This window comes from Dermacentor andersoni, chromosome 1 (assembly GCF_023375885.2).
Source record: "Dermacentor andersoni chromosome 1, qqDerAnde1_hic_scaffold, whole genome shotgun sequence".
NCBI lineage: Eukaryota > Metazoa > Arthropoda > Arachnida > Ixodida > Ixodidae > Dermacentor > Dermacentor andersoni.
The window spans coordinates 298,470,340-298,758,697 of NC_092814.1; the positions used below are offsets into that span (position 1 = coordinate 298,470,340).

Here is a 288,358-nt window from a genome sequence, read left to right on the forward strand (position 1 = left end):
GATAGTGCAAGGCCGGGCCAACCCGCGGTGGAGGTGCAGTTCGCCATTAAGGGGCCCACATTCACAGTTTCGCTGGTCATCACTGGTTCTTCACAGAGTAGGCGGTGTTAGGAATGGCCGTACGGGGTGGCAACGTGCCAGCTATTTCAGCCCGCTGCACGTGTTCCAATCCAACCAGACGGGGCACACTTCAGAGAACTGCGAATAACCAGCAGCCACGTGGCGTGGGGTCAGCTCAGGAATGTGCTACCCGCCAGCGACACCCTTGACGGAGCAGAGTTCTACGAAGCCCCCCTGACGTCGGCTCCGGACCTTTACACCTGTGTGTGTGTGCAACACGAGTATGTGAGCCCGCCTCCTCCAAAAGGGCGGGTCATCTTCGGTGACGTCGAACGGTGACGTCGAACGATGACTGGACGAACGTTTCCGTTCGCTTGGAATCAAGGGGGGGGGGCGAGAGCATATAAGCAGCGGTTGTCGGCTGCGTGAGTGTGCTCGTTGTGCTCGTCGTAGTGAGCTGTGTGCTCGTTGTCATGCTCGAAATGTACTAGTGAGCTGTGTGCTCGTAAGCTGTTTGCTATATGCGTCGTCTCGCGGGTACCATTTGGGAGTCACGCTAGACTGTCAATGTATCTTGCTTAATATGTAAATCCTGCAACTAAATCCTGCTCGCCTAGCCCTGTCGCCCCAAGGTACTTCCCTACAGCTGCGACTGACAATCCCTACAACTGAATGGCAGCGGTGAGATCGGCCTACGGCTCCTGAATCGGCCGACGACTCGGAGACAGCAACGGCAGCTGACGGACGTTGGGACATGGTGACCGACCGGTATCCTGATCAAGTTGGAGGCGATTTGGGATTGACCACCTCTTGGAACTGACTGGATACGGCGGGGAAGGACTGGTGATATGGTGCTGCTTCAGTGGGTAAGCGTTTGGTTTCGGCTGTAAGATTTACCAGGCTTCAATTTCGCTGTGTTTGTTGATTTGATTCGCTTGGGATCTTTTACTTGTATTTTGATTTGCGTGGGTATCGCATCAAGTATTGTGTGACAGCAGAGCCAAAGCTTAAAGTAGCGACCATGGTCCTAATGTGTTTGACGAGAGCTGACCTGTTGTGGTTGTGTGAAGAGCTCGCGGTAGACGTAGAGAAGGACTTGACGGAAGCAGAAATTCGTAAGGCCATTCTGCAAAGTGGCAATGATTTGAAATTAATCGAACATCTAGGTAAACGAATTAAAAAAAAAAGACAGGAACGGGAATCAATTAGGCAAGAACGCCAAGAGCGTGAGCAAAAACGCCAAGAGCGCGAGCCAAAACGGCAACAGGTTGAAAAAGAAATGGCAGCAGTGAGGAAACAGATACAGGATTTGCAGCAGTTAAACGCAGGAAATCAACAGCGGCTTAAGAAATCTGTAGGCTGGACGCAGCGAAAGTGGGAGGAAGTAGACAGCAGATTTCAGTCGAAAGCCGACAGAAGTAGTAGTACCTGTGAGAGTAGCAGCACGTTCACAGGTGAACTCGAAGTGCTAGCAGCTAACGATGCCTTAGTGGCAACAGAGGCCCTTAAAGGCCAGAGTGAGAGCGACGAGGTGCTGTGCCAAAAGAGGACTGTAGAGACAGCTAGGCCAGCTGCGAACAAATTGGCACAGTTACCGCGCGTGTGCGTCGCATCTCATGGTAGCAAGGTCGTTAGCGAGGTACAGAATACTACGGACTTGACACACGCGAGCACCCATGTTGAGTCAGATCTCCGTGCCGAAGTGATGTGCGAGCTGGACGATGCAATTGAGAATAGTTCTCGGGATGGTGAACTCGGTAGCTCACGAGAGGACAACTTCATTTTTCAGGGATCGGTGCGGCTCTCCGCCAGTCTAGTTAGCCAAGAGAGGGGTGATTCAGTCATTAATCACTCAGACTGTGCGGCTAAGAGACCGATCCGGGCCGATGAAATCTGTAACGGCCAGCACGAGGCGCGAGAAGACGGCATGAAAGAAAATGCTAAGAGAAAGCGCCGTAAAACAAAGCGGGGTAAAGACCGAAAGACGGTGACTAATGTAGCGCCGCCAAAGACGGCGAAAGACCCAAAAGGGCAGGGTGCGAGAAAAGGAAAAGTGCGTTCGTCGTTGACGACGTGGGCGCATCAAAAACGTTCGGGCCGCCGGTCAAAAAGTGACCGAGAAGCATGTTCTGCACGGACGCGGACACAGGGCACGGGGCAGCTACGTTCCTTGTCGGTCCGTCGTTCTTTCCAAAGTTCAGCGTGTAGTACAAAGAAGCGCAAGGTGGCAGGACGAGACGAAGGGATAGGGAGTAGCGACGCGGTTATTCGAGTTCGTGTTGAAAGCAGGGCGCCAGGACGCAAATTGGCAGGAGACTTTAACGTCTTGGGGGAGCTGATAGTGAGTCAGCCCTTTTGTTGTTCCTCGGTAGCCAGAATAGCTTTCGAACCGCGACCGCCTCGTGTACGGCTCAAAAGTGAGTCAGTCGAAAACGTTTGAAACGGGAGGCAAACAGAGCTTCCGTAGAAGTAAAACGTTCTGTTTTGTTTTATTTTTTGAGCATTTTGAAGATTTTCGCGAATTGAAACTAATTTCTTCCAATAAATAAAAGTATGAGCTTTGTTTTGTTTGAGAAGCTCGGAGGTTTGAAAGATGCGTTTTATGTAAACCCGTGGTCTCGCGAGTTAGTTAATGAGTAGATAGGCTTTCTTTTTTTGTGTGTGCGTGAGTAACCTGAAGGTCAAGGTTATCGGTGAGAGGCCTATCGTAGCGCGCGTGTGTTTTAGTCAACCTTCTTTTTTTTATAAGTGTTTTTTTATTTTCTAAGGTTAACCGCGTGGGTTTTCAGTAAGTGCGTGATTTGCACTGAGTTCGTAGGTCCATTAGCGCATGTCCTGTGTGGACGGAGTGAAGCAGATCGTTTATGACTGGGTTGCTCGTGTGTGTTAAGGGCAGCCGTATTCTGACTTCTTTAGTAAGCGTGCGTAGAACGAGTCATTGGCAGACGCATTTTTTTAAGCGTTCTGTGGTGTGCATGAGTTACGCAAGGTAGTTGTTCGTTTAAGGAACGTGTCCTGTGTGGACTAAAGGAACAAATGTGAGTAAGCGTAATGAAACGTTTGCGTAAGACGCAAGTACGCGTTCAGAATAGGGACCACAAAGTTAGTGCGTTTGTGATGACGTACCTGTGGAGTTGGCCAGACGGTTCGGTGGCAGCAGTACATGAGATAAGTACGCCACTGCGATGGGGTAAGAACAGGCTGTTCGTGAAGCTAGGCTGCTTAAGATATGTCCGGGTATTGGTGGTTGAGAGCCTTCGGTTTTCTTCTGCGTAAACCTTTGCTCTTGTGCAGCGCGACGGTCGGGTTTGATCGAACTCAAGAGGAACATGAACGCTCGCTTTGGCGGCACGAAATTTTGGGGCAAAATTTGGGGTTTCCCAGTTGAGTGACTTGCATTGAAATTGTGATAGGAGGCCTGGTGGATTAATGGCTGATTCCGGGCGTTTGAACGCTGAGCGGTATTGTGTTGCCGGGTCGACTCTTCTGTGCCAGTTGTTGTGAGATGGTTGAAGGCTTTCCAAGTACGCAGGGGATGCAGAGAGCAAAGCCATCGTCTTGCTCGCCAGCCATTCTCTTCCTGCCCAGCGGTTGCCAGCACTGGCCAGGCGAGATTTTCCGGGCCATGGAGGAGCTGTTAGGAATGGCCGTACGGGGTGGCAACGTGCCAGCTATTTCAGCCCGCTGCACGTGTTCCAATCCAACCAGACGGGGCGCACTTCAGAGAACTGCGAATAACCGCCAGCCACGTGGCGCGGGGTCAGCTCAGGAATGTGCTACCCGCCAGCGACACCCTTGACGGAGCAGAGTTCTACGAAGCCCCCCTGACGTCGGCTCCAGACCTTTACACCTGTGTGTGTGTGTGCAACACGAGTATGTGAGCCCGCCTCCTCCAAAAGGGCGGGTCATCTTCGGTGACGTCGAACGGTGACGTCGAACGATGACTGGACGAACGTTTCCGTTCGCTTGGAATCAAGGGGGGGGGGGGGGGCGAGATCATATAAGCAGCGGTTGTCGGCTGCGTGAGTGTGCTCGTTATCGTGCTCGTTGTCATGCTTGAAATTTACTAGTGAGCTGTGTGCTCGTAAGCTGTTTGCTGTATGCGTCGTCTTGCGGGCACCATTTGGGAGTCACACTAGACTGTCAATGTATCTTGCTTAATATGTAAATCCTGCAAATAAATCCTGCTCGCCTATCCCTGTCGCCCCAAGGTCCTTCCCTACAGCTACGACTGAGAATCCCTGCAGCGGGTACTGAATTTTTCGTATAAATAGCTACTACATTTCGTCCTTTGGTTGCCTTTTGTTTTAGTTTATCTATTATTTCTTACGTTATCAGGTGCACTGTATTATATACCGGCTGTTTCGCGTCTACTAGTTGCTCACTGCTTGACAGGCCTTACCTATGACATCCCATGCGGCTTTTGGCAGGCCTGGACCCGTATTCACAAAAAGCCTTTACGCTAGAATTTTTCCTAAAAAGTCAATTGCATCCAGTAATGATGGGGGATACATTGACGGTGGCCAGCCATTGACAAGAGTGTTTACGAACGAAGCACTTAGTGAATTCGGCCCCTGGTTCTTGTACTTTTTATTTGTTTTTTGTATGAAATTATCGCTGTTAATTTGTACGTGTATCAATTAGTATCAGTATGATGCTATTTCTACAGCGATGTTGGCGTTATTTATATAGTAATCATTATATTTGCTTACCATATTAAAAGCCTACGCCAACCGTACGTGGCAGTGACGCAGAGCTTTCGATTCAGTTCGACTACTTGCATTTCCTTTCTTTTTTTCTTTCTTTCTTTCTTTCTTTCTTTCTTTCTTTCTTTCCTTCTTTTTTTCTTTGAATCTCACACCGAACTTTAAGCACTCATACTCTTCGGTATTGAGCTTGCCGAAATTCTGCCACGGTGGTCTCCAATCAAATTCTCACTTTCGTACTTCTCAGAATGCCATACACGAAAATTTAGCAACATATCCAGTGTAGCAGGCGGCATTATTTAATAGCCCACTTTTAGCACCATTGAATGACAAGTGTCAATTGTAACGTTTAACTGCATTTTGCTGTACTATATACATATTACAAGGCGAGTATTGCATGTCACGTTTCCATACCTGAGGACCCCTTTGAAGGATGCGATTACGTTTATAGCTTTAGCGATACAATCTGCGTAGGCGAAGACACCGGTTGCATTATTTTTTGACCTGTCGACAATGACACGTAGGTGATGGATGACAACGGCACCACTACGGCACGACGACAGCAGCATACCTGCATGAGTTAGTTGCTGTAGCAGTGAAGCGTTGCATGGGGTATGCCTGTAGCGAAAGATACATGCGTTGCACGTATGCGTTGCGACTGGGCAAAATAAATTGAACGTTAAGAAGAAGCAAGTTAAACAACTTGCTTCGACTTCCGGTGCCGACAACTAATCAGAACACTTTATTCACGACAAGTTTCCAAAAGGGAATGCAGCGTAAAGGGAGGGTGCCCCCATCGCGAATGCTATGGGTGGCGGCAATGGAAAAGAAACCTGCCATGAGTAACTACTTAAGACGAAAACACCAGATCAGGCAAAAAACTATTTATGATAACTCAAAGGGAAGCTCATTACTTTTCGAAGCGAGATAAGGATGCCTTAGAACACGCATATATAAAGCGAGAAGTAAGAAGGAAGAAGAAGCATGTGCTTGGGCTGCGGTAAAGCTAGGGAAACGATGAAGCATGTTTTATTTGAATGTGAAGACATCTGCCCAGCGGTCGATTTAGGCACCACTGGCCTCCTTGAAGCCCTTGGGTAGGGCGAGAGCAGGCGAAAAGTAAACATGTCCGGAACAGAGATTAGTAAGAGGCGATCGAAGATTGGTGGAAGAAAAATAGGGAAACGACAAAAAACGGAGACGTACAAAAGCAAAGTTCACGATGGGGGTCAGAAAACTTGGTTGTGGGAGTTCATCGTGGTTTTCTTCTTTCTGTTTCTTTTTTTAACCTAGGTGTGAAATTAAGCAGCGTAATAGCAAGAGCTTGGTGGCGTAACCAAGCTCTTGATCATTTTCTGATCAAGAGCTCTGATCATTTTCTTCCTTTCTCTTGCCCAGCAACTACGCCTACTATCTTCGCGCCTATGTTACTCGTTCGGGGATGTTGTGAACTGAAATCTCATTCAGCTGACGGGAGCTCCGACCTCCACAGCTCTGCACGTTTTATTGCGAGATGCAGAGGATCTTGCCAAAGGCTATTTATTATTGGCCTGGTTCGCCACACGTGCCCGCTGATACGCACGAGGTGATCGAGAAAAAATAAGTAAACTTAACAAGGGCACGTCACTTCCTTGCGCTTTGGCGCTAGACTCTGGCGGAAAGCCAGGAGCGTTGTCCCCGCATATTAAAAAAGCCACCGTGGGGCGGAGGCGAAAAGTAATTCAAATGAGCGCCTAAGAGGAAGTCTCGCCCCGTCTTGTCGTTGACAATTTTCCTACAGGGACACAAGGTAACTACTGTATTTATTCAAACGAAATTTGCTAAGAAGAAAAGGGGGAAAAAGAAAGGAGGAAAACGTAGAAAGGTATAATACGACAATTTTGATTGCGATGTTAGCGCTCGTTTTGGTAGCTCCATGCGTTTGTCTGTGTGTGGCTTTGGTGGTAAGTGTATTGTAGAGCAAGATCATTAAAAAAATTATGTGTAAAACTGACCAGTTGACATATGCTGAGCGTAATTTGAGACTTAGTTTGATTCCTCCGAATAATTTTGACCACCTGGGATGCTTGAACGTGCATCTAAATCTAAGTACACAAGCATTTTTGCAGTCCACCCCCATGGGAATGCAGCCACCGTGGCCAGAATCAGATACACCATCTTGAGCTGAGCTGAGCAGCGCAAAGCCACAGCTACTGCGATACCGCGGCGTGGTTGCTGTACAGCGTAGTTCAGCAAAGCACTAGGTTGCGGGTACGATTCCCGGCCGCGGCAGCCACATTCCAATACGGGTGCAATGCAACAAGTCTCATGTAGCGTATTTTGACTGTACTTTAAAAAAGAAAGCCCAGATCATCAAAATTAATTTGCAGCTATCGACTTAGGCCCGCCGTCATGAGTCATAATTAACTTCGCTGCTCCGGTTCGTTGCATTGCTCCGGGTCTCTAACGTGCACCTAAGTCTGAGTACCCACGAATGCTTTAGCATTTCGCCTCCATTGAAATGGGGCCGCTGTGGCAGGGATCTGATACCTCGACCTCGCGCTTGGCAGCCCAACACCATAGCCACTACGCAAACACGGCGGGTCTTAAGGGCAGTGATTACAGCATTAGAGAAGACTTTTCGGGGTCAATTCGAAATTCCCGAAAACATTGGCCGCACGTGGCAGCACGATGGTGTATCAGCACGAGAGGGCACGGCACCTGGCCTAGGACAGCATGGCTCACCCGCTTCTGCTGTTTGTGCAGGTACTGCCGTGGATCTTGCATGAAACGCCAGACTCGATAACGACGACTATCGCTGGAATGATGCCGTTTTTGGTGTTTCACTCTGACCACGTGACAACGAACTTTTCATTCGGGTGGCACGAACTGCAAGGTGTGACGTTACCAGCAACAGACCTACTAAAGGAGCGACACAACTACGACCGGATCACAGGTCATGGCACCTGGCCGGCGGACAGCATGGCTCACCCACTTCTGCTGTTTGTGCAGGTTGGTCCTCAGTGCACTAATTGTTCCTACCGAAGTGACATCAGATTTTTGGTTATCCTGCCATGCCCTCGCAGGTTTTGTTGCATTCTTATTGACTGTTGGTCCATGATGTTGTTATTAGTGTCAGAAGATATAGAAGAAAATCCCGGGCCTAAATCGGGCGAGCTACTGCAAACAATTACAGAGAGTCAGGTGGCGATTGATCGCCGACTATGCTCAATGAGCGAGAACGTCGTGCAGTTAAACACAATAACAGATCGACTGACTGAATTTATTGTCATGATACAGGGAATGAACAAGAAAATTGGACACCTTGAGGCTACAGTTCGGCACCAGGCTGAAAAATGGATCGAGTATTGAAACCTCAGCCGGCGTAACAACTTGTTGGTTTTTGGAATCTCGGAGCAAAGCGGTGATTCAGAGGCGAACTTGAGGGCAGCTGTCGTTGATGAACTGTTTCATGAAAAACTGGGGGTTCAAGTTAAAACTGTAGAAAGAATTCATCGCATTGGCAAAAAAAGCAGTAAACGACCGAGACCAGTTAATAAGAAGTTTTATGATACCAGAGCAAAGGAGCAGATACTGAAGAACTGCAAAAAACTTAAAGAAAAATCAGTTAGTATCAGCAATGATTATGCAAATGAAACAGTAGATGTGCGACGGAAGTTGTGGGCGAGCGCTTCTACCGAAAGGGTGAAGGGCGCGAAGGTACTTTTAATCGACGACAAGCTCAAGGTAAACGATAAGGTTTACCCATGGGACCCCGAAAACAACGCACGTCTACCTCTAAGCCACCGACATAAGAACAAGCACCGCGCACAAGGGGCAGATGACATGCATGATGATTCTGGTCCCTCAGGCAGTCCCAGCGATTCTCCGTGCACTTCAACCCTCTCATAGCTCCGAATCTTGTCGCTGAATGCACGCAGTATTGTTAATAAGGTAACTGAGTTAGAATACATGTTGTTGACGGGGACCCCTCATGTGCTAGTGGTAAGCGAAACATGGCTGAACAGCAATGTACCTAGTCACTGTATAGTGCCAGCAAACTACCAAATGTTTTGATGGGATAGAGACACTCGCGGTGGAGGCGTTGCGATTATTGTTAAACAGCACATTTATGTTGTAATGATTGAATGTACTATCCCTGAGAGACTGTGGTGCAAAATTACTTACGCGAACACTGTATATCTTGTTGGTGCAGTATATAGGCTACCTGCCACTGCAGCCGAGTTTTTGGATAAGCTGAATGATTTGGATCATTTGAACCGTAACACCAGACTAATAATGACCGGGGGCTTTTATCTACCTAATATTAACTGGGACAGTTTACTACATGGGCACGTAAAAATTTCTAGCAGCGAAAAGCTGCTTCAAATAATGATCTCACACAATCTAAAGCAAATCGTGAAAGAAAACACGAAATCTCGGTCATTGTTGGACTTGGTGTTTCTTTCGAATAAAATAGGTGACTATACAGTATCTGTGGAAGATGGTCTATCAGATCATAAAATGGTTCTTGTACACATAGTGTCTAGCGCAGGCCCTCATTCTCAGCCGTATATACCTGTGCAAGTTAAGGACTATAGTCGGGCAGCCGACACATCTATTCTCGATTTCTTAGAATTGTCATTTGACCAGTTTGAATTTGTCTGCGATTGTGAATCGGTTGACGAACTATGGCAGCGCCTCAAGAAAATCATAAGATATTGCGATGATAGTTTCATCCCAACTCGATTAAAAATATAAAACGACGGAACCCTTGGATTAATTGACATATCATTCATATTAAGCGCAAAATAAAGCGCTTACGCAAAAGGCAGGGTATCTCCGCTGAAGTGTTGAAATTGCGAAGGGCATTCAAAACGGCTCTGAAGGAATCAAAGGAGCGGTTCTTTAACCAAATATTAAATACCTTTGTGAAAAAATTACCTCAAAAATTCTGGCTTTATCTGAATGACAAAAAAGAACAAATAACCAAGATCCATGTTAACAATGCAATAGTAACGCAAAAAGCAAATATTGCGAGTCATTTTAATAATTTCTTCCAATCAGTTTTCTCAGCACCTAGCAGCAATTGCGCAGGCGCTTTCTGCCGTCTTCCTTTTCATGTGGGATGGAAAATCTTGTCACTCAAGCACGCGTATTTAACCAACTGCTACTTCTACATTCTAAGAAGGCTAGCGGGCCGGCTGGAATGCCAACCCAATTTCTAAAGCGATAGGTGGAGTGGGTGTCATTTTTCTTAAATATAATCTTTGTGAAGTCATTGCAAACTCACTTGTTGCCACAAGACTGGCGTTGCGCAGTCATAACTCCTGTTTTTTAAAAGCGGTAACCGATTGCTAATAAATAACTATCGCCCATTTTCCCTGACTAGCGTCTGTTGTAGTCTTAGAGCATCTCATAAGTAAACATATTCTCGTTTTTCTTGAAAATAACGACTTTTTTATCAGCACCAACATGGTTTCCGAAAGGGACTGTCTACAGTAACCCAGCTCATAGAAACTATTCTTGATTTTAATTCACCTATAGGCGCCCAAGAGCAAATTGGCGTCATTTGCGTAGACTTTGCGAAAGCCTTCAACAAAGTTTCGCACAATAAATTACTTTTCGAGTTACATAAAGTAGGAATAAATGACACTATTCTAAAATGGATTGAAGCCTACCTACAGAATCGCAGGCAGGTTGTGCGTGTGGACGAGTGCTTGTCTCCTCCGTTAGAAGTGCTTTCTGGTGTCTCCCAGGGGTCTGTTTTTACCCCGTTGCTGTTCTTGGTTTATATTAATGACATTACAGAGATTGTCGAGTTTCCTGTGGAATGGAAGCTTTTTGCTGACGATTGTTTAATTTATTCTACGGTAACACACATTGACGACCAAATGAGAATAACCGGGTCCTTTATTCCCTTCATCTTTGGTGTGAAAAATGGGACATGGAAATCAATTACAACAAATTGACTTTTCCACATGTTATTAACAAAAAAAGTTTGGCGCGATTCTTTTATATAACATTGCAAGTAACAAACTTAGAAACGTAGATAGATTCAAGTATTTAGGGGTCACAATTTCACATAATTTAGACTGGCGTAAACATATCGATAACCTGTGCTCGACGGCTTCACAAAAACTGTATTCACTGAAGAAAAAGCTGGAACATGCAACGAAGGATGCTAAATTAATTGCTTGTAAAACTCTCATACGTCCATCTTTAGAATACGCTTGTATTTTCTGGAGCTCCCACCAAAAAGTTTTATTAGACAAACTAAAAGAATTCAGAGAATGACTGCTCGTTTTATTTCTTCAAGGTAATGAAGGACGGACTCGGTAACAACAATTCTGCGTTCGTGTGGGCTTCAGTTGCTGGAAACCCGAAGGAAGAAAGGCAGACTTAAGATTTTTTTTCAGACACTTCAAAGGCTCTTGAAGATAAAAAAGGAAAAATACACCCAGTCTCCTGCAAAACGTAGCGAGTGAATAAAGCACAGCAGAGCGGTCAAGCTTTATAACACACGTGCTGATGGTTTTCGTTACTCTTTTTTCCTGGATGTAATCGAAATGTGGATTGCCTTACCTGCTGTTATTGTAGATCTGACAGATGTGCATAAATTTGAATGCTCGATTGATATTTTGTATCGTGGGCACCCAACATGATGCTATGAAATGTCAAATGTGCTTGTGTTCTACTATTTTCCCTCCCTGTAACAACACTCAAGCGAGGGTTAATAGTATCAATAAAAAAAAAGAAGAAGAGATGGCTGCAAACACTGGCAGCCCGAGAACAGCTGGCAGTACGTCCAGAGCCGGCCCTAAACGATTCATTTTATTACTGCAGGTGCGTCAATACGTCACTACTTTTTCATGTGGTGCTACGGGCGACGAATATTCTTCGGCACGAGACAGTTCGTGGGTGTGACAGCTTTACTGGAAATACAGATAACTGTTCCGGTTCTTCGTGACTTCGGTTCGCAGAGCAAGGTGTTGCCCTGATTTACCCACACCGTCATCCTCCCTTTAAAAGGGCGTCACTTTCAAGCAGGAAACACTGTCAACAAGTGCAGTTGGAGGCACGCTCAAAGCCGGCACTAAACTATTCATTTGTTACTGCAGGTGAGCTGGTTTTGCTATCACCGCAATTCTGTACCCCTCTTGTGCCGCTGACTGCAAAACTGTCCTTTGATTGTGCGACTGTGTGTGTGCATTTTTGTACTCTTCTGTGATGAAGGAAAAGAAGTGTATTCAGTGTATAGGTAGTTTTTCTGATGAGGACCGATATATGGAGCGCTCTAGCTGTGCATCGTTATATTACCTCGGACATGAGTGCTCGGGTGTGGCTGAAGGCACTTTTTCATCCATGGGCGCGTAAAGGCGAGAAAAGTGGCGATGCAAAACATGCAGATCAGTGGATGCACCCCAAGGTAGTTCTAGTCACTTTACAGCCATTGCTGAAAAGCTATCGTTGCTGGATTCCATTCGCGAGCAAGTCGAGTCTCTTTCCTTGATTCCCTCTAAGATAGACGAGTTGCAGCGCCTGAAGTCTGTGATCGTAGCATGCAGTGAATACAAAAATGGAATAAATAGATGACTGGGTTAAATGCCTGTCAAATAAAGATGATTGCTTGCTGCAAGCATCAGCAACTCGTGACAAAAACGTATCTGCATTGTCGTAGAGAGCGGCGATACTTAAGGATCACGTCGCTTCACAAGCAGCTATTATTGAAAGCCTTCGAAGTGAAATAAACGCCTCTGAGCAGTATAGTAGGTTCTCAAACCTCGAAATTCATAGATTATCCCAAAGTCCCAGCGAGAACTTGACTGCTGCTGTCTCCGGACTGGCCCCTCAGCTGGACATTGACTCATTCCTTTCAGGTCTCGTCGTAGCCTTATGCTGGTTGCTTGGGCAGGGCAAGAAACCAGCGGCAATTCTGGTGCGCTTTCTTTCGGCAGACATACGGGACAGCTAGCTGAAAAAGCGGAAATTATTTATGCTTTGGCGCAGGAAAATGAGCCCTCGATTTTCTTTGTCAAAAACTTGACAAAATAGAACATAGAACATAGTCTGAGGCTAAGAAAGTGAATTTCAAGTTCGTGTTGGTGAAACATGGCAAAATTTAGGCTCGGAAGAGGGAGGGTGACCCTATTATGCGTATAATCGGTCCTTCTGACTTGACTGAGCTAGCCTGACAGCTTATTTTTATTTTTATTTTTCTGCTTTGTCTATTGTAGTTTTGTCTTTGTTTCATGGCTGTGTTCGAACAATTCCGTGATCTTCCTTCTCTCTCTAATATCTTTCAAAAGTTGGCGGAAGTACTTTCCCTGTTTTTTCATGTAAACGTGCTCAGTATTCGTAAGCAGTGAAATTAATTTGTTTCCAAGTTAGGGCTGTGCGTGACAAAGTTGATGTTTTCTCAACTTAAATCAGTATTGGGCAAGAGCATATTAGTCTGTTTTCGCTCCAAGGTTGCCACATTCATTTTTGTTTACGCGAAAAGATGGGCGTGGTGGTGAAATTGCTGTATCTATAAAGGATTGCTGGATTTCGAGTCCTCTGACCATAAACTTTACAACTGTTGAATCGGTAGCGCTTCGTACTCACACATATTATCTTGCCATTTACTTTGCTTGCTATATATATGCCTCCAAACCAAAGCGTCAGAAAGTTTGTGCATGAGTTACGTCTACTTACTTTTCTGTCTGGTCAAGTATGCATGATAGGTGACGTTAACATTGGCGTGCTGAAGAAAGAACAGGACATCGTAGATGAATACCTGAATAGGCTTGCTGACCTTGAGATCAAACTTCCGTTATCAACCTTCCAACACGTGTCGAAGTTTTGGGCGCATCAGTCGCGTCTTCATGTCTAGATCACAGGAATGTCCGTAACAAGGACGACCAGGTCTGTCCGTTTATTATTGAGCAAAAGCTTTCCGACCACTTTGTGTGGTGTACTTTTTTATCGTCACAGCATATTACCGTCCAGAAATCAATACCAGAAATAGAGGTGGTTGATAACAGAAAGCTTGACTTGTCGCTAGAGCATTACGATTGGCGATCTTTCCTTGCGGAAGTTCCCGCAAGTAAACTGTATGAATCTTTTACTGGTGTCTACGCACAGACAATGCACACATGTAAAAGGGTGGTAGTCATCAGACAACGAAAACCGGGTTGCCCACTGATAAATGGAAATGTTTTATCCGTGATAGCAGAAAAAGAATCGGTTTGGGTGCGTTACCGTTGTTCCCCTAAAAATAAGTTTCTTCGTGCAGCTTATGACTCGCAATAAAGTTACTGCCGTGCTTAGAGGTGGAAGACGAAAACACTTTCAAAATAAGTTTCCTGAATCTATGAAAAATACAAGTAAGGTTAGGTCAGTTGTTACTGAATTAAGGGGTCCTCCCCTTTAAGATGTGTATGAAACCATTGCTAAAAATTTTGGACCTCCGTCTATTCTTCTAGCGGACTAATTTAATCATGTTTCTCCTTTCCTGCAATAAATTTATCTGCTAATACGACCAGTCACCTTGTGCCGCAATCGGCGGCGGAGACTGCTTTTCTGCCGGAGTGCAAAGAAGATGATATTCATTACATCCTATTCAACTTAAAACAGTGCAAGTCAGTGGGATTAGATGGCGTGTGTGCGGACGTTTTTCGCAGAAACTTTGAGGCCCCGAAGAATGTTCTGTTAGAAATCATAAACGACATCATAAAAAAAAAAATTACCGACGATTACGTTACTTCCTAATGCGAAATTTGAGCGCAGCAAATAAGCTGTTTCACCTTTTCGATAGATTGAGGCAAAGAAATCGAGCAACACATGTATGCGCTATCACAGAATTTTTTTTTTTTATTTTTCACACGTATTCCTTTAACAAAGACTCCATTAACAGTTCTTGACAGTCATGAAGGAAGCTTTGTGGTCGGAGAAATAGACTGATATATGTTCGACTTGGTACACCAATGCTTGATTCTCAAAGACGAGATCTATACAAGTGCCTCGCGAGGTTGTCACAGCCGTGGGACGCGTTACGAGCGAGAGGAACGGGATGTTCTCCCGCATAAGTGTTAGGAAATTGCTGTTTGTCTTTATGTCAAGCCGCCACCGATCTGGCTCTCTGATTGCCACCGCACAGGGCGAACGGCAGCGGCAATTTCGGCTCGGGCGGTGCACATATACAGATCCGCCGCCACCGATCTGGCTCTCTGATTGCCACCGCACAGGGGTTGCATTGGAGGAGGAGCGAAGAAAGGAATTAAGTTCGAGCCGGCGCTTTGACAACCGGAGACTCGCAGGAAGACGGGGGAGGGGGGCGGCGTGTACACCCAGCGGCAAACGATGGGGGCAGAAGCGCGGGCAGCAAGCGGACAACACGATAAAGGGAGGAGGGAAGAGATAGCAGCGACTGACTGATGCCGCTGACGCCGATAGTGAGTCAACCCCAGCTGCGGAGTTGGTTTCAGGGACAACGCCGCCGATGCCGACACAAACAATATGATACCCTCGCTTCCGCAGCGCTAAGAAGCAGGTCTAGCCGTGGGAAGGTGATCACGTATTCGTCGACGTGCCGGGGCCTACGTGAAATAACCGGCGCGTCGGCAACTGAAGAGCACCCTATCCGCCACACAAGAACAGGGGGGGGGGGACCCTTTCCTCCTCTTTCTGCATGGCGGCGACGGTGTTCTATGCAGTCACGTTATCTTGACTCTCTAGCGGCGTCAGCGGCATCCAGCGGTATCAGTCGGTCGCTGCTAGCGCTGGGGGGATGAAAGGGGGGCGGAGCTGGTTACGAGGCCGACGACAACGCCGACGACGACGCGAAACCCAGGAACGGACGCCAAAGAGCTGCGCTCTAAAACACAAATCATGCTACCTGGCGTCAAGGAAGTTCTTGTAGTTCCTCTTTGCTAAAGCGGACAGGTTAATTCTGTCGCAAACTATAGACCTATTTCCATACTTTTGTGCACTGCTCTGATACTTGAAAATCACATTTTTCATGTAATGCAAAGCTTCGTTGATGCACAGTATCTCCTATCGCCCAACCAATATGGATTTACCTCCGGGTGCGGCGCTATGTTAGCGTTAGGTTAACTAACTGATTTCCTGAATAATGCTCTTGAAAACAGCGAATTTGATTGCGCATTATTTTTAGATCTTTCAAAAAAATTTTATTCCGTGCACCATGATGTTCTACTTTGTAAACTTCGTACCTATGGTTTCCGAGGGCCTTTCTTATTTTTCCTTGAGAAAAATTTGCATGGTCCATCTCACGTTGTACGCGTAGTAATCGGAAATATTAAAAGTAGGCCCACACAGTTGTCCAGTGGAGTTCCTCAGGGATCAATTTAAGCACCCCTTTTAACTTATATGTTAACGATCTCACTCAATCTATTCTTCATTGCCGAGTTTTTCAGTAGGTTGACGCGACTCTTCTAGTTATCATCATTCTAATTATGATCAGCCGTAACCGAACTACAAATTGAGGCTGTAAATGTCATGAGTTGGTACTGTAATAACTTAATTTCTATCAATCAAAATTAAACTAAACTCGTATGTTTCCACAATCCCCTGAAACGTACTCCTGTCCTTATTCTTTTGTTTCGTCATTCTCCTCAGTGTAATAATTGTACCAGTTCTCCTACTCTATACAATTCAAGTGTCAAATATCTGGGTGTTCGTTTTGATTCCAGCATCTCTTGGGACCACCATTTGGCTAACGTTTGGGAACAGCTGCGCAAAATAGTGTGGCTGCTATACTCTATCAAAGCATTATGACCACTTTATGGAAGGGTAATGATAGCCCAAGCATTGGGATACAGTGTGCTGCGCTATGGAATTTGTTCTTTTTACTATTGTTCGGCGCTTTTGGCGCAGTGAGGTTCACTGCTTACTAAAATCTAATTCTTGCCATGATGTGTGGTGTTCCACTTCCCAACTATTCTACTCCGTAGAATTCTACACGTATGCCTCCGTTCAGGTTGTTATTTAAAGAAAGTAATACTCTGACGTATCTGTGGAATAATTAAATTTTCCTCCCATATATCCCTGCTCGAACCTTGCGTCCACGAGATCATTTCATCTTGCACAGAGTGCGGACTGGATGTGGGGAACGTGTTCGTGCTTTCTATGTTCCAAGCGTTCTGAATGAGCTCCCAATTAGTGTGTTCTCTTTAGGCAGTGGGAAAGACGTAAAGTCTGTTATCTTTTATTTGTATGCTTGACCTTTTTTTTCTTCCTACTTAGTTCAGTTACTTTCGCGAAAGCGACAGTCGCGCATGCTCTGACTTGTCCCTTGCTGCCGGGCACTGCCCCACAAGCCATCTGTTGGCTTGGGCAGGCCCCTATTTGTACCCTGTAAATACACAGATAAAGAATCTATTTACTAGTAGTATCAGTATCTCGTTGCATTCGCGAAAGGTAAGGGCATTCCGTTTTCTCTCCGCTCTAAGACCTTGTTCATTGATTCAAAGAGGTACATTTTTGATGCCGCCTCAAATAGTGTCAAAGAGGTAGTGTAGCAGTTACATAAATACAAACAGAAAAATAAATCATAGACTTGGTCCAGAAATAGCGCTTTGCTTTCTATAATAGACACGAACATGCGCAGTTTCCTGACGAAGCGCGAATTGGTGTCCGACATGGTCTTATCAACCGGTAGCGCCATACCTTTACCAACTGAAACGTGGCTGAGCAGCGACGTTACTGAGAGTGAACTTTTTACAGACTTGCCCGGTTTCTGTCTCTCTCGTAACGACCACGCAGGAACCCGTGGCGGCAGTGTACTAGTCGCAGTTCGCAAGAAGTTGCGAACTATGCTCGCTAATTACCATTACGTCAGATCTTGAAATGTTATGGGTGATTATCCGTACCTCTCCAAAAAAAAAAAAAAGATAAGTGCTACATGGCGCGCGATCGGAGATCGAGATGGGAGAAAGCGAATTCCGCTGTCGCTTTCGTATCTAGAAACTAACTGTGCGTTGGTTTTGTGGCGAACTCGACCCCATCATCGGGTGCCAACGTGTTGGTGGAATGTTGTTGTTGCCTCTTGAAAAGCGCCTGCCACTGTTCCCGTAATTTATTTTCTTTTTTGTAGCTGTGCGCGACGTCACCTAGCGACCACGCCAATCAACTAGTAGTTATAAATTGTAGTAGTAATACGTATTACTATTTGAAAAGGTGTTTAGGCTTGAGAAGAAAAAGTACATTTTTTATATAAAGATTTTATACATTGGAAGGAACCCGCCGTGGTTGCTCAGTGGCTATGGTGTTGGATGCTGAGTACGAGGTCACGGGATCGAATCCCGGCCACGGCGGCCGCATTTCGATGGGGGCGAAACGCGAAAACACCCGTGGGTACTTAGATTTAGGTGCACGTTGAAGAACCCCAGGTGGCTGAAATTTCCGGAGACCTCCACTATGGCGTGCCTGATAATCAGAAAGTGGTTTTCGCGCGTAAAACCCTATGAAAATACATTGGAATGCCAGAATCATTTCGTTTTCTAGTATATTGTCTGCAAGCAGGCGAAAAACGAGGCACGTAACCTTTCGGTGAGTTCACCGCATGCCAAATGACTGCTCCCTCCCACCTGTTCTCACAAATTTTCCATACTGCCCACTTTGAGATGTTGCAGCAACTGAACAGAACGCGTTTCGAACAAAGATCTCCGATCATGCCCTTTGGTGTCTGTGAAGACCCCCCCCCCCCCCCCCCCCCATTACCACTTCTGATTTTTGTTATCAACTTAACAACTTCATAAGCGAACTAGTAACAGCCCGTCCAAACGCGCGAATCCTGCTTTTCAGTGATTTTAACTTCCTGCAGGTAGGCTGGCGTAACGCAGAATTACTCTCGGTATCCGGACACACAGAGAACACGATGTTAAAACTTATTCTTCAGCGAGTTCTTTGATACGTATTGAGGTCATTCTAACGTGAAGAAACACAGAAAAAATCATCGCGCCTTCCAGTCTGTGAAGATGGTCGAACAGCGAATCTCTGTTAGTTACACCGAGTGTTACACCATGAAAGTCAAACTTGGCAAGCAGTTTACATTGTAAATATTTTGTTTCACCATTCTTTCACCTTATTTTCGCTTTTACGTGCTTCGCTTGGTGAGCATGCTTTAGGAGTGCTTTTTCTTTTTGCGGTTCTCCCAGTATTCTTCTCTTTTTTTTTTTTTTGCGCTGCCGTTTAAACTCGGCATCTCTGGCACGCAGCTCAGGGTCAGCCCTACAAGAGCCCGTTCACGAGCCAACTCTCGGTGACGCTCGCGGTAGCCAGCTTCTTCCTCAGGAGTACGCACTACTTGTGGTCTTCCCATAGTTGCAGCTGGGATGGAATATGCGGAACCACTAATGCAAAACTCCCTACACTCGGCGCAACATTCACCACTGCAGATGCGAGCACTGCAATCGTTTTGACGACTGGTTGGATTGGTTTAACAATTGATGTGGCTGCCCGCACTTCTTGCTGGCGCAAGAAGCGCCGTCAGCCACGCGCTCCTAGTATCCCGCTTCAATTGTTGGGCAGTGTTCGTTGGCCGCAAATCTCCTGCAAGATTCCACCATTTCTTTCTTTCGCGGCAGGGTGGAACCAATCGTCGATCAATTCGATGTCGATCAAGCTCGATCGTCAAAAATGCACCGTGTGACAACCGTATCACATTCGCGTACAATATAGCATTCTCACAGGGCCAAAGGGGTCACTCCAACCCCTTTTCCCTGTTGAGCTCTTCTTTTCCTCTGCCGCTAGGTCACGTGGCCCCTTTTATGTGAAGTCGACAACGACGGCACAGGGTCCGTATAACAGGTTCGCTGTATAAGAAGAGGACAGGACACCACGGGCGCTAACTCACAAATGGTTTATTGGGTCACTGCGGAAAAGGAAAATATATATATACACAGTATAGCGCATGCGTACAGCGTCTTCTTAACAAACAAAAAGATAATTAAAAAAGGCGTGTCTCGCTACCAAATAAGCAGATCGACGTGTTGTTGACGCAATCCGTGCCTCTTTTTTTAATGTGATAAGCTTCCAAGCTTCACGAGCAGTAGTATCCCTTCTTCTGCCCAGAGTACTGAGCTCACGCAGCCGTACTTCACATTTGCAGGCCAGTCAAAGCGCAGGCAAATGCGCATTGCCTCTGTTAATGATCGACAATTTCTACCTCCCGTGCTCGTTCTTTAGCTCACCTCCCAGTTTGACCTATATGGGCCTTCCCGCATGACAGCGGTATCATATAATCGAAGCCAGGAACTGAGGGGGGGGGGGGTGCGTAGTGTTCTGCAGGTGTCCACCTAATGAACCATACAGTTTCATATAATAATTAATAGAGGGAACTCTGGCGCTAGTGTCTAAGGGAGCTGAAGTGAGAGCGGTTGGACCAGCATGGCAATTATGGGAAGTCCGTGGATTTGCCTAAACGTCGGCCTTCTGCCTTCAAATGGCTTTGTTTATTACACGCTTTATCTGCCTTCATTGTCGTAAATTTCAGAGCAATCTATAGTCTTCAAAGTGCAGAAGTATCTGCGAACACACGCAATTGCTTCTAATTGCAACAGTTCATTTTGTCGAGGTGGCCAAATCAAAACGCACAAAGCGTCTCAAGGCAATCGCTTGCCACCGAGAAATTAATAAGGGTGTTCTAAGCCGCTTGTCGATGCATGCGCCCGTTGCGTAATGGTTTTAATGTCGGGCTTCTGTATTAGAAATTCTATCCTGGAATCGTGCCATCGGACAGCTTGAATAATGTTTAATTACTCATTACACAGTATATTGTTGAAAATGACGAATTTACACGGTTGCAGAGTCGTTTGAAGCCATAGGCTGAAATTTAGGGAAATCCATCATCATCATCATCACCATCAACATCATAATCATCAGCATCAGCATCGTCATAATCATCATCATCATCCTATTTTAGGTCCACTGCAGAACGAAGGCCTCTCCCTGAGATCTCGAATTGACCCTGTCCTGCGTCAACTGATTCCAACTTGCGCCTGCGAATGTTTTAATTTCATCGCCCCACCTAGTGTTCTGCCGTCCTCGACATCGTTTTTCTTCTCTTGGTGCCCGTTCTGTAACCCTAATGGTCCACCGGTTATCTAACCTACACATTACATGACCTGCCCAGCTCGATTTCTTTCCCTTAATGTCAGTTAGAATATCGGCTATCCCCGTGTGCTCTCTGATCCACACCGCTCTCTTCCTGTCTCTTAACGTTACGCCTATCATTCTTCGTGTGAGAACTCTTCTTATGTGAGGACGGGTCTGGCGACTGTAGTGTATGATTAAAAGAAGACTTCAAATCTTGCACGACTAGTTTAAATATAGTAAGCGATAAGGTACCGGTGAGGCGAATGGCGAAGCGATTCGCTTGGAATTTAACTTTACATATATCTTTGTCTCAGGGCTATACCTTTGCCACGCACCTTCAAAACGACCATCAAGCGACAGTTTTCAACGCTGCGGTAACACTTTGTTCCTGTAGCGCCATTTGCGGCATCCGTGCTCTACAGAGAGCAAGCCTGAAGTCAGTACAACAGAGCGGAGAGTGGCAGTGGAGTCATCAATACCAACCGCCTGTGTTGAAAAAAAAGAAGGGGGGCGTAATTATCTGCGTCGTCCTTCCCAATAGGAGAGTCGTGTAGACGTGCGGGCGCGGTGGTGAATGAACGCCTTCAGAAGGTCAGACGGTCTACTCGAACCTATAGAGCTGCAATTTTATGTGTTTTCGCTTTTGTGATGTCCAGAGCAAGGCAAGGGCGTGTCACCTGCAGTTGAATGGCAGCAGAGGAAAATACGCCCCGTCAAGCCCAGGCCAACGGAGCCTTCAACGCTGTTTACTTCGTATGAGTTGACAGCATAGAGAAGTGCTTTGAGGGATTTTGGCAAACTTGGATTGGAGGCGTGGGAAACCAGCTGATGAAGCGAAGGCCAGAAGATCTCGATGTATCCGCGAGAAAATTGCAAGCTTGATTCCCTTCCTTCATATGAGCGCTTGAATGGTGTGGAAGTCGCCTAATCCAAAAATGACGCGCATTCTACTACGATAGCAGCTATGGGCTCTTTGCTCGCTTGAAATGGAATTGAGAACAGATACACCGAGAAATGGACGACATTGCAGTAGCGTGCGTTCTATGTTGCACCAGATGCGGAACACTTATACCGAAAAAAGAAAAGTTGTTGGCGCCGTTCTTTTGCATCTCGTGTGGCGCGCTTGCACGAACGCTACCCGCGTCTGTCCTCGACGAGCCGTGTGTTTCTGGCGCTTACTAGTGATCAAACTCTGCCCCTATAGAGGAGGCAAGTAAACACATGTTAAGCCAAAGCTAGCGCACAAACGTCAGGGATACAGTAAAGCTGCAGAGATATTGTTTTTCCTCTTATGACAGCGTCACAAACTGTCCCCTAGCGCATTTTCAGGTTTTGTCTAATCCTAACATGTCAGACCAAAGTGCGGGAAGATAAACAAGTGGCAGAAAAAAAGAAAGAAAGAGAAGTATGTTAAAAAAAATTGTGGGGTTTTACGTACCAAAAGCACGATCTGATTATCGGGCACGCCGTAGTGGAGGACTCCAGAAATTTGGACCACATGAGGTTCTTTAACCTGCGCCTAAATGTAAGTATGCTGGCGTTTCCAGATTTCGCCCCCACTGAAATGCGGCCGCCGTTGCCAGGATTCTATCCTGCGGCCTCGTGCTTAGCAGCCCAACACCATAGCCACTAAGCAACCATGGCGGGTAAGAAATATCTCAAGAAATACGTTACGTTAGTGGTCTTTTCTTTTGTGAAGCAGTGGATGGGATCAGCAGATAACGGTGCAACAAGCTGTAGATTGACCACTATTCGTACAGCACAGGCCAAGTGAATGGAGAGCCGAGAAGTATAGCGTAAACAACACAGTAGCCAAGAGTAGTATGCGTCGACGTCGGGTAAACGAACACCACCACAAGCCGGAGGCACGGACGCTGCACATGGCCAACGCCTTCTAGAGTATACCCACCATGTTGACTGGAGCCGGCGACATTGACTGACCACTTTCGCAGACACTTTCGCTAAAGAGACCCTGTGAAGCATCCCTGCCTTCTCCTCCTCCGATGAAACAGCTATCGCACAGAGCCATAAGTTGCGTTGAATGTAGCGCGACCAGCACACGGACAAAGATGACGAACAGGACACACACACACCTCGGTGTCAGTGCGCTGATTGCGCTTCACTGAACACCTTCACGAAGAACGCCAAATGACAGCATAGAGTTAACACATCGTAGGAGCCAAGAAAATTAACATTGTGTGCCACTTCATTTCCATATTTGAGCATTCAGCCAACTTCGAGATAAAGGTACAAGAGGAGCACGACACCTCGATCGAACATGTATATGAGAAGTGTACGTTCATAGATGTAAGTTATTTTGCTTGTTATTCACAATGAAATTGTTAAAACTGCCCTGACACATGTAGTACCATCATCACTTTTCACATACAGAAACTACAGGAGGCCAATCTTACAGATACATCGACAAGGGCACATTCCTCGAAGGCCCTTCAGCGTCCAATGATGGGAAAACAAAGCATCTTTGCTGTGCCCAGAGAGCGTGTATAGAATAGACTTGGTGATTTGGGAAACTAAGAGCTCTTGTCAGAAATTAGCGGCCTCTGGTACTGATGTTATAGATGAGAGCTTGTGGGCCTACCCTTATCGTTATGCGAACCATTTAAGACCTCCGTGCCGCTGCTGTTCTGCACGACATTGGAATCTCGTAACGTCGGGACCACTTGCGACTTCATTTCCTCAGCATCATTGGCATTCGGAACTTCGTCCTTGAGTTCCTTCTTTTTTGTCGCACGTCGAGCCTCGAAGATGAGTTTGTCCAGTCTACCCGTTGGAGCCTCGCAGAAAATGAACATGAAGTAGCTGAGTAGGAAGCTCCAAACGAGTATGGTGAAGAAGAACGAAACCTGCAAGAATAACAGGATAGACAACAGTACGTGAGAAAATAAAGACGATTAAACATACAGTTAAAAAAACTTTGTTAATAAACCGTTTATTCAAACAGCCCCTTCCATGCCGCCTGTAAGCCTTTTTACAAGAAAAGAGTATATGTCCTGTGCACAACACACGTAAAACAGGCGAGGAATGAATTTCATACCTTTGCGTCACATATTGTCAACAGCCGAGCAAGTGTGAAATTTTTGTAGCACATTCCGCACTGGTAGGCCTGATGAACGTCAGTTTTGAGTTTGATAATTTATATTGACTATGGCATAGAGAGCCCCGTCAAACGCGAGCATTCCTGCTCAAACGGACAAACGTACTGCCCAGCTACAACTCTCTGAACGCCGCGCGTGAGACAATATTTGGCTCATGCGTGGCGCAACAGCGGCACCATCGGCACCATCAGCGCCCGCAATCCATGCATGGTAAGGTGCGTGGGTAGTCTGGTTGCAAAATTATATGTGATCACATGTTTTTGCAACACAGGTATCAGCAAGTTGCCCCTTCTGAAACTTTTTAAAGACGTTTCACGTTAACAAAAAAGAGGGTGTGCTTCTCCTGTTTGTTACACAGGGTGTCTTGTTTCCTCAGCTGGCCGAAATATTAAACGAGTGCTTCTATATAAAAGTATCACGTAATGCAATTCTGAGCATTGTATTAATGCCGGAGAATATAGTAAACGCGTCGGGCTTAGCAAAAAGGAAAAAAAAAAAACAGGTTGGCTCAGCTCCTCTGTGTAGTGCAGCAAAAGCTGTGGGCGCCGCCTGCAAACTATAAAAGCAGACGAGAACTAGCGTTCCTTTATTGTTCGCCTGCAGTCTCTCTGTGCGTGACGCTGACTGAATGAATACGCCACCGAAGCGTTAGTCGTGCACAATGGGTGATACGCTCCTCCCTTCTCTGGAAAACGCAGCCGGCTCTCGTCGCCAATCGGCTGACACCAGCCTTAGCTGTAGATCTTAGCTGCAGAGCGCGGAGTCAGTGTGTGGGTTGTATCAGATGCGTATTTTACACGAATAATTAAGATACTACTACCGAACCGTGGTATATGAGGCTGTTTTTGCCCTTGTTCACTTACAATGACGAAATGCGAATAGTGCATCCGTTCCCGCGATATGTACATCGTGAGCTGTGCGAAGGGCAAGTGGACGATGTACACGCCGAAGGCCAGCCTGCTGAGGGGCGTGAATGCACTCCATGACAGGAACGTGCACAGGAAGCCTGCGTGATCAGAAAAACAAAATATAAACAAACTCTCCACAGACCTGACTAAAGCTTTGGCACTCGTGGTTCATAGCTGCTACTTTAGGCTTGTTGTTCTTTACAACGAATCCTTGTTACCCAAGCTCACAAGATATAAAACTTACGTAATAATAAGTTATACTGAATTGAATTTAATTCTGGGGTTTTACGTGCCAAAACCACGATTTGATGATGCACGCCGTAGTGGGGGACCCACGATTGATTTTGAGCATCACGGGATCGTTAACGTGCTCCCAGTGCACGGGACACGGGCGTTCTTGCATTTCGCCCCCATAGAAACGAGGCTTTCGCGGCCGGGATTCGACCGCGCGACCTCGCGCTTAGCAGCGCAACACCATAGCTGTTAAGCCACCACGGTAGTCAAGTTATACTCGGCACTTTTTTTATTGTGATAGCAATTATATGGACAATCCAATCGCTTTTCGCCGTGCGGTTCCTTATAAAGTCCAAGGGCGATAAAATCATCGCGGCGCGGCGCGCCGTATGCTGTATGAGTGAGTGAAAGCGCGCGAGGGTGAGTCGGCGATGGCGGCTCAATCACAGAACACCTATACAAACTTGCTCAATCTCGCGCACGAAAGGGAGGAAGTCGGGGAGCAAACGCACCGCCTTCCGTCGCGCACAAGGCTCCGGGGTCGGGTAGAGAGGGGGGAGGGCGCGTTCTAATCTCGGCGGCTCGTGCGGCCGCGCGCGCCCACCCGGCCGCTGTATCTTGAAAGCAATCTGCGATGGGCAGAGTCCGCCGCGCGCTGTGTTTCTGCGGCGAGAGGCAGCGGCGAAGGTCAATTCGCTCGCTGCTGCTGCCACGCTTCCTCACTCCAGCGTTTTCACAGCGAGTTTCTGCAGTCATCGAATGAGATGTGTTCATGTTTGCTTGTGCGTGCATCACACCACGCTTGTTAATTTGGCTAGCATGCCTATGTTTACAAGTTTATACTGCCGATAAAGCTACTATCCTTACTTCGTAATATCTGTCCACTAATTTGCTATCGCAATCGATGCTTTTCCTTTAGGAGGAAACTGACATTTTTTTATGTGCTTGTGCTTTGTTATTACTGCATATGCCAGCGAGTATAGATTTACGCGCTGCTTCTGGAGTAGTAGTCAGTAGAATACGCGGAGCAGTCGTAAGGCACCAAGAAGAAGCAGGCATCTCGCTTTTTTTCCCCATTTGTTTCCTACCATAGCCGCAGCGGATTACTGACACCAGGAATCGTCAAGCCGCAAATACAGTCTATTGTACTGGAACTAATCGACTGCGGCGTCATTTTCCCAGTGAAGCACGGCGGCACAATATTTCATTGTTATAGAGAACGGGCGCAGCGTACCTATGAAAGGCGCTCTGCAAGCACGTCGTGAGTATTCAGAAGTTGAGGGGGCTAATAAAAAAAAAAAACTAGAAAATAATGACAAAGCTTCCTCACGCAAATTACAGGGATGAATTTAACCGAAGCTGCATACTAATTATAATTTACATAAGCGAGTTTTCTGAAACACAACGTGAAAGCTTGTTGCTGCCCTCGGCTAACGCTAAAGGAAGAGAAGAGAAACCAGGAAAAGGAAAACCTTGGTTCGGCGTGAAGCGGGTTATAGCATAGCAGTAGACTATAGTTGTAACTCATACCCTATTCAGGTGCAGTGACGCTCGAGCAATAACAACGGGAAGGAACAGTTGTAAGGAAATGCGCCTGGCCTTCGTGACATTAAAAGAATAAATAAATAAATAAAATGAGTGATGACCTCCAGAGAACCGGGACAAATTATCGTCGCCTCGTTTACATCCTGATCAGCGTGTACACCCCTGTGGCGGCAGGCGACCATCATCAAAAGGAAGTCGTCCTTACTCGACGTGGTTTGAATAATGAATACAGCTTTACCATCGCAAGGAAGCGCCCACAGAAGCGCGGCCCTTGGCTCCTACTTCTGCCCACGCGCACTCAAAGAGCACGTCTGCTCTCGTGAAAACCATGCAGCGTTGTCGAAGCTAAAATTGGCGTCAGCCGGTCAGGATTGAACGGGCTGCATCCTGGGCATATTTAGAAAGGTTGGTGACTGATGCATTGGCGTTCCAGTTACGTTTGTGCTTGAGTGCATAAACGACATTTTGTTAAGAAAGTAACTGGAACGCCAATGCATTTCCCCGAAGTGTTCGCGAATTATTGTCTCGAAACTGCTTTCATCCTGAGAATTCCTTCCAAGTGGATCCACCTTGCGAGCTCTACGGCTAGAATATGTAAATTGAAATATGAGCCTAAGGTGGTTAGTTAAAAACTAATTAGTGAATTTTTGTTAATTAGTCCATTATGCATTTAAAATTTCTTGCAAGTAATGTCCGCCTCTTCGAGTATACCAGCTCATGAACTAGAATTGTGCTATCTGCCACAGGAAACCTTTAAAAACTTCTGAAAGTGTTCGCTGAAACACCCGGTATAGCCTTCACATACTTAATAAGTGACAAGAATAATAAATGTTCCGGAAACGACAAACGACAAAGCCGAACTCACAATCAACGCATGGCACGTGCGATGTGCTGAGCTACTGCGATGGCTGCCCATCCATACACTAGTCTTGTGCGTAGTGTAGATGTATTGATAGCCTAGCTCTGGGAGGTTTAGCGAGCGCCATGGCAGAAAAGTGGAACGCCCACCAGTCCGCCGTTATATGACGAAGAGCATCGCATGCGTGAAGCATGTTTCACCCGATACGAGTTTCATCGCACCGGAAGAACGATTTCGATCGCATGTAATGAAAATCACAGTATCAGGTGTGGAGCCCACACTCTGCGACTGCGACAAAGCGGTTGTTCGCAAGCCCTCGATCGCACCGACTTTTCGTCGAAAAATTCAGAGCGCTATTTCGCGTTTTTTTTTTGTGTGAAATGGCGTCTGTCGCTCATCAAGCGCTCATCAGCGCACGTGAAAATAGGCAGATACTCCCTAATGCGAAATTTGAGCGCAGCTCCATACGCATTTTCAATTCGCGATATATTGGCTGGCGCGGACAATCTGTTGCATGCGGCAAGTTCCAAACGGAGCGAAGTGTGGCGTATCTGCCTCGCTAATCGGGAGATCACGAGAAGCAACGCGTGGGTGACGCGTAGGTGCGATTCACAGCCCCCGCCGCAGAGAGATCTCCGCTCATGCAGCAGTTTGTTTCCATAGAGACGATGCGCGCCACTCTGGCGTCATTTCGTAGTCATCATCGCCGCACAGCCCATCTTGTGCCGCCCTACGCTTTTCTTCTCACGCTTTCGTTTCATCAACGACGAGAGCGGCCCTTCTTTGCAGGGAAGCCGTGCCACCAGCGCTAGCGGCGATAACACCCCATGGAACGCCACACCAAGCCTTGCTCATAGCCGCCCGCCATCGCCCCTTGCATGAACAGTGATCCACTTTACACACGCTTGTACCTCTAAATGACCTCAGCAACTGACGCGGCGGACGAGCGCAGCACTCCCCACCTTACGGCACTCGACATATTAGACGCATAAGACGTATTACTACATCAACGCGTTCAGCCACATACCGTCATTGCTGCCTCTATAATTAAAATATCAAGCAACTTGCGAGATATACAAAGACAGCATGACATTTACGTATGGGAATCATTTTTTTTATTTTAGCCGAGTACTGTACTAGGCGAGTGGGTGCATAGATAATAAAGGTAATGTGGCACCCAATGTAAAATAGTATACGGAAGAAAAGGGAGACGGAAGAAAGAACGCCAGACGTTTTTTTTTTTGCCATTCTTTCTGCCACCTCCTTTTTCTTCAGTGTGTTAATCGGCATTGCGCCGCAATACCTTCATTCTTTTTACTAGACTGTAAGATGCAGCTGCTTGCTGATTTATTCCATGGTGTGATTTAATGGCATGTGTGTGCCGACTCCATAAAATTTTACTCAGCCGAACTTTCTCCGGCTCATATTCACCAAAATTCCACTCAGCCAGGGTCACACGAACTCTGCCTCATGGTTCGCTCCAAGACTTAGTGAGCGCAGTCGAGTTCATGACGCTACATTACATGACATTTAAACTTATGACCTGCGCGGGGCATAAGCAAACATTGCATAGGTATCTCTGTTGCATCGGATGAAAATAAGGAATGTAGTTGACATTGCAGTTAGATTTGTAGAGTTTGACTGTTGCATGAACAATTCGCCTCATATCGATTCTAACAAATGCATGCAACCTGCATCATATTTTTTGCAGATACTGTTGGCTATCATGGCCATTACTGGGTGGCCACATCTTGTACATTTCAACACGAGTCGGTTAAATGACGGCGGTGCAATATATCAAATAACGCTTACATTACTGCAAGTACAATAATCACAACATGACACAAACACAAGAGCATAAGATGAACACGAATGCTGAATACATGTAGAGGCCGAATCGCCCTTAGGCCGAGTTGTTCACCATCTATTGCAAAAAAAAAAAAAAGCACGGACCGACACAGCAATGAGACCACCGATTGGCATGCCGCTTGTCGGATCAATGGGCTATAGGCGAAACAGATGTGGAACCTAGCATTTACCACGAGGTAGGAGCTACGGACGCTCGCGCAATCCGCAGCTGGCCACTTATCGACTCCAGACAAGTGTGTTCAGTCTGTACTTGTACTTAGGACCACTTTTATTGTCTATATTGTCGCGAGAGGAAAGGGGAGAGACGTACACCGGCAGCGAACGGCGCCTTTACTGAAACGACCACAGAAACCAACCTGGTTTAAGTCATCTTCTACCCACAATAAGTTCAATATTGGGCGCCTGATCTAATGATGATGTTTATGAAATGAACCTGTAAAACACGCGTTGTAATGGGCGCCGTGTCTAATGATGATGATTATTGAATGAGCATGTAAAACACGCGTGACAATATTGCCTCCCCTGAAAATGCATCGTCCCAATGCTAAAACAAGAATGAGTCAGGTTAGAAAAAAAGTCCAGTGGACAAGAAAATAAACTATGGACAGAAGCATATCAGTAGTGTCAACACGAGAGTACAGAAAAGGTAAGTCATCACGAGTAATAGGGCTACGTGCATAATTTTGGCCACAGGCACAAGAACCACAAGAACCGGCGGGAGCACCGTGAAAAGTCTGCTGGGATCACTCTTGTTGACATCGTTAAGACATTGTAAAAATACGTGTGGACCAAAGTAACGGTGTAGGAGTTTTTCGGAGCGACCTCGTTTACATATAGGACTCCACAGCCAGATGTGATCGCCAAGGCTGTACATGACGTCCCTGTGGTGAAGGCTGTAACAGTGGGCATCATATCTTTGATTAAATTATGGGGTTTTACGTTCCAAAACGACTTCCTGATTATGAGGCACGCCGTAGTGGAGGTCTCCGGAAATTTCGACCACCTGGGGTTCTTTAACGTGCACCTAAATCTAAGTACACGGGGGTTTTCGCATTTCGCCCCCATCGAAATGCAGCCGCCGTGGCCGGGATTCGATCCCGCGACCTCGTGCTCAGCAGCCCAACACCATAGCAACTGAGCAACCACGGCGGGTGCATCATAACTTTGCTTACGATGAATACGTAGTCGCGCAAGCTGACGAGATTCTTCTGCCAGTTCGGCGAAGGAGTCCGCGTCCGGGAGAGCAGGTGTGCATGTGTCAGGCAATAGCATTGCATCCAAGGTAGTGGTAACTTCGCGTCCGTACAGTAGGCGAAAAGGGCTAAATCCTGTGGTTTCCTGAAGCGCCGTATTGCAAGCGAATGTGATGAATGGAAGCACATAGTCCCAGTTCTTGTGGTCATCGGCGACGTACGTGGACAGCATGTCAGCTATTGCCTTGTTTAAGCGCTCACTTAGCCGGTTTACGGATTGTACGCAGTAGCTTTTCGGTGCGCAGTGCCACTTCGTTACATGACTTCGTGCACAAGCTGTGCTGTAAAGGCTGTGCCGCAATCCGCGATGACTACGGCTGGCGCGCCATGGCGGAGAACGATGTTATGAAAGAAGAATAACGCAATGTCGGAGGCGGTGGCTGCCTTGGTTTCTCAGTACCGAGTAAGATAGTCGGTGGTGACCACAATCCATCGGTTCGCAGCAGAAGACATCGGAAATGGACCGAGTAAGTCCATACTAACCTGTTCAAAGGGAACCTTTGGAGGAATAACGGGCTGGAGAAAACGGGCTGGTCGCATAGGCGGAATCTTGTGGCGTTGACAATCACGGCACGTCTTCACATAGTGCTTCGCAGTCTTCGGTATTTTAATCCAGTAGTACTCCTGGCGAATTCCGATCAATGTGCGCGTAAAGCCCAAATGGCCAGAAGAAGGGTCGTCGTGACAAGCGCGTAGGATCTCCTTGCGGAGCCCTGAGGAAACAACAAGGAGGTAGCTGGTGTCATTTGATTGGAAATTGTACTTGTATAGTACTTCGGTACGGACGCAAAACGATTTCACGGGACTTGCGAATTCTCGAGGAGATAATGATGTGCGCCCCTCAAGGTAAGGGATGAGTGGTCGCAGTAGTAAATCTTCTCGTTGCTATTGGGCTATTTCAGGCACTGCCAGAGCAGCTAGAAAACCACAGTCCTCTTCGAGATCGATGCTGCCCGCGCCGATGGGAGAGCAAGACAGACAGTCCGTGTCGCTATGTTTCTGTCACGACATGTGCACTATCGTTACATCAAACTCTTGCAATCGAAGACTCAATCGAGCTGAGCGTCCTGGAGGATCTATTATATTCGCCAGCAAACAAAGAGAATGGTCGGCCGTACAGGTAAGGTAAAACTTCGTGATGGCTCACACGACGTTTAAGCACTCCTTTTCGGTAGTATAATAGTTTCTCACCGCAGACGATAAAGTGGGGCTGGCGTACGCAAGAACTTCTTCGGCACTTTGTTGTAGCTGAACAAGAACAGCACCTATAGCAACGTTGCTTGCATCCGTGTGTAGTTCTGTGCCGGCATCCGCGTCAGAGTGGCCCAGGATTGGAGGTGACGGGAGGCGGGTCTGGAGCTTGCGAAAGGCGTCTTGCGGTTCTTGCTCCCAAACAAAAGGGGCGTCGTCCTTCGTAAGTCAAGTTAGTGGTTCAGCGAGGTGTGAAAAATTTTCAACGAAGCGACGGTAGTAGGCGCAAATCCCCAGAAAGCGTCGGACTTCCCGCTTGTTTGTAGCTATCGGGAAATAGGCAACAGTCGTAGTTTTCTCTGGGTCGGGTCAAATTCCCACGTTATTGACTACGTGGCCATTGAGTTAGTCGTAGGCGAAATGACATTTTTCAGGTTTAAGGGCAAGACGAGCGGTACGGATGGCCTGAAGGATGGTTTTAAGTCCCGTGTGCTGTTTAAACGTCGTAGAGAAGACTAGGACGTCATCTAAGTACACGAGACAAGATTGTCACTTTAGGCCAGAAAGAAACAGTGTCCATCATTCGTTGAAAAGTTGCAGGCGCAGAACACAAGCCGAATAGTACACCCCTAAACTCATACAGGTCATCCGGTGTAATAAATGCGGTCCTTTCATGGTCGGGCTCATCCACTTCAATCTGCGCAAGTCCATGAACGAAAAATAATAGGCATGCCGGAGGCGATCTGATGAGTCATCGATGCGGACCAATGGATTGACGTCTTTTTTTGTGACGTGGTTGAGTTTGCGGTAATCCACGCAGAAACGTATACGCTGCCGTCTTTCTTTTTCGCCAGTGCAATCGGTGATGTCCACGGACTAGTGGAAGGTTGTATAATTTAGTCCTCGAGCATCTGTTTGACTTGGCTACAAATGGCATAATGCTGCTTCTGGGAAACTCGGTAGGCATGTTAGCGCACGGGCTTCACAGTCGGCTCAGTGATAATGCGGTGTTTCGTGAGCGGAGTCTGTTTTACTCGGGAAGTGGACGCAAAACATTCTTTGAACGAGTCAGAAGGCTGAGGAGACTCTCCTTCTGCGCCGGCGCTAGGTGCGGGCTCACATCAATGGCACTGACGGCCTTTGCGTCATAGGTACTGCTAACCGATAGTTCTGTCAAAGACGCGCAGTCTTCTGATGCATCGAGGGGTTCGAAGTGCGCTATAGCACTGCGCGAAAACAAATGCTCGAGCTCTCCGCTGAAATTCATCACCATGATCTCTGTTTGCTTGCGGTGAAGTTGAACAACACCTCCTGCAACGCAGAGTTGTCGACCTAGTAGGACGGAAACGTTCCCCTAGACGATCCCGGGGACATTTTGATCGGACTCGCACTCGACGACAACGAACATGCTACTCCGTGATGGTACTGTAACTGTGCGATCGAGGGCACGCAATGCTGTTCGCTCTGAGGGTTATTCATACGGTGTTACGATGCGTTGGCTAGAAAATGTAACGAGTATATAGGTCCCGCAGATAGATGACAGCTTGATATTCCCTGAGGAAATCCAACCCCAAGTTTATTTCCCGCGAACAATGAGGCAGTACGACGAAACAGCCAATAAAGATAGAATTGTGGATTTGAATTCTGGCCGTGCATCGCTTTGTTGGTGTTACAAGATAACCAGAGGCTGTGCGCAGCTGGGGACCTTCCCAAGGCGTCGTAACCTTCCGCAGTGCAGCTGCGAATGTACCACTGATAAGAGTAATCGGCACCGGCGTCGACAAAAGCAGTTACTTGATGGCCATCAACAGTAACGGTAATGTCACGGGAAACTTTGGCATCAGGTGAAATGTCGGAAGCTGGTCAGTCGCTTCGAGACCCTCGGATTCGAGACCCTCGTTATGTAATCCGACAACATTGATGCTTTTAGGTAGCATGCGTGGGTTTATTGGCCAGTTGCCTTCACTCAAAAAGATCACGTACTCGTGACGCCTGCGGCAGAAACGATGTTCCACATCCGCCGCCAAGGTTTGTGAGTGGTGGCGCTGGCTAACACTATCAGGGCTCTACTAAGAAACATAAATACCCAAGAAACGGTGCATGGGAAAAACAGTGCCGTGTTAGCTCAGTTGATAAGAGCATCGTGCGCGTTATGCGAAGGCGTCGGATCGTTCCCCAGCTGCGGCAAGTTAATTTTTCATCCACTTTCATTTGCATTTATTTATCAAATTCAATCAGTAAGTACAAGTAATTTCCCCGGTGTTGTGCTTCGTGTCTTTGTATGTTGGCTTCTTATGATATTGATACGTGTACTTATCTTTATCGGGCGACCACGTTTCGCCGCTTAACAAATGCAATCGCACAGCGCGGGACGCGCCTGCATGTATCCGACGTTTCTGGAAAGTTATCGATGCTTCTACCCGGCTGTCTGTTGTCGCCGAACCTTGTGTTATCTGATTTCATCGCGTAGCGCGAATGGTGTAGAACTTTGTGGAAAGCACGCGGGTCCAAACGATTAGTCTGGAACATTCGACGACTGCTCTATAAAAGCCGACGCGCTTGACCCGCTGAGCATTTTTTCGACGATCGCCGAGCGTGTTCGCCGCTATCGTTGCGCTATAAGTGTAGCCTGTTTTGTGGGCACAGGTTCGCCCAATAAAAGTTAGTTTTCTTGTTCACAGTATTGCTACTGTGTTCTTTCTTCAACGTCACCACCACGTGACATCTGGTGGAGGTGCTTGTGCGTTCATGTACCGAACGCCCCCGCAAAGCCGCGATCCAAGCCCGAAGCCCGAGGACAAAACCGACACCGCCCAAGACCAGCGTGCTAGCCGCAGACTGCAAGGCCTGCCCCCAGAGCACGGACTTCTACCTGAGGCGACAAAGAAGATCGTGGTCAAGACAACCTCAATGGCTGCCCCAGCGTCCCCCGTTATCCTACAACAACCCCGGGACCCACCGACCTTCCATGGAGCAGCGACTGAAGACCCGGAATCTTGGCTGGAGACCTACGAGCGAATCGCGACATTCAACAACTGGGACTCCGACGACAAGCTGCGGCATGTCTACTTCGCCTTAGAAGACGCCGCCAGAACGTGGTTTGAGAACAGGGAGTCGACCTTGACTACGTGGGACCTGTTCCGTAGCGGCTTCCTGTGCACCTTTACAAGTGTCGTGCGCAAGGAAAGGGCCGAAGCTATGCTGGACGCCCGAGTGCAGCTACCAAACGAGAACGTTGCCATCTTTACGGAAGAAATGACCCGTCTGTTCCGCCACGCCGACCCGGATATGGCCGAGGAAAAGAAAGTTCGCCTACTCATGCGTGGTGTGAAGGAGGAACTTTTCGCCGGGATGGTAAGAAGCCCACCGAAGACCGTCGAAGAGTTTCTTCGTGAGGCGACGAACATCGAGAAGACACTCGAAATGCGGAACCGGCAATTCAACCGCCGTACAAGCTCTACCCCCTACGCAGGAATTCAATCACTGGCCACGGACGATCTGCGCGAGACCATCAGGGCCATTGTGCGCGAAGAACTGCGCAAGGTCTTGCCTTCGTCGCAGCCTGAAGTGGCTTCGATCGCCGACATCGTAAAAGAAGAGGTGCACCGATCGCTTGGAGTTCCTGAGGTGCAACCAGAACCACCGCAGCCTCAGCCGCAAGCGATGAGCTACGCCGCCGTCGCCCGCCGTCAAGGTCCCTTTCCACTACCGCGCCAGGGCCCCGTAACGCCGCAATTCCGTCGACCACCACCGCCGCCGCCAGCACGCCCACCCGTTGCCCAGCGCAGCTACCCGAGGAAGACTGACGTTTGGCGCGCTCCTGACCACCGCCCGCTCTGCTACCACTGCGGAGAGGCAGGTCATGTCTACCGACGATGCCCATACCGAGAGATGGGACTGCGAGGTTTCGCCGTTAACGCGCCGCGTCCACAGCTTGGAGAGCGCCCACGTGACATCGCCGACTACCTCGCCGCTACTCAATGGAGCTCTCGACGACCGTCGCGTTCGCCATCACCAGGCCGCTACCTGTCGCCGCAGCGCCGACCATACAGTGGCCCAGCCCGGGGCCGGTCAGCGAGCCCATATCCGGAAAACTAAAAGCAGCAACCGATGGAGGTGCGGTTGCTGTTCGTCGAACTGACGAAGATCCTCCGCCGCCGACGAAAGCGCCGAAGAAACCATCTCGACGACATAATGACGACGCGCCACCGTCCCGAGGAAGTCAGGAAGCCAAGACTGCACCGACGAAAGACGACTTCACGACGCGACGTACTAGCTTCAATTCAACACGACGCAGCCGTGATCCGACGCCAAGACCCAACTGCAACGCAAGACAAAGAACCACCGACCTCGACGTGCTTCTAGACGGCCACGCAGTCACCGCCTTAATCGACACAGGCGCCGATTTCTCAGTCATGAGTGGACACATCGCCGTCCAGATGAAGAAGGTTAAGACTGCATGGGAAGGCCCTCAAATTCGGACCGCTGGAGGACACCTGATTACGCCGACAGGAATGTGCACGGCAAGAATTACCATTCACGACCGGACTTACCCTGTCACCTTCGTTATCCTCCAACAGTGTTCACGAGACGTCATTCTCGGTATGGACTTCCTGGACCAACACGGCGCAATCATCAACCTGAAGTCGAAGTCAATAACGCTGTCGGAAGATAAAGCGATACCGCCGGAGAGCCCTCGTAGTCACCACGCCTTGAATGTGCTCGAAGACCAAGTGAGCATCCCGCCCCGCTCCAGCATTGTTATTTCGGTCGGCACCGAAATACCCGCTGACGTAGAAGGCGTCATCGAAGGCGACCAACGTCTACTGCTAGACCGTGAAATTTGCGTCGCAAGAGGGATCGCTCGACTGCATGGAGGGAAAACTGAAGTGTTGCTGACAAACTTCAGCCAGGAGTTCAAGCACCTCAACAAGGGCACGACGATCGCGTACATCGAGGAAATTCTGGAAACAAGTAATGCGTTTGTCCTCTCGGATTCCGCCGCATCTACCCCGACGACCATGGTTCCCGAACCAGACTACGACATTAATCCAAGTCTCCCAGTGATTAAGCAACAGCAGCTCAGAAGTCTGCTCCGACGATACAAAAGCTGCTTTTCGACGACATCGAGGATTCGACAAACACCAGTCGCCAAGCATCGCATAATCACCGAGGAGTACGCTCGACCACTCCGCCAAAGCCCTTACCGAGTTTCGCCGCGAGAACGCGAAGCTATAAGAGAACAAGTCGACGAAATGCTGCGCGACGACATCATCCAGCCGTCGAAAAGCCCATGGGCATCCCCTGTTGTCCTGGTGAAGAAAAAGGACGGAACCCTACGTTTCTGCGTCGATTATCGTCGTCTGAACAAGATCACGAAGAAGGACGTATACCCCCTTCCACGGATAGACGACGCATTGGATCGGCTCTGCAACGCTAAGTACTTCTCCTCGATGGACCTCAAGTCTGGCTATTGGCAAATAGAAGTCGACGAAAGAGATCGCGAAAAGACCGCCTTCATCACCCCAGACGGCCTCTACGAGTTCAAGGTTATGCCATTTGGACTGTGCTCGGCGCCTGCAACGTTCCAGCACGTGATGGACACGGTTTTAGCGGGATTGAAATGGCAGACCTGTCTCGTTTACTTGGATGACGTCGTTGTATTCGCCGGAAATTTCGACGATCACCTTAGGCGGCTTGCCACAGTACTAGAGGCCATCAAGTCATCAGGGCTCACTCTGAAGCCAGAAAAATGCCGCTTCGCTTACGACGAGCTTCTGTTCCTAGGCCACGTCATCAGTAAATCCGGAGTACGCCCCGACCCCCAGAAAACAGCTGCCATCGCAAAGTTCCCGCAGCCCACCGACAAGAAGGCAGTGCGTAGATTCCTTGGCATGTGTGCCTACTACAGGCGCTTTGTCAAGGACTTTTCACGCATCGCCGAGCCGTTGACACGTCTAACTAAATGTGATGTTGAGTTCAAGTGGGAAACGCCGCAGGCCGACGCATTTGAAGAACTCAAACGACGCATGCAGTCGCCGCCGGTACTTGCGCACTTCGACGAGTACGCCGATACAGAAATCCATACTGACGCCAGTAGCCTAGGCCTCGGTGCCGTTCTAGTCCAGAGGAGAAACGGAGTCGAACAGGTGATAGCTTACGCTAGCCGGTCGCTGTCAAAAGCGGAAGGCAACTATTCTACAACCGAAAAGGAATGCCTCGCCATCGTTTGGGCTACAGCTAAATTTCGCCCTTATCTTTATGGCAGGCCATTCAAAGTCGTCAGTGACCATCACGCGTTGTGTTGGCTAGCGAGTATAAAGGATCCTTCAGGACGACTGGCACGGTGGAGCCTCAGACTACAAGAATACGACATCACTGTAACCTACAAGTCAGGACGAAAACACTCCGATGCCGATTGCCTATCACGCGCCCCCATTGACCCGCCGCCGCAAGATGACGAAGATGACGCCTTCCTTGGCATGATAAGCGCGGAAGACTTCGCTGAACAGCAACGGGCAGACCCGGAGCTAAAAGGCCTGGTGGAATATTTGGAAGGGCACACCGACATTGTCACCAGGGCATTTAAGCGCGGATTATCTTCCTTCACGCTTCAAAACAATCTCCTCGTGAAGAAGAACTTTTCACCAGTCCGCGCCAACTACCTTCTTGTTGTCCCGTCAGGACTTCGTCCAGAAGTATTGCACGCCCTACATGACGATCCGACCGCTGGACACCTCGGTTTTTCCCGGACACTATCGAGGATACAAGAAAAGTATTATTGGCCGCGCCTGACCGCCGACGTCGCCCGTTATGTCAGAACATGCCGAGACTGTCAGCGACGCAAGACACCGCCGACAAGGCCAGCCGGATTACTACAGCCAATCGAGCCTCCTTGCCGACCATTCCAGCAGATCGGGATGGACTTGCTGGGACCCTTTCCGACGTCAACAACCGGAAATAAGTGGATCGTCGTGGCGACAGACTACCTCACCCGCTTCGCTGAAACTAAAGCACTGCCGAAAGGTAGCGCAGCCGAAGTGGCGAAATTCTTTGTCGAAAACATCCTGCTTCGACATGGCGCCCCAGAAGTCCTCATCACCGACAGAGGAACGGCCTTTACAGCGGAGCTCACCCAAGCCATTCTGAAATACAGTCAGACAAGGCACAGGAGAACCACGGCCTACCACCCGCAGACGAATGGTCTCACGGAGCGCCTGAACAAGACCCTCGCCGACATGCTAGCGATGTACGTCGACGTCGAACACAAGACCTGGGATGCCGTCCTGCCGTACGTAACATTCGCTTACAACACGGCGGTGCAAGAAACAACACAGATCACGCCGTTTAAGCTGGTTTACGGCAGGAACCCGACGACGACGCTCGACGCCATGCTGCCCCACGTCACTGACGAAGAGAATGTTGACGTCGCTAGCTATCTCCAGCGAGCCGAAGAAGCCCGACAGCTCGCCCGCCTACGGATCAAGAACCAACAGAGGACCGACAGCCGACACTACAACCTCCGACGACGCTTTGTTGAGTACCAGCCCGGCGACCGTGTTTGGGTTTGGACCCCGATACGCCGACGAGGACTCAGTGAGAAACTACTCCGACGCTATTTCGGACCCTACAAGGTCATCCGACGTATTGGCGCTCTGGACTATGAGGTCGTGCCAGACGGCATTTCGCATTCACAGCGGCGCCGCGCACGATCTGAAGTGGTCCACGTGGTGCGCCTTAAACCCTTTTACGGACGCTGACGAACTTCGTCATTTTGTTCTTTTCTTTGCTACGAGTGCTTTTGTTTATTACCTTCGTTTGTTTGCAGCATCGGGTCGATGCTTTTTAAGAGGGGGGTATTGATACGTGTACTTATCTTTATCGGGCGACCACGTTTCGCCGCTTAACAAATGCAATCGCACAGCGCGGGACGCGCCTGCATGTATCCGACGTTTCTGGAAAGTTATCGATGCTTCTACCCGGCTGTCTGTTGTCGCCGAACCTTGTGTTATCTGATTTCATCGCGTAGCGCGAATGGTGTAGAACTTTGTGGAAAGCACGCGGGTCCAAACGATTAGTCTGGAACATTCGACGACTGCTCTATAAAAGCCGACGCGCTTGACCCGCTGAGCAGATTTTCGACGATCGCCGAGCGTGTTCGCCGCTATCGTTGCGCTATAAGTGTAGCCTGTTTTGTGGGCACAGGTTCGCCCAATAAAAGTTAGTTTTCTTGTTCACAGTATTGCTACTGTGTTCTTTCTTCAACGTCACCACCACGTGACAATATATATGTGTGTGTGTGTGTGTGTGTGCGTGCGTGCGCGTGTGTCAAAGCACAGGAGCACGTAAGAAAAATTCCAGGATGTTACTGATATTTTAGCCGAGGACCAGCCTTCGTCGTAGGGAAGGCCGGTCTCCGGCAGAAACGTCAGCAAAATCTTGATATTTTTCTGTTCCTTGGCCTGTTTTATTCACTGCCGGATTTTGTAATTAACCACTTCACCGATATATATATATATACATATATATATATATATATATATATATTTATTTATTATTTGAGCAAGAAGGAAGGAAACCGAGGGGCCGTATTTTTATTAGTCGTTTCATAAGAAGTCAGCAAACAATGACACCAAGGACTGCACAGTGTAAATTATATGCACTTCCTAATCTGTAGTAACAAACTAAGAAATAAATGGAATGACTGTGGATGCATAAACAACCGGCTGCAGGTGGGATACGAACTCACATCTTCCCGTTACGCTTACCAATTGAACTTACCAATTTAACTACTACGGCGCCATTTTCCTATCCCCTGTTAGATATGGGGCTGTTTCCTGCGCCTACTTCGAGTTCCCCAGACCACTTCGAATCGCGCCACTGCTACGTAAGGAATGCAGAAGCATGGATGACACATTCCTGAGGCACGACAAGTGCAAACAAGTTGGCGGCCCCCACTTCGCGTGCCCCGCGGTAGCTATTCACTGCTTGACTCTTCCAGAAAAGCGAAGGGATAGCCCGACACTGTTGAAAGTAAAGTGGGTGCCAAACCAAGACGGCGGTATTGTGCCGGGACGGCCTGACGGCGGTAATGCGCCGTGACAACCGGACGGCTGTGATGTACCGGGAAGGCCCAAGCGTCCCCCTTCTTCGCCTTTGAAGAAGGCATTTGCCACCACAGCGGGGCCGTACCACCGGGAGCAGGTGAGCCCTCGGACAATGGAGCTCAATCGTCCCCCTTCTCCGCCTTTGAAGAGAGCATTGCACCACTGCAAGGCAAGACCGCGGGGAGCCGCCGGGTGTGACATCACCGCACGGGTGCCTACCATTGGCCGAAGGTGGCGTCATCTGAGCGGGCTCTCCCATTGGCCGAACATGACGCGACTTCCAGTCCTCGAAGGGTTTAAAAGAAGCATTCCAGAGAGACCAGAGCATTCCCGGATTCACCTCTCTCGAACTTCTTGCCGCGGGCCGCAGCGTCCGAGTTGCTGCCGGCCCGTAATGACTGTACGACTGTTACTTGACTCTCACCTCTCTGTATGTAATGTAAAATAAACCCTCCCAAGTTTGTTTTCATCCCGAAGTCCGTCCGTCAACCCCTACATCTGGTGGCAGCGATGGGATTTCCTTCAACCCCTACATCTGGTTCGCAGCGGTGAGATCGCCTCCGAATGCAACAGCTGGTGGCAGCGCTACGGATCAACCTTCGTCGAGAGAGATCCTAAGGAACCGGGAAGAGCGAAGAAGAGAGAGCCTTCGTCGAAAGAGGTCCGAAGAAACTGGGAGTAGCGAAGAAGAGCGAGCCTTCGACCCAGGGAGTCCGGAGGAACCGGGAACAGCGGACAAATGAACCGGATGGCAGAGTGCTGCAACCGTGAGTGAGCGCGTGGTTTTTTTCCTTTTGATTCGCCAGACTCAAATGTTGTGTGTTCATTTTGATAGTTCTGGGAATCGGGAGTTTGTTGCATTGTGTGTTTGCACAAATTAATTAAGGAAAACAGTTCTAACCACCAGTCGGGGCAGCTGCCATGGATCTTAGAAGGTTGACGAGGTTAGACTTGTTGTTGGTGTGCGACGACTTGGGAGTTGAGGCGGACGAACGGATGAAAACGCCAGCTATCATAAAGGCGATTCAAGATAGTGGCAACGATGATGAAAGCATTAAGATTGCTTGGGAGGTGATACAAGAACCACGGGAGCGTGAGCGTCGTGAACGTGTGCGTGAGCGTCGCGAAAATAAGAGTAAGCGTAAGCGTGAAGAGCGCGAGAATGAACAGAAGCGTGAGCTTCAAGAACTTACTCTTTGGCGTGAGCGTCAAGAACGCGAGAATGAACGCGAACGCGAGTATCACGAACGTAAGCAAAAGTACGAGAGAGAGAGAAGGCAGCACTGATCAAAGAGATACAGTATTGTGATCAGTTAATGGCACAAAGACAACGGCTGTCTGAGAATTCTGTAGGTAGTACAGAGCGAAAGAATGAGGCAGCATCGAGCGGATTTTCGCCAAAAGCCGACGAGAAGAGTAGTGCCTGTGAGATTGGCTGCATATTCATAAGTGAAGGGAAAAGGCTAGCTGCTAACGATGCCTTAGTGGCAACAGAGGCCGTTAAAGGCCGCAAGGAGAGCGACGAGGTGCTGTGCCAACAGATGACTGTAGAGACAGCTAGGCCAGCTGCGAACAAATTGGCACAGTTACCGCGCGTGTGCGTCGCTGGTAATGTTAGCGAGGTTGCTAGCGAAGAAAAGGGTACTGCTGACCCGATAGACACGAGCACCCATGTCAGGTCAGATCTGCGTGCAGAAGTGAGGTGCGAACTGGACGATGCAGTTGAGAGTAGTTCTCGGGATGGCGAGCTCCGTAGTCCACGAGAGAACAACTGCATTGTTCAGGGATCGGTGCGGCTCTCCGCCAGTCTAGATAGCCTAGGTAGGGATGATTCAGTTAATCATTCGGACTGTGCGCGTGAGACAGCGATCGATACCGACGGGCTGTGTGCCGATGCACAGCGTGAGCTGGGCAATGTAGTAGAGGGCAGTTCGCAAGAGTGCGAGTTGTCTAACTCGAGTAAAGCCTGCTGCATTGTTCAAGAGTCGGTTGAGCTGTCCGCCAGTCGAGTCAGAGAGAGTGTTGATTTAAATGTAAATCACTCAGACTGTGCGGGTAAGAGACCGATCCTGGCCGACGAAATGTGTACCGGCCAGCACGAGGCACGAGAAGGCGACATGAAAGTGAGTGCGAAGAGAAAGCGCCGTAAAAAGAAGCGCGGTAAAGACCGAAAGACGGTAACTAATGTAGCGCCGCCAAAGATGGCGAGAGATCCAAGAGGGCAGGGCGCGAGGAAAAAACTGCGGTCGTCACTGACGATGTTGACGCATCGAAAACGTTCGAGCCACCGGTCAAAAGGAGACCGAGAAGCATGTTCTGCACGGACGCGGACAAAGGGCACGGGGCTGTTAAACTCCTCGTCGTTCCGTAGTTCTTTTTATAGCTCAGCGTGCAGTACGAAGAAGCGCAAGGTGGCAAGACGAGACCAGGTGGGGAGTAGCGACGCGGTCAATCGAGTTTGTGAGGAAGGCGGGGCGCCAGGACGCAAATTGGCAGGAGACCGTAACATCTTGGGGGAGCTGATAATGAGTCAGCCCTTTTGTTGTTCCTCGGCAGCCAGAGTAGCTTTCAAACCGCGACCACCTCGGGTACAACTCAAAGTATGAGTCAGACGTAAGCGTTTGGAAAGGGAGGCCGAGAGCCCTTCCGTAGAAATGAAGTGTGTTGTTTTTTATTTTGAGCATCGGAAAGTTTGCGCGATTTGAGACTAGGATTTCTTTCAATATGTAAGGTTTGAGCTTTGTTTGTGTTTTCGTTTGAGAAGCTCGGAGATTTGAAAGATGAGGTTTGTGTAAACATGTAGTCTCGCGAGTGTTAGTTAATGAGTAAATAGGCTTTCTTTTTTCTTGTGTGAGTAACCTGAGGGTCAAGGTTATTGTTGAGAGGCCTATCGTAACGCGCGTGTGTGTTATTTAACCTTCTTTCTTTTTAAGTGCTTTTTGAATTTTCTAAGGTTAAGCGCGTAGGTTTTCAGTAAGTGCGTGATTTGCACGGAGAAGCGTTTTTAGTTCCATTAGCGCGTGTCCTGTGTGGACGGAAGGAAGCAGATTTATGACTGGGTTGCTCGTGTGTGTTGAGGGCAGCCGTATTCTGACTTCTCTGATAAGTATGCGTGGAACCAGTTATTAAAAGACGCATTATTTTAAGGGTTCTGCGGAGTGTGTAAGTCCCGCAAGTTTAATTGTTCGTTTAACTCACGTGTCCTGTAGGACTTTCAGGGAAGAAACGTGAGTAAGCGTAAATGAAAAGTTTGCCTACAACGCCAGTACGCGTTCTGTTTAGTGACCACAAGACTAGTGCGCTTGTGATTTCGTACTTGTGAGGTTGACCAGATTGTTCAGTGGCACCAATACGTGCGATAAGTACGCCACTGCGATAGATTGGAAACATGCTGTTCGTGTAGTTAGGCCACTTAAGTTATGTTCGGCTGTTTTCATTTGTTGTTTGCATCGTCAACGACCCTTTGTTTTGCAACAACAATGGTACTCTGGTCTTGTCGGCATTCGGGCAGAAATGGATAGCGGTTTGGAAGGGTGGTTGTAACTGTTTAGTGAAATTGGGGAAATAAATGATCAGGGTTCATTTTGACTCAGTAATAGCCTGGCGAGTCAGGGGTGAAGAGCCTGCGCTTACACGTGGTGCAGCGTTGTGTTGTTTTGTTTGTTTGACGTATGTTCTCCAGGGCCCAGGATCCCGAAGTTCGTCAAACGAGGCTCGACACCAATACCCTGCAAGTTCTTTCAGCGTACCTCATGGCCAGCGAATTGAGTTCACCGGCCATTCAGAACAACCGGGGCGAGGACGAGCTGTTAGATATGGGGCTGTTTCCTGCGCCTACTTCGAGTTCCCCAGACCACTTCGAATCGCGCCACTGCTACGTAAGGAATGCAGAAGCATGGATGACACATTCCTGAGGCACGACAAGTGCAAACAAGTTGGCGGCCCCCACTTCGTGTGCACCGGCTTGACTCTTCCAGAAAAGCGAAGGGATAGCCCGGCACTGTTGAAAGTAAAGTGGGTGCCAAACCAAGACGGCGGTATTGTGCCGGGACGGCCTGACGGCGGTAATGCGCCGTGACAACCGGACGGCTGTGATGTACCGGGAAGGCCCAAGCGTCCCCCTTCTTCGCCTTTGAAGAAGGCATTTGCCACCACAGCGGGGCCGTACCACCGGGAGCAGGTGAGCCCTCGGACAATGGAGCCCAATCGTCCCCCTTCTCCGCCTTTGAAGAGAGCATTGCACCACAGCAAGGCAAGACCGCGGGGAGCCGCCGGGTGTGACATCACGGCACGGGTGCCTGCCATTGGCCGAAGGTGGCGTCATCTGAGCGGGCTCTCCCATTGGCCGCACATGACGCGACTTCCAGTCCTCGAAGGGTTTAAAAGAAGCATTCCAGAGAGACCAGAGCATTCCCGGATTCACCTCTCTCGAACTTCTTGCCGCGGGCCGCAGCGTCCGAGTTGCTGCCGGCCCGTAATGACTGTACGACTGTTACTTGACTCTCACCTCTCTGTATATAATGTAAAATAAACCCTCCCAAGTTTGTTTTCATCCCGAAGTCCGTCCCTCAACCCCTACATCTGGTGGCAGCGATGGGATTTCCTTCAACCCCTACACCCCTTTCTGGGGTATTTATGCTTTTCTACTAGAACTGAACCTGAGAGCGTTAGCCAGTGGCACCACTCACAGGCCTTCGCGATGGATGTGGAACATCCTTTCTGCCGCAGGCGCAGGCAGCTTTTTTGCTCAAGGCAGCTGGTCAATAAACCCACATATGCTACCTGAAGGCCTCAAAGCTGCCGACGCAAACCGATCACGTAGTCGTGACGCCTGCGGCAGAAAGGATGTTTTACATCCGTCGCCAAGGTTTGTGAGTGGCAGCGCTGGCTAGCACTTCCAGGGTGAGTTCTTGCAGATAAACATAAATACCACAGAAAGTAGATGGGAAAACGGCGGCGTGGTAGCTGAATTGGTAAGAGCATCGCACGCGGAATCTGAAGACGTGGGTTCTTATCCCACCTGCTGCCAGTTGTTTTTCCATCCACTTTCATTTCCCTTAGTTTATCATTTCTTTAACTGAATTAGTAAGTACAAGTAATTTCCCCTGTATTGTCCTTGGTGTCCTTGTTTGTTGGTTTTTTATGATTAATAAAGATCGGGTCCCTCGGTTCGCTTTCTTCTCGTTCATTACATTACAAGGTCCCTAATCTGGCAAACATTGATGCCTTCAGCTAGCATTTGTGGGTTTGTTTTCCAGTTGCCGTCGCCCAAATAGATCATTAGCTGCCGTCACCCAAATAGAAAAGGGATGTTTCACATCCGCCGCCAAGGTTTGTGAGTGGTGGAGCTGGCTAACACTCCCATAGTTTTACTAGTAAAACATAAATGGTGGAAGGCTACAGCACGGGAACTGACGGAGACAAAGGAGGCACACAGAGTACACAGACACAGCGCTCCCTTTTAACAAAAATGTTTATTTTACCCGCACCTTTCGTTTTTGACACAACACGTGTGCTGGATGTTCGAGCCAAGGGCGAACAAGCCTTTGCTTCCATTCGGGTCTGCACGCTCTAAACTCGCGAAGAGAAATATTGTTGACTCTGCCTCACAAATGCCTTGAAGAAATCGTGTGTCCACAAAACAGAAGAAAGCTTTCGGACGCAGCTATTCCATCTCGGCGAAGCCGCGTATGCCTTAGCTTTGCAGGTTGGTGTCACGGAAGGTATACTTAAGAAAGTTAAAAGAGCTGGTCACGCACGGACACAGATCCCAGAAGGACAAAGTCGTGACAACGCAAAGAAGGCAGTTATTCCATATTTTCATGCCATCTCACATTACCTTAAAAAGTTGGCCGGAGTACAAATGTTGATGTTTTTTACCGCTCCTAGAGAAGCGGTGACACTGAGTAAGAAAACTTGTGCTGAATTCCGAGAGAAGGCCCAGTGTAAAACTAATCACAGACAACACTTCATACGATATGCCTAGTGCGTCGTATATGTGATACCTATCTCATGTGGTAAATTCTACATCGGGAAAACCGACCGATGCGTTAACAACTGGCTTGGGGAACACCACAGAAATGTTAACAACACTATTCAAGGTCATCTAGGCGTGGCACTGCCGCGACTCTTGGTGCAAACCTGTCTTCGACAAGTGCAAGATTGTATCTAGGAGCAAATGAAGCCTTACTAGAGAAATTATCGAGGCTGCCGCTATTGCACGGGTGGGAAATAACTGTCTCGTTGTCCCTGGATAGCTTTGTGTGAAAAAGAGCTGACCTACTTTGATTCATATGCCACGGTGCGATTGTGGTATGAACAGTTTCTATGCACATGTGTGATGTTCTTCTTTTTTGTCCTTGTTGTTTTTGTTCCCTTCAGAACTAGCTGCGCGCCGGCAAAATAAACATTGTTTTGTCGAAAGTCAGCGCTGTGTCCGTGTACTTTGTGTGCATCCTTTGTCTCCATCTGCGGGCGGAATTTAGAAACGATTCAGTACGCGCATCTAAAAGTAAGCGGTAAGGACCCCCGCTCAGGGGTAGGGGGGGTTACATTTATAGGCCAAGTCACTATTTGTTACCGCCTGTTTCAAAGGGGATGCCAATAAATCATCATCATCATCATCATCATCATCATCATCATCATCATCCCCACCATCATCATCACTATATGTTAAGTAGTTTAGAAAGTTTGATGCTGGCAATGTTTTTTCTGTTTAAAAAAAGATAGGTCAGACAAAAGGCAAAATAAAGGAGAGAGCTTGGTGGCGCAACCCACCGCCCCGTTTCAAAGGAGACTATTGTTGCATCCATTCAGCATCCATCCATTCATACGGGAGCCCTCTACTATGGCGTCTCTTACAGCCCACATTGCAATTTCAGGAAGCAAAATTGCTTAATTAAAACCTTGCGAAAATGTGTAAACCATGCTAAAATTATATTCGCCGCGTTTCACATGACCGCCACGAGTATGTTCAATGTATACGCCACTCTTTGGAAAACGCACACACACACACACACATATACATATATATATATATATATATATATATATATATATATATATATATATATATATATATATATATATATACCCAGCACCTTCGTTACTCTCCAACAGTGTTCACGAGACGTCATTCTCGGTATGGCCTTCCTGGACCAACACGGCGCAATCATCGACCTGAAGTCGAAGTCAATAACGCTGTTGGAAGATAAAGCGATGCCGCCGGAGAGCCCTAGTAGTCACCACGCCTTGAGTGTGCTCGAAGATCAAGTGAGCATCCCGCCTCGCTCCAGCATTGTTATTTCGGTCGGCACCGAAACACCCGCTGACGTAGAAGGCGTCATCGAAGGCGACCAACGTCTACTGCTAGACCGTGAAATTTGCGTCGCAAGAGGGATCGCTCGACTGCATGGAGGGAAAACTGAAGTGTTGCTGACAAACTTCAGCCGGGACTTCTAGCACATCAACAAGGGCACGACGATCGCGTACATCGAGGAAATTCTGGTAACCAGTAACGCGTTTGTCCTCTCGGATTCCGCCGCATCTAACCCGACGACCATGGTCCCCGAACCAGACTACGACATTAATCCAAGTCTCCCCATGATTAAGCAACAGCAGCTGAGAAGTCTGCTCCGACGATACAAAGGCTGCTTTTCGACGTCATCGAGGATTCGACAAACACCAGTCGCCAAGCATCGCATAATCACCGAGGAGTGCGCTCGACCACTCCGCCAGAGCCCTTACCGAGTTTCGCCGCGAGAACGTGAAGCTATTAAGCAACAAGTCGACGAAATGCTGCGCGACGACATCATCCAGCCGTCGAAAAGCCCGTGGGCATCCCCTGTTGTCCTGGTGAAGAAAAAGGACGGAACCCTACGTTTCTGCGTCGATTATCGTCGTCTGAACAAGATCACGAAGAAGGACGTATACCCCCTCCCACGGATAGACGACGCATTGGATCGGCTCTGCAACGCTAAATACTTCTCGTCGATGGACCTGAAGTCTGGCTATTGGCAAATAGAAGTCGACGAAAGAGATCGCGAAAAGACCGCCTTCATCACCCCAGACGGCCTCTACGAGTTGAAGGTTATGCCATTTGGACTGTGCTCGGCGCCTGCAACGTTACAACGCGTGATGGACACGGTTTTAGCAGGATTGAAGTGGCAGACCTGTCTCGTTTACTTGGATGACGTCGTTGTCTTCGCCGGAAATTTCGACGATCACCGTAGGCGGCTTGCAACAGTACTAGAGGCCATCAAGTCATCAGGGCTTACTCTGAAGTCAGAAAAGTGCCGCTTCGCTTACGATAAGTTTCTGTTCCTAGGCCACGTCATCAGCAAGTCTGGAGTCCGCCCCGACCCCAGAAGACAGCTGCCATTGCAAAGTTCTCGCAGCCCATCGACAAGAAGGCAGTGCGTAGATTTCTTGGCATGTGTGCCTACTACAGGCGATTTGTCAAGGACTTTTCACGCATCGCTGAGCCGCTGACAAAGCTAACTAAACATGACGTCGAGTTCAAGTGGGAAACGCCGCAGGCCCACGCATTTCAAGAACTCCAACGACGCATGCAGTCGCCGCCCGTACTTGCGCACTTCGACGAGCACGCCGATACCGAAATACACACTGACGCCAGTAGCCTAGGCCTCGGTGCCGTCCTAGTCCAGAGAAAAGATGGACATGAACACGTGATAGCTTACGCTAGCCGGTCTTGTCAAAAGCGGAAGGCAATTATTCTACAACCGAAAAGGAATGCCTCGCCATCGTTTGGGCTACAGCGAAATTTCGGCCTTACCTTTACGGCAGGCCATTCAAAGTGGTCAGCGACCATCACGCGTTGTGTTGGCTAGCTACTTAAAGGACCCTTCAGGACGCCTGGCACGGTGGAGCCTCAGACTACAAGAATCTACAAGTCCGGACGAAAACACTCTGATGCCGATTGCCTCTCACGCGCCCCCATTGACTCGCCGCCGCAAGATGACGAAGATGACGACGCCTTCCTTGGCATAATAAGCGCGGAAGACTTCGCCGAATAACAACGAGGGGACCCGGAGCTAAAAGCCCTAGTCGAGTATTTGGAAGGGCACACCGACGTTGTCCCTAGGGCATTTAAGCGTGGATTATCTTCGTTCACGCTTCAAAACAACCTACTCGTGAAGAAGAACTTCTCACCAGTCCGCGCCAGCTACCTTCTTGTTGTTCCGTCGGCGCTGCGTCCAGAAGTACTGCACGCCCTACATGACGATCCGACCGCTAGGCACCTCGGTTTCTCGCGGACGCTATCGAGGATACAAGAAAGGTATTACTGGCCGCACCTAACCGCCGATGTCGCCCGTTACGTCAAGACATGCCGAGACTGTCAGCGACGCAAGACACCACCGACAAGGCCAGCGGGATTAATACAGCCGATCAAGCCTCCTTACCGACCTTTTCAGCAGATCGGGATGGACTTGTTAGGACCGTTTCCGACATCAACATCCGGAAATAAGTGGATCGTCGTGGCGACGGACTATCTCAGCCGCTTCGCTGAAACTAAAGCTCTACCAAAAGGCAGCGCAGCCGAAGTGGCGAAATTTTTCGTCGCGAACACCCTGCTGCGACATGGTGCTCCAGAAGTCCTCATCACCGACCGAGGAACGGCTTTTACAGCAGAGCTCACGCAAGCCATTCTGCAATACAGCCAGACAAGTCACAGGAGGACAACTGCCTACCATCCGCAGACGAATGGTCTCACGGAGCGCCTGAACAAGACCCTCGCCGACATGCTAGCAATGTACGTCGACGTCGAGCACAAGACGTGGGATTCGGTCCTGCCGTACGTAACATTCGCGTACCACACGGCGGTGCAAGAAACAACACAGATCACGCCATTTAAGCTGGTTTACGGCAGGAACCCGACGACGACGCTCGACGCCATGCTGCCGCACGTCACTGACGAGGAAAATCTTGACGTCGCTACCTATCTACAGCGCGCCGAAGAAGCCCGACAGCTCGCCCGCCTGCGAATCAAGAACAAACGGAGGACCGACAGCCGACACTACAACCTCCGAGTACCAGCCCGGTGACCGTGTTTGGGTTTGGACCCCTATACGCCGACGAGGACTGAGCGAGAAGCTTTTGCGTCGCTATTTCGGACCGTACAAGATCATCCGACGTATTGGCGCACTGGACTATGAGGTCGTGCCAGACGGCATTTCGCTATCACAGCGACGCCGCTCACGACCTGAAATAGTCCACGTTGTGCGACTGAAGCCGTACTACCAGCGTTAATGAACTTTTGGGCTTCGCGTAACTGGCCTTTGGACTTTGTTTCTTTTCGTTATTTTGTTACTTATGTTTAATAAGTGTCCTTTTGTGTTTCACTCTCTTATATTTGTAGCATCGGGACGATGCTTTTTAAGAGGGGGGTATTGACACGTGCACTTCTCTTTATCGGGCAACCACGTTTCGCCGCCTAACAAATGTAATCGCACAGCGTGGGACGCACCTGCATGTACCCGAAGTTTCTGGAAAGTTATCGATGCTTCTATCCGCTCTCTGTTGTCGCCGAACCTTATGTTATCTGATTTCATCACCTGACGCGAATGGTGTAGAACTTTGTGGAAGGCACGCGGGTCCGAACGATTAGTCTGGAACATTCGAAGACTGCTCTATAAAAGCCGGCGCGCTTGACCCGCTGATCAGATTTCCGACGATCGCCGACCGTGTTCGCCGCTATCGTTGTGCTATAAGTGTAGCCTGTTTTTGTGGGCACAGGTTCGCCCAATACAAGCTAGTTTTGTATTCCACCGTATTGCTGCTTTCTTCACCGTCACTTCCACGTGACAATATAAATATATATATATATATATATATATATATATATATATATATATATATATATATATATATATATGCTTTTGTAATTTTTGCGCTCCAATGAGTGGTGTACACATTGAACATACTCGTGGTGGTCATGTTAAACGCGGCGAATATAATTTTAGCGTGGTTTACACATTCTCGCAAGGAATTAATTAAGCAATTTTGCTTCCTGAAATTGCAATGTGGGCTGTAAGAGACGCCATAGTAGAGGGCTCCCGTATGAATGGATGGATGCTGAATGGATGCAACAATAGTCCCCTTTGAAACACACACACACACGTTTTTTTCATTTTTGCGCTCCAATGAGTGGTGTATACATTGAACGTACACGTGGCGGTCATGTCAAACGCGGCGAATATAATTTTAGCATGGTTTACGCATTCTCGCAAGGTACTAATTAAGGAATTTTGCTTCTTCAAATTGCAATGTGGGCTGTAAGACACGTCCTAGTAGAGGGCTCCCGTATGAATGGATGGATGGTGAATGGATATATATATATATATATATATATATTCTCTTGCGCTTGAGCAGCGGTGGCGTCAGAACAGTTAACGCTTGACGACTTACCGAATTCTGCAATGTGGCATTTATCGGCGAGGAGGAAAATATTATGCAGGCTAACCTGAGCAAACTTGCAGAATAACAGCCAACATTCAAGCAAGCAGAGTTCAAGATGCAGAGACCTGGCGAGCTTCTATGTTATGGTTTAAATGTTTGCATACGTAGAATCCAAAATACTTCTTGCTTCGCCTCCTTTAACAACTTGCTATGTTATTCGTGCAATGAAGAGAATACAAGCAATACAAGGTGTGTAATTTATTCGTTTGGAACATTTTTAAAGGCTATTTGCTTAAACCACACTTCGGACATTTTCACCATCTAATCCTTGACATATATAGGTGTATACATTTACTTTACACATACAGGTTGCCTTTCTGAACGTAGGAATAAAACATTGTCCAGCGTGACAAACGTACCACAATCACCTAAAAACTTCACTGTGCTGTTTCGAATGTGTATGTCGATAAATCTTGTTCGTCTTTTGGAGCGTACTTTCAAGCGCACATCATTCAGAGCACATACAAGCGCAGCACTAGCGTCGCTTAAAAAAAAAACTGATTTGTTTGGAATATTTTACGTAATAGACAGCCTCTCATAATTACCTCCTCTTCCCGTGGCACAAGCGAGGGTGATCCAGATGAGGAAAATGGACCACAGGATGCGATCGAAAAAGGCCATGCATAGTTTGCCGAACTCGGTAGTGGGGTCGTTCGTGCGGTACCATGCTGTCTTCACGAAGATGCAGGTGAGCCCACTTGCGACGGCGAGAAGCCAGGCTGCTATCTGGAACATCTGAAAAAGCAGGTCGTTGCATGAAAAAGAAAACGCTGCTGTTCTCGTTGTTCAAAAGCATGAAAAATGCTTTCTGTGCGCACTCGGAGATATGCCGGACTTTCTATTTAAAAACTTTGATATGTAATTCCATGTGCGTGCCTGGAGGCGTCGTCTCTCTTCGCTATAACGATTTATTTTTGCTGCGCAGACGCAGCGTGCTGGCTATAGGCCTATATGTTGTGCTCTGCAGTGGAGTGAAAGATCGCGAGTTCGATGAGTGAGTGAGTGAAGAAACTTTATTGCAGGTCCGGCGAGGATGCGAACTCGTCGCGCACCCGGCTAGTCTCACGTCGGGACCAGCAGGTCGAGCCCACCGGCGCGGTAGCGGGCGCGCCGGACAGCCAGGATTTGCTTTTCTAGAGCGGGGCTACGCAGAAGCGAGTCCTTGATGAACTTGGGGTATGTCGACTCGCACTCCCAGAGCATGTGCGCTAGAGTGGAGGTCTGCCCGCAGGAGGGGCAGGCGTCATCGCGATACACGTCCTGGTAAGCCTCGTGGAGAACGGACAGACACGGATACGTGCTGGTCTGCAGAAGCCTAAACGAAACGGCTTGCGCCCTATTCAACTTGGGGTGAGGGGGTGGAAAGAGCCTTCTAGACATGTAGAATAATTTAATAATCTCGTTGTGAGTAGCGGGAGCGTCCCTGTGGCCGTAGGGAGGAGGGGAGTCGGTGCTTTTTGCAGAGGAAGCGCGGTCTGTGAGGTCACGCGCAGCCTCGTGAGCAGACTCATTTAGGTTCGGGGGAGCACCCTCGACCGACCCTACGTGAGCGGGAAACCAGTGGATTGAATGATGCGTGAGAGCATATCGACTCGAGCTGCTAAGAAGACGAGCAGCTTGCTTGGCGATGCAACCCTTCTGAAAAGCCCTAACTGCCGTTTTGGAATCGCTATATATCTAGGACCCACGACCGTCTAGCAGGGCGAGGGCGATGGCGGCTTGCTCGGCGACTCCGGGGTCTGAAGTGCGAATGGAGGCGCTATTGGAAATCTTGCCGCTGGAGTCGATCACAACGATGGCAAAGGTCTTCCCATCGCTGTACTCCGCGGCGTGAACGAAGCTTCCTCTAATGTCTCGTTGCTTGATCTGTTTGAGGATTGCTGCTGCTCTGGCATTGCGTCTGCCCTCGTTGTGGACGGGATAGACGTTTAGGGGACAGGGGCCACTTCGAACGTGTCTCGAATGCACCTAGGGATCGGGGTACTGACCATCGGGAATCCCGCAGGTTGGTAACCCAGCTCTTCGAGGATGTGTTTACCTGCCGCTGTGGTGCTCAGGCGAGTGAGTTGTGCGCGTTCTTGGGCTTCGGTGATCTCCTCGGCAGTGTTATGCACCCCCAGCTTGAGGAGATCCTCCGTATGGGTCCTGATTGGTAGCCCGAGAGCCCTCTTGACCACTTTGCGGATAAGAGCCTTGAGCTTGTCTCGCTCCGCTCTGAGCCAGTTGTGCATAGAAATTGTGTACGTAAAGTGACATAGTACGAAGGCATTGATAAGCCTGAGGAGATTGTTTCCCTTCATTCCTCGGTGCCGGTTTGCTATTCTGCGAACGAGGCGGAAAGCGTTGTCCGTATTTGCGATGATCTTGCGGAGATCCGTTCCGTTCCCGCCGTTGAATTCGACAAACATGCCCAGGACCCGAATAACGTCGACCCTGGGTATCACCCCCCGTCACAAGTGCGAGGACTGATGCTGCTTTCGGAGACTGGCTTCCAATCTTTGGGTCTGCATCCCTTCTCTTTTCTGTAAAGCAGAAGCTCCGACTTGGCGGGGGAGCATCGAAGTCCGGTGGGGCGGAGATACTCCTCGATCACGTCGATCGCCTCCTGCATGGATTCTTCGACTCTACCCTCGCAGCCGCCGGAGCACCATAAGGTGATGTCGTCAGCGTATATGGTGTGCTTGACGCCCTCGACGCGTGCCAACCTCTCGGAAAGACTAATCATACAGATGTTAAGCAGTGTGGGTGAGATGACGGCGCCCTGATGAGTGGCCCGCCCTCCGAGGGGCACATCGTTGGAGCGGAAGTCCCCAATGCGAAGCTTGGCCTTCCTGTCCGTTAGGAAAGAGCTGACGTAGCTATGGAATCTGGAAGCGAGACCCAGGTCTGAAATGGTCTTTACGAGTTCGATTCCCCATGCTTCTTCCATATATATTCCACGCTGGTGCGAAGCGCAAACTCGTGGCTTTGATTACGTTCTTCAGCTGCCGCATCGATTTGAAGGCGCAATCATTCAATGTATTCTATGCATTAACAGGTGGAAATTTGGGACATTTAGTTCACTCCTCCGCTCTACCACCATGCAGCGCTCCGGAATTTTCACCACACCTTTACTAGGATTTCTAGTATACTGATGGTGATACTAGAATTTTCGTCATTTTAGGATACTAGGATCAGTATTTTATTCTTTCCCCAACACTATACTAGGACAGCGCAACAGTCACCTAGATGCCTGTGCTCGTGCCATGGCAGCGCAGCAAAAAACCGTTAACTCCCTTGGTTTAAAACACGTTGGCAGGATAGTTGGTTTGATTCCATGATCCATGAGCGCCGTATCTGCTTGCCTGTTCCTTTTTACGCCCTCGTTCACTCGCGCACACACATTGTATCATGCACTGACTCACGTTATCCTGAATACAAAGCGACATTGTACAGCGAAAAACCGCTCGGTGATTTCTGGGCGCACGGAGTGGAGATAAGTTATTGTCTATGCATCCAAAAATGAAACTCTGAAAAGATATGCACACACTTTGAAGACACGCTGTTTGGAGGAAATGAAAGCAGGGACGTATTATGTATAGCCATCTTTATATTGCAATTCATAATTACTACTCCAGCAAATAGATCTTCTTTGGAGAAGATTTGTCGTTATGCCTAAACATTCAAGTTTCAAAGTTTGAGGCCTTTCTTAAAAGTAAAATAAACGGACGCGAACACCAGTACCGACACATGGGGAATGCGTAGCTAGTACGTACGGGGATGCGCTCTTAATGCTCCATAGGTGTGTTGATGGCATAGTATCGATTATTTTTCTTTTACAACTACGCTGTAATTATATACGATACGAGACGAGTCTTTTTCATAATGAATATTGTACGCCATCTGTCCTTCTTGTCTTTATTGGTACATGCATTAAAGGATGAAAGTATCTAGGTTGTATGACGATGGAAGCTGTACTGCTGCCACATGAGGGCCTTTTGGTACTTTTAAGCTGCATTTCGCAGCTTTTCGCCTCGAGAACTCCTAACAAACTTATCATAAAATAAAAACTTTCTGTATTCTGTATTCTGCCCTGTAGGATCCATTTCCCTGACTATATTCCAGTTTTATGCTTCTGTGATTAGATTTTTGCGAAATGTTCCGTTCCATCGCTACATTCCAGCTGGCGGCCGTGAAATCATTGGTTGTCGATGTCCAGAATTTCTGCCCAATTTTTTAAAGTTGTCTTTAAAGCAACTTAGATTGTAGACGGCAATCGAGATCCTTTAAGAAGATGTAAGCCGAATATTACCGTATATGTTCCTTTCCAGTGCTACAATTTAGTTTCGAAGAAGGAAAGATCTGCTGAAATGCTTTTAATTCAAGCGAAGTGTGAAATAAGAACACGTAAAACAAACTCGTAACGTTGGATTTTCCTACATATAAAAAAGCATTGAAGTATGCTAATTAAAAGCTTTCGTAGTGTAAAGTACTGTTATATGGTGTACGGGTCCTTCCATCGGATATTACAGACAATTTCTGTTCGGTCACAATCCGTCTGAATAAAAAAGTCGCAGTTCTGCCAGAAAGGCGAAGCATCGATTGGGATAGCAAACTAGCAGACAGCCATACGAAGTAAAAATAGTATTTTCATCGGCCGTATCAACTTGTAAACATTCACTTAGTGACAAAATCAACAAGCATGTTGTCAGCGCGTAAGGCAAACATGAACACGTCACACTGGATGACCGCGCACACTCGCTGTTGAAACGCTGGCGTGAGCAAGCGCGGCAGCAGCAGCGAGCGAAGTGGCGTTCGTTCCGAGTATCGCTTCAAGGCAAAATCAACACCGAGAACACCCAGCACGCACAAAGCTACGAGCCGTCGACGCAGCTAGATTCTGCCCCCAACGCACATCGCTCTCAAGATCGGCCACGCGACGGGACGTAGCCGTCACATACGCCATTCGCCTTCTTTTTTTCATGTTCCTGTGCTACCCTCTGACGGACGCCGCTGGAACATTTTGGAAGGGTGTGGGGCTTTCACCGGTTGATTTGTGTATCTGCGCCGAAGTTGAGTGTGCGTCGGTTGTGCGCTTCGTGGACCGCGATTAGTTATCAATGGCTTCTCCTGGGCAGCATGTCGTTCAACCATCGATTACTGGGTGAACAGAGCCGAGTGCCCTGTTGTGCTAACACTGCGGCCGATAAAGGCACGCTAAGTTCCGTCTACCGACGCGGCTGTCTTGGAGTTTGTTGTCGCTCATGCCTGGGCTTGGGGGCACCTCGCATTTTGTATTCCTTTTACACATTCATCAAACATTTCGCATATTCAAGAAGCTTTCTATCGCAGCCTTTCACATCGGATTTGCCAAAGCGGTGGATAAGCTTACATCGACATCTACAGCCACAAATTGCTGTTAGCTTCGGATATTGGTGAAACGGTGTGTCACTGATATGAAATAATGTCAAAACGTAGCAAAACCATGGCCGCTGGCCAAACATACATAGCTGCGCATATGAGCCGCGTCGTTCCACACTGAGACGAGTCAATATGAGCGGCCGAGACACTTAAACAACGACAACTGTGATATATTACAGGCTGTTATTATTAATTCTCGCTTTTGTTTTTTTAATCATACTTACAGTTTGTCGTGCCATGAAGTGTTATTAGAGAAAACTGTGCTCCGCGTAAGCCCTCACTTATAGACCGTGTAGTTCTCTCGCGAAAACGCGGATGCTATCGCTGACACCATGGGTAACTGAGCGAGTATATGCTGCTGCACCGAATGCACTGCCTCTTCTTTCCTGTTTGACGCAGACGTAAATAGTACTTCTCTGGAGTTAAGAAATGTGCCAGCATAGCAATACGTACAGAACCACCCTCTACGTAGCGAATGCGACCGTCAGCCTTCGAGAACGTTGACGCAAGTACAGGATGTTGGCACAGCGCTGTGTCGCCGCTTGCCACTTATTGTGTACGCGCCATGCGAAGGGAAGGGTAGTTGGTATCAAATCGCCATAGGGTCACAACTGAACTATAAGAGCGCTTTCCTTCGTCCTAGCTGCTTATTGTTTAAGTTCAGGTCCACCAGTAGTGGGTACATGATCTCGACGGGGCCAGGCCTAACCCAACCTTCGCTAAACAGGATCAACATTGGCTCAAACTTAATGTGCACGGCTTGAGAGGACTGAAGCTCGCGCACTTCAACTTCGGCGGCATGTCGATGCATTTTGAGCACGACCAACTATATATACAAGCGAATGCGCTGCGGATATCGTGTTGTCGGTTTGACGGCCGATCGCGCGGGGTTCCATCGAGCGATCGTGGTCGGCACGCTGATTTTACTGGTGCCGTCGACAAGAAAGCCCATCGCACTACAACTCGCGCCCGTTGGTTGCGTCGTTGTCGGCCTATTGTGATCAAATGGTCTCAGCGACACACTGTGCTAGACTAGCACAGCGAGACACTGGTTAGACTAGCTGCCACTCCTGCAGTACAGTCGAATTTATAAGAAGGAAGGGAGCAAAGAAATCGAAGCGTGGTAAAGGAATTCATATTATCGGACTTAGCATCCCGAAACTGCTGTGCATTACGAGACGCAGTAATGGAGAGCTCCGGATTAATTCTTGCCACCTGGAGTTATTTAACGCGTACTCAAAGTAGCGTTTTTGCATTTCCGTCGGAATGTGACAGGCGCCGCCGAAACGCTACAGCCACCTTGATAAAGAGCGGCTGTCGTCGAAAGAATGACTGAGCTGTTGAAGAATGCTGTATAACCAGGCAGGATTTTGCCGGCGTATTGAAGCTGACAAGGGCTCCATTCCGAACCTTGCAAGTGGATGGCTTCGAAGCAAAATGAACCTGGAATAACCGCGATTTGCGCATTGTTTGTTGCACTACATTTGTATGATCAGCATCACTGCAATGAGCACTTTGTAATCTGGAATGCAAGAAATTCTCCGTGCGGAAGACGAGCCGCATTCATGCACTAACAACTTTTAGTTATGTCAACATATAAAAAAAGCACCGCACCGACTCTATAAAAATGCACGCGCTGTATCAAGCGGGCACGACGCTACTGTACTGAGTGTCAGGCAAAGTAAGGTGTGCGAGGAACTGGTTGCAAGCAGGTCAGATGGACTGTACACTTGCATGCCTCATTATCTCGAAGGAGAGATAGAATTCGGATTTAGGTATCGTGTATTTTAGTTGAATGCCTCTACCTTAGTTATATCAACTGCTCCATATATGTACAGTTATTAAAACGATAAGTATTTTTTCTACCACTTGAAGTATGTTTTAGCGGAATGTCAACTCAGACGTAAGACAGGTACAGCATAGCGTACGCAACTATAGCGCAGGCTATACGCCATTGTACAGCGTACGCGAAGCAATGCACGTTTGTTCCAGTTTTAGATGGCGTGCAAGATGTCCAATCTCAGAGGCCATATGCCATGGTAGCGGCTATCTCCCGACTTCAACAATAGGTGGCGCTCACATCTCGAAGTACATTTTTTTCTTTCTTAACCTAAGTGCGACACTAGGCAGTAAAATAGCAAGAGCTTCGTGGCTCAATCCACCGCCCCGTTCCAAACGGGACACTCCTAACATTCATCCATCCATCTGTCCACATCTTAATGCAATGCGAAGGAATTCAGCCAGTGAGACCCGTAGGTAACCTTCCAGAAGCGCTTGAATTAGAAGTCAACGGAAGTATCAACCGGTCAGCAGACGAAATAAGCAAGAGACGTTTGTGGTATTGGTGGGAAAAAAGCAGGGAGGAGATTGATACGACCGGTTCCGTTACAGGCATGGGTAGCGCTACGAAGTGAATACAGAAGTTTCGAGGAAGAGAAAAAGATATTGAAGAGTTGTATACAAAAATTCAATAGAATGAGAAGCATGTATAGCATACCTGATTAACTCAAACAGGCTAGGTGACTATTTGTCACCACCCCTCTTCAACATGGATGCCAATCATCATAATAATCATCATCAATTTTCTAACCAGGCTTCGACTTGTTTGAAACGAGAAGCGATCTCGAGAACTCCACAAGGTTATCTACAATACTCTATCGTCGAAGCGGCCCGAGACTAAGCGAAAGCCGTTTCCACAGTCATTTGCTACGAATGAAGTGAATTTTACAAAAGCAATGTCATATTCAATTGGAAGCGGGCAGCAGGGACCGCCGCCATGTTTTACGTAAACTACGTAAACTGCACGGAAACAGTAACGCTAAATTTAAGAAATGGCGTAGGTACGCTATACGCTGTGTGTAGTTAAGAGGAAGCTTTAGCTCGGGTGCTCCTATCTAAATACATGTAAAAGGAGAATTCGTTTTTCTCGGCAACCACTGTACCGAATTTGACGGGGTTTGACGCATTTAAAAGAAAAACTTAAAATCTAGTGACTGTTGGTTTCGAATTTTCGATTTAGGTTGTCAATTTTTTATTAAAAATTGGCAAAAATCGCACATTTTCAGAAAACGAAACTATCAAGTTTACAACTCGGTAACTCAGCAAGAAAAAAACGATATCGCAATTCTGTAAATTGTATCTGATAGCACATCTAAAGCGGACAAATTTGACATCTTACAGATGAATCTGAAAAAATTTATTAATATGTAATTACAACTTTTGCAGAACCCTCGTAAACAACGTAACAAATTCACGTAAGATGCAAAATGACATACCAAATTTGTCCGCTTTGAATGATCTAACGGATGCCGTTTACAGAACCGCGATATCTGTTTTTGATGCAGAGCTATGAATTTGTAAACTTCGTGCTTCTATTTTTTTCAAACTTCTGAATTTTTGAAAATCTTTTGAACAAAATTCAAGTCCTAAATCACAATTCCGCTACCAACAGTCACTAGAATTTAACTTTCTCTCTCAATTGAAACAAATTTCATTGAAATCGGTCCAGGGGTTATCTCAGAAAAACGGTTTTGCGTTTTTACATGTATTTGAATAGGCCGCGTCGGAGTTGGGCCCGAGCTAAAGCTTCCTCTTAAGCGTTCTGTGAAATGACGGAAATTTAACATCTAGCAAGCCTAGCATATGGGAAGCAAAAATCAACCTACGGAATCGACACTGGTTCGTAGCTGTACAGCAAGCACTCCTGGGCCCGCCGATCCAGCGCACATGGCAGCCCGCCGCCGCTGATCGTCCTTGTGTGACCATCGCACTCCCACGAATTTTCCAAGTTACCTGGCTTCTTGCAATTTACGGTAACATCGGTAGAAGGCAGAATTGATCGTCACTGAGATCACCGAGTGCGTTCATCAACGCGGCCAGATGACTTCACAACACAAACAAAGTCACATAACGTCGCCGGTACAAAGATATGATGATAATTTCCGCCGACAACAATCGTCTCGTCCGCCGGGTCACACCATGTTTTTGCTCCTTCCCGGCCGGCGCGGTCTTTTCTCCGCCTCCTCGGCCATCAAAGCAACGCGCACTGGCAACGACTTCTTTCTTAGTCCATTCGTTCTCACCTTCTCATTCTCGCCATCTCATTTTTCTTTATCCTTCACAGCATCTCCATCACCACTCATTTCATATTTTGATTTGTAACGCTCTCTGAACACTTCGGCGCGCTTTTCGGGCGCCAAATTTTTAAGGCTGCATATAAACGTTGTGTTTGCTCATTGGCCACTTACAGCCGTGACCAACGGGTCCCTTGTGTTTTGTCACGCATGTTCTCGCTTGAAAGTGAGCTTATATGTGGTAGTCTGGGCTGAACTGGAAACATACCACTTATACAGACGACATTATGCAGAACTCGACTAGGAGCGTACGGCGTGCCTCATAATCAGATCGAGGTTTTGGCACGAGAAATCTCGTTACATTTTTTTTTTATTTTAAGCCCACTGCTTTTTCTCCTGTACATCAGATACTCATTCAAAATCTTCCTTGCTCCCTCATTTAGAGCGCAGCTCTGAGGTGCCCGTTCCTGCGACGAGCGTTGGCGTCGTCCCTCGGCGTAACCGAGCGAACGAGCACAGGGAATAATGAAAGAGCGAAAGCAGAGCGCTGCGAGCGGTCCGCGCATCCGCGGTGGCGCCGGCCGAACGGGACGAAAAAAAAAAACAGACTGCACGCCTTCCACGTTAGAGGCGGCGTCGGCCTAGCAGGGGAATGAAAAAAAAAGAATAAGATAGCTCGAATTCTCGCATATTGTTCGCTGCAGGTGTTACCCTGTAAACATTACGGTTGCATAAGCTTTGCGGCAACTGCAGCTTATAGCTGTTAAACTTATATAAATCACCAGCTGCCACCAGTTCTGTTGTAGAGTTGGAGCGGAGCGTTCGACAAGTGAATTTTGTTGTGAAGTACCGCAAAAAAATTGTCCATAGATAAACTCGATGCATGGCGGACGTTCTTTTTATCTGAACACGTCAATAATATGTGCCTATAGTATACTATACCACAAAATAGTTCTTTTAACAGCGGAGCTGTTTAAGCTTTCGTTCCGCCGTGGAGCGTTACCAGAAAACTCTGCCCAGCTGTGCGCCGCTTCCCGCTGCCTAGCAACCATCTGCGAGAGCACCGAGCCACGTAACCTTCCTCTCAGCCCACGAGCGTAGGGCGGAGTCGTGACGTCACAGGGGAGTAAAAGCTCGGGCCTTCGCGGCGCACACCTCTCGCCTCCTCTACTCTGTGCGTACATGCTGCTGCCATTAGAAGACCGAAGAAAGTCCGGATGCCTGAAGAAGAAGCGGCTTACCAGGAAGAGCGCCGTACTGTCAAGCGAGAAGCGATGCTTCACCGCCCAGCTGATCTGGAACACCGCGCCGAAGCTGCGGCTGAGGAGAGGCGACGCCGAGTCGAGGATCCCGAGTTTCAGTCCAGGGAATGCAAAAGTCGGCGCCTGAACGCTCGACGTCACCGAGAAAGTGATCGCGGCCTGCGATTGCTCGAAAACTTCCAGCGTCAAGCCCGCCGAGACACGGGGGGTGCGAACGGCAGATTACAGCGCGAATTTCTGGGCATAGAGTTTTGGCACAGCTGTGGCGTCTGTGACCTACAAGGAAGCTCTGCGCGTGGCTCAGCAGGACTACGATCGACGAAGGAGAGTCCATCCTGCCCATCGCGCCGAGGCAGCCGCCGACAAACGCCGTCGTGGAGTCGGGGATCCCGAGTTTCGGGCCAGATACAATGAACGCTGCCGACTGAATGCTCGGCGCCGCCGGGAATCGGTTCCGGGCCTCCGCGTCCCCGAGCACTTCCAACGCCAAGCCCGGAAATCCATGGGAGGTGTGAACGGCCGCTTCCAGCGTGAATACTTCGGCATAGAGTTCGGGCACAGCTGCCGCGTCAGGCTCTAGTTTGACGTGAATCTCTCCACGATGAGCTCGGTGTGGAACTTTGAACAGGAGAGCTCTGGCTTGCAATTGCTCTGCCAAGCCTTCCCCGACGCCACCGACCACGACGACTTCCACGACGGCGGTCGGACGTCGAGTACGAGGAACGGATCGACGATGATGACGACAGGTACTGAAGCATTGCACATAATAAATTGTGAAGCACGTACTGTGGCTTGTATGCGTGTTACTTGCTGGGGCTTCTGTGGCTTACCGGCCTCGCAAGAACTTAACGAAACTTAGCAAATCTTGGTGACACTTAGTATGAGCATAGTTAAGCTATGGATAACCTCGTAAAACTTAGCGAAACATAGCAACGCTTGGTATGACCCAAGCCAAGCCATGTATAACATTGCAAAACTAAGCAAAACCTAGCAACACTTAGTATGAACCTACCCGAGCCATGTATAATCTCGCAAAACTTCGCGGAAAAGTGGAAGTTTGTCAAGCAATACAGACAGCGAGGCCACTGAGATATGCTCGGACAGCTACGACTGATCGGACGATGACTTCCAGGTCGTGATGAGTAGATCAGCGAAAAGAAGACTACTGCACGCATTTTCGTCGCCAAGTGCTTCTACCGTGAAGAGTGCACCGCTGCGCTGGCCGCACACTGTGCTGTTTATGCCCGTGGAGCCGGCGACCAATTTGCGGCTCCTCAACAGGCAGGTCCTCTCTTTGTTACTCGAGAGAATCGCACTAAATGAGATTAAAGACGTGCGAATAAACTCACGGAAGAATGTCCTGGCAGTTGATGTCTTACATCGCAGCGCCCTACAAGACCTACGTAATATAACTGATATCGACAATGTAAAGGTGCGATCGATGATCCCTACAGACGGCGAAGGTACTGCGGGCGGCATTTATGACGTCGACGTTGCCATCCCTAATGGCGACTTGCCAACGCTGATAAAGCAAACGACAGAAGGCAATTTCATTACAAGGTTTTTCAGACTGGGAAACACACGCTGTGTGAAGATTTTGTTTGAAAGAGACAGCCTTCCTTCCCACGTCAAAGTAGGACAAGTCTGCCATATAGTACGACCATTCGTACCGAAGCCCCTCCAGAGTTTCAAGTGTGGCAAGATTGGCCACGTGAAGGGTGTCTGCGTGAACAACGTCGTGTGCCCGCGGTGCTCTGAGTCCCATTCAGAAGAGGCCTGCAGCACACATGTTCTAAAGTGCCCTAACTGCAGTGGTCCTCACAAGGCCTCATCAAAGGATTGCCCGCGGGTGCGGAAGGAATTCGCAATTCTAAAACGAATGGTGCGGGACAATTCAACGCATCGGGAGGCTGCTGCCGCTGTTCGGCGACGTCGGCATCGACACCGAAAACGTTCACGAAATTCCACAACTGCAGATAGGTACACGCCAGCTACCGTCAGAAGGACTGCCGCATCACCGCACTGCACCACCAAGACAGATACAAGGAAAGCAAAAACAGCGGAGAGGCTAACCCGTCCTGAAGAATGGCCTGAGCTACCGAGGGCACAACTCCCTGCTAAGTTACCTCAAAACGCACCGACTTCGACGGCTTCGGCAACTGTTGAAGCGACGCTGGCTGATGATTTTCAGGTCATCACCATTCTGCGGTCGCTCATGTATGCCATTCGCGTTATACTTACCAACATGAAGTCTTCGTCTGCGGAAAGTGCGCTACAGGTGCTGGACACTTTGAGTCCAGCACTTGCAGCTCTTGGTTAAAGTCATGGCTCTCCAGGAGCCGTCGTTTCGTCACGAAGTCCGGAACGCGTCGATATTTCAGTGGAACGCCAGAGGACTGAAATCACGCATGTCGGACTTTCGACAGTTTGTGTTCACGAATAAGTTCCCAGTCATCGTCATGTGCGAGCCCCTATCAGATAACATCAGACTGTCCGCCACACACGGAGAATGCAGCAAGATCATCGTATTCATGCGACATGACCTTACGTCTGTCCATCATCCAGTGTCACCTGACCAAGAAAACCAATACGTATGCCTGACAGTGAAGAAAGGCAAGCTCACTTTCACATTAATTGGAGCCTACATATCGCCCTCAAGTCGGTTGGATGCGAGAGATTACGGCGAATCACGACAGCGACTCGGCAGCCTTTGGTGATTACTGGAGATTTAATGCCCACTATCATCTCTTCGGGGGAGTCCTAAGATAAACTCGAGAGGCAGAAGATTAGTGTCATTTGCCTCCGAACAAGAACTGTGCTTGTTAAAGGATGGAAGACCCACCCTTCATTCGTGGAACGGCCTACTGTAGCTGCCTGGACCTCACCTTTGTTTCACGCTCCTTCACTAGAAAGGTCAGGTGGTTTCCGGATATTGAAACGCAGGGAAGTGACCACCTGCCCGCTTATCTTATGATTGAAGGGCTGACGGGCTCCAAGTTAGCCGGCGTTACACAATGCATCGACTGGCCAATGTTCAAGTCAATTGTCGAAGACGGCTGTCGTGATGACTCGTCCTCTAGCCTAGAGGACATCATAAAGGGTGCCCTAGAGGCTGCCAAACATTCGCTCCTGAGAACGTATACACCCACCGAATACGACATTGAGCTAGAGAAGCTTCGTGCAATTCGTCGTCGTGCAGAGCGAAGATACAGGTGCACGAAGTCTGTACATGACTTGAGGTTGGCCAGAAGAACACAAAAGAAAATTCAGCATCGCATGGACAAACTTGCATCGCAAAGATGGAAGTCATTCTGCGAATCTTTGGATTCACGAAAACCTTTGTTTCACATATGGAGAACTGTTCGAGGTCTCCGTGGAACTCGTCAGCAGCGCCACCCTTTTAAGTCTTTGGCCCTTGTCCAACAATGTAGCGAGACTGGCGTAGCGGAAGCTTTCTGCAGGAGGATTGCTGGCGAAACTAGTTCCGCTGGAACATCGACGCTCCACCACTCACCGATTTCACGCGACCCCCGCATGGCTAGTCCTTTCTCCATGGACGAGCTCGAAGCTGCACTGGCCTTGTGCAAGCGTTCATCTTCCCCAGGACCCGACGGTATAACCTACCGTGCCCTATGTAATCTTGGCGAAGAGGCTCGGAAAGTGCTCCTGCTCTTGTTCAACAGCTCCTGGCAGACAGGTACGGTTCCCCAGGAACGGAAGACCAGTCGCCTAATTCCACTGCTCAATCCTGGCAAGTCGCCTATAGACATTGCATCATACCGACCAATTGCGCTTGCAAGTTGCATCGGAAAACTAATGGACAGGATGGCTCTAGCACGGCTAGAATGGTACCTCGAACATTACCAGGTATATCCAGATGCAGTGGCCGGTTTCAGGCGTGGCCGTTCTTCCATAGACAACGTTATCGACTTGGTGACGTACGTCGAGCACCAGAAGTCCTGCAAAAGATTATCTGCTGTCCTGTTTCTGGATGTTGAAGGAGCGTACGATAACGTAATCCACGAAGCGATTTTCAACGCGTTAGAGGCAGTAGGACTTGGCGGCAAAGTCTATTTCTGGATAAGTAGCATCTACATAAGAGATCCTCTTTCGTACTTACCGAGGATGGCCCGACCTCCCAGCCTTACAGTAACCGTGGGGTGCCTCAGGGCGGAGTACTCAGCCCAACGCTCTTCAGTCTAACACTCATTGGACTCGCCGACATCCTGCTAGGCACTGTTAGGCTCTCCATCTATGCCGACGACATTTACATTTGGACGTCGGCTCTGACGCGACTGCAGCTTCACGCGTGGCTTCAGAAGTCAGCCACTTTAACATTACCCTACCTTCGGGAACAAGGACTTCATATATCATACGAAAAGTGCGCAGTGGTGGCATTTACCAGGAAATCAATGTCTCCATACGTGATATCCGCCGACAGATAAATGATCGCGTACAGCGCGAGTCACAGATTTTTGGGGGTGGTCATTCACAAAAATCTCTCCTGGACCCCTCATGTGAATTATGTGAAAGAATGCCTGACAGGAATTTGCCATATGTTTAAGTTCCTTGCAGGAAAGACCTGGGGAGTGCCAATACACTCTATGCTGCAACTGTACAGGGTCCTCTTTATTGGATTTTTGCGGTACAGCCTACCGGTCATGTCCAACACCTGCAGAACTAACCTGAATATGATCCAAAGCATCTAAGCCCAAGCCCTCAAGATATGTCTTGATCTACCGCGGAGTGCGTCAACGACTGAAGTTATTGCAGTCGCTCAAGATTCCACTATTAGAACGCACATTGGCATTGAAACAATGCGTGTGCACATAAGAAACTTCGGCCGGACCCCTACCCACCACCTAGCAAGTCTCCCAGTAGATAGGCCCCACACGACATTCAGTGCGACTGTCTTCGCGCACCGTGCCTCTTTCAGGTCAGGTTACACACCTGCGGCAAGGCCTTCCATTCCTCCATGGTGTATGCGCCGTATTCAAGTGAACCTTACAATCCCAGGGCTTCAGAAAAAGTCGGATTTGCCATCATCAGCACTCAAGCAACTAACTTTGCTTCTCTTGTACGAGAAATACAGCGACTGCACACACATCTATACTGATGGATCTACTACATCAACCAGTTCCGGTGTCGCTGTAGCTATACCAGCAATGAAAATAACCAAGCGGTTCAAGACTTCCCATGTCACTACGTCTACAGCTGCAGAGCTCGCGTCTCTCCGCGACGCGCTTCCAGCGATAAATGCTGAAAATTCTAGAAAATGGGCAGTCTTCTGCGATTCAAGGCCGGCCTTGCAATGTGTGCAGTCGTTTCTCCGACATGGAACTCACGATCAGCTCACGTGCGAAATCGCGGAACTTGTCCGTCACTTAAGAGAAAAAGGCCATGATATCTCTTTTCAGTGGATACCAGGTCATTGCGGTATCATTGGAAATGATGACGCCGATAAGGCAGCTCGGACGTCAAACCAAGAAGACCGCTGCGTCCCCATTCCTCTCTTAAGGACCGACGCCGTGAGACAACCTGGTATTCTAGCACGCACGATCTCCTTAGCAGAGTGGAATAGCGTACATACAAGGCGCACAAGACTGCACAGACTAAATCCGTCACTTCAACTCAGAGCTCCAGCCGGTCTGCACCGACGTAAAGCGTCTCTTCTGTGGCGGTTATGGCTTGGAGTTGCTTTCACAAATGCCTACTCAGCACTAATTGGAATGGCTGATAGTCCTGCATGTGATGTTCGCGGATGCAAGGAGAACATTTACCACTTATTGTGCCATTGTCCTCAATTTCAAGCAGAACAACAATCTATGTCCAACAGATTGAGGAAATTAGATGATCGTCCTCTGAGTGAACAGACAATACTAGAGCACTGTACCGACCGATCATCGGCTCAGAAGGCAGTGAAGGTACTTTTGTGTTTTCTCAGAACTTCTGGTTTGCGCAATCGGCTTTAACTCAAGTGCTGTCCGTGCACGTATCTTCACCTTCTCTCTCCCTTCTCTCTCTTCTCCTTCTCCCATCCCCCAGCGTAGGGTAGCCAACCAGACTATCGACTGGTTAACATCCCTGCCTTCCTGTATTCCTCTCTCTCTCTCTCTCTAGCGAAACCTAGCAGTACTTAGCAAAAGCCGGAAGCAAGTCCGCTGGGACGCAGCCCTGCACCACTAGTGCAAACTGCCCACATTTTTTTTCTTGGTTAACTTAACTGTGAAAAATGCCGGACAGGAAGTTGTCTAAGTTCCTGAACACACTGCTGCCACAGAGTGGAGGAAAGGGTCTATAGAGCTGCCCGCAAATTCGCATTAGGGAGTATCATAATCGTCGATGAGCCTTTTAATGCAAGGAAGGTAAAAAAGGGTTTTATTTGTTGGACCTAATAAAGGCTCCATGATAAAAGATACAAACGTGTGGTTGAATTGAACCAAAGGGGTTAAAAGCGAATATCACTTGTGGGGATGCGCGACTCTCACGCATCCCCTGATATGTTGTTTTCCCGCACGGCTGGCGTGGCCTGGCGCCCGCGGCGGTCGGAGTGGTACAAGCGCGGTGCGAGAGATGGCGCGAGTGTTGCGCTGCTAACGCCGCCGACAGGCGGGGTTACTCGGGCGCCGAGAGACAAGGCGCTCACTCTTGGATTCGGGACTGCGAGCGGGACGGACGTGCCGTGCCGCGCGTGCGCCGACCCATGCTTCTGCGAGACCGTCTCGCGTGGCCGCCTTGGAACGCGCCACCGTTGGCGTGACCGTACGCGCGAACGACCAGGCGTTGGGATCCAGCATGGGGCGAACATATTCGCTCGTTTTCCGGTCGCGGTGAGTCGGACTTCTAGACTTGTCGCGCGCCCATCGGCATGTTTTGCGGATAGCAACTCGGCTAGCAGGCATTGATCTATGAAAGGCGCAATAAATGCCCTTGTGATTGTTTGCACTACTGTGTTGTTGTTCCTTTTGTCCTAAGAGCACACGGACGAGAACCCCACATCTGGCGCCCAACGTGGACCTCTTGGGGCATTGGACGATAATTTTAACAGTGTTGCTTCGTTCGAGACCTTTGTTTGAACCGAAGCGTAGGCCTAGCGTGGATTTTGATCGCTAGTGTCGGCCGCGTGCTTTCTTGAGCGAGGCGGCGGTGGCTGTAATGTGTTTGAACATGTCAACATGCTATGCCTTTTCTTTCTTTTTCTTTAATGTTTTATTTAATGTTTTTTTTAATGTTTAATGTTTAATGTTTTTTTAATGTTTTTCTTTAATGGCATTCGTTGGTACGAGAGCTACGTGGTCTGCATCCTGGGAGAGCGAGGCTGAGCGCCCGCGGAACAGTGGCAAGCCTGAAGCGAGTGAGTACGGAAGCCTCGTGGGTGGTCCGAATTTCTCATGTAAATAGCTTCTCCTATCTCTTTGACTCTGATGAAGTCGCGGCTCTGGGAGCCGGGTGGCCGCGGGCCACGGGTGCCACTACGGGCTGACTGGTATTGCGGCCTGGCACCGGGCACTCCGACACCGTCTGGGATGGTGGGCGCCGTCTACTCGTATGCTGTGTGCACCGAGCGGAGTAGGACCACCTCACAGAGCTGACGTCTCCTCGCGGCTGCCTGTGCGCCCATTTTGGGTGTTTGTTGGATGCCGGTTGTTGTCAGAGCAGCGACGCTTTGGGCCTAAGGCTTTACGAAGCTGCCTGTCGCACGGGGAGGGACACAACCCGGTGGACCGTGGCGTTGAGGTGTTGCACTTTGCGTCCCTCATTCTAGTTAGCCTCGCACGAATTGAAATTACTCGTTCGACTCAAGAAAGCGAGCTTCGTTCACGTGAACTTAGCATCTGAGTAGCTGCCCGATCTTTTGCTAGCCGAGTTGAACATCGTACCACGTGGGCGATGCGCATGCATAATTCCTCTCTCTTGCACTATAGTGTTTGCCGAGTGTGTTGAGTGTACGCAGCGTGATTGGAGTCACCCCGGGCGATGGTGATGCTGTGGCCAGTTCGGCGCAGCGACATCGGCAGCCTCCTGTATCCAGCTCAAAACCCTCGGCGGCGGACAAAAGAGCCGGCGGTCACCGACAGCTACGGCGGCTCTTCCCAGCAGAGCGCGTCGGCGCGAGCGACGCTTGCTCGTACCGACTACTGCGTCGTCGTTTCCGGAGTCCTGGCCTGGAATCGTGCCGTCGAGTCTGCAAAGCTGCTGCTGTGACCGGCGGACGCCAGCGGTGTACCCAAGGACAGTCGGCTCGCATGCTATGGACAGCGTGTGGACATTTCCTCAGCGCGGCCACTGTTGCATGTACTATCTTGTTCGCGAAGCACGGGTTAATGTTAGACCGTGTCACATGTTTCGCCGGAATAAGAAGTGATTTAAGGTTGGGGGGATGTGGGGATGCGCGACTCTCACGCATCCCCTGATATGTTGTTTTCCCGCACGGCTCGCGTGGCCTGGCGCCCGCGGCGGTCGGAGTGGTACAAGCGCGGTGCGAGAGATGGCGCGAGTGTTGCGCTGCTAACGCCGCCGACAGGCGGGGTTACTCGGGCGCCGAGAGACAAGGCGCTCACTCTTGGATTCGGGACTGCGAGCGGGACGGACGTGCCGTGCCGCGCGTGCGCCGACCCATGCTTCTGCGAGACCGTCTCGCGTGGCCGCCTTGGAACGCGCCACCGTTGGCGTGACCGTACGCGCGAACGACCAGGCGTTGGGATCCAGCATGGGGCGAACATATTCGCTCGTTTTCCGGTCGCGGTGAGTCGGACTTCTAGATTTGTCGCGCGCCCATCGGCATGTTTTGCGGATAGCAACTCGGCTAGCAGGCATTGATCTATGAAATGCGCAATAAATGCCCTTGTCATTGTTTGCACTACTGTGTTGTCGTTCCTTTGTCCCAAGAGCACGGAGGAGAACCCCATATCTCCCACACACTTAACCCTAATGTGTAAACAACCAACTCGTCCAGGTTGTTACTATTATTGAGCAAGGAATAAGATAATTGATGCTGAACCTAATTCCACCTTCCAAAATACTCCTCTTAAGCAAGTAGATTAATTTTGCTTTTGAGGTGCTGCTTACAATGAGAATATAGCAGGGACTTATTCCGTTAACATGTGCTCCGAGCTCTCTGTTCAGTTACAATATTAAATTAATTGAGCTTTCCGTTACCACCACGGCAGAACAGGTGAATCTACGTGTTCAATTGGAATCCTAATTTAATTAATGTTCTTAGTCTGGGACAACATGAAACTTCCAAACCTTTCTTTCTTAGGGAGGCGACAGAAAAAGTGGAATTAGTAATATCGCGCTGCAAACCAGAATACGACGTGGTGACGCGTCCCGACTATTGTTTGGCGTGGTGGGACGTTCTTGGAGGAACGTCGGTGGCAGTCGGGTCATTTTATCCTAAAAGCAGCGGCGTCCCGGCGTGTGGAGCCTTCACTTACAATCTATTTACAAACTCTGCGCATCTTCCCGATTCCAGGGACATCTTTTGACGTGGTGCCTGCAGTTCGTGTGCCTCATTACAGTCGTTTGTTAAAATATCGTGGTGTGGGGCTGAACACCAGCGTGAACATACCGCCACTTTCATGCCAATACCTACGACGTTACCCAACTGCCACCACGTGTGATACTGCAGAAATATCGTGATTTACTTCCGCACTAAAATTACGCAGTAAAAGTAATTCGGACCGTGTAACGTGTAATTACTAAAAGAAGATGCGAGTCTAACACGAAAACATCTGAATCGCAAAGGGCAAGGGCAATCGCTTCAGTGCCTGCTTAAGTGAAATAATCCATTCAAAATTGGAGAAAAATTGACCTACAATCCACGATTCCCATGGTAGCTAAACGATGAATTGCAGCTTCAAATTTTCCTCCAGTAACCTTCGTGCGATACTCTGCGAGGCACGCAACTTTTGGGATTTGCGGGTGGCTGTAGCCTCTGAACGCAGTTGCACTGTTCTGAACTCACATGGCGCTGACAAGTAAGGTTTAGCTCTACTCGACGCATGGTGAATGCACCACTGGCATTATATTTTCTTGCCTTTTCCTTAGACTCTCGATACAATCACAGTGGCTTTCGCTGGAGTGCGGATTACTCCTTTGAAATATGTCACATTAGTGCACAGAAGTCACTTTATGTTTAAATGAACTCTACGAGTCGTTTGTGCATGAGCACAATTAGTTTTTTACGCCCTTCATTGCCCGTTACAAAAGAAAAGTAGGTACTCGATCTCTTATCAAACTCACCTTAGGTATCTTTCTTTCCCTGAACCATGCAACCAAGAAAAACGTTATGCACCCGGAAAAATAGCACACGGCATGGTAGAACGGGTGGTAGTAGTAGCGGTAACCAGTCCTCAATAATGTTCTGGAAGAAGAGAGAGGAAAAATAAAGAAAATATCAGAAAAAAAAATAATTTTCACCATTCAATTATGTATTACAATAAATGAGCTGCATATGCCAGGTGTTTCAACGCTGGCTCATTGATTACTTATCCTCATCACCACTTTATCTAGCTTCCGAGTACTCCACAGAGAGCAAAGGCAACAGCCAATATATTCATACGCTAATTTTAAGAACAACTCGCGGACAGTGGTGATGAGGGCAGGGAGGTGGTTGAAGTCATCGGCGGTTCTTATTATAAACGACTCAGAGTTAGTCACGGCGTGCCAAGAAGACACAAATGCCATTGCTTGATGATGACTACGGAAGTGGCACGTACGATGTATGTAAGAGCATGTCATCTTTTAGGTTCGGGGCCGGTATTATGAAGCTTCTCCTACGTGAGGGCCATCCCTGATCGGCAATCACCGCAGCGGCCGCTTATTTCTCATGCATATCACTCTCACGCGTAGCGGGTGTCCAAACTCTGGCCATTCTGGAAATACTCTTAAGTGGCAGAAGATTTATCCATATGAAGCCTGCATAGAACAAATTATTCTGCGGAATAGACACGAACGTACTATCGGCATTAAGCCAGACATCAGAATGGCGCTGTAAATGTAAATTGGTTATTTTTTTTTTCGACGGCGCAGTATTCGTGCCCGCGCACTTCAGGAATTTAGGTAATATTTGATAATTTTTTTTAATGGACCTCACTACAAAAGCTTAAATTAATTGCCCTAGGAAATAAGTGGCACATGCGGAAATTAAGTCTGTCATTTTAAGAGTTAAGGCGTGTCTACTGTAATTTTTACAACACCCCTCTCGATATATTTGTTCTCACATTTATGGTGAAACGGGGGCATTTTACTTAAATTCCCAGACGTGGTCGTTTAAGCACCCGATACACTGTTTTCGCCAACTCGCCATGGTTGCTTAGTGGCTATGCTGTCGGGCTGTTAAGCACGAGGTCGCGGGATGGAATCCCGACCACGGCGGCCGAATTTCCATGAGGGCGCGATGCTGAAACACTGGTGTAGTTAGATTTAGGTGCACGTCAAAGAACCCCAGGTGGTCCGGGGTTATCCACTACGGCGTTCCTCTTAATCACATCGTGGTTTTGGCCCCTAAAACCCCCAAATTTTGTAACAGTGTTTTCGCCTAACTTTACATAAAGCGCCAGGTCAGGAAAGCAGCGGCTCTATGGGATCGTTGAACGACCCACACCTCGAATCATGTTATCTACGATCAGACGGACTGTATAGAAATCAAAGGTGTCAATATCTCAATATTGTTATAGGTTCATTTAACGCGATAGGCATTCTTTGTGAACTTCACGTAGTTTTCGGGGGCTACCTGTCAGCTAGCTATGTGTCTAACCGATTACCCACCAACCTGTGTGACGGGTGGAATGGGTGGCACACGGGGCTGTTGTGTTGAGGCAACAGGGTTCGAAACCATCCGGCGGACCAACTTGGATCACTGAGTATGTGGCAGTGTGTAACTATATGTCGCTCTTCAACGAGTCTGCATGTTTGACGACGACATGGGTTACTGGGGATGCGGCACCGAATTTGCGGCACTGGGCATTTTACCCGCTCTTAAATGAACCTTGTTGATAGTTCAGCACAATGCGTTGGCGGGCTAGTTGGTGCGAATCCATGAATACTTTGTTTAGCGCAAAACGACAGAGACGACAGAGACGTCAACCTTGTTGACTTCGTCTTGCAGGACTGGCTTAACTAAGCTCTTTGATGCCAACTTCGGTCGTTGGGTGAGTTGCAGTAGGTGTTTGCAGCTCTTCGATGAAACACTTGTGAGGCCTGATTTGGTAACTATGTATGTGCCACTTGGCACTTGTCGCTCTGCAATGACAAAAATGATTTTTTAATTGTCTCTGAAGCTCGGCGGAATTGAATCCGCGCCATGCGTCGTCCTTACATTAACGTCGCTAGATTGGGCAGCGTGTCCAGTAGGAAGTGTGAGTGGGGAGCCCAACTGCATACATGTATCGGCGTTGGCAATACGGCGTATCGCTATACATTGCTTCAGTGCTAATCGCATTAACGTCGAAATTAATCGTAAGAAGGGTCCTGTCGCAATTTTTCATTCGTGGGATTGACCTCAAGGGATATGGTTCAGTCTTTTTCCGTCAAGAGCAAAATAACAATTTTTATGCCATCACACTCCACGTAATAATGTATTAACTTCAATGGAGTGTGAGAAAATGGTTAAAGATCATGAATTGAAAGAAAATATTATTAGTAGCAGATTTTAGCAGTGTTTTCAAAACAGTAGTTGAGGGAAATTCTAAACATATTGGAATAATATGTTAATTAGTTTGTTCTATGAAATTATTTCAGAAATGCAAAGGCTGTATGCTCTATTGGATATAGAAAAGTGATACTTTACTAGCAGAATTTTTGAATGCCTTTCTAGTCTTATGTTAGCAGGCGTCGTCAGCATTATGTCGCACCGTGCAGCATATGTAAAAATAAAACCTCTCAGTAGATATTTACCAAGTCTTCGTTAGCAGCATCTCAGGCTTTCGCGTATCTTTTTTTTTTCTGCAAGCATTGGTGCGAAGTGTCTCCCAAGTTATTGGCTGCGTAGAACTATTACTCACAATGAGATAACCAAGAGTAATTGAACAAAGAATATATCGATTGCTGTCCTGACGGTGACTCGTCAACGCCAGGACAGCAGTCGGCTCCAGTCTGAGACCGAATCGTCGACTCCAGTCTGAGAGCCTGCTCGCTGGAACAAGGTCCATCACTTCACGCCTCTGTCTTCCAGTGTATCACCTGTACAGTGTTTAGACTCACACTGACATAGTTGCATGCATGTGAACTCGCTACCGCATATCGTAACTCAATCCTAAACAAGTGCTGTTTCCAATAACAAAGCGGCGTGCCTTTGGCACTTCAGTGAGAAGACTAAAATTTACGTTCTCGATGAATCCCTGATAAGAATCACTTTAATTGCCTTCGTCTACGCTTCACATGAGGCACGTGCCCTTCACCTTGGGCATGTTTTATATTCAACTGCGATTGTAGATGCAATCGCCATGAGGTGTGTGGGCTTACGCCTTCGTTTCCATTTTTGTTACTAATAAGTGCAAAACGTTCAAGAGTGACGAACAAATGTGAGTAAGGCATCGGCAGCAGATGTTCAAAACGGAATTAAAGAAGGAATTCAAAAACGCTGCATTACCGAGATAAAGTGCACAGGGGGGTCAAAATATATTCCGGCCCCCTTCAAGATTCCCTCACAACCTACAGCGCGGTTTCTAGGGCGGCTTGCACGAACATTTAATAAAAAAAATGATAACGAATTTAAGAACGCGTTCTCGTGCTGACTAGGCGTTGTCTGTGGAACATTTAAGAACGCGTTCTTATATTCGTTATAATTTTCGTTATTAAATGTGCGTACAAGCCCCACCTGGATCTTTAAGCCCACAAATTAAACAACATCTTGGGTTACAGCGAAATGAAAACAGAAAATGGGTTGTACTCACGATAGCGACTCTGTCACCACGACTATGAAAGGTGTCATGTCGTTACCGGCCACTTGCCACGTTGCAATCGAACACCCTACCAGCGATAGCAGTGCAAATATAGCGACAGCAATCTTAGGGCGACTGTAAGAAAAGAAAAAAAAGAAAGAAAACGTGAAGTACTTAACTGCTGCCTCGCCGATTACGTAAACAGGTAGGCGAAAAACGCCTCAAAAATGATCGAACTTGCTGCCCTTTGGAACAAACACACCTTACGGGTTAATTGGCTCCGAAATTAAAAATCGCGTGTCCGACAAGGGGCAGTAAGAAACATTAACGTTTCGCTTATTCATCGATGCCTATTCATCGATGTTCCATGAAACCCTTCGGATGTCCATTTGCGAGGCGCTCACATTACCATTCAAAGTTAAGTTGCCAGCGTCTCCTCACATACAGTGTGCATTACGTAGCACGAAATGTGAGTGCTTGTGATGCAGCTTGTCGTTTCTGTGGCTGCTGGCGCTTTCCTGTTTCCCCAATAGGGAAAAAGAAATGCTGATGTAAAGAGGGTGTACATTATTTTTTGTGACGCCTTGTGCGTCGCGATTATCTGAGACAAACATGTAACACATTGCGCATGACTGATCCTTCAAGATGTATCTAGTCATTGCGTAGTTGCTCGCGCCACAACTGCGTCAGATTAAGGGCATGTGCAGATTTAATCGCACCGAGTGACAGAGGCGAATGATAAGGCGATTGTGGAAGTTGCTGGTTCTTATTGCGTACAATATCCAGTGCTATCTGGTGAATAAACTGGGACTGAAATTGCAATAGGAGCTTTATAAATTGTATGTTCTCGAAATAGGGTCTTAGGGACGGTCCCTCTCCATTTCCGGTTAAATCTCGTCTCCTCCCCACGGAAATTGCAGCGATTCAAAACCATAACTTGTTGAAAAACGTCTTAACTATCAAACATTGTATGAATAAGACTCGTGTCTGTATCAGCTTGTTTTTAAGGCGAAAGCCGTAGACGGCTCATGGGTCGAGAAATACGACAACGGTCTGGCGTTATGGCGCGAAAATTCAAGCGCATGCGCTAGTGAGCCATAATTGTTTTAATGAATAAATGAGCTCAATTATCTCGGTTAGCATTGACTGGACACCCCTCTACATAATCAGTGTGGCGACGAAAGTGTTTCCCGGTTTTGTTCGTATTTGCCGAGCAATGTACACGTGTCTTATGACGTTTTGGGGACGCTTGCGAGAGCGGGAAATAAAGCAGTTGTTAAAATTTAGCACTGTGTGTTTGTCTAATTTGCTTTTTCGTCTCTCTCTCAGGCTGCCTGCGCTACAAGAAAGTAGAAGGCACCATATACACAAGCCTGATGTAGCTACACTCGTTGATTGAAGTGCTAAAACAAAAACAAAAATTCATTCAGTGAATCTGCGTGTCTTAATGGTCTTCACAGACTTGCATTGACGTTCTAACCTACCATTAACCACGCAGGACCATCGGCTATGTCTTGGCGACCGAAAAAGAGAATGAGTAAAGAGAAAACAAGTAATAGGAAGTAACAGCGCATTCGAATGTCAAAGTAATTTATTATATGCCTCGTAAGGACGCTGGCTCTCGCCTTCCTCTTTAGCGTATGCTAAAGTGACTGTAAGCTTTCCCGCATTAACGGTTTATAACTTATTTATTTTTATTTTTTAATGCCAACTAACTGGGTAATTAAGACTTACTTTTGTTCCAGCTTCTTTTATTAACTGGTCCCCTGTATCTTCTACTTTTTATATCTATATTTGCTGTTTCTCTGATTTTGTATATTTACTCACCACTCCCCTTTGTGAGGTTGTGTGAAGTTAATAAATAAACAACTAAATAAATAGATAAATAAATAAATTAATTAATTACCTGCAACAAATTTCAAATTGACTATACTGATTATAGTGTGTGTACTACTGAAGAAAACGTGGCGAAGCTATAGGGCTAGTAGGTCTCGCTCTTTCTTAGTATCAAACTTTAAATAGCACCATAAGAGACGAAGCGTGCATCTGTTGTTGAGCTGATGCGAAAGAAATTCCAGCTCATCGCCTCCGAAATTTCGAGCGCCTTATCATGCAGTTGATTTCAAGGAGCCTCGCTGCTTATTAACGTTCTGGGTGGCGCATCATTTCTGGCAAGCAGTAATGGCGGCGTTTTTTGCAGTTTTGGCATCAGAAACGTGTATTCTTGCGTGTTTCTTGTGAGACATCCCCTCGTATTTCATACGTAACGTTTTGCTCTGAGGCGCGCTATATATTTACAATATCTCAAACTAAAGCTTTTTGGTGCGGTCGGCATTCTCGTGCTGCAACATATGGGAAAAGAATCTCAGTGCCCTTCCCCTGCGTGAAGAAGGATGAGCAGCGACGCTGTGTATGTGGGCCCCTTAATGGCGAACTGCACCTCCGCCGTGGGTCGGCCCGGCATTGCACTATCTTCTGGATCGGCCCACGTATGGGGAGTGCTTAACTCCTGCTTCACTTCCGCCCCGGGTCGGGCCGCTATTGCACTATCTTCAGGATCGGCCCACGTATGGGGAGTGCTTAACGCCTGCTTCACTTCCACCCCGGGTCGGCCAGGCATTGCACTATCTTCGGGACCGGCCCACGTATGGAGAGAGCTTAACGCCTGCTTCACCTCCACCACGGGTCGGGCCGCTATTGCACCAGCTTCGGGATCGGCCCACGTATGGGTAGTGCTTAACTCCTGCTTCACCTCCGCCGCGAGTCGGGCCGCTATTGCACTATCTTCGGGATCGGTCCACGTATGGGGAGTGCTCAACGCCTGCTTCACCTCCGCCGCGGGTCGGGCCGCTATTGCACTATCTTCAGGATCGGCCAACGTATGGGGAGGGCTTAACGCCTGCTTCACACATCCGCCGTGGGTGTGCCCGGCATTGCACTATTTTCGGGATCCGTCCACGTATGGGGAGGGTTTAACGCCTGCTTCACACATCCGCCGTGGGTGTGCCCGGCATTGCACTATTTTCGGGATCGGCCCACGTATGGGCAGTGCTTAACACCTACTTCACTTCCGCCGGGGGTCAGCCCGGCATTGCACCATCTTCGGGATCAGCCCGCGTATGGGGAGTGCTAAACGCCTGCTTCACCTCCACCGCGGGTCGGGCTGGCATTGCACTATCTTCGGAATCGGCCCATGTATGGGGTGTGCTTAACACCTGCTTCACCTCCGCCGCGGGTCTGGCTGGCATTGCACTATCTGCGGGATCGACACACGTATGGGGAATTGTTTGCTTACCACACCCACGACACAAAAATTTCCTTGGACGGTAGAGGTATACACAGCTCCGTTATAAAATGAGAAACGAACTTGAACGCTAGACTTACCTTTAGTCACCATCAACTCTTCTTCAGTACAACTTGTACGCAAATGAGCAAACAAGAGCGCTATCGCGACAGAACGCTGGCCAAACAAAAATTATCCACTGCGCAACAAAATTACTTACTTCTTCAGCAGCAGAAGTATCGCCAGGCTCAGAAGGAATAATTGGAAATCTACGGATAGGTACCACAAGTGGGGAAACATGCGCTGCAATTGAAAAACAAGTAACTGGTCACATTTTCCTGCGGTTGTCGCGTGTCTACTCTTCACCACATTCTATAAACAGTATGTTTGGAGTATTGAGTGCAATGCAAGGCTTTTAAAAGTGCGCTAAGTGAACAGTGTAACCTTGTAGGCGTTACTGCATGCTCTGCTATATATGTGACGAAACGATCGGGAACATCCTGTATACCTGTCTTCGGTAAGAAGTGCGCAAGATATCTCTGCAGAATCCTCAAAACAAGTTGGATTTTAGCCAATTTTATAATATTCTCTCACCATGACAACGTCCGTCTATGCCGCAAAAAGGTACTTGCGCGCTAGTCAAGTTTTTAAGTGCACCGCCATAATCACCGTTTAATGTCGTCCCTTGTATCCTCCTGTGCACGAAGGATGTGCGCGGTTTTATTCGCCGAGTTCACGGCACATATTGCTGTTTTATTGCTGTTTATGGAACATATGGAACATCTAGACCACACTTCCGTCCCATATAACCATTCTATTGGCGCCAATGTGTCTATAACACGTCAAGGTAATAACTGCTTGCGGATCGTTCGTAAGTTTTGAAAGGTTGAAGCCCACTCCTCTACATGCAATTGATTTCATGAGCGCGTGCGCTGGAAATAAATGTTCCTTAAGAGGAAGCTCTGGCTCGGGTGCTCCTATGTAAATTCATGTAAAACGAGAATTCGTATTTCCCGGCAATCACTGCACCAAATTTGACGAGCTTTGTTGCATTTAAAAGAAAAACTTAATATATAGTGACTGTTGATTTCAGATTTTCGATTAAGGTCCTCATTTTTTTTTATTAAAAATTGGCAAAAATTGAAAATCTTCAAAAAACGAAACTATCAAGTTTACAACTCTGTAACGCAGCACCGAAAAAATATGATACAATTCTGTGAATTGCATCTAATAGTACATCTGAAGCGGACAATATTGATATGTTACACATGAATCTTTTGCAGAACCTTCGTACACCCCCCAACGTAACAAATTCACGTAAACTGTAAAATGACATACCAAATTTCTCCGCTTTCAATGGTCTTATGAATGCCGTTTACAGAACCGCGATATCTGTTCTTGATGCAGAGCTATGAATTTGTAAACTTTGTGCTTCTATATTTTTCAAACTTTCGAATATTGAAAAATTCTTTTAACAAAATTCAGGGCCTAAATCGAAATTCTGCGTCCAAGAGTCACTAGAATTTAACTTTCTCTCTCACATGCAATAAATTTCATCAAATTTGGTCCACGGGTTATCTCAGAAAAACGTTTTTTTTTTTGCGTTTCACATGTATTTGAATAGGCCGCGTCGGAGTTGGGCCCGAGCTAAAGCTTCCTCTTAAGACAGCGTGATAAGGCTGCTACGAACTACCTCCGTTAAGTTGCCCGACGCACCCTTTTCTCTAAAGAAGGAGCTGGAGTGATTGATATATATATATATATATAAATATATATGTACTCTCAATTGCGCTAGCAGTATATTTTGCAAAAATAAGGTTGTATGTAAGATGACAGGCTTCAAGTCGACAGTATAAACATCCGTCCTAAACTCAGTGCTAAATTTATTAGGTAATGTAACATAAATTTACACCATGTTTACAATTCGTTTTGCGCATTGCTTCTTTTTCGATTACTCGGAAAATTTAACGCAAGTTATATATAGTAACATTAAAAGACACATAAATAAAAAAAAAACTTATCACGCCCTTTATGATATGAATCTACACAGCAACAATGGGTTTGCGCATCTGCGGATTGTTTCTGCTTTCCGCGTAAACGTTCACCGAAGGCCATGACATCAAGATTACTAACTGGGGGCCCTCAGTATTGAATAAACGAGGGCCTTGAATTCTGCAGCCTTGTTGCCGCGGGGTACGATATGAATTTCAGGACCATTTCCTCCTAGCCTAGCAGGTGTAACGTACTGCATGCCACCCGCGCTTAAAAGGGCGTTGCACATACGGGCTCTCAGGGCTAATCCTGTACACCAATAGTTCTTCTTGCGCGAGTTGGTTCGTCGTGAAACATATGTGTAACAGCGCAAACAGACGACCACAAGAAGGGAGACACGCACACGCACCCTTCTTGTGGCCTTCTGTTTGCGCTGTTACCTATATATTTGAAGATAATCTTGTACAGTCTCCAAATTTTTGAAGGTGATCATGCGAGCAAGGACCAAAAGACTTCATGCATTCGACAATCGAGTGATATCTACAGTTCAAAGCCACATTTCTGGGACACTCACCGGGGTTGGGTGGTGGATTTGGCGTTGCGCTGCTAAGCCCGAGGGCGTGGGATTGAATCCTTACTGCGACGTACGCATTTGAATGGGTGCGAAAAGCAAAAATTCCCATATACCGTGAATTGGGTGCACGATAAAGAACCCCAGGTGGTGAAAATTAATCCGGTGTCCTCCGGTACGGCAGGCTTCGTAAGCATGTCGAAATTTCAACAAAGAAAACTCCAGAATTAATTCAATTTTCCTGGTTTCGGTACGGAAATTTTTACCCTTTTTATGAGTGAATGTTTTGAGACCTCTGCTGCAACGAACAAAAAATTACTTCCAATCCTTCACGTGCCAAAACCACGATATGATTATGCTGCACGCCGTAGTGGGAGACTATAGGATTAATTTGGATCACCTGGAGTTCCTTAACGTGCACCCAATGTATGGTACTCGTATGTTATTGTATTTCGCCCCCATGGGAATGTGGCTGACGAGGCCAGGATTCAGATCCGCTACTTCGTGCTTAGCAGCGCAAGGTCATAACTGCCAAGTAGCAGCGGCGGGGAAAGAAAATCAAAGCTTTCACTAAAAGACGCACGATAACGAAAACATGGAAACGTTCGAGTGTTGCAACGGTAACAACTTAGCAGGCGCAGCAAAGAAGACCCTTACGGTGTCAGGGTTAATGTCGAAGTGGTAGTTTTGCACTTGTAGAAGCAGAAACAGCCACTGTCTTCGGAAGTCTTTGTGCACACTCTCAAAGTAGGCCTTTGCGTTGGGTCCGGACGTGATGAGCGGCAGTAGGTATAGGCACATGAGGACAAAGAACACCGGAACCATGGTTCTGCAAGAGTGTGAATTGTCATTGACAGTCCGTCCAGCATGTATGAAAACTAAGCAAGAACGAAAAAAACTATGCTCACCCAATGCAGTGTTGGCATTTATGTGAGACGAAGTTTTTTGCGTAAACAACGCTTCAAACTGTTTATGCGTTTGTTTTTTGTTGCGTTGCTCCTAAGGGGCACATACCCAGTTGCGCTTAACTAATAGCCCTTGAACAAGGTAGGCCAAATATAACAAGTCCTTAAGCCAATCGAACAAACCGTTGAATATCATGCGCTATTCCATTAAGAGGCCTAGCTGTGCGCTTAAATTAGGAGGTGTCTATCAGCCGACATTAGAATAGAAGCTGTTTTGTCGTGATTTGTTGTTATATGAGGCAGAAAACAGGTGCACTATGTTGCACTAACTTTCCGGCCAAATTTTCTTCCTACGTATATAACATGTCAAGAAACGACACATTCTTGGGAAAGAATGCTTCGCTTTAAAAACATACGGTGACACACGCGAGGAACGTAGGCATTAATGGATATCTCACTAAGTTTGGGCATTTCAAGCCCAGATCACACAGTGACAGTTTTCGCAGATTGAAGACACCGCGCGTCTTTCGCGGAGGAGGCCAGAGAGTTGACGCCACATGCATGGCGCCGCCGAAGAAATAGCCTGCTGCAGCGCGACCAGCTACCGTGAAACGCGTGCGCGCAATACCGCCTCTCCCTATACTCCGCACATCAAGAGGAGAAGAGCCTAAGGACGTGGAAGTAAAAGGCAGGGAGGTAAACCAGACTCTGGTTTGCTACCCCAGGCAGGAAAAAGGTGGTCAGGGGATGAAAACAAAGAAATGATAGAAAACACGAGGTGTCGTTTCATCCGGAAGTGTACAACCGCTCACTGAGAACTATCGACTTCAGGATCTGTCGCAACGCGCGTGTCGCTTTCTGGGCTTGTGAAGCTTGTGGCCACGGTCCAAGTACTTTCGTAACCATGAACGGTCTTGAAACCAGGTAATCTAACGTGGTGCGGAGTAGAAGGCGCAGCTCGTCATAGCGGGGAGAGACGCAGAGAAGTTGTTCGATAGACTTGTGACAGACGCAACTGCCGCACGAAGGAAGGTTTGTCACTGTCCGAATGAGATAGGAATCGGTCATTGTGGAAGAGAAGGGAGATGAAAGAAATAGGAGGCGGAGTGTGACGTAAACGTCAAGTGTGCAGTCTGTCAGACATGGCAGAAAGACAGCAGAGGAATCGCTTGCGGGTGATGCTCCTGAGAAGCGTTCGCAACGTTTCGTTAGTTTTATAACTGTATTGGCTACTACAAAACTGTATATAAATATTATTGCGATAGAACGCTCCCTGCACAGCGCAATTTAGAACTGCTCGTGCATAAGCAACATTTTCGATGGGTCCGCTTAACGAGCCGCTCAAGTGGCACAGTAGCAAACGTTTCCAAGATTTTGAATAAGCTTATCCGAGTAATGAAGAGCAGGATCTTCCATCAACAGGAAATGATTAGTTATTAGCGCTCCTGTTCATTAACAGGCGTTGCTTCAGTTTTTTGAAGTGCTGGACCGATGCAGGAAGCCCACGAGATGCGCAACATCGAGTATTTTGGTACGCACGAGAGAGAATGATAGTATCCTGTTTAGAGTGTACCAGTTAATATGTATTTCCAGCTTTAAACATTAAATGATGAGGTTTAACGTGCCAAAACCACTTGCTGATTACGAGGCACGCCGTAGTGGAGGACTCCGGAAATTTCGACCGCCTGGGGTTCTTTAACGTGCACCTAAATCTAAGTATTGTAAGTAAATCTGTAGCTGTGTAGACTTAGATTTATGTGAACGGTAAAGAACCTCAGGTGGTCACCATTTCCTGAGTCCCCCACTGCGGTGTGCCTCATAATCAGATCGTGGTTTTGGCACGTAAAACCCCAGAATTAATTTGATTTTAGAACCAAGGTATATTATTACAAAAGTTGCTGCCGCTGGTTGACATTATTATTATTATTTTTTTAAACATTTATACAGTAGACAAGAAAGGGAAAGCGAGAACCAGGCTGGCAACTTCCACCCGAAGGGGCCAAACGCCTGCCTGCTCTTCAGAAAGGAGGACACAGAAACATATATATGGAAGCTGGGAAGAAGGGAAGGGAAGAGAAAAGAAATAGCAAGATGACAAATCTCAAAGAATTAAGCACAACAAACAGCACAAGTCCCACACAGTAGGTCACTGCAGGTCACGTCACTAAAGAATGCCTAAATAGAAAAATAGTGTTTGAGGTCCCGTCACCGTAAACAGAAATAGGCTACAAACGTGAACCTTAGCTTCTTTTAGGAAAGTAATAAGAGCGCGAGGCGCCTGATCGCGTCGAAACGCCCAACCACTGGGATACATACGAACAGTGAAAGTAGTCACAAATAGGTTTGCAACTATATGACATTGAAATGTGTATTAGCGGCGTGGTAGTCAACCTGCACAGTTTGAGCCACTATCCTGGTTGTAGCATTACTTGCTTTTATGGAAGGCCCCGCTGGATTATCGGCCGCACGTTTTGTGTGGTGGTGCAACCTAGAGCGCTCCGTTGAATTCTTTGCCTTCGATGCAGCCGTTGTTGCTCACGGAGGCATAAGAGGTTGTCACAAACGTCACTGAAGCATAAAGTTTAGCCACGAGAAGATTATGCAAGCATAGGATGCGCTAAGTATTCATGAAATATTGGTAAGACCAATTAGACGCCTCCGAGTCTTGATGCACGGACGAGGGACGCATATATGTAGGCTATCCTGCATGAAGAAACGCTAATCCAAGGCGAGGTAAAGTGAATATTGACTGAAAAGATAGTATCGATAGGATTATATCCGCAACAAAAAGGTGGCGCCATCTGTCACCGCGTGACGTGTTTCGGCGATTTTAGTAGCGGGGACAAATGGCGCCACCCTTAACTTGCGGAGCACTTGGAGTTAAAGTCGACGGATGCATCAACCGGTTAGCAGTCGAGATCAGCAAGGGACTTTTGGAGTATTGGTGAAAAAAAAAAGCAGGGAACAGATTGACACGACCGGATCCGTTACAGGCGTAGGTTTCCTTAAAATGTAGACAAGCAAGTTTTGAGGAACATAAACATATTCAAGATATGTGTACATAAATGCTAGAATGAAAAAAAAAAAAAAACATATATAGCATATATGAGTAACTCAAGTAGGCTAGGTGACTGTTACCACCCCGTTTCAAAGGGGTTGCCAATAAGTAATCATCATCATCATGACCAGAAGCAGCGCGAGCGATCGGGAAGCGATCTCAGAAAGACCGCCCAGGTAACGCCCAAACTTTGCCGCCGAGGGGTAAAGGGGTGTTGTGCCATACTACGAGCACCACGTGGCGACCACGAGGCGACGGAAGCTGCCACACAACATGCACCACGTGGCTACCACAAGGCGACGAGAGCTCCCACTTCTCCGCGACAAATCAAGAATTCGACACGGGCAGGTCATCACCCTGCCCCGCCTGGGTCCGGCCGACGAGAACTCGCCCAAACCGGTTTCTGCCAACGAGGAGTCGCCGAAGGGATTTAAGGGAGAACCGGCCCATTGTGAGAAGAGAGTCGCTTGCAGCCGCCCAGTTCGTCTGATGCGCTCCTACTGCTACCTGTACGCTATCATCCACTGTCTGTAAATATTGTATAAAGCTTTTCGTTTCTTCTTCGTCTACGGAACGAGTCCGTCTTTCGTCCTCCACCCCGAAGTCAGAACAGGGATTAGAAACACCATTCGCTTCACACGAAGGGGATAAAGGGGTTAGAAACGGCTACCAATAGGGCCAAAAGCAAGCCAAATGCCGCCATATCAGGCGATTACATAATTTCCGTCGCACCAGGAAGCCTGTGGCACACCTCGGGAAAATGCGGTAACAAAAAAGTGACCACAATTCTCCCTTGAAGTGCTCATAGAAACACAAGCATCTAAAATATCTTTTAACAAAGCAAAATTTTGTTGCTTCAAATAATTTAAGGAACATTGTATGGTTGACAATGAATATTGACTCATCCTTTTGCACCGATCGGGCCAAAATCCGGTTAGGCTTGACGCTGCGTGAAACTCATCTGGGTTAGCTGTTCAAAACTCGCGCAAGCTGTCGACGGGCAACGCGCCAAACCGGCCTCGTACGCGTGCCCTCTATCGCTACAGCTGCGCACCGCACTCCGCCGTTTTAGCCGATTCACGCATGCACTTGTCGGGAGCTCGGTTTAGCAAAAGCAAGTAACGCACTTTTCCTCAGGTTGAGAAGGAGGGTTAGAACTACAGAAAACTTAGCTAGTTGGTGAGGATTAATTAGGCAAAAAAGAGTTCGTGTTGTCCACTTCTCTACTCTTGTGTCCTGTCTGCACGCCTCACCTCATTTTTGCATAATGAGAATGAAGAGTAGCCTGGCTTCATTCCACAGTAAAACAGGGTTGCCGAGTGGCAGTGGTGGCGCCCCAATCGGGCAGCCACCTCACTTCCCAAGAAAGAGCAGGGGCAATGACCCCCACGTGGGGGCCAGGTGAGGTAAATGGATTTCACAGAAGTGGGGAGAAATGACAGTGACAGATGTTCGCTACACACCTCTCGGCGCTCTGTGCGCACACGTTCCATCTTAGTCTCTCCAGTCCGAGGCTATGTACCGCGTCTACTTTTACGCCTACATGAGACGTGAGAGCGGAGCCATTGGCTTGTGGCACGTGGAGGAAAGATGCATCTTAGAGAGCCTGTATACGATCGGCATAAGTGGTCTAACCACCAGCCACGGTGGCGTAGCGGCTATGGTGATGCGCTACTAAGCACGACGTCGTTGGATGAAATCCCAGTCGCGGCGGCGACATTTGGATTGAGGTGAAATGCAAAAACGCCCGTGTCCCGTGCCCTCGTGGTGGTCCGCTGGTGGTCAACATTTATGCGGAGTCTCCACTACAGCCTGCCTCATAACCGAATCGTAGTTTTGGCACCTAAAACCCCAGAATTTAGTTCAATTCAAGTGGTCTAACCACTGCCGCGATTAACTGATCCACATGCGTAGTCATTCTTCTGCCTCATGGGACCAAGTTGTATAGTATCTATTTCATTTTCCATTCCTATCTCGTTTTATCGCTGGCTCAGACGAAGCGCAGCCGCTGTTATGGCCAAGATAGGGCTCATGACACTACAAATGATACGAATGGAAAATGAAGTAGATCATTGCGAAATACGACCTCTGCTCACGTTTGTCAGTAATCACACGGCTTATCAACATTTCGTGAAAGTGCTGCGGCAACACGCTCACTGCAACACCTGTTGAGCCACTATTTGAGCGTGCAGGAGGACGGCAGAGATGGATAACTATAATTGCTGCATTAGAGAAAGCAGTCATTCAACTGGCCAAACGCGCGGCGAAAAAAAAAAAAAATTCGCCGATGATTACGATACTCCCTAGAACAAAATCCGAGCGCAGCTCTATGCGCGTTTTCATTTCGCGATATATTGGCTGACGCAGACAATCTATCTCGTGCGGCACTCTGCAAACGGAGCGAAATGTGGAGCGGCTGCCTCGCTAATCTGGAGATCGCGAGAGGCAGCGCGTGGGTGACGCGCGGGCGCGATTCCCAGCAGCCACCGCACACACACCTCCCAGACGACGCGCTCTACTCTGGCGCCATCTCGTAGCATCGTCGCCGCACTACGCTTTTCTTCTCACGCTTTCAACAAACCCTCCTCCTTGCGCTGTCTTTGCTCTCTTTGATTTTTTAATCCCTCCTGCGCTGCGCGTTCGCTCTTTCATCCTTTGTTGTGGAAGTTCGCTCGGTTACACAGACGCGAATGCCGTCATTCGCCGCAGGAACGTGCGCCTGAAGGCCAGAATACATGGAGCGAATATGGGACGAATAGTCGGCGTTCGACGCCCGGCGGCGTACGCGCGACGCGCAGCGGCAGGGAAAACATCATTCGCCGCCGATCTAGCTGGCGCAGAAAAGATCGTCGGGCGTCGACGATACCGGAAGCGGCAAACGAGCGGCGCCCCAAAGCGAGCCAATCAGGTCTCACTATCCGCCCCGACTTCCGGCTAGGCTTCCCCGCTTGACCGCGTATCCCGATCCCACTCTATCGTTCACGCCGGTCTCCCGCTTTTCGTATTCATGGCATCCAAAGCAGCGCGGCTGGAATTTAACAAGTTAATATCGGCGTTGAGCCACAGAACAGAGCCGCAGAATTGGAGAAGCGGAAAGTTGTTTACCCGCCCAGTGTTGCCACAACGCAGAGCATCGCCGCTTCCTTTAAACTACATCGGCACATGAATGTCTCAAACACATAAAAAACACTAGAAATCATTTCTAAACAAAATTTTACGCGTTTTTAGAGTGTTCCGCAATTGAAAAGCGATAATAGTTGTCGTTAAAGTTTTTTTTTGTTGTGTCATGTGTTTCACTACAGCGCATTTGCCTCGTCTAGCCACACTGATAACAACGCAGCGACTCGCCGGCGGCGGCCGCCGTGTCTTCGCTCCATGTAGCGCAGCCCGACGAATATACGGCGTCGTGCCGTGGCCGATTTTCTGCCGCCCGAACTTCGTCGTGAAAGTTCGCTCCATGTATTCTGGCCTTAAGAGCTGCGCTCCAAGAGAAAATCTTAACGCAGCTCTTCGTTTGTGCGCAACTAGCTTTTGCATCGCGTTACCCGATAAAGATTATAATGACTTCTATTGGAATTTCCTTTGAAAGGGGCCGACGACACATAGTGAACTAGCCTGCGTTAGCTCATCAGGTAATAATAATAATAATAATAATAATAATAATTATAATAATAATAATAATAATAATGCCTTTATTTTCCATCCCAAGGATGTGGGCGGCAGCGAGAAAAAGCTAGATTTCCAGCTTGACGGGTACTCGCCTCGAAGGTACAAATACATGATTTTTCGAAAAAGATGATGATGATGATGTATAGGGTTTTGTGGCGCAAGGGCCAGTCATGGCCAAAGAGCGCCAAGCAATGGTGTTATGTACTCTGTGAGGAAAAAGGCAAACAGTACAAGCATATGAACACAGACAAAAAGGAACATCAGAATGCACAAACAAACAACAATTTTTACAGAAATGTACAGTGCCAAAAAACAAAGCGATGTGCATAATATCATGTCGCACATTTCAAACAAAAAGTGCCACTCTTTGGCGTATAACTGAAACAAAATGACGCAAATCTTCTGGCCGAATACGTTGAAGATTTAAATTGTAATTTTGGCGCAGGTTTAAGAAGTGTAGTAATCCATTGCACTCTAGCATTTTGCCCATCTGAGATATCTTTCCTGATTATTTTCTTTCCAATAAAACCTCTATTTTAAATGCATAAGCAGTTCTATGCGTACTCAACGAGAAAAAACCGTCCGTCCCTCACGTAAGAGGGTCGCTTTCAAGATAGAGCCCGCAGCAGCGAGCTGGGACATTACCTTCGTACTGCCTGTCCCTTCAATGAGAACGAAGCGGCAAAAACACAGGGCTCACAAAACCCTGAGCTCTCACGAAGCTGCTCGTGGCTTCTCGTTCGAATCTTGCTCCGCTCCGCTTGGAACGCTGGTTCTCGTCAAATAGCTGGCGGTTTTCTTTAGTATTTTTTTTGTTTTTACCTAATTGATCTTGACCTTTTGTTCCAATATCTGTTCACTCGTTAGAGTAATTTCCTACTTATTTGCTATGTCTCTCTCATCGCAAGGCCAGGAGGCTCCCTCCTGGACAGCTTCTATTCCTCCCCCTGATTTGCCGGTGAAGCTTTTCTTACGCAGTGGGACGAGCAACGTGCCAACGGCTTTGGTCCCGAGTGATGGCGGAGTGATTCGCATGAAGAATCCCAAAGCAATCCTAACCGATCTCCGTACGGCCTCGGCCAATTTTCAACAAATCGCCGAGGTTCGACAGTTTGGCCGAACGGGTATTCAATGCTGCTCGTCAGACCAGGCTTGTGTTCAAGATTTACTGAAGTGCGATGTTTTTGCGATGCATCCGGTGAGCGGTCTCATTCCTCGTCACCTTGCATGTACCAAATGCCTAGTCGGCGATGTCGACATAAATCTAAGTCCTGCAGAAATTTTGCAAATGTTTTCATTGGAAGGCGTGATTTTTGTGTATCTTTGCAGTCGTGTCGTTGAGAATGAGCGCGTGCGCACAGAAACAGTCACTGCTACATTTGCTGGAATGAACCGTCTATCAGAAATCAAGGCATGGCCACTGATATGCCGAGTTGAGCCTCATCACCACGTGCGCTTCAGTGTGTAAAATGTTGACGGTTTGGGCACTCCATAAAAGGTTGCAGGTCCAACGCACGATGCCGTATTTTTGGAGAAGGCCATAATCCAAATGACTGTTTTTCCGGTAATGAGTCCTGCTGCCCTTGCAGTGCTATTCAGCCTGCAAATGAGCCTAACTGCTCTGCAAGGTGAAAACAAGCGCAAATCTTTGAATTAATTGATAGACGTCGGTACTCTTGCCGCGAGGCCATTGAAGAAATTCAGATCAAGACTCAAGGGTATGTTGGTATAACAGCCCGTCAAACATCGTGTATGGAACATTCAATCTCTCAGGCTGTTGCATCTTCCGTTTAAATGCGTTGGAAAAAGCAATAGGGCGCATTGTGAAAAATCTCACCGCCTCCCTTGTTCAGGTGATGTTTTCACAGATGGCTCCGTGGTTTCAACTTAGTAATAAAGCCAACATTGAGGATCAGGTGCCGAGTCTACCGCGGAATCCACCAAGTGAAGTGGCGCAGCCATTCTATAATAACAATTTAACAAAGCCATCCACTTCTGAAAAAGTTGACCACATCTGTCTCCACGACACAGATTGGATGGAAAATCAAGATGTACAAATGGACCTCCGATCTCTTAAACAAACAAAGACCCCGATAGAGCAAAAGTCTAGCTCTCCCACCAACTTCAAGGCGAAAAATTACGTGAGAGAGATTCCGACTAAGAAGGACTTCCTTAAAGAGAGCGATTTAGACCAAGCAGTCTCTGCTGCTCAGATTTATTCGTCATAGGATATTTAACAGTAATTCAGTGGAACTGTCGTTCCATACTTTCCGCTGAAACAGATTTAGTATATCTTGCTTCGACAGATTTTCCACATATTGTTCTTTTACAGGCAACTTGGCTTGCTGCGGGTCAGACTTTTCATCTCAAAAATGTCCGATGTTTTCGATTGGATCGCCTATCCCGAGGCGGTGGTTCAGTTTTCTGTTTGTATCAGCAAAGATCTGCCATGAAGCTACTATAGCATATTAGATAATGTCCCCAGATTATGAACTATTAGCATTGGATATAAAATTTCCTGGTTGCACGCCTTATTCTATAATTAACACGTATTTCTCCGCTGGAGTGCAAGATACCCGTTATCTCGATACCTCTATTGCTTGCAGTCAGAAGAACGTCATACTAGTTAGTGATCTTATTTCTCATCATGTATCGCGGGGTTTCCGAACGGACACTGGTGGCAAACTCTTGCGGGATTGGGTTTTACCAAACTATTTCTCTTGTTTAAATTCGAGAGCACATACTTTCGCTCCGGGTCAGTCGCGATCTGCCCTAGATATTACGTTTGCAACCTCGAACATTTCGGTCACCTCCTGGAAGACTGTTGACTGCAGTACTAACAGTGATCACTTCCCTATAATTTTTGAAATGCTTAACCCGTTAAATAGTTTAGATAGTCATGTGTGCACTTTTGTTAATTATGCAAATATTAAAAATACATTAAGATAGGCTTTCAGCGCTCAGGATGGCATGGAGAGGGATATTAAAGCAGTGAGTCTCTGTTCAATTCTAAAACAATAAAAAAAGGCTCAATTTTTTGTACCATCTACTAAGGGTACATCATATTGTTCCTGCTGCAATTATGGGTGCAAGCGAGACATTACACGTCAAGAAGCGGCATAGAAGACACTTTTATATAACCAATGCCCTGTTCATTGGACTGATTATACATATATAATCCACAACATTTAAGCGAACAGTCTCAAAAGCTAAGATCGATTATGATTCAATGCACTACACATATCTTTAGAAGTCTAGCAATAAAAACGCCCTGTTCAGATTACTTCAATCGCACAAAGTTATACCTGTGCCTGTGAATGTCGACTCTGGCGTGCTATCAACAAAAAAATTATCAGAGTCCCTTCGGAAAATTGCGCAAGGACTTGCCCGACGTTCTACCTATAAAATGTCATTATGACTACAGAAACCTCCCTCGGGAGACTACTTTGTAGAAGTAACAGCGACAGAGCTTGCGGGCATTATTAGATCCCAGGTCCAAATGGCATTACAACGGGAATGCTAAAAGTTTTGTCTGATTATTCGCCTCAGGACGTACTAAATATAGTGAAGTTTTCTCCAAAAAATTCATGGGTTCCAAGAGAGTGGAGAGTAGCTAAAATTATCCCACTGTTGAAGAAAAAAAGCAGCTGGACTTGACATAGATAACATAAGCCAATTTCTCTTACTTACAATGTCGACAAATTAATAGCAAGGGTTGTGCACAGCCCTATAACAAATTTTATGCAGAATAATACACTTCTCAGTCCTTGTCAGATTGGATTTCGTCCCAGGCACTCCATATGGTGCACCCATGTAGGTCTAGAGAGCCACATTAAACTTTCTCTTCGCAAACGAGAGTACGTAGCTTTGGTGACGTTGGATGTAGCAAAAGCTACGACTCTGTAGAATATTGTATTCTATTCAATAAGCTTCAGTCTACGAATTTCCCGAAGTATACAACCACTTGGATCAATGAATTTATGAGAGCTAGAGAGTTTTATTATTATCAATACGGTATTTAGACGTCTAAACACAAGCAGACAAGAGGTGTACCAGAGGGTGCTGTTCGTCCCCCTAGATTATTTAACATTTTGCAATGTACAATTCCTTTGTCTTGGGAACTACATGTTTGTGTTTATGCAGACGATATCGAATTTTTTACATCCGCAACTCACTACACCAGTCGTTGCAGAATTACTTAGAAATGCTGGATACATGGCTAGAGGGGTTATGCATGTCGTTATATATATCTTAGCAAAACTGCGGTACTAGTCTTCGGTTGACTGCACATGTGCATATAGTTCTACGATACCGCCAAGAAATCATTCCTCAGGTTGACGCAGTCAAGTACCTTGGTGTTATTTGCGATGGCAAGCTCACGTGACGCAGTCACATTGAACATATTAAAACAAAGACAGAACGTGCCGTAGCTATGCTCCGCTGGATCAGCAAAACGAGAACAAAGTGAAAGCGGGAGCCAACGTTCCGACAAGTTGCGACGTCCATTTCAAGGTTTTAGCAGGGTAAAGTTGTAGGCCAGTTGGTGAGACATTGTGAATAAAACCGCTACAGACACGGGATGAAGGGAGACGACAACACAGGGCGGTACTTGCAATTGAATTTTTATTGAAAAGCAGCATGGCTTTTATAGAGGATGGCACGTGTAACCCGATAACCAATAGTAACCAGTATGAAGTAAAGACCAACAAAGAAAATTAAGACAGCAGAATCTTTCCGGAATAAAAAAAAAAGAAAACGACCGCATACACGAGGAAGTGAAAAAGCTGAAAGTGAGTAACACAAAAGAAATGAATAAGACGTAAACGTGAGCAACACAAAAGAAATGAATAACACATAAAGAAGATAACAACCCAAGATCGGAAACCTGAACGAAAGCGCTCGTGGAAATGATGGCACAAAAAACATACCTAGAAGAATGCAACTAACGACTCACGCGGCAAGAAAGCCCAGTTCTTTTTTCAAGACAAAAACGGAAGGGGAACTAACGCATTCGTCTGGCGGCGAACGTAAAATAGCCACTGCCTCTGCAATCTCTCTTTCAAGCTCTCTGTTCCTTTTTCCTATAACCACTGTATGGCTGAACTGAGGAAGGCACAACTACGACAGTGAAATTATTTATTTATTTATTTATTTATTTATTTATTTATTTATTTATTTATTTAAGATACCCTCAGGGCCAAAGGCATTATAGAGGGGAGTCGTCTTAATATGCAAGCAATACGTAAAATAAAAATACAATATTCGCTCATAATACAATGTTAGCTATATCATTGCAAAAAGAATACATAAAATATTAGCACAATAACATGAGAAATCAACATTACAAAGACCATGTTTATACATTGTTAGCTAAAAAATTCAGGAAGTGTTGGTTATCACTGATAGATACAGCATCAAAAGGAAGGTGATTCCAATCGTGACTAGTCCTGAGCAAAAAAGAGTGAAAGGAATGCTTAGTGTTGCAAATGTCAATTCCAACTTCGTGGCTGTGTTCGATGCGATAGGATCGGTAATGTGGCCTAGAGATAAATTGGCCGAGCAGAACAGGATAATAATACAACTTCTCAAAAGAGTTAGTCGGGAAATGTGGCGGCGCGCAGAGAGGAATGGGAGAGCAAGATTAGACTTCACGGCAATAACACGAGCGGTTTGATTGTAGTTACACAGAATAAACCTAACGGAGTTATTTTGAACCAGTTCTAGTGCCGTTGCAAGTTTATCCTGACTTGGATCCCATATCGAGCATGCGTATTCTAGCTTGGAACGTATTAGTGCTTTATACAGCAATAGCTTAAGTGACGATGGCGCTCTAAGGAAGTTACGACGTAAGTAACCCAACATGCGGTTTGCGTTGCTAATTATATGTTCGGTGTGAAGGTTCCAGGTTAAGTTAGTGCTAATGTGAATGCCAAGGTATTTGTACGAGGTGACTGCTTCTAATTGAACTTTGTTAAGGTAAAATGTAGATGTGGAGGTCTTAGTGCGAGAAATATGCATTGTTTTACATTTGCTAGTGTTAAGTTCCATTAACCATGCTTTGGACCAGGGAGCAACAGCATCAAGATCGGACTGTAAAAAGGTAGTGTCATTAACAGTTCTTATTTCGGGAAAAATAACACAGTCGTGAGCAAATGAAAGAAGGTTAGACTTTAAGATAGGTGCCAAGTCTTTGACATAGATAAGAAACAGAAGCGGTCCAAGAACCCGTCCCTGTGGAACGCCTGACGAAACGTGGCTAAAAGCAGAGCAGCACTGATTCGCGACAACAAACTGTGAACGATATGTAAGAAAAAATTCAATCCATTTTATCAAACTAGTGTCCAAATTTAGTCGATTTAGTTGATGAAGCAGTAATCTATGTGAGACCTTGTCAAACGCTTTTAAAAAATCTAAGAATACGCAAACAGCATGAGATGCTCGATCTAAGATTTGGTGCAATGCGTGAGTAAAACATATTAGTTGCGTTTCACATGAGTATGTTTTGCGAAAGCCGTGTTAAGCCGCGCTAAAATATGTGTTTGATTCCAGAAAGTTAACCAAGTTACTGTAGATTACGTGTTCTAGTATTTTGCAACAGTTGCTGGGGAGAGAAATAGGGCGATAATTACAACGAGAGTTTTTCTTGCCTGATTTAAAGATTGGAATAACCTTTACTATTTTCCATTTTTTGGGGAGCGTACGCGTTTCCAAAGATTGTTGGAATGTTTTTGTTAACATAATAGAGCAGTAGGCACTAGTGTTTTTCAAAAATTTGGTGTTAATACCATCGAAGCCGGGAGATGACGAGTTATTTAAGCCGTCGACAAGCTTAGCGACACCAGATACGTAGATTCCCACTGAAGACATAGCTACGTCATTGAACGCTTGTGTCGGGGGTAATTCATTTAAAGAAGCAGAGGAAAAATTCTGTACAAATGTTTGGTTGAGAAGGGTCACACAAAGATTGTTAGGTTCGTCAGAAGAATCATGTAAGGTGATTGTGTCGCGAGGCGGAGGGTTAATGGTGCGCCAAATTTTCTCTACGTTAGAGGCAAGCATCGACGGAAGTACAGTAGATAAAAAGATTTCTCTGGCGTTTCTGATGGCTGCAAGATAAGCGTCAAATGCAGTCGTGTGCGCATCCCAATATAAATTCGAAGGTGAGAGCCTGGATGCGCGATAAAGTCGTTTTTTTTTTTTCTTGTTGGATAGCCGTTTTAAATGGATGTTATACCATGGTGCCTGCGAATGGTGATGACTCGCATTGGAATGTATTTTTTATTAGTTGGTGCGCTTTAGTTTCAAATGCGTCCCAATTAGATTGTACCGAGGTATTGTCGAAGTTATGCAAGAAGACGTCTATGAATTCATGACGTTCAGTATTGATTGCGTCAGAGTTTGCTCGGTTATAGTCAAGAATAGTTTTGCGTTGTTTCGAGCATTTTGGCGCGGTTGTTTCGGTGTGGAAGTTTAGCAGTAAGTGGTCACTAATTCCAGGATAGCAAGTAACGTCAGAGAGAAGATCAGGGGTAGTTAGAATTAAGTCAAGTGTGTGCGGTGCAGTAGCAGATAATCTGGTTGGCTCGGAAACAATTTGGGTTAACGAAAAGGCAGAACACATATCCAAAAATTCTTGCGATTCGGTTGAGCACGGAGTTAAAGTAGGAGGGTTCGTATTCCATATTATGTTAGGATAGTTGAAATCCCCTAAAAGTATGAAGGGTGACGTAGGAAACCAAGTGTAAACCGTATTAAGGACGTCATGCAGTTCATTTAAAAACAGGAAGAGGAAGAAGGAGGTCTATAGCACACGCCTAAAATGAGTTTGCGATGATAAATTTTTATTGATGCCTAGGTGATTTCGAGGTATGTGCTAACTCATATGCTCGGTGAAGGAAAATCATTTGAAACCGAAACTGGCAGATTTGAACCCTCAGCCTCATCTGTGGAGCGCGCAAGCTCTCGTAAACGATCATTAAGGCATCTGCCAGCCTGTGCGATATAAGAACGCCCACAACTGAGAGATGTTATAACTTGAGCCAAGATATATATATATATATATATATATATATATATATATATATATATATATATATATATATGTGAAGAGGAAAGGCAGGGGGGTTAACCAGATATCAGACTCCGGTTTTCTGCCCTACACTGGGGATGGGAGATAGGGGTTAGAAAGATGACAGAGGCGAAAACGCTAAAAAAAACACACACAAAAAAAACACGCACACATGGAGACACACACACACAAAAGGCGTTCCAGTTAAAGACGTTCGCAAAGGCCGGTAGATCGCAGAAAGCGCAATAGCGCTTGCACGGCCTTCTGTGACGTTAGGTCCCTTCGATGTTGTAGAATTCTTTTTTTCCGATAGCGGTTGGTCGTCCAGTTGGTCAAGTTCGTGGCGAAGGCATTCCCTCTGTGGACTGTACTGGGGGCAGGCGCACACAATATGGTCAATTTATTCGTCATGGCCGCAGTGGTCACAGGTTGCGGTGTCGGTCATCCCTATGCGGAATGTATATGCTTTGGTGAAGGCAACGCCCAACCACAGTCGATACAAGAGCGTGGCGTCTCCACGGCGAAGCGTGTGATGGCGCTGGGTTACTTAATGTTGGATGAAGGGAGTACAGTCGAGTATTTATCAAATGTGGCTCATTCCATTGCGTCATGGTGCAGTGCCGAGCAAGCAGGCGGAGCTTCTGCGCTGAGTCAGTTCTAGAAAGTGGAATTGGTACGTGGTACTCCTTGAGCCAAGAATTTAAAAATGAAAGGGGCGTCGGAAGCGAATTGAATCGAACGCATACTTTACGCAATAGCCTATAGTAACTCAGACAATTTTTAGTTTTCCCCAAAACTCACTACTTAACATTAATTACCCAACTTTTAATTATTCGCTGAGGACCCCGAGTATGATAAGCAGACTTGTAGAGCACCTTCAGAAACCATCGGTCGAGTTGTTTCGTTTACGATACGTCTCACGCAGTTCTTATTTCCGGCTTGCAAAGAAAGCCCGCGAAATATGAAAAAAAAAAAGCCACGTGACTAAGCGCTTGAGCAGTGGTATGGTGCTGCCATCAAGCGTGCATTCGGTGAACAAGGTTGGCTCCCTTCGGATGACGGCGTAAATGCGTGCTGTTGGCCGAGCGCTGCCGATGTGATAAAGAACGCCCTCCCGCTTCCTCGTCGCCAGTTACGATGCAGCCGACCTTGTTCACCGAACGCACGCTTGAGAGCAGCACGCTACCATGGGCACTGCGCAAACGCCCCGTCATGTGGCTTTTCTCATATTTCGCGGGCTTTCTTTGCAAGCCGCAAAAAAAGGACTACGTGAGGCGTATTGTGCAGGAAATAACTCGATCGGTGGTTTCTGAAGGTGCTCTACAATTCTGCCTATCATACTTGGGGTCCTCAGGCGATAATTAAAAGGTTGGGTAATTAAACTTATTAATTAGTGAGTTATGGGGAAGAATTATCTGAGTTACTATAGGCTATTGCAAATAGTATGCGTTCGGTTCAATTCGCTTCCGACGTGCCTTTCATTTTTAAATTCTTCGCTCAAGTTATGTGGGACACCCTCTATACGACACCTGTTGTGCATGCGACACGCTTGTTCATTTCTAGATGCTTATTACCACACGTGCATTCTTCCGAATTGCCCTTTCCCACCATTTTGCTGCTTGCAAACTTTCCAAGCTGTGCAAAATATTGGGAAAGGGCAATTGGGAACAAGGCATGTGTGGTAAGAAGCATCTAGAAATGAACAAGCGTGTCGCATGCACAACAGGTGTCGTATATAAGATCCCTCTCAGTTGCGAGCGTTTATGTACCTCACAGGCTGGTAGATGCCTTAATGATCGTTTACGAGAGCACGCGCTTTCCATAGATGAGGCTGGGGGTTCAAATGTGCCAGTTCACTGTCGTAGTTGTGCCTTCCTCAGTTCAGCCGGTTAACCTCCCTGCCTTCTGCTTTTCTCTTTCCTCCCTCTCAGTTGAGCCTTACACAGGTTAGAGGAAGAAGGAAGGGACAGCTTGAAAGAGATTGTAGAGCCAGTGGCTATCTACGTTCGCAACCGGACGAATGCGTTAGTTCCTCTTCAGTTTCTGTCTTGAAAAAAGAAGTGGCGTTTCTTGCCACGTGAGTCCTTAGTTGTATTCTGCTATGTATTTTCTTTCGTGCCATCATTTCCACGAGCGGTTTCGTCCCCTTTCATGTTTCTGATCTTGGGTTGTTATCTTTTTCATGTGTTATTAATTTCCTTTGTGTTGCTCACGTTTTCGTGTTATTCATTTCTTTTGTCTTGCTCACTTTCAGCTTTTTCGCTTCCACGTGTATGCGGTTGTTTTTAAATTCCGAGAAGATTCTGCTATCTTAAATTCTTTTGTTGGTCTTTACTTCATCGTGGTCACTTATGGTTGTCGGGTTATAGGCGCCATCCTCTATAAAAGTTGCAATCCTCTATTCAGTTGCAAGTACCGCCCTGTGTTGTCGTCTCCCTCCGTCCCGTGTCTGTAGCGGTTTTATTCACAATTTTTCACGGCGGTGTATGCTTTCCTGGCCAAACTATATACAGGTAGGGTTCTTCTAAAGGGAAGACGGCGTAAGGTGGGTGGGTGCGGCAACGAGCGAAGGCGTGTTAGCGGCGAGGGTGTAGAATTTAGAATAAAGGAGTGCTGTGCACAAGGCCGGTGACACGGCCGTCTGTCAATCACGTGTCAACGGCCGTGTGTCAGCCGGCAGGTAAACGACGTGCACAGCACCCCTCTATTACCTGTTTCGCTGGCAGTCGTGGGCTATCGTGTCTCTGAAACAGATAATAGAAAGAGCGGCAGAAACCGGTGCTCGTGAAAAAGAAATGTATAAAGAAAAATACTGAACTGGAATGAATAAATAAATAAATAAATAAGAGGAAGAAAATCGGAAAGGGAAAACAAAACACTAAGCAATCCAACCAATTGTGGTTGTGTATAGGTTGAAATTTAGCATAGTGAATAGATTCTCAAGCTCCCTTTGAAACGTTTATGCTTATTGATTGCAATGTCTTGACCTTATTGATAAGGTATAATTCTCGGTATTTTCTGTCTCGTTCAGAACGCAAATTTGACTGTAAGATGTGGAGTTTAAGTTCATCAAGGTTATGACCTGGTTGGTTGAAATGCTCGGCGATGGCTTTGGGGAGATTTTTAGCTGTGTGAACGCGATGTCCGTTTAATGCGAAGTTTATTGATTGTCCCACTTCAGCGATATATTGTTTCTTACAGAAGGAACATTCAAGCATATAAATCACATCCGAACTTGTACAAGTAAAGCTAGTTTTGACTTCGTGCCAAAGTCAAAGTCACGAGGTCAATCAAAGCACACGAAGTCAAAACGTGATTGAATGTTTCTTCTGTAAGAAACAATATATCGGTGAAACGGGACAATCAATGAACGTTAGATTAAACGGACATCACGCGGACACAGCTAGAAAGCGTCCCAATACCGTCGCCGAGCATTTAAACCAACCAGGTCATAACTTTGATGAACTTAAACTCCACATCTTACAGTCAAATTTGCGTTCTGAACGAGACAGAAAATACCGAGAATTATATCTTATCAATAAGTTGAAGACATTGCAACCAATAGGCATAAACGTTTCAAAGGGAGCTTGAGAATCTATTCGCTATACTAAATTTCAACCTATACACAACCACACTTGGTTCGATTGCTTAGTGTTTTGTTTTCCCTTTCCGATTTTTTTTCTTTTATTTATTTATTTATTTATTTATTCCATTTCAGTATTTTCCTTTATAGATTTCTTTTTAACGAGCACCGGTTTCTGCCGCTCTTTCTATTATCTCTTTCAGAGACACGATAGCCCACGACCACCAGCGAAACAGGTAATAGAGGGGTGCTGTGCACGCCGTTTACACGCTGGCTGACACACGGCCGTTGACACGTGATTGACTGACGGCCGTGTCACCGGCCTTGTGCACAGCACTCCTTTATTCTCAATTCTACACCTTCGCCGCTAATACACCTTCGCTCGTTGCCGCACCCACCCAGCTTATCTCCGCTTTAAAAGAACCCTACCTATATATACTGTGGCGAGGAAAGCATATGTCGCCTTGAAAAAGAAAAGTCCACTTGCCGAAACCTTGGCTCCCGCTTTCACCTTGTTCTCCTTTTTCTGACCATCTTGAATTGCCATCTCACGCCTCCCTGTTTTCCCTGATGATATATAAGATATATGTTCGGCGCATATTTGAACTCGGCTGCGTGTCATTTTATGTCGTCCCGCCATCAAAATTAGCCTCTTATACTTTTAGAGAGGGAAGCTCTGTGGTTATGCCTCGGGCTGCGTAGATTCATTGCCAACACTGTTTTATATCAGGAAGCTCATATAGCCACCCTTGATTGCAGATTCCGCATGCTTATGGTTCAGAAAAAAAAGTTATGACCTTTTAAAAAAGACGTACGCAATATGTATTTATCACTGAATCGTCTGAGTTTTTGTTTTAAGTATCGCTGTCGAGATTACACAGCCCTCATATAAGACTTGTGCAAGCGCAGTTACAACAATTGAATGTGTCCATAAGTCAATTTGCTATTCAAATGATGCCTTACCAGTCCTCAAAATTGAGTACGATGGCATATTTCGAAATCATACGGAACTATTTGCAAGCCGACATTTAATTAATATCTTACACGATCCCAAACACCTGCTATAGCCACTGACATTATAACAGCTACTGAAGTTTCTGTGTGCAATGAGAAAGCAGGAGTGAGGATCCCTGAATCTCTTCAATAGCCTTACTTTCTTCGACTTCCGGACTTCACTCCTATATTCCGTGCATAATTATTAGGGGTTGTATTAGCATTACGAAAGCTTTCCCAAAATGACTTATTAGCTGCTATTGCGACCGAATCACTTTATGTATGCACAGCACTTCCTGCATCTTCAAATTCAAGAATTCAGCGAACATATTGTTCGTGGTACCTCTGTATTACGGAAAGTATGTTTGCTTTGGGTACCGGGACATCGTGGGTTGCACTTGAATGAAATGGCTGATTCACTCACACGAGCATTCCTCAATGGCCCTATGTCATGAAGTGCACGTGCTGCGTTGCAAACTGAAAGCGAAGACGTCAATGATGACTACGAAGGCGCGAGCATGATCATGCAATGGCACCAGAAAAAGGAAAAAAAAAGAACCTCCGGAGAGCATCGTGGCGCGAGCGTGGAGCGCGGGAGGAGGCCTGGTTGATGTGGGATTCGGAGCGAAGAAGACCCAGGGCGGAAGAAGCAGCCCGTTGGCCCATGGGTCCGGGCTCTTGCCTATGTCTGGTGTTCCTGAGCGTACGGCTCAACGTCTGAAGCTGGCGTTTGTCTGCGAGCCGCCCAGCGGAGCACCAACCACAGCTTCTGTGCTCACGACCTTCCCTCCTGGCTTATGTTCGTGTCCCGTCGTGCCACGTCGTCTCCCCTCCCTGGTATTTTCTAAATCGGTTTGCATTGACCGCGTTAAAGAACCTAGTACGGTGAAAAGATCTACGGCGTGACTCAGTGGGGTCCGCGACAGGACGAAGCTATTCTCTGTCGGACAAGCACCCAATCCAGACGATGGACACTCGTACATTAATGGAACTTGGGGAACGCTTAGGCTGATCGGGGGTGGAACTGAGAGAGTCGGTAATGTACGCAGAAAAGCGTCACCGCGATGAGAGGTCAGTGGAGCCCTAAGCCACTGAGGAGCGTGAACGGCTTGCTGCCGGGCGCGCGACGTCTCAACAAGTTCGACCAGAAGCGGAGGAACACAGATTCAGCTACGCAGTAAGCTCGCCGAAATGGACGCAGCCGGAGGTGACAGACCGCTGGTGGGAGAATACCCTGAAGCTGCACAAGCAGTTCGTTCACAAACGATAAATCCGCACAAGTTTCTCCCGCAATTTGAGTACGCTCGAGACAATTTGGACGCTTACCTCAAAAGATTTGAGTGCGTCTCCAAGGCTGGGACGAACCGCAGTGGGCCATTGCACTCTGCATGTGCCTCACGGGGGAAGCATTGCAGGGTATGGTAGACTGTCTCCGCAAGACTGTTTAGAGTATGACAAAGTTAAAATAGCTTTGCTGCAACGTTTTCGCTTCACGGCAGAAGGTTACCAGTTCACAACAGCAGCAGCTTAACCAATTGCTGCAACAATACCGAGAAGTCTTTTAAAGCATGCCCGGAGTGAAAACTCTGACACATTGCAACTTACAATTGACGACAGCTGTTCCTCTTAACACTCCACAACTTTTGTTTTAAGGAGGTTATTGAAAAGGAAATGCAGGAGATGGCAACACTGAGTGTCATAGAAAGATCTTCATGTCCATATAATTCTCCTCTGGTATTAGTGAAAAAGTCGAATGGCTCATCTAGGACATGCATCGACTTTCGTCGGTTGAATGAAACGTTCATTCCAGATGCAGAGTCAATAGCATTGACCTGATATACTTTTCGACGAAGTGAGCGCAAGGCGCTACTTCTCAATATTCGACCTTGTCAAAAGATATTGGCAAGTCCCTCTCACTGAGCAGTCGAAGAAAAAAACGGCCTTTTCAACAGTATGAGGCCACTATCTGTTCCTTTTCATGCCTTTTGGTATGAAAACTGCATCGGCAATTTTCACTCGTTTATTGAGAAACGTACTAGAAGGGATCCCAAACGTCCAGCACTATATTGACGATGTTCTAGTGGCGACTCGTGCGTGTGTGTGTAGTTTTTTTTTTGTTTTCTTAATCCTTCTCTCTCACACCTATCGCGTCCCCTTGCCCCTCCCCCAGTACAGGGTAGCCAACCGGAGATAATCTCTGGTTAACCTCCCTGTCTTTCCTTTGCCTTTCTCTCTCTCTCTAGTGGCGACTGACACGTGGGAGGAGCATATGGTTGCACTAGAAATGGTGCTAAAACGGATAAATGAGGCTGGGCTCACGATAAAACCTGAGAAGTGCCATATCGGAGCAAGGAAAATCGCATTCCTGGGACACGGGATAGGTTCCGGTGTGATTGAACCACTGCCGACAACTTTTCAGAAAGTAATTGAGGTGGAACGATCTCGCACCAAAAAACTTCTCCGTGCTTTCCTTGGTCTAGCTGGTTATTACCGTCAATTCATAGAGCAATACGCTCTAATTCCCGAGCCGTTAATAGAACTTGCCCGAAAACAAGCGCCAAACGATGTCCACTGGACGCCAGAATGTGAGATACCGTTTGAGAAACTCAAGATTGCGCTATGACAGCATCCAATACTCCAAAAACCTGACTTTTCAAGGGAGTTTATCTTTCGTACAGATGCATCGGACCCTGCACTGGGAGCTGTACTGATGCAAGAACATGGAGGCATTCGGCACCCTATATCGTATGGCAGTAAAAGTCTTCTCCAACGGGAAACAAGATATGCCACTATTCAGCGAGAATGTTTAGCTCTTGTGTGGGCAATCCGCAAGTTTTCCTTTTACATATACAGTAGACGGTTCACAGTACAGACAGACCACCAACCATTACAATATTTGGCAAGAGCAAAGTGGGAGAACGCATGCATGCTGCGCTTGGCGTTATTATTGCATTAGTTTGACTTTAGAGTTGTACACATTGAGGGTGTTGAGACTTTGGGAGCGGGCTACCTAAGCCGAATGTAACCACTCGTTACAGAAGATGGGGTTTCGTTGGAATAAGATTTATAATAATTTGTCAGTGTTTGGTAGCTGAAATATGCTGTGAATTTTCGTGTTTGAATAACATGTGTTATGTTGCCTTGTGAAGTATACGTGTAACATGTTAAACAGCCCCAACTGTGGATAACAACTATTCATGCTGTTAGTTGACACCAAATCAATGTGATACGCACCTCTGTTTTCTGTTTGTTTGTTTCTGAAAAAAAATCTTGAATTGCGGGGTAATGTCATGAGGTGCACGTGCTGCGTTGAAAAGGAAAGGCGAAGACGACAATGATGACGACGAAGACGCGAGCATGATCGTGCAATGGCACAAGAAGAAAAAAAAAGAAAGACAAAGAAAAACAAGAACGTCCGGAGAGCCTCGTGGCGCGAGCGTGGAACGCGGGAGGGGGCCTGGGTGACATAGGAATCAGAGCGAAGAAGACCCATGGAGGAAGAAGCAGCCCGTTGGCCCATGGGTCCGGGCTCCTGCCTATGTCTGGTGTTCCTGAGCCTACGGCTCAACGTCTGACGCTGGCATTTGTCTGCGAGCCGCCCAGCGGAGCCCCAACCACAGCTTCTGTGCTCGCGACCTTTCCTCCTGGCTTATGTTCCTGTCCCGTCGTGCCACGTCGCCTCGCCTCCCAACTCCAGCTGGGGTACCTCAGCAGCAGCCCACTCGTCGTCTGCACCATTACAGCCGTGATCTTGACCGACGCCCCACACCGAACAATATGGTGATGCGTGAACTTTAATCATATGATTCTGTAGCCTGCAGACTGTTTAGAGACTCCATACTTTAAGTAATCCATATTAACCTTTGTCAGCAGTTATATGTCATCAAATTCATATAAAGCATTGTTTGTTTGTGTGCGACAGAGAGCCTACGCTTCGTATTTCCTAACTCGGTCTGCATTGACCACGTTAAAGAACCTAGTACGGTGAAAAGATCTACGCCGTGACATCCTATGATATCTGTTTGGGCGACAACAGCTTATGTCGCCGTGGCTAGGTGCAGAAATCTTTCTATATCACAAAATTCTACAATATCCATGCTAACACCATCTTCTGAATTCCACCACCTTGGTTTACCGTGGAATAATAATTGGTATCCTTCAAGGCAATTGGAAGTTTCCTTGACAATATTTAGATGTCGTATACCGCCTCTAAATTTTTACTTACACAGGTTTGGACTCGCTGTGCCCACACTATGTTCTTTTTGCAATGCACCTGAATCTATTGACCATTACATTGTCTCGTGCCGACGTTTTTACAGAAAAAGAAAACTCTTAGAAAGCTCATTTAGAAATTTTGGGCTATCGCTGACCTCGCCAACCATTCTTTCTTTTGGGGCTACTTCACAGGGATCCAGTCCCAGGGCTGCTTTTCTCGCAGTTAACAACTTTATTAGAGAGACGAAAAGAGTACCTTGCTGAATTTCTATAATTATCAATTATTTCTATTATTTCCTTTCTTTATGTTAACTTATTATATCTCAAAATTCCTAACAATATTTTTTAGCTTCAAAATCACATTTCTTTACTCCCACGCTCTACTGTTGAAATTTAGTTTTGTTTTATTCTAAACATACTGGAAACCGTCTGCTTCTTGGCCGATCCTCCATAGAGTGTATGTGCCATTGTTTGGAAAACAAGACTCTAGCACACGCCGCACCCGGCCCCTTCCCAGATCGCTTTCAAGATATGGGCCCACGCGTCTCTCTTCAACGCGAATGGGCGTAAACAGCGCGCGGAGCTATCAGCCGTCGGCACTCTGTCCGCATCGTATATCGCTTTCAAGAAACGGTTTGCTCGGCCACCCGCCGTGGTTGCTCAGTGGCTATGGTGTTGGGCTGCTGAGCACGAGGTCGCGGGATCGAATACCGGCTACGGCAGCCGCATCTCGATGGGGGGAAATGCGAAAATACCTGTGTACTTAGATTTAGGTGCACGTTAAAGAACCCCAGGTGGTCGAAATTTCCGGAGTCCTCCACTACGGCGTGCCTCATAATCAGAAAGTGGTTTTGGCACGTAAAACCCCATAATTAAAAAAAAAATTATTTGCTCGGCCACGCTTTACGCAACTGCCGCCGGAGTACATCTGTTCACGATTCCTATTAATTCGACGCTGATGGATAAGGCGCTAAAGAACGATAACGGCTTTAAATAATCTGAACATCATCAGCGGACCTGGTGCCGCCGCCTGCAGTACTTCACCTGCGTTAACCATGCAGCTTGCGGCGCCGTCCGCACCAAACGCAGCGCTGTCGTTTGTAGTGGCCGGATCAAATTACATAACGTTGATAACGACCCCGGACTGCGTGGAGATGAGCAAGTGGCACAGTGTTTACGCATACTTATAGGCAACGCCCAGAGCAGTTTCTGCGTGAATGTTTTGATGCTGTACACCCACCAATGCCTGTAACGACATCAGCTCTATTGATCTTTTCCCTCCTTTTTTTCTACGAACATATCTAAACGTCTCTTGCTTACCTCTATCTCTGAGTAGATAATGCTTGCATACAGTTTGAATCCCAAAGCTTATGCAAAATGTATGTTCCCTACAAGTGTTGCTGGACGAATTTTTTTTTTAATTTAGTAACGATGTGTTCAGTAGTCGTCACCAGGCACTTGCTGCATGAGACACATGCGCCTTATCCTGTTGCGAATGTTGGTTCCGGTACATTTTTGTCCTCAGCCAGCCAGCTCGCGCAGTAAACAACAATGCACTGTCCTGTGCGTTATCATTGGAACTTTCCCTCCTGATTTCTTTCTTGTCGTATGTGCTGATCTTCGTGGACTTTTCTCGTTTTCATTCTTTGCATTCAATTCACCACCTCTGCTTCTCTCAGTTTACTTTTAATGACTACGCGTTCTATATTGCACTTTCATTTACTCTGCACTTGCTTGCCAACTTTATTGACCGCTTCCTCGATTCCGTGTCCACGATTTATAGGAACTGATATTTGGGCACTGTAGCCGCCCATTTATTTCATGTCATCCATGTCCCCGAATCTTTCTCCAAACTAATTTGGTTCTGCGCTTCTCTTAATTCAAAATGTCCAACCGGTGTCACCCACCCCTGCTTCATTTGTGCTTTTAACGAGGGCCTTCAATGCGAATTGTCCGAGGGACCTTTGGTTAATTTCCCACCACGACAAGAACTCTGTTTTTACACAATGACATTTTTGAACCGTAGTACCGGATTACATTGATTTTCAAATTTCTCGCACCACCTAATTGTTATTATAGCTACAATGTACTGTGTTTTTCATTAACGCGGTATTTCGCCTGTGGATATTTGAGCTGCTCATGAAAAGCGTCCTCTCCCCACATCACTCACTGCGAATGTCGGCTGTGAGGGCAGACAGCCGCAATAACGAGTTAATGCATATAAAGAAGTAAGTTAAGGCTCCCATTCAGTGTTGTTACATCGAGTCTTTACTCTGTATACATGGCGGTATTGCTTTTTTAAAGCAGATTTTTCAAACGAAGGACATAACTTATGCCAGGATGCTCTTATCGGTACGCATCCCTTTAAGCACGGCAGGCACCACGTGGGCGAGAAGCGACCGCAACCCGTTTGCTAATTATTCATGATTGGTTGTTTAGTTAGAGAAATGATACTGTGAAGCACGATCTTGTTTAGTTAAATGTTTAATAAAATGTTCTGAGGCCATGCTGTGATGGCAGTATTGCAGAAAGAAAACGCGATAAACTAGCACACCCCCCCCCCCACACACACACGCGCGCGCGCGCGCCCACACACACACACACACACACACACACACACACGCACACATATATATATATATATAGTGACTTTTCATGTAACCAACTGCATTTATTCGCTATTGTGTTGAATTACACCATGTCTTCAAATCATAAGAAGCCAACAAACACTGATACCAAGGACAACATAGGGGAAATTACTTGTGCTTAATAAATGAAATAATGAAACGATAAATTATAGGAAATTAAAGTGGATGAAAAAGCAACTTGCTGCAGGTGGGAACCGAACCCACAACCTTCGCATGATTGGTTGTGTGTTGTGGGTTGCGCATGAAGGTCGTGGGTTCGGTTCCCACCTGCGGCAAGTTGTTTTTTCATCCACTTTAATTTCCTATAATTTATCGTTTTTTATTTCATTTATTAATCACAAGTAATTTCCCCTATGTTGTCCTTGGTGTCAGTGTTTGTTGACTTCTTATGATGTGAGTAATAAAAATCAGGCCCCTCGGTTAACCCCCTTTCTTCTCGTTGACCATGTCTTCAAGTGTGATTATTTAGCTAATTGAACTAAATTGTGCTATCTGCAACATATATATATATATATATATATATATATATATATATATATATATATATATATATATATATATATATATATATATATATATATATATATATATATATATATTCACCAGAAAGAAAGCAGTACTAGGTCCGGGTAAATATTTACAGTGAAGTAGACGCGCGTATTAAGCGGTTTATTGACGTTTTGGCCGGGGTCCGGCATTCATCAGAATACATTGCATGTACAGTTAACGCACCACCTGGTATATATATATATATATATATATATATTTATATATATATATACGACAGATAGCGGAATTCTAGTTCATGAGGCGGTCTACTCGAAGCGGCGGGCTCTACTTGCGCAAAACATTGAAATCCATAATCGACTAATAAACAGAAATTCACTAATCAAGTTTTTAACTAATTACCTTAAGGCTGATATTAGAATTTACAAATTCTAGCCGTGGAGTTCACAAGGCGGATCCACTTGGAACGAAATCTAAGGATGACACCAATTTCGATATATTAATTTCCAAACTTTGCATTGGCGTTCCAGTTACTTTGTGCTTTAATGCTTAAAATGACGTTTTTGTAAAGTGAAGCTTTTTATACTCGACATTTTATCCTTTGACGATCTCTTGGTCAACATCTTTAATCGGTTCATGTTTTCATAGTGTAATCATAGCGTTCTGCAGACACGTGAAGGTATGAGCGTGCGCTGTGGGGCATCATTTGACACAGCGATATAGTTATCATTGGTTCTGACGCATGTGCCGTGACTTGAATGGTTAATGTATGTATACGAGGGTTCATGCAAACAAAATTAGTTGGAAGTAGCATCTTGTTTTTCTTCTTTTCGCCGTCCGTGTCTTTGCGCGCTTGACCTGCCTTAAGGAAAATGAAGCTGTGTACCAACTAGCTCGGATCCAGACTCTTGTCCAGTAATGAAACCAATTTTACCAATTCAATGTATTCATTATCTGAAGGCTCATGAAGCCTGAAAGTGGTGAAGGGCTGTCCATTTAGTTGGTATTCCAATACTACAACCTTTTACAAAACACAAAAAATGCATTGTTGTTTCAATAAGTATGTCTCCGCACTGCGTAACAATTGCACGAAAAAGAAACAATAAATGGAACATGAATCCATCTCATGCGCATTTTTCAGTCCGTATTTCTCAATGCTCGTGCTAGGCACAGGTATTTTAGCAAAGCGCTTTTATTTGAGTATTGGCTGACTTCCGCTTTGCAAGCTTAACATGCTCCTTGATGTCACTAACTATAACGTTATTTAATGAAAACGTTCAATTTTAAATCGCATTGGTGATTATCGCGCAAATTATGAGGCCACAGCTGCTATACAATATCAAAAAAGGGAGACGCCGACGTTTGCCTGTAAAGTATTACTTTATTAATGTGTACAATAAGCATATACTAGTGCTCACTCAGCAGGAATTAACTTTGGATTAAAGGATATGCAAATACATGTCACATAAATGAAAATGAACAGGCTACGGTGCAGCTCTTTGTTCCTATTTATACAGGCGCACTTCCTTCTATGGCAAACTTACCTGATCAATCTTCGAATTACAGCAAACAGGAATATGACGATTCCAGTCCTTTTTTGCTTGCATACCACTGCAGCTAGGAGAAATCCACTGCAGCAAGGGGCGGGGTTAGGTGAGTGAGGGGTATAAGGACAATAAAACCCAGCACAATTCTCAATTAGGTCAAGTCAGGCAAATTTTTCATATTTTTCTAATCAAAACACTTTATGCACAGTGAGCATATTAATATGGGCTGTAGCGGATTGCCCAAATGAGCGGCACTGCAAGTTCGGCAATAGGCCGCAAGAATCGTGAATTTCATCCAAGGAATCTGCTTAAAAATCCGGTTTGCTCGAATTAAAGCTGGACTTGATACATTATATTACGATACAGTATTTTGAAGATGCTTGAATTTGTGAGAAATTCTGCGAACAAAAGGGCCAAATGCTGCTGCCATCAGTTGCCATTCTTTAAGTGAGCAGTCCATTTGCCAACGCTGCACTTTCGCGAAGCATTGATGGTAGCTTGCCGACTTCGCCGGGGCGCCTAAAACATGGTACCTGACCTGCGCTATACCAGGACGTCGCGGTAAGCTGGCTAAGCGAAACCACGCCGTTGTCGGTATCTGTCTCCGAGAGTTGTCTGTCGGTGAGGAGATGACGCCCGGACTGAACAGCAAGGCTTCGGGTAACCTGAAAGCTGGTCACCCTCAGGTCGTATCTCCAGGCGGCGGAGGAGTCTGTCGCGTCCCAAAACAGCCATGCGCCTTCTTTGGATGCGTCATAAAAGACAACCCCTTCACCAGCGCCCGCCGGGTCGGCGACCGGGCCCGTTGTTGGCTTAGACGGGCAAACAAGGCGCTCCCTTCGAGGCGACAACAGCCGCTGCACTCCGTGGAAGCGGTAACGACTGTGAAGGCCAGGCTCATGATCCTGACGAGCTGACCGTCATGGACAGCAATGAGCCAGTGTCGACGACTTCCGTGGAAACAGCGTGGACCAGTTTCCAGATTGCCTTGTCATTGTTTCGTAGGTGAGTTTGAAGGTTGAACATCAGAGACGGAGTCCAGCAAGGTGGTGCGACCATGGGTGAAATTTTGAGAAGAGTTCAAGCATTAATATTAGACCAAATACCGCCATCAAATCACCTCATCTAGTTAACTATAGGGAAAAGAACTGTTTTAAAAGAGGACACCTTTGGTACTTTATGGGCGCTGATGTAGTGTGCTCAGACTTGTAGTCAGCTCAGACGGTTAAAGCTCTCGGACATGAACTGTGCTCCCATATCTGCAGCCAGTTGTGGAAATATGTAAAATAAACCAGTTTCTGTTTTCCTTGAACCTCCCGATCTCACCTCCCAACCAACAAGCACCTCTCGGTGATAGATAAGGACGACGGCGTGGGTACGCTTAGCCAACCTAGTGCGAAGCCCTGTATAGCACAGGGCAGTTGCAATGTTTTAGGCACCCGGTGGCGCATGCAAGCGAGCCTCACAGTGACGCGCCAGTCCGAACCACGAACCCCAGACTCGGACAACAACAACACCATATATGGCCCTAATAGTTCCTTATATGGCGGGACTTCTTTTGTTCAACGTTCCTTATATGATTTATAATGTTCCAAATCTGGCACTATACCCAGCTACAACGCCTTTTATTGTCTGTTCCTTATATCCCCTGCGCCTATATGACTGTTAACGTCCCAAACCTCACAATATATTGAGGCTAAAAAAGTATGCCGCAAGTCTTTTTTACAGCGAAGCTGTTAGCCTCTAGTTGGTGGCGATTTCTCGCATCGTCGTCCTCACGGGAAAAAATAAAACCTTCAGTGATTACAGCGAAAAGTGCATACATTCTTTGGTATCACGCATACAACATACAGCACAGCATTCACTTCAATAAAGAAAAAGTACAAAACAAGCATCCAAACCACATAACTGATGATAAGGCACTCCTGCTAACAATGCGAAGCACGTAGCGCTGCCCGCATACGTTTCCCGGTAAAGATTACTGTTGCACAAGCTGCCGCGGCGACGGCAGCTTGCGACGTGGGAAGTGATGTCACGAGCTTGCCATATATATAAAAAGCAGGCCAGCAAATCATGGTATTGTTGTTGCAGCACTGTTACGGGTAGGCAACAGATAGGACTCCCGAGGAGCAAGGTCACTACGAGGAGCTGCAAATGGAAAAGAAACGCAATACGACCAGCGGGGACGTGGTGCCACTGGTTGTATTGCCGTGGAATTCCAGAACAGGGGAAGTCCACACTTCCAAAATATCCTGTGGCTGAATAATGCGCCGGTGGTAGAATACGCATACCCCCCACCCCCACCCCCCCCCTACTCAGTTGTAGTCGTAGTTTCCAACAGCTTCACTGGACATCAATTTTCGTAGGACCGGGATGGCGAGCCAGGTTTTTTTTCTTTTTGTGACTGTTGCTCTTCCTTCATGCAGTGAAGCCGGACAGAGAGTGGTGTCCAAGAAGCACGCAAAGGTCGCACTTTCGCCAGAAAGACGAAGCATCCATTGCAATAGAAAATTAGAAGATAGCTATACGAAGAAAGCATAGTAGTTTTATCAGCCGTATAAACATGTAAACATTCGCTTACAAACTAACTTAACAAGCATGGTGTCAAGCGCGCACAAGCAAACATGGACACATCTCACTCGATAACAGCCCACACTCGCTGTCTAAACGCTGGAGTGAGAAAGGGCGGCAGCAAGTAGCGAGCGAATTGACCTTCGTGGGGCTTCCATCTTCAACCCGAATAAGCGGCGAAAACACAGCGCACAACAAGGGCGCTATAACGTAAAGCTATTCCAAGCTTTTCTATTCCAATTCTGCAATCAGCCCTACGCGATTGGTTTAGAACTTTTTTGGACCACCCTCACTTCGCCTGGTTGTCACGGGACGTCACGAAAACCGCGATAGCTCTCCATCTGATATGACGAGGGCACACTGATTAAGCACGATTTGACCGAACAAAAGCAAAATAGTTATTTCTGATTCGACGCTTTTTCGCCATTAGCCCTCGACTATTGGTCAAAGGCTTTCGGGCTGCACCCACTTCACATGCCTGTAACGCGACGTCACAAAACCACAAAAACTCACCGCGTCAAATTGACGTGTACGCGTTAAAGGTGCATTAATATGCCGAACGAAATTGAGTTTTCTTCTGAATAGCTGCAGGCTGCCCCGTTCCGAAAGGAATAAAAGATGGCTGCCGCCGATCGCCCAGGCACTGGCTACTCGCGCCTACCGGAAAGCATGGGTTTATTTGCGTATAATAAAGCTTTTTGCGTGGCCGCGTAACGTTTTCGAGCGCTTTCGGCACGTTTACAACCTCATTCTGCCAAGCTGAGGATCCATTTTAGCGTCATTCTTAAGCTTCCGTTGCATGCCGCCGCGATGTTCGACCAACCACCGCAAGTTAAATAAGGGAAAGCGGACCAATCGCAAACGCCGGCACCACCCTCTTCGTCCGGTTATCGATTTTCAGTGCAGTGGCTCGGCCCCATCAAATCCCTCTCTACGTGAGCGTGCTCCTCGCCTCTTTTCAGCCAATTACAGAAGACAAGCCGCTCAGCGTAGGCTTTATTATTCATTTTTGAAGGAAGCAAAAGTGACCTCCTATGAACAAGGAGAGTGTTTGATTGGTCTGTTAAGACAACCCTGCGGGGGACCATCCGATGCTTGCCTGATTCTTGCATCGGCGGTTATGCAAATTTGACGTCAGGAGATTCGAATAAAAACATTGTGGAATAATTTTACGTTATAGGACCCCAAGATTTCAGCACTCGACGCACGCTGTCCAATCAAGATAGGGCGCGCGCGGCCGCGCCATAAGCAGCCGCCGCCGAAGTAGAACGCCCCGGCTCCCTCGCACCCCCGCCCCCCCCCCCCCCCCCCCCCGGTACCTTGCGCGCGACGGAGGAAGGCGCGCTCCCCCCCTCCCCGGCTTTCCTCCCTTGTGTGTGCGAGTTTGAGCCACCATCGTCGGCGCACCTTCGCACGCTTTCACTTTCACATGCAGTATACGGTGCGCGGCGACGATGTTGTCGCCCTAAGACTTCATACGGAATATTATGGTGACGGTGACGTCAGAAATACGCCTAGAGTGTTCATACAATTGATACCGCAATAAAATAACCGGCTCTGTCGACTAGGAGCCTTTGCGCGGAATGACTGTGACGTCGCCTCGGGAATGTGCTTTCGCCTGGCCGACGCAGTCATACCTAACAGTCACTGTGTGTGCGCACTCCAATGATTGTTCTGCACGTGGCAGACCTTGAGGGATTACGAAACAGTTGTCGTCCAGTGTGTGTACGTGTCGCGGTCGGTTCACGCTGGGCTCTGCCCATCAGTCATGATTACTTTTGTTCCCTGCATCTTTTCGAGGCCATGTCTGGTTGCTTAAACTATGGTACCTGTTGGATCGCGTTGGCTTGCGCGATTTGTCTGAGTACGCGATTGGTGGAGAGACCTTTGTCACCTAACGGTTCATGTGTCTCTTCGATGCTGCAAAAACCAATTCAAGGAAGGGGTCCGAGCCTTTTCGGGAGAGAAAGGAGGCAGCAATCCACGCCGCCATTTCCCCAAGGGAGACCAGGCCAGTTAAGCAGGTCACCGACGACCGGTATGACATCATTTTGTATTGTTAGGATTGCGTGAAGCCTCCAGTGCAAATAGGATTATCCGCTGTATACGTTAGGTGTGAAGCACTCAGTGCAAAAGGATTATCGAAAGTCATGCCTAATCGGAAAGCGCAGGGTAGATCCGAAATTCCAATGCGTGTCTCAGGTGGTTCCCGATCTGGCTTGCGCCCCGCAGTGATTATGAACCCCTGTGTGTGTGCACAGGACAGGCAGAGGGGTGCCTTGGTGCGAACTGTGCCAGTCAAGGGGAGGCTCTCCTTCCTCAAACCAAACGGAACCCACGGGTTACCGCCAGTGGAGACAAGAACGTGCAACATCAGATAGGAGAGAAGGAGCAACCACTAATCACCAACCGGACTTGGTACATACTATGTGATGTTGGCGTGAACAAAATTCTGTCTACGATTTTAGCGCGCCTATTTAAGCGGCCCCGCAATGAATCTTTTTGTATTGTCTTCTTTCTTGCCTACTTCGTTACAATAGAATAAACTGTGCAACTTTCGCACTAGAAATTGTCTGGCTTATGCTTGGTCACGATGGTCCCTCGGAAGCCTGCGGCCTGCCGACAACGCCACGCTACGCATTAGTAACGCCGGTAGAGGTTCAAGTAACCGGCGTCGCAACAATTGGTTGGCAGCTGTTGGGATCGACGACATTTCGTCCTGGCAAGAACCAACGTCTCTGGATAGCAATTTTGGAACGATCGTCGCAGGATTCATGACTGCAGTTGGTTAGTGCACGGCTTTTTTTTTTTCACTTAAATATCACCCGGCTTTACACATTTTCAGGGGGAAGTACAGAGCAGTGATAGTAGTAAACCGTTGACGAGTGTTTTTAGAATGCGTCACGGTCGTGTAACAGTTAACAAATACAAGCATTAAGGACAGCCATGGACCTGAAGGCGTTAAAGAAGCCGGAATTGCTTGAACTGGCCAGTCAGCTGAACATAGGAATTTCAGAGAGAAAGAGAAAGCCAGAGATAACTGAGGCGATCGAGGCAGATGACGAGGAACTAGAAGAATTCTTAAGTAGCATAAGGAAAACAATTGGAGAGTGTAGCACGTGATGCCAGAGAAGAGCGCTCAGCACGGGAGGCCAAAGAGGAACGCGAACGCGTAGCACGTGAAGCGCTCGAGATGAAGTGCCTCGAGCTTGAGATATTGAGGGTTCAAAATACCGGAGAAGCGACTGCCATCTCGAGAAAAGGGTAGCGAAAAATAAAGGACTTGATGTAGTCATACCGGGTGGGAAAAGATGTGGGCCTCTTCTTGGTGAACGGCATGCGGATATGTCCTAGATTTAAGAGAACGTCTCGAGAAGACGTTAGAGCTGGCACAACAAAACTTGAGCCGAGCTCAGAAGTCGCAAATGAAGTATTACGATCGCCGCAGCAAATAACGAGAACTCAAAGTTGGCGACCAGGCCCTGATTTTGCTTCCCACAAATAACAACAAATTACTAATTCAGTGGAAAGGGCTGTTTCTTGTCACAGAGAAGAAGAATGAATACGAGAATTGGCTGGACCTGGGACACAGCAAAATATTTTTTTTCCTCAGCATGCTAAAAAAATATGAAGAGCGTCAGATGGAAGCGCTTCCTGAAGCATCATCTTTTGCGGTGGTCGAGGAAGAGGAGTCCGAGAAGCCATTACCTACCTTCAAGGTCCATGAGAGCTGTGGCATTGACGCCGTCACGATCGGAGATGGTATGGAGGAGATTCAGTGCGCCGAAATATGTGATGTACTAAATACATATAAAGACATACGGAGATTTCGGGTAAAACAAACCTGGTGGAATGCCAATTATAAATGACCACCCTGGAATCAATTCACCCTGCCCAATACCCTTTACCGTTTGCCATGAAAAAAGTCGTTGAAAAGGAGGTCCAGGACATGTTGAAGCTTGGGGTTATATAACATTCCGAGTCACCATATAATTCCCCTCTCTTTCTAGTTAAGAAACCAGACAAGAGCTACAGAGCATAGATTTTCGACGCATAAATAGTGCTCTAGTCTCTGACTCAGAACCTATACCCAGAACCGATCACTTGTTTGCCGAAGTGGGGACGAAAAGATGGTTCTCCAAGCTTGACTTTATCAAAGGATATTGGCAGGTACCACTCGAAAAAGAATCGCAGCGGAAGACTGACTTTTCAACTCAATCTGGTCATTACAATTTCCTCTATATGCCTTTTGGAATGAAGACCGCATCCTTGCTGTTCATTCGTCTGATGATAAGGCTGCTTCTGGGAATCCTAAATGTGGTTGATTACATAGACGACGTGCTGGTCGCTACCACAACATGGGAAGAGTATCTAGCAACCTTGAAATAATTGTTTTCCAGAGTGCGACAAGCAGGATTGAAGATCAAACCTCAGAAATGTGAAGTGGCTATGACCACATTCACCTTTTTGGGTCACCGACTGGGAGACGGCAACATCCAGCCAGTCGAAAGCACAATAAAGAAAATCGCTGGCGCTTCTAAGCCAGAGACAAAGAAGCAACTTCGCTCATTTTTTGGGTTGGCTGGTTACTACCGCGACCTAATACCCCGTTACGCCGAAAAGGTACAGCCCCTCTCCGAGATGATGAAGGAGATGGAGAAGAATAAAACGGCATGGAACAGGGAAGGAGAAGAAGCGTTTGAATCACTCAAGAAGCGCTATCTTCTGGACAAATTGTAAAATCACCTGACCTTGAAAAGAAGTTTGTGCCCCGCTCAGACGCTTCAGACTCCTGTATAGGCGCTATTCTCATGCAAGACCATGATGGTTTCCTCCACCCTGTGTCGTATGCCAGCCGTCAACTTCAGCCTCGCGAAAAGAGATACTCCGCAATCGAGCGGGAATGTTGGGCGTTAGTTTGGGAGATCGAGAAATTTCACGTCTTCCTCTATGGAACATCATTCGAGGTACAAACCGATCACCAGCCCTTACAATATCTATTAAAAGTGAAGCACTTGAACAACAGGGTGTTGCGGTGGAGCCTTGCATTACAAGAATATTCGTTTGGGGTAAAGCACATTAAAGGCCCAGAAAATGTTGGTGCGGATTATATGAGTCGGCTATGAAGACGCCATCTATAATAGTTGCCTCGTGACCACTTGACTGTGGAGTTTTTTGTGTGTGTGTAGTTTAATTAACCAAGTAGTGTCGTGTCGCGCACTGAACTTCAGTTTATTTTTCTCCAAAAAACAAACTTTTTTCAAAAGGGGGACTTTTTCTTGTATGTTAGGGAGCGACAGTGCGCGAAGTCAGTGTCGTAGATAAAGGGAGCCGTGCGGCGAAGACAACATTGAGAGCGAATGGGTGAGCGCAAGAAGCCGACGACGAAGAAGCAACGCGCGTGATATCTGACGCACCGTCAAAAGAAAATACTAAGAAGAAAGGAACCATTAAGGGCCGTACACGATGGGTGACGTAGAAGAAAAGGAAGGAAGAAGAGATGAGGACGCGACCCTAGAATGACGTGGTGGTGTTCGGACGCAAGTGAGCGCCGAAGAAGTCAGCGTCCCCCGGTAACGGGAGTAAGCCGTCGGGCTGTGGGCCCAAGCTTCCAGACTCCTACCGGCAGAAGCTGGACTGCCTATATCCTCCCGAGCTAGGACAAGTTCCCACCGCGTGACTGGAGTGAGCTGTCGGACCACGGGCTCGAGCTTCCAGATTCCCGCAGGCAGAACCTGGACTGCCTAACCTCCTGAGCCAGTACAAGGTTCCATCGCGTGGCAACCTGGAGTTCGCCCAAGGGGCGACCAGTGCCTTCCGTCGACGACAGCTCGGCGCTCTTCACCTACGCGGCCATGTGCCAGAACTGTTAGTGAGCCGCACCCCACTCTCAGCCTACTGCCCTTGTGTATTCGGACACACCTAACAACTATGGGATTAGAATAGCGGTGACTTTGATTAATGAGAAGTGCGTTCGTTATAAGCAGTGTAGAGTGCTCTTTATCCTTTTGTTGCTTCTATCCTTTGTTCATGTATGTTTTCTTTGCACTTTCTATATGTAAATGTACATTCTTCTTTCGCTTCTGAAATCAAACGCTCTCATCCTTCATTTGATTAAAAAACATGGATAGCAATATTATCTTAAATAGCGTACCATAAACGAACCGTTTGATTTCAGAAGTGAAAGAAGAATGTATATTTACATGTAGAAAGTGGACATAATAGTTTTAGAGAATTCAACTGTTTATTTATTTATTTATTTATTTATTGATACTGTTAGTCCAAAGGCCGATACAGGGTGGAGTAATCATAAAATAAGCTTCAAAGATCGCTACAAACACGAGCGCTACACAAATCAATCGAGAAAATACAACTGCTTTGGTGTGCCAATTTCACACAAGAATATAAGCATTGTATAACAGGCACCGAAAATTACAAGCAACAACTGTACCATGCAAAATAATATTTTCAACATCACAAACAGAAACTTCAATATCCCGTAGGATCATTTCAATCATGTCATGTTGCACATGCTGCTTATCATTGCACAAAGAAAGCTAACAATGTGAGAGGATGGTTACATAGAAGACTAATAGGCCAGTACCGATTTTTGAAACTGTTCGAGACAATCCATTTCCATTATACTATGCGGTAGCGCATTCCAATCTTCAATCGTTTTAGGAAAGAGGGAGTACTTAAATGAGTCAACCTTTGCTGGTATGGGCATATATTGGCCCTCGTGGCTAGACCTAACGGACCGTGACATCCGTGACGTTCTCTTTTGTAAGGACCTTTGAGTGTCGAAATTGAAGTGGTTATATGTTTCATTAAATAAATAAATTTTAGTGTAGCCACTTTTCGCCGCTATGAAAGCTCGGGCAAGTTTAGTTGAGTCAGCATCTCAGTCACAGAATCCGTGTACCTATATTTTGACATAATAAACCTTGCTGCACGCCTCTGTATTTTCTGAATTTTATTTGCTTCGTTCTTCTTATACGGATCCCGTATTATGCTAGGATATTCTATCACGGGACGTACCAATGCCAGATATGCAGTTTAACATCTTGGGGAGCAAGTTGAAGCCTCCGTCTTAGTGACCAAAGTTTAACCTCTGCGGCATTACATAAATTAGTGATGTGTTTTTTCCAAGATAAGTCATCTGATATTGTAATGCCTAAATACTTGAAGTGACTCACTTGTTTTATTGGTTTACCATCTGACTTGTAATTGTAATGTAACACATTTCTTGTTTTTCTAGTTATTCGCACATAAGCAGTTTTTTCGTAATTTATTTTCATTTTCCATCGCATGTACCAATTCGTGATTGATTCTAGTGCTGAATCTAATTTTAATTGGTCCTTATGACACGAGATTTTACAGTATATTAGGCAATCATCTGCAAATAAACGAACCATTATCTTATCATAAAGGCCATTTGTCATGTCATTAATATAACATAGAAACAATACAGGTCCTAACATACACCCTTGAGGGACACCTGATGTTACTTTTACAATTTTCGATTTGTTTCCTTACACTTCCACGTACTGCGATCTGTTAGTAAGGTATGAAAGAATCCACTTAACTATATTTAAATTAACTTCGATATCAAGTAGTTTACCAATTAAATCCGAGTGTGAAACGGGGTCGAAGGCTATTGATCAATCTAGGCAGATTCCGTCCAGCTGACCTGTTTCATTAAATACCTGAGCCAAATCGTGTACTGTTTCTGCAAGCTGGGTGATGGTGGACAATCGGCTTCTAAATCCGTGCTGGTTAGAAATAAATATGTTAGAGCTTTCGATATAGTTAAACAAGCTTTTTGATAGGATATGCTGGAACATCTTGCAGCAAGCAGATGTAATTGAAATGGGTCTGTAATTTCGAACTCTATGTTTGTCCTCAGTTTTATGAACTGGCACGACTCGCGCCATTAACCAATTATTTGGTAAATTGTGCTGTTCACGAGACGCATGGAAAATTATCAGCAAATACTTCGCGATCCATTCAGCATATCGTCTCAAGAATTCATTAGGGATGACATCTGGGCCAGGAGACTTTTCCGTGTCTAGACCTAAAAGAAGTGAAAGTATACCTTCTACAGTTAAGGTAATGTCTGGCATGTCTGAACGAGTATTAGTAATTTTCTCGCTTATTTCTGCAGGCAATGGTAGGGGAGGCTCAAACACGGAATGGAAAAATTCGTTGTACATATCAATAGTTTGCGCGATTCGAAGTCTGTAATTATACATTCATTGCTGGTAACGTAGCTCACATCCTCACGTGATGGAGCAAAGTGACACCAAAAACGCTGTGGCGAATCTTTCATAAACCGTGATAAAGTGTGGGAATAGTAATGATCTTTCGCAGTAGATAATTTTTTCTTTAGTATTATCGAAAGACATCGAATCTCATTATGATCTTTATTTTAAATTTTCCTTCTACGTTTTAATTTCCGCTTTAACTGAATGATTTCTCGGTTCACCCAAGGATTTCGCTTTTTCACTTGTTTTATCTTCATTGGAACATAGTTATGCAAACAGTAATTGACAATACCTTTAAACTTATGCCACAGCGTATTGACCTCAGCTGCTTCATCAAACGTCTCCAATGCCATCTCCAGGTAATCTAGGATGCTGACATCATCTGCTGCAGCCAATTTTCTTACGTGTATTGCTTCTCTGTGAAGCTTGACTGGCAACACTTTTTTTTATGCACAATAGGACAAGTTTGTGGTCTGAAAGTCCGTCGTGAACAGAAACGGCATAATCAGTAATCCTGCTATCTATAAATACAAGGTCAAGCACTGACTGGGTGGTTGGTCCAATTCTAGTTGCTTCATTACCAACCTGCGACACAGCTGGAGGAACTAATGTTAGAAACGTCTTTAGAGTTGCCGAACTGGATGAAGCTGTAAGCGAAGTACAGACCGAAAAGGAATCTGTTACAATAACCGCAATTGTTGAATTTGACGGGAGTTTCCGAAGCGCTAAAATCACTGCTAAAGGTTCGGCTTCAAAAACGGGTGTGAAATCTGGCAGTCTCAAGGAGAATGAACCGCCAAGAGGAAGCGAGAAAATGCCTACGCCCCCCTTTTTGTTGTTCAATGAAGCGTCTGCAGCTATTATGTTATTTGTTTGTACGTGTGCTAGGTAATCTTGCAACAGGTTATTTAAAAAAGTGGCCGATTGAAACTTAGAGTTTGGGGGGAAAATGTCATCAAAATATATCTTAATATTCTCATTTGATTCGGTTGATGGTCTCGTCTTCATCTCTTCTTCTTCCTTCCTTTTCTTCTACGCCACCCATCGTGTACGGCCCTTAATGGTTCCAGTCTTCTTAGTATTTTGTTTTGACGGTGCGTCAGATATCACGCGCGTCGCTTCTTTGTCGTCGGCTTCTTGCGCTCACCCATTCGCTCTCGATGTTAAGTTGTCTTCGCCGCACCGCTCCCTTTATCTACGACACTGACTTCGCGCACTGTCACTCTCTAATACACACCAGTTTACTCGCCGCGGTGGCTTGACGGCTATGGTGTTGCGCTTCTGAGCACGAGATCGCGGTATCGAATCCCGGCCGCGGCGGCCGCATTTCGATGGGGGCGAATGCAGAAATATCCATGTGCCGTGCATTGGGGGTACGTTAAAGATCTCCTGGTAGTCAAAATTAATTCGGAGTGCCCCACTACGGTATGCCTCATAATCCAACTGTGGTTTCGGTAGATAAAACTCCAGAATCAACGCATTCAATGTTTTTTCTGCGGCTACATTAGAATGGAATGGTGTGCATGTTTCCCAGGCGCAAAAGGGGGAAGTACAACTGGCAAATATTGTGGCGAATAGTCCATAAATCTTCCACGGGACCAATCTTCGGTTGGGAAGTGTCGGAGGAGACATGAAAGACGGGAATATACACCAAAAATGATTACGGATGTTTCAAGTAAGCCACATTTCGATTCACTCTTTTCACTACGATGGCTGTAAAGGTCGCTCGTTAGTCTCAAGGCAGTAGGGATTAATTCCATTTATTTAAGGAGACACAGAAATATCTATACCCGAAAACTACATATGCGAAGACAACAAGCTGTAGCCATCGCAGCGTCAAAAAAAAAAAAAAAGGCATGAGAATTTAGGTTTTACGACCTAATCGTGGTGTCATCCACCTGAGGTGAAATTCTTTTCAGATATGCGTGCCGTTTACATACTCTGCGAAAGTGAGTACATGTGGGTGATTTTTACTTTTCCTTCACTTGCAGCAGGCGGAAAATCAATTTCGGACTAAAGATGCGACGCTGATATGTTTCCATCTATGAATATGTACGCTATGGTTTCAACGGAACACTCCGGGCGAATCAAATAAGTGCGTTTGCATAAGTAGCTCACGGTATTAGTTTACCATTTAATATCTCTAACTACACTATTGTCACATAGTTCCGAAGAAGAGGTGGGAGCATGAACTAGAAATACCTTTTGTATAGAACTGATATATGCTATGTATTATGCTGCACCTCCTAAGATATACCAAGATCTAAAGCCTTCCACAAATATTGCTTCATAAGAGTCATATCCATATATAACATATATACGGCAGCACGCAAAGACAGGTCATATGAGGCTTATTGGAATAATCTTGATATGGCAACATAAAGAATTGGACAGATGTGATCATATATGGCGGATCATAAATGTCAGATACCAGTAAAAAACAAATTGACAGGTATGACCATATATATCTATATACGTAAACCACCATATAAGTCTTTAGTAAGTCATATATGTCCAATTCTTTATATAGTCATACTTAGATTTTTCTACGTAAAAGAACATATGAAATTTCTGTAAGGTCCTATTTTTTTTTGGGGGGGGGGAGAGAAAACCAGAAATCAAGACCAGAAGCGCTCCGCCACCCACCTGAGAAAGAGGAAACTGTCGACGCTTATGAATCCGGCTGTTGCAATCATGCTTTGCCATTCATCAGCATACTTAGCCAAGTTCGCCATTCTTGCTAGAAAGAAATACAGAAAAGCTGATGTTTACGGAGCATATCATAATCACAAGGATATGCATTGTGTTATTTTTGTAGTTAGTACTGGGAGTGTTTCAGAGCAGTCATGTTCCTAAACCACAGATTTTAAAGCACTTGCGTTCTTTAGCTACTTCACCTGTTTTGGATCAACTTTGTCCGATCTCGCAAAAAAAAAAAAAAAAATTAGCAGAACCCATCTGCCGAATATTGTCGACGGTAATGCGTTTGGCATTGTATCAATATAGGGACACAGCGTATTGTTGCCGTCGAAACGAGCTATGCATGAGGCGTGCACTGCAGCGGGACTCCTTGGTTGTGCTTCCCAAATAACACTCGGCACCACTTTCCGGAGCGACCACGAAGCCTGCGGGTGGAATTTGAAATGCACGGCGCGCCGGTGCGCTGTAATGGCTGGGGTCGGGCATCAAATAGATGGTAGCTTGCCCATGCCGTCATCCAACTTATCCACCCTGAGGAGGTTGTTGAAAGGAGGGATATGTTCTCATCAAGAACGATAAATATGGGTTTATTTACAGTATTTACATGAGAACGTCACAGTTCATCAGTCTAACATCACTGAAAGAGGAATGCACACTGAGGAGCCACCAACGGCTCCTTAAATACACTCTGCCCTCCCGAGATCCCTACGTGAGGGAAAACGGCCGTTCGACCAAACGGAGCGTTCAAAGTCATCGTTGTCGACCCACATTTGAGGGGGAGGGTGTGCACACCCACTTTCGCACAGGTTTCACTGACCACACCAAGGTGAGATGGTTTTCTCAGACAAGGGTCTTGCCCCGAGCAGGCGCTTCTTCAACCCAGTGTTGACTCCGCAGACAATGGCTGCCGCGTCTGTCCATGACTTCTACGCCCCGTGAGACGGCCCCAAGGTATCTTCTCCCAGGATTACCACCGCTTCTAACAAGCCGTGACGGCCACGGCGAATCCACTAACAATACTTGGTCTGCCGACCGCGTTTAGTCATAGCGGCGCCGAGGGGGTGTTGATACGGCACATCGTCGTCCCTACAAGACGAGTCGCCGCAGCAGGTGGGGAAGGGATCCAAGGTCGCTTCTGGGAAGCTCACCACCTGCGCAGCTGCGGCTGGCTGGGAAAATTTTGTAGGTCGGTATCCTTGCAAGCTGTTCGTAACAGCGTGCGAACGCTGAAAAACGCGTCATGCGGCAGGCGGGCTCCCCTCGCATTCATTTCTGGACACGCTGCGCCATCTAGTGACGCTGCCGAGAAGTCCGCGCGTGGCCTCCGAGACAAGAAACGTATCGCGCCGGTGCATGGTGACGCTGAGAATTGTTCCCTCGCTTGCCGCACACCCAGTGGCACATACTCAGCGACCCGAGTTCGCGAGAGGTTCACTGAAGAGCGGCACATACCCAGTGCATTCATGGCGCAGCTCGCTAAAGCATTGGCGTGAAAGGCGTTTATTGAAAGGCGGCATCTACTGATTGCATTTGTGGCACAGCCTGCTAAAGCATCGGCTTGTTGTTCTTGGGGCGCCCGTGTGACGTAGGTTAGATTCCGCCGAGCATCGATCAGAGAAACTGAAAGGATATTTTCGTCATTGTAGCCGCACATTCCCAGAGACCCAAGTTAGCATTGAAGAGGGTCATTGCTGACGAGTGCGGACCGAGTGGCACATACCCAGTGCTCTAAGTCGGAGTCAGAAAGGCTCATTAAAGAGCGGTACATACCCAATCCCATGTCGACGTGGAATAGGTTCGTTGAAGAGCTGCACATATGTACAGAGTGCCACATAGTCAGTGGTCCAAGTTGGTCCAATATTAAATGTGCATTAATTGTGTCCTAGAGCTTGCACTATCGGGCGCCGCTGTTTGATAAAAAGTTGCAGGCAGGATAACAGCAATAATGGGGTTTGCTACAGGGTTTCATCTGGAGTTATGTGGTCACAAGCTATACAGTATCGGGCTATCACTTGGCATTGTAGTTGACAGCGAGATCGCCATTTCTTGTGTCTGCTAATGTGCCCATAAAGCTTCGTAATTAACGGATACCATGGCGATATGCAGCAGGTTACACAAGAAAACTATCGCTGACTTTGACAATCTTCTTCGATGATTTCTGGTACAATTTTTTTGTTCGTGCACGATTAACGCATGAAAGATGTGCAGCATGAACATGCCTATTACTCCGACGAACACGCACACACAAAGACGGAAGCTAGGCATGTAAACAGTAGTTATGCTGGGCGTAAAGCCATCAGGTTGAGCCTGTGCCATTAGATTATCCATTTCACATCCACAGATGTGAAACCAACAATCTGTCTTAACTGAACTTGCTGGCTCTATAATAAAAATATTAGCAGCATATACCGATATAATTTCAGCAGTGTGTGGAGCGCCTTGCGATTGATTGTCTTTAGAATACACATAGACTGGCTTGCTCGAACGATACGTAGCTTAAAAGCGACTGCGAGATTACTTTGCTCAAACATTTCAGCAAGTTTACTCTCGGGGGATTGGAAATCTCGCTATTTCATCACATGGAGCTGTCATTCGTGAATTTGTATCGTTAGTTTTACCGCCTGGAACACCATGACTTTAACGCTACGGAACTGCCATTACAGCTGGTTAGAATCGAGGGCATAAGTTCGTGCGTTGGAAATATACACACTGGCAAACTGAAAGCCAAATGGTATTCATTCTCGACCATGACCGACTTAAAAAAATTTAGGTCGCTTGTTCTGCGAACAAGAACTGCCATCAACGTTCTAGTAACCGTTGTGCTGGCAAACCCTCGGTACGGGAGTGTTTTGTAGTCTTATTGCGTTTTTTGTTTTATTGTTTTTTCTAGCTATATCTTCGTGATATCCGGCTTTTTCTGCTGCCCAACTTCCCATGTTTAACAAGGAACAGATAATGTTCCCATGTTAACAAGGAATAAGATAATACTTGCGCCACATTAAAGAAAATGCCCGATGAAGGGCGTTTGCTTTGCTCGCGTCTAATCAAAGTAAGTGCATGTGCTTCGTGGGGAAAAGTGGGTGTGTTTCGAGTACTTCCGAAAGTGAAGCTAAATACGTGACATGTAGTTCCTACATCAAAATGAGTTGCTAGCATTTGTTGTGTTCTGAGAGCCCACACTAATAAATTACCATGCTTTCGGGCATACTTTGAGAGAAAAAGAACATTTGGGGACATTTTGGTTATTTGTTGCCAGTCGATACCGGGGCATATTCCTTGATGTGCATACTCTGATTTCTGTAATGTACTGTGACAGCGAATGAACATACTAATAAAGTTTGCGCATTCCGACGAAACTTGAATGACTGGAGCACGACGTAGCGCCGGATGTCGAAAAGGGTAAAATGAGGCTTCGCACAAATTGTTCGAAGGACGGACGTAAAAAGAATCGGGTGGGGGAGGGGAAGGCTTTTACTAAGTACAATATTAATTGTTTGCGTCGTTTTGCCATTCTGCTCGTGTTTCTTTTCTGGAAGTGGAGCTCGTTCATTCCTGCGCCAAAAAGCTCTGCGTATGAGCCGTCCTATATATTTTACCAACAAACAAGATACTAATGCATTGCTTACAAGTGACTGTGTTAAATGAAATAGTCATTCGCAAACAACTGTAAAGATGCTTGGCGTCATCGCATTTCTCTATAGTCATTAGTTTGTACGCCACACTAACATCCTGAATGCATGAGCCTGTGTCCACTCATCCATAGGTATTGTTACGAACGGCCTGCAAGGGTACCGACCTACAAACTTTTCCCAGACAGCTGCAGCTGCAGAGGTGGCGAGCTTCCGAGCACCGACCGTGAAACCCTTTCCCACCTGCTGGCGAAACTCGTATTGTAGAGGCGGCGATGTCCCGCATCAACACCCTTCTCGGCGCCGCTATGACTAAATGAGGTCGGCGGACTAAGTATTCTTAGTGGATTCGCCGTGAGCGTCACGGCTTGTTTGAAGCGGTGGAAATCCTGGAAGAAGATATCTTGCGGCCGTCTCACGGGGCTTAGAAGTCATGGACAGACACGGCGGCCATTGTCTGCAGGGTCAACACTGGGCTGAAGAGGTGCCTGCTCGAGGCAGGACCCATGTCTGCGAGAACCCTCTCACCTCGGTGTGGTCAGTGAAACCTGCGCGGAAGTGAGTGCGTAAACCTTCCCCCACAAAGGCGGGTGGGCTACGATGACTTTGGACGCTCCGTTTGGTCGAACGGCTGGTAGAATGGCCGAATGGCCTAGATCCTTCACCTAGGGGATCTAGGGAGGACAGAGTGTATTTAAGGAGCCGTTGGCGGCTCCTCAGGGTGTATTCCTCTTTCAGTCATTTTAGACTGATGAACTGTAACGTTCTCATGTAGATACTGTAAATAAATCCCATATTTCTCGTTCTCAATGAGAAGCAGTTCTTCCCTTCAACAACGTCCTCAGCGTGGATAAGTTGGACGACGGCATCGGCCAGCTACCATCTATTTCATTCCTGACCCCAAACATTACAGTATGTGCTCGAAATCACGATCAAAGAAGCGGAATAACGTGCTTGTTCTGTTCATCAGAGCATGTGATGGAATTTCCGATGGGGAAGAATGCCCAAACTTACTTACACCACACATGCGAAGTCGCACCGTAGCTGTGTCCAGCAGCAACCCAGATGATGCTCAAGAAGCGGATGCCGTGTAGAAAGCGCAGCCTGTAGGCCTCTGAACCTTTGTCTTTAGCTATGTGAAGCATCAAATTTGTATTCGACGCTACAGAAAATGACTTCACAGCAGACAGAAAAACATCTGAAAATGGGAGCGAAGAAACAAATGTTGAACCACGAACGAAAGTACGATGGCACCAAAGAGTTGAACAAAAATAAAAGAAATAGTTTAGATACATGATTTATTGTTCTATTTATTCAAATAATTATTACTGCCATGACACATATACTTTAGTTATGAAAAAGAGCACGTTTTTTAAAACATTGTACAACATATTACTTATGCAATCACGTCACATGACTTGCACCAAAGTTCACTCCAATGAGAATTTTTGAAATTTTTTAACTATCTCTGCAAAGAAAATCTTGGGAATTATATTGTTCTGGAAATGCGTATAACTGATTCGAAGGAATCAGAAGGTTGGGATTTAGTATTATAAAAAGTTGCGTTTGTTGTGAAGTTTTGGTTAAGTTAACATCATAAGTTCTCTGGCGGGTGCTCTAGAACTCATCCGATTGCTCGCGAATATTAGTCTTTGCGAGCGGCAGTCCTCATACTAGGAGCACTGCTTTGTGCTGCAGTGTTGAGACCGTGTCTTCAGGTACAGTTATGTTTATTTTACGCCTCTCGATCTGCTCTCCTTCACAACATCATGCATTCCACAAAACGAAAGAAATTCCTCTTTCTTTAAAAAAAAGCGATTATTGGGGAGATCTTAGCTCATTGCCAGTGTTTTATGCAGCTACAACTGTAAAAACAAACTGAAACCTGGCTTCGACGGAAATTGTCAAGCTCAGTGTGTCCAATTGATGGCGAAGTGAAACGGCGTGTGTGAGCAAAGTATTACGCCAATGGAGCACTGAGAAATAGCCGAAACACATAAGAATATTGGCACTAAATTTTGCCCGAAAAGGGCAAATGCTATTTTTTTGTGTGCCACGTATTCCTGAACTTGCTGCACAAGAATATTAAGAACTAACCTAGACCTGTTTTCGAAAGGTCTCGAACCAGCCTCGATGGCACCTGTAATTTTCTACCTCGATATTGCCGCAGAGAAGGAAATTTTTCCAAGAGCACCTTCGCTAAAGGAAATCCTTATTATTCAGCACTGGCATAGGAATTACCTGGAGCTTTCGACGTAAACATTTGCTAGCGAGGCACACCCGAAGCAACACTTTTTTAAAAGGCGAGCAGAAGCATCCCATACAAGACCGTTCTATTTCAAGCACTGTAACAACGAAGTATTTTAATTCCCTCTCTATGCCAAACGATGTTTTCTTTCGCCGAACTTACTCACTGCGGCTGTGCATTCACCTGGGATGCAGCCTAAATAGAGCGTACTGAAGCATGAACACGTCCGTCGCCGCTTCTTAAGAAGCGCAGGACGCACGTGACTAAGATACCGGAGAACGTAAACGTGGTGGCACTCCAAGTATACTCCAAGAAAGGACCGGGTCTGACTGCGCTACGTGTCAGTCATGATGACTTTGCAGATGTGCCAGTTATTTCGTAGCTCGATGAATCCAGCGGGTAACATGCACAGGAGTGCAGAAAGAACGCAGACAGCAACGTCTGCTGCCCTGTCCGCGGTTAATGCCGAGTTTACCCTGCCAACGACTACTGCCTGGCTCAGAAGCAAACAGTTCTGTGCCTTGAAAACGTGAACTCAAACCGCTCAACGCTCAAACTGGATATTGACATGCGCTCGAAAGAATTTATGAGCAAAAATGATTTCGCTGCAATGCTTTACTATCACTGCCCTTCGTCTCCCAAGGGCACCTTCGAACGTCTTCGAGCTGTTTCGCGACAGTTCCTTCAAGAGCGTCACAACTAATTCAGCGTGAATTCATTTTTTGAGCCCTCGTGAAGGAATCAGTCCCAGTTCATGTCATGTGTTGTGTAAAGATATTCAATAACAGACGTATTTATTTCCTAACGGGTGATTGTTGAAAGAAAAAAGCAGACATTTCAATGCTGCATTGCTGAAATGTACTTATTGATTCACGTCCTTGTTTTCTACCTGGCCTTCTGTAACTGCATGATTATGGTTGCGCACGAAGCCGAAGATGAGTGGCCAACAAGTTCTTTATAAATGCAGTGCGTGAACTTACTCTGGTTCTTTCTTTTTATATCCTGGCCTGCAGGGCTGCATATATCCAGAAGTGTTCCAACCACAAGCAACAACACCAAAATGCCAAGAAACGATCTGTCAAAAAAAGAAAGGTGCATTAATGACAGTAAGAAGTCAAAGAGTTCCTATGATTTCCTTTAGACTAGTTATTTCGCAAAGTTCAACACTACCGCGAGCACATACTTACAAAATAGCAACCTGCCCTTTTGTCAAGGCGGGAGGCAAAGACGTCACGCAATTCGAGATGGTGACATCTATGGCAGGAGGAAGCACTGAAAGAAGAGCAGAGTAAATTGGCAAACTTCGAAAGAAACTTCTTATAAAATCAGGGCTTCTCTTATTAGATAGTTATTGCTTTTCACATGCATAAAAATGGCGTGGCGGGAGTTTAATTTATTCCGATGTTTCGCTCGCATCCTGTGCGATCTATTTCTGGGACACCGGGTATTTTATGCCTATCAGGGTGTACTGTGCACGTTTATTATTCGACTCCTAGAAATAAGGTGAAAATATCGTGATTACTTATTATTTTATAAAACAATTCACAGGCACGTCTCCTGTCCGCGGTTACTGTGTGCTGTAACGATCTGCGTGTCTCTCCCAAACTTGTGTAATCCCAGCCTTTTCTACGCGAATTAAGATTGCTCGTCTAACACTATAACACGTCTTGTAACAGAACAAAATACCTTAGGTTGTGATCATGATATTTTCAGCCCTTGTATTTGTTCTTTATCTGACTTCTGCCATTGATATATTTAAATTTTTTGTTGCATTTTGTACAACTGTTCTTTCACGTTTTCTGTTTTGGTTTTCTGTTTTTTTTTTCTTCGTGCCACACAAGTGCACCAATACTAAGTCGTAGAGTAGTTGTTGGGCGCATTAAGGAACAAAAAATTTAATTATGGGGTCTTACGTGCCAAAACCACGATCTGATTATGAGGCACGCTGTAGCGGGTGACTTCGGAAACTTGGACTAACTGGGGATCTTTAATGTGCACCTAAATCTAAGTACGCCGGATTTTTTACATTTCGCCCTTATTGAAATGCGGCCCGCCTTGTCTGAGATTATATCTCGCGACCTCGTGCTTAGCAGATCAACACCATAGCCAATAAGGAACCGCGGCGGGTAATCTCAGGAATAAATGAAATAAATGTCTTCGCGGAGCTTTCTGAACGGATGTATGACAACAGGCCTATAATATTCTCATATTCACACTGTCTGCGTACAGTGTGAATCATACTTTCCTCGAGTGGTTGCAAGGCCGGCTACGGACTGCGCCAGCGTTGGAAAACGGTAGATAGCGGGTTAGAGATTTTTCGGTTAAGAGCGCATGGAGCGTGACGAGGCATTGCCATGCGACAACGGCCTCATTGCGCCGTCGGCTTGTACTTTTTCTAGCGAACACTGGTGACCAAATAGGCCATTTGATAATTCAAAGGAGTTTGAGTCACACTATGCGTCGATGCGTAGTATGGTGTTACGAGAATTCGAAGTCATTAGCGAAAATCGTTTCTTTGCAAGATGGCTGAAACAAGCTTATGGTGTTTCCTTTAGTCATAGCTGCTGTTGCCTTCGGCTAGATAATGCAATGCTATACTAATCTGATTGCTTGCTGTGTGGTGCGTACTACTCCATACTCGCATGAACGAAGCCTCAAGTAAGAAACAGCTCATTTGGAGAAACTAAACTGCGACATGGCTTCGAAAAGTGCAGCTTTTCGCGGTTAAAAGTGCTTGAGAGAGAGGAACAAGTTGAAATGATATCTTGGAGATATCAGCTAAAAGGACTTGAAGAGTTATAACAAATGGACATAAAGTTGTTTAATGGATGGAGGTTGGTGAGATCTTTCCCGATAAAGGCTTTTAGAGAACTATTTATAGTCAGTGTCCACGGGCCATATAACGTAAATCTTTTCCATATTAATTTTGTGCCAATCTCTTAATGTCAGATTTACGTAACCGTCGACGCAAGCATCGGGCGGTGACTGGCAGGTTTGTTTTCACAGTCCAGTCAAACGCTTTCCTCGTTTATAGAATGGCACGGTTCTCTGGTTTGAAAGGAAAAACCATTGCTTTTGTTAACAAGGTTTTGTTTTCTCATGTAATAAGAGGAGGCTAGCAGAACAAAATAGTGAAGAGAGTTTCGGTCCGTCCGAGCTAGTGCATTGAATGAAAGTAGATAGCCGGATAAATAGTGTGATGCTGGTAACTGCGATTGGTCCGCTTCCCTTTGCTTAACTTGAGGTGCTCGGTTGGTCGAATTTCGCGGTGGGGGCAACAGAAGGTTACAAATGCCGTTAAACCAGGCTCTCAAGGAAGAAAACCTGGCCGACCGAATAGTCTGGAAAACGTTGTGATGCCACCTCAAAATTTCATTATTCGAGGAGAAATCCATTCTTCCGGGGTAGCTCCGAGTAGCCGATGCCTGAGTGATCGGCAGGCTGCTGTCTTTGTTTTCTGAGCGAGGTAGTCTCAGGCTATTAAATAAGTTTTGTTGGGCTAATAATGCATTTTTAGTGTATAAGTGTTATTTTGACTGATAGAGATTTCGTGAATTGGTGGCGTCTCGTGACACACTCGTGAAGTGGGCATAGGCCACAAATTTCTGACAAACAGCTTAGGGTTAATGTCAACGAAGGCGCAGAATCGAAATATTTTTTTTTCTTTTGTTCGGCCTCATCCCCAATAATCAGGGTGCCCACGTAATTTCAGAATTAGAATTTTAGCGGTTTTCATGATGTCGCCGGACAGACAGGCAATGTGGAGGTTGCCTGAAAATGTTTGACAAATTTTTGAGGGATAGTGGCAAAATAGAATGCAAAGAGACTGGAAGAATTTTACGTGATAGCGCATCATGTTACCTTTCTCTGTGCTGTTTTGCATGCAGTTCACGAGAAACGAGATAACTGAAATGTGAATTTCACGTGCTTTCCCACCATCATACTTCTCCAACCCATTATCATCATTGTCGATGGTGAAGGACTAAGACGACAACAACACGAATAAAGTGAAGTTACAGAATCCACGAAACAAGGCTACAAAATTCGCATTCGAAGACCACACTTGATCGTCTCGAAGTGGAGCCATTTAGTCATTACACACGCTCTTAGGTGCCTTTCATTTCCTTAGCACTCATGAAATGATCGAATTGTTACTTGATGGCACGGTTACGTCAAAAATTGCAGGCTATGGCTCAGAACAAGTCCGTGATTATTGTGTCTGCTCACCGTACACATTAGTGACAAGGAAGCCAGACACGGACGGAGCGCATGCCACAAGAATGGTGCGTTAATGATCGTGAACTGATAACGCTAGCGGCCCTGATTTCCTTGGATGCCATTGCGGAACGCTTACCGGCAACGAGAGGGAAAAAAACAATGATTCACGGACATTTCTCGTCATTGCGCCTTTTAACTATATCTGCTGTGTGTGCGCAATTGCCGTCCTCGCAGGTGCAGATACGTACCTGCTCCGATCAGCTTCTGTAGCTCCTTCTCGTTGCAGTTGTTGATCGTGCATACGCCCAGGTGGAGCAACGGGACCCTCAGTTCGTAAATTCCTTTTTGGAATTTGCCGAGCTGCGCAAGAAGTAATCACCGCCCTTAATATAGCCGGGCGAAAACTAGAGTGTCTTGCTGAAGTGCTTCGCGCTTATATCCGCATGGTTTTTAGAGCTCTCCACGATGCACTGAATTTGATGGCCTTTGGGGACCCTTCATCTCGAGCGCCGCATGAATGTGAATGTGCTTCTCGAGTTTTTTTTTTCACTATATAATTTTTCTTCCTGCCAATGAATGGGGATTTTATACATTTGTCTGCGATAATGAATAAAATGATGCAGTCCAAGTGATTTTGCCGGTAAATCTTAAAACATTAAGTATAATAAAAATACCTGGAACAGGTAATAGAAGTGATAGATTGGTTAATGCACCCATATTATTATTTTATTTTATTACCGGTCCCGGTGATCACATTTAGTTGGAAACGGAATGCAAAAGAAAAAAAAAAAACGTTCATGTACCAGCGTTTGGTGCCAATTACGAAGCGCAGGCGTTCATAGTTAACCCGTCGCTTGTTAGAACAATTTGTCTCATACTTTGCAATGGCATACTTCATAAATACTTTAATAAGATGGGAAGCGAATAATCGATTGAATATGTAGCTAGTAATGCTTACAACTTTAGAAATCAGCATCCGCACCGACAAATAATCACAAGGCATGTTGCAACCTTCTATTCTGTGACAATATGGAGAAAGTTCCGTATTTTTATTCTGTTAATACGCTTATAAACAAAATTGGTGAGCACTATGCATTATAAAACATGAATGTTCTTTGTTCTCAGAAGGCGAGAGAGAGAAGGGAAGAAGGAAAGGCATGGAGGCTAACCAGGCTGAGTCCAGTTTGCTACCCTACACGTGGGGAGGGGAATGGGGAGTGAAAGAGAGAGAGAAAACATGAGTCTATACCACACTGTCACATGCACTAATTTAGGTGTAGGATGTCTATAGCCGGACACTCAAGTCTGTTGCCTTCAGGTAGTGAAGAGAGAGAGAGATAAAGAGGAAAGGCAGGGAGGTTAACCAGATATCAGTCTCCGGTTTGCTACCCTACACTGGGGATGGGAAATAAGGGTTAGAAAGAGGACAGAGAGGAAAACGTTTAAAAAAAGTGAAGAAGCGCTTGAAATGCTTTCTGGACTAATGAACTGTGAGGCCAGGCTCCCAAGATCATTGCTTCTGTGAATGGCCTGTCATCCAGTCTATTCAAGGCACACTGGAGAGTCTGACGTTGGTTATCAAAGCAAGAACAGTGCCACAGATGAGTGATGGTCTCTTCACACTTGCACTTAGCGCACATTGGTGAGTCCACCATTCCAATACGATAGCTGTAGTAGTTGTTGAATGCTACTCCTATCCACAGCCAACACAGCAGCGTTGCTTCACGTCGTGAAAGATTTGCTGGTGATTTGAGCTTCAGTGATGGGTCGAGGCTGTATAAACGACACTTAGAGTTCTGTGGTGTATACCAGTAACTTAACGTGATGGTTCGAGCGAGACTGCGAAGCTCTCTTGTAGTGTCTACTCTTGATAAAGATATAAGGAGTGTCGGTGCGCCAGCCTCGGCACGTCGGGCAGCGTCATCGGCGAGGTGATTACCAACGATGCCACAATGCCCCGGCAGCCACTGAAAGATGGTATCATGTCCTCGTTCAGAAGCGACACGGCAAGTTTCGTTGATTTTAGACACCAGCTGTTCATAATTACCACGTCGTAAACCTCGCAAGCTCTGGAGGGCTGCTTTCGAATCACAAGATATTGCCCATTTGTTAGGCGGTTCTTTTTCAATGTATTCGACAACAGTGCGAAGAGCGGCCAGTTCGGAACCTGTAGATGTCATTACGTATGAAGACTTAAACTGGATGACGACCGATTGAGATGGTATAACAATGGCACAGGTCGAATTTTCCGAGACGGAACCGTTCGTGTAAACATGGATTCGGTTAGCGTATGAAGAATGCAAAGGTTCCAATACGATCTGCTTAAGAGCCGCGGTGGTCAAATGTGCAACGCTGCAACGGGAATGACCACTGGATGCAGATATTCAAGCCAGAAGCAAAGAAACATTTTTATTAGACACTTAAAACATCATGGGGACGGCCGCATTAAGTAAAAACTCTAAATATTTCGGTTCAGCTTTTGAATTCGGCCAGTCTGGCATTTACTACGTAATTATAGTAAACAAAGTCAGAGCAGCACACAGAGGAATGCTGTTACTTACGTTAAAATAAAATTCTGAATTTTCGCAATGACGGAAGCAGTTTGTAGGCCAATGCGCGCAAGAAAATCCGTGTATTAGTCATGGATAGCGAAAAAAAGTTTCGTGCTTGAGCCGAATAAGCGACCTAACTGTATACGACCTGCAAGAAAATAAACATAAAAGAAACGGTTGGCTGTTACGCTGGGGGTTGCTTCATGGGTCGGACAGGTCCTTATCTGCACATCCACTAGATGTTGTCGTTATGCTTTGGTAACTGTTACTACGCGAAAAAAGCGAATCAACAGTGGTTGACATAGAAGCAAGACAAGGTCTTCCTGGGTGCATTAGTGTACCATGTGTTTCATTGTTCCATGTTTTTACAATTTCGTTATTCGGGAGTGAATAGAGGATCCCCCCAGAAAACCTCTTCTTTCATTCTTTCTTTAATTTCAGCAGCTGTTGAGTCGCCTTGACTTCTCCTATGTCTCCTTAGCCTAATTTTGAATGAGCTCTTCCATAGAGCCCTTTACTTAACCTTTATATTTTGTAATTTATTTCTCTTTAGACTGGACTACGTTTGGAATCGGGCCACATATTTAGAGTGCACAATATGCGGGATCGGGCCACATTCTTCATTGAGCAATGTCGCACTTCCAGTTCTGCTTTTAGGCGCGCGTAGTTTGAACTATCACATCTGGGTTTGATTTATTATTTATTTTTGCTAATAACGGATTATTACTGCTTCCCATATACCTCTCTAGGTTAACTTAATGCATCTTTTTTATTCCATGATACATTATGACACATTTTCTGTTGTCCTACATTCCCTAGTGGGCCTCAAGTTGTCTAACTTACGAGAACGTACACGAACAAAAGCGCACAAAGGCTGTCTTATCTACAGACACTAGCACTGAAAACACGGTCGGGTAAATATATGATGGTCACCCATTACGCAAGTTTCACTTGTTTTCTGGACTGAACCTGCCCACATTTCCCTTCTCCGCACTTTCACGTACATTTCATGCGCTGCAAAAACATATTTCAACTTCTGGAAGCTTTCTTTCTTCAAACTTTGACAAGTTTGAAACAGAAAATGCGGCACTCACTAACGTGCACTGTTCATGTATACATGATGTAGGGCTCTACGAGAAAGATACCATTTCCTCGCATGAATTTCACTTCATTGGCTATGGGATTAGACATTTGTAAAAAACGTCGTTTCACTGTCTGAGTTATGATTACGGCCACTAGAGGCGCTGGTAGATCATGACAGTATGAGGGGCCTCCAGCATCTGGTCACGCTGTCTGCGAAACATCTTTGGAAACTTCGTCTCATCTTCAATGCCAAGAACTTTGCGGTGCTTGTTCGCTCGAACCCAGGCACTTCTGTATCTGGTAAACGGCCAGACTGCGTGCAGATACCTTTGGAAACAGGTTATAAGTGCCTTGGTTCGTTGTTGAGCGCCTCCACCTACGTGGTAGACACCTCGTGGAGAACATTCGTTAAACATAGCACACGTCGACGTAAGTGCTGCGTCGAAGAGGTCTCTGGGGCGTCAACCATTTCCTGCTGGATTGGGAGATATGCGACTGTGTGCATGTCTCAGGCCTCTTATTCGGCAGTGCTGTATCCATTCACTTTCGAATCAAATACCAGACATTAGCTGGAACGAGGGCAACGAGAGGTTGGCCGACTGGCACTGAGCTGTCACGGCCATGTGGCCATAGAGGCCATGCAGAGAGCCATAGACTAGTGCACGTACGAGGCTTGAGAAGCCAGAAGCAAGCTTGGTTACGAGGGCTGGCTGCGTGTAATAGGCGACAGGAAGTGGGCCCGGCTCTTTATCGGGTACATGAGAATGATGTGAATAAGGACTCAGTGGACATCGCGGATACCGCTATTTCACGCAAGTTTGAGTTTTCTCAAAACCCGTAAACGCACGCAAGTAACGTGAGTGGGTCTGGAACGTTCACACACTAAGGGGGGGGGGGGGGGGGGCTATTGCGCAATCAAATTCGGGGGTTTTACATGCCAAAACGATGATTTGATTATGAGGCATGCCGTACTGGGGAACTCCGGTAGAATTTTGACCACAAGGGGATATTTAACGTGCCGACAATGCACAGCACAAGGGCATTTTTGCATTTCAGCCCCATCGAAATGAGGCCGCCTCTGCACGCATTGGATCCCGCGACCTCGTGCTTAGCAGGGCAACGCCCTCGCCGTTAAGCTACCGCGGCAAGTGTGATGGGCTGGTGGGGGAGGCGGGGTATTCTGTCAATGTCCACCTAGCGGGCGTCACCATTTCATATGCGATTTAAATTCTTATTGGCATATGGCACCTCTCTCCTTCTCACGCGTACGCCCGCCCAGCCAGTCCTAACGTTAGGGCCAGACAAAATGACCATGTCCACAAATTGGATACTAAAGAAAAACCCCTCTCCCCTCGAGGTGTGCGAAAAGGAGAACGCGGAGGGAGGAGGGCGATGAGCAACAAGTCAACATTACTGGTAATTATCACACTCAAAAGAACGTTATTTATTGGGAACAGCTGTACGAAAAAAGCGGCAGCAGTGGTCTGCTGTTCGAGGCGCGGGCGAGAGCACTGTGGATGCTAGCGTACTGCCGCCGCTTCGACGACTCCGCCAGTGTCACAAGTGCTCTGTGCTGGGTGTTTGGGAAAGGAAGAGAAGGATGACCACCTTGTGCCCTACTGCACGTATTTGTGTCTATGCGAACGAGAGGTCACCCCACTGCTGCTGTCAATGTGGTTTGCTGATCCAAATGACTCCGCGCGACAGCATGCAGGCAGTGCAACATGTAGCGCATTCAGTTATGCGGCGGTCCGGCATCACCAAAGCAAGGCTGGGGCAGTGGTGGCCCGTGACGCAGGGGTTGGACATGCAGCATGCAGCGGAGACTTGTCGTGGTGGAACGATTAATGTGGACGTGCGCACTCACTGAGGACTAATACTGTAGTGTGTGTGTATACTTATGTGGATCTATTTTTTTACTTTCTGGCTAGGGCACTAGAGATTTGCCAGCCCGATGCGAAGGGCTCAGCCACATTCCATGAGCAGCAGCAGTCTATCTTTACGTCCACTGCAGGACGAAGGCTTCTCCCAGAAATCTATAGTTAACTGTCTTGCGCTAGCTGATTTCAACTTGCGCCTGCAAATTTTCTAAATTCATCCACCGCCAAATTTTTTGCCGTCCTTGACTGCGCTTCCCTTCCCACGGTGCCCATTCTGCAACTCTTACACCGGTTACCTGCTCTGAACATTAAAGTGCCTACACAGCAACATTTTTTGTCTTAATGTCAATTAGAACGTCGGCTATCGCCGTGTGCTCCCTGGTCCATACCTCTCGATTCCTGTCCCTTAAGGTTATAACGACGATGGTCATCATAATAAAATTTTTATCCGTGCACCTACAAAAGTTTATCACAACGTTACTTTTCAGGGCTTACGTCATTCTCCCTTATCAGACAGATGCATTAATAAAATCGGTGCCTTACCCGAGTATGCGTAAACTGCAGGGCCAAGGAGATGAGGTCGTCCAGGTCCGTTTGGTTGCCAGGGTAAACTATCAAGTTGCAGTATTGACCACGCACCGTCTCCTCACCGTAGTCGTTGATGAGCACGGTCTCTACGCATTCGTCGAAGGCGCCCAGATCAGCTCGCGACAACTGGAAAGCTCCGGTCGGGTACTTGCCGGACGCGTCAATCACTGCGAGTAATACAGTTTTGGCGATGCTGAGATGTAAATGAAGGATCTGTGCTTACAGACTGTTGGGAATAGCCAGAACAAAGGCCGCACAACAACAACAGCAACAACAACAACAACAACAAAACAGCAACAACACTGACTTCGATAGCTTCCGTCTGCCTGTTTGAATTTGTAAACCTCAAGATTCATTGCCGAGAATAATTTCTGTCGGCACTGGATTGTATATTCCGACTCCAAACGGTCCTTAAAAGCCATGAAGATTTTTTCTATCATGTAGACCACTCTGTGTTCTACGAAATTATGAAGATATTGTCGCAACGTCAAAAACAGAGGTAGTAGAGCGCTATTCAGGAGGCACAGCGGCAGGTCGCCTTTTTAATACCGAGCGCAACTGGGACTTCTTCTTCTTCACTGCGCCTTGACAGTATTGACTGTGGCTTCTTTTGCTACACATGAGATAAGTTTTAATGACGACCGATTCATATAAGTATCGCAGGAAATGACATGGCAGGCAGACTATAGTCTGTCTGCCACCGCTTGAGCTAAGTATCCTTACTCGCTTTACATTTCCCGCATGAGAATCTATGGAAATTCTTCGCAACCTGCGGCACAAAGTTAGGAAGGACGCGTAGTTTAATGAACAGACAAATTGATCACTCCTGTACAGAGTTGATCCATTGCTGCGGTTGTAACAAAAAAAAAGTTACGGCACGTTCGACATGCTCCTTCGTCGTCTACACGTTTAGACGTCTGCATTCAGACATGCAGCCGTTTAGATGTTCTTCTTTTGATGCTACGTATAAAGACTCGTTTTTTTATAGCTCTACTCTTCAGTGGAACATAATAATGATTACCCTCAGTATTACCCAACATCGCGTTCACCTGAGTGACCATTTGAACCTCCTTGACACGCTGCCTTTCACATTGAGCGAAGTGATTTGACCGTGGTCATGCCCTGATACGCAGAGGCGTGCAGTGAGCCCCGCACGATATTAGTCGAATAGCGTTATTTGGATCTCTCGCCCATTTTGTGGTGGTCGGCCCAACTTTCTCGGGTGAGGGCGCGTTCTTTCGGTCAACCGAATTGGTACCAAGTTCCGCGGTGCGTTCGTAGCCGAGCACAATCTTTTAAAGAGACGCTTGCATTCGTAATTGCATTCACATTCGCAAAGAGGCGCTTGCATTCGCGTAGGTGCAGCGGTGGCGTAGAGGTAGAACACCCGCCTCGCGTGAAAGAGGTCCGTGGTTCGAATCCCGGTGCCGCGCAATTTTCCACCGGATTAAAAAAATCCGCGTGTTGATAAAATTGCATAAACAGGCCTGGAGTGTGGCCTGATCCCTGTGACCAGAACCGGTAACGCACTCCCTCACCAGAGCAGGATTGGCCACCCTGGTGCAGTACTTGGCCACAACCCCCTATATGAACACAACAATCAAACCCCGGCCCTCAGTCCCCAGCAGCTGCGAAGCAACTGACCACGGCGGTGGTCAGACCTGCGACGCAGCGGAGGGTGCTAAGAATCCCTGGCTCCGGACAGGCCGCCATTGGAATATGAACCTGGCAACGTTTAACGCTAGAACGTTATCTAGTGAGGCGACTCTAGCAGTGCTATTGGAGGAATTAGTAGGCAGTAAATGGGATATAATAGGACTCAGTGACGTTAGGAGGCCAAAAGAAGCATATACAATTCTAAAAAGCGGACACGTCCTGTACTACCGGGCCTTAGCGGACAGACGAGAACTAGGAGTCGGGTTCCTGATTAATAAGAATATAGCTGGTAACGTACAAGAATTCTGTAGCGTCAACAAGAGGGTGGCAGGTCTTGTTGTGAAACTTAATAAGACGTACAAAATGAAGGTTGTACAGGTCTACGCCCCTACATTCAGTCATGATGACCAGGAAGTCGAAAGCTTCTATGAAGACGTGGAATCGGCGATGGGTAGAGTGAAAACAAAATGCACTATACTGATGGGCGACTTCAATGCCAAGGTAGGCAAGAAGCAGGCTGGAGGTAAGGCAGTGGGGGAATATGGCATAGGCACTAGGAATATCAGGGGAGAGTTATTAGTAGAGTTTGCGGAACAGAATAATATGCGGATGATGAATACTTTCTTCCTCAAGCGGGATAGCCGAAAGTGGACGTGGAGGAGCCCGAACCGCAAGACTAGAAATGAGATAGACTTCATACTCTGCGCTAACCCTGGCATCATACAAGATGTGAACGTGCTCAGCAAGGTGCGCTGCAGTGGCCATAGGATGGTAAGAACTCGAATTATCCTAGACCTGAGGAGGGAACGGAAGAAACTGGCACATAAGACGCCGATCAATGAGTTAGCGGTAGGAGGGAAAATAGAGGAATTCCAGATCATTCTACAGAACACGTATTCGGCTTTAACTCAGGAAGAGGACCTTAGTGTTGAAGCAATGAACGACAATCTTGTGGGCATCATTAAGGAGCGTGCAATAGAAGTCGGTGGTAACTCCGTTAGACAGGATACCAGTAAGCTATCGCAGGAGACGAAAGATCTGATCAAGAAACGCCAATGTATGACAGCCTCTAACCCTACAGCTAGAATAGAACTGGCAGAACTTTCGAAGTTAATCAACAAGCGTAAGACAGCTGACATAAGGAAGTATAATATGAATAGAATTGAACATGCTCTCAGGAACGGAGGAAGCCTAAAAACAGTGAAGAAGAAACTAGGAATTGTCAAGAATCAGATGTATGCGTTAAGAGACAAAGCCGGCAATATCATTACTAATATGGATGAGATAGTTCAAGTGGCTGAGGAGTTCTATAGAGATTTATACAGTACCAGTGGCACCGACGATAATGGAAGAGAGAATAGTCTAGAGGAATTCGAAATCCCACAGGTAACGCCGGAAGAAGTAAAGAAAGCCTTGGGAGCTATGCAAAGGGGGAAGGCAGCTGGGGAGGATCAGGTAACAGCAGAGTTGTTGAAGGATGGTGGGCAGATTGTTCTAGAGGAACTGGCCACCCTGTATACGCAATGCCTCATGACCTCGAGCGTACCGGAATCTTGGAAGAACGCTAACATAATCCTAATCCATAAGAGAGGGGACGCCAAAGACTTGAAAAATTATAGACCGATCAGCTTACTGTCAGTTGCCTACAAATTATTTACTAAGGTAATCGCAAATAGAATCAGGAACACTCTAGACTTCTGTCAAGCAAACGACCAGGCAGGATTCCGTGGAGGCTGCTCAACAATAGACCATATTCACACTATCAACCAGGTGATACAGAAATGTGCGGAATATAACCAACCCTTATATATAGCTTTCATTAATTACGAGAAAGCGTTTGATTCAGTCGAAACCACAGCAGTCATGGAGGCATTACGGAATCAGGGTGCAGACGAGCGGTATGTAAAAATACTGAAAGATATCTATAGCGCCTCCACAGCCACCGTAGTCCTTCATAAAGAAAGCAACAAAACCCCAATAAAGAAAGGCGTCAGGCAGGGAGATACAATCTCTCCAATGCTATTCACAGCGTGTTTACACGAGGTATTCAGAGACCTGGATTGGGAAGAATTGGGGATAAAAGTTAATGGAGAATACCTTAGTAACTTGCGATTCGCTGATGATATTGCCTTGCTTAGTAACTGAGGGTACCAATTGCAATGTATGCTGACTGACCTGGAGAGGCAAAGCAGAAGAGTGGGTCTAAAAATTTATCTGCAGAAAACTAAAGTAATATCTAACAGTCGCGGAAGAGAACAGCAATTTACAATAGGTAGCGAGGCACTGGAAGTGGTAAGGGAATACATCTACTTAGGGCAGATAGTGACGGCGGATCTGGATCATGAGACGGAAATAATCAGAAGAATAAGAATGGGCTGGGGTGCATTTGGCAGGCATTCTCAGATCATTAACAGCAGGTTGTCATTATCCCTCAAGAGAAAAGTGTATAATAGCTGTGTCTTACCAGTACTCACCCACGGGGCAGAAACCTGGAGGCTTACGAAAAGTGTTCTACTTAAATTTAGGACGACGCAACGAGCTATGGAAAGTAGAATGATGGGTGTAACGTTAAGGGATAAGAAAAAAGCAGATTGGGTGAGGGAACAAACGCGAGTTAATGACATCTTAGTAGAAATCAAGAAAAAGAAATGGGCATGGGCAGGACATGTAATGAGGAGGGAAGATAACCGATGGTCATTAAGGGTTATGGACTGGATTCCAAGGGCAGGGAAGCGTAGCAGGGGGCGGCAGAAAGTTACGAGGGCGGATGAGATTAAGAAGTTTGCAGGGACGACATGGCCACAATTAGTACATGACCGGGTTTGTTGAAGAAGTATGGGAGAGGCCTTTGCCCTGCAGTGGGCGTAACTAGGCTGATGATGATGATGATGATGCATTCGCACCCGCGAGGGAGAGAAGGTGTGTGGCGGCTGAAGTCGTAGAGCACTAGCGTCGAGCATAAAAACTCCAACACGGTTTCGAACCCGAATGTGCGAAGAAAACCCCTTACCGTTGCTCGTGCTGGATAATGCGGACGTTGGAGAAAAGCAGAGGGAAGACGCGTGGATGAGAGAAGCTGTACAACACCTAGAGTAACCGAACGTACCCGTTATCAGAGAAGTGATATGAACGGCACGGAGCTTTCGATTAGTCGATGGTGTTTTGCACAGAGCAGCGAAATGCTTTCACGAAGTTCGTACGGCACTTGTTGTCCGAGGGTGAATCGGATCGGAGGTTTTAAAGCAATGCCATGTAGAAACTACTGCGGGCCATCTCGGCGTCAAGCACACATGGGGGAAATTCGCTGCAGTAATTTCTGGCAGAAGATGTTTTCTCACGTCAGCAAGTACGTTCTCTTTTGCTCTGATCCAGAATCAAAAGCTTGCACCTAGAAAGCCGGGCAGTGTCGCCCCCATTGTGGCCTCCAAGAATGAGTCGATACTCCATGTAAATAAAGGCCTAGTAGTGCGACGCAGAATCGAATACGCCAGGAAAGTAGCCCACCGACTCCAGCGTGATCGCCATTAAGTGAACCAAACGGAAAGAAAACGTGGGAGTATGAATGTTGCGCATATAAAACACTGCCAGATTCGACCGCACTTCGATGGGAGCGCAGATGCCGGGTCTCTTGTAGAACATCGTCAGAAAAAGAAAATGTGTGATATTAGTGGTAATGTGGGCAAATGCGGTTCGCGTGGTGACTAGAGACTTGACTGGTGTGATCGTGGTTGTGATGATGTGTGTGAGAGAGAAACCCGTGATGGGGCGCGCAAAGCCGAAAACTCGGACGAGATCGAAATTTGCTTCGCCTGAAGGGCATTTCCCAATTAGTACGGACCTAGAAGCGTCGCTGCTTACGAGACGGACACTATCTGTATTATGGCGCAAGTGAATGAACCTAATTACTGCTAAATAATTTATTTAGGTAACTTACTTTACATAATAGTTCTGCGGAAGTCCGTAAGGGGAAGAGAAGTAATTGGTAGAGGGAAAGACAGACATCCCCCATCGTAGCAATTGCCACAAAGGAAACCCATACAGGTTCCTCGAAAGAAAAGCCTCGCAGTTGAAGAAGAATTTATCCTGGTCCGCGACTGGAACCCGGCTCCACCGCCTTTCCGGGGCTACTTCATTTTTCTTCCATGAACCCCTCCCATACCTGTTTTAATAAGTGCTCTTTTATTTTGACGTTCGAAGGGCTTTGTAAAATCGAATGGGGCACTCTTTTTCATTGGGTGGAGGTGGGCGAAAAAAATATGCCGCGGATGTCATTTTTCTTTTTGTGACTATTGGGCATTCCTCGATGCGGGGGAGCCGAGAAATGAGCGGGACCCGAGACGTGGAACTCAAAAATGAGCGGCGCAGCCGACTGCAGCATTTGCGCGTGAATTACCGGAACGTCACATCGGGCGAGAGCTCTCGCCCGGCCAACGCAGTCGTACCTGACAGTCACTTTGTGTGCACGCCGTCCAGGGATTCTTCTGCACGTGACCAACCGCCAAGGGATACCGAAACGGGCGGAGACAAGTGTCTGTACGTGTCGAGGTCGATTCACGCGCTGCTCTGCCCATCAGTCATGATTAATTTTGTTCCCAGCGTGCTTTCGTTACCATGTCTGGTCGCTTTACTCTGGTGCCATCCAAAACTAACGGAAAACGAAGGCACCGACTACAGGTGACTCCAGAGCAATACCTTTACCAACAGAAGCTTACTGCATCATTTCCACCCGACGCTATACAGCTACACCTGTCCACACTGCAACGTGCCAGACACCCTGGCGCACCTCCTACTGCAATGCAAGGACACCCGAACAAGCATCACAGCGACACAACTAGTAGCAGCAGGCGCAGACCCAAACCTCCTGGATGAAACGTGGCAGGCTGCGATCTCCAAGCCGGACCTGCTGATATATATATATATATATATATATATATATATATATATATGTGTGTGTGTGTGTGTGTGTGTACAGTTAAGGTGTTTATTTGATCGGACTAGGAGCAGCGCAACGGCTACAGTCTAGGCAGAGCACGGACTCCGAGCGCGAGCGGCATTCATGACCAAAAGCGCTGAAGAGGACGACCAACTGGAAAGTTCTGGAGGTGACGACCCACTATATCGTTCCAATCGTTCTCTACATTTACCCCTGGGAACGAAAAGGGAGTAGCCTTGCAACCTAACAGCTTGCCACTATGAGTGGGTCATAGTAGGTCTTGAGGCTGTCGACGTTGATAATGTCTCGTCCACGACGGCGCATGTCCGATGACGGTTCAACTGACTCGATCACGTAGTTGACTGGAGATGTGCGTTTGACGACACGGTAGGGGCCTTCATACTTGGGTAGTAGTTTCGACGAGAGGCCAGGTGCAGTGGAAGGCAGCGAGAGCCATGCAAGCGCTCCGGGCAGGAACGCGGGCGCAGAAATGGTGTCACCCCTAACGCTCTTCTGGCGTCCTTGGTCATTTGAACTAAAACCACGTGCGAGATCGCAACTCTTCGGCATGTCTGGCTGCGGCAGAAATAGGAACACACTCAAATGCATCCGGCTTGCACGGAATGATTGTGTTGATTGTGTGCGACGGGTGCCGGCCGTACAATAAGAAAAAGGATGAAAAACTAGTGGTGCTCTGAGTGGCGGTATTGCAGGCGGAGATTGCGAAGGGCTGAATGGCATCCCAATTTGTGCGGTCGAAGGCTACGTATATTGCGAGCATGTCGGCGAGCGTACGGTAAAAGCATTCTGTGAGGTCATTGGTCTGCGGATGGTAAGCAGTAGTTGTGCGGTGGACAACGTGGCACTCTTTGAGGATGGCTCCGACGACTTCTGACAAGAAGAGACGTCCGCCATCGCTGAGCAGCTCCTGTGGTTGACTATGACGCAGTATGAATCGGCGAAGCAGGAAAGAGGCAACATCGCGCGCTGTAGCCGCTGGGAGGGCGGCAGTTTCCGCGTATCGCGTGTGGTGGTCAGCAGTCACGATGACCCAGCGGTTACGAGCAGACAAGTGGCCCAAACAAATCAATGCCGACGCGCCCTAACGGCCGGGTAGGGCAAGGTAACGGTTGCATGCCGGCTGGCGAGAGGCGCGGTGAAGATTTCAGGCCCTGACACACGGGGCACGAGCGAACAAATTTCTGAACGTAGCTGTACATCCTGCGCCTGTAGTACCACTGTCGAATGTGCTGGTAAGTTTTGATTATTCCCGAGTGTGCACACTGTGGATCAGAGTGGAATGACGCGCCTATTTCAGAACGCAGACTGGGGGATAATACTAGCAACCACTGGCGGCCATCGGCAGTGTAACTGCGTCGTTGGAGTAGGTCGCCGCGAATGGCGAAATGGCGGACTTGAGGACGCAACGTGCGAGTGGCTGGTTGTGCCGATGGATCCAACAGCAAGTCTATCAGCGAGGACATCCAGTTGCCCTTGCGCTGTTGTGAACCGATGGTGCGAAGGTTGATGGAAGAAACGGCAAGCCGGGATACAGAGCAGCGGGCATTGTCGTCGGGCAAGGAAGAGCGCACGCATGAGGGCGTCCGCGTCAAAGTGCTGGCGGCCGCTACAGTAAAGCGCGCGAATATCGTACTCCTGTAGGCGAAATGCCCAACGGGCAAGGTGGTCCAAGGGGTTCTTCAGTGACGATAACCAACAAAGTGCGTGGTGGTTCGTGACGACGTCAAATGGGCGGCCATACAGATACGGCCGGAACTTGGAGCCCAGATGATCGCCAAACATTCTTTTGCCGTCACGGTATAGTTACTCTCGGCTTTCGTAAGTGTGCGATTTGCATAAGCTGCAGCGTATTCCGAAAACCCGTGTTTGCGCTTCGCAAGGACTGCGCCGAGGCCAACACCGCTGGCATCATTGCGCACCTCTGTAGGGGCCGTCGGGTCGTAGTGACGCAAAATTGGAGGTGACGTCAGCAAACGGCGCAGCATTGCGAACGCCTCGTCACACTCTGACGACCACGAAGTGAGGGGCCCGCTACTTCCAGGGAGCTTCCTCAGGGGCGATATGATGGTGGCGAAGTTTCGAATGAAGTGTCTAAAGTAGGAACATAGACCTACAAAATTGAGCAGGTCTTTAACGTATGTAGGTTTAGAGAACTCGGCAACGCTTACTATTTTATCGTGTAAAAGCCACATCTTTTCTTAACCTGTCGAGGAGGCTGGTTTATGTACGTTGTATGCCACACCGCACCTGACATTTCATGCTTTCTGATACTCTATTTCACTTGCGCGAAAACAAAAAGTATACAAAAAAGTTGGTTTTGCTCGGAAGGCAAAACCGGCAAAACCGACTATCGACTGCGATAGCAAATAAACAGCTATACAAAGTAAGAATAGTAGTTTGTCGACCGTATAAACTTGCAAACATTCGCTTACTAACTAAATTAAGAAGCATGATGTCAGAAGCGCACAAGCAAACATGATCACATCTCAATCGACGACCGGTGAAATTCACTGTCAGAACGCTGGAGTCAGGAAGCGTGGCAGCAGGAGCGAGCGAATTGACATTCGTGCTACCTCTCGCTGCAACGCGAACGAAGTGGCGAGATGTCGGCGCACACAAAGCTGTCGCACCCCGGTGCGTCTAGACGCCTATACGTCTAGTGCACCGCCTATAGAGGCGCCACTGATGGTCACCCAGCGGGCGCTTCCAACAGTACGCGCAGGAGCAGTAGCAGACCACAACACTTTGCAGCAGGGATGGGTGAAGTTCGCGACTGCGATTTCTGCTTTGTTCGGATCCAGACTGCTTCTGCGGTGACAGCTGTAGGGAGGACGCTGACCTCTGTGGGAGCGGGTATGAACACGATGTTACCGGTGTTTTGGGCAACATGGTCTACATACGTGCCAGGCGCGTCCCGCAGACAAACGGCATGAACCCCATTTACATGAAGTGGAGCTCATGTTAACTAGCTGATAAATTTTGTTGAATAATGCGATGTCTCGACCATGCTTTTTCTTTAATTCTACCCTTGCCGTAATGATGCTTCTGTACCTCAATAATAAACACCCGTCGTTAGCCTTTCAGTTCCTTTCAGGCAGAACGCCGAGTCTTCCAGCTCTACTTATTTTGTGGATTTCTTGGACTTTGCCAGTGAACTGCTGTTTCCTCCTTAACTGCGATGTAAATGGAGTCTCACGCGCGTCCGCCGGACTCGGCAGTGCCCGCGGCGGCTACCTCCAGGAAGCGCAACGGCACCGAGAGCGATACTGACAGCAACGACACCATGCAGTACTATGTCAGCAGTGAAGATTCTTGTGACGACACCTTCGAGCTGGTGCGGAGTCGTAAACCAAAGCGAAGGTTTCTCAGCACATCCTCGAATTCGACTGAGTCCACCGTGACGGGATGAAAGTCCGCCCTCATATTCCGCTGGGCAAACAAGTCAGTATTGGTGTAATTTACGATGTTCACGAGACCATTGTCGATTCCAATCTGTCGATCTTAATCAAGCCAGCTACAGAAAACACCATCATCACAAACGCGTTTCGTCTCGGCACGTCACGGTGTGTCAAAATCATATTTAAAGACGAATCCCTACCATCGCATGTAAAAGTGGGCCACTTCCGACACGCAGTTCGCCCCTTCATACCAAAACCGCCGCAGTGCTGGAAGTGCATGAAGTTTGGGCATGTGAGTAGTGTGTGCAAGAACACTACCGTCTGTTCTCGCTGCACTGGGCTCCACATCACTAACACGTGCGAGGCCAGTGTGCTGAAGTGCACAAACTGCAGCGGCCCTCACTATGCATCCTCGAAGGAATGCCCTTTAATTCGCAAGGAAATGACAATATTGAAGAAAATGGTTAGAGACAACTCGTCTCACCGAGAAGCAGCAACATCTATTAGGCGGCGACGATCGCGTCGCCGACGTCGATCACGAACCTCCAAAGCCTCTGCAGAGCGCCAGCCACGTACATTACCACCCACTCTTCCGCCCGGGCCAAACGCAGTCAGCTCAAAGGACAAAGGTGCAACGAACAGCCCAGCCCGGCTGCTGACGCTTGGCCTACACTCCCAAGGCTACATGCTCCTACTGAGCGAAATCAGACTTCTACAGCAAGGGACACTTCGACTGTTCCTGATAAACTGATGGATCAAGATCAACAAATTGTTGTCATGATCAGCTCTCTGGTGAGTGCTATTCGTGTTCTTCTGGACAAGCTACAGACACCAACAGCTCGAAGTGCGTTGCAAGTGCTGGATGCCATCAATCCGGTTCTAGCGAGCCTTTAGAAGTCCAGTGCTTGAGAACTTCTACAGCAGAACCCTGGCTCATCGACAGCAACAGCGATCGTTCCGGGATGATGTCAGAAGTGCCTCCTTATTCCAATAGAATGCGAGAGGCCTGAGGTCACGTATTTCAGATTTTCGACAGTTCGTGTTTGAATATCACTTTACTATACTGGTGATCTGTGAACCGAACTTCTCAGCCTCCATAAGACTACCAGGATATGAACCTTTTGTTTCAACCACGTGTGTCCGTAGTAGTAAGGTTCTAATTTACATTTGCAAGGACCTAACGTATTTTTCGCAACCCGTAGCGCCACACGACGGTAACCAATACGTCTGTGTTAGTCTGAAAAAGAAGAGGCTGTCTTTTACTATTATTGGCGTCTACCTATCCCCAACAGGTCAATTTGACAGCAAAATACTGGAAGATATTATGGCTGCTACTCCCGGTCCTTGGATAATAACAGGGGACTTCAGCGCTCACCACCATATATGTGGAAGCTCAAGGATAAATTCGAGGGGCAGGTCACTAAAATCTTTTGCATCAGGCCACAACCCGTGTCTTCTAAATGACTGAAGTCCGACATTTCTGAGAGGAACAACGTACAGCAGCTGCCTTGACTTGGTGTCACGTTGCCTGACTTTGAGCGTGTAGTGGTTCACTGATATTGAAACTGGACTAGAATCGATGGACTAGACGCCGCATTACCGGTTGTGTCTCGCGAAATCGACTGGTCAGCCTTTCAAGATCGTGTGGAAGACACATGCAAGACACATATCGCACGCAGATTAGAAGACATAATTGCAGACGCAATGCAAGATTGTACACGCTGCTTCACACATACGTCAAAGTGTACAGAGAATGACATTGAATTGGAAAGGCTTCGTACAATACGTCGCCGTGCTGAAAGGAGGTACAGGCGCACAAAGTCATTTCTTGACCTCATAGAAGCTTGGCGCATGCAAAAGAAGATCAAACGCCGAATGGATAAGCTAGCGGATCAAAGATGGAAATGCTTTTGCGAGTCACTAGACGCCCGCAAGCCATTGTCCCGTGTGTGGCGTACCCTACGGGGTCTTTGCTCAAGACCCCAGCAACGACACCCTATTAACGCCCTTGCTCTCTATCAAAACCACCGTGAGATAGACGCTGCAGAGGAATTTTGCGCAAAAATCTCCGGTGGCACAGTTTTAGTCCTTGACATGGCTTTAAGTGACTTCCTCGGTCCACGAGATACAAGTATGGAGGCTCCATTCTCTATGGAAGAGTTAGAAGCTGCTATGGCACTCTGTAGGTGTTCGTCTTCACCAGGGCCCGATGGCATAACATATACTGCTTTGCGCCACCTAGGCCGAGAAGCACGAAGAGAACTCCTCAGCCTTTTTAATAGTTCATGGCAAGATGGTGTCGTCCTACAGGAATGGAAACGCAGCCGCCTGCTACCGCTACTAAAAACAGGAAAGTCTCCGCTCGAACTGGCATCGTATCGGCCTATAGAACTTTCCAGCTGCGTCGGGAAGCTCATGGAAGGCATGTTCCTCATGCATCTCGAATGGTACCTAGCACACAACAAAATTTACCCTGATCCTATGGCGGGATTTCGACGAGGCCGTTCATCGATTGGCAGTGTCATCGATCTAGTGTCATCAGTAGAACAGCAAAAATCTTAGAAACGATTATCAGTAGCGCACTTTCTGGACGTGAAAGGCGCTTACAACAACGTTTTCCATCAAGCCATTCTAGACGCACTTTTGACAATTGAACTAGGAGGGCGAGTATATAGATGGATCAGAAACTACTTGACACAAAGGTCCTTGCTCTACGTACGGAAGATGGTCCGACTACCGACCACTACATATGTCGAGGAGTTCCCCAAGGTGGCGTTCTAAGCCATATTCTTTTCAACCTCGCGCTTCTTGGGCTGGCCGAATCCCTACCAAAAACAGTGAGTGTCTGAATCTACGCCGACGACATTGGCATCTGGCCATCAGCGGTCACTCGCCTGCAGGTTCGCGCAAGGCTACAGAAAGCAGCAACACCGGCATCTCACTATCTTCACACACTAGGCCTTACCATCTCAACAGGAAAATGTACGTTAGTCGCTTTTACACGAAAAGCGATGTCTCGTTATCCAGTATGCATCAATGGCCAGCCTATCTCCTACAAGAGAAACCAATCATCGGTTTTTGGGTGTCATTGTGGACCGGGACCTCTCTTGGAGCCCTCACGTTGCCCACCTGAAGAAGAAGCTTACATCTATTGTTCATGTCTTCAAGTTCATCGCCGGGAAAACATGGGGATCGTCAGTGGGCTCCATGCTACAGTTTTATCGAGCACTTTTTATCGGATTGTTGCGTTATAGTTTTCCCGTGCTTGCTAAAACATGCAAGTCAAATCTTCGAGAACTTCAGAGAGTGCAAGCACAGGCACTAAGTGTTTGCCTAGGCCTTCCGCGGAGCGCCTCAACAGCAGGAACCATTATAATGGCTCAAGACCATCCAATCACGACTTACATTAGCACCGACACGCTTAGGGCCCATGTTGGTCATGTTTCACGCATGCAATCAAGCTCTCTTGCCTGTCTGCCAGAACGACGACCACAGGCGTCCTTCTCCGACGAGGTCAGCATCCATCGTGCCTGTCTACCATCGGGCTTCACACCCTCAGCACGTTCAACCTCAGCTTTGTGGTGTTTAAAACAACCTCAAGTGCGTCTTACGGTTCCAGGGATAAAAAAGAAGACCGACCTGCCTACCTTGGCCCTGAAGCAAGCAGCTCTGGATTGTTTGAACACTTTCTACGTTGACCGAGTCCACATATATACGGATGGCTCTTCCACTCTGACCAGCTCCACCGGCGCAGTGGTTATACCATCACGATGAATTAGCATCCGATACAAGATTTCTCACTTGATAACATCGACCGGGTCGGAGCTTGCTCACCAACCAACCCGCTAATCGGTGGGCAATATTCTGCGATTGGAAGGCGGCCTTACAATGTCTTCTGTCATCTCTTCGTCGCGGGCCCTGTGAACGGTGTGGCCATTGCGGTATCTCCGGCAACGACCTCGCTGATGAAGCTGCTAGGAAAGCACACGAAGGAGCAACCCTTGTTTCTGTAGCTTTACCGCGGACCGACGCAGCCGAAAACCTAAGCAAGCTAGCACACCGTATGACATTAGAGAAGCGGCCCACACCTGAATTCACCCAAGATCGATTGCATTCCCTCGACCCCTCTATGCAACTGCGGCTGTTACCAGGGCTTCCGCGAAGTGAGGAAACAATGCTGTGCCGCTTACGCTTGGGCGGCGCATTCACCAATGCATATACGTTTTTGATTGGAATGGCTGATAGCGCCGACTGCAATGCCTGCGGTGTCGAGGAAACTATAGAACATCTACTGTGCTAATGACCATCTTTTTACAACGAAAGACGTGACCTCTGCACAACTCTCAATCAGCTAGATAGAACACCGTTCACCTTAAACAAGATCTTGGCACCATGGCCTCGCATATCGCAGCTACAAAAGGCCACAAAAGCGCTGCTGCGATATTTGAAAAGCTACTGGATTGAGTCAGCGTCTGTGATCCGGACTGAGTGACCGAACGATATCCCCAGTAGACTTTCTCTTCTTCCTTTAATCTTTCCGTCCCCTTTTCCCTTTCCCCAGTGTAGGGCAGCCAACCGGGCTCAGTCCTGGTTAACCTCCCTACCTTTCCTTTATCATTTGCTCTCTCTCCCTTATCAGACAAATCCGTACGGTGCGATGTCTTTATATGCCCTTGTGATTTTTCTGCCGATAAATGCGTGTGACATCGCCGAATAAGTGCAGTCGAAGTAGCCTCAAGAAGAGTAATTGCGATTTTATTGATGGAAACGCGTACACTAGTCAACGAAGTCACCAAACGCATGGGTTAATAAATGCGCGTGTTAGCGCTGTACCGCCCATGCAATTCTGCTGCATACGCCGATGAACTGCCGTTCCCGCTGCATTTTTTTGTAATTTTAGATTCCCCAAGGGAGCTGCTTGGAAACGTACAAAGCTAAAGTCTGACTAACTTTTCAGTGCCTTTTTTTAAATGTTACTATAGAGAGAGGCGCCACATGATATATTTACAGGAAGAGCAGCGCCAGTCAAAGTAGATGAGCGCTGGCGGCAATGCAGGGTTTAGGTCTCTGCGGCGTAAGCATCATAAGAAAGAATTCAGCTGAGTACAAAATTCACATGCAAGAAGGGGCCTACGTTGTGAAACAAACAAAGCACTCGGCGTGTTAAGTCTGCTCAGAAAGCACCGAGGTGTGATGACTTCCCGAACGTGACGCGAACTTTTCAGCAAAAAATGGAAAAAATACCATATGCAGCAACTATTAGCAATTCATGGCCTGAACTACCTATTTTCTAAACCCATTTCACAAAAAAACGAGAATATCTAAGGTGCCCTCGGGCGAAAAGAATAAATCTGTTAAAGGAGCACTTGCTTGGTATCATTCCGATAAGCCACAGCGTGATTTATACCCTTTACAAACGACACAGGGTGGAAACCTCGCAGCTAAAAAAATCTGCAAGAGTTATGCATGAAACAACTAGCAACAGTTAAACATGCGCGAAGCCACGCATAAAATAGATGTAAAAATGTGAAGTGCGCGTCAGATGGTGCGAGGATTTACCGGGCCACATAAAACCAACAATTTCAGTTCTTGCAAACTTCGGTAGCTTCAATATACAACAGAATGCGCTCTTGATTTGATTGATTGGTTGATTTTTGATGTTTTATGGCGCAAGGGCCAAGTATGGCCAAAGAGCGCCATGTCCGTGGTAATAAGTTCGCAGTGTAATTATGAGTTCTATTAAGATGGTGTGACGTGGCTGTAAAGGGGCCTTAAAAATCGTCGCTCTAAAGTGCGTAAAATCTGTATAATAAGATTATGGCGATGAGGTATGACGTGTACTATGAACATTAAGATGCATTTAAAAAGAATGATACGACAGGTAAAAATATATCAAGTTATAAGATATGCTAGAGCACTACTGCCTCCTTAGAGCCCTTGGAACACAAAGGCCTGGAGGCATGTGCTATGCAAAACAATTATCGCAGCGGCATCCTCTGGAGCGAGGATGCTCTACGAATTTAATGGGCTTATAACGTGCAGAACGACATCATTTAAGAAGTTGAGGACTGCCTTGGTGTTAAAAAGCGGTTCCTTACCAAGAAACATAGCCGGGTGTAGAGGGATGTAATAACGGTATGCAAGTGGAAAATGTTTCTTTCAGATTCGGCTTTCCGACACTCCATAAGGACGTGGAGAACGGTCAGCCTCTCACCACATCGACCACAGGTTGGTCGGTTCATTTTCAGTAAGCAGAAAATTGTGGGTACCAAATGTGTGCCCTATTCTGAGGCGACAAAATAAGACACCTGTTCGCCGAGGTTTTGTTGAGGAGGGCCAAAAACCTAACTGTGGCTTTATAACGTGCAGTTTATTATTTGTTTCTGCATTCCACATGCGCTGCCAGTGTTGTCGCAGTTTCCTTCTTAAGAAAGGCCTCAGATCTGTGACAGGGACAGCAGCCGTAGGAAAAGTGGTTAGTGATGTGAGTGATGTGGCCATTTTGTCAGCTAGCACATTACCCTCGATGCCCCTATGGCCAGGCACCCAGCATATTACTACGTGTCTATGTGATAGATAAATATTGCATAAGAGCGAGTAAAGTTCAATGAAAACAGGATTTGTATGCTTTTGTAAGCAAATTAACGCTTTTACAAGACTTAACGAGTCTGTAAATACTATTGCTCTGTCGAGTTTTAATTTATGTGTTTTACTGCAGACAGTACTGCATAGGCTTCTGCAGTGAAGATACTTGTTAAAGCATTCAATACGTCAGATTCAGAAAATGAGGGACCAACTGCAGGAAAAGATACGCCAGAATGTGATTTTGACGCGTCTGTGAAGAATTCGCTGCAGGAGTACTTCCATTGAAGTTCCCAGAAATGCACAGCGATTTCGAGGTCAGGTGCGTGCTTTGTGACCTCTACAAAGGATATGTCACTGTCTATCACCTGCCGCTCCCAGGGTGGTAATAGCTTAGCTGGAAGCATTAGGCGATATTTGAGAACTGGGACATCCATTTCCGTCCTAAGTTCTCTTGCACGCAGTAAGAAAGGAAGTCTCATAGAGGGTCTATTCCGAAAAAGTGTTTCACACGTCAAGTCGTTAACGGGTGTGAAACACGGATGTTCCTTATTAGAGCAAACCTTGAGAAAATACGTTAAGCTGATGTATGTTCTCTGAAAATGGAGTAACCACTCATCTGACTCGACGTATACACTTTCGACAGGGCTTGTTCTAAATGCGCCAGTGGCCAGACGGATACCCAGATGATGAACGGGGTCTAACATCTTAAGCGCGCTCGGTGCGGCAGAGTGATACACTACGGCACCATAATCTAACCGTGATCTAACTAGGCTCCTGTAAATATTCAATAAACACTGTCTGTCGCTACCCCCGTTGTGTGGGATAGGATTTTAAGTAAGTTCATTGTTCTAAGACATTTTTCTTCAAGATATTTTATGTGAGGAATGAAAGTAAGCCTGGAGTCAAGTATAACACCAAGAAATGTGTCCTCTTTGTTTACAGGAATTTGTTGTCCGCCCAGTTCTACGCAAGGATCTGGGACCAGGCTTCTCTTTCTTGTGAAGCGAACACAAGAACTTTTCTAGGGGTTGACTTTAAATCCATTTTGGTCTGCCCATTTGGACACCTTGTTTAAGCCCTGCTGTACCTGTATTTCGCATACTGTGAGGTTGCAAGATTTAAAGCCTATTTGTATATCGTCTACGTATACGGAATAAAAAATGGCCGGTGGTAGTGAAGCACGTAGTGTGTTCATCTTAACGATAAAGAGAGTGCAGCTGAGCAAGCCTCCCTGGCGTACACCAATTTCCTGCGTAAAAGGACGTGACAGTGCATTGCCAACCTTTACACGGAAGGCACGACTGGACAAATAGCTTTCAATTATTTTCAACATATTTCCACAGATGCCCATTCCCGATAAGTCTCGCAAGATCCCGTAACGCCATGTTGTATCATATGCCCTCTCCCTATCGAGGAATATCGAGAGGAAATACTGTTTGTGTACAAAGGCATCGCGGATATATTCTTCAATGCGCACAAGATGATCGGTTGTCCACCGCCCTTGTCTAAAGCCACACTGATAGGGATCGAGCATATTGTTCAGTTCAAGGAAATGTATGAGTCTGTGATTAATCATTTTTTTCAAAAAGCTTACACGGACAATTTATAGGAGCTATCGGACGATAACTTGCTGCCAAGGAAGGGTCTTTTCCCTGCTTCAGAGCAGGTACCACAATCGCTTCTTTCAATGTAGATGGGAGGTATCCCGCAGCCGAAATAGTGTTGAAAAGTGTGAGTAGCGTAACTTGCGTGTCAGTATGTAAGTTTCTGATCATGTCATACATGACTCTGTCAGGTCTCGGTGCAGTGCTTTTGCATGTGTTCGAGCCAGCTCTCAACTCGGCAATACTGAAAGGCCGGTTATAGGGTTCATTCTGTCTGAATTTTCGTATTATTGGCTTACATTCTTCTATTTGTTTATATTTGAGAAACCATTGAGAATAATGGGTTGAGCTCGACACGCTCTGAAAGTGCTGCCCAAGTGCGTCTGCCTGATCTTGTAGGGTATCGCCTTGTGTGTTTACCAAAAAGAGTGAATATGCTTGTCGCCCTCTTATCCTATTAACCCTGTTCCAGCCTTTGGCCTCATCTGTGTACCAGTTGATGCCAGATAAAAACTTCTGCCAACTCTCTCTTCTGGCCTGTCGGCGCGTTCTCCTGCCTTGGAACTTTCTTAAAGTTAACAAGATTCTCCGCAGTGGGAGAGGCGCGTAGCAACCCCCACGCTTTGTTCTGTTTTTTACGAGCGATCCTACATTCGTCGTTCCACCACAAGACACACCGTTTGCACGCCAAGCCATTTACTTCTGATATGCATTTAGATGCGGCATCTATTATGAAGGCTGTCAAATAATCCACTGCAGCATCAATTCCTAACGAAGACATGTCAGCCCATGAGATAATAGTAAGTTCGAAATTTTTCCCAATCAGCTGTCTCAATCTTCCACCTAGGAGCCTGTGGTGGATATTCCTTTTCTTTAGGTGATCTTAGGAGTATGGGCAAGTGGTCGCTACCGTAAGGATTGTTGGTAACCACCTATTCGAGTTCAGGCAGTATAGACGGGGAAACTAGGCTAAGATCAATTGAAGAAAAGGTTCTGTTTGCAAGACAGTAATGTGTGGGTTCCTTCTTATTCAGCAGACACGCACCGGACGAAAAAAGGAACTGTTCCACGAGACTACCTCGCGCATCGATACTAGAGTCTCCCGCAGGCTGCTGTGTACATTAAAATTGCCAAGACCAACATAAGGTTCTGGCAATTCATCTATAAAGGACTGAAATTCATGTTTGTTTAATTTGTAATGTGGGGGTATGTAAAGCGAGCAAATAGTTATAAGTTTGTTTAGCAGAACAACTCGAACCGCCACTGCTTCAAGGGCCATTCGTAGCTGTAAACGTTGATACGCTATGCTTTTTTTGAATTACAATGGCAACACCGCCCGATGATGCGATAGCATCATCGCGATCTTTGCGAAAAGTAACATACTGTCGAAGAAAGTTTGTGTGTTTTAGTTTTAAGTGTGTTTCCTGTAAACACAGCACTTTTGGATTGTGTTCGTGGATGAGTTCTTGTACATCATCAAGGTTTCTCAGAAGACGTTTGACGTTCCATTGAATGATTTGTGTATCCATATTTAAAGTAAATTGGTGCTGTGTATACAGAAACAGAAGTGATGAATTAAATTACAGAACACTTTCGAGGCCCTGTAACCGGGGTTTCGCCTTTTCTGATGCGTTCGAGGGAGCCTCGCCGCTCCTTAGGCGCTTGGTGCGCCGTGAGGATAGGTGTTGTATCCACTGCCTCTTGTGAGGCGCCGGACACGCGCTCTTGCAAGCGAGAAGTTTTTCGGGAGAGTCTCACCTCGGAAGGCAAGACCCCTGCGCCCACCAGCCCGGAGGTCGATGGGGCTCCCTGTGGGATTTGGCTGCGCTGGCTGTTGCCAGCACTGGAAGGGGCCGGGGAGGCTGGGGCAGCCTTAGCCTCGCCTACCTCCGGGGCCGCTATCGGTCCTGCGGGATCGCTGCTTGTAGCGCAGGTTGCCGCAGATAACTCTTCTGGGGCCGGCAACCGAAGGGTAGCCTGGCCTGTTTGCTGGTTGGATGGAGTAGGCTTACCTACTTCTACCCTGGGGGCAGGAGCCAAAGGTACCTGCGCGCTGTACGCGGGCTGGGCACTTGGCAATGGCCGCTGCGGCGCTGCCCCCCGACGCGCCGCCTCAGCATAAGGTGTGCTGTGGAAAGGTGAGCACCTCTTACGGGCTTCCTTAAAAGAAATGTTTTCGTTGACTTTGAGGGGGATTATTTCTTTTTCTTTCTTCCGGTTCGGACAGGAGCGTGAGTAGGCTGGATGGTCACCACTGCAGTTCCCACAGTTGGGTGTGCCACTGCAATTGTCGGAGGGGTGGCCCTGGACTCCACACTTTGCACAAGTTATTTGACCACGGCAGCTCTGCGAGTCATGGCCGAACCTCTGACATTTGAAACACCGTCTAGGGTGACATTTAACCTGATGTATCCTGTTTCGATGGTTTCTGGCAGTACGCTGGATGCAAATGTTAGGACAAGATGCTTAGTGGGGATTTCCTTGTTGTCTCGTCTAAGTATAATACGTTTTACATTAGTGACATTTTGTTCTTTCCACCCTTCCAGGAGTTCAGCTTCTGTAAAATCTTGGAGGTCTGCCTCTGACATGACTCCCCGTGAGCTATTCATTATTCGGTGTTGTGTAATAGAAATTGGTATGTTACCGAATGTCACAAGACTGCCAAGCTTCTATTACTGATGTTTCTGAGGGATCTCAAGAAGAAGGTCCCCGCTAGCCATTTTCGTTACTTTATAACCTGACCCTATGGCTTCGGTTAACGATTTTGCAACTATGAAAGGGGAAATGAATCTGTCCTGGTTTTCGGAGTTCTCGCTGTGCACAAGATGGTATTTCGGATAGGTCTCTCTTGTTCTGTTGAAGCATGTGGTTAGGTCATTGGTGCGTCCCCTCTTTTGAGGGTGACGATCAAGTATGCGGGGAAGTGTGGGTGTTCCCAGAGTACTTTCTTTTGTTTTCGGCGGCAATGGCGGCCACCCGCCACGGAGCCCAACTAGGGGACGCTGCAGCACTTAACGGGTAAGGCTGCAGGCGCCAACTGTACATTGTCACTATAACCTAATATATTATACCCAAGGGAGGGCGCATACACAAGGTTAACCCTAGCCGCATAGGAAAATTAGGAAGTGACGGAAGAGAAGAGATGAAAGCACAGTAAAAGAAAGAAGATAGGAAAGAGAAAGGTTGCAGAGGTGGACAGGAAAAGGCGACTGCCGATTTCCCCCGGGTGGGTCAGGCCGGGGGTGCCGTCTACGTGAAACAGAGGCCAAAGAGGTGTGTTGCCTCCGCCGGTGTGCCTTAACGGTCCGAACACCCGGGATTGGCTCAACCCCCAGGATCCCCCTTTCCCAGGACACGGCTAAGCCGCGCACGGATACACGCGGGAGGATCCGACCCTCATGTGCTCGGGTCCATGGTGTCGCAACACACCAAACGCCTGCTGACGCAGACGCCCCTGCGGGGAATGCGCTCTTGAAGTCGTGCTGCGTAGCTATCGCAACGCGGTAAAGAAGCGGAAAACAGTATAAGCGGCAAACGGCATTGAGAACTTTTTAGCGAAATGCCTTTACACCGCATGCTGCCCTGCAGACGAACTTCGTCGCTAACTCGTCTAAATATGATCGAGTGGAAAAAACACCGACACGACAAAGGAAAGGATGAGAACAAGAAATTTCCCGCCGAACGGCGGCGAACCATTGCTACCGTTGCTCCCGCTGACGAGGCTTTGCGGGGAACCATTAGACCGTATCGCCGGCATGTTTTCGCAGCTATTTGAGCCCCCCATCGTGCAACAATTCTTCTTCGACAATCCTTGAAGCTTTGGCCGCCCCACACATGCGAATGGTGCTGCTTATTTTGCTCTGAAAACGTGAATAAGACAGAGAAGCACGATCAATGACACAACAAACTACGGCGCGCGGCTGGCTCCTCACCCGTGTGTTCTGCGTAAGGCCGCAACCAGTGGCGCGTCCCTCGGGGAGCACTACGCGTATGCTCTATCCCCATCGCAGATCGCTTTCAAAATGGCGGCTGCGCGGCTGCGCGCAGCCGCCGGAGTAAAACGCCCCCCTCCCTGCCTCCACTCGAAGGAAGACGGCGCACTTCCTCCCCGCTTCCCTCCCTTGCCCGCGCAAGATTGAGTCTCCATCGTCGCCTCAACATCGGACGCTTTCACTCGCACATACAGCACACGGCGCGTGGGGATGATCTCATCGCCATCGGACTTTATACGGAAGATCACGGTGACTACGATGACGAAGGCAGAAATGCTCCTGAAGTGTTCAAGTATCACAATAATATATATACGTTATAGCAGGCACGTACCCAGGATTCTTTTTCGGGGGTGGGAGGGGGGCAACCCAAGGTAACTTTTCTATGCAAACGAGTGGCCTTACTAGTACAAATATGAATAACGCATCACCATTCGCCATAAAGACACGTAAACCCACAAAAGTGAAATGGAATAAGGTGTATCTCACATGTAGGCCTGTCAGATACACCTCCCCTTTACTTGGCAAAGAAGGAACCACATCAAATGGACTCGCGCAGGAAGAACACTGCCAAGAACAAGTAAACAAGCGAAAGTGTAAAATAAAGATTTCTATAGTAGAATACAAGTTAAAAAGAAAGAAACGGCAGTTAGCAACTGAGGCACACGGACCACGCGGGGTTGTGTTACTCCGCCAGGCAATCAAAGAAGCAAACAAAATCTTCGTCATGCGGCCTTTTCAAAATGGCGTCGTAATTGATAGCTCCGGAACGTCCCCTGTTTTTGAACAGCCTTTTCATCGGCGGAAGCGATGAGGTATGCAACAGACATGGACAAAGTGCATGAAGTCTCAGCATTTCACTCTTCAAAAATCTGCGGTACTGTTCATTTCACTGCTGAGCCCGTTTTACTCACGAAACTTCACGGCCAACTGAAGTGAAACTTGAGAATAAATAATTGCAGCGAAGCCAGCATTTAATTTCAGTTCAATAAAGAATTACGCTTTCGCCATTCCAATATCATAGGCGAGGGAAAACATATAAAATTACGCGCTCATAATTTTATTTCTGTGGTTAGCGCCTTATTTGGGTAACATGAACTTTGAAGTACGAATGATTTGGAGCCTCGCGGGTGAACAGTGGCTGGCAGTTATGAAGGCGTGGCTTCACTGCAGACTTAAGTTGTATACGACTATGGTAGCGTTTTTTTTTTTAATTCGCCCAGGAAGAATTATAGAGAAATATATATTTGCGAAACAATCACAGTTCTTTTGTATCCCTCTACCAAGTGTATCCTCTACCCTCTGTATCTCTCTACCAAGTGTCAAAACCGACCCGTATTGTTATTTGGGAAATTGCGTAACGATGCGTGGCCGTCGGTCCCGTACAACCGCGTAGAGCGCAGGACGCTGCGGTTCTAGACGTACTGCGCCATCCGCGGAAGGTTAGAAAGACACCCACATAAACACAGCAGAGAAGTGGCTACGTCAGGTGGCTCGACTGATAGCTGTAGAAGCTTCATTCAAAACACACTCAATCGCTCTTCACTTCCGGCGGCATTTTCTCTACTTCCTTGTTAAATGAAAAGATGTTGATCCATAAATATTTTCATAAACAACGGTTAAACTTGTTAATTTTCGCTTTTCCTTCCCTTTTGGCGGTTGTCTTGGCTCTCTCCCTTAGTAGATCGCTTAATTTCTCAACTCCTTGCGGCTCTTCTTTGCAGTTGCCAATCTGCCCGAAAAGTGCTGTACAATTAGGGAAAAACCAGACGAGGTAACGGGTGACAGTCACATTGCTTATGGGTTTAAGGGTTATTGCAGCGTTTTATGATGGACGCTGTTTCGCATTATTTTATTTTCCACCTTATCTAACCCAAATCGCGGGTATATGGTTCCGAGGATCTGGCAGCGTCGCGACGAGCCGTCACTCGAGGAAATAATGAAGCAAAAGGAAAGGTTAAACACAATTGGCGCTCTCTCCAGCCGCAACTCGTTCCAGGAGAATACAGAACAGCTGACTAAGAACCGGATCCCTTTCCTGGGCCCTGGGTCAGTCTAAACAAAGTATGTTGAACTAAACAAGCAACAGCGATGCGCCTGACCGTTGAATACATGGTGACAACTAAACGCGTCTCGAGTTAATCGCGCGGGCACGGAATTTATGAGAAAACTGGCCTTCACAAGCCAGGAGATGCCGATAACTACCGCCTTCCAAAAGGAGTGAAGAAGGCAACAAAATGTTGACCACTGAATAGCTGTCAAGTCAAAACATTGATTTGGCGGAGCTTTAGGAATATGTGAGGAGTGGTGGCGTGAGTGGGGAGGAGGGTGGGTGGGGTATGCCGCTTAATTTCGGGGGGAGGGGGGCCCGGGCCCGGCCATACCCCCCCCCCCCTTTTCCTGGGTACGTGCCTGCGTTATAGCAACTTATCGTGACACGAACCCGCTGTGCTTCTTCAATAGCTTTATGGCGTTTCGCTGCTGGCACGAGGCTGCGAGTTTGACCCCGACCACGGCGGACACTTTAAAATAGGGGCTGAATGCAAAAAGGTTCGGGTACGTGGGCCCATTAAAGAATCCCAGGTAGTCAGAATTAATCTGGAGGCCTCCATTATGACGCTCCTAACCAACTGTGCAGTTTCAGTACACTAAAAATCACAGTTTCAATAGTAACGTTATATAAAGATCGAATTCATAAAGCCAGTCGCAATCTAGAAAAAAATTGTGCAATTGCTCGCAGCGTGAGCTATCGTGCGGTGAGCCGTCGACGTTTCTCCATCGCGAACAAGGAACACTACCTATGTCTGAACGACAGCCCTGATAGTGCTGCCCGATAAACGAAGGTTTTTTGCTTGCAAGACCTGTTCGTGATAGGGAAGCACCTTGAATATTACGTAAATGGCTATCGATATTGACTTATATTCGTTCCGACAACCTGTTGTCAGCAGGATGCGTTGTTGGGTAAGTTGATTCATTGTATTTGAAAAGATTGGATGCGCTATGTAGACGATCACAAGGAAGTAGACGGGACAGGTGCCTGTCCCGTCTACTTCCTTGTGATCGTCTACTTAGCGCATCCAATCTTTCCAAAAACCTGTAGTCAGGTGAACCCACTCCTTGATAATTAGCTTTTGGTAGCAAAGACTTCGCTCACTTAAGTTAAATTTCCGCTGATAGATTAAAGCATGATAGTGCACCGCAACGATCGCAACGAAGAAGACGGGGCAAGCAGTGTTCCTGTCCTCCGCATTAATGGTCGAGCGACGCTGGGGCGGGTGTGTAACATTTTCGCTCGTGAGTGGTGCATTGGCATTGAGTACAATTATGGTCTTATTATGCATCACTACTATCAGACGCATTTTCTTACGAAGCTGTCCTATAACATGGTTGCATATAAAATATCAAGTGAGAGTTTGCCAGAAGCGTGACACGGCATACTGGGAAGGTGAGATGCGGGGTGCAGCGCGATCACTTGCCATCTCCAGCTAGGGTTATGCAACCGCTGCGTCGCTACCTTCACCTGGGTCCACATTCGCGATGAATAACTTTCGGTTTTGTCCCTCTCGGTGCGTATTCACAGGCTAAGCCATCGAAAGGACGCCTGTCGCTCCAGTAAAGCATCGGGCTGGTAATTTCGTACAGCTTAACCTCATGCGTCCACGAATGCGATCAACCAATGGTGCGTGCCCTGAGTACGCACACAGCCACAGGCGCACGCAATTCACGTTGCCGATAAGCGGCAGTGATCGTTCACATGTTTCTTTAGGTCTTCCAATTCACCGTATATACATATTCGGCTTTATAACTCCGGTGCCTCGATTTTGTAGCGGTGTCTTCCACTCCGATTCTTTGCCACTCTCATCATCCACCGTTCACGGCCGCTTGATTCCGTTGGTGACACTGGCTGGAGCGTCACTCTGACCACTGATGATCGAAGCCCAAAAGCGCCAAAAGGAATAGCATCGGAAGTGGCATCGCTACAAAATCGAGGCATGTGGGTCCCACAACTGCAAGCAAGTTGCAAGCAAGCGATTGCCGCGTCTGTGTTACGTTAAGTGTTGCGTTCACCGCAGGTAGACTCACGTCGCAGCGCCCACGGTTCCAGGTTGCGGACTCCTCGCATCATCTTGAGAAGACCTAGGCTGCATTCAGTCGACACGTCAGCTTCCAGGAGCTTGCGCATGAGCGTAGGCGGCGCTCGGTCCATGGTGTTGGCGATCCACTCCTTCAGCATCTGCACGTAGCTCGCCTCGGACCGCTTCGTCTCCGAAGAACTCGCACTAGCTTCGGCGCCTCCGAGGCAAAGCGTTGTCGCCCAGGCGCACAGTAAGACCGCCAGTACAAAGCGCGGTGCGGCTAGCGACGAATGCACACTTGCCGCCGAAAACATTTCTGCAACTTCCCTACAAACAGAAGACCGCAATCTCGGAAAATATCGATTTTAACGAAGAACGCAAGCCAGTTTATACCACAACATGGGCCACGCGGCAGCGTCGTTACTTATTTCAAGTGTTCAACTATGTTTCACTGTAAATTATGTCGCGGATTGGCTGCTTACTTTGTGCCCGGCTAAGGAAACAAAGGGTCGCGTGGAATCTTCGGCGAACAGTGGTAATGGTTACGCGGGCTCATGCACGCAGACTCCGGTAGACTTGTCATCCGAGCACGCGTGAATCCGGTTGCTGTGACGTCCGCTTGCAGCAAGCCGTCGCGCGCAGCGACGCCTCCTTCCCCCTCTACTCTACCGGGAACATTAGAGCATGCGCAGGGAGGAGGAGGGGGGGGTGCGATCGCGTTCTCACTCATTACAATTCCTGGCTGACCTTCTGAAGAGACGCGTGACCGCTGAAGCGCGCCTGGCTGCTACCGCACGCCCGGTTTTCTAGCTTTTCCGTGGCTTCCTGATGCAATCTGCTCGCTCTACGCCGCATACACATTATACTAACTTCCTGATTACCACCGTTGTCTTCTTTTTTTTTATCTCTCTTTCGCGTAGGTGGGATACCCCAGGATTATACTATACGGCGCTTCTGAGTATAGGCTCACATAAACGAGCACACAGAGCTTTCGAAACGACAACTAGGAGTACACAAGATGAAAGTCGACGCTCGCCGTCGCTATGCTGTATAACCCTCTTTCGACCGATGAGCGAAATCAGAACAAGGTATATGTAGGAGCCAGCGTTTAGACAAGTGGACTTGTCTTTTTCAAGGCTAACTACCGTTTCCTCCGCCCAGTATTACAGGTAGGGTTCTTCTGAAGGGGAGAGGGGGTAAAGAGGGTGGGTACGCCAGCGACCGAAGGTGTGTTAGAGCAAAGCGGGATGAATTAAGAATAAAGGGGTGCTATGCACAAGGCCGGTGACACGCGTGTGTCAGCCGGCGTGTCAATGGCCGTGTGCACAGCACCCCTCTATTATATGCTTCGCTGGAAGCCGTGGGCAATCGTATCTCTGAAAAAGATAAAGAAAGGCGTGGATGAAAACGGTGCCCGTGAAAAAAGAATTACTGAAATTGAATAACTCTATAAAAAGAAAAAAACAAGAAAGCGAGGAAAAAAAACGCTAAGCAACCAAGTGTAAATAACTAAGAGTGCTCTGCTAAATTCCTAACATTTACGCTAAATTTCAAGCTAGAGGCCACAACACTTAGTTATTTGTATTTGATTGTTTAGTGGTTGTTTTTCCTCCCTGCCTGCTCTTCAGCAGTACGTATGAACCGCGTTCTACCCATTACGGAGCCGGATAGAAACTGCTGCGAGAGAGCTTGACTGCGACGGAGAGCAACGACGTCACTACAGTCTCAGCCAATCACGCGCATCTCTCTCTCTCTCTCTCTCTCTCTTTCGCGCATGTGCATGGGGTTGCAACGGAGGAGTTTTCGGCGTACAGGCAACAGACGGACGGAGGTATCGGCTGGCCATATGGGGAGCCAGCGTTGGAGTTTCGACAAACGTGCAGCGCGGCTCTCATGGACGCGGCCAGACGTTTTCAGTAATACAAACGAATAGAAATGGCAGCTAACGTTAACCACACCGTGGTGCATGATGAAAAACCATAGGTGAAACGCGGAAAAAGAAACTTCGAGGCCGGCGGTATTGCTGTGTTTTTAAGTGCCACAGCCAAGAAGGCTTTGATAGCAGCCTCTCCTTTTACACAATCCCTTCAAAGCCGTACGAGTTAGAGCGGCGGCAGCGTTGGATACAAGCGGTTCGATGTGCTGGATGAGCGTGCTGAATTTTAAGGCGCGGCACGTAAACAGCTGGGACTAGGCCTGAATTTATGTGCATAATTTGTTCAACAGGCCTGAGGCAAACCATGGCAGCTGAATGCAAACACCAGAATATGCAGCCAGCACTTCTTCGGCAATGGAAAGAGTAATAGCATGCACCATCCCGCTTACGTGCTAACATTTTTTCCTTCAGCATACCACTGCACGATTCCTTGCAGCCCTTCGGCACCAACAGAGCGTTACCATCGGTGCTTTTTTTTAAAGCGAAATTACGTGCAATCGTTGGGGTTGTTAGGCATCGAGCGATCGCGTCTCGCGAAATCCTCTCCGTCAGCTTGTTGCCGAGACGAGCGGAGCTTGCACGAGGCGCGCGTAAGGGCCCGTCAGGCGGTTGGAAATTTGCTCTGTGCTCGGCTACTGTGCCAGTGAACGGGTGTTCGACAACCTTAAAGGCCAAACTGTTCCTTTTATGCCACTCGTCATCCACCGTTGAAGGCCGGTTGATCCCGTTGATAACGCGGACGATCGAACGTCGCCCTGGCCACAAACGATCGCGTCCGCCTTTATTATTTCTTGGGCTATTTCTGCATTGCAGTAGAAACGATGCAAACTGTTGATTTATAGTAAAAGCCTCCATGTACGCGTCGACATCTCAATACACCACTGCTGCTTCGTACGTTCGCATAACCCAGTCGCTTAATTGTACACAGCTGACGGTTTTGTTTCCGGGCTATCGCTACACCAAACTACATTATATAGTTTATTGGTTTCAACGATACAAAGACTAAAGCGGCTGACGAGGTGGTAGCTGGATTTCAAAGTCCAAGAGTGTCGCCTTTCGACTAATCTTAAACGTCTTCTTCATCAACCTATCACGTTAATGTCGCGTTGATGCAGTGGGGCATGTCATTAAAAGCCCTACATACAAGTGCACCGATTCTTTTTTTTTTCTTACCAGATGGACAGAGCGAGCTCGAGCACGTACGAAATCGCCTACGAATTGCCAGGTGCCATCAAAACAAAGTGAAAGGAGGGAAAGGGGAAAACAATGTTGTTGCATTTTGGTTCAGAAATCATACAAAAGTTTACTTTTTACATTTATACAGGACAAGGACACTCACAGTTTGGTTGGAGGCTCGTATCAGCATCAGTCATGCCTTGAACCGCCAAATGAAAACAGTAGCCTGGAGCTGATACGTTCGCCTTTTGCAGGAGGTCGATTCATATTTTCTCTCATTTACGGCTTTCAGGTTGAATACAATCTTGAAGAGGAGCACATTGAGGTATTAGACCTTACAGTGCAAAAGGTGTGCCAGAGAGAAGAATCGGCAACACCGTTTTTCACAACACCAGCAGGCAATTTGCCCTGCCTATTGCACCGTGCTGCTGGACCAGACACTAGGGTGTGCTTTTTTGGGGGATTTGACACAGTGTCCTTAACACCCGGTGCAGTGAGAGACCTCTGTGGCGTTTCTGATAATGTTTTCTCGCTCCTGTTAAGTCTCCTGCCTCACACGAGAGATAAGAGTACTGCTGTCAGCCTTCCAAACAAACTTTTATTATTTCTATTCAATATGAAGCACGGAGTGCCTTTTAGTGCACTTGCAGTAATTTTTGGCATTCATGAAACAACAGCAGCACGAACGTTTCATGCAGTTCTGGGCACGCTTGCGGGTGCTACAAGAAAGTGGATATATAAGCCACATATGCAAGTGATACAGGATACACGTCCAGAGTGTTTTAAGGTCAACTATCCTAACTGCACACTCATTGTCGATTGCACTGAGGTGCGCACAGAAACGCCATCAGAGGTGAAGCAACAACATGTCCTCTACTACACGTACAAAAGTGGCTTTACATTGAAATTTTTAGTTGCGATTGCCCCCTCTGGCCTCATTGTATTCAAGTCCAAATCATATGGTGGGCGTTGCTCAGACACACAAATCGTGCTGGAATCAGGATTCCTTGAAATAATTGGTCAACATGATGTTATTCTTGAAGATAAGGGTTTTCCTGGAATACTAGCAGGTGTAGCAGGTAAAAGTGCCGTACTGATTATGCCACCATTCTCGACTGCCAACCAGCCTTTCTCACCTGCAGAACTGCAAGAAACATACAATGTTGCTCAAGTGCACGTCCATGTAAGAGAGTGATACAGCGCATAAAAACTGATGGAATTTTGTAGCACCGTATTCCTACCAGTTTGATTCTTGCCATGAGTGAGATCTTGCATATGTGCTGCATTTTGGCAAATCTGCAAAGCCCAATAATCAAAAGTAACAGAAAGTAAGGTGCTTTATTTTCACTTATATACACAAGCACAGAGTAACAAACATATTTTTGGCATAAGCACTGCTCCCACCTTTTACAGGATTGTAATATTTAAAGGCCAACTTCCCCACCAAGATTTTGAAAAATATTCCGGTCATGTATGTGTTTCATCATTTTTGACAATAATAAAAGCGGACCAATCCATTCGTGTACACATGTCTAAACTTATGTGCCTAGCTTGCAAACACAATACTGCTGCTTTGCAGGCAAGCACAATACAGAAACAAATTACTGTGCTTTATTTTTAGAACATTAAGCGCAGTATGATACTGAAGAAACTGCTCGTAGCAGTGATGTTTTAGCCAGCTACCATAGTAGTGCCCAGGTTACCAGAAAAGCTAGCAGCTTTATCAGTGACGGTAAAATTATAAACTTGGATGAGAAATTGTAAAGCAAGGGGACAGCACTAGGCTGAACAAATTTGCAAGTATAGCTAAAAAGATGTGGTGTGGCTCTTAACCATCACACACACAAAAAAATGGGAGGCATCAATGAAAATTAAAGAATACATGATCAGGTCGACAGTGATCAGACCTCTTGCCTGATATAGATCTCTTGAATGAATGGGCCTCAAGGCTACATTCACTACAAGCATCAAAAATGGCTTAGACGCTGCGACTGTGAACTAGCCTTAACTGTGCAACAGCCAAGGCTCTCACTAAGGAAATGCAGTCTGCAGGCTTACAGATACAACTGAAAGAATCACTGCAACTCCATCAGTGACAGAATGGACATGTCAAAGCCATGGCACACATTCAGAATCTTTTTGATGCAGTCTTTCATGTTGCAGTTATAAAGCAACAATAAGGAAAGAAATTGGTGGTAATAAAGCACTGCTTTTCACTTGCAACTTCCTGGAGGGCAGGCAATTTCAAAGGAAGGTTCAGACTACAACCAGCTTTCGCCATCAGGTAGCTAGACAGTGTTTAACGCTCTAGCAACTTCCTTAAAGAGCCGACAAGTGCAAACAATGTGTCAAGAAATGGTCGAAAGGAAAAGACCATGATTTATATTGATAGAAACTAGGATGCTGTACATGTTTTAAGTAGCAATTATAATTTTAAATTGGCAAAGAAATTGAAAAACAGTTTGTCACTCTCACTGGAGGTGAAACCTTGATACTAATATATTGTAGGTAATTGAGCTGTTAATAAGTGCAGCACAGTTTACAAATAAGCCTTTATATTACACAGGCCTAGGGTCTGTATCCAAGCTAGTTGGTACAGTGGAAGATTAAGATAGTAACATGTTTTGGTAAAGCATGGTATGGCAATCACAATATATTTTCTCATTATTTCCGCTGTCTGTGTTTTATTTGTGCTTTACTTGCCTTAAAATCACAGGTGCTTTAATCTGTGAGTATTACAAGGTAAAGAAGCATGCATAATGGTACACATGGATGCTTTTGTACAGATGCAAATTTCCATGCAAGTAACCTAAGTCCTGTGGTCCCCCCTAAGAGATACAATATGACATCAACGAGAAGAAAGGGGGTTAACCGAAGGGCCCGATTTTCATTAATCATATCATGAGAAGCCAACAGTGTCAGTGTTTGGTGTCAGTGTTTGTTGGCTTCTCATGATATGACTAATATGACATCAACTATGCCACAAGTGGGCCAACTCATCGAAAATGAAGGCAGTGATACTTTTCTGCACAGTATAAACGAATGCTTATCTGCAGACTGTAAGTCAGGAAAAACGTATAATAGAAAGTACACTGCATTTCAGTACCAATAAAAAGACCAGTAACCGCGTACACTAGTAGAAGATCACGTGGCAGAGCTCTTATGCAGCTTCATGTGTGTGCCACGTGGTGCGCGAAAGGTAATTTTTCGCGACTTTTAGTGAGGGATCAAAAACTAAATTTCCAAATTTAATGAGAAAAACATGCCTTGTTTTAGCTGCTACGATAGGGAATCATTCCATAAGCAGGGTTATCTGAGTTCATGTGCTGAGCCGCTGTATGCACGTTTATGAGCAAACTTACTTCCTGCAAGCAGGAATCTGGTTTAACGCATGAGCTGCTTAATGTAATATGAATAGTAAAACGCCTCCAACCGAGGAATGTTTCGAGCAAGGAAGTTTTCATCTCTGTCAACAACTATAGTAATATCTTGCTTGCTTGTATAAACAAAAAAGAAACATTCTGTACTGTTAATGACATACATGGCAATCTGAGCCTGTGAATAATATGGGTGGCTGCGAGGCAACTGAAGCATTCCATCATGATATGCCACATAGCTAACGTAGCTTTCGCACAGAGCGTGATCTATGATTATGCCATCTTTACGACTGTAGGCGCACTTGATTTCAAGCAAAATGACGCCACTGGTTGTTCGGAAAAGCCCATCGGGACTTGCACAAAGCCATGGCTGACAGGGGTGAATCACAACGGCAACCTGCAAAGCATATTTTGTAAAGTTAGAAAATAATATGTACAACATACACGAACAACATATTCAATATGTTTTGCCCAACAGTCATGCTTTCAAGTATCAGTAGCAATTACCTTGTGTGCAGCAGTGGCTGTGACATTTTCAGTATGTGTGAGCCAGCCTCAGTGTGTGTGAGCCAGCACTTCAATGAAAATGCATTACGCTGACGTATAAATGCGCTCATGGGAAAAATAATTGGTTTTCATTTTATTTCAATAATGCATATTAGAGGGGGGATAGAGAGACAAGGGCAACGCTCCCAAGCTCTACTAATGACCCACTCTTGCAGCTGTGCTGAGTAAAGTGCATTGTGTATGAAATTTAAACTTGCCCTTATCCGCTGTTAACTCGCTTAGCAGTTCCTATAAAAAACAACTTGAAGCCAGTATTATTAAACTGACAGATTAGTTAGTTGAACAATTTGCAAATGCATTGTTATGTGACAACCTAGTTACCACCAGAACAGCGATTGGCCTCCCTGGTGCAGTAGTCGGCCACAACCACCCTGATGATATCTACAATTAGCCAATGGCCCTCAGTCCCCAGCAGCTGCGGAGTACCTGACCAAGGCGGTGGTCAGACCTGTAACGCAGCAGAGGGTGCTAAGAATCTCTGGGTCCTAAAAGTCCGCCAATGGAAACTGACCCTGTCAACCTTTAACAGCCGAAGTCTGTCGAGTGAGGCTAGCTTAGCAGGACTCTTTGAGGAACTATCAGACGTTGTTTGGTATATTATAGGCCTTAGTAAAATTAGAAGAATTGGTGAGGCTTATACATTGCTAAATACCGGCCATGTCCTCTGCATAGAGGTCTCCCTGATAAGAAGCAATACGGGTTAGGATTCCTAATCTATACGGACATAGCGGGCAGCACTGACGAATTCTGCAGCATTAGTGAGAGGGTAGCAGTAGTCGTAATGAAACTTAAGAGGTATAGTTTAAAGGCAGTACAAGCCTACGCTCAAACATCCAGTCACGACGATGAGGACGTAGATCAGTTTTATGAAGATGTTGAATTAGCGATGAGAAAAGTGCAAACTCGGTATACAGCAGTAATGGGTGACTTCAATGCAAAAGTGGGGGAAAAGCAGGCAGGTGAACAAGTAATTTGGCAACCACGGCGTCGATTCTAGAAAGGCTAGAGGAGAGATGCTGGTAGAATTCGCCGAAATGAATAAGCTGACAATAATGAACACCTTTTTCAGTAAACGTAGCAACAGAAAGTGTACCTGGAAAAGCCCTAACGTTGAAACGAGAAATGAAATCGATTTCATACTTTCTGCCGGTCGCAGCATACTGCAGAATGTAGAAGTGATAGGCAGGGTAAAGTGCAGTGATCATAGGTTAGTGAGGGCTAGGATTCACCTCAGTTTGAACAGAAAAAGAGTAAAATCGGTCAAGAAAATACAGGTCAACTGAGAGACAGTAAGGGTAAAAGCAGGCAAATTTAGGCTGGTACTTGCAAACAAATATGCAACCTTAGAATAAAGAGATGATGATGATGACATAGAGGTAATGAATGAAACCGTAACCTTCAGAGGCAGCAATAGAAGTGGGAGGCAAGGCACCAAGGCAACCAGTAGGCAAGCTCTCCCAAGTAACAAAGGACCGAATAAAGAAACGACAAAGAATGAGAGTCCAACTCAAGAGATCAGATAGAGTTCGCAGAATTGTCAAAACTGATCAACAAAGCGAAAATAAGTGACATTTGAAATTATAACGTAAGAAAGACTGAAGATGCTGTAAAAAATCGACGCAGCCTGAAATCAGTGAGAAGAAAACTTGGCATAGGAAAAACCAATATGTATGCACTGAAAGATAAGCAGGGTAATATCATCAGCAATCTCGAAGGTATAATAAAAGCAGCGGAAGAATTCTATACTGACCTGAAGAGTACCCAGAGGACTCAGGAGTACTCCATTCGAAACAATAATGAATAGGGTACAGAAACTCCTCCTATAGCTAGAGATGAGGTCAGAAGGGCCTTGCAAGGCATGAAACGGTGAAAAGCGGCAGGAGAAGATGAAATAACAGTCTATTTAATCTAAGATGGAGGAGACATAATGCTAGGAAAACTGGCGGCTCTCTATACGAAGTGTCTATCGACTGCAAGTGTCCCAGAAAACGGGAAGAATGCAAGCATTATATTAATCCACAAAAAGGGAGACGTTAAAGAACTGAAAAATTATAGGCCCATTAGCTTACTCCCAGTATCATATAAAATATTTACCAAACTAATCTCCAATAGAATAAGGGCAACATTGGACTTTAGTCAACTAAGGGAACAGGCTGTCTTCAGGAAGGGATAGTCTGCAATGGATTACATCCATGTCATTAATCAGGTTATCGAGAATGCCGCAGAGTACAATAATCCTCTCCATATGGCTTTCATAGATTACGAAAAAGCATTTGATTCAGTAGAGATACCAGCAGTCATAGAGGCATTACGTAATGAAGGAGTACAGAACGCTTACGTAAATACTTTGGAAAATATCTACAGAGGTTCCACAGCTACCTTAATTCTACACAAGAAAAGCAGGAAGACACCTATAAGGAAAGGAGTCAGACAGGAAAACACAATTTCTCCAATGCTATTCACTCCATGCTTGGAAGAAGTATTCAAGCTGTTAAACTGGGAAGGCTACAGGAGTAAGGATCGACGGCGAATATCCCAGCAACCTTCGGTTTTTCGGTTACATTGTTCTATTCAGCAACAATGCAGACGAGTTATTACAATTGCTAGTAGGTACAGCGGTGGTGGACGTTTCTGCGCAGGCGCGAGTATGAGCAGGTGCGAGAGAGAAAATCTGGGGGCCTTTGCTCCTTGATTATGTGAGTTGCCTAGGCACTACGTAGGAGGTTTCTTAGCGTGTGTTGTATGCATTTGTCCCCTAGGCATGCCGGCATTGCGGAGTGCGGTCCAGTTTCTTTACGCTCCGCCGCTGGCTCCCGGCGCGGGGAGGCAGTGGGCACGGACGCCCGATTTGGTGAGCGCTGTGCCTGAAGGGGCAACGTTCTGACTGGTGTTGTATAAGTCGTGGGTCACTTTTTTCGTCATGACGACAGATTGAATTTTTTACAAACAATGCTCCAGGAGGGCACATGTAATTATAATAACGCAGGCGGCGCAGGTCTCCATGGCACCCAAGGGGTAGCGGGGGGATCAAAGCTTGAAGCAGGGTGGCCCGTGGGTTGGGGCAGCGGAAGCCGGAGCGTGCCAGGGGGTGTTCGCTTTAAAAATGGGCTCTCCGTGATAGTGGACAGCCGATCTTATACACCCTTGGCACGCGCAGGCCTCGGCGAGCCCCAACCCACGGACCAGTCCGGGTTCCAGCTTTGATGTCCCCGTTGCCGCTTTGGTGTCCTGGAGGCGCCGCCAATAATGCGAAATAATGACACGTTGCTTCAATTAATACAAAAGACGATTGAATAAATATAATTACGTCCAGCCGCCAACTTGCGACGCTAAGTTCAGCGCTACCGCACCCCGCGACTTCTGCCGGCATGCCTTGGGACAAACCCATAGAACACGCGCTAAGAAACTCCTCCGTAGTGCCTAGGCCGAGTCGCATATTCAAGGAGCAAAAGTCCCCACATTTCCTCACGCGCAACCGCTCTTACTCGCGCATGCGCGCAAACGTCCGTCGTCTGCGCAAGTGCCACGCCCCGCTATACATACAAGCAATTGTAAATACGCAGCAGGGCAAGGGTACAAGAGTTCAGGATCGCCAGTCAGCCTCTACAGTCAGTGAAGGAGTACGTTTACCTAGGTCAACTAATCACAGGGAACCCTGACCATGAGAAGGAAATTCACAGAAGAATAAAAATGGGTTGGATCGCATACAGCAGACATCGTGAGCTCCTGAATGGCAGCTTACTGTTATCACTAAAAAGGAAAGTATACAATCAGTGCATTTCACCGGTGCTGACGTATGGGGCAGACATGGAGACTGACAGAGAAGCTTGAGAACAAGTTAAGGACCACGCAAAGAGCGATGGAATGAAGAATGCTAGGCATAACTTTAAGAGAAAGAAAGAGATTGGTTTGGATCAGAGAGGAAATGGGTACAGACGATATTCTAATAGACATTGAGAGAAAAAAATGGCGCTGGGCAGGTCATGTAATGCGCAGATTAGATGACCGTTGGACCATTAGGGTGACAGGATTGCTCCCAAGAGAAGGGAAGCGCACTAGAGGACGGCAGAAGATTAGGTGGTGCGACGAAATTAGGAAATTTGCGGGTGCTAGTTGGAATCTGTTGGCGCAACACAAGGGTAATTGGAGATCGCAGAGAGAGGCTTTCGTCCTGCAGTGGACATAAAGTAGCCTGATGATGATGAACGTAGTTACAAAGCTGCGTTACTTTGGCACCAATTTTGTTCTCGAATGATGCCATTGCTGTGGGTTCCATAGCAGTACCTTCAGAAAAGTAGAAAAAAATGCAGATGCTATATGCACAAGCTTCCATCGCATGAGTTCAATATAGGAACCCTTAAAGAGCCTCATGCTCATTAATGATATCATGGATTTTGCTCTGAAATCCTTCCTCAAATGTACTTGTCGGTAACAGTGTTGAACATTTTTAGTGTGCTAAGCAGTTATGAGTGTATTCCTTTTACATCATGGCCCCTGGAAGTGTCAGAAGTGAAAACGAAGAAAAGGTTCATGAATTTTCGTTGGTTCGAACAAAGAACCATATGACTGCCAAGCAGGTCAACACAGCTAGTTGGGCGAGTTGAGCATTGCGATCGTGCATGTTCATGTGCTTACCAGACATTACAGAAGGGATGATGAGACAAGCGTAACACACCAGCTATGCGCATCTCATTCTTTCTTTCGTCGTCTACTAAGTACATCTACAAACTAGCAAAACTCTGAAACAAGTGCTCTACCAGTACACAACAACCACTTTTCATTCCCGGTGAAATAAAAATATGCAGACAGGATTGAAGGAATGCTACATGATACACAAGCAATAGCTTACAACTCAACATTTGATGAAAACCCAGTGGAGTACGGTGCACGCACAAGGCCAGCCATAATCACTCTTACGAACATGGTAATCAAACACTACATGCAAAGCCAACGTCAGATATACATGAAAAATAATTTGCAAAAAACTGTGTATTGCGCATGCCAAAAGGGCCATATCTGCTGCTCAAGAGTTTATTTTTCTGTCAGTGAAACGGTGGCATGCTAACACGGACGTCCAAGCCCCAACCCAAGCATTGCCGCCACTACCTCTAGTTGCTTCTTTTCCTTAGCATACTGAGTAATGAACATTTCTTTTAATTCACTACGGCAGCCACATGCCTTGTGGTGAGCTGGAAAATTGCCCCCACCAGCAGACAAACGTGACATTGCATGCCTCCTTAGCTGGTAATCAAGAGAATGACCTGGCTAGTCAATGTCATCATGATGTTCCATGTATGACTGTATTTTGGTGCATACATATTGTTGTTTGTGTACTGCACTATCATCAATTGTTGCTTTCATGCTGCCAGTATGCAGCACGGAAAAGAAAACAATTTCTTGAAGCCTACGTCTGCCTGTGTGAATACAACAGACACCAAGATATTGGTTGCCTAGATGCTTGCCTATAAGCTCACAGGGTGTATGTAGGCACATGGCATTCGACTTCAAATGCCTGCACAAGAATCTACGGCTGTCATAATCCTTGCTGTATGTTCCCTTGTTAAAATGTACATTTCTGGAGGAACTGTTCCTCACTCATGCATTTAACGGAACACAGAGCTACAAATTTTACTGGCAGTGATAGCCTGATCCACGTTGCAGTAGTATTCAACCAAAGACAAATCTTTAGCATTGCATATGTAAACATTTGTTCAGTTACATGATGGACTTAAGACATGTAATAGAAATTAATAAATTTTCTTTTAAAGCAGCAGCCCTGAGCCAGTGACAGCACGAAGCACTGTAATCCACTGTAATGTACCACTTTACATCACTTAGGAACACCTCAATCATCTATCGCCATCTATCATCTAAGTCGCCATCTATCGGAAGCGCCTCGCTGGCGTAGTATGAGGGATCACGCGGCGCGCTCCTCATAGGTTTTGCTGTCAGCGCTCACTGAAAACATCACGCGCGAGCTCTCCCGGACATTTCTGTAAGTACTTTCGAAGCGAGAGAAGTTTTTTGCTCTCTAAATAATAATCTTAGGCAAAGTGAAAGCACAGAACCGTTTAAAGACGCTATCTCTTTACCGAATACGTACAGTGAACGCCAGTGCGCGCGGTCGCCGCGATGGAGTCTCCCGAACCGGCTTCTTGCGTGAAAGGTAGGCAAACGCTGAGAGCAAACTATGTGAAATGTATTCTTATAGTGCTTGTATAACTAAATGGAGCATAATAGAATGAAGCCTCAATGCAGCGATTGCACAGGTTCGCAGCGACCGACTGCGCGTCTGCATGCTTGTCCGCGCACTGCTTCGCTTTCGCCGCGTGTGCGTTTTCGCACCCTGCCATGAGCTTTAGGCCACAGAATATCAGCGTTTGACAGTATACAAGCAACCATTGTTGCGTGGGCGCTATCAGAGCTGTTCAAAAATAATTTCATTGCAGGGACTTCGAAGCCTACGGGGACTGTGATGTGCCGTCGCGACGATTCAATCTTTTTTTTTTTTCTAAATTCTTGGACGTTTGAATATTATTTCTCGAGCTGCGTCGCACTGTATGTTTATCGGGGTTTTCAGCGTTCGATATCCCGCTGCTTCTTTTTTGTAATCCAGTACAATTATTCATAACACAAACATGACCATATGCCATGCTTTCTTTAAATGTGCTTCTTGCCGCTCCCTTTCCACTCCAGTGAACTTGCCAGTATCTAAGCATCGACAAGTTCATAGACCAAACCGTCATGACATTAGTCGGGCAGCGGACTCGGGCTAGCGTCCCAGTGCGCGTTTTCAGAACATCGCAGACCCGGCGCCGTAGCAGAAATCTTCCTCGCGTCTGTACTTGCTGCATAACCGAGTTGTAGCCGATGACTGCCGGTTTTATGTTTCGCGAGCCAAGCTTCACGGAGCTTCTTGTCCTGCGGCTACGTGTGAATAAGGCTGACACCGGGCTCCGTTGCGTACGTCCGGCACTGCAGCACCGAGCAGCAGCCTACACTGTTGCGCACCTTCAAAGGCAGGCACTACATATTGTAGTGCTTTCAAGCGTTGTAAAGTAGACACTCGAAGCGGGAAAATCTCGCCACTAAATGAGGACCGCAGCGTACGAGGGAATTTAAACTCTCGTTTTCAGCTCGCTTCGGCGCTCCCGAAGCAGCCGACGCGGCCGCTATGTCCACGTGATCACTCATAGCACGTCACGCCGACGGTGGCGCCAGCTTTTCCAATGGTGGAGCTCGAGGCCAATATGACCTCCAGCAGTACGGATCGGTGACCCAGTCCACTGTGTAAAAATTTTCTATAACTTTGACGCATGCTCTCAGCTCATAACCGAGCTGTCAGCACCAGTATCAATTAAACGATGACTTCTTCATCGTCTATGGTAACCAGTATGTCCGACGTTACAACTTGTCGTTGGTCACCGAAATTTATTTATTTATTTATTTCAAGAAACCCCTAAAGGCCCTCATAACGAGGGTATTACATAGGGGGTGACAAAAATTCAACAAACATATAGTAAAGCGTATTCAAGGAATAGGCAACAAGAATAAAAAAAAAAAAGTAGAACAGCAACACTTAAGTAGACATAATGAAAAAACGCAACATAATAAAGAGAACACAAGAATATATATATATATATATATATATACACATATATATATATATATATATATATATATATATATATATATATACATATATATATGGAAAATCAAACAAAACTAGAAGGAAAGCTACTCATCGCATTCATTCTTTAGAAGTTCATGAAATTTAGACGTATTCATTTCAGTTGCGATTGAGGCAGGCAGCTGGTTCCACTCAATTATTGTTTTGGGTATGAATGACTTCGCAAAAGATGAAGTGCGGCAAATGATGCGTTTGATCTTGAAAGGATGGTCACGGCGTGGAAAAACCGCCGATGGTGATTGAAAGAAATCATCATGAAGCAAGGGATGATGGTAAATTTTGTGAAAAAGTGTTAAGCGAGCAAGTTTGCGACGATGAGAAAGGTTATCAAGACCAGCACGAGCCTTTAACACTGTGACGCTAGTGAAACGTGAGTAATCTGAAAAAATGAAACGAGCAGCACGGTTCTGCAGGGATTCGATGTTATCTATGAGGTAGGCTTGATCCGGGTCCCATATGGCTGAAGCGTACTCGATTTTAGGTCGGATTAGGGTGGTATAAGCAAGTTTACGTACAGGCGCCGGAGCGTGTCGAAGGTTACGTTTTAAGAGGCCAAGAGAACGGTTAGCAGCTGCTAGAATCAGATCAATGTGATAATTCCAGGTTAAGTCGGACTGAAGGTGAACTCCTAAATATTTGTAAGTAGAAGCTGTCTCAACTGTTACGTGATTAATAGTGTATGCTGTTGGGATGCGGGAAGAGTTTCTTGTAAAGGAGACCAGCTTTGTCTTAGAGTGGTTTAGGATCATTAGCCACGATGAACACCAAGTGTTAATTGAATCGAGGTCAGTTTGTAAAAATTGGTGGTCAGTTTCACGTTTAATGGCTCGGTACACAACACAGTCGTCCGCGAACAGTCTAATTTGGGAAGACACACAAGTGGGTAAATCATTAATAAATATTAGAAAGAGCAGGGGACCAAGCACGCTCCCCTGGGGTACACCGGATGTGACTTGAGCCATTGAAGAGTTAGAACCATTAACAGTTGTGAACTGAACGCGAGATGAGAGGAAGTCTTTAATCCATGCTAAAACCTGGGGGTGAACATTGAGATGCGATAACTTGAGTAGTAGTCTATGGTGGGGGACCCGATCAAAGGCCTTAGAAAAATCGAGAAACAAAGCGTCGACTTGAAACCCGGCGTCTACTAAAGTAAATAAGTCGTTAGTGAAGCCAGCAAGCTGAGTGTCGCAAGAAAATCCCTTGCGAAAACCGTGCTGATATTTAAATATGATGTTGTGATCTTCAAGATAATTAATGATATGGGTGTGAATGACATGTTCAAGGAGCTTTGAGAAGGTGCAAGTCAATGAAATTGGTCTATAGTTTAGGGGATCAGAGCGGCTGCCAGATTTGAAAATTGGCATGACCTTAGCTACTCGCCAGTCATGAGGGATGCAGCCAGATGATAAAGATTGAGAAAAAAGTGCAGATAGGACTTGAAAACAACTCTGAGATATATTTCGAAGTATTTTGTAGTTAAAGCCAAGCGGGTCCGTGCTAGTAGTATCTTTAAGGTTTTTTTAATAAAGAAAGAATACCATCATCACTTATGACTATAGAGGGCATGGAATAATCGTGAAGTGAGCTGAGTGCTAGAGAAGGGGTAATGACTTCATGAGTGAAAACAGACGAAAAAGCGTTGTTAAAGAGTTGAGCACAATGGGCATCGTCCAGCTGATCACCATTAGAATTTGTTAAGGATGAATCGGGACGTGAATGTGGGTTAATTACGCTCCAAAACCTTTGGGGATTATTAGATAGCATAGTGGGTAAGACGTCACTGTAAAATTGGCGCCGGGTGGCTTTCAGCATTCTTTGATAATCCTTGTCGCTTTTTCTGTAGGTTTCCCACGTAGTTAATAGGTTGTTATCAACTGCCTGCCTATACAAACGTTGTTTCGTTTTTGTCGTTGTCGTCATGATGGAGAATATTCGATGCGCTCGGCGTCAGCGCCCTCACCTCCAGAGGTCGCTTGAATCAGTTTTCCAGGTTTGTAAGGTTTGGTGAACGACGCCTGCGAGCGTCTCGAGGAAACACGGGACTGGGCAATCGGTATCGAGCGGGCGATGAAGCACAGGGCTCGTGCCTTCGCTGCTCGAATGAATTACCACAACGCGCGATGAAGTTCTCTATCTACATTGGGCGCTCACCAGGTCGTGGACGAAGAGCACCTGGAGAGAAACCACGGAGACCCACGAGCCGATGGGGACGCATCCTGTAGACGTGACCAGCCTATCCGCAAGGAAAGCATAGGGGCCTGTGGTCACAAGCCCGCCAGACGTCGCTTTTTCGCGGCCTCGACAGAGTAACTACTTAAGAGGAAAAAACGAAATAAGGAAAGAAACAATTTATGATAACTCAAAGGGAAGCTCAATACCTTTTGAAGCGAGATCGGGATGCCTTATAACACGCCCCTATAAAGCGAGATATAAGAAAAAGAAGAAGCATCTGCTTGCTGCGGTAAAGCTAAGGAAACGATAGAGAATGTTTTATTAGAATGTGAAGACGTCTGCCCAGCGGTCGATTTAGGCACCACTGGCCTCCTTGAATCCTTTGGGTTCCGCGAGAGCAGTGGAAAAGTAAACATGTCCGCAATAGAAACTAGTAAGAGGCGATTGGAAGGTTGGTGCAAGAAAAGTAGGGAAACGAGAAAAAAAAAACGGAGACGTACAAAAGCAAATTTCACAATAGGGGATCAGAAAATTTGGTTGCGGGAGTTCATAGGTTTTTTTTTTCTTCTTTCACCTAGGTAGGACATTAGTCAGTATATTATCAAGAGGCTGGTGGCGCAACCTACCATCCCGTTCCAAAGGGGACGCTCATAACACCCATCCATCCATCCATCCATCCATCCATCCATCCATCCATCCATCCATCCATCCATCCATCCATCCATCCATCCATCCATCCTTCCATCCATCCATCGATTTCTCGATGGACGGTGGACTGCGACGCGTAAATGCTACTTCCCTTTGTTCGGTGGGGCGAATGACGTTTGACGGGCCGTACAGCGACGGTCGTGGTACCGCGTCCGCATAAGTCATTCGGACTAACTCCCGCCGTTGTGGTATCTCGTAGTGTTCAGGAGCTTGGATGACTTGCCTTAATTCGTCGCACACTATCTCTGCCGCAGAAATTCGTGCTGTGGGTGCGTCGTTTACCTGCAGTTTCTGGAGCTCTTCTCGAACCACAGCCCTGATCATTTCGCGCAGGTCCTCGAGGTTGTTTCCAGAAGTCATGGTAGCGGGGCTGTTCGAAAGTTCCATCACGTTGCGGTCGTATTGTCTGGCACGCTGTCGAAGGGCCCTTTCTAATGCTGTCGCTTCACCAAGAAAGTCCGCAAGTGCAGCGGGTGCATTTCGAATAAGTCCAGCAAAAATCTCTTGCTCCCCTCCTCACATCAGATATCGGACCTTCTTATCTTCGGCCACTGAGGCATCCGCAAGTCTGAAAGCCGAGCCATGTCTTCAATATACGTGGTGATGCTCCCGTTCGGTGCTTGGTATCTTGCCTGCACTGGCAACTACATTCTCTCTTTCCTGTCCGTGTTAGAGTATGTGGCGCACAGCTGTCGTCGAACTTCATCCCCCGAAGACAATGCCGTTTCAAGGTTATTAAACCACGTCCTCGCAGGGTCTCGGAGCGCGAAGTACACGTTGCACAGCTTGCGGTCTTCGTTCCATCCGTCGCCTTTGGCGACCCGCTCGAAATGGTCTAGCCAATCTTCCACGTCTTCTGTAGCATCTCCGTGGAATACAATCGGCGCCTGCGGCTGGTTGATGATGAACTGCGCCGGTGCAACAGCCGCAGCAGAAGCTGGTCGACTCAGGTTGATCGTCCTGATACGCTCGGGCAAAAGGCTATTTTCAGGTTGGAGCCCTTGCAGACGGCGGCTGGTCCGTACGTGCACAGGTGTAATCTCTCCCGGACTTAGAGGAGACGTGTCAGGGGTACACTGCGTCTCCAGCATTGGTTGCATGTACCCTGCGCCTCCACCAGTAAAATGTCACGAAGATAACTAAGGCGGGCTCGCCGAAACAGAACAGCCTTCTTTTAGTGATGGCCGACACCCAAAAAAACCCGATGCACAACTGCACCCTTCGTCGTCTTGTCTCTGGCGATCGGTGCCTGTAGTGGGCAGCTGAAGTCTGGCGATCGGGACTGGTAGTAGGCAGCTTACTTCGCGTCAATATTCACGCTAAGGCATGTTAGCGCCAAGCACTGAAGGAGTCAAAACACAAAACAGACATGGACGATCGCTACTAATGACTACTGAATAAAAGACCACTCGCCTATATGTGTACGCTACTTGGAGTGTATGCGTCTCTCACATTCCCATGTAACTACGGAATAACTTCGGCAAGACGTAAGATTGCCTTGTCGAAGAACATCACTAATGACGTCATTCGGCAGTGAGTGAGTGAGTGAGTGAGGGAGTTAGTGGTTCCAGTAAGCTGGCAGGTGCCATACAGGGTGTTTCAGCGAGCACTTTCAAAATTATTTAAAGGTTGCCTGTGACCGAAACCTCAATTCTAGTCCATGAGCTGGTCTACTCGAAGAGGCGGGCTTTACTCGCATAAAAAAAAAACTGAAATAGATAATTGACAAATTAACGCAAATTCACTGATTAAGTTTTAAACCAATTTCTTTATGGCACATATTGCAATACACAAATTCTACCCGGGGTGCTAACAAGGCGGATTCCCTTGAAAACAAGTGTGTGGATTACTTCCGAGATACGCGTCATCAAACTTGCGGTAAAAGTGCGCTGCGGCATTACTTACTTTTTTAAGAAAGTGTTGTTTTATATATTGAAGCACAAAAGTAACTGGAACGTCAATGCGCTTCTCCTCAAAGTTCGGGAATTAATATATCTAAATTCGTGTCATCCTGAGAATTCGTTCTAAGAAATAAAAGTGAGTTATGGTGTTTTACGTGCCAAAACCACGATCTGATTATTCGGCACGCCGTAGGGGGGGGAGTCAGGAAATTTGTACCACCTGGTGTTCCTTAACGTGCACCTACGTCTAAGTACACGAGTGTTTTCGCCCTCATCGAAATGCGGCCTCCGTGGCCGGGATTCGATCCCGCGACCTCGTGCTTAGCAGCCGAACACCATAGCCACTAAGCAACGACGGCGGGTAATTCGCACCAAGCGAATCCGCCTTGCGCACTCCCCGGCTAGAATTTTGTAAATCGCAATATGTGGAAAAGGTTGCTAAAAATTTTTGAGTTTTTGTTAATTAGTCCAGTATGCATTTCTTTTTGTTTTTTGCAAGTAATATGCACCTCTTCGAATAGACCAGCTCGTGGACAAGAATTGCGCTATCTGTCAGAAGCAATTTGTTTTAAATTTGAAAGTGCTCGCCGGAACACCGGATATGTCTTCTGGAACAGCAGTAGCAACGCTATCGTCAGTTTTGTGGCCCATTGGTGAAGTGCTAAATTCTAAATGTGCCAGTTCTTGTCATGACAGAAGCTAAGCAGTATCGCGGTGGGTCAGTATTTAGGAGAGAGCTCACTCTATGGAAAACTGATTGTTACCTGCGGTCCTTGCACCGCAAAATAGTTCAAGTGCCTGCCTTAAGTATGACGGTTTAAGGCAACTTCAGCAGGGAATATAGTACTCCTTCAATTTCTTCCCCATTCTGCAGCGTTTCTAACCTTAACGGATGGCCCACAGATCTCACTTCTATACAAGCTGAGCCATTCAAAGCAGTTGGAAATCACCCAGTCGGATGAAGAATGAAGGGACTGGGGGAAAGCAGCTCGCTCAGGTGCAGGGCGGCGGGATAAGTTCATGCCAGGGGAGAGAGTTGCAGTAATATAGGTAGCCGCATTATGGTACCCCATGCGCGCGTTACCACGTTACCACACGGGGTAACGAAGGTCGCCCGCCGCTCTTGAGCGGTGGCTGTGGCATTCTGCCGCTATGGGAAATGTCGCGGGTTCGATCACAGGTAAATGCAGCTGCATTCCACTGGAGGCGAATTGCAAGAAAGCTCGTGCTCCGAGCACTCGGTGCGAATTCAATTGGCCCAGATGTTCCAAATCGTGAATCTGTAATTGCTCCTGTAATTTATGCTTTGGAGTCCTTATCGGCACTTAAACAATGGTCGTTTAAATCTGGCGTAATAATTTCGCTTTTTCTATATCTTTTTTTCTTATCGATTGTCCCGCGCTTAAGCTTCATTACAACTTGTTGTGTTAAAAGGAAAACTCCACTCCTCAAGACAGTGATGGTAGGAGACCTTTAATTAGTCTTTCAAGTTCGCAAAATAAATTTAGGAAAGTGGAGAAAGAATCGAAGTATGACATTGAAGCTTTCCCTCCATGGGCTAAAATAACAACCTTAACGCTGTAAACAGCCACCACTCAGTGATTAAGCAGCTAACATTTACTTATTGACTTATAGACTAAAAACCAAGTGCCTATTTCTTTTATGGAAGGATTGCAACAGCCTTACTCGCCAACTAGGGGCATATTCTAGGCCCGATAGCAAAAAAGATCAGTTTCTTTGGGATTAAGCCCTACATTATTCGCTGTTTGCAGAATTGTGATTACTTTCCTTAATCTCTAAGCGAAAAGATTGTAAATGGAATATGTTTCTTTTTCATTGATATTTTTTCACAATACTACAGAACAGTGAGGACTCCTAATTTAAATACGGCTCCGTTATTCCAATACCCACCGCGGCAGCCCAATTGCTACGGCGTTGCGTTGCTGATCTCGAGGTCGTGCGTTCGATACCGGCCGCGGAGGCCGCATTCCGATGCGGGTGGAATGCAAAGACGCTCATGCACCATGCATTGGGCGCGGCTTAAAGAATCCCAGTGCGTCCATGTTAACCCGGAGCCGCACACTATGGCTTGTCTCATAACGATATCGTGGTTCTGGCATGAAAAACCGAAGAATTGGATTAATTCATTTACGTTTTTTTTTTCAGTATAAGTTGAGTCCTTCTGTGAGATGCAGCGAACACATCATGCAAATCTATTCAGTAGTTGCTGAGTGGAGAGAACCGCTGCCGCCAGATGGATCAGAGCATGAAAATCGGCGCTGGTAGCCCTGAGCTGAAGCTTCCTCTTATAGCGAGAAACACCCGCTGGACGACGACAAAATTGCACCACATCCATTATCATTATTTTTGTTGCTCATTGCGCTACGGTGTTGCAGCAGATCAGGTAGCACCACTGCCCGTGAACGGGAATGCGATGCTTGTGGTCAAGGGCAGCGCTAAAGTTCTTTCCGGATAATGGCTGAGCGATGGGTTTCATAAAGCAAAATAACAAGAAAACAACGGCACAAAGGAGTAGGCGAAGAAGGAAACACCGGCCATACGCGCTACCAATGCGAATGCGTCACTAGGCGACAAAACATCGGACGGACACTTTAAATGACCGCTAATCGAGCGTGTGCTGAGGCATGAAGAGCGGCCCTAAAAGTAGCCTGCGTTCTTTATTTGGCCTTATGGCAATAGATATTGCGCTTAGAAGAATATTGCATGATGTCTTGTGCCCACTTACGTGTCGCTGGATGGCTGGTTGAGCAACGCACTCAACTGCTCGTTGAGACTGTGTTCGTTTGTTGGAACCGGCTAGCACTAGCGTCAGCTGCTTAACTGTTCCTTATTTACACAAAACTCAGTCAGTGGTACTCTAAATTGTTAGCTGTTTTTTTCTGACTGAATTTTAAATTATCATGATTAGAAAAAGGTCCAGTTTCGCCCGATAGGCGAAGCATTGGTCGCGATAGTAAATCATGAGACAGCTATACGGAGTACGAAGTTAGGTAATTGCTTGTCTTATCAGCTGCATAAAGGGCTGTAAAGATTGATTTACTAACTAAATTGCTTTACTAAAGCACATTTACTAAAGCACATTGTCACGCGCGCACAGGCAAACACGAACACATCTGGTTCGACGACCATGTACACTCGCTCTCAGAACGCTGGCGTCATGAAAAGCGGCAGTAGCGGCGAGCGAGAGAGAGGGAAACAACGTTATCGGAATAATGATAGTGCTTGGTTACTGCGGGTGGTGCCACTCTTCCACGGCCCCACTGGCTATTGCGGCTCGCCGGGCCTGGTCGAGGGTCGCCAATCGGCTTCCCAATTACCGTTCGGCGAGTCGCCGAGGGTGGCGATATGGGCTTGTTGGTCGGTCATCATTGAAAGGTATCTGTGTAGCGCAACAAAGCAAGGACACAAGAATAAACGAAGACGAAGACAAGCGCTAACTACATACAGCGAAAATTTTCTTCCAGGATTGGGCATACGTATACCCCCAAACAACCACGTGCTGAGCGATATCAACCATGGAGATACACTTACGCGCATGACGGTATGAAACCATCTAAAACCGGTACATCTGGAAAACACAAGAAAACCTAAATGATGTATAGCAAATGCGATCAGCCTTCATGCCACGTGCAAATATACTAACTCTCTCACGGACAATGGCCGTGGTGGTTTGCTGATGCATTGGTCAGTGGCCGAGAGACAAAGAACTTTATTAATGGTCCTGAGGAACCGGCGTTTGGGTACCTCCCTTTTCAGAGAGTTCCCGTAGCCGTCGCGGGCCGCACCCACGTCGGGGTCGGAAGATCGTGGTCCTCCGCCCTGTCGCAGGCCCTCTGGACAGCCCGTAGTTGCTCTGAGAGGTCACCACTCTTCAGGGCTGCCTCCCAGTCGGTTAGAGTGCTTAGCGATGAGCTGCCAGAGCATATGGGATAAGGAGCAATACGCCTCCCCACAGTCTGGACAGTGGGGTTCTACATTAGGCGCGAAGTGACTGAATCGGTCTCTGGAGGGAAATGACCCCGTTTGAAGCATGCGAAACGCCGACGATTTTGGTCTATTAAGTTTAGGGTGTGGTAGCGGAAAGGCCCGCCGAGCAAGTTGATAATGTGCCAAGATTTCATGGAAGGTGAGAAGCGAATCCCTGTACAGTCTTAAGTCGCCGCCCGTGAGTCCAACTGAACCGCCGCGGTGTGTAAGACCTCGTGCACAGTCATGGGCCAACTCATTGGCGTTAACAACCTCAGAGTGCACATTGATTCCCATATGGGCCGGGAACCATTTGATGCTATGAAAACCAGCAGCCCCCTCGCTGCCGAGGATGGCCGCCGCCTCCTTTGAGATCGAGCCGGAGGCGAAAGCTCGGGCTGCAGATCTGGAGTCTGTAAAGATATTGGGACGTAGAGGGTCCTTCAGTGCTATAGCTATAGCAACCTGCTCGGCTACTGTTGCAGAAATCTTCCGCACGGATGCTGATTTAACGAGAGTGCCATTGGAGTCAACCGAAACTACGGCATAGTGATCAGAGCGCTCATACTGGGCGGTATCAACGAAACATGCCATATTCGGAGTGGCCGCGGCCGCTTTTAACAGGGAACGAGCCCTGGCTACCCGGCGCCCTACATTGTATTGAGGGTGGACGTTACGTGGCATGGGATCTACCTTGAACGTATCTCGGACCATGGGTGATAGGGTCACGTTGCGCTCCGTGATTTCCTGGTGGCCGCATCCAACGGATTCGAGGATGCGTCTCCCCGCTCGCGATGATGAGAGTCGTATTATTTGGGCCACTCGTTGGGCCTCGATCACCTCTGATAGGGTGTTGTGCATGCCTAGTTGCATGAGACGCGCGGTGCTGGTAGTGAGTGGTAAACCCAGCACGCGCTTGATGCTTTTGCGCATGAGGGTGTCGATTTTGGCCTCATCCCGTTTAGACCAGCGCAACGCGGAGGCTACATAGTTAACGTGGCTCATCAGAAACGCGTGGTAGAGTCTGAGTAGATTGCTCTCGCTTAAACCCCCTCTGCGGTTCGAGACCCTGAGGATAAGCCGAAGCATATTCTCCGTCTTGGAAGTAATGCGGGCTATAGTCTGTGAGTTGCCTCCGCGAGATTCCAGCAAGAGTCCCAGGACCCTGATGGTATCCACTCTGTGGATTTGTTGTCCGTCCCTCGTATAGAGGGCTATGGGAACTTGATCTAAGGGTGTGGAGCACCTAACGCCCCGTCGGGTGGGCCTATACAATAGAAGTTCGGACTAGGATTTGCTCCGTTTCTATTAATAAATTAATCTTGCACACTCGCGCTTATCCGGCCCTATCTATAATAGTGGTATCTTGTAGAAGTAGGAGACATGGGCTACATGGACACATTGTGCAATGAAAAGCAAGAAAACCGTTGCCTGATAAACAGCGACGCTTCTTTCTGTGCTCTCTTAAGAGCTCATTGATGCATCTTCCGGTTTGTCCTATGTAGCACTTACCACACGACAGCGGAATGCGATAGACCACCTCTACCACGCATCCTACGAACGCATCTTTGTGATTCTCATCACACGCACCAGCCTTTTCGTCCTCATTTGGTTAGTAGTTTTGCACAAGGTACTTAGTTTACTTAGAGCTGAAAAAATAACCCGCACGTTACCGAGACTTCCTATCTTTTTCAGGCTACGTGATACCTGGTGTATGTACGGAATAACAGTGGGTTTGACCTGCTCACGGCTGCTATATCTGGAATTCTCACGGTGGCAATTGCTCGATCGTTCCTGTTTTAGCAACCTCTCCAACACCGACACCAACACATGGTTAGTTTAACCAGCCTCTTTCAGATGCGCAGACAGCTGCTGGAGCCTGGTTTTCATTAGGTGTGGGCATGATTTCCTAAGGGCGTTTTTGAAATACATGTTAGTTACACCCCTCTTTACCGTCTTCGAATGGGCTGAATGAAATTAGAGAATAGGTTTGTTAGCTAGTGGGCTATAAGGCCAGCAGGTCTTACCATCAGTAAAGATGAAGTGCACGTCAAGAAACCGAAGTTTATTGCCGACAGGCACTTCAAAAGTCACGTCAAGAGGTCTCAAGCACTCGCGAAAAATCGTAAAGGCATTGGCACATTTTCCCAGGAAACAATTTCTAGGGCAATCTAGGAACATTAAAAAATCGTCGACAAATCTAAACGCTCCCTGAAGACCTGGTAGTCCTGTGAGGCGTGCATACATGTGCCTATGTAAATGAGCTAAGTAGAAGCTTTTCGCGAGTGTTTCAGACCTCTTGACGTGACTTTTGAAGTGCCTATCGATAAATGCGGAACGCTACGCGAAGAAACGTCGCGCCATATCCGCTTACACTCCGTAACACAGGCCCTGAGTGTCCGACGAGCAGCAGAATTGGCAAGGCGAATGTTTTCTGAATGATAATGTGGGGCAATGTTGTCTTATCTGATAACTGTTGCATTTGAATAGATGGTGTCGCAAGGAATTACGAATGATTCTGTGAAAAGGATCCGCATATGTTGCTGTACATTACGACTGCCTTAGTATTTTTCATGCTTTGAAATAGGTTTCGTTTGGTCAATTATTTTAGTTGCATTATTCTAGACGAACAAAAGTAAAGTTGCTTTTGAAACCTCTGTGGCAGTGTCACTTATTTTCATCTTATCCGCTCACTTTCTTAATGAAGCTACTGGAGCAATTGCCGTCAATGAGCCCTAATTATGTTCACATTAAGACATACGCCACTCCTATAGTTAAAGGACACGCTGACATTTCAGCTGAGGCGAGTCGCAAGCTCACCTCAGCCTAAAAAGAAAAATAACTGGAGGCGTACCGGTCAAAATGCCTGATGCTAAAGAAATTCAAACATTCGCGCCAAGTAGCATAAGATGATGACGTCACTTCCATTTGCGGTTGTGACGTGACTTTTTTATTTTTTTATTTTTTTGCTTGCTGCTAGTTGTCCCCACCATACGTCGATGTAGACGGTTGCAACAAACCGCCATTTTTATGACATGCGGGCTTCTATGGAAGCTTCGCTACCAGTTGACACATACCTTGCAACTACCGCCACCCCAACTCACGTTAGAAGACCTTACACGAGCACCAGCACCTCAAGCGACGTACGTCACGCGCGCACGTCCTCGAAGTGCAGCATATATATTCATCCTTGTAGCCCCTCCACCTAGCGCATGGGCGTCATTGAACGAATTAAATTTCTCAAAGTAAAATGCCTCGGAAAATTCGTAAAGTACGCCTTCCACACAACCTGCAGACATGATAGAATCGGATTTTAATTCGAATTTACGAGTAAGCATAATTCTGTTAAGCAGAAACTCAAGCACAAACCCCTTATCCAGCGAGGTCTGTTATTTCGGCGAGCACAGAGAGAAATATCCCGAGCAACTATACGCCGCAAGAAGCTACGCAAGAAGTTTAGTCAATGAAAGTTATCACTCCGTGCATTCCGTCCATGCTTGGCTGCGCGCCAACAGCGTTTGCTCGCGCAAGCATGCACGCGAGGTGCTTTGCGACGGGTCGGAAATGAAAGAAACCCGGAAACGACAACAACAAAAAAAAAACATAAAACGACGCAATAGCAGCTGTATACCAAAGTGTGTTTGTTTCTAAAGATTAAAACTTGTTTCATTCAATACTGAGCCTACATAAAAAAAGGTCACACACAATTGCGGTAAAAAAACATCGAGCAATATCCAAGTGCGAACGAAGCCACTGCAAGAAATGTCACAGCATTTAGTGCGATGTTTGGAACGGAGTATAGAGGCTAATAGCTTCGCTGTAAAATCCCGACCAACCATTGCACAACTATACTCTAAAACTTAAAGGAACTAGAAATCGTGGTGTACAAACAATGGAAAGATACAAATATGATGCCTCTATTTAGATGTATGTTAGTCCGATGCTTGCTTTGCTTGCCTTGCTGCACCTTCCATTCTTTGACGCCTCTAAAACTTTCCTGTCTTATCTTTCCCATCTTCATATACAACACCATCAGAGATCGGCGCGTTCCTTCAGTTAGCGGTGCGCGCGATTGACCTACTGGCCAGTCCCGGGGCACGGCCACGTTTTTGGTGAAGTCAAAATGACGACATGTTCCTGTCAGTCATCTTGCAAACGAGCACGTCGTCTGCTAGGCGCCGAACGCGACGGGAGTTGCGAAGTTTGGAGCGAGCACACGCTCGTTACGAGACCGGCTTCGCATGGAGCGTCTGATAGACTGGATTGGATCCAAATGGCGGCTTCGGCCGCGGAATGGCACGTTCGGATCCAATCCATAGTTTAATTCGAAGAAATGGCGCTTGCGATGAGAACCTCGGTTGTTGCATTGTTGCTTGAGGAGGAACAAGAGCAGTGGAGGTGCGAAACGTGTTTGAAAGAAATGGCGGAAAGCGTATTCCGGCTTGCTTTCGTTTCTCGAAACAAATAGTTCGTTGGTTGTGCGGCGAACTCGACCCCATTATAGTGTGCCAAAGAACCACTGCAATGCTGCTCTTGCTTCTTGAAAAGTGCGCCACTGTTCCCGTCGTTCCTTCTTTCGTTCTTTTTCCTCGCTGTGTGGGACGACGCAGAGAAACTAATAGTTATAAATTTTATTAACGTATTACTATTTGAAAACGTGTTTAGGCTTGAGAAGGAAAATAATATTTTTTTTAGATAGAGATTTCATTCATTGAAATACGAGAAACATCTAGTTTTTTGTAGTATACTGTCTGCAAGCAGAGGACAAACGAGGGAAGTAACCTTCCCGGGAGTTCACCGCTTGCCGATTAGCTGCTCTCTCCGCACCATTCTCACAAATTTGGCATACTGCCACTTTGTGACGTTGTAACAACCGAACAGAATGCGTATCGAACAAAGGTCTCCAATCGCGCCCCAGGTCAACGAGCGCGAGGAGACTTTGGTATCGTTCAGCAAGCGGCGAGGGTGAGCGTAGGCATGAGTGACAGCACAGACCATCAGCCACTTCCCGCGCGGTTCCAGATTTAAAATTCACAAAACGACCTCGCAAAAAGTTTGTAAGCCGAAAGAAGTGTTCTTTCCCGTCCACTCAACGTTCTTTGTTTCTTAAAACGAAAAAAATGACAACCATTCCACTCTGCGAAGATGGAATGGCAGTGAAAGCTGACGACAGTCAACGCTCTCAAACGAAAAGCGAAGTGCTTTCGCTGGCATTCCATCTTCACAGAAGTGGAATGGTGATTTTTTGCGTTGTGAGTCTAGCGTCGCTGCTCATTCAGAGGTGGACGGGCTCGCGATTGCCGTTTTCGTTCAGCATCGCGGGAACGTTCTTCGTCGGTGGTCGTTTCGCGCCGGCGCCGTTTACATTCTCGTTGCGCTTCCCTGCGGCGCTCCTCGTACGCATGTTGTTCTTCGGATGTACGAACTATACGTGTGCGCACCATCGATAACACAGCTGTTTTTAGCGCCGATACCTCTGCTGCTTATATACTGCGATAACCTTGACGTCGCGCTATTGTTCACGGCGAGCGTTCTAATCTGTTCCGCATTTTGACATCTGCGCCACCGCACTGCACCCGTATGGGATTGTTAGAAATCGCTAAGCCCGTTTCTGTGGCTGGACGCCGAAAAAACTACGGAAGCTTAGTCATATACAGCTTTCGCTGTAAAATGAGTGCCGAGAAATGCGAAGTAGTACGTCTACTTCACTTCATCGCACTATATCTCATCGCTAGCCGCGCGCATGTTCTTGAAATAGAAACTAGCGCGCACCTTTCGGGGGCGGTTGAGCTATGGCAGTTTTCAGCGCGAATACGTGAAATTGAGGGCAACACTGAATTGTAGCAAAATAAATCTGATTCATCTGTAGGAGCACCCGAATCAATTTTTGGCATGTGTGACAAACTTAACACAATTGAATCACGTTACGATGAGGCCCAAAACCAGCTCACACGCTAAAATGTACTTCTATCCGACATAGGGACGAAGACGAAGTGATTCTCGTAGAGACCACTGTTCCTTCGCGCTGCAGTATTTTCGGCTTTTTCTCGTGTTTTACTGGGAGACGCCGCTCCCATTGCCACGGCACTGGAAGTGGAGTCGGCAGAATGCCGACGCGACGTGACTGCTTCGGCAGGTACCGGCTCGAGGAAGAGAAATTGCCCTGCTAGTGAAGCTGACAGCGAGGACACTGTGCTGTACTCCTGCTCAAGCGATGACGCCTCAGATGACGAAGGCTTCGAAAGAGTGGTACATCGCAAGGCCAAGAGAAGAAACATCAGCGGACGGTCTTCGTCAAGTAGGGCTACCGTCATGCCACAGCGAAGGCCATCGGCGTACACAATTATTTTTGTGCCCGACACACCTGCCGATCACCTCAACCGCCTTAATAGACAAGCGATTTGCGTTTCTCTGGAGGCTCTTGTCCCAGGAGAAATCAAGGATATCAGAATAAATACTCGAAAGAACGTCCTGGCTATTGATGTCCACCACCAAAGCGCAATCAATGCTTTGATGGCAGTAAAGCTCCTAGGCGACAGCAAATTTCACTACCTAATTCCGCAGGACAACGAAACCACGGCTGGTGTCGTTTATGATATTGACACATCGATTAGCGACAGCGACCTGCCAATTTTAATCAAACCTGCCACAGATGGTGTTGCCTTACTACAAGCTCGGCGCCTTGGCAAGTCGACCTGTGTAAGGCTCGTGTTTAAAGGTGTCTCCCTACCATCACATGTAAAGGTCGGCCACTTTCGGCATGTGGCACCTTTCGGCAGCTTTCGTACCCAAACCACTTCAGTGCAGAAGGTGTCAAAGAATTGGACATGTGAGTGCTGTCTGCCAAAATACAGCGACATGCCCACGATGTTCCGAACAACACGACACTGACACTTGCCGTGCAGCAGAGCTCAAGTGCCCAAATTGTCAAGGCTCGCAAGCCGCATCCTCGAAAGACTGTGCACGCCTAAAGAAAGAGCAGAAAATCTTGCGAAAAATGGCAAGAGACGGATCTTCACACAGATATGCTTCTGCAGCGATAAGGCGACATCGCTCGCGGAAACGAAAGTCTACGAAATCCTCTTCCGGTTCAAGGGAAAAGTCTCGTCCGGCAACGCCGCCTCCTGTTCCATCTGTCTCCAGTAAGAGCACGAATGTCAACGATAAAAGCGGCCCTGCTATTCCTACTTCATCAAGTTAGGTGTGGCCAGCACTGCCGAAGACATGTCACGCGCCAGAGCCACCGCACATGACTCGCCGCTTAACGTAAAATGTCACTTCAGTTGACCAAATGCGAGACAAGGATTCACAAGTGATTGCTATGCTCAAATCCCTCACGAATGTCATGCGTCTACTACAGACAAACATGGACACTCCGGCTGCTCGTAGTGCACTGCAAGTGCTGGACGCGCTGACTCCAGTACTTGAAAGCATCGTATAGCACCATGGCCCGCCCCTCGCTGCCCTTCCACAAGGAAATCAAGAAAGCATTGCAGTGGAATGACCGTGGTCTCAACTCGAGAATTTCAGATTTTAGACACTATGTCTTCGAAAACCGATTTCCCATCCTCGTAATTTGAGAACCGAACGTGCAGAATGTTATACGCATTTCTGGCTATGAAGCATTCATGTCTTCTACATGTGGTGATGTGAGCAAGGTAATTGTATATATTAGATGTGATCTGACATACATGTTGTACCCAGTCCCGCCTCATGACGACAACCAGTACGTTTGTTTAATTGTGAAAACGAATAAGCTTACGTTCACACTCGTCGCTGTTTACATTGCTCCTTTACGTGGCTTCGACTCTAAACGACTGCACGACGTGCTATCAGCGACACCCGGCCCTACGATTCTCACCGGAGATTTTAATCCTCACCATCTGCTTTGGGGAGCTTGAAGATGGACTCCAGGGGAAGGAGACTAGCATCCTTTACCACGCAGCACGACCTTTACTGCCTCAACGATGGTAGCTAGTCCAACATTTTTACGCGGGCTTACATACAACAGCTGCATAGACTTGACCCTGGTTTCTCGGCGTCTTGAAAGAAATGTTCAATGGTTTCCAGACGCCGAATCACATGGAAGCGACCACATTCCGACGTACCTGAAGATCCAAATGCCCCTCCACGACCCTCCGGAGAATTGACTGGTCGGCGTTTCGGCCGCACATGGAGGAAGTATGTCAGCAAGGGCACCATTCAAGTCTAGAACATGAAATTCAAAAAGCCATGCAAGACGCTACGCTTGCTTTGCAGCCTTTCCCGAAATACGAAAAATTTGAAGCAGAACTGCAGCGACTACGAGCAATTCGGCGGCGGGCTGAAAGAAGATAAAGGAGAACCAAATCCATCCATGATCTCAGAGAGGCAAGGCGGATGCAAAAGAAGATTCAACGCCACATTGATGTACTACAATCTTAAAGATGGAATCGTTTCTGTGAGTCGTTGGATCCACGTCAGCGATTATCTGAGATATGGAAAACTGTGCGTGGACTTCGCGTATCACCGCAACAGCGTGTTCCTTTCAAATGCCTCGATTTGCACCAAGGTAGCAGCGAAATAGACATTGCTGAAGAATTTTGCTTAACACTTGCCAGCTCGCAGCTCCAACGCGCACTTACACCATGTGCCACTCCTGTGCCACGGGATTCCCGCATGGATGTAATGTTTTCGGCGGAGGAGCTTGAAGCGGCACTGGTGACTTGCAGGCGCTCTTCGTCACCTGGGCCGGGCGGCGTTACCTATGCGCCGCTCGCCAACCTTGGGCAGAAAGTACGACTCATGCTGCTAAACCTTTACAACGAGTCTTGGCGCAACAGTTTGGTTCCACGTGAATGGAAATGCAGCCGCTTGGTTCCGCTTCTCAAACCTGGTAAATCACCGTTAGATTTGTCATCGTACCGCTCCATCGTTCTGGCCAGTTACATAGGGTAAATAATCAAAATAATGATTTTGACTCGCCTGGAACGGTACCTGGAAAATTACAACGTGTACCCCCATGCTATGGCTGGCTTCCGGCGGGGGCGCTCATCCATAGATAATGTCATCGATTTGGTCACCTTTCTTAAACATCAAAAACGTCTGAAACGACTCAATGTGGCATTATTCCTTGACATAAAAGGCGCCTATGATAATATAGCACATTATGCTATTATAGAGGCTCTGATTCAAGCTGGAATCGGTGGCGGCACTTTTCAGTGGCTGTGCAGTTATTTGACCGACAGGCATTTCTTCGTGATGACCGAGGATGGCGCCACGACTCAACACCAAACGTTCCGTGGAGTACCGCAAGGCGGATTATTGAGCCCGACGCTATTTAACCTAGTGCTCGTTGGCCTAGTAAGATTCTTGCCCAACACAGTTCAAGTATCAATCTATGCTGACGACATCTGCATTTGGGCGTCTGCTGTAACACGACTGCAGGTACGAGCACGGCTACAAAAGGCAGCTACCTTAACATCACAGTACTTGCGAAAACAGAACTTAGAGCTGTCGTCAGAGAAATTCTGCCTTGTCACTTTCGCTCGGAAGGCAATGAAGCGTCACTCCGCAAGTGTCAACGGACAAGCAGTTGAAAATGCACGGAAACACCACTTTTTAGGGGTAATTATCGACCGCGACATATCATGGAGCCCGCACGTTTCATACCTAAAGAGGTTCACGACAATAATACATATCCTCAAATTTCTCGGCGGAATTCATGGGGCACATCGATGCGGTCAATGCTGCAGCTTTATAACGCCTTGTTCCTCGGTTTCGCAAGACACAGCCTCCCTGTGCTTGGTAACACCTGCAAAACAAACCTGCGTGTACTCCAGGGACTACAAGCTTAAGCCCTAAGGACGTGTCTCGGTCTTCCGAGGTGTGCGTGTACAGCGACAACGATTGTCATAGCTCGAGATCACCCAATATCAACGTACTTGGTAACCGACGCTCTCAGAGCGCATATTCGCCGCGTTGCCCGACTACCTCCTCACCATCTTGCCGCTCTACCCGCAGAAAGGCCACACGCAACTATCAGTGGTATAATTGTTGCCAATCGTACCTCGTTGCCATCGAACTACATGCCTGCAGCGAGACCCTCCTCACCTTTATGGTGCCTGCACAGACCTGAAATACTCCTCACCATCCCAGGAATCACGAAGAAGGCTAACATGCCGTCGTTTGCCCTGAAGCAAGCCGCATTAGAACTTTTACATGAGGTGCACAGTGGCCGCGTACACGTTTACATCGATGGCTCAGTCACATCTGCAAGTTCAGCTGCTGCTGTGGTGATACCATCAAGATCCGTCAAAATACAGCTGGAAACGTCACATGTATCATCAACGACAGCTGCTGAACTGGTAGCCTTGCGTGCGGCTCTTCATGTCATTCAGGAGGAACCACCCCATGCATGGTCAGTCTTCTGCGATTCCAAGGCAGCCCTACAGAGTGTACTCTCAGCACTGCGCCATGGATCACATGAAAAGCTCGGCGCAGAGGCTGAGCAAGCGTCGCTTCCTGCCTTGCTGCGCTAGTTTTGTCATCGCGCAGGCTTAATTGTGCTTCTTGGACGAGAAGTCATCCGAAGCGATGCCAGATGACACGCCACCACTTGCGTAGAGCACGCTTCTTCACACGGCGTCTCGCAGGGATATATTGTAAGGCTTGCAACGTAGCCATGGAGACGTCCGGTTTCTGTTTCGCCAACAGCGAGCCAATGGACTCCGACAACGACTACACCGTCGTGAAGGGCAAGCGACTGAAGAGAAAATACCGCAAGACAACCAAAGACGTGAGTGAGAAGGCCCCAACGGATCGCCTACTCCGACTTACAGGATTGCTTTTGTGCCGCTCGACGTCTCTAAGATTTTAAATTCTGTGTACAGACAGATTCTTAACACCTACCTTGGTAATGTGGCTCCGAAAGGAATTAACGAACTGCGTTTCAACACCACAGAAATGTAGTCACAGTGGAAGTAGCGACGCAGGCCGCCCTAGAAAAACCGTGCGCATACTAGGACCCATAGAAGTCTGGTCGTTCGTCGTGCACAGTGGTCGCACTAAGGCAGGTGTTATCTCCGATATCGTGATTGACATCAGCGACGAAGAGATACAAAGGCTTCTGTCTTCAACAGTGAAGGTCATCGATTTTCACCGCTTCGGTCACTCGACGAGCGTCAAGCTTCTTTTCGAGGGAGACACGCTACCTGATCATGTCAAGGTGGGCTACGTGAGACACCCGGTGCGTCCTTATGTGCCCCGACCACTGCAATGTCACAAGTGTCTAAAGCTAGGCCATGTCAGCGCTGTCTGCACAGGCCAGACGGCATGCCTCCGCTGTGCCGGCAGCTATGACGTATCTTCATGCACAGTAAGACAAACTAAGTGCTCGAATTGCGATGGACCCCACGAGGCCAATTCCAAGGATTGTCCTAAACAGAAAAAGGAGAAAAAAATACTGAACCAAATGAGCAAGAGAAATATGTCCCACAAGGAGGCGGCAGCATCAGTGCAACACCGGAGGAGACGAACGCGTCGTCGGCGTGGACAAGCTGTAGGTCCAGACGAGAGCTTCATGGCTCCAATTCCGCAGGTACAGCAGAAGGTAATTGAATCAGCATCGATAGAGTTCTCCAAACCATTGCTTCAAGCCAGCTGCGCAAGCCCGGAACCGAATCTATGGCCACGTTCACCGCCGCGCACACGGGCCTCTGACTGTCAGCGCGAGCAAGGACAGTGCACTCAGACATCACCATCGGACTCTGTCATCAAAGCCATGCTGCGACAAATAATCGCCGACCTGCAGCTGCTACTGTCCGGTTTAAATACGCCAGTGGCGCTAACAGCAGCAAAAATTATGAACGCTATAGACAGTCTCTTCGCTACGATGCAGTAACTTATACCTCTGGCCGCGAAGATGACTGTTCTGTGCTGTGAAGTGTACACGTCCGCATTACACAGAAGCATTATGCTGTGCAGCCCTCATCATATTCACTATACCACCACTATCCTTCCTCTTCACATCCTATCTCTGTTACTCCCCAAACCCCTTCCACAGCGTGGAGTAGCAGGCTAGAGGCATTTCACTCAGGCCGACCTCTCCACCTCTCTGCCATTAAATCTCTCTCTCTCTCTCGTCGCAGAGATCAGAGAAGTACACCATCGCATAGTTGACGAAGGGCACGATATCATATATCAGTGGTTGCCTAGTCACTGTGGCATACATGGCAATGATCGAGCACACGCAGCTGCCCGATATGCATGACGGCGTCAACTGCGTCGCCATTCCTATTTCGAGCGCCGACGCAGCGAAAAAACTTTGCCGTACTTGCACACGACCTGACATTAGCTCAGTGGAATTCATCCGATTTCACAAGTGCACACCTTCATACCCTGGACCTTAATTTACAACTCCGTATTCCACCCGAGCTTCCACGACGCGACTGCACCCTTCTAGTTCGTCTATGGCTGGGAGTAGCATTTTCAAATGCGTACTCCTTTCTTATCGGAATGTCCAACAGCCCACTTTGTGACTTCTGCGGGTGCAATAAAACAATCGCGCACCTTCTTTGTCAGTGCTCTCGTTTCAACCCGCAAAGAGCAGTCCTCTCTGCCACCGTAGACAAACTGGACAAGTGCCCAATGACAGAAAACAAGATCCTTAGAAACTGGCCTACGCGAACGATCAGCGCGATCGGCTATGAAGGCGCTGCTGTGGTATTTAAAGGACACTGGACTTTCTGACAGATTGTGACTTCACTGCGTGACGTAGGATTGTACGGTGACACTGCATAACACTAGGAACGCCTTTGCGGGCGGCGTGGCGGTGCCCACAGAAACAGTTTGTGTGTATAGGTGCGTGCGTGTGTAGTTCTTTTTATCCTTCTCTCTCTCACCTATCGCATCCCCTTGCCCCTCCCCCAGTACAAGATAGCCAATCGCAGGTAACCTCTGGTTAACCTCCCTGTATTTCCTTTGCCTTTCTCTCTCTCTCTCTATCCGACATAGCAGACTTGCACGACAATTGCAAAAAAAAAAAAAACCCGCCGAAGTAAACGAAGTTTGCTCACAGAAAAACGGTATAAGTATTCACTTGTACGTCCCAAATAGAGCTGCATATCGCCTTGCTAAGTACAATGTGGAGAAATTCAGGACAATGCATACTCAATATGGACTTTTCAAGGACAAAAAGCACCTTTCAAAAGAAGGGTTCAAAGTTGCGGATTCGCAGCACGCGAAAATTTTTCCTTGCAGATGCGGGTGGCTAAAACATAGTTTGAGTTCGTGAAATAAAAAAAAATGTTCTGATAAAATAATATATTGATAAGCTACGCACTGATAACACTACATATGTGTACGACGAAATATCAGGTACATTTGTTCAATCGACGCGATAGATCGCACGGGCAAAATCAGCAGATGCTATCATCCGTTTGCAATCGCAGCTTCGGAAAAGCGACTCATCGCGTTTAACTTTTTCATGTAATAACATACTCCATATACATTGAATACGCGTGGAATTTAAACCATACCTGGAAAACAGCGACTGTGGTACACTAGCTCTGACGGAAACTTGACTTTACTCGGGTATCTAAGATGATGAGGTTCTGCATGATACTAACAATTAGGTCATCTGGAAAAGATCGCGAAAATAGAAGGGTGGCGGTGTCCTAATTGGAGATAAAAGCACATAAATTCATTTGTAGCATAAATTGTCAGCCTATTGCAAACTGTATCCACATTGCATCATTCTTTCCAAATTCAATAATAGCAGTAAGGCCATCAAATAACACTAGTTCCTTTACTTCTGACATGCGCGACGTCCGTAATCCTATTTCACCTAAGTTTCCGAAAGAAATACCTTCTTAACGGTTGATTTTAACTACGCTGACATCAGGTCGCCATCTTTCACATGTAGCTCTTCCTCAACGAAATAATTCGTTGACCACATCCTTGACTTTGCATCTGTAAAGTTTGTCGACCAACCAACACGCGGTACACTTAGGAACGGCCTGCAAAGGTGCCGACATGCAAAGTTTTCCCAGCCAGCTGCAGCAGCGGGGTTGGCGTTTTCTAGGAAGCGACCGTCAGTCTCCAGCCGAACGGCGCCACTGGGTCTACTGTGGAGACTTGCTTTGAAAGGACGACAAGGCGTCCTTCCGCCGCCTCTTGTCGTCACGATGTCTGCTGCGGCGACTGACTTTGGGAGGAGGACAATACGCCGAGTCAGCAACTCTTCGTCGCCGGAATGCCGAGACCAGGTTGGCGAACCAGGCTTTGTTGCAGTAAAACACGTTGTGGGGCTAGTTGGTGCATAGCTTTGAAAAGGTGAAGCGCCAATAGTGACGGCACACAAGAAGAAATACAGACAGGACAAGGCGCTTCCTGTCCTTGTCCTGTCCAACGCCTTGTCCTGTCTGTATTTCTTCTTGTGTGCCGTCACTATTGGCGCTTCACCTTTTCAAAACAGGCTTTGTTAGAGAACTCGCTATCACCGACCTGGTCTGTCGAGAGCGGGGGAGCTCCTGAAGGAATGCATTTGGCGGCGCCGTTTCACGCGCCTTTCAAGATGCAAGACGACAAATGCAAGAACCACGGCAGCCGCTCTGCGGGGGTCAGCAGAACTGGGCAAGACCCAGTTCTGCGAAGACCACCTCGCCTCGGTGGGGGCAGTGAAACCTGTGCGGAAGTGTGTGTGTAAGCCCTCCCCCTTAAAGGCGGCTCGGCTACGATGACTCGGGTCGAACGTTTTCCCTCACCTAGGGATCTAGGAAGGACAGATTGTATTTAATGAGCTATTGCGCGGTTCCTCAGTGTGCTTTTCTCTCGCAGTCATGCTAGACTGATGAACTGCAACGTCCTTTTATGTAGATACGGTAAATAAACCCATATTCCTCGTTCTCGTTGAGAGCAAGTCTCTCACTTCAACAATGTCCTCAGCGGGGATGAGTTGGACGACGGCATGGGCCAGCTACCATCTATTTCATGCCTGACTCCAAACATAACAGTACTAAAAGCCTCAACCTGCTTCTAACATCAGAACCTTAGATTACTAGTGCCAGTTCCATTACCGATGGATTCAATGATCACACAATTCTGAACTTCGCCATTACTATTCCATAACATTCACGAACCCTTACTTCTAAGCGCACCTTTACTTGCCAGCTGCAGCAGCAACGTTTGCGAGCGATAGACTGGTTAAGAACGCACGTCACACCGGCTGCGGAACGTGGCACCGTTCCGGTGCGGGTGTGACGTCCGTTCTAAACCACAGTCTGTCGCAAACGTTGCAACCACTTCCCGACGGATTGCTTACAAACGTTTTGGCGAACTGCTTCGTTGCCGCTGCGTACACGGTGTTTCTGAATTGGCAAAGTTGCCGCTGCTGCCTCGATCGCTGCACCGCTGTGCTCGCAGTTTGTCTGCCTGTCGGAGACTTCGGAGGTGCACGTTACCTCACTGCAGCCGCCGCAGCTCACCGTGCTCGCTCTGCCTTTCGCTTTGTCAGGGTCTTGGGTTGTGAACGTTGTTTCGCTGCAGCCGCTCTGCTTCGTACGTTTCGCTGCGTTGCCATGGTCTTGTACTTCGTCGGCAGCGAACTGGAGCCTCCATCCACTCTTTCCTGTCTCGCCTGATGACGTAAACGCGTACGATGAAGACTACATAGCCCCGAAAGGGACGCCACTTCTATCATGCACCGTCTAAGGAATCACCCGCCAGGCAGCGCCCAACCACGTGCGCAGCCTCGACGATATTTATCCCTGTTGCATGTTTCAATGGTGGTACAATGCAACGAAGGCGCACTGGTTAGCGCGCTCGGCTACCGAGTGGTATCAGTGGCTGTGGAACAATTGATGGAATCCTCAGCGTGGCGGCCCTTTCTTTTTTTCTTATTCATTAGGTGGAGATTACGCAATTTGTGTGCCGTTTTTCGGCTACGGCTTTCTGCCACAGGTTTCTGACGACGGAGGGGCCGTACAATGAGCTAAGTAATGCTCTCGCATGAATACGCGATGTCAGTGTGCTTTGTTTTTGTGAAGCAGAGGATGCGATCGGCAGATAACGGTACAGCGAGTAAACATTGCCAGTTAGTTTGACCAGTATGCGTAGAGCAGTCACCAAAAAGAAAAAAAAAATGATGGGGTTTACGTGCCGAACCCACTTTCTGCTTATGAGGCACGCCATAGTGGGGTACTCGGGAATTTTCGAACACCTGGGGTTCTTTACATGCATCTAAATCTAAGTACATGGGTGTTTTCGCACTTCGCCCCCATCGAAATTCGGACGCTGTGGCCGGGATTCGATCGCGCGACATCGTGCTTCGCAGCCTAACACCATGAACACTAAGCAACCACGGCGGGTAGCACTCACTAAGCGAGTGGAGAACCGAGAGATGTAGCGTATACTCAGCGCAGTAGCCAAGAGTAACATGCGTCGACGGTTAGTAAACGTACGCTACCGCAAGCCGGAGGCACGGACGCGGCGCATAGCCAATGCCTGCGACAGCACCTACCATACTGACCGGAGCCGGTAACATTGGCCGACCACTTTCGCAGACACCGCTAATAGAACCCTGTGGAGCCTCCCTGCCTTCTCCTCCTCGGAAGAAACAGCTTTCGCACAGAGCCATAGAATAAGTTGCGTTCAATGTAGCGCGACGAGCACGCCGACACAGATGACGAACAAGACACACACGCACCTCGGTGTCCGCGCGCTGACTGTACTTCATTGAGCACTTTCGCGAACGAGATCAAATGAAAACATGGAGTCAACAAATCGTAGCGGCGAAGAAACGGAGAGAGAGAGGGGAATATAGCAAGGCAAGGATGTTAACCAGTCAAGAGTCCGGTTGGCTACCCTACGCTGGGGGAAGGGAGAAGGGGAAGAGAGAGAAGAGAGAGAGAAGGTATAGATATGTGCACGGACAGTACTTGAGTTAAAGCCGCTCGCGCAAACCAGACGTTCTGAGAAAGCACAAAAGTGCCTTCACTGTCTTCTGAGCCGATGATCGGTGGGGACGGTGCTCTAGTACTGTCTGTTCCCTCAGAGGACGATCATCTAATTTCCTCAATGTGTTAGACACACATTGTCTTGTGCTTCAAATTGAGGACAATGGCAAAATAAGTGGTCAACGTTCTCCTCGCCACCGTAAACATCACATGCAGGACTATCAGCTATTCCAATTACTGCTGAATAGGCATTCGTGAAGGCATATTAGAGGTTGGATTGCGCAACATTTTTACGAGACACACAGAAGAGACACACACCACAGAGCGCTGGAGATCGGAACCAGTGCACCGTTATCTGGGAAGGAGCCTAGCGATCCAAGCACACGAGATAAAATAGTGGTGATGCCATACATTCATTCGATCGCGCACCGAGTAAAGAAAATTGGTAAAAGATGCGAGGTAAAAGTGGTGTTTTCCGCACCAGATAAATTGCTGAGCATTTGTGCAAAGGTTAACCCAGGTGCCACACAGAAACGAGGCTGTGAAACACAACACAGAAAGAAGTTCGTCGACTGCACTGAGGGAGTGGTATATTCCATTCCACTTCAGTGCGGCAGAAAGTACATCGGACAGACTGGACGATGTTTAAACGAAAGATTAAAGGAACATGATTATAACGTTTCAAGGACAGTCACCGGACACCTTGGGATACATTGTAGAGATTGCGGATGTCGGCCACTCTTTCAGAGTTGTAAGATTGTGAGCAAAGATGTCAGCCAAATCACAAGGGAGATAATCGAAGCCGCTGAGATTGCGCGTTTGGGAAGTATGTGCGTGAGCACGCCTTCAGTATCCCTTAGTGCAAAGGAATTAGATTTCCTCAAGAGCTAATCTTAAATTTCGTATCCTGGTCTTTTTTGTGTGATGTCGAGTGCATCAAAAACGATCACGTGACAAAGCCGGCTTGGCATTGGTAGATGGCAATGTTCGTCAAAACTATTTTTGTTTCTTGTTTAATTTTTGGTCCCTACCGCCCTCCCCCCTGAGTATCTTCCTGTATTTATTCCACTGACAAGGGAATAAAACGATAGTTGCAAGTAGCGCTCTGTGGTGTGTGTCTCTTCTGTGTGTCTCGTAAAAATGTTGCGCAATACAACCTCTAATATGCTATACCAACACGCCCAGTCGTCAACCTTGGCAAGTTTCGTGAAGGCAACTAAGGATGTCAACATTGTGTGCCACTTCATTTCCGTCTTTGGGCAGTCAGCTAACTTAGAGAAACAGACACAAGAAAAGGAGCACGACACCTCGATCGAATACGTATATGACAGGTGTACCTTAATAGTAATAATTTATTTTGCTTGCTTTCCGTAATGAAATTGTTAAAACTGCCCAGACAGATGTAGTGCCGTCACCACCTTTCACATACAGAAACTAAAGGAGGCCAGTCTTACAAATACATCAACAAGCGCACATTCCTCGAACCCCCTTCTACGCCGAATGACGCGAGAATAAAGTATTTTTGCAGTGCCCATAGAACATCTATAGAAGAGGATTCAGCGATTTGGAAAATAAAAAAAAGCTTGACACAAATTAGCGGCCTTTGGTACTGACGTTATACATAAGAGCTTGTGGGCTTGCCCTCGTCGTTATTCAAGCCACTGAAGGCCTCTTTGCCGCTGCTGTGTTGCACAAACTCCTCTTTGGAATCTCGTAACTTGTGGACCAATTGCGACATCTTCCCTTCAGCACCGTTGGCATTGGGAACTTCGTCCTTGAGTTCTTTCTCTTTTGTCGCACGTCGAACCTCGAAGATGAGTTTGTCCAATCTGCCCGTTGGAGCTTCGCAGAAAATGAACATGAAGTAGCCGAGCAGGAAGCTCCAAACGAGTACACTGAAGTAGAAAGAAACCTGCAAGAAGAACAGCATAGAAGAAAGTGCATCAGAAAATAAAGACTCTTAAACATAGAGTTTACCAAACTATGTTAACCAAATGTTTATTCAAACAGCCCTTTCTTCGCCCACTGTAAGCGTTTTCACCAGAAAGGAGTACATGTCCTGTGGACAACACAAGTAACACAGGCGAGGAATGAATATCATAGCGCTACGTCACATATCGTGAACCACCGTGCAAGCATGAAAATTTTACAACACATAGCGAGTTTGTAGGCCTTACAACTGCTGAGTTAAGATCAGTTTGGGTTTGATAGTTTATACCTACTATGGCATAGTGAGCTCTTTTAAACACGACCATTCCTGCTCCGATGGACAAACGCACGGCCCAGCTACGCCTCTCTGAGCGGCGCGCGTGAGACAAACTTTAGCTCCAAAGGCGCCTCGCGTGGCGCGACAACTGTACCATCTGCGCACGCAATGTATGCATGATCCAGTAGTGGCTTATATCGTCTACACGACGATACCCAAATAAGGTAGGTGGGTACTATGGTTGCAAAGGCGAAAGTGATAACGCTATAACATGTTTTACGGCGAAGCTGTTTATAACTGGCGATTCTTTAGTGGGCTCCATGTTGCGGGAACCGCTCTCGATCTCGCTTGCCTCTCTCAACGTGAGATCGCTAGGTCTTCACTCCAAAGATATAATGCATGACTTCGTACTCAACGAGGTTCAGGTGCTGTGTCTCTCGGAGACGTGGAGGGACATAGACGCCCAAGAGACCGGCTACGTTGGAATAACGGTCGCGAAACGAATTGACAACCGCTCTGCCCGAGTCGCCGTCTACGCAAGGAAAGAAGCGTGCGTGACCGCGTACATGTTTAAGTCTGACCCGGTCGACTGCGGTGATGTGTGTGCCGTGAAAACCCTCGACGGAATCGTCGCCTTTTCCGTGTACATATTGTCGAGCACTTCCAAGGCCGACTACAGCGGTTCATGCGAACGCACTTCGCGGTGTTGGCGAGAGAAAACACTACTCCTTTCGTCATCGTGGGGGACTTTAACGTCGACATTTCGAAACAGGAAAACAAGTGGTTCGTAGACTTTGTCTTCGAAGAGTTTGTACTAAAGTGTTACACAGAAAAGAAACTGCCAACCACCATCCGTGACTCGTGTGCCGACCTAACGTCGGCGAAGAACATGGCAACTGTCAAAACCGAAAACCTCAGTGTATACCACAGCGATCATAAAGCCGTCGTGAATGTCGTTGTGCAATAAATGGTTACACACTGCATTTTACGGGGTACTCATTTCATTCGTTAGACTAGAACAGGTTAAGTGGATGGCAACAGCATCGCTGGCAATCCACCATCACAGAGTGGATTGGGCCTTCAAATTTTTCTTACATCAGTTTCAGCAAGGATTTTCGATCACCTGGGGTTCTTTACATGCATCTAAACCTAAGTACATGGGTGTTTTCGCACTTTACCCCCATCGAAATTGTCAGGATTTGTCTAGACGTTTTACGTCAACAAACAAAAAGTGGGTTTCCATACTGTTTCATATACAGGGTTTGTTATTTTCTTAGCGGCCCGAAAGATCAAACAAATGCTGGAATATCAGTGTCACATAGTGCAATTCTGAGTATTGTATGAACGCTAGAGAAGGCGGTAGGTGCGCCGGGCTTAGCTGAAAAATAAAGAAAAAGCAAACGAGAACACAAGGTTCCTTCACTGTCCGCCTGTAATCCCTGTATGCGTGACGCTGACTGAATGGATGCGCCACCGATGCGTTGGTGCACAGTGGTGCACAATGGGCGATACGCTCCTCCCTTCTCTGGAAAACGCAGCCGGCTCTCGTCGCCGATTGGCTGACACTAGCCTTAGCTGCAGATCTCAGCTGCAGAGAGCGGAGTCAGTGTGTGGGTTGTAGCAGATGCGTATTTTATATGAATAATTATAGATACTACTACCAAACCGTGGCATATTGCTTCCGCCTGAAGCTAACGAAAACTAACGATGTCTTTGCCCCTGTTCACTTACAATGAAGAAATGCGAGTAGTGCAGCCGTTCCCGCGATATGTGCATCGTGAGCTGTGCGAAGGGAAAGTGGACAATGTACACGCCGAAGGCCAGCCTGCTGAGGGGCGGGAATGCACTCCATGACAGGAACGTGCACAGGAAGCCTGCGTGGTGAGAAAAACAAAATATAAACAAACTCTCCATAGACCTGAGTAAGCCTTTGGCAATTCTGGTTCACAGTTGCTATGCTACGTTTGTAGTTGTTTACAACAAATTCTTGTTGTCCATGTACTATAATCCAAGCTCACAAGACGGAGAACATCGGTAAGAAAAAGCTTTATTCAGCACTTTTTATGTGCTTGTGCTTTACTGTAATTACATATGCCAGTGAGTCGAGATTTACGCGCTGCTTCTAAAGTGGCGGTGATCACAATTCGCGGAGGCGGCGTAAAGCATTATCACAAGCTCGTGGCACTGCTTCTATTTAGCACATCCCGTCGCGGTCTTTTCGCGCGTACCAGAAAGAAGCAGGCATTCTTTTTTTAAAACTTGTTTCCTGCAATAGCCGCAGCGGACTCCTGACACCAAGAATCGTCAAGCCGCATATACAACTATCGTACTATAAGTAAAACATGGCGGCGTCATTTTCCCAGTGAAGCACGACGGCAGAATATTTCATTGTTATAGAGAACGGGCGCAGCGTACCAATGTAAGACACTCTGCAAGCGCGTCGTGGCTATCCAGAAGTTGAGGGGGTTATTAAAAAAATAGAAAAGAATCACAAAGCATTCCCGCGCAAATTAGAGGGATGAATTTAACCGAAGCTGCATACCGATTAAGAATTGAACACGTTAGAGTTTCCCGAAACATACAGGTAAGCTTCTTGCTGTCTTCGAGTTACGGTAAAAAAAGCATGAATAAAACAAAACATAAAACAGCCGTTGGTTCTGGGTGTATAGCTCGTGATAGCACAGCAGAGTACCATGGCTGTAACCAATTCCCTTTTCACGTGCAGCTGCACTCTAGCAATAAGAACGGGAAGGACCAGTTGTAAGAAAATGCGTCTGGCCTTCGCGAATTTCAAACAATAAAAAAATAAAGAAACAATGGGCGATAGCCTCCAGGAAGCGGGGACAAATTATCGTCGCCTCTTTTAGATCCTGATCAACTTGTATACCCCTGTGGCGGTAGATTACCATCACCAAAGGAAGTCGTCTTGGCCCAACGTGGTTTGCGTAATTAATACTGGTTTGCAATCGCAAGCAAGCGCCCATGGATGTGCGGCCCTTGGCTCCCACTTATGCCCACGCGCACTGAAAGAGCACGTCTGCTCTCATGAAAACGATGCAGGGTTGTCGAAGCTGAAAATGGCGTCAGCCGGTCAGGACTGGCTGCATCGGGGGCACTTTTTGAAAGGTAGGCGACTAACGAGAGCCCCTATATGGGCAGACGCGTTAACTGACAATAAAATAACCGCGGCTCTATAGAGATAATCATAGCACCAAATAAACAATGAAGGCAAGTGAAGCGTGAGGGAGCTTAACTCTATTCTTGCTTTATGTATACTTAAATATAATGCTAAATGCTACTATAACCTTCAAATCCTTAATAAGTGAGAAGAAAAATAACTCTGGAAACGACGGCAAAAGACGAAGACAAAGTCGCAATGAAAGCATGGCACTTGAGAAATGCTGAGCTACGGCGATGGGGCTGTCCATTCATACACTATCATTGTGCGTAGTGTAGATGTGTTTTTAGCCTAGCTCTTAGAGGTTTAGCGAGAGCCACTCACACTCATAGCAGCGATAGCGGCACGCCCACCAATCCGTGATTATGGGAAGTAGAGCATCGCAAGCGTGAAGTATGTTTCACATGATGCGACTTTCATCGCATCGAAGTGAGATTTCGGTCGCAGGTTCGCGATATAGGAAAATGTCACCGTTGTAGCGGGGCATGCTTTTAGGAATAGAGAAATATAAAGAATATGTAACTACCACAAAATGCTTTGTCAAAAGCATATGACATGACAGCATAGTATTCGAAGTTTCAACGTTGTACAATACCCGCCACCATTTGCCACCAATGCACTTTTGTGCATGGAATTTTTTTTTATGGTGCTAGTAACATTACTGTGATACTCTAACACACTACCTCTCCGTAAACATTCCCTGCCTTTCCTTGCTTCTCCCTCTCTAGCTCCTGTACAATACATGCAACAAGGTAGATAGGAGTGAAGCACCTTGCATTTCTAAACAGTAGGTAACACATTAAACAAACGCAAATCAAGATCGTGCAGTGAAGTTAGCCAGTTGCATCCATTCCCGCGAATTTTACGTGCGCACTGAGCTTGCACTTCCACAGATAATCAACTGCGCAGACGTACCACAATGCATAAGCAATGCCCAGCAATGGAGAAGCAGAGTTTCTTATAAGTATGCAATTACAGTTCTTACTACATAAACCCGTATAGCCATATCCTGTCATTACTGCCTCGATAATTAATGTAAAACGAAACTTACTAGATATACAATTACAGTATGAAATTTGTGTATCGAAATCTTCTTTTTACTCAAGTCGGGTACTGTGCTGGGTGAGTTGGTGCATAGATAAGAAAGGCAATGTGGCGCAACGTAAAATAACATACGAAAAAAAAGAAGAGACGGAAGAAAGAACGAGAGTTGTCCTTTCTGGCATTCTTTCTGGCACCTCCTTCTTCTTCCGTCCGTTATTCCGCATTGCGCAAGAATACATTTATTCTTTTTACTACATTGTAAAAAACATCTGCTTGTTGATTTATTCCATAGTGTGATCTAATGGCATGCGTGTGCAAACTCCCCAATATTTTAATCAGGCCAGCTTACGTAGACTCGGACTCAGACTCAGCCAAACTTGTACTCAGCCGAACGTGCTCCGTCTCATATTCACCAAAATTTCACTCAGCCAGGTTCACACGAACTCAGCCTCATGGTTCGGTTCAAGACTTAGTGAGCTGACTCGAGTTTACGACACTTCATTCCATGACATTAAACTTGTGACCTGCGCGCTACATAAGCAAACATTGCTCTGGAGTCCGTGTTACATCGGATGAAAATAAGAAAAGCTATACACAGTGCAGTTAGTTCTATAGAATTTAACTGACCTTTGCATGAAAGCTTCGCCTCAAGTAGATTGCAACTAGTGAATGTGACCTGCATCATATTTTTGTCGATACTATTACCTATCTTGGCCATTACGGGGTGACCATACATTGTACCTTTCAACACAATGTTGCGTAAATGAGTGTCGTAGAATACACCAATAAACGCTTACATCACTGCAAGTATAACCATCAGAACACGATACAAACAGGTGTGCATAATAAGATGAGCACGAATGCTAAATGAATGTACAGATGGAATCTCACTTCGGCCGAGTTTGCCGCCATATATTGCAAAAAAGCACAGGCCGACACTGCAATGAGGCAACGCATGGCCATGTTGCTTGCCGGAGCCATGTGATATAGGGTAAACATACCGGAAACCTAGCAGCTACCCCGAGGTAACAGCTACAGACGCCGGTGCAATCCGCAGCCGGCCACTCAAGGAGTCTAGACATGTGTGTTCACTCTGTACTTGTACTAAAGCATGCTTCTATTGTCTGTATTGTCACGTAGTAGTGACGGCAAGCAACCCAGTAGCTATACTGTGAATGACAAAACATTTATTGGGCGAACTTCTGCCTACAAAAACAGGCTACACTTAAAGCACAGGGACAGCGGCGAACACAGTGGGCGATGGTTGAAAATCTGATCTGCCAGTCGAGCGCCTAGTTTGAGATTGCACTTGTAGATTACAGTGATATCATATTCTTGCAGTCTGAGGTATCACCGCACCACGGGTCCTGAAGGGTCTTTTATGTTCGCCAGCCAATACAACGCGTGATGGTCGGAGACAACATTGAACTGCCTGCGATATAAGTAAGGGCGGAATTTTTCCGTAGCCAATATGATGGCGAGGCATTTCTTTGCGGTCGTAGAATTTTTGACTTCCGCTTTTGAGAGCGAACGGCTAGCGTATGCTATCACCCGTTCAAGTGCGTCTTTCCTCTGGACTAGGACGGCACCGAGGCCTAGGCTAATGGCGTAAAAAATTTTAGCGCTCTATTTTGTAATTTGTAATTTTGTAGTTAGGTGATATCGTAATAAGTTATGATGGTGTCTTAAACCTAATCTTGAATCTCGACACTAAAAAGTGCACCGATTCAGATGGTATCTGGAATTCTTGTAAGATACTCCCTGTGGACAGCTGAGCACCTTACTGTAATTTTTCGGATATCCTTAGACTCTGGTGAAGTACCAACTAAATGGAAAACAGCCAAAGTCCTGCCTTTGTATATATCATGTGATAAACAACTTCTGTTGAATTACAGGCCGATATCTCTCACACCCCAGTTATGCAAGATGATATTATTCGTGCAAATTATTCACAAACATATAATCGAATTCCTTCACTTTGATGATGTTCTAACATCAGCCCCAGCATGTTTTCCGTCGTGGTTATAGCATTTTAATGCAATCACTCGATTTTTTCATGATATCGGTTCTTACCTAGGCATAGGTAATCAAGTGGATGCCATCTTCACTGACTTCTCTAAAGGGTTTGACTCTGTGATTCGTTCTAAACTACTGCTAAAATTAAACGCCATATTCAATAATCCCCGCCTTATTTCTTGGATAGCCAGTTTTCTTCGTTATCGCTCGCAATTAGTTTCTTTTAACTCAGTGGCTCAACTCCTGTCGACGTTACGTCAGGCGTTCCTCAGGGATCCGTATTAGGCCCTTGATTATTTCTAATATACATCAATGAATTACCTCGTAGTACCTAAACTAAATCAGACTTTATGCAGATGACTACGTCTTCTATACGAATCCATTAACTCCATTGATGACGACCACCATCTTGCCCGATCCCTTATGTCTTTCTTCGCATGGTGCAAAAGGTGGCAAATGAACATCAACTGAAGTAAAACAGTCGTGATGTCATTTGCCAATAGGCAGAGCCCCATCTCGTTAGATTATTCTCTGGATGGCATTCAACTTAAAAGAAAGCCTCAATATAAATACAGAGGTGTCATTCTAACAGAACGTCTTTCTTGGTCAAAACATATTCAATATGTAAACGGAAAAGCCCTAAGAAGATTGGGTTATTTGCGCCGCACTTTAGCTAAGACCTCCCGCGATACTAAACTGCTATTATATAAAACGTTAATTCGCCCTATTCTAGAATTTGCATCTGTCGTTTGGTTCCCCTACAAACAATGTGAAATAAGCTCTCTCAATAACATTCAACAAAAATCTATCCGTTTCATTTGTCAGAATTACAGCCACCGTTTCTCAACAACACCGGATGAACAATCTTTGGACATTGAGCCATTTCCATATCAGGTTTTTTCGATTTTAACCATATCACATTTGGTAATGCATGTTATACCCGTAGCTCTCACGCCTTGGACATAACACCTATTTATGCCTGTACTAATACACTCAATTACAGTTTTTTTTCCACATACGATAGAGGTTTGGAATTCTCTACCCTGTAACATTCGTTCAATATCACTAAAATATTTTATAGCTACCACTGGTAGGCGCTTCGCTAATATGTAAAGCACTTCTTTTTGATCATTCATCTATTTATGTATATCTGTGTTTTTTAATGTGTAATGTATAGTAACGTATAATGTTCGCACTCCTGCTATAGCCCTATATCGGGGTGCAGTATATGTAAATAAATAAATAAATAAATAAATAAAACGATTGTACTCCTATCAACGTATTTAATGATTGCCCTGGGGTTACGCCCCAGCACAACGTACTGCAGCATATTCATTTAAGCTTATCGATAGAGATTCGCTGCATAATGGCAGCTCGAGACGCAACACGAGAAAGCCGATAATGCCCATATCTGTAAGAATGAAATAATGCTACGCGCAAAACTGACTGATGCTCCTATGCGATTTGTGGTGTCGGCTTTTGCTCATTTGGAAATATTCAGAGCGGACGTTTTAGATAATTATAGTACATGCACTCCGTTGGACGAACCAGGCTAGCGCCAAGGATGGATTGAATTTCACAATACAAACTCCGTTCCACGTTGACTAATCACACACAGATCATTTGCGGCTTACTGCTGGGGCAGATGTGAGCTTCCGGGTTGGTGCTTGCTGCAGGCACCGGTCATGCACAATTACGAACAATATGCACACATAATTTCTCCGGAAGCTGACGCTAAGCACGCGGAGTTCGATGGTCTCTCTGCACTGACAGGACGGCTTCGCAGCAGACGAACTTCGAATACTGCATATGCGATGAGGATAGTTATATGGGCTCGTTGAGAGCACCTCTCGTAATTTGTTGTAGCGCAGGCAGAACGACACCGACGTAGAAGACACGGGAGGCAGCAAAGAGCACTAAACGAACAGCTGTGAACAGCTGTTTAGGTCTACCATGTGACCCAACTGCTGGAACTGCTGTTGCCCACTCCAAAGCAAATTTGAACTTGAAAGCGTTTTTAAGTTACAAAACTAGCGTATTTCTTACTCCATTAAAAACAATTCAGTAATCTCACAATGCACTGGTTTCTCCATTAAATTTGAAAAATTATGCAGTGTATGCCACATAATCTCGCAGCAATCAAGCCTGGGCGTCACACCAGCGGCATTGTTGAAATCGCAGTCGTGTGAAATGAACCCTGTAAAAATCACACTGCAACGCGGCTGCACCGAACTTTTTTTAGCTCCTGCCGCAGCACGTGAAACAGCCTTGATGTGGAGGCTGTTGGTTGGGCTACCACCGGCAGTTCTTCCCACATCTTCCCACCTTTTTGTTTATTAAGGATATTGCCACAGGTACATTCCTTTGCATTTAACCGCTGACCGTTTTTCACCAGATAATCGCCGTTATCAAGTTACGCCCCTGCGCAAAAAGCGCCTTTTTTATCCGAAATTTCGCAGACGTTGCCTACCGGTCAATAGCCAGACGCTCGCCGTGGTTGCGTATTCGCTTTCGCGTTGCACGTTGAAGCACGAGGTCGGGGGTCAAATCACGGCCACGACGTCCTTATTTCGCTGGGGCCAAGATGAAATACGCCTGTGTACCACGTATTGGGTGCACTTTAAAGAACCCCAGGTGGAAAAAATTATTCCGGAGTCCTTCACTATGACGTGCTTCATAATAACATGATGGTTTTGACACGTGAAACCGCAGAATTTAATTAAAACAGAAATGTCCAATCAGATTCGGCGCATGTCGCGAACCGCGTTGTACCGTCGTGTCTTCTCGAATGCAAGCGAGCACCGGTTATTGCTCTTTAATGTAACTGCGATGCTACATGTATAAATAGCGGACACACGTGACCAGTAGGTCAGATTTCGACTACGGGGATTGTGCTCGCCACAACTGTTGTGACCATCGAGTGTTGCTTGTCCATGCATGTGGGCGCAATTTCGCCCCAGTGAAGATTTTCATTCTCAGCTTAAAATTCTCGCAGCGCTTGGTTCCTCACTGTCACTCTACAACATGATAACATGAAGCTCATTGCAGCATTGAACCCTCACCTTTACTTAAGAATATGATTACATAAAAAATTATTTCCTTTATGATTTTTATGGCATCACTGTATGTTGACATTGTATTAAATTTACGGCATGAGTGACACGATCAGTGAGTTAATATGATTTAGGTAATGAAATAGTGCATATTCTAAATGAATAAATAATTAAGTAAATAAATATATACGAGGGGAAGTCAGACATGACAGGGACTTTTGCAATTTCTCGCACTAGAGTTTAGTAACACTGCTAGTATCCACCGCTGAATTATTGTCGTATGCAACACTTCTATGCCACCTATCACTCTTATTCCTGCGTTAGACCTTAGAGTGTAACAGACCGTTAAACATGGCAGCTCCATTGTCGATCTACCCCAAGGAGGAATTGAGGGCAGTGATTCGCTTTTAGTTTGCGGAAGGTGTTAAACCTGCGCAAATGGTTTGTCGAATGCAAGCGCAGTATGGTGACAGTTGTTTATCGCGAAGTAAGATCTAGGAATGGATAGAGCGTTTCAAACAGGGAAGAGTTTCTTTATATGCCGAGGAAAGATCGGGCAGGCCATCAACGTCAACACATGAGGACAATGTGACAGTCGTTGAGGGTATGGTGATGGACGAACTCGCCAATTCCTTACATATCAGTCATGGTTCAACGTATTCCATCTTACACGACAGGCTAAATTTTGGGAAAGTGTGTGCAAGGTGGGTCCCGAAAAGATTGTCAGCGCAGCATAAGGCACAAAGGTTGCACATCTCGTGTGAACATTTGGGCCGTTATCGCCAAGAGGGAGATGGATTTTTACAGCATATTGTTGCTGTAGAAGAAACGGGGGTACATCATCACGAAACGGGAAGTAAGTCTGCGAGCATAGTTTGGAAGCACTCATCATCACCAGAAGTTAAGACGTTTAAACGTCAACCATCAGCTGGTAACATTATTCTAACACTATTCTGGGACGTGGAAGGTGTGGTAGCCATTCATTTCACCCCAAGAGGCAAAACTGTCAATACTGAAAGCTATTGTGATGTGTTGCGAGCTAAATTGAAACCTGCAATCAGATCCAAACGTCGTGGAAAACTGCGAAAATGTGTCATCCTGCAGCAAGATAATCTTCCTCCTCATTCTGCCAAACGGACGGCTGAAACAATAAAGGAGTTGCCATGGGATTCGAATTGCTGGAACACCCGCCATACAGTCCAGACCTGGCTCCAAGCGATTTCCACATGTTTGGACCACTGAAGGAAAGCGCTCAGGGGAAGAAAATTTGCAACCGATGCAGAAGTAGTCATTGATGCGGCGCAAAATTGGTTAAAGGTGGAACCAAAAAACTTGTTTTTCCGCCGGAATAAAAAACTTGTGAAACATTGGGCAAAATTTGTTGAAGTGCCGCCAGGTTATGTAGGAAATTATTGGATGTTTCTGTTTTCTATCATTCGAATAAATGTACCTTTTCTGAAAACGCCCTTCGCTTTGTGACTCCCCATATATATATATATATATATATATATATATATATATATATATATATATATATATATATATATATATATATACGTACAATTCCTGGCGACTACTGCAGAGCGCCATGTATAGCTGCAAAACTAACCTCTTCATCTATGACACGCAGTTTTCGAGAATTTAGCTCCGCACTGAACATTTGTGTGCCACATAAGTTGCCGGAATGCACCTCGCATGCAACCCACTGCTGTGGCTACAAGTCCTGACAATTTCGCAAAAAACAAAAACAAAAAAAGAACAAATAAAGTAACACTTACATCTATCACAACGTCGATGGCAAATCTGGGATACATTTCATTCAATATTTGAAATTTTATGCATTACTTACAATTTATTTTGTTGCCGATGTTTGTTTATTCGCCGAAAAAAACTCCTTGAAAGTACACTTCGTGAACTTGGTTCGTGAGTAACTGGTTCGATTTTCCTTTGCTTTGTGGCCTCGGGAGCCACAGGGATGTATATAATGCTGCATACAATTTGCTGGAACCTACAGAGCTTTCACAATATTAATGTCCTTTTTCTTTACTGTCACTATTATTTTTCTACCAAATTCTTCATAGCTTGGCTAGTTGAATAGAGCTAATTCTCGTTATATCTATTTTAATTATCCACTCATCTCCTCTCATTACTCAATTACGCACTAGTATTTCGTTTCAAGCTTTTCCCTTTTCTACTTTTTCCGTTCAGTACGGTATTTACAACATAATTTTTTTTATATTGCGCTTCGTCCAACCGCTCGATTCTTGGTCCATTGCCGGTTGTGGGTACGTGCCATGTTGGAGGTTCAATAACAACGACAATCCTGATACTTGACCACCGTTCTATCTACCGCGTTCTGCTGCTGAACACAGGGTCATGGGGTCGATGGTCGACTGCAGCGACCTCCTCCCAGCGCGTAGTGTATAAGTAAACCTTAAATATCTCCTCTTGGGGGCGACGGGGTAACATATATAGACTTGGTGACTATTTGTGACCGCTCCGCTGAAATGGGGATGTCAGTAAATCATTATTATCATCATGTGTTACGTAGTTCAGGAAGCTTGATGCTGGGAACGTTTTGTCCGTTAAAAAAAGATAGGTAAGACATAAGGCAAAATATTAGCAAATAAAGAGCTTCGTGGCCGCCATATGCAAGGCGACGCTCATAGCATCCAACATTCCAACAACAAACATCAAACAAACAACAAACAAAGCATCCCACCAAAAACGGCATACACCATCCTTCCATCCATACGGGAGCCCTCTACTAAGGGCGTCTCTTACAGCCCACAGCGCAATTTCAGGACTTGAAATTCCTTAATAATAACCTTCGGAGTATATGTGACCTTGGCAAAATAATGCTCGCCGCATTTAGCGGACTCCAGCAGACCTATAGAATAACACCCTATCTTCAACAACGCAGCGTTCGAGATGAAGAGGCCCGGCGAACTTCTATGTTAGTGACATTCTAATGTTGGCTTCGTGAACAGCCTGCTCAGTTTGTCGGGTAACGAAGAGAATCCAAGTATTACCAGTTGCAATAGTCTGCAAATATATAGGACCCTCCAGCTGCCACCAGTTTTGCTTCACGGTTAAAACATTGTTTGCTAAGTGGATTTTACTCACAAATACACTTGAATGGTGAATGCATGCGCTCGACGTATGCGGCGTGTTTACACTTTTTATCACATCAACAATATGTGCCTATAATCAACTACGGGACTCGGCGAAGAAATGAGCCTTTTATGCTAAAACACCTGTTGCGGTGGCGGCGGCGTTGGCCTCTGTAATAGTGTAAGGATTATAATTCGCTAAGATGTTATTTAATATTGTTATCTAATAGATGTAATCGTTGGATCCTACTTTCAACGATTGCTGCTATGAGCGCAGAGGGCCTCCCGCACATATCGGCAAAGTTTCAAGGAGAAATATACAGACCCGCTTTGCTCGCAGCTACCATTCTACAACGTAAAATTTAATTTACAGCCCTTTAGAAGTTCGCGACAGCGCTGCCAATATAAACACGCAGGCTTCAAAACTGCGAAACACGTTTCTAGGAGCACACGTTTTAGTTTTACGGAGTTTCATCCCGATGCCCCTTGTAGTTATCGAACTGATGAAGTTTTAATCCTCCAGGAACCATCGGGAATAACTTCAATTAGTACCAATTTCATAATTTCTCAAGGCATCCACAAAATCAGACAACTTCGCAATTTCTCCAGCGCGTTGCTCCTCAGGCGCCCTGTAGTCTTACGAAGTACGTTTCTTGATACGCTCAGTAGTTCTGAAACGGAGTGCTTTTGAATATTCTATCATTCTCCAAAGTTTAATTAACAGTACTTCGGTAATTTATTGATTCTGAAAATTTTTAACATGTTACCTGCTTAAACCACATTTTCAACATTTTCACCACATAGTCCTTAAAATATTTATGTGTGCACTGATTTTGGACATATAGGTGCATAATCTTATCTGCGGTTCCTTGACTTCCACTTTTATGAAGAATGTTATATGCCACTCTCGTGAACGCCATATAATTTCATAATTTGATGGTTCGGATGGGTTAAGACATGCCTTTAGTTGCCTTTCTGAATGTACGAATAAATCATTGTCCAGCGTATCAAACCTACCATTCTCACCTAAAAACTTCACTGCGCTGTCTCGAATGTGTATGTCAATGTGTATCTTGTTCGTGTTTTCGAGCGTACTTTCAAGCGCACATCTTTCAGAGCATATATAAGCGCAATACTAGCGTCACTTAAAAAAAATAACTCATTTGTCGTGAACATTGCGCACAATAGGCGTCCTCCCATCATTACCTCCTCTTCCAGTTGCACAAGCGAGGGTGATCCAGATGAGGAAAATGGACCACAGGATTCGATCAAAAAAGGCCATGCATAGTTTGCCGAACTCGGTAGTGGGGTCTTTGGTGCGGTACCATGCTGCCTTCAGGAAGATGCAGGTGAGCCCACTTGCGGTGGCAAGAAGCCACGCTGCTATCTGGAACACCTGAAAAACCCGGACGTTGCGTGAAAAAAAAAAAGAAAACACTGTTGTTGTCGTTGTTCAAAAGCATGAAAAATGCTGTCTATGTACGCCCTCGGAGCCGTGTGTGCACTTTATGTTTAAAAACTTTGATATGTAATTTAACGTGCGTGCCTAGAGGGGTCGTCTCTCTTCGCTATAAAGATTTACTTTTAATGCGCAGACGCAGCGTGGTGGCTATAGGCATATATGTGGTGCTCTACAGTGGGGTTCAAGGTCACGAATTCGATTCCCCATGCTTCTTCCATATATAATCCACGCTGGTGCGAAGCGCAAACTCCTGGCTTCGATTACGTTCTTCAGCTGCCGCATCCAAATGAAGGCGCAATAATTCAATGTATTCTATGCATTAACAGGTGGAAGTTTGGGACATTTAGTTCAGTCCTCCGCTCTACCACCACGCAGCGCACCGGAATTTTCACCACAACTTTACTAGGGATTTCTAGTATAGCGATGGTGATACTAGAATTTTCGTCATTTTAGGATATTAGGACCAGTATTTTATTTTTTCCCCAACACTATACTAGGACAGCGCAACAGTGACCTAGATGCCTGTGCTCGCGACATGGCAGCGCAGCAAAGAACCATTACTTACTTGGTTTAAAACACGTTGTCGGGCTAGTTGGTTTGAATCCATGTTCCATGAGCGCCGTCTCTACTTGTCTGTTTCTTTTTACGCCCTCGTTCACTCGCGCATACAAATTGTATCATGAAATGACTCACGTTATCCTGAATACAAAGCGACATTGTACAGCGCAAAACTGCTCGGTGATTTCTGGGCACACGTAGTGAAGCTAAGGTTATTGTCTATGGATCCGAAAATCTGAAAAGATATTCACGCACTTGGAAGACGCGCTGTTACGAGGAAATGAAAGTCGGGACCTACTATGTATAGTCATTTTTATATTGCAATTCACGCATTACTACACCAGAAAATAGACATTTGGAGAAGATTTGTCGTTATGCATAAACCTCCAAGGCTCAAAGTTTGAGGGATTTGTTAAAAGTAAAATAAACGGACGCATACACCGATACATGGGGAATGCGTGGCTTCGGGGATACCAGGAAGACTTTACCAATGTAATCTCCGTCGCTTGTCTGGCGATCTCCTTCAACGTGTCAGCAGGAGTACGTACGGGGATGCCCTCTTAATGCTCCATAGGTTTGTTGATCGCATAGTATGGTTTCCTGTTCTTCTACAAATACGTTGTATTTATACACGTTACGGGAGGAGTGTTTTTCATAATAGATATTGTTCGCTGTCTATCCTTCTTGCCTGCATTGGTATATGTTAAAGAATGAAAGTATCTAGGTTGTATGCCAATGGAAGGTGTACTGCTGCCGTATGAGGACCGGCAATGGCCAAGAGTGGGTCCCAGTCCGCAACTTTTGTTGAAGTTGTGAAGCAAAATAAGGAGCTCAAAAATCAGGACCTGTCCGACCTTCTGCGAGTTTTGTTTGAAGTCCTGCGTTCATATGTTCAGGCAATGCAGACTGGCACCTTAAAGAACTTTCTACAGCTCGTTCTTTCCTTTGAGTCAATGATTACCACCTTCGCAGCGACCTTTACCTTATAATATGGCTAGTCTTCTTCAACCTCGTGCAACTAAAAATCACCGAAAAGTGCCGTTTATTATGCAATGGAACTGCGCTGGGATTATAAGTCGATTAGCAGAACTTAAATTATTTCTGAAAGATACGTGTGTTCCAGTATTGGCCCTCTCGGAGGCTGGCCTACCAAGCGGGAGATCTCTGACTGGATATGTCGCCCATAAGAATTGCAGCATAAAGTCATTTCCCGCGGGAAGTGCCGCCCTTTATATACGAAGAGAGATTCCTCATGTGGCTTTAAACGTCACCGAGCTTTGCACCGATAGTATTGAGGTAGCGGCTGTGAGGATACGTCTTGGCTTCCGAACTCTTTCTGTTGCATCCGTATACGTGTCTCCGCGGAAGAAGGTAGCAATGGACTTGTTTCTGCAGCAGCTTTGTGACCATTGTCCAGCGCCCCGAATTATCTGTGGGGACTTCAACGCCCATCACTCTCTCTGGGGTGACAGGAACACAGATTCCCGCGGACGCAAACTTGTAGAAGTTATCGATAGTTTGGACTTGTGCGTGGCCAATGACGGAAGTCCCACTTTCTTCCGGCCTCCAGCCTCAGCCACATCTATAGACCTAACCTTGCATTCATCTGACGTCCGCGTGAAGTGGTCAACTGCAGCTGACCGCATGGGAAGTGATCACTATCCAATTTTTGTGTTTACTGCCGACTTCCACATGCGCGACTCTAAAATTAGCCATGTTGTTAATTGGGACAAATACAGGGAGAAACTTGCATATGTTTCTGGTGATGTGATTGACAAAATGATTTCTGGTAAGATGGCTGCTACCACAGCGGTCAAGTTGCCTAATCATTTTCCGACTCCAGATTTAAAACTCAGGAACCTTTGCGCAGCGCGCAGAAGGGCGGAGCGACAACTGATGCGGAAGAAGGACGACAGATCCTTGAAGACGACCTTCAATAGGCTTAACTCTGCCATTCGACGCCATACGAACAAGCTCTGTAGGTCGCAGTGGGCGTCCTTCTGCGCTAGCTTGACGGTTTTGCTGGTGATTCTCGTCCTAGTAAACCTTTCGAAGCGCTTGCACTGCGCAAGCAGAAACCTCTCGTGTGCTTGGCAGAGGAATTTGCAGATGCATTTGTAAGTGCAAGTTCAGGAATTCATCCCTGCGCTCTGCCTGCAACATCTACGTCTGTGATGGACGCCCCGTTTACACTTCGAGAGCTACAGACAGCACTCAGCAGCCTGCGGCGTCGATGTGCACCAGGTCCTGACGGCATCACCAATCAGATGATGCAGAACCTACCTCTGGAACACCGGAAGATGCTCCTAAGCTATCTCAATCGAGTGTGGGAGACTGGCGACGTTCCTCCTTCATGGAAGGTGGCTTGTGTTGTCCCAATGCTGAAGCCCGGCAAAGAAATGACAGACTTGGCCTCGTATCGTCCTGTATCACTGACGTCATGCGTGGCTAAGCTCATGGAGAAGCTGGCAAGTAAGCGTTTATCGTGGTGGCTCGAAGATAGAAGGGCTCTACCAACATGCATGACTGGATTCCGAACAGGTTTAAGCGCGCAAGATAGCGTCTTGGACTTGATAAGCCATATCGAACATCATAGAGCTTTCGGTCTTTCAACACTAGTTATTTTCCTAGACGTATCAAAGGCTTATGATAGTGTCCTTCAGAGCTCAATACTAAATAGTTTGCAGGCCATGGGCGTACAGGGCTATCTTCTGCGATTCATTCACTCATTTATCAGTGATCTTAAAATTCAAGTGCGGTTAGGAAGTACCACAAGCACCGAAAGGGCGGTATCACGAGGTGTACCTCAGGGAAGTGATCTTTCCCCAACGCTCGTTAACGTTGTAATGGCTGGTCTTCCCGCTCAAGTGCAAAAACATTGCAGGCATGTCCATATGTCGATATACGCGGACGACATTTGCCTTTGGTTAACCGGATATCAACACAAGCGTTTAGCTCTGATAGCTCGACAGGCATTACTTTTAGTTCAAAATTACCTTCAAGGTGTTGGGTTGACTCTCTCGGTGGAAAAATCTGGCTTCATCATGTTTCCAGGTAGAGGAAGAAGGTATGCGCGGCTGAAGATAGACCTTGATCAATCTTGCCTTCGGCAATTGAAACACAAGCTCTTTTTGGGTGTCATTATTGACTACCGTCTACAGTGGCGACGAGCTGTGGACTCGGTTGTGACATCGATATCTTCGCGTCTCAATGTGATCCGTAGAGTTGCAAGTGAGCAATGGGGAAATCACCCTTCCTCAATGATCAGGTTGCACGATGCACTAGTGACGAGTCGGATAATGTATCAGCTCCCTTTAATTTCCCCCTCGATATCACAGCTGGAACGACTTGAGGTTCTGCACAGAAAGGGCCTGAGAAGGGCTCTTGGCGTTCCGCAGACTGCTCCTAACAAAGCAGTACTTTGTGAATCTCTATCGAGGCCTCTTAGCCTAGTCGCTTCACAAAGGTTATTGATGCAAATTGGCCGCCTCAATCAGACGGCAGCCGGCCGAGCCCTTCTACAGCGCCTTCGAAAGAGATCTGAGTCCCGAGCGTACTTGGCACTAAATACTCTTGGTTAACTGGGTCTTGACGCTAGAGGTCGAACTAAGAGGTTGAAACCACCTTGGTCATTCGCGAGCCTCGATTGTTCGTTGACAATTCCACACGTACGCGCTAAGCGGAATTCTCCTCTGGCGGCAACGCGTTCGCTGGTACTGGAACATCTCGAGTCTGAATATGCACGTCATCTTCAAATCTTTACTGATGGCTCTGTGGACAAGGTCAAAGGATCTAGTGCAGCTGCTTTTCACATTCCCTCTTTGAAGTATGATTGGTCTGTTCGCTTCACTGCAGTCGTGTCCTCCACAACGGCCGAAAGCGTTGCCATTGAGGCAGCTCTAAAGAAACTACGGTTTTGTACGCCTCAACCTGTTGTTATTCTTACAGATTCAAAATCTGCCCTTCAAAGGTTAGAGCACGGGTTCCCTACTGATGCCTTATGTCTTAGCTCCCTACGCTCGGTGCACAATCTCCATATCAAAGGCTTCTCCATACGTTTCCAATGGGTGCCCTCGCACACAGGTATCATAGGCAACGAGATGGCGGACAGCCTCGCCCATAGAGCGCTGTCTGGGAATCCATTGAGAAGAGTGCCTCAAGACGACAACAGACTCTTCAGAGAAGCAGTGTTGTGCCACCTCAGTTCTTTGTGGAGCTCACCTCACAAGCCATGTGTGATCAAGGGCCTCAAAAGAAACCAAGCCACCTTACTGCTCCGCATTCGCACGGGCTCTGCTCGAACCCCTGCGTGGATGTATAAGACTGGCCTGGCGTCATCACCATTATGTTCAACGTGTGGTGTGTGCGGTGACATAGAACATTACCTAATGTGCTGTACTGTGTATAACGCGGAAAGGAGGGTGTTATTCGGGTCCCTCAAGAAGACAGGAGTTCCTCACAGCTCTTTTCAAGACATTGTTTTCCCGCGCGGGAACCGGTTGTGTAGGAAGGAGGTCTCTCGCCTTCTTTTAAATTACCTACAGGACACAGATTTGGCCTCCACATGGTGAACTGAGGAGTGACCATTTGTATTTTGTGAGGTCTGTGTCTGATTATGTGATTTACTTATTTTAAGTGTCGCTACGGTGGAGCAATTGCCGGCAGCAACTGCAAGGCTAATCCCACCAGTAACCTACAACAACTCAACTCAACTCAACTCAACCTTTGGCATTTTTAAGCTGCATTCAGCAGCTTTTTGCCTCGAGGACCCCTAACAAATATGATAAAATAAAAACTTTCTGTTTTCTGTATTCTGCCCTGTAGGATCAATTTCTCCGACTATATTCCAGTCTTTTCTTCTGTGATTCGATATTTGCGAAGTGTTCCGTTCCGTTCCTACTTTCAAGCTGGTGGCCGTGAAGTCGTTGGTTGCCGATGTCCAGAATTTCTGCCCAATTTTCTTAACTTGTTTTGAAAGCACCTTAGATTGTCGACGGCAATCGAGATCCTTTAAGTAACATGCAAGCCGAATATTAGCGCGAATGTTCCTTTCCAGTGCTACATTTTAGTCTACAAAAAGGAAAGATCTGCTCAAATGCTTTTAATTCAAGCGAAATATAATATAACGACATGTAAAACAAACTCTTAACGATGGACTTTTCCTGCATATAAAAAAGCATTCAAGTATGTTAATAAAAACGTTTGTAGCGTAAATTACTTTTATATGGCATACGGGTCATTCCGTTTGATATTACAAATAATTTATATTCGGGTAACAATCCGTCTGCATAAAAAAAAGTTGCAGTTTCGCCAGAAAGGCGAAGCATCGATTGGGATAGCAAATTATGAGACAGCCATACGAAGTAAGGATAGTACTTTCATCGGCCGTATCAGCTTGTAAACATTCACTTACCGACTAATCAACAAGCATGTTGTGAGCGCGCAAGGCAAACATGACCACATCACACTGGATGACCGCGCACACTCGCTGTCGAAACGCTGGCGTGAGCAAGCGCGGCAGCAGCAGCGAGCAAAGTGACCTCAGTGCCGTGTATCGCTTCAACGCAAACTCAGCACCGAGAACACACAGCACGCAGAAAGCTACGAGCCGTCGACGCAGCTAGATTCTGCCCCAACGCAGATCGATCTCAAGATCGGCCACGCGACGGCACGTAGCCGCCACATACAGAATTCGCTTTTTTTTTCATATGTATACCTTTACAATAGGAACATCCAAGGCCGAATGGACCCGACTGGAAGATAGTCTCGGCAGCGACCACCACATCCTTCAGCTTGAAATCCTGCACCATAAGAAGCCGAGAAAACCGGAACCCCAAGGTTGACGGACTGGAAGGCCTTCCGAGAACATGACATAGAGGAAAACATCGAAAATAGTGAAGAGTGATGCACCGAAATGGTCAAGACCGCAGAGAAGCACACTAAAGTCATCCAACTCACAATGGACACGCCGGCCGTAGACTACATCCTACATCTTTGGGATGCCAGAAGAGGACTACTGAGGCGGTGAAAAAAGATGAAACTTAACCGCAGACTGCAGAAACGGATCGCTCACATAACAAAGCAAGCAGAAGAATACGGAGATCAACCCATCAGTCAGAACTGGCATAAGATGTGCGACCAACTTCAAGGCACACACTCAGCACGAACAAGACCTGGCATACACTGCGAGCCCTTCTATATACCACCAAAAACAAGACCCAACAAGGACAGGACCTCAAGAAAATCATTCACTCCCATCCATTAACTGAAAAATAAATTCTGGAAGAAATCAAGCCTAAATTTGTCGGAGACAATGCCCCCAAGGTTACTGATCCTCGACCTTACAAAGGCGAACCAAAGCTCACCCTCGACAGCCCTTTCACGCTTCCTGAACTCCACGCCGCCCTTGCCAAATTGACCCGTAACACATTGCCAGTAAATGACAAGGTGACCAACAAGATCCTACGAAACCTCCCAGACAAGGCCCTAAATGGACTCCTCGACTAAATGAATAACTGCTGATAGAAAGGTTAGCTCCCGGCAGAATGGAAGCATGCAGAACTCATTATGATCCCAAAACACAACAAGCCACTACAAATCTGCAACCTACGGGCCATCTCCCTTACTTTCAATAGATGAAGCGCCAAAGTGACTGACACAAGAAGAAATACAGACAGGACAGTCTGTATTCCTTCTTGTGTGCCGTCCCTTTGGCGCTTCATCTATTGAAAGCTATCCACCAACTAGCTCCACAACGTGCTTTACGCCATCTCCTTTACTTCCTGCGCTGGAAAGCTTCTCAAACACATAGTGCACGATCGCCTCACCACATACCTCGAAGACTCAGGACTCATGCCTGACACAATGTTTGGTTTCCGACAGCTCCTCTCAGCACAAGATATACTACTAAATCTCTCGGCAGACCTCTTGGACTACTTAGAACGTCACAAAAACTTCTCTAGTTTGGCAATAGATGTAAAAGGAGCCTTCGATAATGTGAATCATGAAGCAATCCTCCAGAATGTCCAAGACACAAACTGCGGAATCCTGACCTACCAATACGTACACGACTTTCTTAAGGATCGCACGGCTATGGTGGATATCGGCAACATCCGAAGCGAGAAGTTCGAAATGCCCAACAAAGGAACTCCACAAGGGCCAGTCATTTCACCTTTCTGTTCAATCTCGCCATGATTAAGCTCCCACAACAACTCGATGGCGTCGACGGTTTAAGCCATGCAATATACGCCGACGATACAACGTTTTGGACAAAGGCGTCCACAACCGGCCAACTGCAAACTACCCTCCAAGAGGCAATCGATCAGATAGAACAGTAGCTCTCAAGATGTGGTCTCCAGTGCGCCCCTGAAAAATCAGAGCTACTTATACTCAAGGCAAGGACCTGGGGAAGACAACCAGCCTACGTCGCCCCAGATCCCAACGTCAGACTCAATAGAATCGATATCCCTCCAGTTAGCTCCCTCCGCGTCCTTGGCCTCATAATACATAAAGACGGTTCTGGCACAGCCACACTTCCGAAGCTTCAGTAGACCTTTAAAAAAGTAACTCATCTCATTGGGCGTATAACCACCCAAAAACAGGACTTAAAGAGCAAGAAACCGTCCAATTAATTCAAGTACTCCTTATAAGCCGGATCACCTATGGCACCCCGTATCTACTCCTCAAGAAAGGTGAAATTGAAAAACGCAACATCGCTCAGTGGCTAGGGGGTTGGGCTGCTGAGCACGAGGTCGCGGGATCGAATCCCGGCCACCGCGGCCGCATTTCGATGGGGGCGAAAATGCGAAAACGCCCATGTACATAGATTTAGGTGCACGTTAAAGAACCCCAGGTGGTCGAAATTTCCGGAGTCCTCCACTACGGCGTGCCTCATAATCAGAAAGTGGTTTTGTCACGTAAAACCCCATAATTAAATTTTTTAGTTAAGGTAGAATTGAACAGCACTGAGATCACAGAGAGCGTTCATCAGCGCGGCCAGATGACCTCACAACACGAACAAAGTCGCATAACGTCGCCGGTACAAAGATATGACGATAATTGCAGCCGACAACAATCACCTCGGTCGCCGGCTCACAGCATGTTTTTGCTCCTTCCCGGCCGGCGCGGTCTTTCCTCCGCCTCCTCAGCAATCAAAGCGATGCACACTGGAAACGACTTCTTTCTTAGTCTATTCGTTCTTGCCTTATGGCTTTCGCTTTTCTTTCTCCCTCACAGCATCTCCGTGGCCACTCCTTTCAGCTTTTGCTTTGTAACGCTTCGGCGCGCTTTTCGGGCGTCAAATTTGCAAGGCTGCATTTAAACGTTGTGTTTACTCATTGCCCACTTACAGCCCTGACTAGCGGGTCGCTTGTGTTTTGTCACGCATGTTCTCGCTTGAAAGTGCGCTTGTATGTGGTGCTCTCGGCTGAACTGGAAACATACGGCTTATACAGACGACGTTATTCAGAACTCGACTAGGAGTGTACGGCGTGCCTCATGATCAGATCGCAGTTTTGGCACGAGAAAATCCCGTCAAATTTTTTTTATTTTAAGCCCACTGCTTTTTCTCCTGTACATCAGATACTTACTCAAAATCTTCCTTGCTCCCTCATTTAGAACGCAGCTCTCATGTACCCGTTCCTGGGGCGAGCGTTGGCGTTGCCCTCGGCGTAACCGATCGAACGAGCACAGGGAATAATGAATGAGCGAAAGCAGAGCGCTGGGAGCCGTACGCGCATCCGCGGCGCCGCCGGCCGAACGAGAGGAAAAAAAAAACAGACTGCACGCCTTCCACGTTAGCGGCGGCGTCGGCCTAGCAGGGGAATAAAAAAAAGAATAAGTTAGCTCGAATTCTCGCATAGTGTTCGCTGCAGGCGTTTCCCTGTAAACATTACGGTTGCATAAGCTTTGCGGCAACTGCAGCTTATAGCTGTTAAACTTATATAACTCACCAGCTGGCACCAGTTCTGTTGTAGAGTTGGAGCGGAGCGTTCGACAAGTGAATGTTGTTGTGAAGTACCGCAAAAAAATTGTCCATACATAAACTCGATGCATGGCGGACGTTCTTTTTATCTGAACACGTCAAGAATATGTGCGTATAGTATACTATACCACAAAATAGTTCTTTTAACAGCGGAGCTGTTTAAGCTTTCGTTCCGCCGTGGAGCGTTACCAGAAAACTCTGCCCAGCTGTGCGCCGCTTCCCGCTGCCTAGCAACCATCTCCGAGAGCACCGAGCCACGTAACCTTCCTCTCAGCTCACAAGCGTAGGGCGGAGTCGTGACGTCACAGGCGAGTAAAAGCTCGGGCCTTCCCGGCGCACACCTCGCGCCTCCTCTACTCCGTGCGTACATGCTGCTGCCTTTAGAAGACCGAAGAAAGTCCGGACGCCTGAAGAAGAAGCGGCTTACCAGGAAGAGCGCCGTACTGTCAAGCGAGAAGCGATGCTTCACCGCCCAGCTGATCTGGAACACCGCGCCGAAGCTGCGGCTGAGGAGAGGCGACGCCGAGTCGAGGATCCCGAGTTTCAGTCCAGGGAACGGAAGAGTCGGCGCCTCAACGCTCGACGTCACCGAGAAAGCGATCGCGGCCTGCGATTGCTCGAAAACTTTCAGCGTCAAGCCCGCCGAGACACGGGGGTTGCGAACGGCGGATTCCAGTGCGAATTTCTGGGTATAGAGTTTGGGCACAGCTTTCGCGTCTGTAACCTAGAAGGAAGCTCGGCGCGCGGCTCAGCGGGACTACAATCGACGAAGGAGAGCCGATGCTGCCCATCGGGCCGAGGCCGCCGCCGACAAACGCCGTCGCCGAGCCGAGGATTCCGGGTTTCGGGCCAGAGACAATGAACGCTGCCGACTGAATGCTCGGCGCCGCCGGGAATCGGTTCCGGGCCTCCGCGTTACTGAATATTTCCAACGCTGAGCCCGCAAATTCATGGCAAGTGCGAACAGCCGCTTCCAGCGCGAATTCCTCGGCATAGAGTTGGGGCATAGCTGCCGCCTCCGTGACCGACTCTGGTTCGACGTGAATCTCTCCACGATGAGCTCGGTGCTGAACTTTGAACAGAAGAGCTCTGCCTTGCAATTGCTCCGCGAAGCCTTCCCCGGCGCCTCCGACCACGACGACGACTACAACGACGGTCGGACGTCGAGGACGAGGACCGGATCGACGATGATGACGACTGGTACTGAAGCGCTGTACATTATAAATTGTGAAGCACGTACTGTGGCTTGTATGCGTGTAACTTGCCGTGGCTTGTGTGGCTCACCGGCCTCGCAAAAACTTGGCGAAACTTAGCAAATCTTGGCTACACTTTATATATGAGCATAGTTAAGCCATGCAATAACCTCGTAAGACTTAGTGAAACCTAGCAACGCTTGGTATGAGCCTAGCCAAGCCATGCATAACATCGCAAAACTTAGCAAAACCTAGAAACACTTAGTATGAACCTACCCGAGTCATGTATAACCTCCAAAACATAGCAAAACCTAGCAATACTTAGCAAAAGCCGGAACTAACTCTTCTGTGACCCAGCCTTGCACCACGAGTGCAAACTGCCCACATTTTTTTTTCTTGGCTAACTTAATTGTAAAAAATGCAGGGCAGGAAGTTGTCTGGTGTCCTGAACACACTGCTGCCACAGGAAATGGTCTATATAGCTGCGTGCAAATTTCGCATTACGGAGTATCGTAATCGTCGATGAGTCTTTTAATGCAAGGAAGGTAAAAAGGTTTTTATTCACTCGACCTAATATATGTTCCGCGATAAAAGCTACAAACATCCAGTTGAATTGAACCAAAGTGGTTAAAAACGAATAGCACTGAACCCTAATGTGTGCACCACCAACTCGTCCAGGTTGCTACTATTATTGAGCAATGAATGAGATAATTGACGCTGAACCTAATTTCACCTTCCGAAATACTCCTCTTGAGCAAGCAGATTCAGTTTGCTTTTGAGGTGCTGCTTTTAATCAGAATATAGCATGGGCTTATTCCGTTAACATGTGCTCCGAGCTCTCTTTGTTCAGTTACAATATGAAATAAATTGAGCTTTCCGTTACCACCATGGCAGAACAGGTGAATCTACGTATTCAAGTGCAATGATAATTTAATGAATATTTTTAGTCTGGGACATCATGAAACATTCAAACCTCTTTTTCCTTAGGGAGGAAACAGAAAAAGGTCTTCTAAGAGGAATTAGCAATATCTCGCTGCAAACGAGAATACGACGTGGTGACACGTCCCGACTATAGGATGGTGTTGTGAGAGGTTCTTGGAGGAACGTCGGCGGCGGGTGGGTCATTTTCTCCCAGAAGTAGCGGCGTCGCAGTGCGTCGAGCCTTCACTTACAATCTGCTAACAAACACTCCGCATCTTCCCGATTCCAGGGATATCTTTTGGTGTGGTGCCTTCAGTTTGGGCGCGTCATTACAGTCGTTTGGTAAAATACCATCATGTGGGGTTGAGCACTGCGTGAACATACCGCCACTGCCATACAAATATCTGTTACGTGACCCAACTGCAACCACTTGTGATACTGCAGAAATATCTTGATTTATTTGCGCACCAAAATCACGCAGCATAAGTAATCCCGAGCGTATAAGGTCTAATTACTTTTAAAATGTTGTGAGACTAACACGAAAACATTCGAATCGCAAAGGGCAAGGGAAGATTCTGCAGTGCCTGCTTAAGTGAAATAATCCATTCCACATTGTAGGAGAATTGCCCTACGGTCCTCGATTCCCATGGTAGCTAAACGATTAATTGCAGCTCCAAATTGTACTCCAGTAACCTTCGTGTGAAACTCTGCGAGGCACGCAACTTTTGGGATTGGTGGGCGGCGATAGCCTCGGAACGCTGTTGCACTGTTCTGAACTCCCGTGGCGTTGACGAGTAAGGTTTAGCTATACTGGACGCATGCTGAATACACCACTGGCTTTCTATTTTCTTGCCTTTTCCTAACTCTTACTGCATTCACAGTGGATTTGCTGGAGTGTGGATTACTCCTCTGAAGTCTCTCACATTGGCGTACAGAGGTCACATTATTTTTAAATGAACTCTACGAGTAATTTATGCATTAGCTCAATTACTTTTTTTACGCCATTCATTGTCCGTTAGAAAGGGAGAACACGGTACTCGATCTCACATCAAACTCACCTTAGGTATCTTTCTTTCCCTGAAGCATGCAACCAAGAAAAACGTTATGCACCCGGAAAAATAGCACACGGCATGGTAGAACGGGTGGTAGTAGTAGCGGTAAGCAGTCCTCAATAATGTTCTGCAAGAAGAGAGAGGAACAATGAAGAAAATATCAGAAAAAGTTATTTTCAGCATTGAATGACGTATTCGAATAAATGAGCTGCATATGCCAGGTGTTTCAACGAATGCTTTAACAATTTTTGGCTCATTGATTAATTATTATTATCACCACTTTATCTAGCTTCCGAGTACTCCATAGAGAGCAAAGGGAAGAGCCAATGTATGCATACGCGAATTTTAAGAAGAACTCGCGGACGGTAGTGATGGGGGCAGGGAGGTGGTTGAAGTCATCGGCATTTCTTATTATAAACAACTCAGGGTTAATGACGGCGTACCCAGAAGACACAAAGACCATTGGTTGATGATCACAACAGAGATGACCCGAACGATTTATGCATGACCATGTCATCTTTGCGGTTCGGGGCCGGTATTATAAAGCTTCTCCTACGTGAGGGCCACCCATGATCGGCAATCACCGCAGCGGTCGCTTATTTCTCATGCCTATCGCTCTTATGCGTAGCGGGTGTTCGAACTCTGGCCATTCTGGAAATACTTTTAAGTGGCAGAAGATTTATGCACATGAAGCCTGCATAGAACAAATTATTCTGCGAAATAGACACGACCGTACTATCGGCATTAAGCCAGACATCAGATGGCGCTGTAAATATTAATTGTTTTTTTTTTTTTCGACGGCGCAGTATTCGTGCTGGCGCACTTCAGGAATTTAGATAATATTTTATGTTTTTAATGAAGCTCACTACATAAGTTTAAATGATTTGCCCTAGGAAATATGTGGCACATGCGGAAATTAAGACTCTCATTGCTTAAGAGTTAATGCGCGTTGTTTGTAATTCTTACAGCAACACCACTCTTTACATGTCTGTTCTGAGATTTACGGTGAAATGGGGGCATTTTACTTAAATTACCAGACGTGGTCGTTTAAGCACCCGATATAGTGCTTTGCCTATTCGCCGTGGTTGCTTAGTGGCTATGGTGTTGGGCTGTTAATAATAGGTCGCGGGATCGAATCCCGGCCACCGCTGCTGCATTTCCATGGGGGCGCAATCCTGAAACACTGCTGTAGTTAGATTTAGGTGCACGTTAAAGAACCCCAGGTGGACCGGAGTCCCGCACTACGGCATTCCTCAATATCACATCGTGGTTTTGGCACGTAAAACCACCATAATTTTGAACAGTGTTTTCGCCTAAGTTTACATAAAGCGCCAGGTCAAGAAGACAACGGTTCTATAGGATCGTTGAACGACCCACACCTCGGATCATGTTATCTACGATCAGACGGACTGTAAGAAATCAAAGGTGTCAAGGTCTCGATATTGTTATAAGCAAGGAGGAAAAGAGATAAGAAGAAGGCAGGGAGGTTAACCAGAATCATGTCCGGTTGGCTACCCTACACCGGGGGAAAGGGATAGGTTAATTTAATGCGAAGGGCATCCTTTGTGTACTTCACGCAGTTTTCGAGGGCAACCTGTCAGCTATGTGTCTAACCGATTACCCGTCAACATGTGTGGCGGGTAGTTCATGTAAGAATGGGTAGCACACGGGGCTGTTGTGTTGAGGCAACAGGGTTCGAAACCAACCGGCGGACCAACTTTGATCACTGAGTATGTGGCACTCTGTAACTATATGTCGCTCTTCAATGACTCTGTTTGACGACGACATGGGTTACTGGGGATGCGGCACCGAATTTGCGGCACTGGACATTTTACCCACTCTTAAATGAACCTTGTTGACTTCGTCTTGCAGGACTGGCTTAACTAAGCTCTTTGATGCCAACTTCGGTCGTTGGGTGCATTGCAGTTGGTGTGTGAAGCTCTCCAATGAAACTCTATGAGGCCTGATTTGGTAACTAGGTATGTGCCACTTGGCATTTGTCGCTCTGCAATGAGAAATTATTTTTTAAATGTCTCTAAAGCTCGGCGGAATTGAATCCGCGCCATGCGTCGTCCTTATACATTAACGTCGCTAGATTGCGCAGCGTGTCCAGTAGGAAGTGTGAATGGGGAGCCCAACTGCATACATGTGTTGGCGTTGGCAATACGGCGTGTCGCTATACATTGCTCTAGTGCTAATCGCATTCACGTCGACTTTCATTGTAAGAAGGTTTGTGCCGTAATGTTTCATACTGAGGATTAAACGCAAGACGGAATGCTTCAGTCTTTTTCTCTCACGAGCAAAAGAAAATTTTTATGTCATCACACTCCACGTAACAATACAGTGTGTGAAAATGGCTGAAGATCAGGAATTAAAAAAAAAAAAAAACTTAGTAGCAGCCGGTTTTAGCAAAATATTTCATACATTATTTCATGGCACTTCTAAATACGAGTATATTGAGAATAGCACGATAAATAGTTTGTACTTTTACCTCATTTCAGAAGTATAAGCGCCCTATGCTCTATTGGATACAGAATAGAACAATAAGATAGTATAATTTTTACATGCTTTTGTATTATGTTAGCAGACGTCGTCAGCATTATGCCGCACCGTGCAGTGTGTATAAAAATAAAACCAGTCAATCGATATTTACTACGTTTTCGTTAACTGCACCTCAGGCTTTCGCGTACCTTTTTTTTTTTCTACATGCGTTGGTGCGAAGTGTTTCCCCAGTTATTGGCTGCATAGAACTTTTACTCACAGTGAGATAATTAAGAGTAATTGAACAAAGAATATATCGATTGCTGTCCTGACGGTGACTCGTCAACGCCAGGACAGCAGTCGGCTCCAGTCTGAGACCGAATCGTCGACTCCAGTTTGAGAGCCTGCTCGCTGGAACAAGGTCCATCACTTCACGCCTCTGTCTTCCAGTGTATCACCTGTACAGTGTTTAGACTCACACTGACATAGTTGCATGCATGCGAACTCGCTACCGCATATCGTAACTCAAACCTAAACAAGTGCTGTTTCTAATAACAAAGCGGCGTGCCTTTGGCACTTCAGTCAGAAGACTAAAATTTACGTTCTCGATGAATCCCTGATAAGAATCACCTTAATTGCCTTCGTCTACGCTTCACATGAGGCACGTGCCCTTCACCTTGGGCATGTTTTATATTCAACTGCGATTGTAGATGCAATCGCCATGAGGTGTGTGGCTTACGCCTTCGTTTCCATTTTTGTTACTAATAAGTGCAAAACGCTCAAGAGTGACCAAAAAATGTGAGTGAGGCATCGGCAGTAGATGTTCAAAACGGAATGAAAGAAGGAATTCAAAAACGCTGCATTACCGAGCTAAAGTGCCCAGGGGGGTCAAAATATATTCCGGCCCCCTCCAAGATTCCCTGACAACCTACTGCGCAGTTCTTTTTTTGGCGGCTTGCACGAACATTTAATAACGATAATAATAACGAATTTAATAACGCGTTCTTGTGCTGACTAGGCATTGTCTGTGGAACATTTAAGAACGCGTTCCTATATTCGTTACAGTTTTCGTTAATAAATGTGCGTACAAGCCCCACCTGGACCTCTTAGCCCACAAATTAAACACTATCTGGGGTTAAAGCGAAATGAAAACAGAAAATGTGTTGTACTCACGATAGCGACTCTGTCACCACGACTATGAAAGGCGTCATGTCGTTACCGGCCACTTGCCACGTTGCAATCGAACACCCTACCAGCGATAGCAGTGCAAATATAGCGACAGCAATCTTAGGGCGACTGTAAGAAAAAAAAAAAGAAAGAAAACATGAAGTACTTAACTGCTGCTTCGCCGAATACGTAAACAGGTAGGCTAAAAGTAATACCTGAAAAATAATCGAACTTGCCGCCTTTGCAACAAACGTATCTTACGGGTTAATTGGCTCTGAAATTAAATATCGCGTGTCCGACAAGGGGCAGTAAGAAACATTAACGTTCCGCTTATTCATCGATGCCTATTCATCGATGATCTATGAAACCCTTCGGATGTCCAGTTGCCAGGCGCTCACATTACCATTCAAAGTTAAGTTGCCAGCGACTCCTCACATAGAGTGTGCATTACGTAGCACGAAATGTGAGTGCTTGTGATGCAGCCTGTCGTTTCTGTGGCTGCTGGCGCTTTCCTGTTTCCCCAATAGGGAAAAAGAAATGCTGATGCAAAGAGTGTGTGCATTATTTTATGTGACGCCTTGTGCGTCGCGATTATCTGAGGCAAGCATATAATACATTGCGCATGACTGATCCTTCAAGATGTATCTAGTCATTGCGTAGTTGCTCGCGCCATTGCTGCGTCAGATTAAGGGCATGTGCAGATTTAATCACACCGCGTGACAGAGGCGAATGATAAGGCGATGGTGGAAGTTGCTGGTTGTTACTGCGTACAATATCCAGTATTATCTGTTGAATAAACTGAGATTTAAATCGAGATGTGAGCTTTATAAATTGTAAGTTCTTGAAATAGGGCCTTAGTGACGGTCCCTCTCCAGTTCTGGTTAAATCTCGTCACCTCCCCACGGGAATTGCAGGGATTCAAAACCATAACTAGTTGAAAAACGTCTTAACTTTCTAACATTGTATGCATAAGACTCATGTCTGTATCAGCCTGTTTTTAAGGCGAAATGCCATAGATGGCTTATGGGTCGAGAAATACGACAACGGTCCGTCATTATGGCACTAAAATTGAAGCGCACGCGCTAGTAAGCCATCAATTTCTTTACAAATAAAAGAGCTCGATTATCTCTGTTCGCATTGAATGAACACCCTTCTAAATAATCAGTGCGGCCACGAAAGTGTCTGCGTGTATTTTTCCCGGTTTTGTTCGTATTTGCCGAGCAATGTACACATGTCTTATGACGTTTTGGGGACGCTTGCGAGAGCGGGAAATAAATCAATGGCTGAAATTTAGCCCTGTGTGTTTGTCTAATTTGCTTTTTCGTCTCTCTCTCACGCTGCCTGCGCTACAAGAATGTAGAAGGCAACATATATACAAGCCTCATGTAGCTACACTCGTTGATTGAAGTGCTAAAACAAAACAAAAAAGATCATTCAGTGAATCTGCGTAAGTGTCTTAATGGTCTTCACAGACTTGCATTGACGTTCTAACCTACCATTAAGCACGCAGGACCATTGGCTATGTCTAGGTGACCGAAAAAAAGAATAAGAGAAAACAAGTAATAGGAAGTAACAACCCATTCGAATTCGAATGTCAAAGTAAATTAATGAATGCCTCATAAGCCCGCTGGCTCTTGCTTTCCTCTTTAGCGCATGCTAAAGTGATTGTAATCTATTTCGTATTAATCATGCAGTGCTTACTTATTTTTATTTTTAATACCAACTATCTGTGTAAATAAGACTTACTTTTGTTCCTGCTTTTTTTTAATAAATTGTTCCCCTGTCGCTTCTACTTCTTATCTCTATAATTGCTGTTTTTCTGATTATGTATCTTTAGTCAGCCCTCCCCTTTTGACGTTGTATGAAGTTCATATAGAAATAACTAAATAAATCAATAAACTGCAACAACTTCCACTTTGACTAAATTGGTTATGGTGTGTGTACTACTGAAGAAAACGTGGCAAAGCTATAGGGCTGGTAGGTGTCGCTCTTTCTTAGTATCAAACTTTAAATAGCACCCTAAGAGACGAAGCGTGCATCTGTTGTTGAGCTGATGCGAAAGAAATTCCAGCTCATCGCCTCCGAAATTTCCAGCGCCTTATCTCGCAGCTGATTTTAAGGAGCCTCGCTGCTTATTAACGTTCTGGGTGGCGCATCATTTCTGGCGAGCAGTAATGGCGGCGTTTTTGGCAGTTTAGGTATAAGAAACGTGCATTTTTGCGTGTTTTTTGTGACACATGCCCTCGTATCTCAAACGTAGCGTTTTGCTCGGAGGCGCCCTGTATATTTATACCACCTCAAATGATAGCCTTTTGGCCCGGTCGCTCTATTCGTGCTGCAACATATGGAAAAAAAATAAGAAAAGAAAGCTCGAACTTGAACGCTAGACGCAACTTTATTGACCACCAATTCGTCTTGGGCACAACTTGTACGCAAATGAGCAAGCAAGAACGCTATCACGACAGAACGCTGGCCAAAGAAAAATTGATGCACTGCGCAGCAAAATTACTCACTTCTTCAGCAGCAGAAGTATCGGCAGGCTCAGGAGGAAGAATTGGAAGTCTACGGATAGGTACCACAAGTGGGGAAACATTCGCTGCAATAGAAAAGCAACGAACTGGCAACATTTTCCTGCGGTTGTCGCGTGTCTACTCTTCAACACATTCTATAGGCAGTATGTTTGGAGCATTGAGTGCGATGCAAGGCTTTTAAAAGTGCTCTAAGTTCACATTGTAACCTTGATAGGCGTTGCTGCATGCTCTGCTATATATGCGACGGAACGATCGGGCACATGCTGTATACCTGTCTTCGGTAAGAAGTGCGCAAGGTATCTCTGCAGAATCCTCAAAACAGGTTGGATTTTAGCCAATTTTATAATATTCTCTCACCATGACAACGTCCGTCTGTGGCGCAAAAAGCTGCTTGCGCCCTAGTCAAGTATTTAAGTGCATCGGCCTAATTACCGTTTAATGTCCTCCCTTGCATCGTCCTGTGTGCGAATGATGTGCGCTGTATTATTCGCTGAGTTCACTGCAGATATTCCTCTTTTATTGCTCTTTATGGTACATATGGAACATCTAGACCACACTTCCGCCCCATATAACCGTTCTATTGGCACCAATGCGTCTATAACACGCCAAGGCAATAAATGCTTACGGATTGTTCGTAAGTTTTGAAAGGTTGAAGCCCACTCCTGTACATGCAATTGAGTTTATGAGCGCGCGCGCTGGAAATGAATGTTCCTCCGTTAAGGCGCGCGACGCACCCCTTTCTTTAAAGAAGCAGGTGGTGTGACTTTCATATATATATATATATACATATATATATATATATATATATATATATATATATGTATATATATATATATATATATATATATATATATATATATATATATATATATATATATATATTCGCAGTTGCACTAGCAGTATATTTTGCGATATGATCTCATTTGTAAAATGACAGGCTTGAACTCTACGATATCGACATCCGTCCTAAACTCAGTGCTAAATTTATCAGGGCATGTAACATCAATTTGCAACTTGTTTAGAATTTGTTATGCACATTCCTTCTTTTTAAATTATTCGGAAATTTTAGCGCAAGTTATATATAGTCACATTAAAAGGGACGTAAATAAATAAAAAAAGAAACTTATCAAGCTTTTGTGATATGAATCTACACACTAACAATGGGTTAGCACATCTGCGGATTGTTTCTGCTTTCCCCATAAACCTTCACCGAAGGTCATGACATCAAGACTACTAACTGGGGGCCCTCAGCATTCAATAAGCGAGGGCCTTGAATTCTGCAACCTTATAACTGCGGGGTACGATATGAGTTTCTGGACTATTTGCTCCTAGCATAGCAGTTGTAACGTACTGCATGTCACCCGCGCTCAAAAGAGCGTTGCATATACGGGCTCCCAGGGTTAATCCTGTACACCAATACTTCTTCTTGCGCGAGTTGGTTCGTCGTGAAACATATGGGTAACAGCGCAAACAGACGACCACAAGAAGAGAGTCACGCACACGCACCCTTCTTGTGGTCTTCTGTTTGCGGTGTTACCCGTATGTTTCATGGTAATCTTGTACAGTCGCCAACTTTTTGAAGGTGATCATGCGAGCAAGGACCAAAAGACTTTATGCATTCGACACTCGAGTGATATCCACAATTGAAAGCCACATTTCTGGGACACCCACCGGGGTGGGTGGGGGATTTGGCGTTCCGCTGCTAAGCCCGAGGACCTGGGATTGAATCCCGACTGCGACGTACGCATTTAAATGAGTGCGAAAAGCAAAAATTCCCGTATATCATGAATTGGGTGCACAATAAAGGACCCCAGGTGGTGAAAATTAATCCGGTGTCCTCCGCTACGGCATGCTTCGTAAGCATGTCGAAATTTCGACAAATAAAACTACAGAATTAATTGAATTTTCGTGCTTTCGGGACGTAAATTGTTACCCTTCTTCTGAGTGATCCTTTTGAGACCTCTGTGGCGAAGAGAAAAGAAATTTAATTTCAATCCTTCACGTGCCAAAACCCCGATATGATTATGCTGCACGCCGTAGTGGGAGACTATAGCATTAATTTGGATCCCCTGGGGTTGTTTAACGTGCACCCAATGTATGGTACTCATGTGTTATTGTATTTCGCCCCCATCGTAATGCGGCTGGTGAGGCCAGGATTCAGATCCACTAGCTCGTGCTTAGCAGCGCAAGGTCATAGCAGCCAATTAAGTCGCCGCGGCGGGGAACGAAAATCAAAGCTTTCACTCAAAGACGCATGATAACGAAAACAAGGAAACGTTCGAGTGTTGCAACGGTAACGACTTAGCAGGCGCAGTGAAGAAGACCCTTACGGTGTCAGGGTTCAATTCGAAACGGTAGTTCTGCACTTGTAGCAGCAGAAACAGCCACTGGCTTCGGAAGTCTTCGTGCACGCTCTCAAAGTAGGCCTTTGCGTTCGGTCCGGACGTGATGAGCGGTAGTAGGTATAGGCACATGAGGACAAAGAATACCGGAACCATGGTTCTGGAAGAGTGTGAATTGTCATTGAGAGTCCGTCCAGCATCTATGAAAACTAAACAAGAACGAAAAAAACTATGCACGTCCAATGCAGTGCTGGCATTTATGTGAGAAGCAGTTTTTTGCGTAAACAACGCTTCAAACTGTTTATGCGTTTCTTTTTTGTTGCGTTGCTCCTAAGGGGCACATACCCAGTTGCGCTTAACTAATAGCCCTTGAACAAGGTAGGCCAAATATAAAAAGGGATTAAGTCAATCCAACAAACCGTTGAATATCATGCACTATTCCATTAAGAGGTCTAGCTCTGTGCTTAAATTAGGAGATGTCTATCCGCGGACATTATAATAGAAGCGTTTTTGTCGTATGGGTATGGCATGGTATGAAGAACTTTATTGGGTCCGGAAGGTCAACCCTAGGTTGACGTGGACCGCTCCCACGTTGGGACTGCCAGGCCGAGCCCTTCAGCCACATCGCGGGCCTTCTGGACTGCCCGTAATTGGTCAGAGAGTGATTCGCTGTGTAGCATTTGCCGCCACCATTCTTGCTCCTTGTCACAGTCTGTGAAGACCGTGATTTGTTGTTGTATGAGGCAGAAAAGAGGTGCACTAAGTGGCACTACTTTTCCGGCCGGAATTTCGTCCTACGTATGTAACATCGCAAGAAATTACACGTTCTTGGGAAAGAATTCTTCGCTTTAAAAACATACGGTGACACACGCGAGGAAGGTAGGCGTTAATGGATATCTCACTAAGTTTGGGCATTTCAAACCCACATCACACAGTGACAGTTTTCACAGATTGAAGACACCGCACATTTTTCGCGGAGGAGGCCAGAGAGTTGACGCCACATGCATGGCGCCGCCGAAGAAATAGCCTGCTGCAGCGCGACCAGCTACCGTGAAACGCGTGCGCACAATAACGCCCTCTCCCAATACTCCGCACATCAAGAGGAGTAGAGCCTAAGGAAGTGGAAGTAAAAGGCAGGGAGGTCAACCAGACTCTGGTTTGCTACCCCTGACAGGAAAAGGTGGTCAGGGGATGAAAACAAAGAAATGATAGAAAACACGAGGTGTCGTTTCATCCGGAAGTGCACAGCCGCTCACTGAGAACTATCGACTTCAGCATCTGTAGTAACGTGCGTGTCACTTTCTGGGCTTGCGAGGCTTGTGGCCACTGTCCAAGTACTTTCGCAACCGTGAACGTAGGGGGGGAAGGCGCAGCTCGTCATAGCGGGGAGAGACGCAGAGGAGTTGTTCGATGGACTCGTCACTGACGCAACTGTCGGACGAAGGAAGGTGTGTAACTCATCAGAATAAGATAGAAGTCGGTCATTTTGGAAGAGAAGGGAGACGAAAGAAATAGGAGGCGAGATTGTGACGTAACCGTCCCGTGGGCAGTCTGTCAGACATGGGAGAAAGCAGAGGAATCGCCGGCGGGCGATGCTCCTGAGAAAGGCTCGCAACGCTTCATTAGCTTATAACTGTGCCAGCTACTACAAAACTCTATATAAATATTATTGCAATAGAACGCTCTCTTGACAGCTTAATTTACAACTGCTCATGCAAACCGAAATTTCAAGTGGCTCTGTTTAGCCGCTGAAGTGGCACAGTAGCAAACGTTTCGGAGATTTTGAACTTGCTTATCCGAGTAATGAAGTGCGGGATCCTCCGACAGGAAACGATTATTTATTAGCGCACCTGTTCATTAACAGGCGTTGCTTCAGTTTTTTGAAGTGCTGGACCGATACATGAAGTCCCCTAGATGCGCAACATTGAGTATTGCGGTGCGCACGAGAGAAAAAAAAATATCCGGTTTAGAGTGCACCAGTTAATATATATTTCCCACCTTTGAAGGTTATTGTCCGTTTCAAAATGAACTTGCAGTGCAGTGAAAGGTACGGGGTGTATGGGCCAGTCAGAGAAGCGAACGGGGTGAACCGGCGCCTGTGCAGCTTTCTCCGAGGAGAACGGAGCAGACCACCTGGCAGGAAAGTCGTGCGCCTGACCATCGGCAATAGCGTTTGTCACGACGGATGTGTACAAATAGCGCATACAGAGTGTCGTCTACTGACACTTTACTTTTGATAATGCTGGCGGAGCTGACTTTCCATGGGAAAATTATGCAGGTCGTACGCACTGTATGAATCGGTGTTAGCGAAGCTTTTGCATACACTCGCAGAGTGGGACCACGCTGAAGCTTGTGTTTACCTCAGCAACTCGTTCTTCACATATTTCGACCAAGCATGTTGACCAAGGCGCCGTTAAAGCCATCGGTCATCGTAAAGGAAGATTCATTTAACAAACGCGTTTACGAGATTGGAGCTTTTGGAATGTTTGATGCGTAGCCGCAAAATCTGTAGCTGTGTATACCTAGATTTAGGTGCACGATAAAGAACCTCAGGTGGTCACCATTTCCAGAGTCCCTCACTACGGCGTGCCTCATATTCAGATCGTGGTTTAGGCACGTAAAGCCCCAGAATTAATTTGATTATAGAACCAAGGTAGATTACTGCAGAAGCGGCCGCCGCTGGTTGACATTATTATTATTTGTTTTGAAAACATTTATACAGTAGACAGGAAAGGGAAAGCCAGAAGGAGGCTGGCAACTGCCGCCCGAAAGGGCCAAACGCGCTGCCTGCTCTTCAGAAAAGAGGAGACAAACATAGAAATGGTAGATGGGAAGAAGGGAAGGGAAGAGAAAAGAAAGAGCAAGATGACAAATCTCAAAGAATTAGGCATAACACACAGTACAGGTCCCACACTGTAGGTGAGTGCAGGTCACGTCACTAAAGAATGTCGAAATAGAAGAATAGTGTTTGAGGTCCCGTCATCGTAAACAGAAATAGGCTACGAACGTGAGCCTTAGTTTCTCTTAGGGAAGTGATAAGAGCGCGATGCGCCTGATCGCGTCGAAACGCCCAACCACTGGGGTACATAAGAACAGTGAAAGTAGTCACAAATAGGTTTGCAAATATATGACATTGAAAGGTGTATTAGCGCGTCTAGTCGACCTGCATAGTTTGAGTCACTATCCCGGTTGTAGCATTATTTGCTCTTATGGAAGGTCCCGCTGGATTATCAGCCACACGCTTTGCGTGGTGGTGCAACTTAGAGCACTCCGTTGAATTGTTTACCGTCGATGCAGCCTTCGATGCTGACGGAGGCATAAGAGGTTGTCACACACGTCACTTAAGCAGAAAGTTTAGCCACAAGAAGCTTATGCATGTAGGATGCGCTAAGGATTCATAAAATATTAAGAAGACCAATTAGACGCCTCCGAGTCTTGATGCACGGACGAGAGACGCAGGCTTATGCTGCAGGAAGAAACGCTAATCCAAAGCAATGTCATTTGAATATTTACTGAAAAGATAGAATCACTAGGATTATATCCGCAACAAAAGGTGGCGCCATCTGTCACCGCGTGGCGTGTTTCGGCAATTTTAGTAGCGGTGACAAATGACGCAACCTTTCACTTGCAGAGCCCTCTGAGGTAAAGTGGACGGAAGCATCAACCGGTCAGCAGTTGAGATAAGCAAGGGACCTTTGGAGTACTGGTGAAAAAATAAAAGCAGGGAACACATTGACACGACCGGATCTGTTACAGGCATAGGTTGCCTTAAAATGTAGATACGCAATTTTTGAAGAAGATAAGCATATTAAAGATCATAAATGCGAAAATGAAAAACATGTATAGCATACCTGAGTAACTCGAGTAGGCTAGCGACCATTTGTTACCGCCCCGTTTCAAAGGAGACGCCAATAATTCATCATCATGATCAGAAGCATCGCTAGCTGCCTGTGTTACAGTGTACCACCTGTGTGCGACAATAGGCTCGGCTTAATCCTTAGATATCCGGAACCGATTTCAGATAGACCGCCCAGGTGACGCCCAAACTATTCCGCCGAGGGGTAAATGGGTTAGAAACACCATTCGCTTCACGCGAAGGGGATAAAGGGCTAGAAACAGCTACCGATGGGGCCGAATGCAAGCCAATTCCCGGCTTGTCAGGCGATTACATAATTTTCGTCGTATCGGGAAGCCTGTGGCACACCTCGGGAAACTGCGGTAAAAAAAAAAAAGTGACCGCAATTCCCCCTTGAAGTTCTCAGAAACACAAGCTTCTAAAATATCTTTTAGCAAAGCAAATCTTTCTTGCTTCAAATATATATAAAGAACATTGTATGGTTGACAATCAATATTTACTGATCCTTTTACACCGATCAGGCCGAAATCCGGTTACGCTTGACGCTGCATGAAACTAATCTGAGTCAGCTGTCCGAAACTCCCGCAAGCTGTCGACGGGGAACGCGCCAAACCGGCCTCTTACCAGTGGGCGGCCACACGTGCCCTTCAACGCTACAGCTGCGCACCGCACTCTGCCGTTTTAGCCGCTTCACGCATGCACTTGTCGGGAGCTCGGTTTAGCGGAGTCAAGTAACGCGCGTTTCGACAGGTTGAGAACCAAGAGTTGACTGGCTTCATTCCACAGAAAAACAGGTTTGCCGAGTGGCAGTGATGGCGCCCCTATCAGGCAGCCACGTCACTTGCCAAGAAAGAGCAGGGGCATTGACCCCTACGTGGAGGCCAGGCGAGGTAATTGGATTTCACTGAAGCGGCGGACAAATCACAGTGACAGACATTCGCTACACACCCCTCGGCACTCTGTGCGCACAACACGTCTTAGTAGGAGTCTGTCCAGTGGGAGGTTGCGTACCGCGTCTACTCTTACGCCTGCATGAAACGTGAGAGCGGAGCCATTGGCTTGTGGTACGTGGAGGAAAGATGCATCTTAGAGAGCCTGTATACGATCGGTATAAGTGGTCTAACCACCAGCCACGGTGGCGTAGCGGCTATGGTGATGCGCTGCAAAGCACGAGGTCATGGGATGAAATCCCAGTCGTGGCAGCGTCATTTGGATTGAGGTGAAATGCAAAAACGCCCGCGTCCCGTGCCTTCGCGGTGGTCCGCTGGGGGTCAAAATTAATGCGGAGTCCCCACTACGGCGGGCCTCATAACCAAATCGTGGTTTTGGCACCTAAAATCCCAGACTTCAATTCAATTCAGGTGGTCTAACCGCTGCCGCGATTAACTGATCCACATGCGTAATCATTTTTCTGCCTCCTGGGACCAAGTTGCATAGTATGTATTTTGTTTTCCATCCCTATCTCGTTTTATCGCTGGTTCAGACGAAGCGCAGCCGCTGTTATGGCCAAGATAGGGCTCATGACACTACAAATGATACGAATGGAAAATGAAATAGACCATTACGAAATACGACCTCTGCTCACGTTTATCAGTAATCACACGGCTTATCAACCTTTCGTGAAAGAGCTGCGGCAACACGCTCACTGCAAGACCTGTTGAGCCACTATTCGTGCGCGCAGGAGGACGGCAGAGATGGATAACTATAAACGCGCGGCGAAAAAAAAAATTCGCCGACGATTACGCGACTCCCTAGTACGAAATTTGAGCGCAGCTCTATGCGTGTTTTCATTTCGCGATATATTGGCTGTCGCAGACAATCCATCTCGCGCGGCATGCTGCAAACGGAGCGAAATGTGGCGCGACTGCCTCGCTAATCTGGAGATCGCGAGAGGCAGCGCATGGGTGACGCGCGGGCGCGATTCGCAGTAGCCGCCACACACACACCTCCCAGACAACGCGCGCTACTATGGCGCCATCTCGTAGCATCGTCGCCGCACTACGCTTTTTTTCTCACGCTTTCAACATACCCTCCTCCTTGCGCTCTCTTTGCTCTCTTTTATTTTTTTTATCCCTCCTGCGCTACGCGTTCGCTCTTTCTTCCTTCGTTGTGGAAGTTCGCTCGGTTACACAGACGCGAATGCCGTCATTCGCCGCAGGAATGTGCGCCTAAGAGCTGCGCTCCAAGAGAAAATCTTAACGCAGTTCTTCGTTTGTGCGCAACTAGCTTTTGCATCGCGTTACCCGATAAAGATGACAATGACTTCTATTGGAATTTCCTTTGAAAGGGGCGACCACACGTAGTCAACTAGCCTACGTTAACTCATCAGATCTTATAGACATCTATTGCAGTCTAGCATTTGGCCCATCTGAGCTATCTTTCCTTATTATTTCCTCTCCATTAAAACATCTATTTGAAACGCATAAGCAGTTCTATGCTTACGGCAACGAGAAAAAACCATCCGTCCGTCACGTAAGACGGTCGCTTTCAAGATAGAGCGCGCCGCAGCCAGCAGCGACTTTACCTGCGTACTGCTGTCGCTTCAATGAGAACGAAGCGGCAAAAACACAGGGCTTACAAAACCCTGAGCTCTCACGAAGCTGCTCATGGCTTCTCGTTCGACTCTTGCTCCGCTCCGCTTGGAACGCTGATTCTGGTCAAGCAGCTGGCGGTTTCCGTTTGTTCTTTGTTTTTTACCTAACCGGACAAATGCGTTAGTTCTCCTTCAGTTCCTGTCTTGAAAAAAGAAGTGGCGTTTCTTGCCACGTGAGTCCTTAGTTGTATTCTGCTATGTATTGTCTTTCGTGCCATCATTTCCACGAGCCGTTTCGTCCCCTTTCAGGTTTCTAATCTTGAGGTGTTATCTTTTTCAGGTGTTATTAACTTCCTTTGTGTTGCTCACGTTTTTCTGTTATTCATTTCTTTTGTCTTGCTCACTTTCAGCTTTTTCACTTCCTCGTGTATGCGGTTCTTTTTAATCTTCCGAGAAGGTTCTGCTATCTTAAATTCTTTTGTTGGTCTTTACTTCATCCTGGTCACTATTGGTTGTCGGGTTACACGTGCCATCCTCTATAAAAGTTGCAATCCTCTGGTTGCAAGTACCGCCCTGTGTTGTCGTCTCCCTCCGTCCCGTGTCTGTAGCGGTTTTATTCACAATTTTTCACGGCGACATATGCTTTCCTGGCCACACTATATACAGGTAGGGTTCTTCTAAAGCGGAGATAAGGTGGGTGGGTGCGGCAACGAGCAAAGGCGTGTTAGCGGCGAGGGTGTAACATTGAGAATAAAGGAGTGCTGTGCACAAGGCCGGTGACACGGCCGTCTGTCAATCACGTGTCAACGGCCGTGTGTCAGCCGGCAGGTAAACGGCGTGCACAGCACCCCTCTATTACCTGTTTCGCTGCTAGTAGTGGGCGATCGCGTCTCTGAAAGGGATAATAGAAAGAGCGGCAGAAACCGGTGCTCGTGAAAAAGAAATGCATAATGGAAAATACTGAAATGGAATAAATAAATAAAGGAATAAAAGGAAAAAGAAAACGGAAACGGAAAAAGCACACTAAGCAATCGAACCAAGTGTGGTCGTGTATAGGTTGAAATTTACCATAGGGAATAGATTTTCAAGCTTCCTTTGAAACGTTTATGCCTGTTGGTTGCAATTTATTGAACTTATTGATAAGGTATAATTATCTGTATTATCTGTCTCGTTCAGAATGCAACTTTGACTGTAAGATGTAGAGTTTAAGTTCATCAAGGTTATGACCTGGTTGGTTGAAATGCTCGGCGATGGCTTTGGGGAGTTTTTTAGGTGTGTGAACGCGATGTCCGTTTAATGCGAAGTTTATTGATTGTCCCGCTTCACCGATATATTGTTTCTTACAGAAAGAACATTCAAGCATATAAATCACATCCGAACTTGTACAAGTAAAGCTAGTTTGGACTTCGTGCCTAAGTCAAAGTCGCGAGGTCAATCGAAGCGCACGTGAGGGCAGACAGCCGCCATAACGAGGTAATGCATATAAAGAGATAAGGTCAGGCTCCCATTCGGCGTTGTTACATCGAGGTTTTACTCTGTATACATGGCGGTATTGCTTTTTGAAAACAGATTTTTTTAGACGAAGGAGATAACTTATGCCGGGATGCTTTTATCAGTACGCATCCCTTTAAGCACGGCAGGCACTACGTGGGTGAGTAGCGACCGCAACCAGTTTGCTAATTATTCACGATTGTTTGTATAGTGAAATGTGTAATAAAATGTTTTCACGCCATGCTGTGATGGCAGTGTTGCAGAATGAAAACGTGATTATATATATATATATATATATATATATATATATATATATATATATATATAGATATTCGCACACACACAAACTGTGCCGTTTCATGTAACCAACTGCATTTATTTGCAGTTTTGTTGTATTACTCAATGTCGTCAAAGGAAGCCAACAAACACTGACACCAAGGACAACATAGGGGAAAACACTTGTGCTTAATAAGTGAAACAAAGAAGTAAATAATGATGGGGTTTTACGTGCCAAAACCACTTTCTGATTATGAGGCACGCCGCAGTGGAGGACTCCGAAAATTTCGACCACCTGGGGTTCTTTAACGTGCACCCAAATCTAAGTACACGGGTGTTTTCGCATTCGCCCCCATCGAAATGCGGCCGCCGTGGCCGGGATTCGATCCCGCGACGTCGTGCTCAGCAGCCCAACACCATAGCCACTGAGCAACCACGGCGGGTGAAACAAAGAAACGATAAATTAATGGAAATGAAAGTGGATGAAAAGGCAACTTCCCGCAGGTGTGGAGCCATCCCACAACTTTCGCAAATCGGGCCCTACGGTTTCTTCTCGTCAATGTCTTCAAGAGTGATTATTTAGCTAATTGAGCTGAAATCTGCTATCTGCCATACATATATGGCAGATAGCAGTATCCTGGTTCATGAGGCGGTCTACTCGAAGTGGCGGGCTCTACTTGCACAAAAAATGGAAATCCATAATCGACTACTGAGCACGTGCTCGGGGGCGGGTTGTTTATACATGATTACAACGAAGGCGCCAAATAAAACAATGGACGAATGAAGGCGACACGGGACAACCCTGAAGGCGCCTACGTGATTGTGCGGTGTCGCCTTCCTTTGTCCGTTGTTTTATTTGGCGCCTTCGTTGTAATCGTAATCGACTCACAAAAAATTCTCTAATAAAGTTTTTAACTAATTGCCTTATGGCTGATATTAGAATTTACAAGTTCTAGCCGTGGATTTCAAAAGGCGAATAAACTTGGAACGCAATCTAAGGATGACACCAATTTCGAGATATTAATTCCTGAACTTTGCGGAGAAATGCATTGACGTTCCAGTTACTTTTGTGCTATAATGCTTAAGATGACCTTTCTTTTTTAAAGTGCAGCTTTTTATACTCGTCATTTTATCCTTTGACACCTTTTATCGGTTCATGTTTTCATAGTGTAATCATTGCGTTCTGCAGACACGTGAAGGTAGGAGCGTGCGCTGTGGGGCATCATTTGAGACAGCGATATAGTTATCATTAGTTTTGACGCGTGTGCCGTGACTTGAATGGTGAATGTATGTATACGGGGGTTCATGCAAATAAAAATAGTTGGAAGTAGCACCTTGTTTTTCTTCTTTTCGCCATCCGTGTCTTTGCGCGCTTGACCTGCTTTAAGGAAAATGAAGCTGTTTATCAACTGGCTCGGATCCAGACTCTTTTCCAGTAAAGAAACCAATTTTACCAATTGAATGTATTCATTATTTGAAGGCTCATGAAGCCGGAAAGTGGTGAAGGGTTGTCCACTTAGTTGGTATTCCGATACTACCACCTTTTACAAAACATTAAAAAAATGCATTGTTGCAATAAGTATGTCACCGCACTGCGTAAAAAATTCACGAAGAAAAAGAATAAATGGAACTTGAATCCATTTCATGGCGCATTCTTGAGTCCGTCTTTGTTAATGCTCGTGCTAGGCACAAGGTTTTTAGCAAAGCGCTTTTATTTGCGTATTGGCTTACTTTAGCTTTGCAAGCTTAACATGGCCCCTGATGTCACTAATTATAATCTTATTTAATGAAAACGTTCAATTTTAAATCGCATTGGTGATTATCGCGCAAATTATGAGGCCACAGATGCTATACAATATCAGAAAAGGGAGACGCCGACGTTTGCCTGCAAAGTATGAGTTTATTAATGAGTACAATAAGCATATACTAGTGCTCACTCAGGAGGAATTAAAATTGAATTGAAGGATATGCAAATACATGTCACATAAACGAAAATGAACAGGCTACGGTGCAGCTCTGTGTTCCTATTTATACAGGCGCACTTTCTTCTATGGCAAACTTACCTGATCAATCTTCGAATTACAGCAAACAGGAATATGACGATTCCAGTCCTTTTTTGCTTGCATACCACTGCAGCTAGGAGAAATCCACTGCAGCAAGGGGCGGGGTTAGGTGATTGCGGGGTATAAGGATAATAAAAACCAGCACAATTCTCAATTAGCTCAAGTGAGGCAATTTTTGTATATTTTTCCAATCAAGACACTTTATGCACACTGAGCATATTAATCTCGGCTGTAGCGGATTGTGCAAATGAGCGGCACTGCATGTTCGGCAATAGGTAGCAAGAATCGTGAATTTCATCCAAGGAATCTGCTTAAAAATCTGGCTCGCTCGAAGCAAAACTGCGCTTAATACATTATATTGCGATATGGTATTTAGAGGATGCCTGAATTTGTGAGAAATTCTGCGAGCAAACGGACCAAATGCTGCTGCCATCAGTCGCCATCCTTTAAATCAGCATTCCATTGGCCGACGCTGCACTTTCGCCAAGTATTGATGGTAGCTGTGCGTCTGTAGATGCGACTTTCACTAATGGTACATTAGGGTGGTCGATCCGGTATTCCGATTCCGATTACTCGATGCTACAGATCTTAATAACAGGAGCACGCGCCACCTGAATGGCGGGTCGTTTTTCGCAGCAGTGAGAGCAAGCGAGGGCCGAGGAGAACTTCCAGTGATGCCCGACCGTACACCAACGTTGCCCCTTCGCTATCGTCAACATGAGCCACACAAAACACGACAGCACAAAGTTCAAACACACTCACGAGACCGCCCAAATGGCCGAGCCGACACCGGCCATAAGCGTCCTGCCGAAAACTGCATATAACACTTTCGCGTGACTAGAAAATTGTCGAATCTCGTGATTGCTCCGACGTCGTCGGTGGGAGCATTCCAATCGGGTGCTCTAAGTCGGATTCCAGCCGTCTGAAAGAATCGACCGAGTGTAGTTGGAGCGCCCTTTTTCGACCACTCAAACAGGATGACTCTGTGGAATGTTCCGAAGCAACCATAAGGTGCAACTGTCGTTATAGGCTACCATTTATAGCGAATATAGCTATTATAGCTATAGCGAATATAGCTCATCCCCCTTCATCGTCGTCGCCGTGGTGAGCTGACACCTCCGAACGTTATCAAATGCGTCACTTCGTTATAATATCTCCAAATATGACTCTTTATGAACTTAGTTCCTCATATTCTCTGCTACTTAACAATATATGAGGTTCCAGATAAGGCAGTGTATGATCGTTTAAGTATAGCACATTGGGTGGCTTTTTGTTCAGTAGAACATCACCTTCTGGTCTGTGTCCTCATTTGCACTATTGCTTTACATGCCCCGTATAATATTAACACTACAATGGCAGAAACGTAAAAAGAAAAAAAATTATCCAGGAACATTAATAACGTTTTACTGTAATTGCTGCAAGCTCAGTTTGAAAGAACAATGGAAGCTTTTTCTATATTTTACAAAGTATGTTGCATAACATTCAGGGGGATTAATCACTACAATTTTGTTGAAGCTGCTTTGAAATAACATAGTTTCCACCCTTCTAACCGCTACAGCCACCCGCGCCGGCGTGCCTCGATCTTTTATTACAAATGCTATTGTCACCAAAAATAAGCAGTGGCTGGACTTGATAAAGCTCTTTGCAGTATGCTACCTGAAAGTTAGTTTTCATTTATTATTACAGTGAAAAAACTTTCGTTTTGAAGGATACATAATCTAGGATAACAAATATGAGAGACTGGTTTAAATACCAGAGGTAAGCTGCTTAAATACGCAACAGACAACAAGAGCAAGCATTGTTTGTTGATTGTGCTGCTTTTATGCGTCATAATCTTTTTTTTTTTTTTCAATGTGTTCGTACGTAGGGTTTGCGTTCATTTTTTCTTCGTGAAGCAGTGTGTTCATATTGTTAAAAAAAGTAAGGAAATAAGCGCTGTTTCATTCTCACGAATGCAGACCTGATTAAAGTGGAAGCTGAAATTTTGTGCGGAACACGCTTTCGCGGCATGTGTTCCCCAGTCTGCGTGCTTACGTGCGAAGGCACGCAACATACAAGAAAAAACGAAAGGCCGAAGTGTCCTCATATGGACCCTTCTCAACAGGCGCTGCTGCACGAGGTGCTTGGAAACGCCCTGTGTATTGGTGTAGTTTTCTTTGATTTTTTAGAGCGCAGCTCTTAAGGCCCAACTACTGGCACACGTCGGAAAGCTTCGGCACGCGCCAAAGCGTCAAAAGCGTCGGTCGGGAACAGGGTGAAGCGTGATGACGCGCAGTGATTTTGTCGACTGCCGATCCTAGAAGTTCGCCGACGCGTGGCGACAATTCGCTGGCGTACGCCAATGAGAGGCTCCGACGCATCGACGGTGTCAACCAATCGGGGGCTGCGAGGCCTCTGGCTGCTATGCCTATGATGGCCGCCGCTGCGAAGGCGCCGACACCAACGATCGTCCGAGTTCTTTGGACGCACCACGCGCGTGACAGTGTTACTGAACGACAGTATTGTGATAGCAGGCCGACAATGATACGACCGACGACTGTTGCTTGTGGCAGTGCGACGTGGATCCAAACTGATTTCGAACGACGCCGACTGATCCAACCTGCCCACTGGGTTCCGCCGGTTTCAGTGTGATCATCTGCGGAAACATCCAACCGAATCACTCTTGCCGCAACGTCTGTGCTTGGAGTATGTGTATATTATTGTGCTCGAAACGGATGGAAACACGCTTCCTAACACTGAAGTCTCTACTCCCGCACCCTCTACTCCCGTCTTTTCGGTTGTCGCAAACTCATGCCAGACTACGAGGATTGCCTCAAAGCCCTCAAGTGACACCCTGCAATACCGGGGCAACATTGCACTATATCTGTCTATTCTGCAGGGCGCTCGACGGCTCTCTGGACAGCATTCGTCTTTCTTCTTCAGTTTGTCTGAACAAGTGGTCAGCAAAGCCTGAGCCCCATCACTCATGCATGGCCCGACACCGCAACTCCATGATTATATCTGGCATACACAGCTTTCTCCTCACCACCTCGGCCATTCGGACACCCCTTTCTTGCGACCGGAGTGAATTGGCACTCCTGCGTGTTGTGTGTGTGTGTGTGGTGTATACGCCATCAGTCAATGAAAACCTTGTTATCAACTTAATGAAGCGCCTCAAACCTTCCCTTTCTTGTTAAAAAAATTTCGGAGTTTCGAAAATTTTGATCACCTGGGGTTCTTTCACGTGCACCTAAATCTAAGTACACTGATGTTTTCGCATTTCGTACCCCATCGAAATGCGGCCGCTGTTGCCGGGATTCGATCCTGCGACCTCGTGCTCAGCAGCCCAATACCATAGCCAATGAGCAACCATGGCGGGTTCCCTTTCTTGTGGTGCTGTTGGTATTTCTTCCGCAGTGCTTAACCCTTTGAGATGCTATCTACACAATTGTGCACAGCAGGATAGTGCATCAACAGCAAAAGGACTGATGAAAGTAATGATAGTTAAAATGTGTTTCATACATCTTGAAACACTTATTATTGGAACTCTGCTGCAATTTTGAATAACGTGCAGAGTGTTTTAGCAAAATGAGTGGGAAGGTAGACGGCTGGGTGTTTTTACTCTGTCAGTATGTTGTATGTAGCGGGTTCTCTTCTTTCATTGTTTTTCACAATGTCATGCAGTAGGCATAATTTTCAAGTGGCTGGATAAGTGCTTCTCAAGCTTTACAAAACACCAAATAGTATATGTTCTCATATTTGATGTTCCTCCAGTGAGTCTTTGCTTGGAGTCGACATTTTGTGAACTTGACAAAACTCACTAAACAACTGAAAATTCTGCATCTTTTCGGCAGTTGTACACTTTCTATGATTCTGAGGATGCAAGAGATGTGGTGAAAGCAAGTGTTGAATCAACAGGATAAAGTGGCGTCTGAAAACGTGAAGACGTATGGAAGCATACTTGTTCTCTGTTCTAACAAGCACCTTCAATAGTTCCCTAAAGATTAGTACGTTTTCTAGCACTCGGAACGTAGCACGGACACTGCCCGTGCACAAATGAGGTGCTAGACGTGCAGTTACTAACTGCCAGCCTATATCTATCCTCGGCAGTGCGTCAGAAGTGTTTGAATCGGTATTGCATTCCTTGCTTTCTGTTAGTGCTAAGAGCATTTTAATAAATGAACAGCATGGCTTTGTATGCCGACGACTTAAAACTATCTGAGACTGTCAACAGTCTTCACCACTGCATCAACCTCCAAAAACACATTTTTTCGCTCTCAAACTGGTGCAGAAACAGTATGGTCCTCTTAAATACTTCCGATACTATGGCATTAAGTTATGTGCGGAAAACACACCATGTGCAATTTTCATACACCCTACGGGATGCTCCACTGCCCAGGGTCGATGAAATGAATGAATGAATGAATGAATGAATGAATGAATGAATGAATGAATGAATGAATGAATGAATGAATGAATGAATGAATGTTGTTTAATGGCCCAAGGGCCAAGTATGACCAAAGAGCGCTATGCCCGTGGTAATGAGTTCGCAGTGTAGTTCGACGAAATCAAACATCTTGGTGTGTACTTCGACAAAATGTGAAGCTTCTCTTCGCACAGATAATCACACAACATGCCCTTCATGCTCTTGGAATTGCATGCCGTATATTGCATGATTTCCACTCACTTGTTGTGTTTCTGAAATTGTATTCGGCTGTGTGCCGTCCACTACTAGAGTATGCCTCTGTTGGAGGGGGTGCAACATGCAAATCTAATTCTGACCTCATTGAAGGCGTCCAGAATAAATTGATATCTATCTTCAAGCACCACTTTTGCCATTCTGGTGACCACAGTTCAGCCTTCTCAGACATACCTCAACTCGCACCTCTAGATTCAAGAATTAATTAATCAGAACTTTTGCTCCTGTATGAGGTGGTCCATGACATTATACATTCCCCGAAGCTTCCTGATCATATGCATTTGTTTGCGCTGCAGCAGTCTACCAGGCAGCATTCCACATTCTTTGCCTGGCCTTGTTGCGAGACGGTGCTATATATGACTCGACTCCGAAACACATGTAATAAGACCTGTGCCTGTCTTGACATACTTCAGAGTTCATTTCCCGTGTTTTGTGTACCTGTAGATAACCATGTATGATTAACTTCCTTTTACTATTCCTCGTTTTATTTTTTTCCTATTTGTTTCTCTATCGCATTTTTTTTTGTCTAGCACAATCATGTTTTCTGTACATTTTGTCTCACATATTGTTATTTAAGCGCACTAGTACGAAGGCTCTATTGCTATTCCTGGGCGCTAAAACATTTGATTGATAGATTATTATTGTAGCATAAAATCATGCTTTTTAAATATGCACTAGTATATTGTTACGTCCAAGCGCGTCAAAGGGGCGCGGGAATCAAGAAGAGAGGGGAAGAGGAGAACGAAGACTGTGCAGCGGCCATTCCTGTTGTTCGTAGCCTGCCGTTCCTGCTCTCACACGCCTTAATAAACCCCTTTTCCCCGTGCTTGTAACAAATTGGTGGACGGTGCGGGGTACACCTCGTAACCACGGAGCCTACGCTGCTACAACTTCGCCGAAGCCGTCGACTTGCCGGACTTCCGCCACCATCACCTGACATGACTGAATACGCCTGCCAGATTCCCGAAGGTTCTGACGCGGCTTCAAGGCCAGCACCTGGCGTTCCGTGGCAATACTACCGGGTGCCACTCACTTTCGGAGGAAAAGCCGGAGAAGATGTCGACGAGTGGCTCACAAACTACCGAAGGGTGAGCCGATCTAATGGTTGGAACTCGACCGCACAGTTGTCAAATGTTGTGTTTCCCCTTACCGACACAGCACTCGTCTGGTATGAGAATCACGATGACACGCTCACTTCATGGGAGCTTTTCGTAGAGGAGCTCAGAGCGTGTTTTGGAGACTCTAGCGCAAAAAAGAAACTCGCCGAACAGACGCTTTCGCAAAGAGCTCAGATTCCCGGCGAGACCTGTACGACTTATATCGAAGAAGTGCTGAAACTGTGCAAAATAGTGAACTCTCAAATGTCTGAAGAGGACAAAGTTGGACATTTGTTGAAAGGGATAGCCGAAGACGTCTACAATTTTTTGATCGGCAAAGAAAGCTTGGATTCCGTGTCTGACGTCATTCGCCACTGCAGGACCTTTGAGACGCTGAAGATGCGACGGATAATACCGAAGTTTGGTCGCCTGGCTAATGTCACAACGGTGGCAAGTGTAGACCCGAGTTCGTGTGTTGACCTTCCATCAACAATACGGCAGATTGTTCGCGAAGAGTTGCTCCATCGGGAAGAGATGTACCGTTGCACACCCGGCATCGCTGGTGCGTACTTACCACAAGAAATGCGAAACACGGCCGTTTCGACCGCATGGCAACCCACGGTTCACTCAGCGACCGTCGAGTATAGGTCTACCCCACAAACGAGAGGGACCCTGAGCTATCAAGATCATGACTACGACCAACGCCCTCGCCGCACGCACGCCTCCGGGCGGCCGATGCCTGGCCATGATGAATGGGACCCACCTGCTGGCTATGCAGTCGACAGCAACATGCGTGACTACGTGCAAGAACATCGAAATTTGCGACATCTGCCGGTGTGTTTCCAATGCGGTGTCGCGGGCCACATAGCGAGATTTTGCAATCGTCGCCCAACAACGTGGAATCGTCGATCGGGGTCTTCAACAAGGACCACACCTCCTACGAGGACAACTCAACAGCCATGCGCCACCTCTTGGTCAGCTGGCGTCCCTCCTGGCAACGATTACTGGCAGAGAAGCTTCCGGAGCCGCTCACCGGCATCTGACAGGAGTTTGACGCCACCGCCAACTTCTCGTGCACCGCGTTTACGTCAATCTCCATCGCCAGTGCGCCGCTCAGCCTCGCCTTCACAACCGGAAAACTAGCTAGCGCGGCCGATGGGGGTGAGGTCGCTCGACACGTGCTATCGAAAGAAATGCCCCCTGCAGTTGCTATGATTAAGAACAAAGTGCATGTACTTGTGGATGGTGTTCCTACAATGGCTTTAGTGGATACCGGGGCAACTGTATCCGTAATGAGTCTCGGTTTTAAAGGTCGGTTGGGGCGCAAAGTTGTATTTCCGTGGGACCAGGCTGCAACGTTTCGTGGAGTGAGCGGCGAGTCGTTGCGCCCTGTTTGTGTGTGCACTGCTGAAGTGTCCTTGGCTGGTGGAGTTTTCGCGACGGAGTTTGTAGTTATTCCCCGATCGACGCACGAAGTGATTTTGGGCATCGACTTTTTGCGGCAGTGTGGTGCGACTGTTGATTGTCGCACGGGGGAAGTTTGCGTCGATGGCCATGTTTCGTCCGGGCTCTTAGAGGAGACTTGCAGTCAAGGTGAACTTTGTGTGTCTGCAGATACTGTTGTGCCTGCGTCCACCTCGGTGTGCGTGCCGGTTGTGTGTCGCGGTGCAGTTCCAGACAGTTTCGATGCCTCCGTAGAGCCAATGCATCTAAATTGTGTGAAGAAGAACGTTTTTGTCCCTCATTGTGTGGTATCCATCGGCAACGGGCGTGCTGGCTTGTGGACGGCCAACTGCTCGGCAGAACCCGTCCTGCTTCCAGACGGCTTGAAACTCGCCTACTTTACAGAATACACGTCTTCGGCCGTAGCCGTACTAACAGACTCGCCGTGTGAACCTGCTGACCTTCGCCAAGTCTCAGACAAAAAGCTCCTGTCTATGATAAACAAGTCGCTCAGCACAAGGGAGCGCCATACCTTGGTGGATACGCTTTCTAAGCATCTGTCAGTGTTTGACTTTGCGCAGCCGGACAAAGCGTTCTCGATTCCCGAGTCACGAACGCGCCATACTATCGATACGGGATCTGCGCGCCCGATCAGGCAAAAGCCTTATCGCGTGTCGCCTAACGAGCGCAAGATAATCGGGGAACAAGTGAGTGACATGATGAAAAATGGGATAATAGATGAGTCCTCGAGTCCTTGGGCAGCTCCGGTCATACTCGTCAGAAAAAAAGACGGTAACTGGAGATTTTGCGTCGATTATCGAAGATTAAACGCCGTGACTAAGAAGGATGTCTACCCGCTGCCCCGGATTGATGATGCAATCGATTGCCTTCATTCGGCCTCTTATTTTTCTTCAGTGGACCTGCGCTCAGGATATTGGCAAATCCCGATACACCCGACAGACAGAGAGAAAACAGCCTTCATAACCCCGGATGGATTATTCGAATTCAATGTGATGCCATTTGGTTTGTGCAACGCTCCAGCAACCTTTGAAAGGTTCATGGACACCATTCTGCGTGGGTTAAAATGGAACATCTGTATGTGCTATCTTGACGACGTTGTTATATTCGGGCGCACATTCAATGAGCACAATACGCGCCTGGATATTGTCCTCGTCTGCATCAAAAACGCCGGCCTGGTTCTGAACTCCAAGAAATGTAAATTTGGTGACCGTCAAACCCTTGTGCTGGGTCATCTTGTTGACAAAGACGGTATCCGACCTGATCCCCTCAAGACGGCAGCTGTCGAGGCATTCAGTGCACCGCAGTCCGTGAAGCAACTTCGTAGTTTTCTGGGTCTTTGCTCTTACTTTCGCCGATTTATTCCTGGTTTTGCTGACGTCGCTTATCCTCTGACAAATCTGCTACATAAAGACGCACGGTTTGAGTGGACACCCGAGTGCGATTCTGCATTTCGTCAGCTGAAGTTCCTGTTAACCTCTCGACCTATCCTTCGCCACTTCAATCCTACTGCGCCGACAGAAATCCACACAGATGCTAGTGGCGTTGGTCTGGGTGCCGTATTGGTCCAACGCTATGACGACCGTCAGCACGTGATTGCTTATGCAAGCCGCTCATTAAGCAAACCTGAAAGGAATTACACGGTGACAGAGCAAGAATGCCTCGCTGTAATCTTTGCGGTTCAGCGATTTCGCTCGTACTTGTACGGACGCCCATTCCCAGTCGTCACAGACCACCATTCCCTGTGCTGGCTCGTGAACCTTCGCGACCCTTGTGGTCGCCTTGCGCGCTGGGCTTTGAGGTTGCAGGAATATAACTTCACTGTTTCCTACAAGAGTGGCCGAAAACACGCGGACGCAAGACTGCCTTTCCCGTATGCCGCTTGCCACGACGGACTGCGACGCAGACGATTTTGATCATCTCGTCGCTTCTGTGACACCCGCTTTTCCAGATATCGATGCGTTCAAAACAGAACAACGGACAGACACTAAATTGGAGCCACTCTTTACTTCTGCCCATTCAAGTGCAACAAGCAGCTACTGTGTACGTGACGGGCTCCTGTACAAAAGGAACTACTCAAGCACGGGTGCACGCTTCCTTCTAGTGGTGCCGGAGCGTCTCCGGCCTGCAATCCTTCAGGCTATGCACGATGACCCTACCTCCGGGCACTTAGGCACTGTGCGCACACTTTATCGCATTCAAGAACGCTTTTACTGGCCCCGGATGCGACATTCGGTTGAGTTTTATGTCGCCAGCTGCATACAGTGCCAACGTCGGAAACGCCCAACCACTGCCCCATCTGGTCTCCTTCAACCTGTGCCGCCTTCCAGCTCACCCTTTCGGCAAGTTGGAATTGATCTGTTAGGCCCTTTTCCAAAGGCATCTAAGGGGAACCGCTGGATAATTGTCTGCGCCGACTATTTCACACGCTATTGCGAGACGGCGGCTATACCATCAGCAACTGCCACCGAAGTGTCGCTTTTCTTACTTCACGCTATTGTTCTGCGACATGGACCACCTGGTGTTATCATAAGCGACCGGGGACGTCAATTCACGGCGGATATAGTGGAAGAGCTTGCGCGTTTGTGTCACTCGCACCTCAGGCACTCGACGCCATATCATCCGCAAACGAACGGCCTCACTGAGCGCACTAATCGAACGATCACAAATATGCTTTCCATGTATGTTGCGTCCGATCACAAGAATTGGGATGAAGTTCTACCGTTTATTACTTACGCATATAACACCGCCAAGCACGAGACAACCGGCTACAGCCCCTTCTTCCTTCTATATGCTCGGCCGCCCCGGTATACGCTCGACACTGTCCTCCCTTTTTACCACCACGACAATCCTACGGTCGCCGATACACTGTGTCTCGCTGAAGAGGCTCGGAGACTTGCGCGGCTTCGGACTTTGGCATCACAAGAAAACTCCAAAGCCCGCTACGACGCACGACATCGGCCAGTTACATATAACCCTGGTGATCTCGTTTGGCTTTGGACTCCCACAAGGAAGCGCGGTTTGTGTCAAAAGCTGCTGGCAAACTACGATGGACCGTATGTTGTCATCGACAAAGTCAGCGAAGTGAACTATACTCTCGCGCGCCTCACGAACACTGGTAGACGTTCTGCTAGGACACACGTCGCGCATGTCGCACGGTTGAAATCATGCACGCCACGACAAGCTAGTTGACTCGCCCAGGGGGCTTTGTCTGCGAGGGGAGGTATGTTACGTCCAAGCGCGTCAAAGGGACGCGGGAATCAAGAAGAGAGGGGAAGAGGAGAACGAAGACTGTGCAGCGGCCATTCCTGTTGTTCGTAGCCTGCCGTTCCTGCTCTCACACGCCTGAATAAACCCCTTTTCCCCGTGCTTGTAACAATATTATTTCAGGGCAGTAGCGTTTGTGCAACTAAAAAGAACCATGCATTAAGAAAGTGCAATAAAATGCGATGTGCTAATCAATGCATTGCACTAATAATTTCTTCTGAGTTTTAATGTCGGTTAATAATAATAATAATAATAATAATAATAATAATAATAATAATAATAATAATAATAATAATAATGGCAAAAAAATAATATGCCATAGCAATTATTGCGCGCCTCACAGAACAAATTGAATGTCTTTCTCAGTCAAAACATCATAGTAGGCTGAAAACAATATACTGGTAGTTTTTGTGGTGACGAAATCTGTAAATTATAAAAATAACCTGTTTATATATATATATATATATATATATATATATATATATATATATATATATATATATATATATATATATATATATATATATATATATATATATATATATATGTTTCTTATCTCATGCAAATAAGCTGTCCCCATACATTCGAATACGCGCTTGAATAATACGACAAAAGGGCAACGAAAGACAGCTATTAAAACCCTCCGATTCTCAAGCTTGTAAAGCTTGTATTATCTGGCGGTATGTCATTTCATTAATGACCAGAAATACAAACTTGACATGTTGAAACCAGTAACAATAGAACATGGCCTTTACACTGAAAATTTCGTCTAGCAATACACTGAATGTGAAGGCCTCCCAATGGGGTATTGATGCATCAAAAAAACCTAGGATAATAAATGAGGTGCTCGATGGGCAAGACATGACAGTATCGAAAATCGGGAGGAGACAAGCTACGAATTACGTAAATTTGAGCTGTTTTAGATGTTTTCTTTTTGTGAGTGCTACAGCTGTTTCAATTCATTGCTGATTTTCTCAGAACCCACTTTTTCCCGTTTCTTTCATGCACAAACAACCATAATTATATTGACACGGGTACTTTAACTGTAACCGGTGACGCATGTCACCGTCAAAAAAATGTTAACCGTTATCGCTCGGTGCAGAACGTGCGTGCACATATCGGAAGTTTCGCGAATGTACAGGATGGTTCTCTCGGTTGCCTGTTGTTGACGAACCTTGTATTATCCTATTGCATACGGGGCACGAATTGTGCTGTAGTTTCGGGGAAGACACGCGGGCACAAGCGAATACGTCGGAACTTTCGACGACTGATGTATCAACACCGACGTGCTTGACCCGCAGACGAGATTTTCGACGATCGCCGAATTTGCTCGCCGCTATCATGGCGACTGAATTTTGCTTTTGCTGGGCATGAGTTCGCCTAATAAAGAGTGAAATTTGTAAGTCCTAGTTTTGACTCTGCATCATTTTTCCCCAGAAGTATTGTCACTACTACGTGACAATACTTCTAACACAGATTTTTTCAATGATACTTTGCACATCTAATTCCTACATAGTTGGCTGCGCAATAAGCTACCAAAAATGAAATGGTACAACAGCTTTTGATATTGTGACACGCTCACGAAGAAGATGTTGTCAGCTTGGTCGGAAGAAGACGACGCTCTGGACTTCGCGCGCTGTCTAGCATCTTGTCAGCCTCTACGATTATTCTAAATATTCTGTAAATATACGTCTGACTGTTTTTAACCCCGTAACATTTTTGGTGGAGGTTGCGGGGTCATTATCAAGACGGATTTACGCAGCGGGCGCTCCTTGGCTGCATCTACAATGCCAGCTCAAGGCGAGGATGCTTCGGGCCCGTCGGCACCCACGCCCACCGTCATTCTAGCACAACCCCGTGACCCAGGAACCTTTTCTGGCACCGACGACACTCATGTTAAAGACTGGCTTCAACTATATGAGCGGGTGAGCTCTAGCAACCACTGGGATCTGACCATCATGCTCGCTAATTTGATATTTTACCTCGCCGGCACGGCGCGCGTCTGGTTTCAGACCCACGAGGAGGAACTTACCAGCTGGGACATTTGTAAACAGAAGCTGAAAGATCTGTTTGGCAAGCCTCTTAAACGTCAGCGCGCCGCCCCAAAAGACCTCACTTCGCGTGTCCAGACGTGCACTGAATCCTACCTCACGTGCATCCAGGACGTGCTCGTTCTGTGCCGCAAAGTGGATCCGAAGATGTCCGAACCTGATAAAGTTGCACATGTCATTAAGGGCATAGCAGATTATGCCTTCCACCTCCTTGTTTTCAAGAATTCTTCCACTGTGCAAGCTATTATTACCGAATGCCGGGGGTTTGAAAAAGCCAAGGGTCGCCGCATCGCCCAGCCATTTCCCCGCCTTCGCAACACGGCTGCTACGTCCACCTGCGAAGACCTCCACAGTCCGCCCACGCCCGATCGCTCTGATGACGCCCTACATATCATCCGACGTGAAATAGAAGCCGCATCTCCTGTCACAAGCCCAACCCATGGCCCCGACAATTGCAAGGCGACCGTCTCACCGATACAGTCCGTCGTGCGCCAGGAACTGGCCAACATTTACTTGACCAACGTCTGCTCAGTTAATCGACCTGACTACACTCCGTCCAGTACTGTCATACGCACCCGCAGCCTGAATGCCCCAACGCGGTATCGCAATCCGGCCGAATGGCGCACTCCGGATGACAAGCCTATATGCTTCACGTGTGGCCGTGTCGGCCATATTTCGCGTCACTGCCAGTCTTCGTGGATTTAGACCCCCTGGCCCTACCTCCCATCCCACGGCACTCAGGCTGCTCCTCGGTTCCCCCCGCAAACGCAGCCAGTACATTCTGGCGACACTTCTCTGCCTACCCGCTCTAGCCGCTCTCCTTCGCCCCGTCGCCGCTTCTCCCGATCACCCCCATCTCGCCGATCACCGTCCCCTAGCTCCTTCCGGCGCACCCTTCCGGAAAACTAACGGGTGCAGCACCTGGTGGTGATGCTGCCAAACCGACCCGACGCAAAAATCCTCTTCTGACCTTGCCCACACATCGGAACCTCGTTAAAGTGAACGTGGATGGTGCACGTGTTACGGCTCTGATTGACACTGGCGCGCACATATCTGTGATGAATGCTCAGCTTCGGAATCGTCTCAAGAAAGTCCTTACTCCTGCTCCGTCGCCTGTGGTCCAAGTCGCCGACGGTAGAACACCAGCCGTTATTGGCATGTGTCCGGCTCGCGCGAGTGTTGCCCGACATCATATTTCTGTTTTATTTTATGTTCTACAGCACTGCCCTCACGACCTCATTCTCGGCCTTGATTTTCTGTCTACACATTCCGCTTTGATAGACTGTTCTGCTGGTGTTGTGCAACTCGCTCTACCTGCTGCTATTGAACCTCCCGATAGTGCTCCGATACGGCTTTGTTCCACAGAGCATATTCGCCTCCCATACCGTGCTGTTACCTACATAGGCGTCTCCCCCGTTCCACCTATACCAGACGGTGACTACATCGTATCCACTTATCCGGATGTCCTGCTCTCGCATAACGTCGCTTTTCCTCACACCGTCATTACCATTTCGGACAACGCTTCCTGCCTTCCACTTGTGAACTTTGGACTTTGTACACAAGTACTCCCACGCGGAATATCCCTGGCGCAAATAACGCCGGCCAGAGACTACAAAATTTCGGCTTTAACTTGTAACAGCTCCTCGTGTTCAACTCTTGCTTCGCCCCCTGTCCCTTCAGACTTGAATGCCCTAACAAAAATGATTGCTCCCGACCTTCCGCCCCAGCGTGCTAATGAACTACGTTGCCTCCTTGCCTCATATTGGGACGTAATCGACCTTGGAGAGCGCCCTCTAGGACAAACATCTGTCGTAAAACATCGAATAAACACTGGTGATGGGAGCCCGATCCATCGGCGACCCTACCGCGTCTCACCTACTGAGCGACAAATCATCCAACATGAAGTTGACAAGATGCTTTCTCGAGACATCATCGAACCTTCTTGCAGCGCATGGGCATCCCCTGTTGTACTAGTTAAAAAGAAGGACCACAGTTGGCGATTTTGCGTGGATTATCGACACCTCAACAAGGTAACCAAGAGGGACGTCTGTTCGCTACCACGCATTGACGATGCCCTGGATTGCCTACATGGAGCACAATATTTTTCGTCCATCGACCTTCGCTCCGGCTACTGGCAAATTGCCGTTGACGACATGGACAGCGAGAAGACAGCATTTATTACTTCCGATGGCATGTATCATTTCAAAGTGATGCCTTTTGGTTCATGTGACACCCCGGCCACATTTGAACGAATGATGGACGCCCTCCTACATGGTTTCAAGTGGTGCATCTGCCTCTGTTACCTGAACGACGTGATCGTTTTTTCTCCGACTTTTGCGACACACCTCGAATGCCTATCGACGATCCTATCTGTTTTCCGTCAGGCGGGGCTACAATTAAACTCATCCGAGTGCCACTTCGGTCGTCGGGAAATCTCTGTGCTCGGGCATCTCGTGGATTCTTCTGGTGTACGCCCTGATCCCGATGAAATACGGGCAATGAAAGACTTTCCCGTGCCAACATGTGCCAAGGATGTTCGCAGCTTCTTGGGCCTTTGCTCGTACTTCCGTCGGATTGTCCGACATTTTGCGAACGTTGCGCGCCCTCTCACTCAGCTCCTCAAGAGAGACGCCGCATTCATTTGGGGCAATGAGCAAGCTGGTGCTTTCACCGAGCTGATTGGGCTGCTTACGACTCCGCCCATTCTCGCTCACTTTGATGCGTCAGCTCCAACAGAAGTCCGTACCGATGCCAATGGCCACGGTATTGGCGCTATGTTGGCACAGAAACAACAAGGGTGAGAACGTGTTATTGCCTACGCCAGCCGCCTTCTATCCTCTGCTGAGCGCAATTATTCCATCACCGAACGCGAGTGCCTGGCTCTCGTTTGGGCAGTGGGTAAATTCCGCCCCTATTTGTAATCATCACTGATCACCACACTCTGTGTTGGCTTTCATCCCTCAAAGATCCTTCAGGGCGCCTTGGCCGCTGGGCTCTGCGCCTTCAAGAATACAACTATTCAGTTGTATACAAGACCGGCCGGTTACATCAAGATGCGGACTGCTTGTTGCGCCATCCTGTCGACCCTCCTGACGTTTCTGCGGCCGGCATACCTGTCACCGTTCTCTCTCTGGCTGCTTTTCGCGATATTGGAGCCGAACAACGTCGGGACGCCTCCTTGCAAGACCTTATTCAACGGCTAACTTCAGCGACGCCCAATCCTTCCCTTAACATGTTTGAACTCCAAGATGGTATATTGTACCGCTCTAACATGCGCCCGGACAGCCCTGCCCGACTCTTCGTTGTGCCTGAGCATCTGTGTCAGACTGTTCTCGCCCAGCTTCATGGTGTCCCGACTGCCGGTCACCTTGGCGTGTCACGGACCTATGACCGCGTTCGTCGGCGCTTCTATTGGCCTGGTCTATACCGTGACGTCTGCCATTATGTCGCTGCGTGTGACCTTTGTCAACGACGCAAAAAGCCGACCACACTCTCTGCTGGTCGCCTTCAACCACTCGACGCACCATCAGAACCATTCTTCCGTGTAGGTGTTGATCATGTAGGCCCTTTTCCTACGTCTGATTCGGGAAACAAGTGGATTGTTGTAGCAACAGACTACGCCACCCGATATGCAATCACACGAGCTCTTCCGACAAGCTGTGCAACCGATGTCGCCGACTTCCCCCTAGAGAACGTCATCCTTCACCACGGCGCCCCTCGACAGCTCCTCACGGACCACGGCCGCTACTTTCTTTCTAAAGTTGTCAACGACATTCTGCACTCATGCGCTACTAAACACAAACTTGCTACTGCTTACCATCCACAAACGAACGGTCTAACCGAGCGCCTTAACCGCACCCTTAGTGACATGCTGTCCATGTATGTCTCCGCTGACCATCGCGACTGGGACGTCGTGCTGCCGTTCGTTACTTTCGCCTATAATTCGTCTCGCCATGGTACCGCCGGCTTCTCTCCATTCTTCCTTTTGTTTGGCCGCGACCCTATGCTACCTTTCGACACCATTCTGCCTGCGAGCCTGAATTCCACGTCCGAGTGCGCCCGTGAAGCCATACTCAAAGCTCAAGAAGCCCGCCATATTGCCCGACGTCGACTTGTGAAGTCGCAGGACAATCAGCGGCGCTTATATGACGCCCGCCATCGTGACGTCCATTACACACCGGACCCCCTGGTTCTCCATTGGTCGCCGTCGCGACGCGTTGGCCTCTCGGAGAAGTTACTTTCACGCTACTCTGGCCCTTACCGTGTCTTAAGTAAAGTAACTGACGTCACGTATGAAATCGCCCCTCTTGAGCCAACCGTGGCTCAGCATCGCTCCGATATGGTCCATGTCACGCGTCTTAAGTTGCACCACTCGCCCGCCTCCTAACCAGCACCGAGCCGGTGCTTCCGCCGCCAGGGATCATGTGACACGCTGACGAAGAAGATGATGTCAGCTTGGTCGGAAGAAGACGATGCTCTGGACTTCAGCGCGCTGTCTACCATCTGGTGAGCCGCTACGATTATTGTAAATATACGTCTGACTGTTTTTAACCCCGTAACAATATGATATGGCATCGTCGTACAGATGTTTGCAAAGCGATCTTGTAGACAGACGATGCGCGAGCGCGAGTGCTAATGTCGATATTTTGTGCACTATTGTTACTTCAAAGATAAAAAGAAACTGTTGCGTGTTTTTTTTATATCTAAACGAGCATGCAGATAACTAACTTATTATTTCAAGCTTAGTTTGCAGCAGGTTGTTTTAGGCCGCATTTTGACGGATGAAGACAAAATAGCCCAGCAACAGTGCGCTGCAGCCGAGGAGCGAGCTTCGGCGCGGGTCAGAGCTTGTGTCCAGTGGTTGCGCGCCCTTTTCCTCCAACCGACGCGAAGCTCACGCGTTCGCTTGTCGGCGAGCGCCGAAGCTTGCTGACGCGTGTTAGTGGTTGGGACTTTAGGCACCCGTTCCTGTGGCGAGCCTCGGCGTCGGCCTTGGCGTAACCGAGCGAACAAACACAACAGCGAAGCATGAAAGAGCGAACACGGAGGGGGCATGAAAGACAGAAGCCGCCAACGGCGGAGGCCAGTGAGAGCGCGCGGGAAACTAGTGCCGTGCGGACCCACCCGACCGTTCGATGCGTACTCGTATCTGGCCTCAGCCGGACCGCTCGTTTCGTACTATCGTCTCCTCGCGTCAGCTCTCGCTCGCGCTTGTTTGGTTTGTTTGAGTGATCTCGTTCGTGCTTGTTTCGATTGTCATGGTTTGAGATTGTTTTTGCGATGGTGAGTACAAACCGAGACGTCCTAAAGGCAAGGTTTTTGGAGACATTGCGCCATTACCGATTCTGCACGACAAGACGAACCCTGAATACGAAGACGCGGAGGCGACACCCAGTGCTTCATTCTGCTTGACTTTGGAACGTGTCGACGCCGCGACCGACATGACTATGATAAATGCAAACAACGTCCTCATCTTCATAACACATCACTCGGGGTAAGAATGAAAGACGAAGAACGTAAACACAACGCAGACCTGTCAGCAGATAAACGCGAAAGCACGCGACATCTAGCACCTACCGAGAGCAGGCGAGATTTTCATGTTGTCACGTGAGTGCCGCTGTGGCTCGGCGCAAGTTGGTGAGCCCGCTATGCTGCAGCTGCATTTAAACGCCGGCAGCGCGCCGCACGCATTTTACCGCTAGTGTGTATGGGGGCTTTCTGCGGCGACGATCGCTCCGAGATATCGCCAGAGCAGTGTGAGTAATCTGTTTACCGATAAAGCCATCGGTGAGGCATGCGGCGAGGGTGTCAAAACAAACAATGCGTGAGCGAAGGTCTGTCGGCGGCGTGTGCAGTGAATCAGGCCCACGCGTCACCCACGCGCTGACTGCCTCGCTAATCGGGAGATTAGCGAGGCAGTGGCGCCAGACTTCGGTCGTTTGCAACGTGCCGCGTGAGACAGCTTGTCCGCACCAGCCAATATATCTCGAAATGAAAACACATAAAGCTGCGTTCAAATTTCGCATTAGGGAGTATCGTAATCATCGGTGCATTATTTCTCTTTCTTGTTTTATAGCTTTTTTTAGATCACAGCTCTTAGTCGCCGTTCCTGCGGCAAGCGTCGGTGTAACAGAGCGAACCAGTGCTACGAAGAATGAACGCGGAGCGCAGCTGGAGATGAAAGAAACACGATAGCGCAGGAGGAGGGTGCCGGGTAACCAATTGGCAGAAAGCAGAGGAGGAGCGGAGAGGAGACGGCCTGCCCATGCGCATAGTTGTCGGCTGCCTAGGCATTCGCAGCCGTGTGGGCGATCTCATCTTCGCTTCCGAGAGGGGGGGGGGGGAGGCAGGGTCCCGTGAGGTGGGGAGGGCTACGCTCGTCCGCGGCGTCAGCTGCAGAGGATTGCCCGTGGCACCAGCGTGTGTGACGGCGATCGCTGCTCCTGCAAGGCGCGATGGCGAGCGGCTGCGAGTAAGGCTTGATGTGACGCTCCCTTGGGTGCTCTCGCCGCTAACACTAGTAGCAAGACTTCCCCACAACAAAGGGCCACTCTCGTCGTTGGTGGAACGAAAGCGTGAGCAGGAAAGAGTAGTGCCGCGCAAGACGGCATGTGCGGCGACAATGGCTACGATATGGAGCCAGAGTGGCTCGCGTCGTCTGTATGGAAAGAAAGCGCTGCATGAACGGAGCTCTGTCTGTGGCAGCTGCTGTGAATCGCAGCCAAACGTCACACAAGCGCTTCCTCTCGAGATCTCTGAGTTAGCGAGGCAGAGGCGCCACACTTCTCTCCGTTTGGGACTTGTCGCACGAGACAGGTTGTCCGTGCCAGCCAATATATCGCGAAATGAAAACACGTGTAAACCTGCGCTCAAATTTCCCATTAGGGACTATCATAATCATGGGTGCATTTTTGTTTTGACTATGGCCTCTCCCCCAAGCCCACGTATTCTTGTCTCCTTGGGTGGAGGGGATATCCAACTTGCTTTCTTTGTCGCAGTTTTGCGCGAAAGGCGAAACATTGATTGCGATAGCAAATTATTAGACAGCTATACGCAGTAAGATTAGTCGTTTTGTTCAACTGTTTAAACAGCTGTAAACAGTGTCTTAATAACTAAATTAACATGCACGGTGCCACGCACACGCAGGCAAACAAGAACTCATCTCACTCGACGGCCGCAGATACGCGCAATCAGAATGCTGGCATGATGAAGAGCGGCATCAGCGGCTACAGAATTCCCCTTCATGCTGTCTCTTGCTTCCACGAGAACTAGGCATACGAAGCCATCAGTTATCCAGGGTCGGTTAGTCTTTGACTCCACCGCAGAGTGCCCTCAAGATAGGACACGCGTGGCCTCTCTCGACCACCCCATGCGCAGTCGCGGCCGGGTAGAAGCGGAGAGGCGGGCCACCCATGCCTTCCTTCCAACCCTACCCGCTTTCCTCCCTTTCGGGCGCGAAAAGACGCCGCCACACCAAGCTACCATGCTTCTCGGCTCAACCTCGCTTGCTGTCTCTTGCACCTACGGGATACGGCGCGCAGCCGTGATGTTATCGCACTCGGACTTTACGCGGAACCTCACGGTGACGCTGACGGCTATGGTGACGGCGGAAATTTGCCTGTAGCGTTGATGTAATTGTTACTTGGGCCAGTGCGGGCCCCCTCCTTTACGCGGGCCTACTTTCGCGTTGCTCATTTCTCTCTCTCCTACTCGCGCTCAAGGAAACGATCGTGAACCCCTTCGAGTCCGGCTGCTTTTGGGTCCTCCTCAAGTACGTCTGCGGTGTCGCCATGTACAGGTTACTTGGTGGCTACCCTTTCTTGCGCAGTGGATTACTTTTCTGTGGTGCACGCATTAAGTGTTTACTCACAGCGGTGGCTTGGCGGCTATGGTGTTGCGCTTCTGAGCACGAGGTCGCGGTGTCGAACCCCAGCCGCGGCGGTCGCAATATGATGGGGCGACATGCAGAAACACCCATGTCCCGTGCATTGGGGGCACGTTAAAGATTCCCTGGTGGTAAACATTAATCCGGAGTGCCCCACTACGGCGTGCCTCATAATCCAATCGTGGTTTTGGCACGTAAAGCTCCAGAATTAACGCATTCATTGTTTTTCTCTCGCTACATGAGAATGGAATGCTGCGGTGGTTTCTCAGGCGCAAAAGGGGGAAATACAACTGGCAAATATTGTGGCGAATAGTCCATAAATCTGCCGCGGGACCAATCTTCGGTTGGGAAGTGTCGGAGGACAAATGAAAGACGGCAATATACACCAACGGAATGATTACGGACGTTTCAAGTAAGCCACATTTCGATTCACTCTGTTCACTGCGATGGATGTAAATGTCGCTCTTTAGTCTCGAGGCAATAGTGATTAATTCCATTTATTTAAGGAGGCAAACAAATGTCTGCACCCTAAAACTACGTATGCGAAGAGAACAAGCTATAGCCACCGTAGAGTAAAAAAAAAGGCATGAGCGCTTAGCTCTCGCGACCTAAGCGTGGTGTCATTCACTTCTATTTAAATTCTTTTCAGATATACGTGCCGTTTACATACTCTGCGAATGATAGAAAATGTGGGTCATTTTTACTTTTCCTTCCCTTGCAGCAGGGGGAAGATCAATTTCGAATTAAAAATGCCACGCTGATGATCTCCCATCAATCAGTACATGTACGCTATGGTATCAACGGAACTCTCCGGGCGAATCAAATAAATGCGTACGCAGAAGTACCACACGGTATTTGTTTACCATTTAATATCTCTAACTACACTATTGTCACGCAGTTCTGAAAAAGAGGAGGGAGCATGAACTAGAAATACCTTTTTTATAGAACTGACATATGCTATCTATAATGTTGCACCTCCTAAGATATACCAAAATCTACGAGACTACAGATATACTAAGATATACCATATATAAAATATATACGGCAGCACGGAAATACAGGTCGTACGAGGCTTATCGGAATAATCTTGATATGGCTATATAAAGAATTGGACAGACATGATCATATATGGCTTATAAAGGGAAAGCCAGATATGGGTAAGAAAGAAATTGACAGATATGACCACATATATCTGTATGCGTAAATGGCCATATATGGTTTATTAGGTAATATATGTCCAATTCTTTATATAGTCGTACCTAGATTTTTCTACGTAATAGAATATGTGAAATTTCTGTAAGGTCTTATTTTGAGAGAAAACAAGAAATCAAGACCAGAAGCGCTCCATCACCCACCTGAGAAAGAGGAAACTGTCGACACTTATGAATCCGGCTGCTGCAATTATGTTTTGCCATTCATCAGCATATTTAATCAAGTTCGCCATGCTTGCTGGAAAGAAATAGAGAAAAGCTGATGTTTATGGAGCATATCATAATCACAGGATATGCATTGTGTTATTTTCTTAGGTGATACTGGGAGTGTTTCAGAACGGTCAGTGTTTCTAAACCATAGATTTTAAAGCGCTTGCGTTCTCTACCAACTTCACCTGCTTTAGACGAACTGTGTCCGATTTCGCAAAAAAAAAAAAAAAAATCGGCAATACCCATCTCTCGAATATTGTCGACAGTAATGCGTTTAGCATTGTATCAATATAGGGACGCAGCGTATTGTCACCGTCGAAACGAGCTATGCATGAGGCGCGTACTGCAGCGGGGCTCCTCGGTTGTGCTTCCCAATGAACACTTGGCGCCACTTTCCAGAGCAACCACGAAGCCTGCGCGTGGCATCTGAAATGTGCACGGCACGCCGGTGCGTTGTAATGGCTGGGGTCGGGCATGAAATAGATGGTAGCTGGCCCATGCCGTCGTCCAACTTATCCATGATGAGGACATTGTTGAAAGCAGGGACTTGTTCTCATCGAGAACGAGGAATATGGGTTTATTTACAGTATTGACATGACAACATTACAGTTCATCAGTCTAATATGACTGAAAAAGGAATGCACACTGAGAAGCCACCAACGGCTCCTTAAATACACTCTGTCCTCTCAAGATCCCTAGGTGAGGGAAAATGGCCGTTCGACGAAACGGAGCATTCAAAGTCATCGTTGTCGACCCGCCTTTGAGGGGAAGGGTTTACACACTCACTTACGCACAGGTTTCACTGACCACACCAAGGTGAGAGGGTTTTCGCGCACATGGGTCTTGCCCCCAGCAGGCGCCACTTGATCCTAGTGTCGACTCCGCAGACAATGGCCGCCGCGTCTTTCTATGACTTCAAAGCCCCGTGAGAAGGCCGCAAGACACCTTCTCCCAGGAGTTCCACCGCTTCAAACAAGCTGTGACGCCCACGGCGAATCCATGAAAAATACTTGCTCAGCCGACCGCGTTTAGTCATAGCGGTGCCGAGGGGGTGTTGATGTGGCACATCGTCGTCCCTACAAAACGAGTCCCCGCAGCAGGTGGGGAAGGGTTCCAGGGTTGCTTCTCGGAAGCTCGCCACCTCCGCAGGTGCAGCTGCCTGGGAAAATTTTGCAGGTCGGTACCCTTGCAGGCATTCGTAACAGCTCCTCCATGGCCCGGAAAATCTCGACTAGCCAGTGCTGATAACCGCTATGCAGGAAGAGAATGGCTGGTGGCAAGGGGAGGGGAGGATGCCTTGGCTTGGAGCGACCAGCTGTAAAATGATGACACCGCCCCAAAACATCCAACAAGGACAGGCAACTGCCAAGCGAACCCCACAACGCGGCTCCGCGCGGAGATGACGTATCTCGGATCTCGCTTAGAACCCCCTAGGCTTCAAAGAAAACATAAGTGCAGAAACAAAAAATGCTGCGTTTTGCTACACCAATTTGGAAGGAATTTCGTGCTGACAAATTGGGCAATCATTTAGGGAGTCGTGCTAAATGAGAGAGGATCTTCTTGGCTTAACAAAAATAATAACCACCCCAAAATTTAAGCGGGATTCCTAAACGCACAATTCAAATTAGCCTGCTCAAACCATTCGCATTGCTGTGTAACTTTCCCTTCTTATACCTAACGGAGAAGTTGTACTCTTGGGGAGTGAGGCTCCATCGGAGCAAGCGGCCATTTTTGTGTGACATTTGATTGAACCACGTCAGAGGACAGTGGTCGGTCTCGAAGATGAACCTCGCTCCGTACAAGTAACATGACAACTTCTGCGCTGCCCAAACTATACAAGCACATTCCTTCTGTGAAGTGCTGTAGGCTTCCTCTCTTACAGTTAGTTTACGGCTGGCATAGAGGATAGGACGTTCCTCATTATCGTCGTCGACCTCACTAAGTACCACGCCCATACCTCTGTCGCTTGCGTCGCACTGAACTATGAATCCCTTTGTGTAGTCTGGCGCGCAAATCACAGCACGAAGAGCGTTTTCAAATCTTGGAAAGCATTCTCTTTGTCCTTATCCTGGTGCACGTTACTCGGTGCTCCCTTTCGGAGGGCGTCCGTTAAAGGACTCGCCATTTGCGAGTAATTCGGAATGTACCGTTAATAGTACCCTAGAAGTCCCACAAATGAACGAATGTCTGTTTTCGTGCGCGGCTGAGAAGAATCTCCAATCGTAGCTATTTTCAGCTCGGCCGACCGTCTCGTGCCCTGACCGACAACATGGCCCAGATAAGTAACCTGTGAACAACCAAATCTACACTTTTCCGCTTTCATCGTTAAGCCGGCTTCCCTCAACCGTGAGAACACCTGTTTGACGTGCGATACGTGTTGTTCCCAGCTGTCCGAAAAAATTGCTACATCATCAAGATATGGCAAGGCGAACTCCTGCAAGTCTTTTAGAACAATATCCATTAACTTAGAGAAGCTAAACGGCGCGTTCTTCAGCCCGAAGCTGAGTGCGAGAGGGCGAAAAGTGCCTGCAGGTGAGATGAATGCGGCATAGCGGCTGGCACTTTCTGAAAGGGCAACTTGCCAGTATCCCCGCACGAGATCTATAGTTGAAATGTATTTAGCAGCGCTAACTCTTTCAATTCGTTCCTCAATGTTGGGTATCGGGTACAGCTGATCCCTAGTGATGGCATTTAACTTCCTGTAGTGAACACATGGACGAGGGTCCTTGTTAGGGGTTTCTACCAGTATCAGTGGTGACGTGTAGTCACTCTCAGCGGGCTCAATAACTCCCAACTCTAGCATGCGCTGTATGTCTGCCTCCATAATTTCTCTCTGTCGTGGAGACATCCTGTAAGGCACTGATCTTACGTTTTCGGTTGATGTCAGCTCTATTTCATGCGTTATTAGTTCGGTTCTACATGGCCGATCGCTGAATCTGTCGAGATATTCCCCTAACATCCCTTTTAGCTCATCTAGTTGCTCGGGTCTAAGATCGTGCGAGCTTACGGAATGTTTTAATCTTCTTCTTGGGTGATTTAAGAGTTGGAGATCGCCCTATACTCATTAAACTTCATTAAACTTAGCACTAGTGTCACCCTGCTCTTTGATGGTACAGTTAACGACTCCGCTCCGCTCTACGTACGGTTTCATCAAATTGCAGTGGTATATCCTAACCTCCTTTCTGCGACCGGGCATTTTCAGAGCATAGTTAGTACCTGAAAGTTTGTGCAACACTTTAACGGGCCCGTCCCAGTGAACTTCAAGCTTGTTCTTGGGTTGCACTTCACCGCTCCAGCAGATTTAGCGCCTATTCTACCACTGATGGACTCCCTCCCCTTTCTCAGTGGAGAGCGGAGTGTCCTCCCATACACTGGTTCTGCTGGCGAGAATCCTGTAGCCTCATGAGGAACCGTTCGCAAGGCAAACAAAGTTGCCGGAAGACAATTCTCCTAGTCCTCCTTGTGCTCGTAACAGAGCGCCCGCAAAACTTGCTTAAACATTGAATGATACCTCTCTACACTATTTGACTGAGGGTGATAGACGGAACTGTGTATCAACTTTACCCCGCACGTTTGTAAGAATGTGGAAGGCAGTGCGCGCTTGCGTACTGACCCTTGATCCACCTGAATTTCGGCTGGAAACCCAACTCCTGCAAACACTGTCAAAAGCGCGTCTACTACTTCGGTGGAGCTGAGTGCTTTCAGAGGGATTGCTTCTGGAAACTTTGTAGCCGGACACAGCATGGTAAACAAGTACCGGTCACCCGACTTTGTCTTTGGTAGAGGCCCTACCCTGTCTATCACAAGTCGTCTGAAAGGCTCTGTTATTAAGGGCACTTCCTTTAGTGCAGCTTTCCAGGTTTCCCCTGGTTTACCCGAGTGCTGGCAGGCGTCGCATGATCTTACAGTTCTCTACGTCTTTGAAACAGCCAGGCCAGTAGTATTCCATAAGCATTTCTTCGTTTGATTTGTTGATGCCTAGGTGGCCAGAGCACCCATTTTCATGACAGACTCAAAAGGTCCTCCCTGTACTTAGTAGGTACAATTAGCTGATCTAGAATCCTTCCCTTTCGGCCTCTGTAGTGCCGAAAAAACAATCCTCCTCTCTCTTGTATCCTCCCGTGACGCCTAGCAATGCCTTCTCTAGCTGTGTGATGCAATTTAGATAAGCTGTCATCATTCTTCTGCTCGGCTACCAGTGACTCTCTGTCCACACGTAAGCGCTGATCAAAGTTCTTTGAGGCCTGATATAGTAACGACCCTATCTCCCTTGCGAGTGCGTCAGCTGGCTCTTACTCCAGGGGTGAACTTTGACACCCTAGTGATACGCTCCCATTGAGCCGGTCAGCTGGCAGAATTTCCTCAACCGCTTTTTTTGTCCCTCGAGCCTTGCTCGGATTCGGTTACTGAAGTTACGTCTTTTGCTACTTCCGCTGGAGCAGCTTCTGCATTTTCAGTCGAAAGCGACGCCATTTTACGAGCTTGGCTTCGCGTCAACGCCTGTACTACGCCCTCTCCCAGCTTAAGCCCTTTGTCACGCAGTAACTGATCTGACCGATTCGAAAAAATATGTAAGGGTACTGCAGCGACAGAAATGTGGAAACTGCAGCCTCGGTCACGAGCTCCGCGAACGGTCCACTGATTTTGACTTTGGCCATGGGCAAACACACGCTGCGTTCTTCTACAACCTGTTTGATCCATGCTAATTCTCCAGTGAAGCCATCTACCATCACGTAAGCCGGATGGACAATGTCCATAGTGGCGGCACTGTCTCGCAGCATCCGGCGTGGTTTGCCATTAACTTGCAGGTCGTGAAGATATGGACTTAGAAGTTCCATATTCTCGTCTTTTTCATCCACGTAAGAGAAAAGTACGCCAGGCTTCCCGCAGTTTACCGCGAAATGTCCGAGTTTGTGGCACTTATTGTAGCGGATCAGATTCGAGCTTTCTTTTCTGCTCTTTTTGTACGGTTTCCCCGTTTGATTTCTCGTCACTCTTTTCTGAGGGATTTTCCTCCACGTCTACAGGCTCCGGTCGTCTAGTCTGCGAACCCGTTTAACGGAAATGGTTTCCGCGGTCCATTTCGACCGTCCCAGTTTCCGTCCTCAGCGTTCAGCTTTCTACGCGTTGCGTACTATTCGGCTAATTCAGCCGTTCTTTCCACAGTGTTTACAGTTCCTCTGTCTTGCACCCACAGCTTCACAGATTGTGGGATACTTCTGTAAAACAGCTCCAGACACAGGCAGTGAATAATGATGTCCCTGCTCTCGTACGCTTCCACGCTTTTCAACCACTCGACTAGGTTGTCCTTTAAGCTATATGCAAACTACGGATATCCCTCGCTATCCTTCTTGCCTGTGTTACTAAACCTCTGCGGGAAAGCTTCGGCTGAAAGGCGGTATTTTTTACAAAGACTACCCTTAACCTTTGCTTAATCATATGCATCGTGCGCACTGAGTCTGGCGATTACTTCCGCAGCTTCACACGGCAACGTAGACAGCAACCGCTGTGGCCATGTACTCGGACCGAAGTACATTTCGCAAGTCCTTTCAAAATTTCCTAGGAACAAGCCTATGTCGTTCCCGACCTCAAATGGCTTTACTAGCTTGTCCATGCGGCATTATTCTGCCTCACTTGATAGTCCCAGAGCCCCTTCACTTCCTTGAGACGGCTTCTAACATTTGCTCTCAAGTTCAAGTTGTATTTTTCTTAACTAAAACTTTTCTTTGCTAAAATGTTGTACCCCAATTTCAATGTCCTCCTCACTGGCCTGTTCGGAAATTAGCTTCAGTAATTCCGATTTTAACACTTTCTTGCGTACCTCTAGGCCCAGTTCCTCACCAACAATCAGCAATTTGTCTCTCAGCGTTGTCCTTACCTCCACGATTGCTGCTTTACTGCCTTGATCCTGCTCGCTAAACCTACCTAGGTAAGCACAATCTGGCTATGAATCAACAATGCAGCTTCCCTACTGTTCTAAACAGAACAAGCACAAAATGAAGCCTAGAGAGTCAAAGCAAGGCCCAAGCACTCACCGCAGACACAACACCATGTCGCAAAGTCTGTCTCACCACTGTCAACCAGATGTCATGGTTGGGGTCGGGCATGCAATAGATGGTAGCCGGCCTATGCCATCATACAACTTATCCACGCTGAGGACGTTGTGAAAGGAGGGACTTGTTCTCATCGAGAACGAAAAATGTGGGTTTACTTACAGTATTTACATGAGAACGTCACAGTTCATCAGTCTAACATGACTGAAAGAGGAATGCACACTGAGGAGCCACCAACGGCTCCATAAATACAATCTGTCCTCCCGAGATCCCTAGGTGAGGGAAAACGGCCGTTCGACGAAACTGAGCGTTCCAAGTCATCGTTGTCGACCCGCCTTTGAGGGGGAGGGTTTGCACACCCACTTCCGCACAGGCTTCACTGACCACACCAAGGTGAGAGGGTTTTCGTAGACATGAGTCTTGTCCAGAGCAGGCGCCTCTTCAACCCAGTGTTGACACTGCAGACAATAGCTGCCGAGTCTGTCCACGACTTCTAAGACCCGTGAGACGGCCGCAAGACATCTTCTCCCAGGAGTTCCACCGCTTCAAACAAGCCGTGACGGCCACAGCAAATCCACTAACAATACTGTGTCCGCCGACCACGTTTAGTCATAGCGGCGCCGAGGGGTTGTTGATGCGGCACATCTTCGTCCCTACAAAACGAGTCGCCGCAGCAGGTGGGGAAGGGATCCAAGGTCGCTTCTGGGAAGCTCACCACCTCCGCAGCTGCGGCTGGCTGGGAAAATTTTGTAGGTCGGTATCCTTGTAGGCCGTTCGTAACAGCGTGCGAACACTAAAAAACGCGTCATGCGGCAGGCGGGCTCCCCTCGCATTCATTTCTGGACACGCTGCACCATCTAGTGATGCTGCCGAGGAGTCCGCGCGTGGCCTCCGCGACGAGAAACGTATCGCGCCGCAGCGTGTTGACGCTGAGAATTGTACCCTCGCTTGCAGCACATCCAATGGCACATACTCAGCGACCCGAGTTCGCGAGAGGTTCATTGAAGAGTGGCACATACCCAGTGTCTTCATGGCGCAGCTCGCTAAAGCGTTTTGTGTAAAGCGGCATCTACTGAGTGCATTTGTGGCGCAGCCTGCTAAAGCATCGGGTTCCTGTTCTTGTGGAGCCAGTGTGACGTAGGTTAGCTTCCGCCAAGCATCGATCATAGAAACCGAAATGATATTTTCGTCATTGTTGCCGCACATTCCCAGAGACCCAAGTTAGTATTAAAGAGGGTCCTTGATGACAAGTACAGACCGAGTGGCACAAAGCCAGTGCTCTAAGTCGGCGTCAAAAAGATTCATTGAAGAGCGGTAAATGCCCAATCCCATGTCGGCGTGGCATAGGTTCGTTGAAGAGCTGCACATATGTACAGAGTGCCACATAGTCAGTGGTCCAAGTTGGTCCGACGGTTGATTTCTAACCCTGTTCCCTCAGCAGAGCAGCCTGATGCACTATTCTTTCGAGCACGGACTGCCCAGTTACCCAGGTAGGCGGTAAAACCGTTAGAGACACAGTTAGAGACATAGAGAGTTAACCTTCGAAAAGTTTGTGAAGTACTCTAGGAATGCTAACACATTGAAAACGTGTTCTGGCTATACATGGACAACTTCGGTCACTGTGTATGTGCCCTTGCTTATGTCAGCTGGCTGGCCAAGTAGGCAACTTGTGTCACTCGTTACTGTGTCAGTGGGTACGCGCCTATTCTTGGTTAATGCTCCAAGATATATGTGCCACCGACACAGAAGGGTTGTGGACTAACAATATTAAATGTGCAGTTAAGGTGTCCTAGACCTCGCATTATCGTGCACTGCTGTTTGACGGAAAGTTGCAGGAAGTATAACAGCAATAATTTGGTTTGCTACAGCGTTTCAACTGGAGTTATGTGGTCACAAGAAATACAGTATCGGGCTATCACTTGGCATTGTAGTTGGCAGCGAGATTGCCATTTCTTGTGTCTGCTAATGCGCCCATAAAGCTTCGTAATTCACGGATAGCATGGCGATATTCAGCAGGTTACGCAAGAATACTATCGCTGACTTTGACAATCTTCTTCGACGGTTCTGGCACAATTTCTTTTGTTCTGTTCACGATTAATGCACGAATAATGTGCAGCATGAACATGCCTATTACTCCGACGAACACAGGCACACAAAGACAGAAGTTAGGCATGTAAACAGTAGTTACGCTGGGCCATTAGCCTGTGCCATTAGCCTGTGCCATTAGATTATAAATTTCACATCCGCAGATGTGAAACTAATAATCTGTCCTAACTGAACCTGCTGGCTTTATAATAAAAATATTAGCAGCGTATATCGATATAATCTCAGCAGTGTGTGAAGCGCCTAGCGATTGACTGTTTTAGCATACACATGGACTGGCTTGCTCGAACGATGCTGTCATTCGCGAATTTGTAGCTTTAGTTTTACCGCCTGGAAGCCCACGGGTTTAACCCTATGAAACCACCATCACCGCTGGTTTGAACCTAGGGCATAAGTTCGCGCGCTGGAAATATATATACTGGCAAACTGAAAGTCAAATGCTATTCATTATCGATCATGACCAACATCAAAACAAGAGACTTAGTGCGCTTGTTCTACGAACAAGAACTGCCACCAACGTTCCACTAACAGTTCTGCTGGCAAACCTTCGGTACGGGAGTTTTTTGTATTCTTATTACGTTTTTTGCTTTTTTGTTTTTTATAGGTGTATCTTCCTGATATCCGGCTTTTTCTGCTGCCAAACTTCCAATGTTTCACACATAACAAAGAAGATAATACGTGTCTCACATTAAAAAAATGCCCGATGAAGGGCGTTTGCTCTGCTCGTGTCTAATCAAATTAAGTGCACACGTGCTTCGTGGGGAAAAGTGGGTGGTGTTTTGAATACTTTCGAAAGAAAGCTAAATATGCCCCATGTAGTTACTCCAGCAAAATAAGTTGCCAGCATTTCTGTGTTCCGAGAGCACAAACTAATAAATTACTATGTTTTCGGGCATACTTATTTTTAAGAGAAAAAAGAACATATTGTGATATTTTGGTTCAATTTTGCCAGTACCGGGGCATATTCCTTGATGTGCATACTCTGATTTCTGTAATGTACTGTGACAGCGAATGAACATACTAATGAAGTTTGCGCAATCGCACGCAACTGGAACGACTGGATCACCACGTAGCGCGGGATGTCGAAAAGGGTAAAATGAGGCTTCGCACAAATTATTCGAAGGACGGACGTAAAAAGAATCGGGCGGGGGGGGGGGGGGGGCGAAGGCTTTTACTAAGTACAATATTAATTGTTTGCGTCGTTTTGCCATTCTGCTCATCTTTCCTTTCTGGCTGTGGAGCTCGTTGGTTCCTGCGCCAAAAAACTCTGCGTATAGAGTCGTCCCACATATTTTACCAACAAACGAGCCACTAATTCATTGCTTACAAGTAGCTGTGCTAAATAAAATATTCAACGGCAACAACTGCAAAGATGCTTGGTGCCAGTCCATTTCTCTATAGTGATAAATTTGTACGCCAGAATTAACATCCTGAATACATGTGCCTGCGTCCACTCATCTATAGGCATGATCTCGAAATCACGATCAAAGAAGCGGAATAACATGCTTGTTCTGTTCATCAGAGCGTGTGATGGAATTTCCGATGGGGAAGAATGCCCAAACCTACTCACACCACACATGCGAAGTCGCACCGTAGCTGTGTCCAGCAGCAACCCAGACGATGCTCAAGAAGCGGATGCCGTGTAGAAAGCGCAGCCTGTAGGCCTCGGAACCTTTGTCTTTAGCTACGTGAAGCATCATGTTCGTATTCGACGCTACAGAAAATGACGTCACAATAGACAGAAAAAAATCTGAAATGGGAGCGAAAAAAACAAATGTTGAAAGACGATCGAAAGCACGATGGCAGCAAAGACTTCAAAAAAAAAAAAGGAAATAGGTTAGATAAATGATTTAATGTGATATTCATTCAAATAATTAGTACTGCCATGACACATGCACTGTAGTTACGAAAAAAATAGCACGTTTTTTTTCAACATTCTACAATATATTAATTATGCAATCACATCGCTTGACTTGCACCAAGGTTCACTCTCATGAGCATTTTTGAATATTTTTTTATTTAAAATCTCCGCAAATAAAAAGTTCGGAATTATATTCTGGAAATGCGTATAACTGATTCGAAGGAATTAGAAGGTTGGGATTTAGTAATATAAAAAGTAACGTTTGTGAACGTTTGATTAAGTTAAAATTATAAGTTTTCTGGCAGCTGCTCTAGAACTCATCCGATTGCTCGTGAATATCAATCTTTGCTAAAACTAGTCCTCATACTTAGGAGCACTGATTTGTGCTGCAGTAGACTTGAGACCATGTCTTCAGGTACAGTTTAGCTTAATTTTACGCCTTTCGATTTG

The 288,358-nt window shown here is 46.9% G+C and overlaps 2 protein-coding genes across 3 annotated transcripts; both read right to left on the minus strand.

The window, feature by feature from the left end:
- Positions 1-19,592: 19,592 nt before the first annotated feature.
- LOC126547703 (nose resistant to fluoxetine protein 6-like) lies at positions 19,593-168,877 on the minus strand. 2 transcript variants are annotated; one of them, XM_055063324.2, is made up of 15 exons: positions 168,069-168,857; positions 141,755-141,966; positions 135,945-136,056; positions 132,666-132,750; positions 132,459-132,553; positions 130,249-130,428; positions 125,548-125,641; positions 112,064-112,150; positions 83,531-83,702; positions 80,531-80,613; positions 77,040-77,162; positions 73,387-73,507; positions 52,952-53,141; positions 24,826-24,968; positions 19,593-23,710 (listed from the first exon to the last, which is right to left on the minus strand). In XM_055063324.2, the coding sequence occupies exons 1-15, from the start codon at positions 168,373-168,375 to the stop codon at positions 23,420-23,422; spliced, it is 2,295 nt and encodes a 764-aa protein (XP_054919299.1). In that variant the 5' UTR covers positions 168,376-168,857; the 3' UTR covers positions 19,593-23,419. The 2 variants fall into 2 exon arrangements, with proteins under 2 accessions (XP_054919299.1, XP_054919300.1); XM_055063325.2 differs by lacking the exon at positions 52,952-53,141 and having other exon boundaries at positions 23,439-23,710; positions 168,069-168,877.
- Positions 168,878-209,829: 40,952 nt separating this feature from the next.
- LOC129380977 (nose resistant to fluoxetine protein 6-like) lies at positions 209,830-225,326 on the minus strand. Its single transcript, XM_055063326.1, has 4 exons — positions 225,150-225,326; positions 224,329-224,518; positions 212,450-212,592; positions 209,830-210,424 (listed from the first exon to the last, which is right to left on the minus strand). Exons 1-4 carry the CDS (start codon positions 225,189-225,191, stop codon positions 210,128-210,130), a joined length of 672 nt encoding a protein of 223 aa, XP_054919301.1. The 5' UTR covers positions 225,192-225,326; the 3' UTR covers positions 209,830-210,127.
- Between the last annotated feature and the right edge of the window lie 63,032 nt (positions 225,327-288,358).

Excerpts from the sequence above, each read along its gene's own strand:
- LOC126547703 (XM_055063324.2), bottom strand. The coding sequence starts at position 168,375 with ATGTTTTCGGCGGCAAGTGTGCATTCGTCGCTAGCCGCACCGCGCTTT. Across the intron at positions 141,967-168,068 it reads GGAACCGTGGGCGCTGCGAC|TGATTGACGCGTCCGGCAAG; the intron begins GTGAGTCTACCT and ends TATTACTCGCAG. Across the intron at positions 132,554-132,665 it reads AAAGGGCAGGTTGCTATTTT|ATCGTTTCTTGGCATTTTGG; the intron begins GTAAGTATGTGC and ends TTTTTTTGACAG.
- LOC129380977 (XM_055063326.1), bottom strand. The coding sequence starts at position 225,191 with ATGGATTCAAACCAACTAGCCCGACAACGTGTTTTAAACCAA. Across the intron at positions 224,519-225,149 it reads GACAACGTGTTTTAAACCAA|GTGTTCCAGATAGCAGCGTG; the intron begins GTAAGTAATGGT and ends CGGGTTTTTCAG. Across the intron at positions 210,425-212,449 it reads ACTACTCGCATTTCTTCATT|GTTTCTTTCTACTTCAGTGT; the intron begins GTAAGTGAACAG and ends TTCTTCTTGCAG.